This window comes from Zalophus californianus, chromosome 15 (assembly GCF_009762305.2).
Source record: "Zalophus californianus isolate mZalCal1 chromosome 15, mZalCal1.pri.v2, whole genome shotgun sequence".
NCBI lineage: Eukaryota > Metazoa > Chordata > Mammalia > Carnivora > Otariidae > Zalophus > Zalophus californianus.
In genome coordinates this window covers 87,620,274-87,878,579 of record NC_045609.1, presented here as the reverse complement: position 1 = coordinate 87,878,579, position 258,306 = coordinate 87,620,274, and the positions used below count along the sequence as shown (strand labels likewise).

Below are 258,306 nucleotides of genomic sequence, written 5' to 3'. Positions count from 1 at the left end.
AGCCGCTGTGGGGAAGGGAAGCTGGAGGGGAGGTGGGGGAGGTGAAGACGAGCTGGAACCCACAAGAAAGGACTGGGCCGTGGACCTCCTGCGGAAGAAGTTGGCAGCGTTCATCACAGAACCACCCGCTCGGCTACCCGGAGCTGGAGAAGCCAACAGGCCTTGAGGGGTGGGGAGCAGCTACACCCCTGCCTCCCACCAGAGAGGCGAGCCAGCAGATGTGTGAGCTATGGCCACACCTGGGGCACCACCCTGACCTGGTGTGAAAACATTGCTGCAGCTACTCCCGCCCCCCCCCCCATACACCAAATCTCACCCAAAATGCCTCTAGTGGCCCAGTTGGGAAACCCTGTGGGAAAGGGAATTGGGGTGGGGGGAGGTGGCAGTTGAGGCTAGACAAGTTGACATACCACAAAGCCACCACAGTACCTGAACTTAAATTGGTGTCACTGTGAGAAATACTGCTCACTGGGCAGGCTGCCCAGAGTATCAGCCACAAGGGCCACTGAAGAGCTTTACACAGACTCCCAAGATAAGGTCCACCTTGTAAAAGATCACTCTCGGTTTCTGCTATGGAGATGGCACACTAGGTCCTTATGACCAACCCTTCCACAAACAAGGGAGTGAAGAATTCCTGAAAGGTGAACTTTTCCCCAGTGAGCACCTTTCTATTTGGGAGAGGCAGTAGAAAGTTCGGCTACTGAGCAAACAGTAGCTGGTCCCAACAGACCAAAGACCAAAGAGATAAATTGTTCTTCTGAGACCACTACAGAGAGGGAGGGTCTAGTAAACACCCAGACTTTGGGTTGGGGCCCCAAAATGCTGGGCTCTAGGAAGAGTGAACTGGAAAAACACCAAACCTTGTGGGGCCTGAAGCTCAGCTTCGGATCACGGCAGACCCTGATTGCATTAAGGTGACCTGGGGTGCTGGGTGTCTGGCTCCCTGCCAGAAGCAGATGTCAGTCTTTTCTAGAAGGGAAGAAAATACCATCTTAGATCTCAATTTATCTGCATGGTTTTAAAATGGGTAATGTGCATCACACACAAGGCAACATGAACACATGATCAAATCCCAAGAAGAGCAAGAGAGAACAGAAACTGACCTGTGGATGGTCCAGATAATGGAATCAGCAAGCATGCACTTTAAAATAACTAGGATTAACGTGTTCGAGGAAGCAGTGATACTAGAAATTATAGCAAGGAATCAAATTGGAATTCTGGATATGAAAAATACAATAACAAAAATGGATTGGTTACTAGCAAATTACCTAGAGCTGAAGAGAGTGTTGGTGAAGTGGAAAGTCGGTCGGAAGACAATGTCCATCAACACGCAGGGAGAGAAGTCATCACAGGGGACTCAGTGACCCAGTCTCACACACTGGGTGAGAACGGGGTGGTCTCTGGTGAACCCAGCACCTGCCTGCCCTTGGAATGTCTCCTGCGCAGAGCAGAGGTTTTGGGAACCTCTGGGCTGAATACTTGTCTATATGGTTACAGGTTCGCCCCAAGGGGCTCTTGCATGAGGTTTGAAAGTAGAGGAGGACAGGCTAGTGATTTCTGGAGGCACACGCAATGATTAAGGGCAGGCGAGAAGTTCAGAGCAGCTTCCCAGGTGCTCCGCGGTGGCAGGACAGGCACAGTATGGGGGCTACAGACATGCCTGTTGGAAAGGGGAGAAACCAAGAGGCTTCTTGGTTGGGTGATTCTTCTGAAAAGTCTTCATTTTGATCTCACTCCTGGGTGATGGTTAACTGCTCTAGAATCCCATGCTGGCAGTTCATTTCTATCAGAATTTTAAAGACAGGACTCTCTGGATGCCGTTATTGCTAATGAGAAGTTTGGTGTCCCTCCAACTGCCGTTTTGGTGAAGGAGATCTATCTTTTCTTTCTGTGTCCTTGATGTCCTGAAATTTCCCTACAGTAAGTCTAAGTGTGGACTGCGTTTCAGTTATGCTGCTTGGCACTTGATGTGCACTTCCTGTCTGAGATCTTCGGTCTTCAATCCTGGACGTTGCAGTCATTCTGTCCTCACATGGAATGTTCTCTGTGGTCTGCACCCTGACCTCGATTCCTGGATTCTGGGTCTTTGGGGAGGGACTAGATTGAAGCCACTCCATCTGTTCTTTCCGTGTCTCCAAAGGGCTCTTCTTGTTTTTTACCTGTGCTCCCCACAAGGAAATCTGCCTCCACTGGGGTCCACTTAGAGTCTGTGTCATCTACAGGGATGGGTTTTTTTTTATGATATCATTTCTCGTTTCTAATTTTCTCTGTTGTACTGGTTCTTATTTCATTTTTTTCAAGTTTTTGTTATATAATCTAAGTTTTTGTTGCTATTTTCTCTCTATCCAACATGAGAATCTTAAACATAGTTATTTTAAAGTCTGCTCTATTATTTTAGTTTTCAGGCTGCTGTATTGTTTCCCTTTCGTCTGGGATGAATTCATCAGCTGACTCTGGATCTTGTTCTCTTTCTTCTTAGAGGAACATGCTTTGGAATTGCAGCTTGCAGGCTCATCCTAAGCAAGGGGTTTGTGTCTCGTTTTCTCTCTCTGCTCACCCCTCCCTGTGTCTCAGCTTGCAGGTCCCCGGGCTCAGCCTTCTGGGGCTCTTTGGCGGTGATGCGTGTTACTCCGGGTGCTCAGGACTGTCACACAGCCCTCCACTGAGAAGTGCCGATGCAATCACGGAGCCAGCAATGCCCAGGTCCATCCTCCTTGTCATCCTTAGGTAATTGCCGCAGAAGGTTATTTTCTTTCTCAACTTCCTGCCATAGAAGTGGGAGACTTGTCCCAGCTCTGATTCCAGGTAATGCTCTGGGCTGTTGCCCCCCACTTCCTGTGGGCAGTGTTAGACCCTTCACACCTCAGGGACCGCATTTGCAGCCACTTGCCCCTTTCTGGACCTGGAGCCCCGCAGGTCTGAGGTCTCCATCCTGCAGCCTGTTTTGCATCTCCCTTCCACTTTTGGCGTGTGGAACTATTGGAGTTTTTAATAGTTTTCTTTTGAAAATGATCTGTTGTGGCCATGGGTGGAGGGACTCGTGGGAGGGCCTCTGAGTGAACAACAGTGCCTTCTTTTCCAGAGGAAGTAAATGTTTTTCACACAAAGGACATAAGAGAGTTTTGCTCTGTTTTATTTTTTCCTGTTTAATTCCTTGGTATGAGACTGCTGTAAGTTATGTTTGGTAGACTCCCAACAACTAATATACTTCCTCATCAAAAGAAAAGCGAAAGAAATTTTTTTTAAAACCTGAAATCTAGGGCGCCTGGGTGGCTCAGTCGTTGGGCATCTGCCTTCAGCTCAGGTCATGATCCCAGGGTCCTGGGATCGAGTCCCACGTCGGGCTCCCTGCTCAGCGGGAAGCCTGCTTCTCCCTCTCCCACTCCCCCTGCTTGTGTTCCTGCTCTCACTGTCTCTCTCTGTCATTAAATAAATAAAATCTAAAAAAAAAAAAAACCTGAAATCTATATAGAAAGTTAAAAACAAAATAAGCATTTCTAGGGAAGCTTCACAGATGTCACAATGGTTGGAAATTATTCTTTGGAAGATGTTCAGTGTGCTCCCAAGCTGCTGCCTCCATCTCTGCTCTGCCTGCCGGGCCACTGTGCTGAAATGCACTGGTTGAAATACATCCTTCTTCCTCGGGAAGAAGTAAGGTTGCAAAGGGCAGATGACCTTGGTTTTCACGTGTGCTGCCCGCCCTCTGAGAATGCATGTGGTGCGGGCAGCCGGATTGCCTCAGGAAGGCAGGAGGACTGGGGGGCAGACGCTGGTTCTCCGGCATCTTGGGAGGGACGTGTGATGACTCCTTGGGGAGGGTTCCAAGTGAGCCTGGGTGGTAAGCTCAACCTTGAGATTTGGGTGCAAGCTGTGTAGCTCCATAGACCGCCTGTGCCAGCCCCACGGCCTGTAGGTGCCAGTCACCCTTCCTCAGGCTCCTGTGAGTTCAGGCTCTTGGGGATTGGGGGAAACATAGCGGGGAGAGAGGGCTGGCTCGGCGTGGCCTCCCATCCTCTGCATTGACCCACCCTTAAAATCCAGGCATCTGCAAGGTCCTCAAAGATCCCACTCACCCAAAGCCCTCATAAGAGCAGTGGGACTTTCTGCGTGGCTGGGGACAAGGGTTCAAATCCTGGGAGAGCAGAAGCTCTCCACCCCCAGCCCATCGCGGGGTGGCAGGCAGTCCTGCCCTTCGGAGCGCCCCCCCAAGTGTCCCGGCCCCTCGCCATCTTCCCAGACCCGGCCCTCCCTTCTCCCCTGTTCCTTTCTGGGGATGAAGCTGCTTCCTCCAGAGACACTAGGCTTTGAGTCACTTTCTTGTCCCCTGGTGACATCCTTCACTTCCTGCGAGCCCCTCAGTGCAATGAAAATGTGGGTTCTGTGGGACCTTGCTCTTCTGTGGTTGGGGGGCCCCTCGGGGCGTCAGCATGGAGGCCAGGCCCCGGAGCGGCACGTGGGAGCCCAGTCAGGTTTCAGTGAGTGAGCAAATGAGGATGTGTTCCCGTCTTCCCCACGGGCACGTTGTTGCCCCTCCGCGCGTGCAGCGCGTGGGCACATTTCAGAGGGTTCTGTCGAGCAGAGAGAGCGGCAGTGGGACAGATGACGCGGTCCTGACAGAGGGGACGCCACGCAGAGAGCGGGCATCAGCAGTGCCCAGAAGGGAGGCAACACACAGGGATGCTTTGCTCTCAGCATCAGACTAAAGGCTGTTGTTTGCACAGACTGAGCTGAGACGTATTTCCGGGCCAGTGTCTGCTGGGCTTTCATCACCTGGGCATTCATGCCCTGTAGGGTGGGAACAGCTTGTCTTAACCCCGTTTCCTGCTGCTGCCGTGGCCAGAGCCTCAGTGGCCTGCAGCAACGCACATTTACTCTTGCTGCTCTGGAGGGTGGAGGTGTGGATGCGTTTCCCTGGGTGATGTCGGGTGTCTGCAGGGCTCTGGGGAGGATCTGTTTCCCTGTCTTCCCAGCTTCTAGAGGTGCCTGCATCCCTTGGCTCTGCACCCCCAACAGTGTCCTCGCTCCATTGTCACGTCTCCTGTTCCTGCCCTGGACGGACCCCGTGACGATGTTGGCCGTAACTCAGGATGGCCTCGCCCTCTCAACATCTTTAGCTCAGCCACGTGTTCAACACCCCTTCTGTCCTGTACATACCGTGTTCACAGGTTTTAGGGGTTAGGATGTGGATGTCTTTGGGGGCCGTCATGCTGTCTCCACAGCAGGCACACCTCCTGGAAAGGAACGGCCTTCACTGAGAAGTGCAGCGATCAGCTGATGTGGTGGCCGACAGCCTGTGGCTGTGGGTATTGGCGGCACCAAGGATGAAGCCCCAGGCCAGCCACATGATCCACACAATCAGGAGAAGTCCAGGATGGAGAAAGCAAGCAGCCAGGGGCAGCTGCCACACCACTCACGACACCTGGCCCATCTCCAGACCTCAGCCTGGCTTTGGACCCAGAACGTGTGGATTCGTGGAGAAACCAGGCTCCGAGGAAGAGGGAGGCCCCTCCCCGCACAGGTGGTGACCCCTGGTGCTTCCCCAGGGCGCTGTGGCCATGTGCACTGGGCTGTTTCGAGGGCTGCTGGACACAGGCGGGGCTGTCCAACCCAAAGACCTGAGGTGTCACCACGGCCACCTGTTTGAGCAGAGCGTGTAGAGATCAGGTAATAAATACGTCCTGGTCCAGGTGTGGCTTGTGGTGGGCACACTGGGTCCACGGACCACCGAGCAGGGCCATTCTCCAAGCTCCTGAGTAGGTCGCTGGAGTGGACATGTGCCAGTCAGCCTCGCTCGTCTCCTAACTACACCATCTTCTGTACCTCCCGCTGGGGTCTCGCTGACTGTGCGGCGAGAGCCAGTTCTTGGAGATGGCAAAAGACCGGCCTGGGAGTTGCCTTTCGAACGGTACTAAGCAATCCGAAGGCCTCCTCCGAGCCCCTCCTCCGTCCAGCATGGACCGTCCAGCAGACAGTTACCAGGCAGCAACCAGGCACTGGACAACCAGGGACCACCGCCACTCTAGCCCAGAGCCCACCACAACTATCCCATCCATTCACTCCTAGGCCTGTTCAGCGGCTCACCTGTTCCTTCCCTGGAAACCACACTGCACACTTGTGTCCCCCCTCTGCCTCCTGGCCGACCCGGGTGCTCCCGCACAGCCTGCGGGGTGTGCCCCACCCCCGCTTCTCCGGAACCCTGCGTCCACAGATACCTGTCCCTTCACAGTGGTCATTTCCACGTCTGCATGTCTTACCAAGCCTGCTCAAAACAAGTCCCGGCTACATTTTGAAACAACTCCCTTAGCTTCTTGGCCTGTGGGTTAAGGACCGTCCCAGCAAGAAGGTCCAGTGGGGGCCTCTGAGGCTGCCCCTCCACCAGCCAGGACCCCGTCCCAAGGGCATGGCAGAGACAGCACTGCCCTTAGACCTAAACGATGAGGGAAGGCATCCCCACCCGCCCCTCCGGGAGACGCTCAGCCATAATGGTGGACATTTTTGGTGGTCAGAGCTTGGGCTGGGGGGCTGAGGGAGGAGGAGCCCCTCCCTCTAGTGAGTGGAGGCTAGGGACCCTGCCAAACACCCTTTGATGCATGGGACGACCCCCCACAAACAGAGAATTATCTGGCACCACAGGGTCAAGAGTGGTGAGCTGGAGAAACTCTGGATCAGACGATACATTTCGGATAATCTCCCAGAAATTAAGGCAAAACCAAAAAGAGATGGAAAATCCAAGGGAACATGCATGAACACTATAGGATCAATCCAAGGTTTTCACAATTCAAATCAGAAAGACAAGAGTGAAATCAGAAGGGAAGTGATAATCTATGAAGTAATTTTTAAATTTTTCCAGAGTTGAAGGACATGTTCCTTGAGCAGAAGGCTCCACGGGGGATCTAGCGCCAAGAAAGACAAGGGACCCTCAGCACGGCGCAGGCTGTGATGTTTGAAAACACTGCTTTCAAAGAGAAAAGTCTACAAGACTCGAGAGAGTAAAACAGCCGGCAACAGTTCAGCTACAAAGGATCAGGAGTCTTTGCTCTTCTCAACGGCAGGCAGCCCTTCGGGACGGCGGTGAAAGCCGATGCCGGGATCCCAGGTGTGCACCTGGAATAGGGGCCAGCCAACGTAGACACAGAGCGCCGTCCACCAAACCAGGGGGAGCCACCAAGATGACCCAGGGGACACGGGGAGTGTCCGAGATGACAACAAAGGGCAGCCCGGCCCGGTGGGAGAAGAAGTGTGGAGAGGGGGACGCCTCTGCCATGACCAGCTGGGGCTGAGAGATGCCTGTGGTGGCCCAGGTGGTCGAAATGGCACCTCGAGGCCGTCACAAGGGGTGGGAAGAATTCCCACAAGGCTTGAAGAAAACCAAGCAACTGAAGAAATCACTATTTATTTCAAGAAGGACAAAAAGTGGGGAAGGAAACGGTACACAGAGTGAGAGGATGGTCAGCCGTAGGGGCAGCCCTTGGGCCAGACGAGAGGGTCCCCTCCTGCCCTGGGCACCGGGCTGGGGAGGCTCTGAGTTCCACAGACACAGAACCACACCAGGGTCCTTGGGTTCATAGAATACTCTTTGAAAGCTGGTAACTGATGGAGTGTGTTCAGGAGAGGGCGCACCAGCTGGCCGGCCCCCAGGCCAAAGAGAGCAGGGCTGTGGGGCATGAGTGTTTGAGGGGAGAGGAGAGACCCCAGCTTCTACCGGGGAGACTGCAGAAAGGCCAGAGGTGGCCGCCATGGGTGGCTCCAAATCGTTGCAGGCTCCGGCTTCCCCAGTCACTCCCTCCCCTGCTGGGGTGGTGTGTCCTGGGAAGAGCTCAGAAGTCCCAGGGCTCCTTGGATGCAAGAAGGTTCTGTTTCCTGTGCTGACGTGGTTACACAGCTGTGTACACTTTGTGAAAAGCCGAGCTGCACCCCTGCAACCTACACGGTTTTCCGGATGCCTGCTATATGTTGATAGAAGAGTTTATTCTACAGGCATTCTTAGAGGAGAATATAGGTGAATTTTATGTTGTTCTTAGGCTAAGAAAGGATTTCTTAAATGAAATATAGAAGCACTAACCACAAAAGCAAATGTTGATAAATGCACTACATTAGAAGTACTCTTGCTTATCAAAAAGACGCCATAGGGAAAATTAAAAGCTGAGCCAAAAGCAAGAGAAGATATTGGCAATTCTGATTTTCAGTAGATTAGTATGCAGAATACATAAAGAACTCCTATAATTCAATTTAAAAAGATAAAAACAATAGGTTTAATTGGATTAATAGGCAAAAGATAGGCACCGACAACTCACAGTGGAGGGGAAACGAATGGCCAGTGAAGTGCTCACTGTGATCAGCAGGGAGACACTTCATCCCGACCAACATAGCGTTCAGTTGCCAGGAAAGAAGGAAGCCCCCAGGTCCTGCCGCTGTGGGCCGTGCATCCGTTCGTTGGGAGCCCCTAGGGGAGCATCTGCACCCCGGGCGGGGCCGAGTCCACCTGCGGCGACCCCGCTGCTCACCCGGGGGCTCCAGGGAAGCACACAGAGAGCACACGTGGGCAGAGTCGCTCATGGCAGCCCTCCTCTGCTTCAGCAAAGCCTGGAAAGGACCCCAAGCCCAGGACAAGGGAAAGCCATGAAATGAATGAACAGGCGCTTCTCACAGCAACAGGGATGAATCCTACCAACAGCTTTTGACAGAAAGAAGCAAATTGCAAGAGACCCCATGCAGTAGGAAATGTTTCTCACACCAGCAACCTGAGATGATAAGGTGCAAGTGAGAATGACGAAATTCTAAGAAGGGGGAAATCAAGGGGTGGGTTGGCCCACAGCCCAGGCTGGGGGGGGAGGCAGGAGACGGGGGTGCACGCGGGGGTGTCACAGGCTGAGTTGTGGCTCCCCGAAATTCATTCCTGGACGTCCTGACCCCAGTGCCTCAGAGGGTGACAGTATTTGGAGATGGATCTTTGAAGCGGTGACGAAGGTCACATGAGGTCACTAGGGTGGGCCCTAATCCATTCTGATGGGCGTCCTTATGAGAAGGGGAGGCGAGGACCCAGTCACGGAGGTACGGCCCTGTGTGGCCATGGGGACGGGACAGCTGCCCACACCCTGAGAGCTGGGGAGAGCGGCGCCCCTCCCCCCCGCGGTATTTGTTGCCATAGCTTCAGGAAGCTGGTGGGGGGGCAGGTGCCGGAGCGTCGACGGGTGGGGGTGCTGGTGGCAGGTGGCGGCTCACGGGGGCTTCAGGGTTTGCACTTCAGAGCTTTTGGAGGTTCCGTGTGTCGTGTTGTTGCAGAGCAAGGAAGAACTGCAGTGGCAAGCATATGCTGTCCAGCTGCTGGGGGGTCTGGGAGTCCTGCCCCGTCCCTGCTCATGCCGGGGCCCGGGCAGGTCCTTTCGAGATGTCACTCCCGAGCCCCTGTCACTCATCTGTAAAACGGGGTGGTCGTGAAAGCTACGCTGTAGGGTGGCCGCGAGTCTGAGTGGAGCTTGCAGTGAGACCCCAGCCCGGTGCTCGACTGGAAGCTGCTGGGAGGGGGGGCGTTACCCTGATTTCACATGGGAGAAACTAAGACACAGGGGGGTGCCCAAGGGCTGGAGACGGCCCCCAGGGGCGTGAAGGACCTGGATTCACACCCAGCTCTGGACCAGCTCCCTCCTTCCGGGTGCATCTAAGGGGAACATAAAAGAGTGGGATCCCCTCCCGCAGCAAGACTCTAAAACAGAAGTGATTTCTCCACAGGGGCCTTTCTGGGTCCCTAGAAGCAGCAAGCTCACGCTCTGAGGAGGCCCCACCAATAACCACGCTGCCGCCGGCCCCTGGCCCGGGGCCGGCACCCACGGAGCACCGAGGCGCTCTGCTCCCGCTCGCGGGAGGCTGGGCAACGTCACGGCGACCCTTGACTCCATCCCCTCCAACCCCAGCAGGTGCCCGGGGCCTGGGCCAGATCTGAGCTGAGCGCCCGCACTGACCCAGCCTCTCGGCTGCAGGGCCTGGCACCTTCCCAGCAGTGCTGGCTGGCCCCTGCAGAGGCTGACCCACAGCCCTGACCTGGGGAGCGTGGCAGTGCCACCGGGAGCTGAGGCTCCCGTGCCAGTGTGTGCCAGGGCAGGCGGCTTTTCCCTGACCGACCAGACGATACGTTCCCAATGCCTGGAGAAGCCTGACTTCTGCTGCAAAGCTTGCGTCTACTCCGTAGCTTCAAAACCAGATGCGGTAGCCAGGGCGTTAACAAGCCCGCATCGACGCAGATGAACAAAACTTCTCAAAATTTTACAGAGAAAGGAGGAGTTTTATCGGAGCCCAAGTGAGGACAGCTGCCTGGATTGCGCGTCTTCACAAGGAGAGAGTGCCCTGGGGAAGGGACGTTTGGGGCAGGGTTGTGTATGTTTTTACATGAAGAGTTACAAATCATCACAACGAAGGACCTTCAAGAAACTTACAGACTTTATCTTCTGTTTGTAGCATGTGCGAGGCTGTGTGACTTGAATCTCATGGGAACCAGGGAGGATTTCTCGCTTATCTGTCTGTCTGGAATGCTCCTTTGGGGGTATGTTTTTAACAAAGCGGATGTGCACAGGGTCCTGGGGCAGAAATAGAGCCACGCTTTGAGGTCTGGCGAGTCATTCTGACCTTGGTAAATGTCAGTGTGTGGCTTCCCTGGGAGCCCAGGAGCAGGGCCCACAAAAAGTTGAAACTGTCCTTTATTTTTTCACCTGTTTTGAAGAGAGGTTTGAGGACAATGCAGGTAAGTGGCCCTTTTCCCTCAAGATTTCAGAGCTATTTGTAGGGAACTGCATCAGAAGTTGGGCGGGGGATGCTCCCCCAGATCGGTCCTCCCTGCGTGGTCCTCTTCCTCCACAAGCCCCTGGGGCAGATCCTGAGGTTGAGTTTTACTTAGAGGTGGCGCTGGGTACCTCCAAGAGGACAGTGGCCATGGAGGATGGCTTGATGTCACAGCATCTGGGTAGAGACAGACAGTGGCCTGGCCCACTGGAGTCCAGCTGACAGAGGCCACCAGCTCCGGGCTCAGAGGGAAGCGTGGGCTGGTGACGGCCACTCATCCAGCTGCCCCAGGGTGACGGAACCCCTGGTGGAGTTGTCAGATATAAAGATCTCTGAATCCCGCGTACGTGCAAGAGACAAGACGTGGCCACGTGAGTTTGGGTGTTTGCCTGTGGGTGGGCAGCCCAGGAAGGAGTGACGGGACGGGGTGAGGCCTCAGCCCCTGACAAGCCCGTGTGGTGTCGCGTGGGCCCCGTCTGCAGGAATTCCCGGGAGGACACAGGCTCTGCCTTCCAGGAGGCCTGTGTTTGCCTGCTTCACCACACATGTCTGGGACACGCCATGAGCCGGGTCTGGGGCCCAGGACCGAGGGTTCAGGATGCTCCCATGTGAGGACCAGTGTGAGCCACAGGTGGGCCACAGCAGCCAGGCGGAGGGGACCGAGGCCACGGGCAGGAAGCTTCCTCTGCTCTTGTGTTGTCAGCAGCGGCCGAGTAGCTCAGAATAAACGAGACAGAGCTAATTCGGGGCCAGGGGATTTTTTAAATGGGATTTTTAAAAAAGCAGAAAGAGAAAACGTCAGATAGATAGAGTGCCCACTCGCCTCGCAACAAGGCAGCTTGAAGCGGTTCCTGCCACGTGGGTGTGCTTGCCTGCTGCACGCCCTGCTTGTTACGCACGAGGAGCCTGGAGGTCAGGGAGGTTAAGGACTCGCCAGGGCCACGGAGCTCCCCGGGAGCGCGCCGCACTGTCTCCCGATCATCAGTCACCAGAGCACTGAGGTCCCAACGATGCAGGCTATTTTTAAAACGTGGAAAAGGAAAAGGAAAGGACAAGAAATTCATCCAGTCACGGAGGACGAGAACGCATGGATTCTACAGCAAGCACAGCGGCCCATGGCCCCCATGAGTCGGTAACCTGACTGCCAGGCCACATGGAGACCGTGTGGTGTGCAGTTGCAGCCTGTCATGTTGTGGTTCTGGCTTGGGCAGGCCCATGCAATCCTCAGCGCCTGGGACACAAGCTTGAGAGTGCGTGGCCGCTGAGACGGCCGTGGACCAGGGCTGTCCCGTGCTGTGGCGATCGGCGGTCGCCAACCTGCCCCGTGGGGCCACAGGTGCCTGTGACAACCGACCCCTCCCCCCCACTTGTCCCACGTTTCCAGCCGGCCAGCACCCCCAGCCCTTCTCACCTGGCGCCGTGCACATGCTGTTCCTTGTCGGGGAACACCTCCGACCTCCCCCACCACGTGAGCAGATGGAATGTGGGCAGAGTCGACCGCGTGCTCCCTCATATTCCTGTGGGAAACACACGAGTGGCCTTCTGGTCCCAGGAGAATAGAGGCCCGCAGGACAGACCTGCCCTGAATCCGTGGCCCAGAGCCAAGCCTGGTAAGATCTGCCAAACAATAGCCATCCCAGAGATACATGAGTTGGAGGCAAATTCTTGGTGGCAAAGCTAAGTTTGGGGGTGGTTTGTGCGCAGAATTATCATGGGAACAGCCAGCTGGTACAGGGTCATTTCTTCCCTCTACTAGCCCTCGGGGACCATGTCCAAATGGCCCTAGGCCAGCTCTGTCTGGGGAGCAGCTCCATCCAGCGTGGACCTCTGCCCTACCCAAGAAGCCACTTCACCCACCCCCTTGTCTGCAGTCTCTTAAAACATGCCTGTTGAGGTACCACGGGCCAGTTTGGCAGTGAGTCAATTATACTTTCATAAAAATGGAAAGATAACAACCAGAAACCAAAAGACTCCTGATGGCAGCCCATTGAACAGACACAACTCAATGATTTTTTGAAAATTTATAGGGTTGTGGGACCGGCACCACATTCCATCTTCACATTCTGGTTTTTTAATGGCTCCAGCTTTTGGTGTCACATCTGATAGTTCTTTGCCTCACACAAAGTCATGTCGGTTTCCCCGGGTTTTCCTGTGGAAATTCCGTGGTGTCAGCTGTTACACTGAGACCTCTGATCCATTCTGAGTTAGGATTCTTGGAGAGGTCTGAGTTTATTGTTCTCATATGGATGTTCAGTTTTCTCAGCAAATGCAGTTTTCTTTGTGGGAATGTTTTTAGTTATAAATTCAGTTTTGTGCACACGTATGGGCCTATTCATGTTCTCTCTTCTATCAATCTTGACAAATTGCATTTTTAAAGGACCTCTCCATTTTATTTGAGTTGCGAATTTATGGCACAAAATTTCTGCAATATTCCATGATTGTTCTTTTTTATCATTTTGGGTTTTTTTTAAGATTTTATTTATTTATTTGAGAGAGAGCGAGAGTGAGAGAGAGAGCGCGCGGAAGCAGGGGGAGTGGGAGAGGGAGAGCTCCCTCTCTGCTGAGCAGGGAGCCCGATGGGGGGCTCGATCCCAGGACCCTGAGATCATGACCTGAGCCGAAGGCAGACGCCTCACTGACTGAGCCCCCCAGGCGCCCCATCCTGATTATTCTTTTAATCTCATTAGGCTCTATAGTGGTAACCCCCTTTTCCATTTCTGATATGGCCATTTTTTTGCTCTTTTTTTCTTATTCAATAATGCTAGGGTTTTATCGATTTTATTGATTGTTTTCAAAGGAACAATGATTTGCTTTGTTGATTTTTTTCTCCCACTTATTATGATTAAGTTGTTTCATAGATTTCTGCTCTAATGTCTTTTCCTTCCTTCTACTCACCCTGAATTTAAATTACTCTTCCTTTTTTAGCCCCTTAAGGTAGAACTTAGATCATTGATTTTAAGCTTATCTGATTTTTTCTTATAAGCATTTAAAAATAGCTGTATCCCCCAAACTTTGTTACGTTGGTTTTCATAGTCATTCAGTTTTAAATATGCCCTAATCTCCTTTGTGATTTATTGTTTGGTCTGTGGATTATTTCAAGTTCGTTGCTTAATTTCCAAATGTGCATAGACCTTTAGGACATCTGTTATCACTGATCTCTTATTTAATTTGTTGTCTTCAGACAATATATTCTGTATGGTTTCAAAACTTTGAAATTTACTGAAACTTTTTCTTTTAGTCCTGGGATATGGCTTATCTCCATGGATAGCCCTTGCACATTTGAAAGTGATGTAAAGTCTGCAGAGGATTTTATAGTATTCTCTAGATGCCGGTTAGGGCAAGGTGGATAATGGTTTTCCCCAAACTTCTGCATCCTTAGTAATTTTACATGTGTGTGTGCTTATTCTATCAGTTACTAAGAAAGGGAGATTTAAGCATCCTACCACAATTGGGGTTTGTCTGGTTTTTTCTTGGGCTGTCGTACAAGTCAGGGTTTTCCAGAAAAACAGAACCAATAGGAGCTATAGAGATATATATAGAAATTGGGTCCTGTAGTTATGGAGGCTGAGAAGCACCAGGATCTACCATCCGCAAGCCAGAGAACCAGGGGAGCTGAGGGCTAACTCCCAGTCTGAAGGCTAAGGGCCTGATAACCAGGGAAGGGGCTATGGGGCTATGGGGGTGGCAGAGGGTAGCTGGTGTAAGTCCCAGCGTCTGAAGGCCGGAGAGCCAGGACCTCCATCCAATGTCTGAGAACAGGAAAAGGTGGACAGCCTAGCTCTAGAAGAGAGAGAATTCGGGTCCCCAACAGATTAGATGATGCCCACCCACTTGGGGGAAAGATAGTCTGCCTTGTTCAGTCTACCAATTCAAATATTAGTCTCTTCCAGAATCACCTTCAACAGACACACCAAGAAATAATGTTTTGCCATCTGTCTGGGCTTCCCATAGCCCAGACGGGTCAACACATAAAATGAACCATCACACGAGTCTATGCCTTGTCAACTTGGCACCATATGCACCTCCTTAAACTATGCTTAACCTCCAAACAAAGACATAATGAGATCATAACTCCACCTAACATGACTATCCTACATACATCCCAAAATGCGCTAAACCCTTCCCCCGTGGGCAATGACAGCAGGGCACTTAACCACCATGAGCAAGGTGGGCGTGCTGACCATGATGGAGGGCAGAGGCAAAGCAGCAATCAGAGTGGTCTGACCTGAGCAGCCCTGTGGCGTTGGCTGGTTTCCGGCGTCTTCCGGTGGAATAGATAGGAAGCCAAGTTCTTACTTGATCTGTGCTGTCAGAGAAGCTCCAGGTCAAGTGAACAGAAGTCTAGCCTGAATCACAAAAATAGGAGCCATGGCTACTCAACAGTTTCCAGACTAGAGCCAGTGTAGACACCCAGAGCCCCCTGAATGGAGAGGTCCCCTTGAAGAAGAGCTCCAGGACACTACCAGGAATGTATATGTTACTCTTTCTCCCAGATTTCTCCAAAGATACTGGTGGCCTTTGACCAGGGGAGCTGAGCACTGGGGGGAAGGAAGTCATCAGACATCTTGGGACTCCTGGACCCTGGCTCTGAATGGACGACAATCCTAGGAGACCCAGAACCTCACGGGGTCCCACTAGTCAGAGTGGGAGCTTATGGAGGTCAGTTAATCAGTGGCGTTTTATCTATTTATTTTTTTAAAGATTTATTTATTTTTAGAGAGAGTGTGTGTGTGTGCATGCAAGCAGGGGGAGGGGCAGAGGGAGAGAGAATCTCCAGCTGACCCCCCCGCTGAGCAGGGAGCCCGATGTGGGGCTCGATCCCAGGACCCTGAGATCATGACCTGAGCTGAAATCAAGAGCCAGACGCTTACCCAGCTGAGCCAGGCACCCTCATCAGCGGAGTTTTAGGTCGGGCCTGCTCCAGAAGGCACCCTGTGGTCGTGTCCCCAGTTTCAGGGGCACAACTGGAATAAACATACAGAACAGCTGGTGGCACCCCCACCTTGCCGCCCAGACCTGTGCAGTGAGGGGAAGACTGAGGGGGGCCATAAGAACTTCATCTTCCTCAGAACATAGTGCGCCAGAAGCAGCCCTGCCCTCCTGGAGGGGCTGCAGAGATCAGGACCACCAGGTGGTGATCTTCTCCACGTCCCTGCTGAACTCACCTGTCTGGCCTACGTCTTGGAAAATGGTCGTACGTTATCATGAGCGTAGCTGGGTGGTGACTCCATTGCAGCTGCTGTACCCGGTGTGGATGTGTTGCTTGAACAAATCAGCACGCCCCCTTGGCTGGCATGCTGTTGACTTGCAAAACGCCCTTCTGTCCACCGCCATCAGTGATGCCCTGGAAGCAGCTGCTTTCGGGCAGTACACCCTCACTGTGTGGCTTCAGGGGCCCGTCCCTCTCCAGCCGGTTGTCGTAACTCTGTTTGCCGAGAGCTTGAGCGCCTTTCCCTTCCACAAGATCTCACACTGGTCCATTAACACTGATGACACGATGCTGCTTGGACCCAGGGAGCCCGAGGTACGAATACTCTGCACTTGTTGATGTTCACGTGTCAGAAGGTGGGAGGTAAATCGGACTAAAATTCAACGGCCTTCTACCTCAGTGGTATTTCTAGGTGCCAGTGGTGTGGGGCATGCCAAGATATCCCATCTAAGGGGAAGGTACATTGCTCCATTTGACCCTTTCCACAACCAGAAAGAAGCACGATGCCTAATTTTGGTTCCAGGTGTGCATCACAGTGATTTGATACTTTCATACATGACGAAATGATCCCCACGATGGGTCTAGTTACTGTCTGTCCTCATACGAAGTTATTACAATTACAGTATGACTGCCTACATTCACCATGCTGCACATCACATCCCCATGACTTACTTATTCTATAGTTGGAAGTTTGTACCTCTTAATCCCCCCTCTGCCCAACGGTAACCAAGTTTGTTTCCTGTATCTGTGTGCTTTTCTTTTGTTTGTTCACTTGTTTTGTTTTTTAGATTCCACATATGAGTGGAATCATATGGTATCTTTCTTCCTCTGGCTGACTTATTTCTTTTAGGGTTATACCCTCTAGGTCCATCCATGTTGTCACAAATGGCCAGATTTTGTTCTTTTTTATGGCTGAGTAGTACTCCATTGTGTATATACACATCTTCTTTGTCCATTCATCCCTCGATGGACACTCGGGCGGCGGCTTCCACATCTTGGTTGCTGCAAATAATGCTGTAGGGAACATAGGGGTGCATGTATCTCTCCGAACTGGTGTTTTCCTTTTTTAAAAAAACACAGAAGTGGAATGGAACCTCCATAGTGTTTTCCATAGTAGCCACACCAATCAATTTTAAAGATAAGAGTTCCAAGTAGTAGGATTTCCATTTACCTTGAACAACTTCCTTTTTAATTTGTTACGGGGCTCTCCTGCTGGTGACAAATTCTCTCTGTTGTTTGTTTCTCTCAAAATGCCTTTTTTAGCCTTTATTTTTGAAGAATATTCTTCGATACAGAATTCTATGTTGGAGTTTCTTCCTTTCAGCCAAGTTAAGATGTTGCTCCATTGTCTTCCGGACTTCATGTCTCCTGTTGAGAAGTTGGCTGCCATTTTCCACTTTACAAGAACCCACTTTATTCCAATTTTTCCACATACATCACTGATAATTTCTATTGACCTGTCTACATGTTTACTGATTCTTTTAATATTTCCAATAGAATAGTATGGCTGTTGAAAACAATTTAAATCTCAGATGTTGTATCTTTCAATTCTAGACTTTCCATTTCTCACCTGAGATTACCTGTCTCCTCACCCATACTGTCCATCTTTTTCCTGTGAATTCTCTAACGTAGTTAGTTTTCCTCCAGCAAACATAGAATGTCCAGCTACACTGTCAAGCCCATTTCTAGGGACTCTGTGGTCAACCAAGTGAGTGTTGCCATCGACCCCTGTGGGGCAGGTTTCTGATTGCAGCTCTGTCCTGGTTGTGGTGGCTTAGCCCCCAGGAGCTACCAGCTGACCCCACCCCCGGTCTCACTGTTACTGCTGAGACCCGAGAGCCCAAGTCCATGGCAGCACCCACCCGGCCATCTCCAGTCCTCAGAGGACAGACACACGGAGCTCCCTGGGGGCCGGAGAACAGCTAACCCCAACGTTAGGGGATGAAGGGAGTGAGGAGGTGTCCTCACCAAGGAGGGAGGGCAGGGTTGGGGTCAGTCCACTCCACCTGCCTGTCTTCCTGAGCCTTTAACCTCCTTCTTTAGGCCATGCTTCTCAAACTTTTAATGTGAAAACATTTACATTGAAAAGGCTTATTTTTAAAGTGTATACTCTGACTCAGCAGGTTTGGAGTGGGGCCTGAGACTCTCCATTTCTAGAACACTCCAAGGGGCCACTACTGTTGTCCTTGCAGTACATGCCGAGGAGTGAGGACGTGCAGAAGGCCAGGGAAGTTCAGTCTCATTAACTGCCCCCTGCCACTGAGTCCAGCCCCTCCTTACCCAACCTGCGTGGTGATTAATGCCACTTCCAGGTGCTCAAATCAATGTTTTAAATCTTGGTACGTGCAGCCAGGTCAATGGATTTGGCCGTCCTGAGCCTTATTTCCTCCTTCCCGGGCCAACGCCTCTAAACTCCACTTCAAAGGCTGCTCCTGGCTACAGTTAGGTTAGGGTTTGTATCTCTTTTTGCATAAAGGCTCTCTCTTCCCAGAGCAGTCTTTGTACTTGTCCATCTATGCTCTGGTGTCTCCTGACCATCCGACCATCTGACTCTTAGGGGCCTTTGGGCAATGGGGTGTTAAGGGTGGGTCTTGAAAACAATTGGTGTTAGCTTGAGAGGCACCTACTCCAGGTACAACTGCTGAGAAGCTTCTGTGCACAGGGGGAGGGAAAGTTTGCTCCTGCCAGCAAGGGAGGCTCAGGGACACTCGGGGGTTCAACGTTCTCCACCTCACCTACGTCTGCCCAGATGTCCCCATCTGACTCCTGAGGTCCCTCTTCCTCCCACCATGCTCTACTCTACCATGGCTGTCATGGTTAGTTTTATGTGTCAGCTGGGCTTGGAGCTATTTAACCAGATACTAAACCAGATGCTGGGAAAGTGTGCTATGATCTGTGCTAGGAAGCCGTGGTCAACATCTGCCATCAGTTGAGTTAAAACAAAGGAGATCCCCCTGGGTAATCTGGGTGGGTCTCATCAATCAGCTGGAATGCTCTGGACAGACAGTTGGTGGATATATGGCTCATTGAGGTGGGCTGGGGAGAGCTCAGAAGGAAGTAAGGGATGTTATCTTTTTTTTTTTTTTTTAATTTTTTTTTTAAAGATTTTATTTATTTATTCATGAGAGACAGAGGGAGAGAGAGAGAGAGAGAGAAGCAGAGGGAGAAGCAGGCTCCCAAGGAGCAGGGAGCCCGATGCGGGACTCGATCCTAAGACACTGGGATCATGACCTGAGCTGAAGGCAGACGCTTAACGACTGAGCCACCCAGGCGCCCCGTAAGGGATGTTATCTTAGAGGACACACTCTTCACCACGACCACAGTGATGGCGGATGCATGTTAAAGGGGGTGAGGTGGTGAGGTCTCAGGTGGAAACCAGGAATGTGCTACGGAAACCGGAGGAAAAGTGAGCCTGATTATAAAGTGGCAGAAAACTTGACTGAATTGTTTTCTGACATCGGGTGGAACATGATGATGAATTTGGTTGCTGGCTGCGGAGGTTTACAAGCAAAGTGTTAGAGGTGGGGGTTGCTTTCCTCTTGCTGCTCAGAGTAAAATGTGAGAGAAAAGAGGTGAATTGAGGAAGCTCTCTCTCTTTTTTCCAGATCTTATTTATTTATTTATTTGATAGAGCATGAGCAGGGGAAATGGCAGAGGGAGAAGCAGACTCCCCACTGAGCAAGGAGCCTGATGCGGGACTCAATCCCAGGACCCTGAGATCATGACCTCAGCCGAACGCAGACACCTGACCCGCTGAGCCAGCCAGGTGCCCCTGAGGAAGGTCTCTTAAGCAGAAATGAACCAGCCCCTAATGATTTGGGAGGTTCTTGGCTGATCCAGATTGCAAAGAATACAAAAATTGGGAAGTGGACTGTTGGAAAAGCATATTCTAAACAGAGGGCCAAGGGTGTGGCTGCACAGCCGCTTGCTGGAGAGCTTAGCGGGGCGACTGAACCCACTTGGCCGTCTCAGCAGAACCCAGGGGTACAGGTGGGCTCGTGGGTGGGTGGGGGAGCTCCGCGGAGGGCCCTCCTGTGTGATGGGACACACACCAGGCCCTTGAGAACGCTGGATCAGCAGAAGCCTGCCAGCTGGGACGGGGAGGAACAGATTCAGGATGCAAGGAAAGACTGCACACAGCTCTCCACGCAGGACAGGGGCTGATGGAGCCACCGAGCAGCGAAGATGTGCGGCCTGTCAGGAAGAAAGAACGGCCCCAAGGGTGGTGCGTCCTGTGACAGAGGATTCTCCTCGGGCCTTGGAACTTAGCTGAAGCTTCCCTGTGGGACTGTGAATTTCCTTGGGAATGGTGACTCCCTCATTCCTTCAGCTTCTCTTTCTGGGATGGAAATGTCTGTCCTTGTGTACTCTGGAAGCAGGGACAGGCCACACCCAGAGTCTGACTCGCACCTGAGTCAGATGGTGACACCTGGGGCTCGTGAGCGGGTCACACTCAGGTGGGACTGTAGGCCTGGAGTTCATACCGTGGTGCTGAGGCTTTGGGGGTGCTGGGACGCACTGGAGGTATTCTGCACACGACATGGACATGGACGTTGGGGGACCAAAGAGTGGACTGTGGCGGGTTTAATGGTGGGCCCCCCAAAAGATAGGTCCACCCAGAACCTATGGACAGGACCTTGTTTGGAAAGAGGGCTTTTGCGATTAAGGATTGTAATTAAGATAAGGATCTCAAATTGATATCATCCTGCATCAAGGTGGGCCCTAAATCTTATGGCAAATATCCTTCACAGGGGCAAACACAAGGACACATACAGGAAATGTGAAGTCTCAAGGGAGGTGAGATTGGAGGAACACCTCTGCAAGCCAAGGGGCTCCAGGATTGCCAGGAGCGCCCAGAAGCCTGGAGATGGGATGGGTTCTCTCTCAGGGCCTCCAGAAGGAACCAGCCCTGCTAACGGCCCGGCCTCCAGAGCTGTGAGAGAATCCATTTCTGCTATTTTCAGCCCCCACTTTGCGATGCTTTGCTCGGGCAGCCCTGGGAACTGATGCGTGGGGAGACTGACGGTGGCACCTGTCTTCCACTTCCTGCCAGGGAGGAGGCTAGCCGTGGGCCCTGCACACAGGTGAGCGCCCCGGTTTCAGAATCCCTTCGGAGCTTCTGCCTCCGGCTTCCCAGGCCGTTCTGGTATCCGTTCCCGAGCAGGAAACCGTACATGGAAGTCAGGCAGTCCGAACGGAGTTTGATAAAAGGACTCTTCACGAAGACTCGGGCAAGCGTCCATGTCACAACAGTGACCTAAGACGAGACCCGCCCGAGAACTGAAGGCTGTGCTGGTCCCAGCCATGTGACCTTCCCTGACTCAATGTCAAGGGCACCCCCTCAGGAAGCACAGCTTTTTTTGGACAAATTAGAGACCAGTGCATGTTCCTGTAAAATCAACCCCCGGCTGTTCCATGTTCCCTGTCTCAGGGGTTGCTCACCGTCCCTGAGACACGGGCCCCTCCACGTCCTCGCACGCCAGCTGGGTCCCACCTCGGGGCCAGCGTCCTAGGCCCCAGCCACAGCCTTCAGAGGGCTGCTGGTGTATGCTCAGGTCTCAGAACCCTGCCCAGCCACCCCACAGAGCGGCCCCGTGGTCATACACCGCCCATGGTCCCCTGTGCGCTCCTGCATGCTTGCTGTGGTAGACATGTTTACCTGGTACTGAGTCACTGGCTGTCTCCCGTCACCGGAACAGGACAGCCAGCCCTGAGCTAGCTGATGCTCCTGATCAGTGTGGGCAGCCAGGGTACCCAGGGACACTCTGTTGGCCTCAGTGCCCCCTTCCACTCACAGCTGGCCCCCATTCCAGTCTTGCTCCCTCCCGGCCTCCCCTGAATTCCATGGTCACCTCTGTGGCTGAGGTGACCTGGTCTGCCTGTGGGTGAGGCAGCCCCTAACCTTTTCTGTCTTCTGCCCCGCTGTGGGCCTGCTCCAGCTTGCATAGCCAGTCCTTGGGCTTCCTGAGACCCCGCCCCATGGCCAGGCACAGGAGGTTTCCCAGACAGAGCTGTGCCCTGAGCCTGGAGGCCAGCTGTAGGCCCATCTGCTGTGCTGGTTCCTGCTCTTTTCTGCTGGGGCCTGTGAGGGACCCACAATCCTAGGGCCCAGGGGTCTTCTGAGAGGTGCTCAGTGTGCCCAGAGGAGGTTTTTCCTATGTCCTGACCCCGGGGAGGGTGCCTGCTTGGGCATTTGGGGCTCCCAGTTCAGTGTGCAGAAGGCCCCACTCATCTCTGCTGGTCCCCTCACTGTCTTCTGTTGGGCCTGGTGCCTCTCAGACAAGAGCCCTGGTCACTTTCAGAGAAGGACTGTCCGTGCCCAACTGCCCTCGCTGGAGGTCGCCCCTGTGGCTCTACTGCTCCCCGCCCCTACCCCTCAGTGGCCCCGCTCCCAGTACTCCCTGTTACCTACAAGCCCTCAGTCTCTCCAATGGTCCGTGTAACTTTTCCAGCCACTTTCTGGATCCACTGACATTTTTTCCTTCTAAAGTCTTTTCTTGGGGCGCCTGGGTGGCTCAGTGGGTTGGGCGTCTGGTCTCTGGGTCCTGGGATCAAGCCCCGAGTCAGGCTTCCTGCTCAGTGGGCATCTGCTTCTCCCTCTGCCTCTGCCTCTCCCCACGGCTCATTCTCTCTCTCTCTCTCAAATAAATAAATCTTAAAAAAAATAATAAAATAAAATCTCTTCTTTTGTTTCCTCTGGGCAGCGGTTGCTTACACCTTTTTATTTTGTTTCTGCCCCCTTTAGCTTTAGAGGGTCTGGGAAGGAGAGGAGATAAAACAGGGTGGTCAGTCCGCATTGGGCAATCCAAGGCTGCTGTGGGTTTGGGGGAATTCTGACGTGCAGTCTGGGGGGACGGTGGCTCCAAGCATAACCCTGCCTCACTGCCCCCCCTTTTCAAAAACATTGCTGCATTCGCTCCTGCAGGATGAATTCCTATAGGGCACCTGCTCTGCTAGCACAGCGACTGGCAGGATCGGAGTGCTGGATGGAGCTCCAGGGAGGGAGGCTGGGCACTATCTGGGAGGCCTCGGTTTACGGCCAGACGGGATATGCACACACGTCAGCCAGGCAGGGACACTGGCCGTGGGTGGATGGTCAGTGGGACTAACCTCGGTTCTGCTCAGGTAAAAGTAACTCCCCCCATCTGGATGGCTTAAGACATGCCCTGCATGCTTGAGGCTCGTCTGCAGGTGGTCCGAAGCGATGAGGGCTCCCTCTCGGGCAGGCGGACACTGGTCACCTCTGCTCACATCTCATTGGTCAAGCAGGTCAAGGGGCCACACTGAATTTCAATGAAATTGAAAAGAGACCCGAGTGGGGACCGCCAAGACTCAGTACCACAAGCTGGGATGGGGGGTCGAGCCAGGAGGGGCTGTGAGGTCAGGGCAGAGCCCAGAGTGGCTGAAGGATGTGCGCAGAGGGAGGAGCAGGCCCGTAGGGCCTGGTTACTCGGGGTGACGGGGGTGGGGTGGGGACGGGGATCCGCTCTCACTGTGGGTAAGCAGAAGGCCCTTCCAGGATTTCACGGGGGGTGAGGGGCGGGGGGAGGAGGAATGACCGGCTTTGGGCCTGTGCACCAGGCAGAACTTAAGGCTTCCATAAGTCAACCCATCACAAAAAGAAGGTTCTTCAATGACAAGGTCTAGAGCGCAGGAAGCTAGGCGGTACTGAAAGAGCCTTCTCCTGGGGCGTCCGCTGTGCCGAGCGCTTTACTCCCGCGGTCTCCCGTGGCCTTGCAAGATCAAACCTGGAGCGCCGAGGCCCCTTCGGACCCGGGAAGGGCCAGGGGACTCTGGGCAACTCGGACGCACGGTTCCCGGGAGGCCCGGAGGCCTGCACCCGGACCAGGGGCTCCCGCTCTGGCTTGGTGTCCGGCCGGCCTCACTGCGAGGACCCAGCCAAGGAGACCCGGAGAGCGCGTGTGCACGAGCGCGTGAGTGCGCGCGCGCTCGCAGCCAGGCTCCCGGCGGAGCGCCCGCCCCGCCCCCTCCCTCCCGGGGCGCAGCCGCAGGGCTGGATGGGCACCCGGCCGGGACTACCGGCGTGCACGCGCTGACCCCAACCCAGCCTCGGCCCCCGCGCGGCCGTTTCCCAGCGTCCCTTCCCGGGCCCGGCGCGCGGCCTCGAGAAGCGCAGAGCCGCAGGATCAAGTTCAAGGCCGCCCCATATCGGGCGGCCGGCTTTGTTCGCGGAGGCCGCGGGGTGGGGAGACCCAAGGGGAGCCCCTAATCCCCGCCGCCTTGCAGAGCCGGACTCTTCCCATCCTTTGGGGGTCCCAGGATACCCGGAGGGAATCGTGGCCTTGCCTCCCTCGCTCTCGTCTCCGCCCTCTAGTCGGTGTTGCGGCCCCAGTGCCGGGGCGGACCAGGCCCCTCCCCGGGTGGGCGGTGGGCACTCGGCGTGGCGCGCCACCTCCCGCGCCAGCCCGCCGGGTCTCCGCCCCGTCCCGCCCCCAGCGCTCGGTTCCACCCCACTCCTCCCGCCAGCCCCGCCCCAGCCCCACCCCCGCGCGCCGGCTGTCGGCGAAACCCGCCCGGCAGCCACAGGACCCGCCAGCGCCGAGGCCGGGGCGCACGGCGAGCCTTGTCAACGGCTCCCGCTCCCCGCCCGGCGGGCGGGCCATGTCCCCGGCTCCGGCCGCGGCGCGCACCCAGGCCCGGCGATGAGGAGCGGCGCGGAGCGTAGGGGCAGCAGCGCCGCGGCGCCGCCCGGCTCGCCGCCCCCTAGCCGCGCGCGCCCCTCTGGCCCCGACGCGCCCCCGGCCCCGCCGCCGCCCGCCGCCGGCCAGCCCCGGGCCCGGGACGCGGGCGATGCCCGCGCGCAGCCGCGCCCCCTGTTTCCGTGGAGCAAGTGGAGGAAGAGAATGGGCTCTTCCATGTCGGCGGCCACGGCGCGGAGGCCGGTGTTTGACGACAAGGAGGACGGTGAGCGCGGCCGCACGGCGGGGGCCCCGGGCCGCTCCCGGGGACAGCGTGGGGACCCGCGCCGCATGGGCACTCTGCGCGCTCTCGCAGAGGGGCCGCGGCGGTAGGATTTCCTCGCGTCCAGACACCGCGACCACCCGGGTGGGAAGGCATCCCGGGGCGTCTCGGTTTCCGAGGAAACTCGCGGATGCTGCCTGCGGTGCCCACGCGCATCCAGGGCTCCCTCCTGCCTCCTCCGTGTCCAGTGGCGGCGCAGCGGCGGGAGTGGGCTCCGGCCTGCCCTGCGGGGGGAGGGTCCATGGTCGGAGTGGTGCGGGCTTAGCCACCCACTGTGGCGAGGGCTGCATGTGTTCATTTTCCTTTTAGGGGCGGTGTGCAGGCTTGGTCTACTCTGCAGCTGTGGTGTGCCGCTTTTGCGAAGGAAGATGCTTGCCCCACAGGTGTGGGGGGGGGGGTTCCCTGGCCCCGGGAGCTCTCAGTCTGCGGCTGACAGTGTGGTGTGGCCCCCACGTGCCCAACCTTTGGGCTCAGATGTGCGGTGGAGATGGCTTTGCCTTTGTGCAGAGACCTGCCCTTTGGGAACTCCCTTTGAGAGTTTCCTTTCAGGTCCTCTTGCAGGTAAAGCTGCTGACCCAGACCACCCACCCGTATCTCTTGAGTGGCCACGTGGAGACAGGTGCCCATGGCAAACACGTGACAGGCCACCTTTCACTTGGCAGCTACCTGCAGGAAAGGTCTGCCTCTGGGGCACTGGGATACATTCGCACGCAAACATACAGCTCTTTTCTACGGATGTCATGGAGAGAGTTTAAATGGTACAATGATGACACATTTGATGTTTTTTTTGACATTTTCTTAAAATAGTTGAAATATGCATTTTTTCATCTGTAGGCAGCCTGCAGAGGTCTTTTATAATTTATAATTTTAGAGCACAGCCCAACACAGGAGCCCAAACTATTTATTGTGATAAATAATTTAAGCATAATAGGAAATCACAGTAGTACAACCTCAGGCCTCAGTGGTGGTGAGCGTGCGGGCCGTGTGCGGGTGGTCATTGGAGTGACGGAGAGGCTGCCGTGGGCTGCCCAGGGGGTGCCGGGCTGCTGAGCGTGGTCACGGTCAGCAGGGGAGGGGCATTCCGCACCGCCCCATCAGTCCAGTGTGTTCTGGGTCTGCCGTCATTGTGCCCTCAGCTCCGGGGCAGCAGAACTCAGTGCTGTGACTCTTTCCTATGTTACGCATTTTTGTTTTCAACATAAATATTCCGAGTAAGGAAAGCTCAGAGTGCATTAGGAACTGATCAGGAAGCAGACTGACGGCTAGCTTCTCTGGCTGCACGATGAGAAAATGTCTGAGAAACACATCTGAGTTCCACGCTCGCTGGTGTCGGCCAAGAGCTGGCCACACTTTCCATGCCTTAGCCTTGTGCTCTCAGAGGCAGAGAACGTGGAAGTAGAGAAATTGATGTTGCACGGGCGCTGCCTTCAGCTTTTTAACGTAGGAGTTTTCTTTTGGCTCACAGTGTGTTATGTCTCAGATGTCATGGACCATTAAAAAGGCAAAAAGAGCACAGAATCTGTCGATGCTGCTCACAATCTGATTTGAGAATTACTCGGCGCATCCCCCAACCCCTGTATTTGCCTGGAGTGGGATGGCCGAGGCCGCAGCTGCTTCGGGAGGTTGGGGGGGGGGGGGGCTGACTCTGCTACAGGACCTTGCTCTTTAGGACATGTGACATCAGTTACTTGCTGATCACTTGGCACAGCAGCCACATCCCCAAACTGAACCCACCATCGGGACTTATCTGGGCTTTGTTTGGTGAGCTTGGGTGCGGCACCTGTCCGCGTCATCTGGCTGGACAGCCACGTTGTCCCGCGTGTGCATGTCATCGTCGGGGCACCTACGGCTCAAGCGTCTCGGCACAAGCTTGCAGAGAGGGCCATGGGTTTATTTAAGGAATAGGGAATGGGGTTTGGGACGGAGGAAGGTGAGTTGGGGGCAGGCCGTGGCCCCTGAACCCCAGCTCTCTTCCAGGCCGGGTGTGAAGTCGCCCCCCAGCCCCTTCGGACGGGGGCTGCATTACTTTGCTGGCCCTGCTGCTGTGCGGGCTTGAAGAGACGGCTGTGTTGTGCCGGAGACGTGCATTTACTGTGCCTGCACGGTTGCTATGGCAACGGAAGACCTTCTGATGAATTTTTTGGATTAAAACTCCCAATTAATGTATTAAGTTTGGTATGCAGAGAAAAGGATAAAAGAAAAGAAAAAAGGCAGTTTCACAGAGTGCCAGGTAGATCCCAACTAAAAAGCGTGGTTGTGATAGAGAAGTGTCCTTGTTCCCGTCAGTCCCGCGGAGTCTAGAGCCCCCGTGCCTACTTGGCAAGCGCCGGGCGCAGGGGCAGATTCTCTGCGCCGCTGTCTCATGCGGGAACCAGGGGCACCTTTCCCTCCCCCGCTAATGCCGCACCTCCTCCTCTCGCATCCCTCGCTGGCTTCTGGGAGCCCTGGATTTCAGGGGCCGAACCTGCCAGGGACCTGTCTTTCCTCGCCGGCCCTGCCCCAGAGCTGCGCTATTTTGCGAGCCCCTTCATCCACATGGTCCACACGGTCTTGGTCATGAGGCTGCTGAGCGGTGCTGAGGGGGCTCCAGCTCCCCTGCTGAGCAGGTCCGCAACCCAGCGGGGTGCCCGCCCTTCTCCATAGTCATGGCCAGCACTCAAACCCAATGTGACGTTAGCTTCCTAGTGGGGGATCACTAATCACTGCGAGGTTTGCTCCCCCAGAGAAGACTGGGAATAAGGGAGCCCTTGAAGGCCGCAGAACACCTCACCCAGGTCTGTTGGGTGGGTGGGCAGCACACCAGGACGGGAGGCCACCAGATTCTCAAGTCGCCTTTCTTAAAATGTAAAAAGAAATCCTTTGTTTATTTTTAATTAAGAAGCATTAAAATGTATACATGTGTATGCTTTCCTGTTTTTCCTACAATTGCCCTAAATAGGAAAATCTAGACGTGTAGGTTTAGCACCGAGACTCTCCGCAGCAAACATGTCAGTGTGTGTCTTCTGCAGCTTTGTTCTAGGAATGTTCTCACACTTCTAGCCGTGGAAACACACTTTTTTCCTTTGATGCAGAAATGGGATCACATTCCATATATGGTTTGGTCGTAACCTGCTTTCTTACTTAGTGGGATGTCGCCAACATCTGATAGATCTACAGCGTTTGTTGGCTGGATTCACAAGGGCGGCCCTCAAGCCTGGCTGGGAGCTAGACTCCGTGGTGCCCTTAAAACTACGGATGCCGGGTCCCCGCCCCCCAGGAATTCCCGTTGGGGGTGGAGCTCGGCACCCCTATCTTGTCCGGCTAGCGGTTCTGACGGGTGGCCAGGGCCGAGTCCCTGCCCTTCGGCCTTGCTCCGTGTGGACATGATGTTCTCTGCTTACTTCATTTCCTGCTGTAGGACACTGGGGTGTTTCCACTTTCTTCGCAAACACAGTATCACAAACCTGGCAATGAGCATCTCTGTGTGCTCATGTTCCTGCATGTAGGAACGACCTTGCCACCCCAGAACTGTGTCCACGTAAGGCACCTTGACACAGCTGACCTGCTGGGGTCCATAGGAACGGTCCCTCTGTGCACAGCTGCTGTCCTGGCTGTGCCTTCCATGGCAGCCACCCAAGATGTGGCTGCTGTGTGCGGGGTACGCAGACGAAGGGGAGGTGGGGGACCGGCTGCAGGCAGGAGAGAGACGAGGACGGCAGAGCACAGAGCGGCCGGGACGCACGGCCGTTGCTTGTTCTGGCCACGCTCAGAAGTCCTCTTTCCCTGGGTCCTCACCAGCTTTGGCTGCTGGCGATGTTTCGGATTTCTGACAGTCTGAAAGGTGAAAGGATTGTATTAATGCTTTGAGTTTCTCTGACTGCTGGTGGGATTGACCATCTCTTTGCTCCTCACATCGGGGCATCTGTCTCTGGGGGATCGCTGGCACCCACCCGAGCCCCTGCCTCCTGCTGGGACCGTGGTGGCCCCGTGTCTTTGCCCCGTTCCGGGTTTACAAAGCCGTACCCTGGCACGGTGCCCCCCCCCCCCCCGCCCCACGCACGTTTGCCATTTATCTTGCAACGCTGCTAGGGGTTTTTTTGTACGGATGTGTTTAATTTTTGTGTGGTCAGATTCATCAATAGCTTCCTTTCCGGCAGTTTCCGGCCTTGGTGTCGTGTTACTGCTGTACCCTTTCCCCGTTGATAAGCCTGCGTCTGCGCCTCCTTCTATTGCATACGTGGAAACTTCCAGTCCATTCGGACTACCCTGTGACCCGGCAGCTAGAAGGTCGTCCTCCTGCGGGTCCCAGGCTTTCTGAAGTTGAGCACATTTAGGCTATTTCTAAGTTTAAAATGCCCTTTACTGTGTGTTGGTTGCTGGGTTTTGTTGAACCGTGAACAGGATCTCTGTACCCATCGTATTTCACGCTGATCAGTGCTGGGATGAAGGAACACTCTTCTTTTTAAAACACTCCTCCTGGAAATGGCCACTGTGCTGAGACCCTTGCTGGTTGCCAGAGTTTTTAAGTTGCTTTGCTTGGACTTTCTCGGTGCTCCGTCATGAACCGGCCAAGAAGGATGGTCCGTTACTGCATGGTGCTTGTGCCCCACTTTTTCCTTTGTGTTCCTGAGAGCTCGCAGGGCCGAGGAGAGCAGCTGGGCGCACGTGTGGCTGGCCCCATAATGCTGATGGGGCCCGAGTTTCTGGGGCCACTCTGGCCCCTGGTTGTTAGGAGTCTTTTTCCTTCCCTCCTGACTGGGAAGACAGGGTGGCGGTTTTTTGTGGGGCCCAGACTCGGGCTAACGGCAGTTCACACCCACTCCCCACACTGCAGGTCTCCCTTGGTGGCCAGAAGCCTGGTGGCTGCACACCGTGGGATCCTTTGCCAGCTGGTGAAAATGGTGCCGAGGCCCTTGGTGTGGGGGAGGGTATTTGGGTTCCAGTTGGGTAGGAGGGCATGCAGTCCCTTTTGAAAGTCCCCTGGCACCTTTGTTCCTGGGTTTCTGGGTCCTGGAGGGTCTGTGGGCAGCCATGGAGCTCGATGTGTTTGTCTCCCCATGGCTGGTCCTAGAATGGACTTGGGACCTACTGTCACGTCAGCTCTGCATGCCTGTCCATCTGGTTGTGTGTTTTAAAGTGCTAAAAATAAGCCGATTTTCTTTTAAAAATTTAACCACCCAGCTTTCCAGTCGAGAAGGAATGTAAGAATGCAATGGGGGTAATTTTTGCTCAGGGCTTCTCTCTGGGGCTGATGGTCTGAGGGAAGCAGAGCCGTGGAATAGCGCTCATTCTGCGCAGGGTCAGGGCGGCCCAAGCAGGGTCTCCAGCCGTCGTGGATCCCCAGGGGAGGGGGTGACTTCTGATTCAGCAGGTCTGGGGTGGGGCCCAGAAGTCTGCATGTCCTGCTGCCCGTCCTTGGATCCACTCTGAGTCGGGAGGGCTGAGCAGGTGCACAGCAGGTGTGGCCGTTGAGGATGCCCCGGGCTCGGTGCGCAGGGCGGTGGGCTCGGAAGGGAGACCACACGTGCCCTCGTCGTCCTCTGGGGACAAGCTGCTGCGCAGGGGATGACACCACGTCTCTGGTTTGTGCTTTTATTTCTGCATTACCCCTCTCAGGCACCGCCTGTCACACACGTAACCACCGCACGCTTCCACGGTCTTCCTTCATTGTAAGTGGGGACTTGGCATCTTTCCCCTGACCCCTCCCCAGGGCTCTTGGTGCGAGTACCACCAGCGGTGGGTTGCTGAGGGGTGCGTAGATGCTTGATCCCAGAGCTGGCTGCTTGGAGGGCGCTCGGCTTCCCAACCGTGTGCGTGGGGAGCATGGCGGCTCCGGCCCCACCCCGAGGGCCGCCTCGCTGCGGGGCTGATGGGTGTGGTCTGCCCTCCTGGGGGGCCCAAGTTGCCTCTCTGGTCCTCTTTGGAACGCGTTGGTTCTTATTGTAGGGGCCTGCGCTCAGTTCCCTGTCCGTAGGAAGCTCAGTCAAACTCAGCATTCACCTTGGTGAAAGACCAGGCCTTCCACCTGGTGTCGCTTCTCCTTCCTGTCCAGATCGTTCTTCCTCACCAAAAGTATGTTGAACTGTGTCTTTCTTCATACCTGCCTCACTCTGCCATCTGTGTATAACCGTAGATAAAAATAAAGCTTTGGTAGCCGCTCTTGCTCCTGGCTGATATTCCAAGAAACGGTTAGACCTTGCTGTCCTCAGCAGGCAAGCCTTCTCCATCCTGGCTCCCCATCCATTAGGTGGGATCAATAGGTCTTCCCCCTGAGGGCATGGCCATGCCCAGAGCGCCTCTCGGGGTGCGCCTTCCCACCCAGGCAGTGAGCTGGCCGGGCACCCCGCGGGACGTGCTGGGCTACTTTTCCCTTCCCCATACACCGGCTGGATCCAAACGCTGAATGATTTTAATGATCAGAATTTGAGACAATTTGGGAGAAGCTGTAATTAATAAAATTATTGTTATTTTTAAAATCTGGGATGCCTGCTTCATCAAAAAATGTTTTTGTCATTGACCTAAAATCTATTATTTTTTTTTTAAGATTTTATTTATTTATTTGACGGAGAGACACAGCGAGAGAGGGAACACAAGCAGGGAGAGTGGGAGAGGGAGAAGCAGGCTTCCCGCTGAGCAGGGAGCCCGATGCGGGGCTCGATCCCAGGACCCTGGGACCATGACCTGAGCCGAAGGCAGATGCCTAACGACTGAGCCCCCCAGGCGCCCCTAAAGTCTATTATTTTAAAAACCAAGGCAGCCGACTGCTATCAGTGTGGCCGAGGGCAGAGAGCAGGCTTCTCAGCTGTGAGAAGGGCCGCGTCTCCCTGCCCACGTTTCCCCCGACGTGACACGGAGCCCACGGATGGTCCCCAGCACGGCAGCTCAGGCGCAGGCCCGTGTCGATCCTGTGAAAACCCTGGGGATGTTATTTAGGTTCTGAAGCCAGGATAGGGTGTAGGTGGGAGTCAGTGTCGCCCCCAATTTATTAAAAATAGGAGCTGAGTACATTCACTTTCTCACAGTGATTTAAAAAGTTGACTTTAGAAAGGTCTCTGCTTTCAGAATTCACATCATGACTCTTCATGCTTTGTATGCACAAGGCGGAACTTGTGGCGAAAGTGAGAAATAGACGACTTTGTCATTTCTTTGTGAGTGTGTCAGGCAACGCGCGGACGCTCGCGCCTCTCATAGCGCGGCTTTCATTCGTCCTTGCCTGTGACCCCGTGTGGGCAAGGAGGGGTCTGCTGTGTGCTCGGTGCTTCTCGTCCAGGCCCCTCGTCTCTCCCGGTGCCCGGCTGGCCTGTGTCCTTCCCACCAGCTGCCCGCTGGGGGCTGGGGCAGGGTCCCCGCACCCTTAGTTATTGCTGGTGATAAACTACCCCAAAACCTAGGGACACAGCAACACCTGTGCTTATTAACTCTCATGTTGGGTCGGGGCCCGTGGGGACGGGTCTCCCTGCTGCTCGTGACGCCTGCAGAGCCAGGCCCCCCGCGGCGGCATCCTCGGTCCCCGACGTGGGGCCTCATTCTCAGCTGGAATGGAGGCTGGTGGCACGCTCGCCCGGGTCACGTCCCTGGGGGTCTTGGTCTCGCTGTCCTGGCCGCTATTTGTTATCTATTCCCGGGATCTGTTGCTAACAGCCCCTCAAACGGCTCCAGGCACATCGCCTCGGCGTCTGGAGCGATTAGGTCGGGAGCGGCTCTTCTGGTGCGTGTGGCTCAGGGTCCCCTTTGCGGTCCCCATGCAGCTGTCGGCTCTGTCTGCACTGTCCACAGCTCAGGCGGGTGGGGGCCCTGCTCCTAAGCCGGCTCCCCACCACGTGGGCCTCTCCGTGGAGCTGCTTGTGTGGCCTCACGCCATAGCAGCCAGCCTCTGTGCGAGCCAGGAGAGACAGGAGGAGCCACAGTGCCTTCTAGGCCCCAGACTCTGAGGTCACATGTGGGCACGCCCACCATAGGCCGTTTGTCCGCAGCCAGTCACTATGCCCGCCCCACACTCAAGGGGGGACCAGGCTCCACCCTTTGAAGCAAATGTCAAAGAATATGTGGGCGTGTTTTAAACCAGCAGCTGTCCTCTGTGGCCTCAGGGCTCCTCCGTGTCCACTGGTCTCCGCAGTGGGAGAGTGGGACTTCCTCCCGCCACTCTGGGTGCGCTGAGGCCGAGGCACGGGATAGGCGTGGACGGGCACCGTGGGCTGGAGCAGGTCCCCGGTCCGGCTCAGGTTCAGGAGAGGGAGTGCACAGGGCCAAGACTGCACCTGGGGGTGGCTGGCGGGGCTGGCTGTCAGATGGAGCTGGACGGGGCAGGGGGAGGGCAGGGGAGGGCTGGGGAGGGCTGGGGAGGGCAGGGGAGGGCAGGGACGAGGTGGAAGCCCCTGTCACCCGGCCTGTCTCTCAGGGCATCAGGACCACCGCCTTGTGCCTGCCTTCCCCATGTTGCCCAAGTTCCCTCTGGGCCACCTCGAGCCTGGGGCCACGCAGGATGCCAGTGTGGCCAAGAGGACCCAGCAGCACCCAGCTCAGCAGTCACTGTTTCAGAGCCCCTGAAAACACTGGGACACTCACTGAATTCAGTTCAGGCCTCTGAGGGGAAGCACGGTGGGTCCGAGAAGCCGGGACGCTGCCAACCTGTGTCCCCACCTGGTTACGGACACTTTGCTGGGCGAGTCACCCGCGCCCTGGCTTCAGAGGTCCCTGTGCTGTCAGGGAACCCACATGCGGCTGTCCTAGGTCATGTCTGTTTGTGTCTGCCCAATTCCTGTGTTTTCTCTTTTTCTTCAAGAATCAAGGTCATCTTGTGTTTCTGAAGTTGTATTTTGGCTCCTTGGGCAGAAAGGATGATTTGCAAAGTTAGCACATGACTGAGAGAGTGGGGTCCAAGGACACGGGAAGGAAGTTGCAAAGAGAGGGGGCCCCGTCCCCACATGTGTGATCCGCATGCCTGGGCTATGGGGCCCCGTGGCCGCATTTGGCGGTTGGCAAACCCAGGGTGGGCCCTCCTGCCAGTCCTGCAAGGTCCTTGAGCAGCAAGCGGGACCTGAGACAGGCGTGGATAGGCCGTGGTGGCATGGCTGGCTGTGCGGGCTTACGGGGTGACCATGGCAGAGAAGGGAGACCCCAGGCCCCAAGGGGCGCGTCTCTGCAGCTCTTGCCGAGGGCATATCGTGGAACTGGAGTTGGGCATTGGAATCCCCAGTTATTAGGATCCTGATGCCCGTTTACCAGAGCCCACAACAATTAGAATGTGCGGAAGTAAGGGGCCTGATGGATGAAGCGCCTCCGGAAGGGAACACCGAGCTAGGTGTCGTGGGGACGGAGCCTGCGAGGCAGACTCAGTGCGCGGCCCCTTACCGCCACTCCCTTCCTGCTGACCCGGCTCCTTTCCAGGGCCACCCATGCTTAGGGACTTAGGGAGGGCGCAGCCAGCGATCCTGCCTCCGTGTGGTGACTGCACACCTGTGGTCGCTGGACGTGACCGGGCATGGTGATTAACAGCATCCCTGTCACCCTCGGACGTGTCCTGCTTTGGGTGATGAATTATGTGGCTGCTCATCTAGCTACCAGACGCTGTGGCCAGGATGATTTTTTTTTTTTTTTTTTTTTTTACTTTATAGCTTTTTATTATATAACGAAAAATGACAAGAAAAAAATATGAGGAAATTCAGTGTCTTATGTAATCTCAGCACTGAGACCACAGCCCTGTGCGTCCATCCCGCCACCTCCCAGTCCGAGCTCCCATACAGACAAAGCGGGTATGGCTTTTTAAAAACTTTTTCCTTATATACTTATTTCAGAATCTTGTAGATTTACAGCAAAGTCGGGAAGGCAGAGCAGCGAGTCCTCGCGGCTAGTTTCCGCGAAGCGTCTTACGTTAGTGGGGCGCGTCAGGCAGGCACACCTGCTGAGCGCTCGGCGACGCGACCGTGTCCTAGCCGGGGCTTTCTGGGGGAGCGGACCTGCGGAGCGGGTGCAGGGCACGCGCGTGCACATGCGTGCGCGTGCATGTCGGGGGATCTATTTCGAGGAGTGGGCTGCTGGCGCAGTCAGGGGGGCCGAGGGGGCATGCGGTCTGCTGTCTGCCGGCCGCAGACCCGGCGAGGCGACGCGCAGCTCCCAGTCCGCAGGCAGGGCCTGAGCTGAGCCACCCCGGAAGGTGAGGTGGGAACCAAAGGAGAATCCCTCCCTCCTCCTCCACGAGGCCCTCGCTGGGGGGATCTGCTTTACCGAATGCACGGACTCCGGTGCTAACGTCGCCCGGAAGCACCCCAGACACGCACAGGGTAGTGTGTAATCGGGGCGCCCGCGGTTGACACGTAAAATTAACAGCCGTACCTGAGCAACTAAAGTCCACCGTTCATTCAGATTTTCTTCGTTCTTAATATCCCTTTTCCGTTCCACGGCCCCGCGTGATACTCCATGGTCTCTCTTGACATTCCTTGGGCCAGGGCAGTGTCTCAGCCTGTCCGTTTTTGATGACCTTGACAGTTTTGAGGATGACTGTTGGGTGCTTTGTGGGACTTCTCTGCGGTTTTCCCTGTGGTTACACTGGGGTCTGGTCTTGGGGGAGGGCTCAGAGAAAGCGCCTGGGGTCGCGTCACAGCAGGGGTCTGTCTGGTCCCTGAACCTGGTGACCTTGACACCCCCCCCCCACTGAGGCCGCTTGTCAGGAGTCTCCCCTGTCGGGGGACTGGACTGTCCTCTCCCTCCACGCTGACCTTCTGGAAGGACACCACCACGCACAGCCCACATGTCAGGGGTGGGTGTCGTGCTCCACCTCCTTGAGGGGAGGTGTCTGTGTAAGTGATTTGGATTTCTTCTGCGAAGATTCCTCTCTTCTCCCCGTTCACACGCTGCTGTGTTGCGCTTTGGGTCACAATCCAATATGGCTCCATTCTTGTCTCTCCTGTTGTTCTGGCATGGGCTCCCATGGCCTCAGGACACCCCCGTGGCTGCAGCCTTCTGAGCACTTCCTTCCCCTCTGGCCCAGCAGGTGCATCCCCTGACCCAGCCCTCGACTCAGCCAGCTCTCTGGGGAGCCCCAGTCCTTCTGTCGGGGACGGTGTTGGGATCCAAGGCCTGGGTCCCTGGGAAAGGACCGTCTTTCTAAAGCCCAGGCTGACCCCCTCACGCCCTCCTCGCCCCGTCACCAAGCTGAGTATGTTCAGAGGGCGCCTGCGCTGTCGGCCATGGGCAGAGGGAGTGTGAATTCACGCAGCCACTCTGGAAACTGCTCGGCAGGACCTTATTGGAGCTGCACACGCACCCCGTGGCAGAGAGCGCACAGCCCTCACATCCGGAGCCGGCGTGGCACACGGCTCCTGACGGCATTGAGGCTCTGCTGCCCCGACCCCCGTGAGCGCCCCCGCCCCCAGCCCAAACCTTATGACACATTCTTTCAAGCACCCTCCTGCCGAGATGCCCTGGTGCCCCAACGGTGCAAGAAGCAGTAAACCCAGCCTGGTCAGCCTTAGACCATGTCTAGCTGTCTTTGGCTGGGGGGGGGGGGGGGGGAGGGCAGGGCGGCGCAGCATTGACCCCTACGACCTGGGATTGTATTCCTAGGTATAGACCCAACAAAATGCATGCGTCTCTGCCCTCCCGGCCCTAGGACATCTGGGGGGCTCTGGGATGGCAGGATGTCCACAGTTCCGGCTCTGAGGGGAGGACACTGAGCCTGCAGATCCAGCTCCAGGGACACCAGGGCAGAGCCTGAGCTGTGTGTCGTGCTCTGTCCATGCCTCACAGCCATTGGCTGCTTGTGCCACGAGCTCTGAGGGTGGACAGGGCTGAGCCACGGGTCCCTATGTCCCCGGGGCATGCGGCGCCAGGCGTCCCGACGGCTTTTCACGCATGCCTGTGGAGTGAGCTAACAGCATGCTGCATTTCTCCCGTGCTGAGAAAGCTCTGTTGATGCCATGTCCTTATTGCTCCCCATTTCCAGCGACACTCCTCGGCCTGCTTTGTCCTTGCGGTGTCCAGCCCTCCCGTGAGCCCACGGCCCCGCACTCTGGGAAAGGTCCTCTCCATGTGGCTAAGAGTAATGCCCAGCCCTCAGCCCTCCTCGTCCCTGACCCGTGGCAGCCCCCGGCACGCCGGACCCCTCCTAGATCCCTTCTAGATCCCTCCCTTCATGAGGTTTCCCAGTCGCCGCCACCTGGGCTTCTTCCCGGCCCCTTGGCCAGTCCTTCTTTCTCGACTCCGTCTCGCTACACTCACGCATTGGCCGCCTCAAATGTCATCCATATGCCGACTCCCAAATTTGTATCTCCAGCCGGGACCTGCCTCCCACGTTCCAGACTTTTCTGTCCAGTCTCTGACTCGACACCACCACTCGTGTGTCTCATACTTTCAAATTCGGCCCCTCCAAACTCAAGTTCTGTTGCCCTGAAGCCTTGACCCCTCCTTGAGGCCCCGTGTCCTCCCTGGGCTCCCCATGTTCCCAGCCTGTGTGTCCGGTCACAGCCCCTGCTGCCGGGCGCCCTGACCTGGCCCTCTGTGCTCTCTGGCCCCTCCCCCTGCTCTCCCGACAGCTCATCTGTTGCTTCTGGAAAGCCTCACTCCTTAGCTTTGTGTCTGATGAGAAGGCCCTGGCCCAGGGGGTACCAGGCACAGGGCGACCCTGGTTCCCCAGCCGGCAGCAGCAGGGCCCTCGGGGCAGCCGGACCCTGGCTGCTGTTCTTGGCCACTCTGTTCCATCTTCTCCGGTGGCGTGCTTTCTGTTCCGGGCTTCAGAGCCGTTAGGTCAAGCCGCCTGGTCACTCAGAACAACAGTCCCAGGAAGCTGGGCTTTAGGACACGTCTGGGCAGGGGCTGCGGTGGGCTGGGAGGGGGGCGGCTGCCCCGGCTGTAGGAAGGAGATGCAGGAGACTGACCGCACTTGCCTTTGGGCCAAATGTGATGGATGAATTTCGGCAGATGCAGGTGCAAGTGTCCCAAAAGCACTTTCCCTGAATTAGGTTGGAAACTCGGCGTGTGGGCTGGTTATGAAACACACATCTGACAGGAGCTGAGAACCCGGCTGGTGAGCAGGTGTGTGCCTCGTGTCCAGGGCCATGCCTCCTCCTTCCACGGAGGGTCCTGGTGCCTCCTGGGGCCGTCACTGGTGCATGGGGGAGCTTCGGGGCCTCAGCTGGGCGTGGCTCTGCCCACGGGATCCCCTGGACTCCCACAGGCTGAGCCAGTGGGGGCTGCCCTGTGCTGGGTGGAGCAGGGGCCCCCTCGAAGCCAGGCTGGCTCCGCAGCGTGGACATCTGCACCTGGACCATTCTGTGTGGTGGGGGTGGTCCCCTGCCCTGCAGGGCGTCAGCAGCATCCGGGCCTCCGTGCACTGGTGGTAGCAGCAGACTCCCGTCCTCATCTGTGACCGTCAGTCATGCATCCAGGCATTGCCGTGTGTCCCCTGGGGTAACACCGCCCCCAGCTGAGAACCACTGCACTAACGAGTGGGAGCATCGAGCCACCGGCTGGGCAGTAACATTGAGGCATGGCTGAGGGTCTGGTGTTGCTTCCAGAGCATCTCTGGGAGTCCCTGCCCCTGGGCCTGGCAGGACATACTCACGCCTGTGTGTGTGCAAGCATGCGTGAGCCTCGAGAGTGTGGGAGAGGCGCCTGCTTGGCGCACGAGTGTCCGGGGCTGTGCATGCCCCACCCGTCCACTCCGCGTGGACGCCTCCTCCCTGTGCAGGTGGGAGGCACCGGGCACGGCGAGCTGGACTTCCCTTTGGAGGCTGCTGGACAGACTTTGGAGGCTGCTGTCTGGGATGTTCTCGCTCCTGTGTCTTTGAGAAGCAGCTGGAGTCGTTGAGGGCCCAGGAGGAGCTTCGTCTCTGCAGGACCCCACAGACCCCCGCAGAGGGAGCCTTGGATCTTGAGAAAGGCCCGGTGTTGGGGGAGCTGGGGCCTCGGGTAGGGTGAGGCCCGCCTGTCTGCCTGCTGCGGCCGGCATCTGTCTGTCTGGGGCGGGAGGTTAGGAAGGGCCATCTTGTGCCCAGAGGTGGACGTGGAGCCTGTGCTGACTGCGTCCACCCCGGGCCTGGGGTCCAGGAAGTGGGTGTGTGCCGCACAGCTCCACGGCGGACTGGTCACTTCCACGGGAGACAGGGTTCCTCCGTCCTTGGGAAGCTGAGCCCCACCCCCTGGCTGCGATGACGCACATCTTCGGGCCCGCCTGGGGTCTTGCAGCGAGGGCCATGCAGGCTGGGAAAGCAGAGGGGACCCGGTCACCTGGAGCTAGGCGGGGCCACCTGGCTTTGGACCCGCGTGGGCATGTCCGGTGGAATCCAAGAAACCTTTACAAAATGATTTCAAATTCCTTTTAATTAAAAAAGTGCAATGCTCCAGAGAACAGGACTTCACTCATCTGCAGACCGAGTTAATTGAAAGGCCCGAAAGGCTCCATTAATTACATGATCTCGCAGTGTCTTCGCTCCTGTGAGCAGATAGCAGCCCCTCAGCAGAGAGAGCCGTGCTCCATGCATGCCCTCTGTGAAGGAGAGGCGTGAGAGGGGTGAGGTGGGGGCTGGGGCTGGTGGTCCAGCGCCCTCTGACGGTGGTGCCTCTGTCCCTGGGCCCTGGGGTGGGGGGGACCTGTCAGCAGCCCAGGCCTCTGACCCTTGGGGCATGGCGCACGGGACGTGGGCACGGCCTTGGGTTGAGGACTTGAGGGGGCTCGTGGAAGCACCAGTGACCCCACCATGAAGATTGGCCTTCTGTTGGGAGACCATGCCCTTCCCTTGCACATGAGAGTGGGTCCGTGCGTGCACACACGAGTGCACGCATATGCACAGTAGACAGAGACCCCCTCTAGGAGTCTTCTGTCATGGGAACGCCCATCTTTCTCCAGCTCTCAGAACGCCACAAGGGCAGGGCCATGTTGCATTCATCCTGGGCTCCCTGGGGCCTTGCTCATAGTAGGCGCTCAATAAATGCTTGTTGCATTTAATTAAGCTGGTTGGAAAGAGGAAGTGCATGAGCTGATGTGGAAGTGGTTAGACCAGCCCCAGCTGGGTCTTTCTGACTAGATGGGTGTCACACATGCCAGGTCTCCTTCAGGGAATGTTCTGGAGTTTGCAGGGGCAGTCATGGCCCGGACCTGCTCTCCTTTCTGGCTGGGCCCTGGGGTGCTCGTGAGGTCCGGGGTGAGGGCACCTGCTGGCCCGCAGGGTGGCCGGCTGGTCTCTTAGAGGCTCTGCAGGGTCTCTCCAGCAGGCATGGCCAAATCTAATTGTCATGGAGAACTATACAATTATCAAGAAAATTATGCTTCTTACGTTGGCAGATGATGGGTGTTCCAAAAGCGAGGAACAAAAGGAATTTTGGTGTCAGGAACACTTGCATTCCCCTGATGACTAATGATATTGATGACTTTTTCGTTTGCTGATTGGCCACTTGTACCGCTTACTGTGTGCAGTGTCTGTTCGAGCCTTTGCCTCTTCTGTGTTGCATGTGTGCGTGGACATGTGTGTGTGTGTGCACACTGCTAACGCGGAGTTCTGTACGAGTCCTGACTCTTTAGACTTTCTGGATTCCGGTCTCCTGATGGATGTCTGCGTGGTGGTGTTTTCTCCCCGTCTGTGCTTGGCTTGCTCTTCCTCTGAGTGTTCTTCTCTTTTGATGAGCAGTCCCTTTTGTGGTTAGTGATTTCTGTGTCTTGTCTGAAATCTCTGTCTACTGTAAAGTCAAGTTTCGGTCTAGGACCAATTTCTCATTCATTTTTGTGCAAAGCGTGAGGTCGGGAGTTTATTTTTCTCTTGTAGAGACCCGATTATCCCAGTACCATCCTGTGAAGAGACTTTCTTTTCCTCACGGGATTCCTTTGGTACCTTTGTCAAAAGTCAGTTGCTCTCCATGTGGGAGTCTGTTTCTGGGGTCTCTTTTTGTCTTTTTTATACCAGTGATGCACCGTCTTATGATTATAGCGTTAGAGTAAATCTTGACGAGAGATAGTGTACATCTTCCAACTTCGTTCATTTTCCAAAATTGTTCTGGCAATTCTGTGTCCTTTGCATTTCCATATAAATTTTATTTTATTTTTTTAAAAGGTTTTATTTATTTATTTGACAGAGAGAGCGAAAGAGCACAAGCAGGGGGAGCGGCAGGCAGAGGGAGAAGCAGGCTCCCCGAGGATCAGGGAGCCCAATGCGGGGCTCCATCCCAGGACCCCGGGATCATGACCCGAGCCAAAGGCAGACGCTTAACCGACTGAGCCACCCAGGCGCCCCTCCATATAAACTTTAAATCAGCTTGCCACTTACTACCAAAAAAGTCTGCTGAGATTTTGTTGGGGTTATGTTAAATCTCCTATATCAATTATAGGGAAAATGGACATCTTAATAATACTGTGTCCCCCAATCCACGAACATGTTCTGTCGCTCCATTTATTTAGATCTTGTTTAGTTGTTCTCAGCGATGGGTTGTAGTTTTCAGTACACGCACAGTACACAGGTCTTGAATACCTTCCATTAATTTTATTTCCAAGCATTTTATGTTTGATGCTATATCATAAGGGGCATTTTTTTTTATAGTTTTATTTTTAGGGTTTTTTTTATTATCGGTCCATAGAAAAACAGTTAATTTTTAAATTCGGTTTTCTGAATTGTAATTTACATAAAGTAGAATTTATCATTTTTAAGGATGTGATTCAATGACTTTTGACAAATGCATATAGTCACATAACCACCACTGCTGTCTAGTGTGGACTATTTCTGTCATCCCAGAAAGTTTTCCCATCCTCTGACGGTTAACCCAGGTGTGCGAGGGAATGGTCGTGCAGGCACAGTGCTGTGTATCTGATTCCTTTTCAGTTTTTAAAGGAGATTTTGGAAAATAAGTTCCTAATTTGATGAAGTCAAAATTTCTTCCTCTGTGCTTTGTTCCTCTGTCTTTTCTAGGAAATATCTGCCCAACTCCTGGTCACGGAGATTTTTCTCCTTTGTTTTCTTCTAGAATTTATGTAGCTTTATCTGTTTTAATTGTCATTTAAGTTCCTTTTCAAGTTGATTTTTCTACTGATAAGTAAGGGTCAGTGTTCCCTCCCTTCCTCCCTCCCTTCCTTTCTCGATCCCTTCTCTCTCCCGCCCTCCCCCACCCTCCCCCTCAGCCTGCCCCCCACCCTTCTGCAATAGGGATGTGTGTTTGATCTGCACAGCAATACCAACTGGGCTGATGATTGTAGCCTTATAATATAACTTGAAGCAGATGTGTTTGCCTTCCAGCTTTGCTCTTTGTTTTCAAAGTTGTTTCGACTATTCTAGATTCTTTGCCTTTCCACAGATATGTTAGAATCAGTTTGTCAATTCCTAAAATACACTGGCTGCCACACTGATCGGGGTTGCATTGAAACGATCGGTCGATTCAGAGAGAATGGACCTCTTAAACTTTTGAGTGTTCCAACCCACGAACACGGCAACTCACGCTGTTCGTTCTGGTCCTGACTCTCTGATGGGTTTCGTACGTTCAGTGCAGAGCTTGCACACATTCTGTTGAATTTATCCCTACACATTCAACATGTAAAACAGTAAGTTGTTAGACGCAGACGCAGCATAGAGGAGGCGGCCCTGACCTGGGAGTGCAGCAGCTACCACCGTGAGCCTCCTCGACGGGCCCAAGCATGGCGTGACGCCAGACACGTGAGAGAAGTGGGAGCAGGGGGGTGTGACTCGGCTCCACTCTCTGTGCTCACATAGTCAGTCAAGAACCACACCCTCGTGCTCACCCACAGCCACAACAAGGCCTCCGACAGGCACGGCAACATGGTGCTGGAGGATGTGGGCCGAGTCCCCAAGAGCGGCAAGGAGGCTCAGCAAAGGGCCGCTACATCTCCAAGATGTTCCTGCAGAACCCACTCATCGCGGGCAAGTAGGCGCCTCCTCCCCATCAGAACTCCCTCCCTCATCCTGCGAAGACCTGCCCTTTGTAACGGGGATAATGAAGTCTTGTGTTTTTCCAAAAAAAAAAAAAAAGAATAAAGAAGAAGAAGAATAAAATTTAAAAAATAAATTGTTGCACACTGACTGTATCCTAAAACCTTGCTGAACTCAGCTATCCTAGTATCTCATTTGTAGATTTCCTCAGATTTTGTACATCGCGATCATGTCATCAACAAAGATAGTTTTATTTCTCCCTTTCTAGAACTTTATTGCTTAGCACACCATCTAGGATCTCAGCACAGAGTTGAGGGGAAGTGGAAGAGCAGGTACCTGGCTCCTGATCTTGGGGGAAGGCGTTCAGTATCTCACCATCAAGGGCCATGTCAGCTGAGCTTTTTCAGAGATGCCCTTGTCAGGTTGAGGAAGTTTCTCTTCCTCGTGTGGTGGGGTTTTTGTTGTTAAATTATTAATGGTGTTGAATTTTGTCAAGTGCTTCTCCTGTGCCTGTGCAGGTGATCCCCTGATTTTCCTCCTTTATTTTGCCAGTGTGGTAAGTTACACTGTCTTTTGAATACAGTCCCAGCCTTGGGTCTCTAAGTTGGGTTTTATATATTACCGAATTCAATTTGCTAATGCTTCATCAGTAATTCTTATGTCCATGCTCACTGGGGGTATTGGTCTAGATTTTATCTTCTTGAGAAGTCCTTGTCTGGTTTTGTTACCATGTTTATGCGGGTCTCAGAAAATGGGTTGGAGGTGCTCCCCGCTGCTCTGTTTTCTGAAGAAGTTTGCATGAGTTTCTCAAGTGTTTTTGCTAGAGTTCCCCAGCGAAGCCATTTGAGCCTAGCACTTTCTTTGTGGGAAGATCTGAATTACAAATTCAGTTTCTTTAATAGACACGGGGTATTTGGATTTTCCAAATCTTCCCGTGTGAGCTTTGGTGATTTGTGTCTTTTGAGGACTGGCACTTGCCCATTTCAGCTGAGTTGTTGACTTTATTGGCATAAAGTTGTCATTTTCCTGCTAACAGTGATGCACTGATGCCTCTGTTCCATCCCCGATGGTGGTGTTTTGTGTTTTCTGTGACCAGGAACGGTAGAACCTCCCACCCTGTCAGTTAGTGTCCGCCTGTCGTTCTGTCTGGTTTTGCTTCACAGTTTTCGCTCTGCTGCTGGGCGCGTGCACAGCTGGCCCTGCCCCGTCCCTGCAACAGCTGGGACCCTGGCGGTGGTGAATGTCTGTCTTTACCGCTGGTAATACTCCTTGGCTTAAAGTCTACTCTGATATTAACAAGGCCACTTAGCTTTCCTTTGGTTACAGTTTGCAGGGGACGTCCTTTTCCACCTGTTACTCTAACCCCATCTGGGAAGTAGTTCTCTTAGTAAATAACACATCATTGAGTTTTGCTTTTTTAAAAATCCGTCGGAAAATGTCTGCTTTTTAATTGGAATGTTAATCCATTTACTTTAATATAATTATTGGTATGTTTGGGTTTAAGCCTACAATTGCGCTGGGTTTTTTTTTCTATTTTTCCTTTTCCCCCATCTATTACTTGTCTATCCACCGTTTATCAATTTCCGTGTTAGAAGGTGAGGGGAGGGGAATCTTGTCCGCTGCATACCCTGGCACCTCAGATCTGGGACCGTATACTGAAGGCAGCCCTGGTCTTTGGGACGTGGGCCCGGGGCTGCAGCCCTACGGGACTGTTTATCTGGATGGCCCACGTGGTCCACGGGGTGCGTGTGATGGCTCTGCACCTGCCTCCTCCTGGGCTCTCCACCGTGAGCCGCCACCCCCTGATCTGCGAGGCTGTGCTCCCAGACTTCCCTGCAGCCTGGAGAGCCCCGGTGCAGTCTGGGTGGTCTTGGGCCTTGTTTGGTTCTCGTCTCCCCTTGAAGGCTGCGTGCCTGTGTCGGGGGGATGCCTCCCTTCAACTGGCCTGCAAAGGCCTCCACAGCAAGTCCCAGCATGTGGAGACTCTGCGACCAAGAAGAGCACATTCCGCGCCCACCAGGCTCTGGCTGTGTGCTGTGTGTGTGCGTTCAGTCCCGGCCTCCCTGTTGCCCCTGGCCCTCGGGACATGGCTGCGCCCCTCCTTTCCCTTGGGACCCCTGGCCTTCAAATGGGGTGGGAGCTGGGCAGGGCCTGCTGGGACAGCCTGAGTGTGGGGAGAAGTGGGAGCCACCTGGGTCTTGGGGGGCAAAGGGGGGGAGGTGACAGCTGGTGGTTCCCATGCAGTCGCCATCACAGCAGGGCAGCCTGTGGGCATCATCGGCGCACCCCACTCGCTGTGGCGCTGGGTCATCTCCATGGCAGCCTCCATCTGCACCTCCTCTGTGGCCCGGGGCCCTCGGCTCTGCAGCAGACACTGAGGCCAAGAAAGTCAGCTGGACACGCCAGCTTCTGTGGCTGCCAGGGAGACTGTCTTGCCCCAGATGCCGCCCAGATTGGCTCCAGTAGCAAACTGCACCCTCGCCCGCTTCCTCCCTCTGTGCCTGAGGGCATGGTGGCCCCTCTGTCCGGCCACAGCCCTTGGCCCAGGAGAATGGGTGTCTAGGTCGCGCGGTGAGGAAAGGCTGCCCGCGCTTCGGGTAAACGTGCAGGGTTGGATCTTCACACCTCTGTGCCTCAGCAACACTTGCTGTTTCCTGGAAACACACCCACAAAAGTCGGCTCTGCTCCCGCCTCCCCGGCAGATTCTGCCCCTTGGAGTTGCTCAGGCAGCAGGCCCCTGTTGCACTGGTTCCCGAAGCCACCTGCCGAGAGCCGCCTGGTGCTGAGCACAGGGAGGGAGGGCCTTTCCGGGGCTGCTTCGGATGGTTTAGAGAGAGCAGCAGGCTCCAGCAGGACGACAGGTGCAGCCCGGGTCCCGGAGGTCTCAGCTGAGCACGGGCCTGCCCACCCCGCGCCCTCCCTGTCCTGGCTGTGCCTCCCTCTCCCATGGGCACCTGCACCTGCTGGGCTGCACAGCGGGCTGTCCATGTTGGCGGTGGGGTGTGGGGCAGCAGGGGACTCGGAGCAGGGCCACCTCCTCGGGCCTCAGCTTGTCGCTTGACCACTCCCCTGCGTCCCTCCGGGCACTGTGCCCTCCCTTCCCTTTGGTGACAAGCAGGATGCACAGCATCCCCTCTGCTGGCTGAGCTCCATGGAGGTGTGGCAGCAGGTGGCCAAGATGTTTAACTGATGGCCCCCGGCTCCTGAGGGCAGCTGAGAGATTCGCATGCCCTTTGGTGCGTTTTCCTAACGGTCACTGATTTCTTTCTTTATATGGGGGCTTCCCTGACGAAGCCAAGGGCCAGCGTGGCCAGCCGTGAAATCAGCAGCATGGGTTTGCGGTTGGGGGGCACCCAGCACCGCAAGGAACCCATAAAAGCCATCCCAGAGAGGACGCTGTGCTGCGTGCCTCTGGGGGCCACTGTGGCTGGTGCCCCGGGAAAGGCGCTCCGGAGCCTTCTTGGTCCTGGCTGGCACCCTGGCTCTGCCGGGGACGCGTGGCCCGAGGAGGGGACAGCACGCGGCTGTTCTCTCGAGAGCGCTGGTGGGTGGCTCTGCAAAGCCTGTGGGCGGGCACGGTCACTGCGCGGCCGAGCTCTTCTCTTCGTCAGCACAACGTGGCTGGTGTGCAGCACAGCTCAGTGCCCGTGGCCGCTCACGTGGGGCGCCCCCTTCCCGCAATGCACAGATCTGTGGACGGAAGAGTCTGCTCCCCCAGGCGGCTCCGGTCTCCGCACCGAGGGCCGTACATGCCGGGCCGCCTGCGACTTGCTTCCTGCACTGCATCTGTGGGTTCCTGAGCCCCTGAACTTGTTCTAGGTTCCCCCCCGAGCTAGTCCCCCAACCTCGGGCCCGGCTCTGGGCCCATTCAAGCCGGGTTCCCTTACCCAGTAGGGAGGGCTAGCAGAGTAAATCAGGGATAGCTGTGGAACGCCTATTTTTATGTCACATTTAACAGGCTTTTTTTTTTTAATAGGCAAGCATAAAGAAGAAAAGAAACCCATAATCTCACACCCAGATAATCCCTATTGGCACAAAAACTTCCTTGGTGAGCAGGGCGTGAACGTGAAAGCCGTGCGGAGCAGTGTCCTCCACCGTGTGCTCCGGGTCTACCCCACGTGCGCCTCTGAGGTAGAGCTGCAAGTTCACACAGCTGGAGCCGCCATGTAACAGGGTTCTCGCGCTTTTACAGAAACCATGTACCGTGTCTTAGGCATAGCTTCTTACTGCACGGAAGTCTTCCGGGTTTTCCACACCCACACGATAGTCCACTTTGCGGCTGTGGGCACCTGGGTTGCTGGGACTGTTGGGTGTTGAATGTCTCTGAGACCTCGATGGGCCTCCGTGAGCTTAGCGGCTGTGGGACCTGACGGCGGTGGCATCCTTGCCTGGAGGAGTGGGCTCGCCCTGACTCTGAATCCCTACACTGACAGCCCCCACAAGGGCCGGGCCTCTCCCCCCGCCACTGGGAGCACGCGGGCCCAGCAGCCCCGCCACACTGTCTCCAGCACTGGGTGGGACCCAGACCTTCACTTTGGCTAGTGAAAGCACTCTCTTGTTGTCTCGTTGACTTTTACCTTGAGAATGAGGTGGGCCCAATCTCGTGTCTGACCCTCCCGTCTGGACTCCTCCCATCTGGTCGGGTTTCCCACTAATTTGTAGAGGTTCATTGTAATGCAAGGAAATTAGCCCCAATTTGTCATATTTGTTGCAAATACCTTTTCCCAGCTTGTAGGATTTTGACTTAAAAAGTGTTTATTTTTTCTGTGTACAGAGGTTTTAACATTTTGCATATGATTAAACTGATGGTAGAGTCTTTCTTTTGTGGTTTCTGGGGTTTGCCTCTCTTGCTGAATTATAGATAAATTCACTATCATAGAGTTCTTATGGGTTTAGTGTGTGTGTGCATGTGCGTGCACCTGTGTGTGCATGCGTGTGTGCATGTGCGTGCGTCTGTGTGTGTCTGTGTGCATGTGTGTGGGCATGTGTGTGCGTCTGTGCATCTGTATGTGCATGCGCAAATGCATGTGTGTGCGTCTGTGTGCATGCATGTGTGCATGTGCGTTCGTCTCTGTGTCTGTGTGTGCATGCATGTGTGCATGCGCACATGCGTGTGTGTGCATGTGCGTGCGTCTGTGTGTGCATGTGTGTGCGTGCATCTGTGTGTGCATGCGTGCACGTGCTTGTGTGTGTATGCGCACATGCATGTGTGTGTGTGTGCACGTAGCACGCACATGCACGCAAGTGCTAACCTCTGTTGTGTTTGGATTTTATTTGGTTGTAAGGTCTGACGGAGGATCAAACATCCTGTCTTTCCTCTTCACGTGCTGACTGGAAAGGCCTTTGTCCCGCCCAGATGTGGGGGTCTCTCTCCGCACGCTGGCGTGTGATGATCTATGTCTGTCTGGTTCTGTTGCTAACTACGCCCTTTGCAGGACCCCCTTTTAAGAGACAGCTGAAAGTCGTGTCAGAGGGTAAGATCTGCAGTGAGCGTGGTGGGAGACGGAGTTCCTGGGAGTGTTCCTGTGAAGGGGGTCTGCCCCCTGGGGACCCCCACCCCCATCTCTCCCTGGAGGGACTTGGGAGCTCTGCCATGCCCCTGCACCTCCTGCCTCTGCAGGATCAATGTACGTGATTTATGTGATAACGAGGTGAAGGAAGATCATCGAGGCCGGCCAGAGCACACGATGGCCCTGGGTGACAGAGCTGAGGACAGATGAGGTAGACGGTCGGGCAAGTGTGTGTCGAGGCCCCAGGTAAGAAGCCAGCTGGAAAGCAGTGTGTGTGTGCAAGGGACACGGAGGAAAAACCTGCTCCGTCCAAAGCTTTCCCCTGTACAGTCCCCTCTAAGTCAGGATCGGTGCCTGCTGGGTCGTCCCAGGGGTCACAGGCCAGCAGGTAACTCGGGTCCTCAGGTCTCCATTTGCCATCAGTGGAGGCTGTGGGCACAGAGCTGAGGCTGGCTCTCCGAACCTGCTCACAAGGAGAAGCGTGCTCAGGAGGGGGAGGCCGGCGTTCCTGATGGTCCTGGCACACCCCACCTGGCCACCTCGCTGCACCGGGAACCGCCTGAGGCTGATGCGGCGCCCAGGCCTGCAGACGCTGGGCAGCCCTGGCTCTTTCCCTGGAGGCTCTGGGGAGCGCCTCGTAGGCCTGGCCACCCTCGTCCCACCTTCGCACGGTTTCGCATCTGGCCAAGACTCTCATCCTGAAAACCACAAGCTGGAGCACCCACAAGGATGCAGACTCCTGGCGCCACTCAGTTCTTCTGACTCTTATTTTTGGAAACATGAGGGAGAACAGAAGTCTTATGCTCTGTCTCAAAATAATGCCTTTCCTTAATTCTATTCAATTTAGCCAAAAATAGACCCACCGTTTCCTAGGATGACAGTCCAACCTCCTGAGCCAGAGAGCGGAGCTGCATGTAGGCCACTGGGGGTGCGGCGTGGCAGGCCGGGCGGGCCAGGCAGTTGTCCTGACCAGCCTGGAGCAAAAACATGGGCCGCTCCCTGCCTGTGGCCATGCTCTGGGATTGGAGCAAACAAATAGGCCCCATCTAAACGCCCTGGGACCAGCTCAGGGTGGCGGTCCTGCTCTCATCCCTGGCCGGGGATCCCTGGAGGGCTGTCCGTGGGACAGCCCCGGGCTGCTTGGCCGTGTGACTCTCCTTAGGGTTCAGCATTCTGTGTCTTTCTGTGAACGCCTCCCCTGCTGACTTGTACCCCTCCCTCTGGTTTCCCATGGACTGGAACGCGGGGGCCCAGACTCGGGGCGGGATGGGGGCACCCCAGGGTAGGGCCCACCTTCTGCCTGCCCAGCACGTGTTGGGGCTCCTCCCGGCAGCTCCACGCTCCTTCCAACCCTCACGGGGTCTCTGTCTTCATTGCCTCCCCCCCCCCGCAGTAGGAGGCTCCCAAGAGGGGCTGGGACCTGGATTTTCCAGACAGATGGGGCTTCCTTGCAAACTCCCCTTCCCCACAGCTTAGAGCATCTTTGCTTCCTCACAGAGGAGCTGAGCTGAGGGGAGGCCACCGTGCCTCTAATGGAGATGGGTCGCGTGAGGGGACGTGTGTGCCAGAGGAAGACAAGTTGGGTGAGCTCCAGGGGGCAGGGGTGGGGGTCCAGTGGCCCCAAACCCCCTGGCTGTCCAATTTAAAATCAGGGATGCAGGGGCACCTGGCTCAGTCAGTTAAGTGTCTGACCCTTGATTTCAGCTCAGGTCATGATCTCAGGGTTGTGAGATCAAGCCCCACATCAGGCTCTGTGCTCAGTGCGCAAAGTCTGTTTGTGATTCTCTCTCCCTCTGCTCCCCCAATAAATAAATACATATTTAAAATCACGGATGTAGATGATTAGGTCTGGGCCGCAGGGGGTGGCCACACGGGGTCTGCTGGTGCCATGCCAGCTCGTTGTTGGAGGAAGTGTGTCAAGGGAAACAGGCTGAGGTACAAGGGGACACTGGACTCGGCGGCGGGGCTCACGGGCTACACTGGGCTCTCCTCAGTGTGCTGGCCTGTGCGCATGGCGCCACGTGCCTCCTGCAGCAGGGATGGGGCTCCTTCGCTGTTGCTCACCTCCCTCTTGCCTGTGGGCACCAGCTTGTCCTGCAGGTAGGCATCCACCCGGCTGTGCGTGAACACCTGCGGCTGGATGCCGGTGCGCCCAGAGCGGGAGCTGCCCCCGCGGCTGTTGGGCGGCCAGTGGAGGTGTGGCAGGAGCTGGGGACAGGGCCCTGGACCTGGGCCCCCTTTGGTGTCTCAAGGAAGCCCTGTTGAGTTAGAGGCCGGGTCCCCGGGGCTCGGGGCCGCGGGCTGATTCCTTAGGGTCCCTGTCACAGCCTTCACTTCTGGGGTGCAGCAGGCCTGTCTCTGCAGTTGGGATGTCCTCCAGAGAGTAGAGGGGAGAGTGCCTCAGCCCCAGCCAGTGCTCCTGGGGGGAAGCGACCAGCCTGCCAGGCTGGTGCTGCCCAGTGGATGGCTCTGAGCCAGAGAGGCCCCAGCTGCTGTGGGGGCATCACGCTGGGGAGGTACAAGGGCCCTTCCTGCTCTGGACCCGTGCTGCTCTGGCTTGCATTTGCTCAGGTTCATTCTGCGGACAGGCCAGTGCCTGGGGATTGAGGTGGCAAGCGTCTGCCTGGACAAGAGGCAGGGGATGGCTCCATGGTCAGGCTCCATCAGATTCCCAAGTCTTGGGTAAATGTCAGCCTGGCGTGTTAGCCTCTAGATCCTGCTAAAAGGCTTTGTCAACACTCATTCCCTGCAAAACAAACAGCCATGTGGTTTATTAATCTTTAAATCTCGACTTTCGATCCAAATCATGTACAGATTTCTTTTCAAAGAAAAGGTCTGACATAAAACCATGCACTTACTGTGAGATGAAATTTAAAATAACAACTTTTCCTTAACAATGCTGCATTGCTTCTGTTTATGTGAACGCAGCGTGGGCTCGGCTTGACTGAGATGCTGGGCTGCCCTCTGCTGAGCACTGGGCCAGGGCTGGCTGTCAGCCTCTCCTCAGGCCAGCGGAGCCCCAGACCAGTCCCTCCGCCCCGAGCCCTCGGACCCTGGGAGGCATCCAGGTCCAAGCATGGCCACACCCTCGGGCAGACTGGCTTGTGGTGGCCGGGCAGGTTGTGCTGGGGAAGCCGGCCCTGGGACCCCAGGCAGAGACGTGCCTCCTACTCACTCACTCACTCACTGGTTCCCTCAAGTCATTCACTCAACAAGCCTCTCGGGTGCAGGGGACCAGGCTGGGTGTCGCAGGATAACTTGCTGGGTGGCACCAGTGTCACCCCAGCCTGGATCCACCAGGGACACGGAGCAGAACCTCAGAGCACATTTTGGGACAAGCAGCTCCTGTCCTGGTTGGAGGCTGTCCTCTGGGCGAGGCCATGTAGTGAACGCAGAAAGCACCATCCAAATCCCATTCGTTTGTTTGAAAGCCTTTAGAAGGCTGGCTAGATAGTCGCTGATTCTTGGTGAGGAGTAAGGGACTATGTAGGATATTAACTGATGGTCGATGCTGGGGCCGCAGGAGCTGAAGGGACCCGGGACAGCCCCACCTCTGCCTGGGTACGGTTCAGGCACCCCAGCTGGGTGGGGCCCTGGGGCAGCCCAGGGCCTGGCGGCTCTCAGTGTGTAAGCTGACACGTGGGAGTATGACTCTCGTCAGCTCAGCAAAGGGCCTTCGTGCCTTGGGGATGAATCAGTCCTCCATACAGCAGCAGCTCATAGCAGGGCGTCGGGGTGATAAACAGCTGTGAGGCCTTGTGCTCCCTGGACAGCTTTCCCCGGGCACCTCCCTCCCCGTAGCAGCTCAGCTCGCAGGACTTCCCGAGCTCTCTGGGGGTGGGTCTGGCATCTTCATCCTGCATCTCTTTCCCACGGCGTAGATGTTGCCAGGATCCCAATGCAGCCTGCAGGCTGGATGTGTCCGTCAGACCTGTGGGGCCGGCTGTTCAGTAAAGCCACACCCTGAGAGAGTTTGTGTAGGGCCTCCATGCACACACATGCATGGACACATGTACGCATGCACACACATGCATACAGACACATGTACACGTGCTCACACAGACACCCGTACACGTGCACACGCATGCACAGACACACCCATACACGTGCACACGCATGCACACACCAGTACACATGCACACACATGCATACAGACGTGTACATAAGCTCACACACGCACAGACACCCGTACACATGCACACACATGCACAGACACACCCGTACACATGCACACACATGCAGACACCTGTACACGTGCTTACACAGACACCCACACACATGCACACACATGCACAGACACACATACGAATGCACACACCTGCATACAGACACATGTACACATGCTCACACAGACACCTGTACACGTGCACATGCATGCACACACACCCGTACACATGCACACACATGCACAGACACACCCGTACACGTGCACGCACATGCACACAGACACATCCATACACGTGCACACGCATGCACGGGCACACGTACATCTGCACACATGCACGGACACGTACGCATGCACATGCCTGCACAGGCACAGGGCTGCACCCACAGACACACACATGCATGCACACATGCACACCCAGACACAAGCACACACCACACACGTGCACAGAGCTGCACCCACAGGCACACAGACATGTATGCAAGCACACACACCTGTACACGTACACACACATGCACAGACACCCGTACACATGCACACATACCTGTACATATGCACACATTTATGCATGCACACACACCTGTACATATGCACACATTTATGCATGTGCACACATGCACACGTGCACACGTGCACACACGTATGTACGTACACACGTATGCACGCACACACACCTGTACACATGCACACACGTACATGTGTGCACACATGCACAGATACACCTACACACATGCACACACACCCATACACATGCACACGCATGCACACGCACCTGTACACGTGCACACGCATGCACAGGCACAGAGCTGCACCCACAGGCACACACATACACGCACACCCAGACATAAGCACACATGCACACACGTGCACAGAGCTGCATCCACAGGCATGTATACACACAGGTGTGATCTGAGGTGTATCATTGGGCTCCAGAATAAAAATGAATTTTGTGCTGTGCAGATTCTCCATTTTGGTCAGTTTTCAAAGGAACCTCAAAAGGAGACCAGCAGCCTGCACCCAGCACCCTGCTTCTAAAGAGGAATGGCCCCGGGTGCGGCTGCTGAGTTCTGTCCACACTGAGCCCGGGGCACATTGTGTGGGCACAGTCCCTGGGGCGGAGTGGGGGGAGGGCAGTGGTTCTGGGTGGGCCCAGGCTGGTCCTGAGTCTGAGTGCTGGGCTGTGTGGGGTTACCCTGGCCACCGCTGACAGAGCAGTCTCAGAGCTAACCTGCTCCCGCTGGGGCTCTGTGGCCCAGCTGGTCTAGCCGGGTCTGCTCCACTGCGGCAGGGGCTGGGGAGGGCACCCCACACAGCTGCCCCCACCTAGCCTCGCTGCCCCTCAGAGAGGGCCTCGCCCCCAGTGCCAGCGGGGAGCGGCAGAAGCAGTGGCTGCGGCTCCTCCTGACCTCCCCACCTCAGCTCCAAGCCCCAGGGCTGGCAGCCAGGCCTGCTGGTTCAGCCTCTGGGGTCCCCCCACCAGCCCCTGCTCCCATGATGTGGGCTTCATGTTGGCACTCTCCTTGGAGCCCCTTCCCACCAGCTGAGCCCACTTCAAATACCCATGTCCTCCAGAAAGAACTTTCTGACCAACTCCCCACCCCCGCCACGAACGAGCTGCTCCTTACACCAGCCCCCTCACCCCCAGCTCAGTGTCCTGGGTTTGGCCCATCCCATCTGCCCCGGGCACAGGTGCATATGGGTCCTGGAGACTGGATTCTGACCCACTGCTCTGTCTGCTGGTGGCCGTCTCTGACCCCCAGTTTCCTGCACTCATGTGGGGAATGGCTCCATCCTGCAGTATAGCAGATTGGATACCTAAAACCACCCCTCTGGAAAATAGCCACCATCTCTTTTTGATGTATTTGTACAGGGGGTGTAATTACGGTAGGATGCAGAGACCTGAAGTTATGACACGTGTACGCCCATGTAACCAGGACCCCCTAGGACACAGGGCCTCCTGACGTCACCTAGAAAGCTGCCTCCTGCTCTCTGCTCCGCACAGCCCCCTCCGCCCCGGAGGTTCTGTCACCCTGGACTAGTTTTGCCTGTGCTCAGACTTACGGGATGGAACTATATGGTATGTGCTCTTTTAAATCTGGCTTCTTTTGTTGGATGCAGTGGTTTGAGATTCGTCCACGTTGTTACGGATCTTACAAGAAAGCCGCTGAGAAGCGTTTCTTTTTTTTTTTTTTAAGATTTTATTTATTTATTTGACAGAGAGAGACAGCAAGAGAGGGAACACAAGCAGGGGGAGTGGGAGAGGGAGAAGCAGGCTTCCCGCCGAGTAAGGAGCCCGGGATCATGACCTGAGCCGAAGGCAGGCGCTTAGCGACTGAGCCACCCAGGCGCCCCGAGAAGCGTTTCGTTGTACAGATATAACAGAGCGTCTCTCTCCGCTCTCCCCTGGTGGATGTTTGGTTGTCTTCAGTATGTGGCTGTTACCGATAAGGTTGCAGAGAACGTTGCTGTGTAGACGTCTGTTTGCTTTCTCCTGGGAAATGTCTGGGAAGGCGGTGGCTGGGGGCACGAGGGAAGTGCACGTGTAGGTCTGTGGGAGGTGGCCCAAGGGACCGGCGGGCTCCATCCGCACCAGCGGTGGGGGGCTGAGCCGCTCACATGCGTGCGACACTTGGTGGTGTCGGTCTAGCGCACGGGCTGTGCTGTGGGGTGTGGGGGACCTTGTTGGGTTGGAGGTGCAGACCCGTGCTGGCTGGCCTCTCCTCTGTCCCCCTTTCTGAACGTCTGTCCAAGACTTCCCCTCATCTTCACGTTGGCAGTCATTTTCTTATTGATTTGAAGGAGTTCTTTATATAATCTGGTTACAAGTCCTTGGTTGGGCATGTGTATTTGCAAATACTCATCCTGCTGTGTTTGACTTCTCATTTCCTTCATAGTGTCTCTGAAAGAGCAGACGTTTTTAATTTGGATGAAGCACAGTTTATTAATTTCTTTACGGTTAGTGTTTCCGGCATGAGAAATCTTTGCCTCTTTTCAGGTTGCAAAAATGTCGTTTCTTCCAGGAGTTGTTCTATGTGTATGTTTGGAATTCATCTAGAATTAGTTGCTGGGTATGGCATGAGGGGCAGGCCATAGTTAGTATTTTTCCTCATGGATACTCATTGTTTGAAGGCCCACGTTGCCGCACAGACTTATGTCAGCGCCTTTGTGAAAACCAGGATGTGGTGACCTGTCTGTTGCATCGCCCTGCAACTGCCCCCATACTGCATCCCACTGTCCCGATTACTGTACCCTTATGTTAAGTCTTAAAATCAGGTAGTGAAGTCCTCCTACTTTGCTCTTTTTTTTTTTAGGATTATTTTTTTACTATTCTAGGTCATTTCCATTTCCATATAAATTTTAGTGTCTGCCCACACATTTCTATCAAAAAAAGCCAACTGGGGCTTTGACTGGAATTCCACTAATTCTATAGATACCTTTGGGAAGAAGTAGCCACTTGCTGTTCACTGTTCTGACCTGGGGCACCTCTCCACTTACTTGGGTCCTCTGTAAATCTCTGTGTTTTGCAGTGTTATGTGTAAGGGTCTTGCACATCTTTCTTAGACATATTCCTACATATGTAATGACTTTGGTACAGGTGGGATTTGGAAAATCTCATTTTTCTAATAGTTTGTTGATATTATATTAGAAATCCAAAAAATTTTATGTATAGACCATGTATCTATCATGTGACCTTGCTTAATTCGCTTGTTAGCTCTGGAAGTGTTTCGTAGAGTCCTTAGGATCTTCTCCATAGACCGCTATGCCGTCTTCCATTCTTTATTTTTAGCTTCTTCTCCTATGTCATTGGCCAGGGCAGCATAGCATTAGAGAAAATGATGAGAGCGGACAGCCTCACCTCGTTCCCCATCTCGGAGGGGGAGCGTTCAGTGCACCTCAGTTAAATGTGGTAGGGCGGTTGAGAGGTTCTGTTCTCGTTTGCAGAGAGTCCTCATCACAGACGGCTCTATGTGTTGTCAAGTGCATCTCCTGCATTTACGGAGGTGGCCATAGGGTTGTCCTTCTTCATCCTGTTAGTGCAGTGACCTTAAGCCATTGGTTTTCACAGTTAAACCAACCTTGCTTTCCTGGCATGTACCTCATCAGTCGTGATGTATTATATTTTTTATATTGCTGCTAATTTGCTAGTATTTTGTTAAGGAATTTTGCATCCATGCTCATGGGAAATATTGGTCTGCAGTTTTCTTTTGTAATGACCTTATCAGGCTCTGCTGTCAGGAAAACACTGATCTCATAAAACAAGTCAGAAAGTGCTCAATTTCTCTGTTTTCTAAATGAGTTAGTGTGAGATTGTTTCTTCCTTAAAAATTTCATATAATTCACCAGTGAAGCCATCTGGGCTGGAGTTCTTTTTTATAGGGTGGTTTTGGATTATGAATGCATTATTTCAGAAAAGCAGACCTGAGACTGTTCAGGTGGTATGTTTCTGTATTAGTTTGATAAATTGTGTATTTCAAGGAATCTCTCCATTTCATCCACATAATATAATTTGTTGATATAAAGTTAGTTGTTCATGATCTTTCTAAATCATCCTGTAGATGCCTGTAGGATCCATAACAACATCGTCTTTGTAAAACTCTTAATGTTTGTGTTTTCTCTCTTTTTTTAAGAAAATCGGTCTTGGGGTGCCTGGCTGCTTCAGTTGATTAAGCATCCGACTTTTGGTTTTGGCTCAGGTCAAGATCTCAGGGTTGTGGGATCGAGTCCCGTGTCAGGCTCCCCACCCGGTGGGGAGTCTGCTTTACATTCTCTCTTTTGGCGGGCGTGTGTCTGTATCTGTGGGTGAGCACCGGCTGGGCCGTGGGGTGCTCATTGTTCACCTTCACTCCCTGGCAGCGTACGTGAACACCAGCTGCTCACATCCCTCCCGCCTCTGTGTGGCCAGTGTGTCTGGCTTCGGTCATTCTAGTGGATGTGGAGCGGTCTCCCGCTCTGCTGAGTTTCATTTCCCTGGTCACTGAGACGTTGAGCTCGCGTCCATGTTGTGTGGGCACTTGGGCATCTGTTGTGAAGTGCCTGTTCACGAACTTGACTGTTTTCTGTTGTTTTATGTCTTTTTCTTACTGGTTTGTGGAGTTGTTAATACGCTCTGGGTGTTTTTGTCAGTATCTGTTCCGAGTGCACCCTCCCCACTCTGTTCCCCTGGCGGTATGCAGAGACCAGCAGTTCCTGGCTGTGGGGATGTATGCAAGTGCGCAGATGTCAGAACCAACCCAGTCCCACGCTTGCCCCTCGTTCACCCTATGGTGTGTCACTTACACCTCGATAAAGCTGGGAAAGTACCTCGTACGGTTAGCGGCCACTAAGAAAACGTGCACAACATCTACGCGGAGAATGTCCTAAGTAGGTGAGGACAAAGTATCTGAATGGATGCAAGTGCCATAAAAATGTCAGTTTTCTCAGGGCTGATGTACAGAGTCACTGAACTCCAAGGGAACAAACAGCCCTACGGTGATTCTGCGGGACCGGACAGACGGATCGGCAATGGAGATGGAAGAGCAGGGGCCCCTAGAGGAGGTAGGTCGCAGCCGGCGGTGGCTGCCTCCACGGAGTATGTGTCCACCGTGAAGCCTAAGTGAGGAAGGCCGGCACTCGTTTGGTAGACATGCAGGACGAAGGAAGGACTCAGACCGGGCAGCGTGGGCACAGGGGCTCTGGTCTAAGTCAGGCAGCCTTACCTCAGGAAGCTGAACTCGAGGGGACTTGAGTAAGAAGAGAATGTGTCGGCCAGAGAAACAGAGAATCTGACAGTGTCACGGGGGAGTCTCAGGGAGTGCTGACTGGCCTCGTCCTCTGTCCGCTTTGCCGGCTCCTTGTTCCCGTGGCGCCGCAGGACGGTCTGGCCTGACCCTCCAGGCTGCTGTCTCGGCCCTGCCACCGTGGGGGACACTTGTTCCGCGATCCAGAAGCCTAGGGCTGGCTGCGGTCGGACAGCTTCACGCCGATGGGCCCGGCCTGGGCAGTGTGACCGGGGGCTTCTGGGCAGAAGAGAGCGGAGCCTGCTTGGTCAGCCCTTTGGCTCCTTCCAGAGGGTGGCTGCTGTGGGCAGGATGCAGGCTCACGTCCTCCCAGACGACCTGCTGCCCTCCTATGCCGAGGAAATGGAGCACGGCCTGCAATCCTTTTTTCAAAACAGGGCTGAGTGTAAATAAAATACAGATTTGATGGTGGGGCTTGAGTTTGCTCAAATTTAACATAGTTCAATGTGGTTCTGAAGCAAGGGGGTCAGAGCGAAGCTGCCCTAGCTACACCCTTGATCTATTCCATTAAGCAAAGATGGGGTTAATGAGTGTGCCACCCCGTGGCCCCCCACCTAAGGTGATCACCTTGAAATAGGAGCCCCATTCAAATTGGACTGGTCCCCCTGCCGAAGGTGAGGGCCGGTGCAAGCGTGTGCGTGAGTGTGGCCTGGCTGGTTTGGCCCGCATACGCCCTCCCTCCTCGGACCCCCGCCCCACCTGCCGATGAGTCCATGCCCCCGGGGCACCCCTCCTTCTGCACAGAGTCTGCCCTGAACTCCGACACGCACGGCGGGGCCGTCTGCGTGGGGCCACCAACGACGGGCTTCCCCCCGACCTGGCCTCAGCCCACGCAGTAGTGGCTCACTTTCAAAAACAATGATTATTGTTTTTTTTACTGAAACGAAATTCATGTAACCTAAAATTTGCCATTTTAAAGGGAGCCATCGGGCAGCACAACCACCTCCTCCGTCCAGTCCCAGGACATCTTCCGCCAGGAAACACTGTGCCCCCGGCAGCCCCTGGCCACCCCCAGTCCCTGGACCGTGGCCTCGCGCAGCGTGCGGGGTTTGTGGCGGGCCCCCCTCGCTCAGCACCAGGGTTTCAAGGTCCGTCCTCGTTGCAGCGGGCGTCAGAGCACGGTTCCGCTCAGCGGCAGTCACACGCATCGTGCGGCGGGCGCATCGTGCCTACCCACTCACGAGCGGCTGGGCCCTTGTGTTGTCTCCGCCTTCTGGCGGTCTCGTGGGTCATCTTGTCCGTGGTGCGTCTCTCACCGTGGGCACCTCCCCGGGTTCCCTCCTCCCTCCGCTCCCTCCGGCCCGCGCACATTTCCTCCAGCGAGGCCGAGGTCCCGAAATGCATCTCCTGATTTTCCAATGTGCGGTTGGCATCCACATCCTGGACCCTGCCCCAGCCCGAGCTCAAACGCTGCTGATGACCCCATCCTCTATCCCCCCGCAGGGCACCCGCCAGCTAGATTTTGTGTCCTCATTCCCTTCACTTTTGAACACGCTTCTCAGCATGCATGCCCCCCCCACTCTTGCTAGTCTCCCCCCCCCAGTTCCCCTTCTGGGCACTGCTGCTTGGTGGCCTGGGCATCCCGGTGCCCCCTTGCTCTAGCCTCCCCAGGAGCCCCCTCTCTGTGGGGAAGGTGGGAGGGGGCATGGCAGGGCCATACTCCAAGCCCAGCGGCAGCAGATGGGCAGACAGGCAGATGGAAAGACAGACAGAGGGACAGGGCTTTCTTCAGCCCTTGGCCTAGCCAAGCATCTCCCACCAAGTGCTGACCTCTGACTTCTCTCCATGGAATTTCTCCATTCCCCTGGGGACCTGGGGGCCCCCGGACCCTCCACGGGGAGCCAGCCTCCTGGTGGACTGGCCACGTGTGGCCAGAGCTACTCTCGAGGGCAGCTGTGGCCACCCAGGATGCAGGGCCGGCTCTGACCGTCTGCCCCGGACCAGGCCTCACTGGGTCGGTCTGCACCCTGCTCCCTGGGTGGGCTGGGCTCTTGCTGATGCAGGCCGGGGGGCTGCTGGTCCTCCAGAGCTGGCTTCACTCTGCCCCTTCCTTGGCCCAATTCTCCCTCCGGGGCACCGGGGAGGCACCTGCATCCCAACCCTGGAGCCCACATATGCTGGGGCTCCTGGAAGTGCTGAGGGGACAAGGCAGAGCCCAGTCAACACCAGGCCCCGGGCCAGTTGGCTTTGCTGGGTAGACCGGCCTCAGCTGCTCCGAAGGCCTGTTTCTCTCCTTCCCTGGCGCCCCACCCTGAGCCATGGCGGCCTCCACCTTGCTCCTGGGTCCCAAGGCTGAACTGGGAGCCCCCGGGGTGCTATTGAGGTGCTCGAGGCCGTCCCTGATGGTGGACTTGGTGGGGGCCTAGCACCTGGGACAGGGAGGTGGCCAGGGGTGGGGGGCCTTGAGCAGCAGGACCCCACTGGGCGCCCCCGGGGGAGGCATGCCACCCACAGCCACGGGAGGGGGCGGGCGCCTGTGCAGACGGCCCCTGCAGGCCCTGGAGGGGCGGGGCCCCAGCCGGCAGAGGTCCTTATTGATCAGGCTGTTGCCATAATCACTCGTTTATGAAGGTTCCCGGCGCTGTCTGAGGATGTCATCATCCAACTGCCGCTCACAGCTCCAGACGTGGTAGCCGGCTGACCCAGGGTAAACTGTGGCGGGCCTTGGAGCTGACACGGAAGGTTTTCCTGGAAGCAGACGTGGGGGCGGTCTCCCCTGGAGCCCGGCGGGGGCGCGGGAAGGCATCAGCACCCCTGGGCTTCAGGCCTCCAGTCACTCAGGTCCCCAGGCTCATTCCTGAGCATGAGAAGGGGGACTGTTCCGGAACCTAGGCCCGCCCAGAGGCCTCAGCACTGTTTCTGGGCTGGCGCCACACCCTAGCTGTGTCTGTCCTCGGAAGAGCCAGGGTGAGCGTGTTTCTCCCCGCCGCCCTTGGGTGGGGCACTGAGCCTGGTGTCCCACGGCTGGGGCCCGCGGGCGAGCGGGCATGGCCAGGATGGGGAGCACGTGGAGGGGCCAGCCCAGGCTTCCCGGAGGAGGGCTGAGCAGGCGGCCGGGAGGCAGCGGGGCGCAGCAGCGTCCCAGGCGGACGGAAGGGCAGGCTCTGAGGCCTGGATCTTCGGGTTGCGGTGCTGGGTCCCCACGGTCCCTTCTCTTGTGTCCCGAGGGGCCCGTGGTCCTTCCCCCGGAGTCTGCCGAGACTCCCCAGCTGTTTCCTCGCCGGTATAAGGAGAGCATCCCTTGCTGAGTGGCTCTGAGAACTGGCAGGGGTCGGGACCTGGAAGGCTGGGCACAGTGTCTGCCGTGGTGTGTGCCGGTGGCCTGGGAGGGCAGGTGGTGGCCAGCAGGTCGGGGCCTCAGCAGTGCCTCTAAGGAGACTGTCTGGCGACCACTTACACAGGTGGCTGGCCCATGTGTCCTGCGGAGCCAGGGAGGGGACCCGTGCTGGCCGGGGAGGGCTGGGCAAGGATTTCCACAGGGGCCACGCGAACTCTGCAGGGGACCAGCCTCAGTGGGACTGGATGGTTTTCTCCGGGAGTTTTCTGGGTCATAGGTTGTTTGACAAAGAGTCATCAACTTCTGAATGAGTTTCAGCAGCTTGTGACATTTGATTTATGATTGCAGCTTTCCAAATAAATCCCAACTTCTGGTATGGAATTCACCCAAGGACGCTCGGAGGGCTGGGTCTTTCTTGGGTGACAGGGAGGCGGGTGGGAACGGACTTGTCCTGCGGCCATGGGCCGGTCACTCCACACGGGCCCCACGGCCGTGAGGACCCGGGCCAGGGGCATCGGGAGCAGGCTGGCCTCTGGGGGGCTGTGGGTTCCCCTCCCCCACCCTGTGGTGCGGGCACTGTGTCACCTGTCACAGCAGCATGACTCACAGCTCTGCAGCAGTTTTATTTTTACTCTCCCTGGGCTCACCTTCTCTCTTGCTTTCCTCGCTGGGGGCGCCGGCTTACGAAAGGGCTGCATTTCAAACCCGGGATCTCACGGGGACCCACAGCTCCCCTAAGACCTTGTTGTTGGGTACTGAGGACGAGTGCTGAGCTCCAATCGGCAGTGTTCAGAGATCACCTAACCTTGCTTCGGATTCTCCCTCCAGCCACCCGTGTCCCAGTGGCCAGGCCAGAGGGTCGGGTCGGGCCGGGTCGCAGGGAAACCAGAAAGATTTGCGTGAGTCCCACTGGATCAAGCTGTGGGAGTGCCGAGGGCACCCCTGGAAAAGCTCCTGGCCTTTCCCCCGGCGATGGTCTGGCTCCTCGTGCAGCCTGGTGGTGGCCAAGAACCTCGGAGAATGTCAGAGCCCCTGTGGGGAGTTCGGTCTGGGCGCTGGACTTCACGCTAAGACACGTGAAGAAAATGGTGCCAGGATCACTTGGCTTGTCGGTGACCCTGGGGCACACCAGCAGCCCTTGCAAAGGACCCGGCAGCCACTCCTCCACCTGCTTGGATAGAGTTAGGACCTCCCTCTGCTCGCGGTCAGTCGACGTCAAGATGCCTTGTTTTCATAGCAATGCCGTGCTTTGTGATTGCCAGGTTGGCAACATAAAAGCCTTCCTTGAAGAATAAATATTCTCAGACCTTTGTGTTTTAAATATTCATCTGTACCAGGGAGATCCTGTGCCCGTGCCTGCATGGCAGGAGGGCTCTGGTGGGTGCTGTGCTCACAGCCGGCCGCCTCCTTGCAGGCACAGCTCCTTCCTGCGGCGCTTAGGTTCCTGACAAGGAGGCATATAAACCACAGGACCATGGGGGCCAAATTGCCTTTTCCTTTTACCTGTGACGTCGGAGGTGTCTCTCGGGCGGGGAGCGTGCCCACAGCGCCACACAGCGACATGAATCCCCTGTAAGGATGCAGCCGTCTGGTCTCTGTCAACCGTAATCCAGGAACCCCCAGCTCACAACCTCATCTCTGGGCCTTGCAAAAAGTAACACCCCCCCTCCGCTTCCTGCTTTATCTTCCTCCCAGGCACCTGGCACCATATTTGTTTGCTGGCCTGGAGTCTGGTTCCCCACAGTAGAGTGTCCACTCTGGGAGGACCCCTCCCTGCCTTCCTCCAGGGTCTAGGACAGGCCTGTGGTTCCCGCAGCGGCCTCCGACCTCGGCTCACTCAGTGGGTCCCAGCCTCCCGCGCAGACCTGTGGCCAGAGCCCGCAGTCAGATGGTGCCAAGACCCAGGACTGAATGGCCCGAGAAGCAGAGCCTCCTCTGCAAGATGGGGGTGCTCGGAGGCCCCCCAGGAGCCGTGTGCAGGACAACAGGGCCCTGTGAAGCTGCAGGTCTGCCCGGAAGAGATCGCAGGATCCAGGGGCGGTGACCTACATCCGTGGGGCACACAGGGTGTGCGTGCCGGATGGCAGCTTGGCCCCCAGGACTTGGGCTCAAGCCCACGAGGAGCTGGGCCCGAGGCTTTGCGCCCACTTGTGTCAGCAGGCCCCTGGACTCAGGCCCTTGGGCGCTGGGACACCCCCACCGAGGGTGCGGACCAGCCTTACCCTGGGCTCCACCCACCTGGGGGCCCAGTCCCTCCCTGGGTTGAGCACACATCACCGCCGATGGCTGAGGGGTGGGTGCTGCCCCGCAGCACCTCTGACTTCAGTGCAGCAGTGGGAGATTGGGAGGAGAGTCCAGTCTGCGAGCGTTAAATCCAAGAGTTGAGAGGAAAGTCCGAACGCCCACCCCCCTGCCAGGGGCCCGTCCCCCATGCTCCCCCACGTGCTGTGCTCCTGGCCCTCCTGGGCGGCTGGCTCCTGTTGGTGAGACCCGCCTGGGCTCAGCATTCTGGGGAACTTCACAAACTTCATCCACACGATTCTACTGGACTCTGGATTTCTGCATGATGGTGGCGTGTGCATCAGGTTTGGGTGCACTGGCCTAATCACAGTGTGGCACTCTCTGCCACATTGTGCTGGGCGCCGGGACAGTTAGAGGAGCTCCTGGCCCTGCCCAGAGTCGGTCCAGGGCCTCATGGGGGGGATGGGACCCAGACCAGCTGCTGGGCCTGCATTTCCACCTGGAGGGTCTCGGGAGCAGGTGCGAGGCGTTGTGTGTGGTGACTGCAGCCCGGGCACCAAGGTGAGGAGGTGGGCCGGTGGGGTGCCCCGAGGAGCCCCCAGGCACCAGAGGACAGAGTGATCCTGGTTACCGGGTGGGGCTGAGGCTCCGGGCCAACAGCTCCTCCGAGCAGGCTCACTGTGTGTGTCCGGAGTGGCCTTGTTCACAGCTTCTGGCCGCCGCGGGATGCATGCCCTGCCCAGCCCTGGGCCTGCCCGGAGCTCCTCGCAGCTCACTGGCCTCACAAGGTCCAGCAGCTACGTTTGGGGTTCCCGTCCCGCCCGTCTGCCCTGTGAAGCTTCCAGGTGGCCGACTCAGTGTCCTGTCCGCCGTCTGGGAATCCGTCGTGTGCCCCCTCCCGCCCCGGGGTCTCAGGAAGTGGGGATGCTTGTGCTCAAAGCCACAGGCGCCGTGCAGTAAGGTACACACCCTCCCTTCCCTTCCCTGAAAGCAGGCCCGGGAGAGGCCACAGGGCCAGCCAGCATGGACCCAGGCCGCAGCTCCCCCCGCCCCACGTCCATGCCCGGCCGGCCTCCAAGCGCCTCTTTCCCCCGGATTCTCCGTGATACCCTCACTTTCCAGCACGTGAAAGCAGAGTGCGAGGCACGGTGCGGATTTCCTCTGCGTCTGACCTACTGCTTGACACGCCCTCTGTTCCCACCTCTTCCTGTGCTGGAAAGGCCTGAAGTTCGGGACGTGTGTCTTCCTCTGAACTCGGTGATTGCCTTGGTTGAGCCCCCTGCTAACCCTCAGCCCCGGGGGTGCCCCTGCGCGGCCAGCCCGGCCCTGTGCCGGCGTCTGTGGGGAGGATGCCCAACCCCTAACGCACTGCCTTCCACTCCGGGGCTCGCTGGGCGGCACCTCCCAGGGCCACATGCTGGGCCGCGCACACAGATGCCCTCTGCAGGCTCCACGCGCCGTTCTCGGGTGGGCGTGCTGCGGCCCTTATCTGCCCCTCCCTGTGGGAACAGCCCAGGCTGCACTGACTGCAGGCTCGCGGGCGTCTGGGGGCCCCATGCCTCTCACGGGTGCCCAGGGCACACGCCCGAAAGTATGTGGAGCCAGACTCGCCTGGTGCTGCAAAGCCTGAAGGAAAGAACGAGAGCCATGGGCCATGTAGCAGCCCTGTCATTGGGGGGAGGGTTCTGAACTGGGGGGGGGGTGCAGGCTTGGTGGCGGCAGATCTGGGGACAGAGACCTGGGGGGATAGAGACCTAGGGGGGCACAGACCTGGGGGGGGCACAGACCTGGGGACAGAGACCTGAGGACAGAAACCTGGGGGGCACATACCTGGGCATGGGGACCTGGGGGGGTGCAGACATAGGGCACAGGTGGGACCAGCTGGCGGCCTGAGAGTCAGCTGGGGGAGCCGCAGCCCTGGGGGGCGGGCAGGTGTGGAAAGCAAGGCTGGCCTGAGCTGCCTGGGGCACTGAGATGCCCATGAGAAGGGAACCAGTGGAGTGGACCTTACACATCAGGATCAGAGTGAAGCAGAGTCCTGGAGAGCGTGTCCGAACTGCTCTCACTCACAGTCCCCCGCCCCCGCCCCCCGCCGCCGGGCACTGCGTGTGTGTGGCCTGTGTGCGTGGCGGGGAGCATCTTTCTTGAGCGCCGTGACAGTTTGTAAAGCTGCAATTTCCAATGACCCCTTTCTCTAGGAGGAGCTTATGTTTGGAGGAAGTTAATAGAAATCAGGATCCGGGTGGTTTCACACAGGCCTGGGGACCTCCCTTTGGAAAGTCCCTGTTATTCATCCTGGGGCCGCAGTAGGCTCCCCTGTAGCTCATCCTGTGAACCCCACAGTAGATTCAGCAGGAGGGCAGGGGGCCTGTTTCCCATGCTCCAGGACCCCTATTTGTAGGGCTTCATGCATTGGGGGCAGTTCAGGGTGGGGGTGTCTGGGTACCTGGGACTGAAGAGGGTTGCTGTGGGTGCCATTTGCTCTGTTCATGCCCCATCTGGTGTGCGGTCTGTGGGCAGCGAGGCCTGGCCTGGCCTTGCAAGGAGCCCAGAAGAGGGACAGCGTGGCCCCCAGGACCCACCTCTCTGCCTTGGCTCAGGCTGTCCCTGCATTACACACGAGCGTGAGTTGAGCCTCCAGCCAGCACCAGGACCCACTTCCAGGGCACAGGGGGCCTCCTTGCAGTGGTGGGGGGCGGCCCCTGGGTGGTTGCTCCAGCTGGGGGCTGGTGGATGGTACTGGGTCTTTCTGCCGCCTCACCGGGCATCTCTCTGTTTTTTCTGCAGTGAACTTCGACCACTTCCAGATCCTTCGGGCCATCGGAAAGGGCAGCTTCGGCAAGGTAGGGAGGAGCCAGCAAGGAGGCCGTGGCAGGACCGTCTCCGCGGCCCACCAGCTCTGGGGAGACCGGCCCCACCTGTGTCTGTCGGTGGAGGATGTGGACAGGCTGGTGAAGGGGGGGGTCAGAGTGGGCTGTCAGCCTCGCTCAGGAGCACTGGGGTCTTTAGTCCGGGGCGTTGGGGGTCCCTAACTCAGCTGGGAGCTGAGGGTGCAGATGGCACAGTTGCTGGGCTTTGTGGGACCAAGACCCTGACACCCCCTCACTAGAGACACTGACACACCCCCCCCTGCGGTGGAGCCGCTTTCCTTAGAGACCGAAATCCACTCAAGGCCGCAAAGGAAGTGTCTTAGAAGCCCCTGGGGGGGGGGGAGTGGCAGTAGATAATCAGTGTCCAGGAGCCTCTGTGACCCTCGTGACCCTTGCGACCCTCGGGCCAGGCTGCTCCTGCAGGGGTGCAGGTGGCGGGGCGAGCGTGCAGCTGAGCGTGCGTCCTCATTCCGGGGCAGCCACGCCGCTCGAGGCCTCTAAGTAGGCCCGCTCGAAACTGTCTCCCTGCTCCTTTTGTTCTCTCCTGTCCACATCTAACTTCCTGATTGCTGCCTTGTAATGTCTCGAGATTGGGGGTAATTATAACTCAAAGAGGCTTAACGAGCACTCGGAAGGTTAAAATTAGCTCTCGCGACTCGGCCGTGACGGGTCTGTTGTAGATGGATCACCTCGGAATGGAGAGTTTCTTTTGAGCAAGAAGGAGTCTTGGCAGATGAGGCCTTCGCCCCCTTCTCCAACAGCTGTCTGGACGCTGTGCCTTAGGTTCCCCCAGGCCTGGGGAAATTATAAACCAGAGCAATTAGCTCCTTCGCAGGAACTCATTCACTCTTTTGTTAAGGAGAGTATTTTTAAGATCTGCTGGTTGGGCTGCCCTCTGCCCTCCCTGCTTCTCCCAACGGAATGTAAATTCTGTCTGCTAGGGTCACCTCGGGCGTGGGGAAGGTTGAGGTGGGGACAGGGTGGGGCTTAGGGTTAGGGTCAGGCCTTGGAGGGCACCAGCCCTAACCAGGTTTCGGGAGGAGTGGCTTGTGTGGGGAGACATGGAGGAGAAGCAGTGTTGGGGGCTGACCTGGGGCAGCCCCCTCACTGTCCCCTGCCTCCTCCCGTCCTCATCATCCCCCTCAGGCTCCTCCTGCACTGCGGGACAGCACACACACCCCCACCGCAGCAGTGTCCGCAGAACCCCAGGACTCTGGCTCCTCGGACCAGGTCTTAGCTTTAAAAAGCCAGCTGGTCGGTCACAGGGTCCCGGAAACGGAGCTCTGCAGAGTGGTGGGGTGACAGTGAAGTCCTGCTGAGATTTTGTCCTCAGATGCAAGCGGCCTTGTCACGGCTCTCTAATGAGGCTGCCCAAATAGGCCTACAGGGTCTCTGGCCTGCAGTTGCGGGCGCCCTGTGCTGGATGGGTTTCTGGAATGTGGAGAAGCCCAGGGCCTGTCCAGACCTGGGCTCTGCTCCTTCTAGCTGCTCTCGATGGCTAGGGCAGTGACCCCATGAGGAGAAAGAAGGAGGATTTGGAAGCTTGCCACGACCGCAGAAAGCCAGCTCCAAGCCGGTATGGCTGAGCCCATAAATGCCTGTTTGTGGCCTTATTTGAGATGTGTGTGTGCACAGGCTCAGCCGTGCCCGGCAGCGCGGTGAAGCTGGGCTTTATAAGGACGACTGGGTCAGGTGGATGTGAACATCCCGAGTTCACCCGGGCCCCCACCTCAGGAATGGAGGCAAAGTGTTTGGTGTGTCTGACAGGACCGGTCTCTTCCCAGCAATGGCTGTTTACCATGAGGCTGCTCCATCCTTCGGGGCAATAGCTCACTGACACCCATTCACAGGCTTGCTGTTTCTGGTCCTTGGGTACAAAGACTGTTTATTGGTTTTGGTTTGTTTTGTTTTGTTTTTACTGTGATGAAATTACACATACAGGTTGTAATCATCTGTAAGAGTGCAGGTCGGGGCATTGCTGTGTAACCTCTACCTCCTTCCGTCTCCAGACTCCCTTGTCTTGTAAAACGGAAACTGCCCGGATTCCTGAGACACCTGTCCCAGGGTGGATGGCTTTGTTTTACAAGGCAGAGTGGAAGCGGGGGTGGAAGCCCACTGTCTGAGCGCTGAGAACACAGTCCCCACTGGCTTGCCGTCGGAGGGGCCTTGTCCCCGGGTCTTCTGACCAGGCCAGGAGCCTGTGGGGGGGGGGGGGGGGGGCGGGGGTCCTCAGTGCAGGAGGCCCCTCCCAGCTCCCCATGAGTGCGCTGGGGGCTGGGGGTGGGAGGTGTTGTTGCCCAGGCGCCTGAGTCCAGCAGCGGGCTTCACTAGCTGGGGACAGGTGAGCGGGTGGGGGCCGGAGGTGAGCGGGTGGGACAGGTGAGCGGGTGGGGGCCGGAGGTGAGCGGGTGGGGCAGGTGAGCGGGTGGGGGCAGGAGGTGCGCGGGTGGGACAGGTGAGCGGGTGGGGGCCGGAGGTGAGCGGGTGGGGCAGGTGAGCGGGTGGGGGCAGGAGGTGCGCGGGTGGGACAGGTGAGCGGGTGGGGGCCGGAGGTGCGCGGGTGGGACAGGTGAGCGGGTGGGGGCCGGAGGTGAGCGGGTGGGACAGGTGAGCGGGTGGGGGCAGGAGGTGCGCGGGTGGGACAGGAGGTGCGCGGGTGGGGCAGGTGAGCGGGTGGGGGCCGGAGGTGCGCGGGTGGGACAGGTGAGCGGGTGGGGGCCGGAGGTGAGCGGGTGGGACAGGAGGTGCGCGGGTGGGGCAGGTGAGCGGGTGGGGGCCGGAGGTGCGCGGGTGGGACAGGTGAGCGGGTGGGGGCCGGAGGTGCGCGGGTGGGACAGGTGAGCGGGTGGGGGCCGGAGGTGCGCGGGTGGGGCAGGTGAGCGGGTGGGGGCCGGAGGTGCGCGGGTGGGACAGGTGAGCGGGTGGGGGCCGGAGGTGCGCGGGTGGGGCAGGTGAGCGGGTGGGGGCCGGAGGTGCGCGGGTGGGGCAGGTGAGCGGGTGGGGGCCGGAGGTGAGCGGGTGGGACAGGTGAGCGGGTGGGGGCCGGAGGTGAGCGGGTGGGACAGGAGGTGCGCGGGTGGGGCAGGTGAGCGGGTGGGGGCCGGAGGTGAGCGGGTGGGGCAGGTGCGCGGGTGGGGGCCGGAGGTGCGCGGGTGGGACAGGTGAGCGGGTGGGGGCCGGAGGTGAGCGGGTGGGACAGGAGGTGCGCGGGTGCGGCAGGTGAGCGGGTGGGGGCCGGAGGTGAGCGGGTGGGGCAGGTGAGCGGGTGGGGGCCGGAGGTGCGCGGGTGGGACAGGTGAGCGGGTGGGGGCCGGAGGTGAGCGGGTGGGACAGGTGAGCGGGTGGGGGCCGGAGGTGAGCGGGTGGGACAGGAGGTGCGCGGGTGGGGCAGGTGAGCGGGTGGGGGCCGGAGGTGAGCGGGTGGGGCAGGTGCGCGGGTGGGGGCCGGAGGTGAGCGGGTGGGACAGGTGAGCGGGTGGGGGCCGGAGGTGAGCGGGTGGGGGCCGGAGGTGAGCGGGTGGGACAGGTGAGCGGGTGGGGGCCGGAGGTGAGCGGGTGGGACAGGAGGTGCGCGGGTGGGACAGGTGCGCGGGTGGGGGCCGGAGGTGCGCGGGTGGGGCAGGGGGACGCCCCCGCGGTGACGAGCGTGACAGTCCTTGGCAGGCGCTGTATGCCGGCGCCTGGGGCCTCGGGTCGCTAGTAACACTTGATCCAAGTGAGAGCCGCAGAGGGTGACAGGCGGATGTGAGCGAACATCTCCGGGAGGGGAAGGGCTCGCGCGGAGGCTCCGCCCCGGGATTCCGCCGGGCCTGTCTCACCTGCCAGGGCGGGCTTCGGCCCCGCACGCTGCCCTCTGATTGGCTGGGCGCGACCACGTACTCCTGCCGCGCACCAACCACGCGGGGTGCTGCACTCTGATTGGTCCGGGTGGGTCATGTGACCAGGGCCAGCGGCCGGCGGGTAGGGCGGCGCCCGTGGCGGCTGCGAACGTGGACCCTGCCGGCTGTGTGCTTGCAGGGTCGGGGGTCCGCGGCGCCTTGGGCAGTGACGCCGACCCCAGGGCCCGGGGCCTCGGGTCCGTGCCCCTCTGCAGGGCGGCTGGGCGAGCCGCCCTTCTCTGCTCCTCCTGCGGGGCCCCGGGCCCCCGGGCAAGGGGCGGCCCTGCTTCTCCAGCTGCCCTCTGCGGCGGCGGGCGGCGGGCCGGACACACCGCCTTCCCCGGGGGAGCTTGCGGGGTGCGCCCCCGGCCGTCCCCGGTCGCCCCCTTCCTGCCCGCAGCCGCCCCCTCCCACCGGCCTCAGCTCTCGGTGCCCCTGTACGACCAGTATTACTAACTAGTGCGTTTACAGCCAGAACAGAGGAAACACTGTTTTGGAGAAGAATCCTTTACCCACCTGGAATTTAACACTGATTCTGCAAGCCCACCGCCCCTGGGCTGCCCGGTCCAGCTGTACTGCTTCCTGCCCTCCAGCACCCCCCATGCTCTTCCAAGATGCCGGCCGTCCTCCTATTTATTTTTCCATTTGAACTTTTAAATAAGTGCTGTCAAGATCAAAATAAACTCATGAAATTTGGGTAGGAATTACATTCAAAGATTAAGGGAAAGTTGATAACTTACCCAGCTAGGGATCTAGTACTTTTTTATTCAAATGTTATATTTTCATATTAATCCTTTGCATTGTTATGTTTATTACCTATTGTTCTTACAGTTATTACATGTTAAGCTGTTGTGCCTATTACCTGTTTTTGTTATTGTGACTAGGAGATTGTCTTTTCTAACTTTCCAGTTTGTTGGAAAATGGTGAGGTCTGTCACCCCTCACCCCTGTTCCCCTACGACCCCCGCTGCCCTCTGCATTCCCACGGCCGCTGTGGCTGCTGTGGCCCAGGACCTGGGTGGTCACTGGCTGTGGCTGATGCGCCCAACTTGGGCGGGGGCAGCGCTGTGGCAGGTGTGGCCAGTGGGTGGGGATCTGGTTTTGCCAACCTGAATGTGCTCCTTGCTGGAAGATACCGTCTCACGGTGATGCTGTCCATGGGACAGAGTCTGTGTCTCACTTGGGACTGGGATCTGCTGAGCCTCCTCAAGGGGGCACCTGGTCAGGCTGCCCGACCGTCAGGAAGCAAAGGTTGAGGCAATAGAAGGGCCTAGCCCTTTAGGAAGCAAAGACCCGTCTCCTGCAGGTGGGGTGTCCCCTTGTGAGTCCAGAGTTCCCTGACCTGGATGCGCTTTTCAGAGATGTGACTGGCTTTTGCACAGTGGACATGATTGGGTGTTTGAGTAGGGATGTCCTGGCCCTTGTCCTGCACTCCAGCCCCTCTCTGCCCTCATGGCCCAGTCTTGATTCGGTTCTGACCTTCCCTGTCCAGGCCTCCTCCTGCCCACTGCCCTGCATGCCCTGTACCCCAGGGCACCCCCTTCCTCTCTTCACCTGCGGAAGAAGGGCTGGGCTGGAGCTCACACGGAGGCTTCTGGGAGTGCCTACTGCTGTCCGTTTGTGGGTAGACGGGCCTGGCCGCCTTCTGTCCCCTACCCAGCCCAGACCTGTCAGGAGTCCCTGGGTTCCTAGTTAGGGTGCTTGCTGTGAAATCCCGCAGGGATGGAGGCTCTTATTCAGCTGTGAGGCCTGGGGACCCTTTTCCCTTGCCCTAGGTCCGGCTCTCGCAGGTGCACCAGCTGAACTGTTATTTGTGGAGGGGAGGAAGTGTTCGGACCAGCATGTCTTGTTTCTCTCCAGTTTCTGGGGAAAGAGCTAAGACAGTGGAGGTACAGTGTGCCTTGGCCATAGACCCCAACAACTCTGAGGAACCTCCTGACGCCCCTGTGACCACCAGATCCTCAGATGGACCCTGGAGATGAGACGAGAGTGGGGAGGTCGGGGCCGGTGCAGGAAGTGCAGTCCTGGGGCTTGCGGCCTTGCTTCTCTCCTGGTGGTCCCTGTTTGTGAGGACACCCAGCCATTGCCATGGCAACACCCTAGAGGAGGTAAATAACCAACCGCCCAGCGGCCCAGCGCGGTGCTGCAGCATCTCCCGTTAACAAGGGAGGAGCCCTTCTGTGGTTTCACCCTCTGTAATGGCAGAAACGCCACAGGGATGAGCAGTTGTGGCCGAGAGCTCAGGTGTCCTGCCCCTCCAGCTCTTGGACCAGGCTCACGGCCCCTTCTCCTGAGACGTCCAGACACCAGATCTGGACTCTGGATCATAGAGACCCGTGCCCACGTGCTCTTGTTCACATCACGTGCTTGATTGTGGCCTGACCACGCCAATCCCTCAGGGGAGCCCTGGGGAGAAGCATTGCTGAAGGCAGGCTTGCAGTGGCCACCAGAATGCACGGTGTCTGGCGGTGTCTGCAGGAGCCTGCTGCTGGCGGCCTGGCGCTGGGTCACCCTTAGTCAGGGCAGCCCGCACACGCCCAAGCCCAAGCCCTGGTTTTCCCATGAGGGTCCACCCTCATAGTCACACAAATGGCGCAAATGACCCTTGGCCGTGAAGAGCCTCATCCCAGCCCAGGGAAGCCCGTGTGTGTGCACATGTGCACGTACACACACACACACCTGCCCTCAGCAAAACCCCAAACAAAGCCAAGCAAAGTAGAAAATTATACAAATTGATGATACAAGTTGCAATCTTGAATAGACCAATGAACAGAAGAGATTTAAAAAAAAAATTAAAACTCTGCTGTTAAAATATCACAAGGTGCCCTACTGTCCAGCGATCCCACCCCTGGGTGCGCACCCCCGAGAACTGAACGCAGGGACTGGAACAGATGTTTGCACCCCCGTGTTCCCAGCAGCTTGGTTCGCAGACGGCTGGAAGGGGCCCGAGCGTCCACAAGGATGAAGGGAGGAAGGGAGGAGGTTCTCAGCCTTGTGAGGAGCAGCCCCGAGGGCCCTGAGCTCCGACTCAGTGTGACCTGGTGCCCCCAGGCAGGGCTGGAGAGGCCCCGGTGTGCTCATGCTGCAGGCTCTGAGCTCCCGACACTGTCGGGGGGCTTGGCATCAGCCCCCCTCAGCAGAAGCCAGGCCAGCTCTCAGCTCTTCCGTGGCCCCAGCACCCAGGGCTCCCTGCGCTGCTGCCCTCCCCTCTCGGCGCAGCTCCAGAGGGCCCGTGTTCAGGTGTGAGTTTCCTAAGTGACCTTACAAAAGCAGTTCCTACTTGGGGTGCCCTGATGGGAAGGGCTTGGCCACAGAGCCAGCAGTCAGATGAGGGACCCTGCCCAGCTGACCTGGGTCCACCCCACCTCACAGAAGGGGCCGTGCTGGGCCGGGTGGGGTGCGGGCTGAGGGCTACACGGTGGCTCTCGAGGGGTGAGGGATGCTGAGGCCCAAACAGAACAAGCCCTAGGGAGGCGGAGGGTGTTGGGGGGGGGGGGCACAGGCGCTGCTCAGAGAATCAGGGACACCGTGCATGCAGCAGTGGGTTTGGGAAGGGGCAGTGGGAGGTCAGTGCCCAGCTAGAAGGGGCTGGACAGGGCAGCAGGGAGGGCCGGGGCTGAGGGCAGAGCCTCTCTCCTCTCCCTACCCCAGGGAGCTCACTTGGTGGAGGGGTCTGCTCCGGATGCCGCCCAGGCCAAGGGCTGAAGCCGGCTGGGGCCTGCAGGTGCCTGGCATCTTCCCGGCTGTCACCGTCTCCTTCAGACTCGCAGGCCCAAAGAGACCGGCATGGCGGCCTCCCCTGGGAGCAGCATCTCACAGACCATTTATCACATGCTCCGAAGTGGGCCAAAGCACAATGTGAACTTGCTGGGTTGGTCTCTGGGTCACCCAGGCTTTGCTTTTGTGCCTTAAAATAGCCGTCTCCCTGGTGACTGATTCCAGAGAAGGAGGACGCTCCCGCCCACTTTCTCACTCTCCTCCCTGGTCAGCGCATGAACGGTCATTATGTTGGCTGGGGGCTGCTGGGGGCCGAGGCCAGAGAGGCGCGCCTGGTTCCAGGCCAAGCGGTTTGGGCGCACCAAGTGGGTGGATGGCCGAGGGTGAGCCCACGGCCCAGCAGGAGCGGCCACGCCCGTGTGTGTCCCGGGTGAGAAGGAAGCTTCCTTTGTTAGGCCGGCTTGGTGCACACGGCCGGTGGCTGGAGGCTGTTCTTCAGGATTGGGAGGTGGTGCGGGTGCCCTTGACCCAGGCTGCTTACCCTGGGAGCCCCGAGGGCCCACCTCCAGTCAGCGTGTCTGGACACCTGTCAGGTCTGCCACCTCTGGTGGGCTCAGGCAGTGCCATTTCTCAGCGCAGTCAGCCCTGAGCCCCCAGGACCCCGGGTTCCAGGCCTCCCCACGTGCCAGCACTGAGCTGGGCCCCGCATCCCTTGCCGACCAGCCCGTCCTGCGGGCTCTGCCCCTTGGGGAGGCAGGCCGGGTCCACGCTTGGGCTGCTGCTGAGGCCCCTGTCAGGCTCCATAGCCACACGGGTGTGGCCTCACATCTTTCATTTTTCATTTTGGAAAGCTTCAAGCATACATACAAATGGGGAGGAGAAAAATGCACCGCCCCGCACCCGTTCGCAGCTCGGTGCTCATCTTGTTTCAGCCACTACCTGCCCACCCTGCGGGTAGCTGAACCGGACCCCAAAATCGTCCCGCTTTATCTGCGAACTTCTCAGCGGGCGCCTCCACCCGTACGGTCTCGGTCCCTTCGGCCCCTGGGATGATCCGCGCCAGTCGCTCCTACCTGGTCCCGGTCAGACTCAGACGATCCCACTGATGCTTTGTGGGCATGACGGTAAGGGTTTATATGATGACTCAGAACGGAATCCACGCGAGGCCCGTCGCCCCGGCACCCTTCTCCCTGCGCTTTCTGCGGAGGGTCCAGGTCATTGTGTGTGCTGCCCCCACATGTGCTACCGAATGACCCCGCCCTTGGTGAGCCAGTTGTGGTCTACACCAGCCGGGTGGATCCGGTTTGACTTGCTGCCAGGCTCCGTCCGCGACCACCAGGGTTTCGTCGGAGTTAGGCCGCCAGTGGCTCACCCGTGGCTTCCTGAGGAGCGCCAAGAGGCGGTATTCCGGTTCTGCCACGAAGTCTTCCTGGCTTCGCAGCTCTGCTGATACATAACCGTTCTCTGTCCATGAGGACAGCGCATCCAGAAGGACACACGCCTTCTTCTGCTCACGGACAGCTGGCCAAGGACAGAGCTGGTCCCCTGGTGTCCTCTAGCAGCTAGCAAAGTGGTGTTCCAGCACCACGCTGACTCTGTGGATGGGTCGCCTCTGCTGTCCTTCAGTGCATGTGCTGTGATGCTGTTGGGGCTCAGCTTTCTGTCCCCGATGGTGCCATCGTTTGCTGGTGTGACTCGACGCTCTCGCCCCGAGGAGCAGAGCCTTGGTTTCCCTGTGGGACCCCGGCCCCTCCAGGTGTGGGCGGGTGACACTTACAGACCACAGTTTGGGCGCTAGGGCCGCTCGCTGCTCTGGGACTTGGCCACGTTTTACAGGCCTTTGTCGTGGCCAGAGCCGGGAGGTCCACGTGAGGCATCCCACGGGGGGAGGGTATGCTCACAGTCCCTTGAAGTCATTCCTCTCTGATGAACCCGCCTCCTCGATACACACCCCATTTTATGTCTTATTTTGCTTTCAGTTTTTAGGGGTTGCCCTTTATATTAAATGTGATGTTTGTGTAGGATATCTGCATGGTGTCACGTGGAAATCTGTCCAGCCAGCTGCTCAGGAAGGGCAGCCTCTTTTGCTTTTCCTTCCTGTTTCCTCCTTTGGAAACAGTTTGGTTTACATGCCCATTCATTTCTTTTTCATATTTTCATACGACCTGCTTCTGAAATCAGTGGTGGCTTCCATTCAGCGTTTCTCCACGCTTTGCTTTTCACGTAACAGGATTTCTGGACGTGACTCTCCACCCACCATCTCCACACCAACACTCCATTTTGTGGCAGCGTGACACTGGGCGGGCGGACATACTGATGGGTTGTGACAAAGGCTGCAAGTGCAGTGGCTGCAAATGTGTTCTGTGGCCGTGTTGGTGGTCAGAAGTCGGCTGTGGGCAAGCCGTGGGCTGAAGTCAGGCTGTGGGCAGGCTGGCTCCTTCCGGAGGCTCCAGGGGGCATCGTCCACTTTCTAGAGAAGCCTGCATGTCTTGATTTCCTGGCCCGTGGCCCTGCATCCCTCAGCCCCTGCCTCCTTCTCTGACTCTGACCCTCCTGCCTCCTTCTTCCCCTTGTAAGGACCCTCGTGATGACACCCGGCCCGCCTACGTGCTCGGCGATAGTCCCGCATCTCAGAAACTTTCACTCGATCACATCTGCAAAGCCCCTCGTGCCATGTGAGGTGACAAGTCCACAGGTCCCAGAGATTAGAGCCTGGACATGTTTGGGGGCCAATGTTCAGCTGACCGCACACCCTGGGGGTGGTGTGGGGGGGCTGTCGTCGGCCTGTGCAATTGCAGGCAGGGCTGCATCTACGTGCGTGAGCCTCTGCTTTGCCAGTGTATCCGGGGGTTCGTTCGTGGACGCGGACGCGTGGGCTGAAAGGGAAATGCACATGTGAGTGGCTGGACGTGGCCTCCCCTGGCCGGCCATTATTGTGTTCTCCACCACAGCGCCTGCTATGTGATGTGTTCCCAACGTTTGGATTTTCGCCAGTCTGACCAGAGAGAAATGGCGTCTCACTGAGTTTTTACTTTGCCTTTTATGATAAGCAAGGTTGTGCATCTTTTTAGGTGTTAGGAGGCCATTTGCATATCCGTTGCCTATTTTCCTGTCGCGTTGATGTTCTCTTTTATTTTTAGAGGTTCATTCTGTATCAGGGGACACTAACATTTTGTTTCTGACATAAATTGCAAATATTTTCCCACTGTGTTATCTTTCAAGTTTATGTGTTTTTTCCATGTAAAATATGTTTTATTTTTATATGTTGTTTATCAGTCTTTTCCCTTGTTGCCGGGGGCTTCGCGTCACAGGAAGGTTGTCCCGTCCCGGGTCACAGAGCTCTGTGGGCACGCTTTCATGGAGCACGTCTACGTTTCAGCTATCATGTTAACACTCATGCATCTGGGATCTATCCTGGCTCGCAGTGTCACGAATGGATCAAATTGTATCTTTTTTATATAGCTATTCAGTGATTCCAGCACCACTTATTAAAAAGTCCATTTTCGGGGCGCCTGGGTGGCTGAGTCGTTAAGCGTCCACCTTCGGCTCAGGTCATGGTCCCAGGGTCCTGGGATCGAGCCCCGCCTCGGGCTCCCTGCTCCGCGGGAAGCCTGCTTCTCCCTCTCCCACTCCCCCTGCTTGTGTTTCCTCTCTCATTGTCTCTCTCTCTCTGTCAAATAAATAAATAAAATCCTTTTAAAAAAAAGTCCATTTTCCCACAAATTTGAGGTGCCGCCTTTATGATATACTGACACATCCCTGCGCGGTGGGGCTGCTTCCGGACTCACTTCATTTCCTTTGGCCGGCCCCTTTGTCGTGCTCCAGGACCGCTTACTAAGGAAGCTCTGCCCGGTGGGCAAAGGCATGGCCTTGCTCTCCTTTTAGAGGTTGTTTTTTTTTTTTTTCTGTCTACTTTTGATTGATTATTTTCCCAAATGAATTGTACAACCAACTTGTCAGCTCCAGGAAAAAACAAACACGAACAAGGCAAACAAAGAGTCCAAACCATAGTGAAACACCCCTGGCGGAGTTGTCACTGTGCTGGTAAAGCTGCTCGGGAAGGAGCCACAGGCCGACGAGGTCCCCCAGCCTGGCCTGCCTTCCATTTGCTCAGCCCACTCTTGAGTCTTTCCGGAGAGAATGACAGCCTCCCTCACTCCCCTGTGCTTACTTTGATTCCATCAAATCCAGATGCAAAACCAGGTCATCTGCAAGCAGAGGTGGTTTTAAATCTTTCATCGCCATCTTTTGGCCTTGACTCAGGCGCTGTTTGCTGGCTGGCATGGGGCTGCATGGGCGCCCACTGCACTCTCACCCTGTTTCCTCGTCCACACTCCTTGCCCATGAGGGGGCGGCCGCCGTGGGCACGACATGAGAAGATGAATATGAACCGCCCCTGATCGAGGGCCCGTCTGTGGATGCGGGGACCTGTGGGCTAGGTCCTGCCTGCAGTTGGCTCGCCCAGCATCCTGCTGGGGGCCCTGGGGCAGGAACACGGCCAGACCTGTTCCTTCTGCCTGGGAAGGAAGCTCCCCTGGATGGCACGGGGACCCTTCGGCTTCAAATAATTAATGAAATATTCATTACTCTATGTCAGTCCTGCTGAAACATCTGGGAACGAGGCAGACAAAATCCGGGTCCATGGGGCTGCTGGAAGAGGCAGGCAGAGGCAGACAAGTCAGCAAACTGGGTGCGGGCCGAGAGGTGGGGCGGAGGGGCGTCAAACCACCCAGAGGTCGGCACACCTCCACCTCCCGCACACGCCCGCCCATCCTGGGAGACGCCGACCCCAGCCCTCGCTGGCGAGGGGCAGCCCCGCATGGGGTGTGGACATGGGTCCACGTGTCAGGGAAGCCAGGCGCCCTGCGGAGGGTGGTGCCACGGAGCCGGCGCTCCTGCTCCCTTTCCTCCACCCGTGCCGGACTGTCCCCCCAGCTTCTAGAAGCTCCCCAGGTGGAAGCAGGAGGCACCTTCCTCATAGTGTTTGCAGCTTGACGTACCTGTTGCCAGGCATTTGCTTTCTGGGGAACAAAAACTACTTGGAAAGGAAAAGAGCTTGGGGTGAATCACTAAATCTGCAACACACACCAACAGCATTGAATTAAGATGGCCGCTACCCGGCCGTCACCCACCACCGCTCCTGGGCTGTCCCTGGGCGCTACGCACGGAACCCCAGCCGCCCGGGTGCCCCGGTCAGCAGAGCTCATTCCTCTTGGCGCTTCAGTCCGGTTCCATCCTGCCTGTCTGCTTCAGTCCTCGACTGGAGGAAGCAGCTCAGAGAGCCCAGACCAGGCCCTTGGAGGAGATGGTTGAATGGGGCAGCGGGCTCCCAGCCTCGGAGGCCGGAGCACTTCCACTCTCGTCCTGTAAATGCCACCTGAGCAGGGACCACGGGGACGGTGGGAATGGCGGGGGTGGCGCCCAAGCCCAGCACCGCAGATCCTGCTCTCCCGTCAGGGGCCGAAGCAGAGCCCCAGGTCTCCACTGCCAAAACCCGGGCTGCTGCCGCCCCTCTTCTGGCCGGCGGCCTCGGCACGCAGCTCTCCCTACCCCTCCAGCGAGGCCTTCCCTCCCACCAGGCAGGCAGGTGATGCTGAGGCTGAGACCTACCTAATAGGGGTGTCCAGGGGCTGGACCCGCAAACCCCGAGCCGTGGAGAGCCCCCTCCCATCATCAGACGGCTGGCTGGCAGTACCTCCTGGCACTTGAGACAACTTCCTCTTTCAGAATTTCACCGAGTCCTGGAAGGCAGCTCCCAGTCGTTCCACGGCTGGGGCCTTGGTTTCCCCTGTGTTGAAGGTGCCCCGCCTCGCTGGACCCACGTCCCATCCAGAAGTCGGCGCTCTCCTCCCCAAGGGCAATGTCCACTGGAAACAGGGCTGGCTTTGCTCTTGCGTCCGTCCGTCTGTCTGTCTGTGTGGCGGGAGCTGACAGTCGTCAGCAGCAGGACCGACCACACCCTGGGATGTGGTGTGAGCGCCGGGCTCCTGGGGCCTTGTTCCCGCAGTTCAGCGGGACCTCACCAGTGTTCCTGGCTGTCACGTGCAGGATGGGCCCGTGGTAACCCGCATGTGCACAGTCCATGACCGCAACACCGGGTCAGCCAGGTCTCCCAAAAGTGGGAGGGGGTGGCCGGCCTTCAGCTCCCCGGGCTGCCAGCCTCGCGGAGAGCCACCAAATGTGCCTCGTTCGGCAGACATGGAGGCGGTTCTGAAGCTCTGGGCTTCTCCTCCCATGACCTCGGCCAGGAGTCCCGGTAGGGGTGCAGTCTGCCTGACACTTTGGGCCCCTTGGGTGTGCAGCCGACGGGGGGAGCCCTCCAGCCATGTCCCGCTCTGCACAGGCTCAGAAATCCTGAGGAAGAGCGTCGAGAGCCAGGGTGACAAGCAGGTGACTGGGGTTTATGGCTGTGATCGCAGCTGATCACACACATTCACATACCTACCAGGAAACCCTGGTCTCTGCTGCTCCTTTTTGTCAGTCTGCGTCCCTGGGAACGGCCCCAGATTGGAGGTCGGGCTCATGGAGATGGGGACGCAGCACAGCCCATTGAGCCCGGCGGTCCAAGGCCCGTTGGGAGAGCGCTTGGGCTGTCCCTCCTGCAGATGACTTTTGGGCCATTTCGCTGAAATGAGGAAGGTTCTAGAAAGCACATGGTTCTCACACTGGTGGCCTCATGCGTGGGAGGGGCTTCGCCTCGGCCCAGTCTCTGTCCAGCAAGGCCTGGAACCCTGTGCGACAGACAGGCTGCCCGTCTCCGCCCAGCAGCCCCGACAGCTGGGAAAGAGAGCAGACGTGGACCACACTGTCCAGTGACACCGGCCACCCTTCTCCGTCCCTCAGGGCTCCCAGGGTGGCGGGCGGCCTGCCATCTTTGCTTCCTGGGGCCACTGTGACAAAAGACCACACAGCAGGGCCCCTCCCTCTGGTCATCACATTTCCTCTTGCCATGGGAAGACGGGAACTGCTCCCAGCCTTTATCCACATGGGAAGCCTTGGCGGCACGGATGGGGCAGGATGTTGGCTGTGGCCCCCCTTCCCTGCCCCACTCTGCCCACCCTCAGGGCTGGGGCTTCGATGTGTCTGTCCCCCACTGTGGTCCAGGCACAGCAGCAAGGACGGGCTTAACATGGGGTACCCAGACCAGGTGGGGGGGGCTTTGGAAGACCAAAGCAACGCAGGTCTGAGGCTGGCCCCCGGATCCCTAGGCTGCTAGCTTTCTGGCAGTCAGCCCAGCTAGAGGCAGTTTTAGGCAGAGCTTTGCGGGGGGCTTGGTGGCCTGCACAGTTCCCCGGGTGGGTTTGAGGTGGGAGCTGAGCAGGCTCAGAGGTCCGTGTAGCTCAGCATGGCAGGATGCTCCTCCGTGCCCGTGGGTGTCACCCCGGCAAGCTTTGCCTCCCTGGGGGCTGGCAGGGTGGTGCGCGGCGTTGCCTTGGAAACTGCATCTGCAGCTCACGAAGGTCCTGTACTGGATGATGTGGGCGCATTCAGCACTCGGGCTAAGGCTGCTCAGTTGTTGCGTCCAGCACCCCAAAACCAGCGGTCACCCGCCGCCTGCCCACCAGACACCCTCACAGTAACAGTGCAGAAGCCAGAGCGGCGGGAGAGGGGTGCTTGCCCCGTACTCCATTCCCGTCTCTGCCCGTGTCCAGTACATCGCGTCCACGTCGTGTGTTAAATGCCGTAGGCTTAGGTTTTTTGCTTGGCATTATAAAAATAGTCACATGTCATTAAGTCTTTATAAAAATTGTTTCAGCGGCTGCGTGGTGTTTCACAGAGCTTACTTGCCCGTGTCCATAAGGTTGTTGGAAGTCAAGGTTGCTTGAAAGTCTGTTATTAGCAGTTCGTTCAACTATCATGAACATCTTCTGAAAAAAGCACCTTCATTTCTTAGGACGCATTCCCAGTGGGGGAATGTGGGCTTCCCCCACACGGGCTGGATCCCAGGGGTTTGGCCTGAGACTCTGATGCTCACTGACGCTTCTGGTCAGGGCCAGGCCACCTGCCTTTGGGTGAGGCGCCGGGGACAGCCTCCCACCCACCTCGAGTTCTAGAATCTTCCACTTCCTCCCATTCTTTCCCACCCCCCACCCCACCCCTGGCTCCTGCGGCTTGGAGACCTGAAGCCTGAAGGCGAGGGGACCCTCACATGTAGCTTTGGTTATCTGTCCTTGAGTGGTCTCTCTATGACCTGAATGGGGGCCATGGCATTGCCCATCCCATCCCACGATTTTGTGCATTAGCCCCCTTCCTTCTGGAGACCTTCGTCCCTGGCTCTGACTGATGCCCCTTGGCCACTGGGGCTTGCCCCAGCCAACTCTGTGCTTCTTGTGTCTCTCCGTCCCAAACGTGTAAGCACCGCCAACAGTGCTGACTTTGCGGTTTCGAGCCCCGGGGGGTTGGCATTTAAGAGCCTTGCAAGGACCCTGTCGTCACAGGAGGGTCCCTGTTGCGAAGGGGATGGTGGCCGAGGGTTGATGAGGACAGCAGCTCTCGCACATGGGGCCTTCCCGGTGCAGGGCTCTGGCTGAGGGGGTCTTCCTCGACCTCCCCCCACAGCCCTCCAAGTCAGTGGCTGCTCCGAGCCCCGGGAAGGGGTGCCAGGGCACTGCTGGGGAGGGGCTGGGGCCCCAGCGCTGTGCTCTTGGCTGGGTCCTGCCCCACCAAAGACATCCGGTCATTTCTGGGTCTCATCTGCAGTGGGCAGGGTGGGGGGGGTGAGGGTGGTGGCATCGACGTGGACATTCCGTCTGCCCTCCAGGTGTGCATTGTGCAGAAGCGGGACACAGAGAAGATGTACGCCATGAAGTACATGAACAAGCAGCAGTGCATCGAGCGGGACGAGGTGCGCAACGTGTTCCGGGAGCTGGAGATCCTGCAGGAGATCGAGCATGTCTTCCTGGTGAACCTGTGGTGGGTGATCAGCCACCACCCTCCCCTGCCCCAGGGCCCTTCCCCGGTGCTCCCTCCTCCCTTGCCTTGGGGACACCCTGACTCTCCATCCACTCAGCTTCCGGTTCCCTGGGGCCAGAGCTGTCCAGGTGTGCAGGGCGCACCGTGTTGACGCAGGTCTCCCCACCCACGGGAGGGCCAGGTTTTCCCACAAAGAGGCCTGTGGCCCATGGAGTTTCTGCCACTAAAGCCAGTGGGGAGAGTATTGGGGTCCTGAGTTCTTCCATAAAATGGGCACCCAGACCAGCTCCTGGAGGGGAAGGAGCCCTTAACTGCAGTGAAATCACTGCCTCTTTCCTACGTGGGAGTCCTGCTGCGCGAGGGTCCTCCCTGACACGAGGTCCTCACTGAATCCTCCCTGACAGCCCCCATCCTGGGGTCTGTGCTCCCTGATGGGCTTACGGACTGGGTGGCTTTCCCGAGGGCCCTTGTGGGCATAGGTGCTCAAGCACCCGGGAAGGCATGCAGTGAATGGGTTCTGGTCCTGGCAGTGCCGCCTCAGGACGATTGAAACATCCCCCCAGTATGAGCGGGGGTCTGTCAGCCAAACGTGGAGGGAGAGGCAGCCCCACCAGCATCTGGGGACAGAAAGGTGGGACAGGGCATTGTTGAGAGTGACCTGGTGCTAGCTCCTCCAGGGGACACACTCAGGGCTGAAGACCCCCCTTCGGTTATTCGTCTGGGGCGACCACAGGTATAGGAGGTCCTTCAATGTGACCGGCAGCCCGCAGCCAGCTCCGCGAGTCGGAACCCGGGGTCCTGCCTGGTTGTAATACAGGAGGAGGAGCTGGCTGTGCCACGGGGGGCATGGCCTTGCCCGGGTGCTGAGCCAGGCCTGCAGGGCAGTGAGACCCGGGGCTGCCCAGGCCTCCTCCGGCTCCTCACCCCCGGATGCGGCCCCTGACCTCCCTCGCTGTGGCTCCACGGCCCTATGATTGTCTAGTCTCTGTGCGAGCAGAGGCGAGCAGGGCCACACCACATCATTGTGCTCCATCGTGGCGTTTTCAGCGTCCTGGGACAGTGGTTCTAAAGCTGGAGGCATCCAAGCACCCCTTAAACCTGCCCTCTCTGCCTGATGGCCAGGGAGAGTCAGAGCCCTCGTCCTCAGAGATGGTGACTGCTCTGCTGGGGTGGTAGTTCAGTGCGGTGCAAACGACCTGCTTGCAGCCTCATGGGAACAGGCTGCTCTCTGTGGTTGACCCTCAACCATGACACGGCCTGGAGCTTGTCAAAAAGGAAGACCTGGGATTTCCCAACATTGGGGTCTTAGCTTCCCTCCCAGGCCATCTGGGCCTCTCTTGGGGAGGCAGGGTGCCTAGTGGCCAGGACATGGGCTCCTGGGTTGAAGTCGTCCACCCTGCCTCAGAGTCACCTCTTCAGTGGAAGAGAGGTCAGAGTGGTCCCCAGGCCAGAACGGGAGATGCATCTATACAGGCAAAGTGCTCCACATAGGGTGAGGCCGGATGGGAGCCATCATTATAGGTACTGTGCCCCTCCTGTGCTGCTGCAGCCAGGACCCCATCTGCCCAGGCTGGCCTGCCTCCCACCATCCCAGGGCCATGCAGCACAGGGCCGCTGCAGCTTCACCTCGGTGTAGGAGGCCATGTGCTCTCGTCCACTGCTCCCCAGGACTCATGACCTGTCCTGGAGCCTGGCATTCCAAGTCCCTTTGCTCTCTGGTCCCATATCCCCCTCCCCAGGCCCCCTGTCCCTGAGACGAGGGCAGGGAGGCTTCTGGTGGGCAGGCAGAAGAATAGCACATAAAAAAGTCAATTCTTTGTAATGTTATTCTGAAAGAGCCAGTTGCTTAACAATAAGAGTTCTCTCTGAGAGCTCACAAAAGAAATTACAAAGCGGAAGGAGACCCTTAAACTGTTGTTTTGTTATTGCCATCATCATCACCATTATCATCACCATCACCGTCATCACCACCACCTCCATCAACATCACCATCATCACCACCATCACCTCCATCATCATCATCAGCATCACCAGCACCATCATCACCATCATTATCACCACCATCATCACCATCACCATCATCACCATCACCATCATCATCACCATCACCACCACCATCATCACCACCATCACCATCACCATCATCACCATCATCACCATCACCATCATTACAACCATCACTGTCATCAACACCAACATCACCACCATCACCATCATCATCACCACCATCACCATCACCACCATCACCATCATCATCATCACCACCATCACCATCACCATCATCACCATAATCACCATCACCATCATTATAACCATCACTATCATCAACACCAACATTACCACCATCATCACCATCACCACCACCATCATCACCGTCCTCACCATCATCACCATCATCAACCTCACCTCCATCACCACCAATCATTACCATCACCATCACTTCCATCACCACATCATAACCATCATCACCATCAACATCACCACCATTGTGAGAAGCTGGCCCCTTGTGCAGCACTGCCTGAGCATTTTGCCTTGTGGTCTCCATTCTTTAACAACCCTCCAAGGCAGATGTTTTTATCCCCTTTTTAGAGAAGAGGAGCAGCAGGGAAATGGCCAAAAATGATGCTGTGTTTTGCACACAGCAAAGGATGCACACAGGATGAGGCTGCCCCCCCGCCATGGGTGCTCAGGGACAGCCGCACGCTCCATGGATGCGCGCTTTCAGGGAAGCGTCTGCGTGGAGAGAGACTGTCTGAGCAGGTGCAGGAGGGAAGCCCCTGAGGGTCCCTTGGGGCCGTGGGCAGGCCAGAAACCTGGTCACTCCCAGCATCTCTATCCCCCACTGGGCTGCCTCCCATCAGGATAGGCTGCTCTGCCCTTCCTGAGGGTCCTGGCTCAGAGCAGCTCCTGAGCATGGGCAGAGTCAGTGCCTTGGGCAGGGCCCTGCTCCTGGGGAGTGCCCGTGGGAGGTTGGGGGTACCCAAGCCCTTAGATGGTTCATCAGGTGTGGCAGGAGCTGTGACCTCGGTTCCCCTGTCATGCGTGTGCCACGTTCTCCCACGGTGCCCTCAGGTACTCCTTCCAGGATGAGGAGGACATGTTCATGGTGGTGGACCTGCTTCTGGGTGGAGACCTGCGCTACCACCTGCAGCAGAACGTCCAGTTCTCCGAGGACACGGTGAGGCTATACATCTGCGAGATGGCGCTGGCCCTCGACTACCTGCGCAGTCAGCACATTATCCACAGGTGTGTGCACACCTGACAGGGTGGGTCGCCTACCTAGGCCAGTCCACCCGCAGGGTGGCTACACCACAGCAGAACTTGGACAGGCTCCTGCATGATCTGCCCACCCCCTGGCCTACAGACCTGCCCTCAGGTGTAGCACCTGCGCCCATCAGCGCCTGGCTCCAAGGCCAGCCCCACAACTGTGCACCTGGTGCCCCCCTTGGGGTGGGTCCTGTGCGAGCAGCCCCTGGCTAGCCAGGATCGGTGTCCCCTTCACCTGGTCTGTCCAGCTGTGGGATCCTGGCTACCACCTAGCAGAGGCCATTTGCTCATCTGCCATGCCCCTGGGGACTGAAACAAATTTTAACATTAGCTGAAAGCAAGTTAGGAAGATAAAGCTGTACCTGGAGAACAAAACAAGCAAATGCATGTGGTGTATTATCCGGTCGTGGGATCCCTGCATCTCTGCCCTGGGGGATTCTGTTATCTGGTTACGATTCAGGCACAAAACATTGACTGAGCACCTAGAAGTCAGGGAAGGTGAGGCCTGCGGCCAGCTGGTGGAAGGCATAGACCCAGATCATCAATTTGGTGCAGTCCCAGGGCTCTGTGAGAGGGGCCAGCCTGGGGGTGTGGGTGAGGGGGCTCTGCATCTGTCCTCGGGGGCTCCAGCACCCCTGCGTCCAGTGCATTCTCCCGGGTCTGTCTGGCCTCAGCAGGTGGGGGGCTGGAGGTGTCCCCAGCCCCAAGACCAGAATAGCTAGTTTCACCTGGCTCCGTCAGAATGTTGCCAGGTGGCATCTTCTTAAGGCCCACTTGAGTCTCTGGGGCCTCTGCCTTGAGTGGGGAGGGGCCCTTGAGGGAACGCCCTGCCCTGCCAGGGACTGCGAGGCACGAACAGGGCTCCTGGACCATCTCCCCATTTCCTGCTCAACAGGGACGTCAAACCCGACAACATCCTGCTGGATGAGCAAGGTGAGCCGAGGCTGTGTGAGGCTGGACGTGGGGGGCGTGCGCCTCGCCCATGGGATGCATCTCCAGCCCTTGGGACACTTCTCTGCTCGCAGGGCACGCGCATCTCACCGACTTCAACATCGCCACCATCATAAAGGACGGGGAGCGGGCCACTGCACTGGCTGGGACCAAGCCGTACATGGGTGAGCCGAGGCCGCTGGCCCACTACTGGGCGTGCTGTGTCGGACCCAGGCCAGCGGGGAGGGGGCCTCGTGTCACTTCCCTGAAGGCGCAGGACGGTGTGGGACGGGAGCAGGCTGCTAAGCATAGCCGGTTTGATCCCACAGCCCACACCAGGGGGAGGAGGGGCCCCCAGGCAATTAGTGGGGGAGGGGGCCTGGGGCCTGTGGGTGCGGGATACTCAGCTGCCTCTCCCTTCCTGGAAAGCTCCGGAGATCTTCCAGTCCTTCGTCAGTGGTGGGAGCGGCTATTCCTTCGAGGTGGACTGGTGGTCAGTGGGGGTGCTGGCCTATGAGCTGCTGCGTGGATGGGTAAGGAGCTGGCCCCGGACCCTGAGCTGGCTGTGTCCCCCAGGGGTGGCCCGAGTGCCCAGGGAAGGAAGAGGCTGCCCCCCGCCATGGGTGCTCAGGGACAGCTGCACGCTCCGTGGATGCACACTCTCAGTGAAGCGTCTGTGTGGAGAGAGACTGAGCAGGGGCAGGAGGGAAGCCCCCGAGGGTCCCCTGGGGCCGTGGGCAGGCCAGACACCTGTCAGCAGGTCGGCCTTCTTGGGACTCTCCTGTGGGAGTCATCCTGGTGGCCATCCCCTCATGGGGGCCTCCGAAGCCCCGCACCCTGAGCCACGCCGCCGGCCCCCACCCTGAGGAAGGCAGCCCCTCCTGGCCTCAGGGCCCACCCACCCAGGCCCAGACCTTCTTGGGGGTGACTTGCTGCCTTCCTGGCCCCGGGCTCCCCCTGGGAGCTGTGCCTGCTCTGGGCATGGGGGTGAGGCACCTGGTGTAGCGCTGCCCCCCCCCCCCCCAGAGGCCCTACGACATCCACTCCAGCAACGCCGTGGAGTCCCTGGTGCAGCTGTTCAGCACGGCGAGCGTGCAGTACGTGCCCACCTGGTCCAAGGAGATGGTAGGCCTGCTGCGGAAGGTGAGCCCCTCCCGTGGGAGGAAGGCCGCGGGTCCTGCGGTCGTGGGTCTGCATCCCCCCCACCCAGGCCCACAGCCCATCCAGCCTCAGGCTCTTTGCCATCTGGCGGTAGCTCGGCCGCTCGGAGCACTGGTTGTAAGCTGAAGCCCACGCGCCCGTTGGCTCACCTAATCCCCATGATGATCACCCCATTTCACAGATGCCCAAACTGAGGCACAGGTCACCATGTCAGGCGTGTTGGGGGAAGGGCACGTGTGGGCTGGGAGCCTCCTCTACGCCGTCCGGTCAGAGATGAACTGGCCGCAGCTCCAGGAGCACCCAGAGAAGACCCCAGAGCCCCCTGCACCTCCCACGGCCTGAGGGTGTGGCTGGGGCAGCCCAGGGGACCGCAGCCTGGCAGGGACCGGGCCGGGTGTTGCTATCAGAGCGTCTCCACCTGGGGTGTGGGTCTGGGCTGGCCCCACCGCTCTCCACTCAGGGAGCCCCACTTGGAGCACACCTGTGCCTCCGGGCTCAGGACCGGGCGTGGGAGAGCTTGCTGGACACACAAGGCTCAGCTGGCTCTCGGCTCCTGGCCCACGGGGCCCTCCTCCGTGTGCCCTCACCCCTGCTGGAGACCTTCGCCCCTGGAATGATAGCCAAGCAGCCGGAGGCCTCTCCCGGGCCCCAGGGGGCTCTCCACCCAGTCTCCGCTGACAGTTCTGCCCACACCTGCCCAGGTGGTTCCTGCAGTGGGGCCTTGACCCCCAGAGACCCAAACAGGGAGCGGGGACCATCCATGCGCCAAGCCTCATGCCTTGGGGAAGCCTCAGATAGGATCTACCGCCTTTTCTCTAAGAGGAAGGACAGCATGTGGGGGGACACTCAGTCTCCGTGACACAGGGCGCCCTGGGGCTCCCTAGGGGCTGTGCCCAGGTCCTTGTGGCCCTCCCTGCAGCGAGGCCGGCCGAGGCTGCCGCCTGCTGGTGAATCACAGTAGAATGTCCCTGGGGATCCCACATGCCCTCTGCTGGCCTTGGGCTCCAGGGGCTTGGCCAGGTTGTCCCCTTGGCCACACTACTGCACTGACCTGAGGTGGGTGCCCCCTTTCCTTGCCTGACCCTTGAGATCCTTATAGTGAGACCTCCCTGGGGTACCCTGGCCCCAGGTCAGGCGGCCAGCTCTGTGCACCAGGATCGTGCTGGGCCTGGGCACCGTCTGATGTGGGCCCTGTTCCAGCTCCTCACTGTGGACCCCAAGCACCGAGTGTCCAGCCTGCAGGACATGCAGGCAGCCCCGTCACTGGCCGGCGTGCTGTGGCAGGACCTGAGTGAGAAGAAGGTGGCGCCGGGCTTCGTGCCCAATGTAAGCCTGGCAGGCGATGGGCAGCGGCTCCGGGCAGGCGTGAGCCCACCGGCAGACAGGGCTCAGCTTCCTGTCCCCCCCACAGAAAGGCCGCCTTCACTGCGACCCCACCTTCGAGCTGGAGGAGATGATCCTGGAGTCCAGGCCTTTGCACAAGAAGAAGAAGCGGCTGGCCAAGAACAGGTCGCGGGACAGCAGCAGGGACAGCTCGCAGTCGGTGAGTGACAGGCCTGGCACGGGGCCCTCCCTGCCTTACCCCGACCTGAGCCCTGCTCGTCCTTCCCCCATGCAGGTGACCTCCCTCCTGTTCCGGGCTGTGGTGCTCGGGCTGGGGACGCATCAGGCCCAGCTCTGCTCTCGGGTCTCCCACACTCTCCCTGGGTGCGTCTCCTCTTACAGGGACACACTAACCCCGGATGACCCTCTCCTAACTGACTCTGTCACATTCCAGGGAGCTGCAGGGTAGGATGTCACTCTGGGAGGGACACAGTGTAACCCACAGCAACCCCTCTCCTGCCCCAGGAGGTGGGGGCACTTCTGGGGAGCTCCGGCTGTGAGCATGGGATCAACCCTGCACCTGTGCCCCGGGTACAGCTGGTACTCAGAAGCACCTGGAGGTACAGGTGTGGATGGCAGGGGTCACGGTGGTGACCCTGTAAGCCACTGGTGGCCCCCTCCTGCCCCTGGACCCGTCTGAGCCGGCAGAGGCCCCCAGCCCAGGGTCACCTCCTCGCACCTGCTCCCCGGCACAGGGTCAGGCGGGAGGTGAGTGTCACCCCCCCCCCCGGCAGGGCTGCAGGTTTGTGGGCATCCCTGGGGTGCCTGGATCCTGGGGAGCAGTGGGGCCTGGCTGCTGGTGGCGGCCCCTGGTGTGCGGGGCTGGAATTGCAGGTGTGGCCCCCCCCATTTCCAGGTGGGGCTGATTTGGTGTGGTTGTGGGGTGAGGACTGTGAGCCCCTCCGCGGAAGCAGGCGAGCCACGCCCCTTTGTCCTGCCGGGATTGCTAAGAGTCATGTGCGTGTCCTGAGGCAAGGGCCTCGTCAGAGAGGTTGCAAGCATTCTGTTCCGGGGGTTTTCTCCTCTTTGCGGGAGGTGTCGTTCGCGGAGGCGTTGGACTTGATGGAGCGCGGCGTGTCCACCTCTGCTGTCTCGTTCCCGCTGCTGGCGTCTCTCCCAAGAGACCGCCGCCTGACTGAAGGCCATGAAGATTCGTTTCTGCCTTTTCTTCTAAGTGTTGTGTAGTTTTACGTCTGGGGTCCGCTTTGGTGCATTTTTACGGATAGCATCAGGTTGGGGTCCAGGGTCGAAATTTTGCACGTGGATGCACTCTTTTAAGTGCTGTTTTTTGAAAAGACCTTTCTTTTCCCTTTGAATGCCTTGGCGTCTTTTTCAAACATTAATCCACCAAAAGTAAGGGTTTATTTATGGACTTGCGATCCTACCCCATTGATCTGTCCATCTTCCTCGTGCCAGCCCCGCACTGGCCTGATGACTGTAACTGTAGTACGCTTCGAGATCAGGAACCGTGAGTCCTGCACTTTGTTCTCTTTCAAGATTGCTCGACTGCTTTGGGTCCCTTGCATTTTCGGTGAATTGCAGGAGGTTTGGGAAGTGTATCTGAGCTGCTCCACGGGTCTGTTTTTGGCTAGAAGTGGAGCCTGGTTGCAGGCTCCGTGGGTCACAGCTGGGGTGTCAGTGCTCATTAAGGCCCCAGAGACGTCTGCCTGGAGACGGGGATTCATCCGAAAGGTTTATTCAGGAAATAGGCCCCGGGGGGTGGATGTCAAAGTCCCGTGGGCAGCGGCTTCAGCCTGACCCTGCAGGGACCCTGGCATGTCGGCCACACTTCGAGGATGCTGGCTTTCATCTCCCAGCCCCCACGGCCATTCCCAGCCCCCACGGCCATCAGCTACGGGGCAGGAGGGACATGCATTTCTGCGGCCTTCCCACCGTGTGCGTGTTGGCCAGGGACCGAATGGCGCAAGTGTGGGCATTGGAAGGACAGCGCCCAGAGCAGGATGGACACACAGACACAGCACAAAGCCTCCTGCCGATGCACGTGACACAACTGTGGAAGGGGGTGCTCTGTGCACCCCGTGGTGCGTGCAGCCCACCTCGGTACCACCTGCTCCCACCGTGCCCTGGATAGTTCTGGAACCAGCCTCAGGCCCAAGATGAGCACGGTTAGCAGGATGGACCACAGCCCTGGCCGCTCCCGTCCTCCATGTACCTCTTGTATGGTGTCCATGAGGTACCCTCGTGTACCTCTCCTCTGGGGGTCTGTGTGTCAGTTGCTCCCCTCCTGGCGTGACACGGACCCTAGCCCGAGAGCTCAGAGCCCTGGTTGAATCGTTTCTCAGGCGGGAGTGTGTGCACTTGTCCATGTATTATCAGCAGGAGGTCAGGCAAGGCTGACACATTCTTGGTACAGAAGCCCTGTCCCTGATGGTGGAGCGGTCACCCGGCCAGGGTGGTGGCTCCTCTGGGGAGGCCAAGGTGGCAGGGCAGCAACTGGGGAGGACAGAGTTGCACATGCCGAGCGCTGGCCTCCAGTCTTCAGTGGGCACTGACCACTGGTGTGAGGAGCTTCTGGGCTGGGGGCGCCCGGAGCCCACTCAGGGCCGGGCGCAGTTCACCCGATCCCCCCACCGTGGACGCGTGTGGACAAGGACATCTGGAGGACGTGCCACTTCCTGCCCCCCCATCTAGTTACCGTCACCACCAGCATGGCGCAGTTCCGCGAACGTCCGACGAGTGAGCGCTGGCTCCATCGTGACAAGGCCGGGAGGGTAAGCCGGCCTTGGGCCAAGACCACGGAAGTGCCACGGTCCACCTCGGGTGACTGCAGTTCGGTCCTCGTCCTTCCTGTGGGGGGGGCACAGAGAGGACGCCTCCGTCAACCCGGAGGCCACGAGCCACACCCCGGAGCTCTGCGTAACCGTGCAGCGAGGACCCTGCCTCCGGCTCAGCCGCTGCGCCTGGAGCTGCCACGGGGTTACGCGTGCTGTGGCCCCCGCCGCCTGCCACGAGCCAGGGGCCAGGCCTGACAAGGGGGCGGGAAGAGAGCGGGGAGCAGCGTGCCTGTGCGCTGAATGTTCGAACGCAAAGGTACAGACTTAAAGTCGTGGACTGCCGTTCCACCGCCGACGCGCACTTGTGATTTATCGGGACCAGGCTGCTTTGTCGGGGCAGGGAGCAGGACCTACTCCTTTTCCACCACAGAAGCTGCTCCCCACGGGCACGGCCGCGAGGGCTCTGCCGGATGCCATGAGTGCACCTTGTTCATGCCCTCAGCGGCGGGGGGCGACAGCCACGGGGTGGGGCTGGGGTGAGGTGGGCGTGGCCACGGGGGGGGCTCGGTGAGGTGGGCGTGGCCAGGGGGGGGCTCGGTGAGGTGGGCGTGGCCAGGGTGGGGCTCGGTGGGTGGGCGTGGCCACGGGTGGGGCTCGGTGAGGTGGGCGTGGCCAGGTGTCCTAGCGGACCCTGCATCCAACCGACCTCCGAAGGCCGGCGTTCCCCCTTCCCCAGGTGTGCTCAGGGGTGCGCTCGGGAAATGATTGGGATTTCCCATCAAGGTGGCTGATGACAGCCTTCTGCTCTTGTACCTTGATCTCACTATGCCCATGTGCGAGCGCGTGCGTGCCTGTGTCTGAGCCCTCGCTGTCCACCTCTCCGACCCCCAGGGACACTGTGACCCGTCGCACATCACTAGATCCTGGGGCTGGAGGTGACCTGCTTGTCACTGCAGACTCACTGCCGTGACCCTGGTTACTCCCACCTGGTTAGGTCCGGCTAAGTTAGGTCCAGGCTTCTGCCGTTCCCACATGCCATCGTCACCATGGAGCTCAGTTCTAGAAAACGGGCAGCGCTGAGCTGCTCCATGGTGTCGTGACCCTCACCAGCTCATTCCTTAGCACCTTGCCGAAAGGAATGTCCTTTGGGGCCTCCAGGAGAACATGGTCATCTGAAGGGTCCTTGGTTCTTGACTCGAGTCTGTTGGCCCATTCTAGCTGCCCACTTCTCTTGAGACTGAGTCCCCCTCAGCACTGGCCCCAGGCTCTTCAAGGCCATCATGTCTTCCAAGGTCCCGGGAGCTGCCCTGCAGCTTGTTAGACCCCACTCCAGGGGTCTTGCCAGGGAATGAGCTCCCTGGTCATGGGAGGATGCCTCATGCGACCACATAGCCCACACCCGCCCTCCCACAGCCCTCCAGGTGCTCACCCAGGCTGTCCTCCCGCAGCAGGGAGCGCCGTTCTGACCTTAGCGGGTCCCACACTGGCTGTGCTGCTGGTGACCAGGACCATTCAGAGGCCGGGAGGGCAGGTGGCAGCAGATCCGGGGAAGCTGCTCTGTGCCACCTGCAGGAGCCTGGAGAGGTGCTGCTCTCCTCCTGTGGCAGGGGGGCCTCTTGCAGGTTGAAAGGTGCAGGCGCATCGCGGGGCTGATGTGCCCACCCGTGTCCACTCAGAGCCCCTCCCAGGTTCCGGGGTCCAGCTCCCTCCTTCCCACAGCCTTGGCTTTGGTGCAGGGAGGGGAGGGAGTGAAGCCAGGTGTGGTTTCTGGCCAAGTTTCGTCCTGCAGACACTGTGTCCGTGTCAGCACCCACCCTGAGGCAGGAGCTTCCAACCTGGGCATCCTTTGGTCACTGGCTAAGGGTCACCCAGGAGATGCAAGGCCCCAGATGTTCTGGCTGCCCGGGCAGTTCCTCCAGCAGCCTGAAAGCAGGTCTCCAAAGAAAGCCCCAGGGGCAGGCCACAGGAGGACAGGTGGGGAGGGAGGCAAGCTCAGGAAGCCCCTGAGGGGATCCGAGGGAGCCTCAGAGCCACACTACACTCATCGGTATGTTTTTCTGACTAATAGGAGAATGACTACCTTCAGGACTGCCTTGACGCCATCCAGCAAGACTTTGTGATTTTTAACAGAGAAAAGTGAGTGAGTGTTGGGGGTGGGCAGCGGTGGGCAGGGAGGAGGTTGAGGCTCTCTGGGCCACACAGGTCGTGAGCCCCAGCAGCCATGAGGCATCAGGGGGCCTGGGAAGCGGACGCCCACCCTCTTGGGGCATCAGGGCAGGAGCCCTGGGGGCAGAGGGTGGGAGGCCCCAGCTCAGGCTTGTGCTCCTTGGGAACTTCCAGTTCTAAATGGGGGCCTAACGGCCAGAATCTCCTGGGGAGACCCTCGGTGCTCTGCCCAGACGGGCCGATGACTCGCAGTCCTGCAGAGTCACATGAACTGCTACCTTCATGCATTCCATAAACCTTTTCTGAGTGCCAGGGACTCTGGGGCAGGAAGATAAGACAAGCCACAAATTGCTAACACACCTGCTGCAGGGGAGGGAGGAAGCCTAGCACAGTGGGCCCAGGAGAGGAGTGGCAAGGTGAGGCACGGAGGGCTTCCTGGAGGAGGCAGCTGTGAGCTCTGTCCTGCCTCAGTGACCAGGACGATGTGTGGGCACTGGTTTAAGGCACTGGCTTCCATCCTGGAGGTCAGAGGCCTGAGTAAGAACAGACTCAGTCAAGCTCTCTGCAAAGCTTTGTTCCAAAATTGCTGACCCACAGGAATGCACTTAAACTAGATGTCCTCAGCTCCTGGCTCACCAGCCCCACTGCTCGAGCCCTGAGGCCTCAATGGTCATACAGGGCGCTGCTGGGCTGGGCATTTCTTTCAGCTCCCCATGGCGCCTGCAGGGACACGAGGTCCAGCCGTGTTCCCGGGGCACCTATTCCGCGAGCCCTCAGACAAGTTGGGGACCAGCCAGAAGCGTCCTGGGGCTGCTGGTGAGGCTGCAGAGAGCCCCTCCTTGTGTTTCCCCACCAGGCTGAAGAAGAGCCAGGACCCCGTGAGCGAGCCCCTGCCCGCCCCCGAGGCCGGGGATGCTGTGGAGGACCAGGAGGGGGCGCGCCCCGCGCTGCCCACGTGCGGCTCCATCTGCCCCTCCCGCCTCACCGAGAGTTAACGCCAGTTGCTTTGGAGACTCGGTCTGCCAGCCGGACAGGACAGGCGGCAGGGAGAGGCCCCGCGTGGACGTTCCCAGCCAAGCAGCCCAGTTCCTCCCAGCACAGACCCGGCCGGTGGCCCCGCTGCACCCTGGCCCTGATTTCCCTGGGACGGGCTGCCTGCCCACTGGCTCTCGGCGGCATAGGGCAACAGGTGGCTGTCAGTGTGGCCGAGGGCTGGGCAAGGAGGCTGGGTGCCCCCCTCCCTAGCGGCTCCGTTCCCGGCAATTGTGGCAGGAGGCCCGGGGCCTCTCCTGGTGGCCCCCTGACCCGCTCCCGGCAGCCACAGAGGTCCCGGCACCCCCAGCTGTACATATGGGCGCCAGCCCTGCTGTGGGCAGGCGGACACCGTATGCGGCCTCCCCGCGGCCACTCAGGCTTATGTGTCCAGGGCGGGGGAGGTGAAGAGTGTTTTTATAGAGATACTTCTGCCGTGTTTCTGTAGATTTCTCACCTCTGAGCATCACGACGTAAGAGCTGCTGGGTGTCCGTGTTGTGTGTGTTGCGTGCCCGCAGCTGTGGGGTGCAGAGGCCTGTCCGTGGGCCAGGCAGCTCCCACAGTCCCATGGCTGCAGTGGGGGTGCCCTGGATGGGGTGGGGCGGAGGCCGGGCCTGCCGCAGAACCAGAACCAGCACCGCAGGTCCTGTGAGAAGCTGGCTGGACCGGGCGGAGGAGGCAGGCTCCCTGCCCCACTTGCTGAGGGCCAGGCAGTGAGAAACGCAACCCCAAGTGCTCATGTGGGGACTCAGGGCTCCGGTCACCAGCGGGAAACCAGGGTCCAGAGGTGTGCGGCTGCATGATGCCCTGCGGGGTGGCAGGGGGGAACCAACCCCCAGAGGAGGTTCTAGGTGGAGATCTGGTGATGTTGGAGATTGGAGCAGGGAAAGAGGTTTAGGGTTTTGCAAAAATATGTAAATCTTGGGCGCCTAGGTGGCTCAATTGGTTAAGCGCCCAACTCTTGATGTCAGCTCAGGTCTTGAGTTCAAGCCTGTTTCCTGCGTTGGCGGCAAGGATGTGGGTGTGGCCTGGCTCCGTGATCATCTGTCTCACCAGGACCTGGACACGGGCCCCAGCGGAGCCCCAGAAACCTGGCTGTGATGTCACACTGACCCAACAGATCTGGGCCAGCAGGAACATGGGGACCACCAGGTTGGACCTTCTCCAGGGGCTGCCCTGGACCATGGCAGCTTCACCAGAAGCCTGGATTCAAGGGTGGAGCTGTTCATGTCCCCCCAGAGGTCACAGCTGGTCACCACTGGGAATGGACGTCGGCACAGGTGCTGGAGTGCCTGGCAGTGCGAGGTGTGGGGGACCATCCCTGACCTGTCCAGCTCTTCTGCCCAGTGACCATGCACACCCTGCTCCCAGGACGAAGACACCCTCTGGGAACATCCTATGAAGCAGGAGAGGCCAGCCCAGCCCAGCAGCTCCTCCTCCTGGGTCAGAACCCTGGCGGGGGGGCGGGGGGCGGGCACAGGCCTCAGGCCAGGGCCACACTCCTGGCCCATCTGGTCGGAATGTGGGTGCAGGTCCTCCAGCCCTACCCTCTCCCTCGGAGCGCCTGGCCGTGGGTCATGCCAGCATCCCTCTGTCTGGCTGCATCTGGCCAGCAGGCCTGGATTCGGGCACGGTTCCCAGGCCCCCTTCCTTGAGATGAAGCACCAGCCCTGCCCCTCCCCTGCCCAGAGGCGGAGCAGAGCTGTCCCCAGGGGTGGCCAGCTGTGCAGCCAGCAGGAATGTCCCCGAGGGTCCTGCGCATAAGCCGCTGGTGGGAAGATGAAGTCAGGGCCACACACCAGAAGCTTCTCACCCGGACGCCTTTAATTGACCCGATTCCCTGGGGGCCTGGGGCGTAGGCCGCCGTTGGGGCTGCGGGGGGGCATGCAGGTTGCCGGCTATAGTTGTCCCAACGCACAAAACCGCTGCTCTAACCAACTACTGCAATGCACACTTAGTAAAAGGACAGCATCTCAGCTAAAGGATCCTAAGACTCCCCTGGAGACAGGCAACTATGTGGGCCAAGTTTGGTCCTTGGCAACGTGTACAAACAAGGCCACCCTTCGCCAAGTTCCCGATGGGTCCCTGAAGCCTCGTGGGTGCTCCCCCCACACCAAGTAGACAGGGAGAGGAGCCGGCGGGAGGCCCGGGGCTTTGCGGGGCGGTGATCCACAACAGGGAGAAGGGAGCAAAGGCCCAGAACCTGCAGCCTGGCCCATTGCCCGTGCATGTATGAGGCCCCGGGCGGCAGCCCTGCCTTCGTGCGGCACCTGGCCGTCCTTCAGGACCACCACCTCCAGCCTCCTCAACCTGGCAGTGAAACCCCCCTCTCCTTGCACGGGCTCCTCCCACAAGACCTGGGACCCCAAAAGGGGAGTTTCTGGGGGGGAAGGTGAGGCTAAGCACCTTTCAGGTAAGTTCAGCAAAGGGAGAGCTAAGTGAGGTGAGCGGCCGCCACCAGCCGCTGCCCTGTGGGAGAGCACCAACCCGCTGGGCCCCAAGGGGTTGTCTAGGACAGCGACGTGATGTTGGAACGTCCGCCGGGGGGGGCCATGATCTTCTGAGCCGTGCGTCGGGCAACGTGGTCATCAGCCTGAGACCCTGCGGAGAAGGCGGGTGTGAGGGCGGGGCGCGGGTGCACTGGCTGCAGCTGTGACCACGGCGGGGGCCACTGCATCCCCAAGCACCCACACCGTGGACAGCCCGGTGCAGGGAGGAGGCGACCCAGCTGATGCTCCCACGTTGAGGCCGGGGTGCCCAGGAAGTGCGGCGGGGGCCAGGCCTGCTCATCCCGCCTGTGGGTCTCAGCCCCGTGGCCGGAGAAGGCTGCCCCTAGCTTTTAAGACGTCCCTGGCTTTCTAGGGGGACCTGCCCAGGCCCTGTGTGTCTAGGAGGTGAGCAGGGACTGTCACCCAAGAGGGCGGTCAGGCCAGGACATCAGGGGCAGGAAGAGGGAGGGTCTGGCTCTGGTTTGCAGGGAGGACCTGGGGCCCAGGGCCTCTGCAGGAACCCGCCACACAGCGTGCCAGGACCTTGACCACAGGCCCAAGCAGTGGCCAGCACACCGGGCCACCTGAGCCCTCCAAAGCATCCTCATATGTCCCCATGGGCTCACCAACCCCTTCCTTATGTGCCTCACATGCAACTCTGAGGCTGGAGGGGCTGGACCCCACGTGGCACTCGGGTCCCACAGAGGCATCCCATGCTCACCCCTGGGCTCAGAGTGACAGCCCTCTCCTCAGCATGGCTGGTGCAAGGTGGGGGATCACTGCGGCCACTCTGGGGCAGACGCCAGGGCAGGACGGGATTTCCCCATGGGTCCACACCCGGGGCCTGGGCCCCAGGAGGGCGGGCGGAAGCATGTTCTGCCCCCAGTCCCCACCTTGCCCAGTCTGCGGGTGGTTGTGGATGGAGTCTGAAGCCTTGCTGAGCTCGCCCACCAAAAAGCTGAGCCCTGGTACCTGTGACCCCAGGGGTCCTCCTGCCCCTGAGGATGCCCCAGCAGAGCCCCACCCCCCTGGCCCTGCTCCACTCACCAGACAGGCTGAACCCCGACCGGTGCAGGTTGCGCACGGGTGGGACCGAGATCTTCCCTGGGCAGGACGCACGGGCCTGGGCACTGCCCCCCGGCTTGGCAGGCACCATCACCTCATGCACGGGCCCATCGTAGAGGCCTCGGGGCACGCCGTGGATCTCCGCCAGCTGCAGGGCCGAGGGGCCTGGGCGTGAGGGGGGCTGAGCCTGCTCCACTCCATGGGCCCCCCCTCGGTCGGGCTCCAGAACCCAGTACTCCCTGCGTCCACCGCACACTTGCATGCACACGTCTCCAGGCTCACACACGTGCACACAGCTCCTGCCCCCGAGGCTGGGTGGCAGTGCCCTAGGCTGGAGGACACCACTCAGACGGGCAGCCCTGAGCAGGTGGCCTCTTCCGGGAATGGAAAACCAGCCCCGACAGCCCCTGCCTCCTCAGGACCCATGGTTCTGTAGCCCCAGAAGAGCCCCCACTCCAGCCCCGAGGAGGCCCTGGGTCTCCCTGAAAATGGCCCCAAGGCCAGAGACCTTTCCCAGCAGCCACCACAATAGACAAAGGGGCCATGGACCGAAGCAAAACCGCCCTGTATGCTTGTGTTTCCTGTGGGCACCTCCCTTGGGATTCGTGTCTAGACTCATGACGGTGGCCAGCCCTTGGGGGGTCACCACGGGGTGGCGGCTCGCACCACCGAGCAGCAAGTGTGGGGCTTCAGTCCCAAGGATTTGGGTCTGAGTCCACACTCCCCCAATCACCCTGGGTGAGGGCCTGGGAGCCTTCCACCTCTCCATTCGTAGGTGGTATGTGGTGCCCCAGGCCCCCCACCCCACCGAGCTGGAGGGCTGGGGATGCCTGGCCCTCTGGCCTGGACTCTACAGCTCGGCCGGTGGGGCCGCCTTCTCAAGGTCCCTCCGGGGGGAGCAGCTGCGAGGCCCTCACAACCTGAGACCCCCATGTCTTTGCGAGTTAGACCCCTGACCTGACCCTCCTTGCTCCAGATTCAGACAACATCCTTCTACAAAACTGGGTAAAGCAGACCTGTGTGTACCGTGCGTGTGTATATGTGCGTGCGTGAGTCCCCAACACATGCCGTGCATGTGTGTGTGCATGAGCCACTAATACGTGCCTTGGGGGGGCTAGGCAGACAGACGCCTGGGGCACCCGACAGATGCAGTGGGTAGCTCAGCAGAGGGAAAAGTACTCACAGCTTCTAAGCTCATGAAAGCTGTTGCGGAAACTGCGTGTCCCTGCGTATTTATTCACGTGCACGTCCGTGCATGGGGATGCACACGAGGAGCCCGGGCTGCCTCTACTGCAGTCTGTAGTTCTCCTGGGGCGGTGGCCCCTACTGATGTTTGTAACAAAGCCACCACTAAGAGCCCACCCGCCGCGCGGGCCCTGCTGCCCCCAACGCCCAGCGGGCAGGGCCGACCTCGATGAGCCCCGCAGACTCGCAGCACTCCACGCCTCCCGTGCCGAGCTCAGGCCTTACCCGGTTGCGCGCCTTTATCCGCTTATAGACGAAGTCGGGGAACGTCTTCCGGGGGATGAAGCGGCCAGCCCCGGGGGTGACGAACAGGTTCCCGTCCTCCAGCACAACCCTGCCCTGACTTATGACCACCGTGGGGGCTCCTCGGCACTCAAGGCCTTCAAAAATGTTGTACTCCACATTCTGCGGAGACAGGGGGAGGGTCTGGCACCCAGCACTGTGGTCCCGGTACCCCTCAGCGCACTGCGGGCCAACCAGCATCCTCGGAGGCCGGTACGCCCGCTTTAGGACCTCTGACAAGAACCGGTCACCTCGGCAGGGCCGGAGTTCAGAAGGAACTGGGGAGGAGGGGCAGGTGCAGGGTGCTCATCCTGAGGGCTGCCTGGCCTGGCCCTGACCTGGACCCTGACCTGGACCTGGACCCAGACCCTGGTCCCGGACCTGCACCCGGACCCTGACCTGTACCCAGACCCTGACACTGACCCGGACCCAGACCCTGACCCGGACCCTGACCTAGGGACCAGGCTTCTCTTACCAGGTTGTGGCTCTTGGCAGAAACAATTTTTGTGGCCTTGGGGTTCCAAATAACCAGGTCAGCATCGGAGCCCACAGCCACTCGCCCCTTCCTTGGGTACACATTGAAGATTTTGGCTGCGTTTGTACTGGTCACAGCCACATACTCGTTCTCATCCATCTTCCCTGAGGCCTGGGAAGCAAGACAGCCAAGTTGGGGCGGGGGTTGGGGGGGTGGGGGGGTCTAGGCTCCAGGCTTGTGTGTGGACAGGGGCCCCCATCCCCTAGGCAGTGAGCGGCGTCAGGATTGTGCGCCCAGGGTGCCACTGCCTGCGAACTCACAGGTCCCTCTCAGGCTGCACACGAACACAGTGCTCACTGTGTGAGTCAGTCAATGTGAGGTTTCGACGATGTCTGTGTCCCCTGAAGGACCAGACAGCCCCTCCCCACCAGGTGGCCAGGTGGCCTGGGGAAGCAGGGTGGTGAAAGAGGCCTGGGGTCAGTGTTGGAGTTTGGGGGTGCAGGCAGTCTGAGGAAATCTCAGGCATTTTGGGGAGACTAGCAGCGCAGAGTATAATTCCATAGGAGACAGGGACCCCACTCTCCCAGATGCTTTCTGCGGGTGACATGAATCTGGGGGAGGGCCTGGCTGCCTCACAGCGCTGGGGGTCTCCTCCAGGGGGATAAGAACCGCTTGTCCGGGGAGTCCTGGATGGCAGGGCTGGGGGCGGCAACACCCCGGGGAGCCCACACTCCCTGCACATGGAGTGCTTAGTGGTCAGTGGCCTCCCTTTCTGACAAGCCTGCGGCCCCCACTCTACTCACCACACACTTCTCCCAGACCACAGACATGCGCTCCTCAATGCCGTTCGTGCCCTCGGGGATGAGTGTGAAGTTGTCTTTGCCGACGGCCTTCTGGGCAGTGGTGAAGGTGCAGTGGGCGCTGCCGGTCACCTGGAGGTCCCCACTGGGAAAAGTCGGGGTCAGGGGAGCCCAAGGTGGCCTGATTTTCCTGAGCCAGCAAAGGCTGCTGTCGGCTCTGTCCCCCTCCCTGGCCAGCACAGCCCACAGGTGCTGGAGGGTGCCCGGGAGGGCTGGGCAGAGCTGCTGCCCCTGTGTAGGGCACAGGAGGGCCAGGGCAGACCAGTGTGGGGCCTCGGCCCAGGAGGTCCTGGCCCAGTGTTTGTGCAGAAGCCAGAGCTGTCAGCGGATTGAAGCCACAGGGGGCGGGAGGGGAGGTGCGCGGGGGGTGTGTGTGGAGCTGGCGGGCCGCACCGGGGCCACCCTGGAGCAGGCCCCTCCCTACCTGGACAACAGGGAGGTGAGGTGGTCTGCAGTGCTGGGGTCCGGGTTGATGGGGGGCGATGTGACGAAGGCCGCGGCCTTTGCCCAGTTCTTGCTCCAATAGTGCGAGCCATTGGTCCCCAGACTGGCAGTGATGGGTTCCCCGAACACGACCACCCCTGCAGTGAGACCCGTGAGAGGCACCGCAGCCGGCCTGCATGCCCCCCAGGACCCGGGTGGGGTGGGGAGCCTGGCACTATGCTGGTGATACCCCCCAACTGTCCCTCAGTTTCCCGACATGGATGGCTTCTCCCGCGGGGTCCTCTCCAAACCCACTCCCCCACACCGCCTGCTGGGGGATCAGGCCTGCTGGGGAAGCAGCCAGGCGACGGCTGCAGCAAGACATGATCAGCTGGGCCTGCCCCTGCCTGTCCCTGCGGACCCCAGTTCTTCTCTGTACCCCTGTCTCCTCCAGGTGCGAGGTGCTCTATGGGCAGACCCTGACCCAGCGAACAGTGAAGTGGGGCTCCCAGGGGTGCCACGTTCCATCACACACAGAATCAGGGGCTCCGCATCACCCACACACACGCCACTGCACACAGACACAGCACACGTGTGCCCAGTTCTGTCGCTTCCGGGCAAACGGGGCCAACAGGCGTCTCTCCAACAGGAGACGGGGCCCCACCTGTAGAGGGACTGCCCCCACCGACGGGCTACAGCCCTGAGACCCCCCCCGCACCAGGCCAGGCAGGGCAGCCCCTGCTTCTCGGGTCTGTCTGCTCTGAGCCTCAGGGTAGCCAGCTGAGCGCCCGGCCCGGAGACGTGACCCCTGACCCCCAGAGAGCTCCCCCTACAAGTGTGTGGGGGCCAGGGTCTGGTACTCACCCCTGCGCTTGGCTTGGGCAACCACGTCGGCGGCACCCTTGCTCATCACTTTGGTGACGTACAGGGGGCAGTTGGCCTGCTTGGCGACAGTGACAGCGCGGTACACAGCCTCGGCCTCCACCTGGGGACGGGGGTGCTCAGACCGGGCCAGGGCCCTGGGGCCTCCTCCTGACCATCACCCACGGATCCTGGGCCCAGAGAGGGCACCATGCATGACTGAGGACCCCACCTGTGGCTCAGTGCCCAGGATCTGGGTTGACCCAAGTAGTACCCAGAGCCCGTCCTCACCGCCTTCTTGGTCTTTGGTAACGGCCTTGGGCCACCAGTGGTCACGGGGGGACATGAGCCCAGTAGGGGGAGGGCCCGTTGATTCACCCCTCCCAGAGGGGAACAAGCGCATCACAGCCCTGCCCTGCCATGGGGTCAGGGTCTGCCCCTGTGCAGAGGCAGTCTGGGGTGCAGTCCGGGCTGGGGTGGCTCTCAGCAGGCAAACTCCTACCTCCTCGGGGCGGCTGAGCACGTGGCCCTCAGGGCCAGTGATGCCGAGGTCCAGCAACCGCTTCTGCTCCTAAATAAACCAACAGGACAACACACTCCAGCCCAGGTGCAGCCAGAGCCCTGCAGAGCCCCAGTCTGGGTGTGATGCCCAGGAGACCCCACCCCTGAGATGAGCCCTGGCCCCCACATCTCACATGAGCTCCGCCCCCCAAGATGAGCCCTACCCCAAACTCTCACGTGAGTTCTGCTCCTGAGATGAGCCCTGCCCTCCACATCTCATGTGAGCCCCGATCCCCAATCTCTCGTGTTAGCCTTGACCCGGAGATTAGCCCTGCCCCCTGACTCTCACATGAGCCCTGCACCCTTAAACTGAGCTCTGGGCCCCCAGGCCCCCCAGAATCACCAACTGCAGAGAACTCAGAATGGAGGAGGAGAGTGAGTCTGGAGAGGAGTGACCCCAGATCCCTAAATTACAGATGAGGTACCGGGCTTGGTGAGGGCACCCTGCCTGCCATACTGGCTTCCGCCAGTGAGGACACCCCCAGGGGTGTGCTGGGGGCTCTGCAGTTGGGGTGGACAGACTGCATCTTCCCCAAGCTTGCCCTTGAAGATCTGTACCTCAGTGGCCTCTTGCATAAACAAAGATGTGGACGCCAAGCTTCACCGTGAAGAACGCGGAAGAAGCAAAATGCCATGGACCCAATAACCAGACTCCCCAGCATTGGTGGGGTGTCTCCCAGGCACGTTCTGCCCACCCACCTGTGTACTGAGCTGGACCCGCAACATTCTCCTAACCATGCCGCCAGGCCTGGCCTTGGACCAGAGAGGCACGTGCAGCACTCAATGCCCTCATGGAGGGGCAGGTGGACAAGTTACCTGGGAACCCCATGTGCCCCTCCCCAGGTGTCACCACCTTTGAGCTTGGGATGGGGCTGAGCCCGACCCGCCAAGAAGCTTCTCTGTGGGTCTGGAATGCCAGGGAGGTGTGCTGCTGCATGTGGCCCTGTGAGGAGCCCCCAAACCTCCCAGGTACCCCGCAGCCCCTGCACCTGGGGGCGCCTACCCCACAGCCCAGGGCCCAAAGGGCAGGCATGCGACCAGCACCTGTGCTCAGTGGTCAGAAGGAACACAGGTCCAGCTTGGGGGGGCCTCAATCCACAGGGGCAGAAGGCACTGGGAAGCCCCATCTCAGCCCCCCAAAAGCAACATTTTGGTTCTGGGGAACTTCTCCTAAGTGTGCTGATCATGGAAAAATCTGCTATGGCCAAAAGCCCCCAAGGCTCCCCCAACTCCCTGCTTGCTTGACCTCTGATTTTGGGCAACCTACTCACCAGAATATATTCACTATTCCCCACCCCCTGGGGTTTGTGGGATGAAGTGCTCACATCTGAGTGTCTAGGAGCCACCCCTGCCCCTCACCGACACCCGCCCAGCCTGCAGGCCGCCCGCCTGGCACCTCCTCCACGATGTCCCCGTTCTCTGCATGCACTTGCGCCAGGGCACCCAGGTCCCGGATGATGCTGAAGATCTCGTACATCTGGGAAGAGAGCACACAAGGTGTGTGGGGCTGCATCCATCCTGCCGGCAGCCTGAAGCACCTGCTGTGCCCTCCTCTCAACACCTGCCCTCACCTGGCCGTCTGTGCACTGGCACCTGTCCTTGTACGCCATGAAGACCAGGAAGGAGTTCACACCTGGAGGAGAGGCAAAGAGAAGTCGGATGCTCGGCTGTTGTCGGTCAGATACCCAGGAGCCTCGACTGCTCCCGGACCTCCTCCCACGGGTGCCTGGTCCTAACTAACGCATCAACTCCGCTATGAAACTCTAATGCGGTTTCAGCTTCAGGACTTTTGACTGAAAGAAATTAAGCCTTGTTTATCGACTGGCTTGTTGCAGCACAGGCAGCATAGAGAACTGGGGGTTTGAAAGCATTCTGCTCCTAAAACAGCCTTCAAGGTCTAAGATGTGCAGCCCTTGTCCTTCACCCGGGGCAGGAGACAAGGGGCCTGGGGCAGCTAAGGACAATTACAGGACGCATCTCTCAGATGCAGAGGTGGATGACCTCCTCATCTGGATCCTCTGGAAGTAGAACAGACCTTCAGTATGTCCCACTTCTCCCCAACTCCCAACCACACCCCCTACCCCGGGGTTAGACGGATGCAGAGTCCAGCCTGGCCAGGGGCCCCAGGGAAGCTCCCCTTCAAGCTAGGGAAGCCCAGGCCCCCAGGCCAGCCTTAGGAGATGCCCTTACCTTTGTCCTTGACTAGGGCCTCCAACTCCTCCCGGATGCTCTCGTGCCAACGAGGGATGTCCACGTGCAGGGAGTAGTCACAGCAGGCCCCGCCGTCTGCACGCTCCCGCCACTGCTCATAGGCCGCCAGGAGGCTCACGCCCGTGTCAGGGAACACATGGTCCACTGTGGGGGGCAGTGCAGTCAGCTGAGCCCCCACTCTGGTCACTGGGAACCACCCTGGCCTCCAGGGGAGACGGGTTTCATGTTCCCGAGAGACCAGAAAGTGCATCGGGGGAGCAGTGGAGAGGCCACGGGTCCCTTACGCAGGGCTGGTGCCACCATAAACCTGCCCATCGGCCCCACATCCCCCAGCCTTTCTCTGAGCAGAGAGAGAGGGGCCAGATTCGAGCCCCCCCCCCCCAGTCCCTGATGGACACATTCACCCCAAGGAGCACCGGTGGCAGTTAAGGTGTCTTAACCTCCCACACAGGTGTCTACCGGAGTGAGGCGCACCCGGAGGGCTCGAGGAGGGCAGGGTGGGGCAGCGCAGGTGCTGGCGCCGTCCATGGTGCTGAACCTGGCCAGCCTGCGCGGAGCAGCGGGGTGGGGTTAGTTTCCAGGGCTGGTCTCCCTTGCTTGCGCCTCACGGACTACACACACCTCCAACAGTGCCCCCCACCCCTGGGGAGACCAGGAGTGCATGTCCGCTGTGCTGTCACTCCCCTCACCCAGCCTCAGGTCCGAGGTCCAAACACTGCTCACGGCCTCTCCTGGGCGCAGGGAAAGAACTCAGAGGAGGGGTGGCCAACAAGAAAGCACACCCACCCAAAGGTTACTGGCCCACACTGTGCCTTCCTCCAGTACACCCCTCATGGAGGCCCCTCTGCTTCCCACTGCTCAGATCTCATGCCCAGGGCCCCGTAGGAGTGTGTGCCACCCCACCCTGCGGTCCCTCTGCAGCTCCAGCCTGGGGCTGGCAGGCTGAGGAAGACACATGGCTCGACAGAGGCCAGTCTTGCGCCTGCAGCAACTGTCCATCCTCACGGGGACACCTCACGGCTTGTCTGATGCCTCGGCATGGGCACGAGCAGGTGACAAGCACGAGGGTGTCCTGGCCAGACTTGGCCACCAGTGACGAACATGAGCTGTGGCCAAAAATGGCCACTCTCCTTAGTCAAACTAAAAAATGGATCATTGTTGGCTTTTTTTTTTTTTTTTTTGCCTGGTGGTTGAGTAATGGCTAAATACCACTTGCGAAGTAGCCCAGAGTCTGGTGGCAGCAGGGACAGAAGGCACTGTGCGCCAGCCACAGCGGAGCAACTCGTGTGCACAGCCCACCCTCACAGCCTTCTAGGGAGGGTCTTCCTCCTCCTCCTCCTCAGGTTAGCAGAGTGTGACTTCTAAAAGTTAGCTGAGTTACCTGCAGCCAAACAGCGAGAACACGGTGCAGCCAGCGTTCAACGAGATGTGAGAGGCCAGGGGTTAACCAGAGCAGAGATGCCTGTACTCACACTGCAGAGCTGATGGCGTTCAAGGCCACCAGAGGAGGGGCTGGGTCTCGTCCTAGCTCTGACCTTACCACCATCAAGTCCACCACAGGCAAGCCAATGCACCTCGCAAGCTGTTACGTGGGGCTTGTCTGCCGAGCTCGCATGGCATACGAGCTGCTGCCCAGCACAGAGCCAGCACTAAACAAAGGGCGAGCATCTCTGCCATTCTTTTCCTAAAAACACAGCCTCCTTCTTGACACGGGCAGGGACTTCGTGCAAACCAAGCTTCAGAGGCGCAGGGCTCAGGAGCAAATGTATCTGTTTCAGACAACACGACCCCCTCCGTGTGCACAAGGCATTTCAGTTTTGAAAACCTAGTCCCTGGCCAGCTGCCAGCTTCCCAGGAAATAATAAATTCCTGGGCATACATCCATTTGCTCCCGTGGAAACCCCAGCAGCATTCCAGAGCTGGCCAAGGCAAGATGACTCACAATGCGAATAGGGAAAACAAAAGAGTATGCAAGGATTTCCTAGATTGAAAGGTAATAAAGGGAAACAGACCCCTAAAAATGCCCCATTGTAAGGCTCTTCCCCCAACACATAAGCTTGGCCAGTAGAGCAAGGCGTGGGATGGGTGCCCCGCACACCGGGAGACACTCACAGATCATGGTGGTCCCTCCCGCTAGGGCGGCCTTGGTCCCCTGGCAGAAGTCGTCTGCAGGGGTCATGCCCAGGACGGGCATCTGCAGCCTGGTGTGGACGTCAACACCGCCTGGCAGGACCAGCAGGCCATGCGCATCGATGGTTTTGATGCCCCCAGGGACAATGAGGTTTTCTCCAATTTGTCTGAAAGCAACACAGATTTCACTGGTTATTAAGAGCCTGGATCAGAACACAAACGGTGAGGCAGGGAAGCATCTGTTTGGGCCGCTGGAGGAAAAGGGCAGCACAGTCAAGACTTTGTCAGCCAGGCCCCTGGAGACTGTGAGAGAGCACGACACCCTGCCAGGGGCTCGAGACGGTCACACAGAGGATCGGACCTGGGTCCGCCTGACTGCTCTTGTCAGGCCAACGTTGGCTTTCCACGTGCTGTTCTACTGACTGGTGGCTGGAGCGTGAGCAGACACGAGCAGAGAAGCTAACAGGTGCGGTCAGTAAGTATTTATTGAGCACCTGCTGTGAGCCCCGAATCGTCCTAAAGCTGTGATAACACAAATGAATGTCCTGCTTCCCAAGACCTTGCCACTAACTGGTGAGATCTCTCATGACTCAAGGCCTGGGCTTGAGCTGGGTTTTGGAAAAGGAAAAAAAAAGAAAGAAAGTTAGGTGGAATTCACCCAAAAGTAAACTTGTGGATAATCTGTGATCAGTGTGTACACATGTGCTCTGTGAAGATATCCGAGGCAGAAACTCACTTTATCAAACCATCTTCCACATACAGATCAGCATAGAAGGACTGGTCATCATTGACGATCTTCCCACCTTTGATCAAAAGGCGGTCGCTCTATTGGAAACAAACGGAAGATGGGTAAGTTTTCCCCAAACCCAGTTCCTCAGCATCGTCCCTGTAACTGCTTACCCTGGGATTATGCCTGAACCCCCCGGTCACGATGCGTATACACAGAGGTGGACACAGAAGCCTGCGCTGTCTTCCACCCCCCAAGGATGGAGCAGAGGTGCCTGGCGGGAGCGCGGCTCGATGGCGGCTCCCACAGGCCCCGAGCAGGTCCCACACCCGCAGGGCAGGTAGGGCCCACGGTGTGGCCTCGCCAAAGGCACAGCACCCCGCGGGGGCCAATGTGGGTGAAGGCGTAGCAACGATATGCATTACATTTAAATAGTTATCACCTAATTCACAGAGCTCAGGCTGAGATCAGAGGGGGACAAAGTTCCAGCCAGGATCCCACCCTGGGTGGGAGGGGCCTGGAGGGCCGGCCCCCTCGTCAGCCCACACAGAGGCAGCTTCTGGACGGCGGGTGGGCTCCGGTTCATACCAGAATGGTGCGGCCTATCGTGGTGCCAAACGTGGGGTTTGAGCAGTGCCCCAGCAGGCAGGGTCCCTACCCCGCGGGGGAATGCCTCCCAGCGCAGGGAGACAGACAAGGATGAGAAATTGCACAAGGCCATTGCAGACTGTGACAGACCAAGAACACAAAGAGGCTGATGTCACAGCGTGATGGGAGAGGAGGCTGGGCTGCTTCAGGGACAGAGAAGGGCCTACTGGAGTGTCTAGCTGGACATGAAGTGGCCAAGGACAGTGTTCCAGGCCAGGGGACAGCCCCTGCAAAGGCCCTGAGGCAGGAACAAGCTTGAGTTGATACCGGACACGAGAGGAAATGGGCCAGAACCTTCTGAGGGGAGGGGAGAGGGGCCAAGAGCCTGGTGCAGGTGGGACATGCTGGGCTTGGGGTGTCAGTGGGCCCCACTGGGGGGGCCTGAAGCAGGGGTTTGACCATGGTCTGGTGGATCACACTGGCTCTGTGTAAAAAGTAGAATGTGCTGTTCGAGAATGGAACCAGGGCCGTAGCCTGCTGCCATCTGAGCCTGCACAGTGAGATGGGGGGCCTCAGGCCAGAACCCTGGGGCCGAGCAGAGATGGGGCCTGGGAGGCTGGGAGTCAGGCAGGCAGGAGCTGCTGATGGAGAGGCTGTGGGGGTGAAGGGCCAGGAAGACATTGGGGTGACCACAGGTCGTGGTGCTGCCTGGAGGTATCCCAGATGGGTGACCAAAGTGCCAGCAAGCAAGGCCAGCTGTTGGTGGGTCACCCCCACAGCACAGAGCTGTGGCACCAGGTGGGGGTTGATCTAGGGCTTGGCAGCCATAAATCACTTCTAGGAACCTCACCAAACGGTGGAGAAGGAGCGGAGAGGGGTAGAAAGTGGAGTCATGCATAGAACATTGCACGGTTGTCAGGGGTGATGGTCTGACCTCAGGGGAGAATTATGGGCAGAGACATGGAAAATGAGCAGAGACGCAGAGTGCTACGCTGTGGACAGGAACCCAGCTCTGCGGCCGTTTTTCTGTCACTCAGTTTGAGCCTCAGCACTCCCTCTGACCTGTCCAGGCAGGTGGACCTCACAAGGAGGTCTGGCCCCTTGCCTGGGGCTTCCAAGTGTCCACCCAGAGGCCAGGCCGGGGCTCCTCACACACCATCAGCCTGATGCCACGGGAGCCAAGCTGTGCAGTGTGCTTAGCAAGAACGCACGAGATGGCTGCAGCGACACACAGCCCACTACGTGGGAGCCTTACTGCGTTATCCTCCGCTCTTGATACCTGTCCACTGTGTGGACCGTGTTCTCAGGATTCTAGTCACTAGAAAAACCACCACCCACCGTCTACACAACAGCTAACAAAATGCCACAGGCCAAAGGCAGCCCCCAGTGGACCGACTCATTCTCAGATAAACTCAAGGAAACCCAGGAAGGGGAAGGCTTTGGGCAGAAGAGACTTGTGGTCTGCATGTTCCCCACTGTCCCCCAGTTAGGAAGATATGCGTGTCCCCCACTGTCCCCCAGTTAGGAAGAGGCCTGTGGCCACTACACTTCTACACTGCTCCGCTTTCAGGCACCTGAGCTCAGACTTTGGAAACTGTCCTGGGTTTGGAACCAAGAGGGAAGTGCAGCCGAGATGCAGTGCTGTGCTCATCAGACCAGGCTGCAAGTTCCCCTAAACCAGATGCCTTGGGTCTGTCCCACCCGCCCCCAAACCTGTGCTGGCCGCTTGGCAGGCTTCCCACATCGTCTGGACCCTGCGCCAGTCTGGAGGCAGGAACCCCTCCTGAACGGGAAGGAAGGGGTCTTTCTTCCCTGAGCATCTCTCAGGAAGTGAACCCGGCAACCCCACCACCCTCCGGCTGAGGTCAACTCCAGAGTCCGGTCTTAGCCCCGCCGGCGCCCCCTGCCCCCGTCCAGCTGGCGCCCGGGCGCCTCCCTCCCTCCCTCCCTCTGCCTGGCTACTGGAAGGGGCGGCTTTGTTTCCCGGCAGCGCGGGACGGACAGTCTGACCTCCCGCATCCGTGCATGTGGTTGTTGGGGGGGAGGGGTCTCTCCTTCCGAGGTCTGGGGCTGCCAGAGTACCCGCTCAGCCGCGACCAGTGAGCGCTCGCCTCCCCTGGGGTCTCCGAGCCCGGGCTCAGTAGAGGGGTTCGGGCCTCCAGGGGCTCTGGGCTGAGTCGCTTTGTCTCGGACAAAGAGCTCCTAGCACGGCGGACGCGCGGTCCGGAGCTAGCCAGCGGCGCCGCGCGGGGAACAGCATCCGCGCCCCGAGGCCTGTACGGCGGTGCCAACAAAAGGCCGCGTCCGCCCACCAACCCCCGGGCAGAGCGCCGAGACCAAGTTCGCCCGCCTCGGCGTCCGTCCACCGCGGGGAGGGAGGCACTTCTGCGCTCTGCGGAGCAGGCCTCTCCCGGCCCCGCGTCCTCCACAGGCGCAGAGGAGGTCCCGGGATGGCGGCATGGCCTGGGACCTGTGCGTCCGGCTCGGGAAAAGGGTCCGGGGAGGCGCTCGCGGAAAACCCGGCCGCCGGCGGCGCTGGAAGAAGCCCGGCGGGAAGCGCCAGCGGCGGGACAGAAGCACGCACCGGGGCTAGACCGGGAGGGCAGAGCGCTAGGAGCGGAGCCGGGACAGTCCACCCGGGGCGGTGGGCAGGGGGCGTGGGGTGAAGGGGGGCCGGGTGCAGGGCTCACCGTGATCCGGGGGATGCTCTTCTTGCCCTGGAAGGACATCCTGCTCCTCCGGCCGGCGCGGTCGCCTCGCTCGGCCCGCGCGGCCTAGCTCAAGCGGAGCTGGGCTGGGGGTCCCGGGCGGAGGCGCGCAGAGCCCGGGCGCGTACGTGGGGGCGCAGAGCGTCCGAGTGCGAGCACGCCAGGCCGCACGGCTCCCGTTCCGAGCCCCGCCCCCGGGCCCGCCCCGCCCCCGGCCCGCCACCGCTCCTTTGCATTCAAGCCCCGCCCCAGCCGTGCTCAGGACCCACCCGCTGCGCGGCCCCCGACCCCTGCGGTGGCCACCGGCCGGGTCTCTGTGCCCCAGGCCCCACGCGGACCCGCGGACGCATGCTGCGTGGGGAGTGGGAGAGGTCTGCGACAGGTCCTGGCCCCTGTGTGTGCGGAGTTTGCATCCCCGGAAGGAGGGTGGAGAGGTCCCGCAGTCCTGCGAGGCCCCTCCCTCGACCCTGCCCCGCGGACCACCGCCAGCTCCCTGGTGACCCGAAGCCCCCAAGGCCGCGGGGACTAAGCCTAGTCGCAAGTCCAGGCCCAGGCGCTGAGGAAGCCGGACTCCCTCCAGGAGGTGCCTCTGGCCAAAGCCTGGCTCCTTAGCATCTATGGCCGGGGCCTGGATCGGAACGCAGGGCGGTGTACTGGCTCTGGGACCCGGCGGTGGACACACCACCTCAAGGCTGCTCTCCGGCGGCCGCGCGGAGCTCGGGGACAGGGGGAAAAGTTGGGGAGACACAGAGATAGAAAGGGATAGCGAGAGGAAGAGACAGCTGCCCAGAGCCCCTGACGGACCAGAGAACCAGAACCAAGGCAGAAGAGGCCGAAAGCGCGGGCTGGGGCTGAGGCGCTGCGCAGGACAGCTTAGTCCCAGGCACAGACGCGTTCAGTCAGGGAGAGGGAGGCCCCTCCCCATCCCTCGGGCCCCCTCGCAGAGCCTGGGGATTTGGGAAGAGGACCAGCCCCTGGCCCACGCCCCGGTGGCCTCTGCCCTGCGGCTACTACCTGCTGGGGGCCGCGGCCCTGGTTCACGCCGGGCGGCTCTCCCAGACTTGCCGCCGCCTCCAGGCCATCTCGACCTGGTTCGCCCGATCCCTCTGGGTCGCCACGTGGCCCGCTGTAAGGCTCTCCAGCCCGAAGGCTCCGACGGCCGCCGCTCGACGCGTCCAGCTGTAGCGTCTTGTTCTCAACGGCGTCCTCCACGCAGCGGAAAGCGCCGCCGAGCTTGGGCCGAACCCGGGGGCTGCCTGCGCCCGGCGTCCCCAGGCCCGCAGGCAGAGGTTCCGCCGGCTCCTGCGGCTGACGTGCGGCCATGGCGACAGAGGGCAAGGGCCCGCCGGCCCCCCAGCCTCCTGTGGCAGGTGTGCTCGCTGCGCGTGGACCCGGGCCTGGCTCTCCTCGCCTCCGCCCCCTGGCCGCCCTCCTGCCCACCCCCTGCCGGACCAGGAGCCCGCCCGCAAGGGGCTGGCGCTGTCCGCGCAGCGAGTGCTGAACGCGCCGGGCTAGTCCGAGGGCAAGCGTTCCGTCCGAGCGAAGCGCGTGGGTTCCCACCTCCGGCTCAGCCGGCAGGGCGGGCCAGGGCCACATTTCTGGGCCCTGTGGGAGGTCCTACGCCCGGCAAGGAAGCTCTGACTCTGAAATGTTTGGCAAGTGGAGAGGGTCAGGAGGATACACCCAAGAGAGCTGCTCCTGACTGCCCTTAAAGTCAAGTTCAAGGCTTTGGGGTGAGACAGGGCAGAGGGACTCAGCCTGCCCAGGGTCACAGGACGATGCTGTCCGTCTGTCAAGCCCTGTAGAGATTGACTTTTAAGGAAAAGACATCCCAGCCTCTGTTCTGTTAACGCAGCAGGCATTTCAAAATGTAAGTTCAGACAATGAGGGTCACCTCGAGGGCACTTGTGCTGGTGCAGCAGGAGCTTTTCTGCAGAGCTAAATCAGCAACTTTCCCACCTCTGGTCCACCTCTGGTTTCCACTCCCCCCAAGGTGGTTGATAAAACAGCCTCTACTTAACTGTGTGAAGTCCAGTGCAAGTGAAATCTGGTGCCCAGTGTTCTTATTCATGGACAGAAATTCTTTTACTTTTCTAAACTTAAGTTTTCTCTTCTGGTTCTCACTTGATAAACAGCTACGGGAGGAAGCCTGCCTGGTGGCTGACCTCAGCCAGCTGCTGCCAGGCACCCGTGATTTCAAAGCCTGTCTTCCAGGTGACTTTCCGTGAGTCAGAATGAGGCTGCGGGTAAACACGTCTGGCTCCCCTCCCCAGTGCGCAGGAGGCCCAGTTCCCTTTCTGGTGTGGAACATGGCATCAGAAGTGGCTAGCATAGCCACTATGTCCAGACTTTAATGCTTTGGGAAGAGGGAACTTTGATCCTCTAAGATTTAAAACATTTTTTATTAAAACTGTACAATAATTTACAAATGAGTAAAAATCCTCTGGTATATAGCATAGGAATCACAATACAAAAATATGTGCAAAATTTTGTAGTTGACCACCATACAAACCTATTTTAGGCCTGTGAATACTGTTTAGCACTGAACAGAATATCACATGTTTAGAACGTGGTTAGTAAGGAGCTGCTTCAGAGAACACAGATACTGGCTGGCGTATTGCCATGGTAAAACGAGTCCTAATTCATTGTTGCATATATTTACAATAAAGCTCTTTAAAATACAGTAAACAAATATATGATTTGATACATATATTTACAACTTGGTTTTCCTGAGCCTAAATGTAAATCCGTTACTGTGTTAAAACACACAATCCATCTTAAGGTTTCAGTGATGGGGTGATGGTCCATGTGGATTGATGTCTCGATGCCTCCAAACCCACTCCCGGCACACCTTCCTTCTCGACATCCAGTGCGGTATTGACAAGCCGTGTAAGGCACGCGGGGTGTCCTGAAGGCTACGGGTTCTGCAAGAGCTGAACACTTTAAGGAAGAGCCACAGTCCTTCAGCAGCTGGACAGACCGTGGACACGTGGAAACGAGGTGCACACACTCACACATCCGTGTCAACCAGGGAGCTGCAATTTACATGGATTTCTAGTGTAGACAAACGAAAACATCTGTGTTGTTCTGGGTATTGTGGACACAATGTGATTGTATTGATAACACATGTCCACGTCTTGGTTACACAATAAACCCTTCTGGCAACTTCTGGTCCGTCCTCTCATTCCATGAGAGAGACTGGCATTGACACACAGACATCCCGTTTGAGGAGTTGCAGTAACAGAGCCCAGGTACTTTCAGGAAATTCAATGCAGCCCACTGGTTTAGCAGGAAAGGTATATTCTAGGATTTAGAAAAAGCATGTGATTTTAAAACACCTGAATTCTTCAGATGCTCACTGGACTAGCAGGAATCAGTGACAAATGCACCTAACTGCTTTTTGTTTTTCTTTTCTTTTTTTGACAAAAGCCCAGTTCCAAAATGCTAGATTTTGTGATCAGATGAAAAGAAGGTGCCTTGGATACATGAATAGAAACAGTGATCTCTGCAGACAAGGGCGGGCATCGCAGCTCCATGTGGGCTTTCGGGAACATGGCAATGGTACAAATGCAGTTTGGTACGTGGAATATTATTTAAAACATTCACTGAGCCATTTTCACTACGTACTTTTACATTTAAGCAACAACTTGGTAAGCACTGGTCCAGATCTTCATGCTTCTCTGCCTTGCAAAGTTTGCCCATTTCCAGATTACAGAGCGATAAGACTGTCTGGCATGTGGTGGACAGCCTATGACGTGCTCCAGACAGATGTCCAACATGCAAAATCACGATGATCCAAATGAACACAGGCGATGTGAATTTGCTTTCGAGTGCACATCATTAGCTCCTGAATGGCCAGCCCGCTCGGCTGCTACTCCTAGGCAGTAACCGCTGGGGCCGCAACATGTGCCTCCCCATGCGGACTTCCTGGACGCCTGCCTCATACACTCTACCCAGCTCCAATCTGGGAGTTCATCCACAGCTCCGTAGCGGCTTTGATTAGCTCAAGACTATTGTTTGCCATTCGGTTCTGAGCACAACGTGTGCCGAGAGCAGGGAGTCATTGGAATGACACAAAACTATGCACGGAGGATGAAACAAGATTTCAGACTCAGTCTGCAAACCCCAGCAGCAGCCTCAGCTAGAGGAGGAGTGGACTCACCCTGTGTCTTGTCCAAGTGAGTAACTGTGGTTTTCATGACCACAGAAAGGACGGGTCCTTCCTGGATGAGTGTGGGTTAACAGAGCCCAGCAGAAATCCCGCACCCGCTAAAAAGAAGCATATCTGTCTGATCCTGTAAACTTTCTCCAATTTCAGCCTAGGGCATCAAGCCTGGTCTGGGGACAGCCGTGTGCACCAGAGTTGAACACGTCTTCCGACACAAATATAAAATGAATCTGACACTTGCAGACACAGTCGCCCCTCCTTTCCACCCCTGAGAAATGTAGTTTGCTTTCCTTTCATGCTGTGTTGTTTGTTACATTCTCACCTGGCTGCAGGTGTCACCACCCAGCACATCAACCTCCAGGTGCCTCAAAAGAGCTAAAATCTCGTCTCCTGGTTAAGCATGCACGACTGCATACACAGAGACTCACGCACATGCATGCACACACGCGCACACACACACACACCTTGCACCCTCGAGGGTGCGGAGTCGATGGAAGAGCCTCTTCCAACCCGGGAGTCGGGCTGTATCTGGAAGACGTTCCTGGGCTGTGGGTCAGAGCACTCAGCAGGAAGGGAAGTCAGGCTTAAAACGGGCTTCATCGATGTGCTATGTCTTCTCTGAAAAAGAGTGAAGACAAAAAGCTTTATTCTAGCAGGAGCCCTCCGAGGCCCTGTGAGGCAAGGCTCGCAGTGGGGAAGGTCTGGAGAGACGCCCCGGGCAAAGGCGCTGACGGAGTGTGGGCTCTGCACGGGGGTGGTTGGGTTACAGAGGCTCCAGCACCAGCCACGGTGCCTTGTCTTCAGCAGCTGGTGCAGGAGCTGCAAAGGGCTCTTCCTAGAAGAGCTGCAAAGATGAGTGCAGAGGTGGCCTCGGGTCTCCCTCGCCACGCCTGGGGCAGCTGTCTACCTGAATACCCAATTTCCATGTCCTCTCGTTACCGAAATGGCAGGCCTCTGCTAGGCACCAATTCTTCCTTATTATCTTTCACATCTTTCCTGCTTGGAACGAGACGTGAAGGAGCTGCTCGGGGTCCTCCGCACAAGGACGGGGTGCCCTGCGTGAGCTGCAGGGATGGGGGCATCCAAGGCAGGACCCCTGGGCTCCACATGTTCCTAGTCTAGGAGGTGCTGCAGAGGATTCTTTCGGTTTGGGGTTTCTAACCTACCTTCTAAGCAGGAAGACCCCCCCCCCATGCAGAAGGAAAATGAAACTGGGTGGAGTCACACACACTCACTTCCCCCACAGCACACATCACAGCGGGAATCTCTGAACAATTAGAGCGACACATTGTTCTTTGTCTCTTCAATCGGATTCATATCTAAGTAGGTTCTCCTCCAATCACCCAGTTCCAGGATGTTAGAGATGAAGGGGCCTGTCCAGCCCTTCTGTTTTGCAGACAGAAAAGCTGACACTCCAAGATAAGTGGGACCCCCCCCCGAGGTCACACCTCCAGGCCAACCAGAGCCGGGGGCCCTGCCCACCTGCCCTCCCACCCCACGGCACTGCTTCTCTGAGCTAAGACGGTAACTGCCTGTGGTATGAACCTCACACATGCCAACACAGAAAAAATCTGATTGAGAATAAAGTGCAGAACCCGAAAAAGTCACTCCCCAAGTGGAAGGAACAAGACAATGGCATCTGGTGGCCTGTGGTTGCTGGATGCCCTTCCTGAGCCGGTCCTGCCTTACTGCTCACACGCTCGGGTCACTGCCTTTGTCTCCAGAAGGGGGGACTCTCTGCCCTTGTCCGTGAGCACAACACTCTGCACCCACACTCGTGCACACATGCACAGAGGCATGGTTCCGCTTTCAGGATTCTGGGCTTCCCAAGTGCCTTCTGCCCCCCAGGCCCACCTCCTCTGGGGGACATGGTGTTTCCCACCCCTCCCTTTTCTGACCATGGGCCCAAATTCTTGATGGTCCCCACAGCCCAAGAACTCCTCCAAGTCGGAGCCATAAAAGCCACAGACAGGTGAGCGTGAGATCACCCAGGGGTGTGACTTTGGTCTTGTGGCCCCACAGGGCTCCTCGGTACCCCACCAAGCCCCTGGCCCAGAGCTAGGGCAGAGCCCCGGGTGCCTCTGTGAGCAGGACTGAGGCGGATGTCGGTAGGAGGGCCCACTTTGCTTGCAAGGTCAGCCCTTGACTGGCCTCTGGGCCTTGCCTGCGAAGCTCTCCCTGAGCAATAAGTGATAAGTGCTGGTGGACTGACCTCGACAGCTTCTACAGAAGATGTGATGTGTGGCACACACCCATTTCCTCCCAAGGGCCTGACATTTTCATGCACAGGGATGGCTGCATTTTTGCTGCTGGGGAAGGGTGTGCTCCGTGTGGTCCCCACGGGAGGTGGAGAGCACAGGAAATGTGCTTATGGATCTCTCCAGGCTCTGTCCGAGTCTTTGGGATTACAGATCCAGCTGTATGTCCTGATTACGTCACTGAGATAAATCTTAGCCACAGTACCTCTGTGCGCTGGGTCCCGAGAATCCTGGTGACTCACAGAGAACATGGGTGCTCCTGGAGAACCCCAAACACTCTGCTTCCCGCTTCTGGGAATGGAGGGAGACCATGCGGCCGTGGGAAGGAGAAGACATGGAGTCTGGCCTCTGTGAGCATATTTGTTCACTTATTTGGCTTTTTATGGGGCAAATGTTTATTTGAGTGTCTTAGGGGCCAGGTACTACTGGAGTGCACACCGGGCCTGCTGAGGATTTCACAGTGAGCAAGCCGGGGATGTCCTCTCCCACACACAGCTCCTCGAGAGGCTCACAGGTCACAAGAGAAAAGCCCAGCACACTGATGGGAACACGGACTAGCGTCGTGTGGCCAGAGAGGACAGGGGAGGCACTTGTGGCACATGGTGGGGCTGGTGGGGGTGCCCCCGAGCTGCTCAGAGCCCAGGGGCCAGAGCCTGGTGCACAAGCAATTGCCCTGGGATGGGGGGATGTCCCGACCAGGGCAGGCACCCAGAGTCACAGCCCCGCCCTTCCTTCTGAAGGGAGAGATTATGACAGAATTTTCACGTCGGGCTGCACTAAGAGTCGGTGATAAAATACAGAAATAAGTGGATAACCAAAGTCACGAATAGCTTTCATCGCGTAAGTACCCAGATGAGAAGAGAGTGGGGGCACAAGAGGGGGGCACCCGGCCCAACAGACATGAAGACAGCAGAGCCCCGGGGAAGGTTGCAGAGGCGGCGGGACCCCACGGGGGAGGCCACTGGTAACACACGGAGTCGTACATATGGATTAGGAAACAGCACTCTGATTAATGTCAAAATAGAGCCCGCGTAACAGGCTCCCGCCATCTGTGTTTGTGCCGGGAATTCCCGCTGGGACCTCCACTGTTGGGAAACAGAAAGCTGTTGGCAAAGGAGAAGATGTCTTCCTGGGGTCGGAGAAGCCCACTGGGGTGGGCGCCAACCCAACTCACCATCTGCAGTTAGACGGTGAGCGCCACGGGAAAGCCCAGACCGGCGCCTCACCGGGGCTTCCAGAAAGCACACAAGACGAGGAAACCGGCCCCACGCAGGGTGGGTGACGGCCAGCTCCACGGGCACCCGGTGACCCAGCCCTTGCTCTCCGCCCCCGCGCCCCACCCCTACTTCCTATGCCGCAGACCCAGGAGAACCCGCACACATACACACAGCGTCAGCTTCGAGGTGAGAAACAGAGCCTTTCCACATAAGCTGTGTGTCTGGGAATGTGTAGCCAAACATTTTCAAACCAGAAAGAAACAATGGCAAAAGTAACTCGGCTCAGGGCCAAAGTCTTTTTCCCCAAAGCTCTGATTTGGGAGAAACATCAAGAAATAAACGGCCTCGCTCAGACCCAGCTACGCTTCCTGGCTCTCAGCTCCCTGCAGGGCCTTCCCATCAACCACGAACGGTGGCCGGCGGGCGCCAGCGTGGCCGTCGGTTCCTGCCTGCCCTTGCGTCCGCCAGCCTCCTCCCCAGCCGCACAGAGCAGACCCGTGGGGCCCACGCAGAGCGGGGCTGGTCCTTACCCTCGGGGGCCATCCCCACTCACACCACGCCCTGCTCTGGGTCTCCTCCTGTGGCTTTGACTCGGGGGTGGCCTGGTAAGCACCAGAAGGGCAGCGGCCCTGTCACAGAGCGGGTCACAGATGAGGACACGGCCCCAGGACTCTTGAATGCTGTGGAGGTTAATTTCATGCATGTCCTTGATGGGCCACCGGTGCTGACATTATCCTGGGTGTGTCTGTGAGGTGCTTCTGGATGAGGTCAGCACCTGAATCCGCAGGCTGAGTAAAGCAGACTGCCGCCCCCCACCCCTGTGCAGGTGGGCCTCATCCAATCAGGCGAAGGCCTGACTAGAACAAAAGGGCTGTGGCTAAGAGGGACACCTGCTGCCTGACTGAGCTGGGACAGCGACCTTTTCCCGCCCTCAGGCTTGGGCTGCAACATGGGCTCTCCTTGGACAGGAATTCACGGCATCGGCTCTCCTGGGTCTCAGACCCGTGGACTCAGGCTGCCTTGGCACCCGAGGCCCTCCTGGGTCCGCAGCCTGCCGAACGCAGGTCTCTGGACTTCTCGGCCTCCGTAACTGTGTGAGCCAGGTCGTCACAATAATCCCTTCTCCAAGAGAGGCTGATGGAGAGAGACATGGACACATCCCGCCGGTTCTGCGGCTCCAGGAACCCTGACCAGGACAACGCATTACCCGCTAACTCCCACACCTTGAGGAGGCCGAGGTGGACAGCGGTCACCTCACCTGGGGTGGCCGCGTGACTCAGGGCAGCAGCAGGACCCGAACCCAGGCCTGCTGGCTCCGAAGCCGCCGCCATATTCCCTGCTGGCGGCTTGCCCCGAACCCCACGCAGATGGTCGCGGCAGGCATGGCTGGCAAGACCACAGACGCTGCTGGAAAGGGGCCAGGAGGCCACTAAATCCCAGAGCGCGTCACAGGATCACTTTAGGAAAATCAAACCGAAGAAGGCGTCGCCCGCAGCCAAGATGGAAAATGGTCTGCTCGCGGCCCAACCCCAGGAGGGGTCAATAGTGCCTGTGCAGGCTCCTCCGGGCTGGAAACTCAGCAGTTCTCAAGGTGGGGCCCACACCCCGTGGCCTCAGCACCTGCCGGACCGCCCAAAGAGCAGACTCGGGGCCGGCCCCTCCCTGGAACGAGGCTCTCCCGGCGTGCGCCGCGGCCGGGGGCATTTTGGTGGACTTGAGCTCCTGCCTCTTCTCCTGTTGGCCTCCCTCTGCCAGGGCTGACAGGGACCCCGGCCCCGCTGACCCCCGAGGCCCTTGGCAGTCAGGCAAGCCAGACCAGCTGGCCTGGAGAGGAACGGATGCCGAGCCAGCAGGGATGGATGCTGGGACCAGAGTGGAGACGGGCCGTGAGCCACGCTGGACAGGACACCCCCTTATCTCGGTTGTCGAGGCACTGGCCTGGGACTATTTCTCATCACCCCCCGCCAAGCTTGGCCTACCCTAGGTGTATGGAAGTGGTCCCGAAGCTCGTGGGAGGGGGAGGCAGGGCAGGGAGCACCGCAGTGGGTCCACTGGCTACAGAGCTGAAATCACAGAGGAACCCTGGCAGGTGGGGGGTCCTGGCCTCAGCCATGTCCAGACCATCCCGGTCTCCCTCACAGGCCGGGCAAGGCCAGAGGCTCCAGAGGCTCCCACCAGGCCACCCCCTGTCTGTCCACACTGGCTGTGTTTCTCAGATGGAACCTCCAAAGGTAAGCAAGGCCCCTCGCCTCGCAGGACCAACCTCCCACAGTCCCCAGGACCCTGAGCCCCAGCCCAGTGCCCTGGAGGTGAAGTCTGGCCATGGAGGGGCCTGCTGGACAGTGGGCCCATGCCTGTCCAAGCCCCTGGCAGCCTCCACTGAGCTCCCTCCTCCAGAGAGCCAGAACATCAGCCAGGAGCCAGCAGGGCAGGGGTCCCCCTGGGCAGGGGTGGGGGGCCTGGAGCAGACCAAGCCAAAGGGAGCACTGAGCACGAGAGAGGCCATACCCAAGCCACCCATCCAGATGAGAATGGGAGGCGAGGTGGGTGTTAGGGGGCAGGAGGTGGGGCCCCTGTGCAGCCAGCCAAAGGAGACAGCAAGGAGAAAGGGGCCCGTGCAGGCTGGCCAGCGGAGGCTGCTCCCCTGCTGGAAACAAGTATAGGCTGGCTTGGGAGGCGAGCTTCAGGGCAGTGATCTCTGATCTCCCCCAACACTTGCCATCACAGGGGAGGCATCCCAGCAGGCTGTGTGCGGCCCCACAGCTGGGCAGGTGGGCACCAGTCCCTTAGCAGCAAGCCCACCGCCCACTCTGCTTCTCACCCGCTAAGCCCCTCGTGGCCTCGGCACCTCTATGACTCCTGAGGCCCGGCGCAGAGGGGCCCCACCGGCTGCATCAGCGCTGTGTGTCCTGGTCCTGAAGCCCAGAGCGCCAACGGGGTGTGGCCAGCTGGCGCCACGGCAGGCTGGGCCCTTGCTGACCCGAGGGCGGTGCACCCATAGCCCAAGCCACTGAGTGCTCAGCAGCACCCAGGACATGTGCCTGCAGCCCTGGAGGTCAGGGGACACCAAGTGCAGGGGGACAAGGCGCCACAGTCCCCCCGTGCCGGGCTTCGGCCAGTGGGGAGAGTGGGGCCTGTCCTGTCTGTGGCCCCCCATAAGCCTCTACCCCTGCTTCTCAAGGGAACCACTCCAGTGGGAGGCTATACCTGGGGGTCATGGTGGGGTGTAATTCCAAAGGTGGGGACAGGGCAGGAGGCTTCCAGTGCTGTGTTCACGGTGCAGGGACCGGCCAAGGCTGGCACTGACAGCACCACCCGCCTTCCAACCACCTGAGCACGTGGGCCCTCCCAGATCCACATCAGCCCAGAAGTCACCAGGGCCATGCCCTCCAGGTACGGCCGGAGAGCGCCGAGAAGCCAGCCCAGTCCCACTTGCCCGTTGTCCTCACACATGGACCGCACAAAGTCCACATGCACAGTCCCCCTGGTTGGTGTGGGTATAGAAGCCACTGCCCGGGCTCCTAGGTCTCTGCCTGACCACACACACGCCCAACTGCACAGATGTACACACACACCCCACACAGCCCACGGACACTGCACACAGTGGGTACACTGCGCGCACACAGTGCACAGGCTCACACCTGTGCACAAACTTCCTGCCTCGTTCTGCATCGGTTCTCGGTTTTGTTTCCAATCAAGGTTATAAGCCCCTGCTCCCACAGCCCTGGAAGGGGACATCCACCTACCCTGACACCGACCTCTCTAATAATGGCATCTGTTATTAATGGCCTCATGGTCATTCCAGTGAAAAGATCCATTTGCTTTCACTGAGATGGTAACGTTCTGGATGACCAGACAGCTGGCCGCAGGCCATGAGCCGATGACTGGGAAGAATGGACGAGACGACAGAGCAGGGGGAAGGGAAACCGCTGGCTGCAAGCCAGCTCTTCAATCTTCGGTCTGCCTGAGATTGTGAGCGAATCTAGTCATGTCAGAGAAAACCTTACACAACAAGGTAAAAACAGGGGATTCTGAGCAAAGAACAAAAATAAATTGGTCTGAACTCAACATGAACCAGAAGAGAATTTGGCAGTGCGTCCTCAGGCTGAGCATTTGGATTCCGATGACCCAGCATCTTGACTCCTAGGTGGACACCCAGAAGAATCTCCCACATCAGTGAGCTTCACAAAAGCAAGCCCCAAGCGTCCAGCAGGAAGTCCCAGGAAGAAGTCATAAACACCGACAAATAGGCACCCGCCAATCACTAGTGAATCTTAGCACGAGGATAATAAGTGCAAAATGTGTCCAAAATTACAGAAAGCATGATGCCTCCCTTTATAATGACTTACAAGACAATGAAAATTCTATCTTTTAGAAACACAGGTGTCTGGTACAAAGCTCAGCATAGGGGTGCTGCTCCACGGCCCAGACGGCAGTTACCTCATGGGAAGGGGGCAGGGGATGAAACCAGTCTGTGGTTAGAAGTCAGTGTACCCACAGATGTTACAAAGAACAGACTACCTGCTGGACCATTCCAGGACCAGTGGCAAGAGTGTGGCGTGAGCCAGCTTGGGACTAGCACAATTCTGCACACCAGCAGTGACCTTCAACCTAGCTCATTCTGACACACAAATGTGGCCACACTGTGGCTTCACATGTGGGAGGTTGCACAGGCTTGTCACCTGCCATCGAACAGGTACATGTCTGACCGTGGGCTCTGATTTCCACCTGGGGTAGAAGTCCGGGCTGACAAAGCTCCCTGGCAGGTGCTGAGGCAGGGCCCTTTGGTGCCTAGTACTAGTCTGAGGGGCTCTACCACCTCGGCAGGTGCCCTGTCCCTGCTCCCAAGACAGACAGGCAGCACCTGAGGACAGTGACCCTCTGAACTCAGCCACCACCCCCCCAGAACAAAAAGTCTCAAAGAGCTAGTTGCTTACACTTGGATGAACCTTCTATGAGGAAACATAAACATCCTACCTTTTGCTCTATAGATAAATAAACGAGCAAATTTGAAGAAGAAAATGTCATTGGGTTATCATGGAAGAATTATAGCTATAGACAGATATTTTTAAATGCAATTTCCTGTTCTATACGCACACAATGGTCATTAACTATGGATGGACTGTGGAAGAGAGCAGCTTCTCCCTGCATTTCAAGACCAACCACGTGGCCATCCTTTGTGGCCCACCTGGGATGCCGCACAGCACACGCGATCCGCGACCAGGCTTGGAGGCCTGCAGCTGCCAGCAGGCAGCCGTAAATCTGGGTCTGCTGACAGTTAATGTCACACATGTCGGGCCTGCAGACCTGGAGTGGGGCAGGTGTGGCCCTGAAATCTGGCCTCAGCCCCAGGAACCAGTGGGGACCAGGCTGAGGGGCACGGCCAGCACGGGGGGGCACCAGCAGGCAGTGGCCCTGTCCCCCGGAGCTGGGGAGGACACTCCAGCCAGGCCGGGACTTGGACCAGCCAAGCAGACAGATTTTAACCAAAACGGGAAGAGCTCTTCACAAAGGGGTGGACAGAGCAAGGGATGGATGACTGCAGGCAAAACATGTGCTTTGACCCAGACCATGCCCCGTGTGTCAAAATGGACTCGGAACCAGTCTTGGATATAAGTGCCAGACATCAAGCCGTGTGATTCTAGAAGGAAACATGGGAGAACACACTTGTGATTTGAATCAAGCAAAGTTTTCTTAGGTCGAACACTAAGGGGTTGGGTGGGGGTGAGGTGGCTGCAGGGTGTGGGTGGGGTGAATGCAGGGGTGACTGTAGGGGTGGGGTGATGGCAGGGGTGGGGTGACCACAGGGGTGACTGCAGGGTGAGGGTGGGGTGGCTGCAGGGGTGGGGGTGGGATGATTGTGGGGGTGGAGTGACTGCAGGGGTGGGGGTGGAGTGATCACAGGGGTGACTGCAGGGGCGGGGGTGGGGTGAGTGCAAGGATGACTGCAGGGGACACAAGACAGAGTTGAGGCTGGTGGCACTGTCTTGTATCAGCACTGTGGTGGGCACACGCATGTGCCAAAGCCCAGAGAACTGTCCAGCATGGACAATGAACCTTACTGAGTGTAAATAAAACAAAAGTCAGTATGTGGGGAAGTGGAACAGGAACGCAAGCTGAGACAAATGGAGAGCACAGCCACACTGGAGAGGTGGGGAAGGAGAGAGCTGAGCTAAGTCTGGAAATACTGTTGGAAAACAGTAATTGTCTGGATGCCACAGGCTGTAAAGGACTGTGCACAGCGTCAGTCACCCTAGCTGGCAGATGTTTCCCACAGGGTGTATGGTAAGCAACTGTGAAGCTGCTCCATGTGTACACTGGGGCTGAGCATGTGAGGACATGCAGTGTATAAAGTGGGAGCCAAAGAAAGGAATTACAGATAATAGTGGGGGGGCTGGAATGGAACTTGACTTGTTGGCCTGGAATTGGAGGTATCATTATGAACTCACAGTTTATAACAGATGAATGATAGATGATCAATCGATAGATAGATGGATAGATAGACGAATAGACAAATGGATGGATGGATAGAAGATGGACAGATGGATGGATGGATGATGGACAGATGGATGGATGGATGGACAGATTGGACAGATGGATGGATGGATGGATGAGTAGATGATGGACGGATGGATAGAAGATGGACAGATGGATGGATAGACGGATGGATGGATGGATGGACGGAGGGATAGATGATGGATGGATGGACGGACAGATGATGGATGGATGGACGGATGGATAGATGATGGATGGATGGATGGATGGACAGATGATGGATGGATGGACGGATGGATAGATGATGGAGTGATGGACGGATGGACAGATGATGGATGGATGGACGGATGGATAGATGATGGACGGATGGATAGATGATGGAGGGATGGATAGATGATGGATGGATGGACGGATGGATAGATGATGGAGTGATGGACGGATGGACAGATGATGGATGGATGGATGGACAGATGATGGATGGATGGACGGATGGATAGATGATGGAGGGATGGATAGATGATGGATGGATGGACGGATGGATAGATGATAGATAGATGGACGGATGGATGGATGATAGATGGATGGATGCAGAAATACGCACAGGTATGTGCATGAACACTCCCATGCTCCTCCCCTAGGATGGCCTAGAGATAATGCCGCTCCCCCACCCCAGGCAAGAGCACACCCAGCACCCAGCGAAGTTGGTCCCTAAACACCATCCCGCAACTGGAGGAAGGTGCTCCTTGGGGCAGGGACATTACAAGCCCATCCTGGGGTGGCAGAAAGTAGGAACGAGCTCACTCAGCAGACGGGATGTCAACGGGACACAGGAGTCATGCAAATGCACACTCAGTGGCTCAGGCTGGAACAACCTGCCAGGAAAGTAATTAGTGATGGTGTTGGGTTGTAACCCACAGAATAAATTAAATATGCCCGAGTCTGCACTGGCATGAATAACTGGATAAAGAAAGGAATGGAAGGACATGGGTGGGTTTTCTTCAGAGAATGGAATAAAACAGCAGCGATGGGGGCCCAGGAAATCCCGTTAGGGCCCCACAGTCACCACGGCCGCAGGAAGGCTGCTGCTGACAGGCACCAACCTCAGTGCACAGAAGCAGGACATCTGTGGCCTCAGGGGCCCCTCCCCATGTATTTACTAGTTAGGACACCGGGGAGCGCAGAGCCCGGCAGGTGCTGCCGTCACCGGTGATAGAATGCACGGATGCGCTCTCACTCGCACGGCGCCTGGGGCTGCCCCGGCCATCAGAGAAAGAGCTAAGCCCAGGGCCACCGCACACGGGACATCAGGCTGTCAGAGCTCCTGTTTCTGCCATGTGATCGGCCAACCTGGTGCCACTGTTTCAGACACTTTTTCCTACTTTGGCGAGTGTTCGAGAACGCTCTCCCTCACCCCTGGGCGGCTGGGCGGAGGGGAGGCATGCTTCCCTCTGCGCTCCATGCCTGCACACCCCTAGGGGTGCCTGACCTCCACGAGGGGTCTGCTGTGCAGTGTGTCTGGTGCTGCCGCTGCTCCCCACCAGCCCTGAGCTGAGGCTGCCCCACTGTGAGCATCCTGGGAGCCCTGTCCAGGCTCCAAGGCCACTGAGGGGCAGCCCAAAGGCTCCCCAGGGAAGCTGTGTCTGCCCAGGATCTGCTCCCTGAGTCCCTGCTTTCCTGGCCTTGGGCCCCCCAACAGGGGGGACCTGCTCACAGCTCCAGGGGCATTGAGCAGCCCTGGGTGGGGTCCCCCATCGCCAGCCTGCAGATGCAGAGGTGCAAACTGCTCAGCCTCCAGCAGCACCTCACCAGGCCCCACATAAGCACCCTCACTCAGGGGAGACTGCTGGAAATGGACGCCTCAGCCCTGGAGTGCCCCTTCTGGGCCTGATCCTCCTGCGGCCTCCTAGCCCTGGGGGGCAGGGTCAGGGGATGGGCAGGGAGAGGAGGTGAGGGGCCAGGAGGCCAAGCTCATGACTGTGCCTTGAAGGGGACGGCAGCCTGGGGGCCGCGGCTTAGGAGCAGAAGGAGGATTGCTCTGCAGGGTAAAGGAGGAAGCTTCTCTTTTTCAAAGCTTCGGGGAGTGGAGGTGGGCAGGGCTGGCCAATAGACCCCACAGGGGCTGGAGCACATTAGGACAGTTCTTTACTGTGGGGAGATGAGACCACCCTCGAACCTTGAAGCACCGGGACATCCCCACAGCACATGCTCAGGGGCCTAGGGGAAGGGTCCTGGGTCTGGACCAGGAGGTCCACACAGGGTCAGCACATGAGGGCCCCTGAAGAGTCCACATAGGGATGCCCGTCAGGGAGCAGGCTCTGGTCCAGGGGTGGTGGTGGGAAGTGAGCCTGGACAGACACCAAGGGCTCCCACTGCAGGGCAGGTCCCAGCAAACTGAACTTACACCTCCACGGGGACCACACTGGACTAAGCAGGATCAGATGAGGCCAGAAGGAGGTGCGTCCATGCCCCACGAGGGCCCCAAACAGCGGGGAGGGGAAATGTGGTCTCCCATGGACAGATGGGGGCACTTACCTGCTTGCCACCTGGACGTCAGGCTCCCTTCTTGTAGCTGCAGGACCACAGGTGTGTGGCTGCCCTCACATGGGCACTGCCCTGAGGGCAAAAGACGGAGCCCTGCACTGGGCAAGGTCCAGCCCCATTCTGCTCGCCTGAAGCCCATGGCCTCTGGGCAGGGGGTGAGGGGCTGCTCCAGGTGCCCAGGGCCTCTGCAGTGCCTGGGCTCTGCGCTCCAGGAAAGCCAGGCCCCTCTCCAGTGGGTTGCGGCACTCTCTCGTCCCACCTCCCACTGTCATGCTCCTCAGTCTTGGTTCAGTTCCACCGTGTTCCTCCACGTGGTTCAGGGTGGCCTAGAAGGCGAGGTTGATGGCACGGTGCGTGCGGCCCCCACACCAGCGCCCAAGGCAACAGAATCTTAAAACCAGGCAAACGTGTGCTGGCCAGAGCTGCGCAGGACCCCAAGTGAGGGGGTCCTCATGGGCCACCTGAGGGGTCAGGGGAGCCGTCCTCGGAACATCCCCCACGACCCATCTGGGCTCCCCTGAATGAGGATCACCTCTGTGGTCACAGGCTTCACTGTGTCCTTTTGTGGGCTGCCCGTGTTCTTCCTGATCGGTTCATCCGAGATGTGTGTTGCGCGATTGAGGGGCCACGAGGTGGGAGTGTAGGGCTGTGGATGCTCCTGCACAGAAGCAGCTCTTTGCACCTGCTCAGCAGGGAACTTGTGCATCCCTGTCACCGGGATCGGGAGGCTGCGTCCCAAGGAGGGACCCCAGGGTCCAGCAGCCAAGACCAAGCCTCTTCCAGAGGAGCCCCAGTCAAAAACGAGTTTTAATTCTGGCTCATCAGAGTGGACAGCTGCCCGCTCAGAGGTGCTCAAAGCCCCCCTTTCTCCCTCTTCCTCGATGGGATGGGGTCCCCAGAGACCAGATCCTCTTGGGGCTTCAGGGACTGGACGGGGCATCTTGTTTTGCCGCCCAGGCACCCACTGCTCTCGGGTCCAGCTGGAGGAAAGGGGTCTGGCTCCTCTGGGGGCTGGAAGAAACAAGATTCAGGACACAGGTCAGGGAGGCTTCTCTGGAGAGGAAGGGGCTGGAGGGAGGGGGTAGGGGTGGGGTGGGGTCAGGGAGAGGGAGAGGATGCCGCTGCCCCGAGGGGAGCCTCCTGCACACCCTCGGAAGGGCGCGGCATGGGCTGAGCGGGATGGCGAGGCCAGCACTGCTGGTCCTCTCATCTTACGTCGGAAGGAAGCAGTGGTCAGGCCTTTGCATGTGGCCCTGGTCTAAAGCCTCAGTAATGGCACCACGGCTGGGCATGACTGATTTCACGCCTGTGAATGAGACTCGCGTGTCACGGAAGCCCGGGCACTTCCGGGCGAGTCTGCAGTGTAAGCCCAGCTTGTCCTCGGCGCCAGTGTTAAAGGACAAGAAACGCGAGAGGGCCGTGCTCTCCAGCACTGCTTCCTGCCGAGGCCACAGAAGCAGGGAAGCAGAGCGAGTGCGCGACGCCGGCGGGGTAGGCGCCACGAAGGGTTCCTCCGCGCTCCTCCCGGCTCAAGAGGGGCAAGCGCCCTCAAGCCCTCCGACCGACCCCTGAATCCTGGCCCTGGATTTGGATCGGCCCTCTGCACACGCCGTGGGCTTCCGACAGCACGCGGGCAGCTCGAGCGCAGGGGGCCCCGCTGGCCCCTGGGGGGCGGCGCCAGCCGATGAAATACTCACCGTGTCGGGGCCAGGCGAGCTATGACCACAGAATGAACGCTAAGGAGAAAAATAAGAACAAAAATAGAAACTGAAAAGGGACGGGGAGGGCAGAGACATGGAGGGAAGAGAGAGAAAAAGAGTTTGTACAGCTCTGGCAAGAAAGGACCTGGTCGCAGACACAACAAGACGCGCCTCCAGCAGGCACGGGCGTGGACGTGGCGGGCGCGCGACCCCCGGGGCGTGAAGACAGTGCTGCCCGCGCACCCACACGCACGCGCGTCCGCCCGCCGCTGCTGTGGAGCTGATGCTCAGGACCCGCGCGGGCGGAGAATGAGGCTGGGGTCTTGTGGAAAGACGTTCCGAGGGCCGGGCAAACCCAGAGCCCCGACAAGGCGTCGGTCCCGGTCCCACGGTAGGTGGGAAAGAGCCAGCAGCCTGCACAGATGCCACACGGAAGCCTCCCGCGGCATTGGGAGGGCAGGGGCGGGGGGGCAGCCAACTCTGCAGCGGCATAGCCACGGGAAAGGAATTCACACCCGGCGGTTAAAATCCAAGTGTTTCATACGCACAATGCTCTCCCGTGAAGATGCAAAGGGAAACAGACGTTTATTTGCGGGGGAGAGACCACCGCCGTGCGGTCCTGAGGCTGGACCCTGAGCACAGCACCCCTGCCCCTCCAGGCCTGTTCCCCATGGTCAGCGTCCACAGGGCAGCAAATTCTATTTGCAGGAACGCCTCCCTGCTTCCCACCCTGCGCGGTTCTAGGGCCCGCTCACGGGCACTCAGGGCATGACGACCACTGGGCAGATGACAGTAAAGGGTCCAGGGAAGGGGCAGGTGTTGTCACTGAGGAGCAGGGGTGGGTGGGGTGTGGCAAGCGGCCACTGGGAAGGGCCACACTCTCCTGCGGCCTCTTCCTGGGATGGAGGCTGTGCCCCCCGCGGGGCTCCCGAGCAAGCAGCAGCCTCCTGCTCTTTCCAGAAGAGACAAGGCCGGGAGGTGGCCCCACTGGCCGCTTCACTCAGCACCCAGTGGGGAGCTGGTCATTTGGCGAGATCCACCCCAAGAACCAAACATCAGTGTGACCATGGAGATATGAAAATATCCCTAAATCACAGAGAAAGAACGGCCCCCAAACTAAGCAAACACCACAGGAAGAGTGTTCCCTCTGGGCACACTCTGGGCACACTCTGGACACCTTGATTTAGGGAGGGCCTAATTGGGCTGAGTGGACAGAGCCCCGGTGACTCCATGCCTGGCAGGGCTGGGGGTCTGGGAAAAGAGCCAGCTGGTCCGCCCCAGGCCCCAAACTTCCTGCACGCCAGCATCTGAGTATCCTAACCCCAAAGCAGGTGCATTAAGGCCCAGAAACCAGAGACTGGTGTTGGACAGACGACCTGCTTTCAAGAGGAAAATCTGGCCTTTCCCGAACTTGACTTTTAGACCAACCGCTTGGTGAACATGGAGGAATACCATATGTCAGCAGGACCACCAGCCCTACAAGGACCCTAGGTCGACGGCCCAGTTCCCACTGCTACAGCCAGGGAAACTGAGTCCGGGAGAGACGCAGCCCCTGTGAGGCGGCTCGGCTTCCTGTTCACCATCGCCCCACGCCCCAGAGCACACTAACTGGCACCACTCCCCATGAACAAAACAGACCCCAAAACGCGCATGTATGTTACCTTTTCCTCCAGTTCCTTTATTTGCCTCTTCTGACCTTCTATTCTTTCTTCTAACTCTTTAATTCTCTGCAATGTTAAAGGAGGAAAATCTTCACTCATCGGAGTATTTGGGAACCAAGGTGTTCGTTCATTTACGTGTTGGACAAGTCACAGAGCCACTGCCAGCCGGCACCAGGAGTGAGTGACCGGGAGCCTGGCTGTCCTCTCTTTGTGACTGCTCACCGCTCGGCATCCGTGGCCAAGCAGGATGGCCGCTTGGCTTTCCTCAGTTTCCCTGGCAAACACAGCCTTCCTCAGTCGTCTGCTCTGCTTCTCCCGCCCCTACAACTTCAGATCATAGACCGTGTGCTGGAAACCCCAGGAATCGATTCACACCCTTCCCAGACGGCACCAGCAGCAGCGGGAAGGGCCACCACAAGTCACAAAGCCGCCCCAGGGAGGACTCCCTTGCAAAGGTGATGCCGTGGTTGAAGCCCTAGTGTTCACATTGGTAGACCAGGCCCATGAGATGCAAATTTGTGCATCCTCACTGGACTGGGATGCCTGGACCCTGGAAGCAGCCGAGCTCTGGCCACAGCCTGTCTAATGGGAAGGACGGGCCCACAGGTGCAGTCCTCCCAGTGACCACCCTGAATCTCGCAGCAAGTGTCCTGGCAGCCGACTGATGCTCTGATCGGACGTTACCCAAACATTCACAGTAAAGCCTGGGTCACTAATTTTTCTGACTTTGCAAGTGGAGCCTTTGTATTTGGGGTGTTCTGAGCACAGAACGCATAAAGGCCCCTTCCGGGCCCCATGGGCATACACGGGAACAGAGGCTGTCTAATGCCCGGTCCCTCACCTGCTGCTAGAAGTGGACCAGCTGGATTAGCCTGAGGTCCTAAAGTGCCCAAGGTCAAGAGAAGGCCAGGGGCTGCTCCCCAGCCCACGAGCTGCCCAGACCACACCTTCACCACATCCTTACAGTTGAAGGAGGAGACATCTTAGAGACCTTGCAGTCAGGAGACCCAAGAGAGGGCATGTGCCACCCCGAGGCTGGTCTGATGGGGCAGGTAGTGTGGCACAAGGGCCTGCCATGGGAGGGTGTGGCCACCAGAGATGTGGCTACCATGGGAGGGTGTGCCCATGGGACTCCATGGATGAAGCACCCGGCCCCCTCTTCGGCCCCCCCCGGCTGACCCCCTATGCACCTGCTGTGCCAGCTGCAGCCCCCTCTTCAGCACCCCCTCCTGACCCCCCCAGCACACCTGCTGTGCCAGATGCAGCCCCCCTCTTCAGCACCCCCACTGACCCCCCCGTGCACCTGCTGTGCCAGCTGCAGCCCCCTCTTCAGCACCCCCCCGCTGACCCCCGTGCACCTGCTGTGCCAGCTGCAGCCCCCTCTTCAGCCCCCCCGACCCCCCGTGCACCTGCTGTGCCAGCTGCAGCAGCTCCATGCGCTCCCGTAGGATCTGGGCATCCCGCTCCCGCAGCTCGCTCATGACCTGGCGCTTCCACTGCTCCACGGCCACCTTGAGCTTCTCACGCTCCTCCTCCGACAGGATCTCGGCCACTTTGGCCCCGGCCTCTTGCTGCAGGGCGTCGTACAGCATGGCCTCCAGCTCCAGGATGTGCTGGGGTGGGAGGGGACACGTTAGTCTGGCCTGCCGGTCAAAGGGAGCCCCGTGATCCCTTGAGGTGACAGCGCCTCCAAGCCACCCCACAGAGGGGCCTGTTTCCTCCTCGACCGGCTTACGTGACCTGTAGCATGGAAACCCAGTGCAGGAGTCGTTATGACAAGAGCATTCACTTCTACACGGGTTTTGACGTGTGCAATAAAACTTCGGAGGTAGAGTCTTAGCTCACGCTAACGTCTGGAAAACGGGTAAGCAGATATTCGGGACGAGAGTAGGGGGACAGCTCCGAGGAGCCGGAGGACTGGACGCTGAGGGAAGGCCTCTTCCTTGGCTCATGGCCTTCCTCAAACCCTGGGTTTACGAGCCCCAAAGAAGGAAGAGGGGCAGTGCTCACAGGGGTTTCTCTGATGTAAGGACAGAAGTGGGGGAGGTCCTTGACTTTCAGCCTCTCCCCGGGGAGGCCGGGCCACTCTGTGGTCCTCAGTGCCACGTGTGGTGGGTCAGTCGTGTACCCAAGAGATACGTTCAGGTCCTGATCCCTGGAGCTCATGAATGTGGCCTTATTTAGAACTAGGGTCTCTGCAGCTATCCTCACGTTAGGATGGAATCATACTGGATGGAGAAGGCATCCAGCAATCCAGAGACTCGTGTCCTTACAAGGAGAGGGGGCTTGGAGGCAGTCACAGAAGCCATGGGGGGGAAGCCATGTGAAGAGAGAGGCAGAGGCTGGGGGACACCTGGAGCCGCCAGGAGCTGGAGGGGGCAGGAAGGACCCTCCCTGGGGCCTCAGAGGGAGCGCGTCCCTGCTGACACCTGGTTTTAGCCTGACCTGCTGGGCTCTGGGTGCCCCTTTCTCTCAGCTGCTCCCTGCTGTCTCGGACACGGCCTCACCTGCGCTGGCAGCCAGGCCCCATGTGCTTGCTGAGCTCACCTCCCGGCTTCATCACCTCCACTCTCCAGATGATGAATCCTGAGAACTCCTGTACCCCTGTGCCTGGTGTGCCCCGCCCAGCCCAGGTTAGGACCCCACGCCCGCAGAGCTGTCCAGTGCCCGCCCCTTCCCTGAGGCAACTGCTCCCTTGGCCCCAGGTCGGGAGATAAGTGGGCTCGTGCAACGTGCACGGGGTCCCGCTGGGGACAGCTGGGGTCCAGACCCTGCAGGGGGCTCCAGAGTTCAGGCCTCACGCCGCTCCTGAGGGCTCGGACACAGAGAACCCCTCATGCCGCTGGTCCCCAAACACGTGCTGCCCCACAGCTAGGGGCCACGGCGCTTGCCGCAGATCTCAGGGGAATGACCTGTAGTCCCTAGGTCCCCTCCATGAGAACACCTGAGAGAAGCCGAGAAGCTGACCGGCTGAGTGCGAGCCAGGCCCTGGGACCGCCCCCCCCAGGCTGGGGCTGAAGCTGAGGCTGATGTGGGAGAAGGCCGAACAGGGGCCGCGGGCGCTGGCAGGGCCCTGGGGACAAGGAGAGAGCCGCGTGGGGCGTGAGGCTCACCCCTCTGCCGCCTTCCAGAAATCCAGCGCCAACCAAAGCAAAATGACCCCTTTGCGGCAACTCAGCAGACAAAATGCATACCTTGTTATAAATTCCTAAGGACTTACCAACTGGATCTGTAATACTTTTAAAACTTTTTCCTCCAGAGATTTTCCTGATGCAATCTTTGAAAAAACCAAATTCCGAAACTACAGAAACCCATCCTCCCATCAAAAATGTAATCTCTTCAGAAATGAAGGGTCTTTTTTTCAGGCAAAATGATTATGAAGAGTCCTTTCAGCTTTAGTAGACATTTTAGGGAATGAAAACAAACCCTTTGGACCTCACATTTTATTGTTCTTGACAGTCACAAAATAAACTGTCCCCAGCTGTCACCACCCGCTCACTCCACATCAGCCACTTCTTAGAGCAGAGGCGCTTAGGCGGTTAAGATAAGCTCAAGCATTTAAAAATAAATAAAATGCAGTTGGGGTGTGTGGGGGCTGCTTACTGCTAGCATCACAAAGGCTTCGCACAAAGCTGGAAACAAGAGAGGTGCAGTGGCCTTCTCCCCGACCTGAGCACCAGCCACAGGCCCCCTGTAGGGTACCAGCAACTTCCCGAGAGTGGCCACCATGCAGCAGGGACCATCGTTTCCCCTTCGAAACCCCCACCATCACCTTGAGACCACAGAGCAGGGAGGGTGTGAAGCCGGGGCAGGGGTCTGCAGCCCTGTAGCCCCCCGAGGGCACCCTGCTCTCTGAGACGCAGGTGCACGTGTGTGTGCACGCGTGTGTGATATTCAGCCCTCTCTGACACCCCGCACACTGACCCGTCTTTTCGACACTGACACCACATATTCCTGAACCGTATCCCGAGGAATGCCCGGGGCCTCGGGATGAGCTGTCCCTCCGTGCACATGTCTGGGATGCAGGACCAGAGCACAGGGAGCAGCAGTGGGGGGCTCAGGGCTGTCCAGCTGCCCCCCAAATACTGCGAGCATCCTTCCCACCCAGCACTGTGGACTGCAAACAGGGATCTTGGCCCATATTTCTGGGAAGGTCCATCAGTGCCTGTTCGGCTCTCCAAGGCCACTGCCCTCCACCACCTCCTCTATGGCCGCTCACACTGGTGGTGAGTGGGCCACCGGCACCACCACCGTCACCCAGGAGAGGAAGCCCACCCTCAGCTTGGGCAGAAGCTCTGCCCTGCCCCACGGGGCCCTTATGGGGTTAACGGAAACCACGCTGTCAGCTTCCAGGCTGGGCAGGACCCGCTGGTGCCCTACATGCTCTCTGCACAACTACCTCGCTCTCCTAACACTCCAGAAGGCGGGCACTCAGACCTCTACTTATCGTGTGGGACGTCCCTGGTCTCAGGTGTCCAGCTAGTGGGAGGGTCCGTTCCCAACCCCTCGCCTCACAAGGGCCCCTGGACAGCTTTCCCTGAGCTGGCGCCGTGACTCGCTCTGAGTCTAAGGACTGGCAGTCCAGGCGGACACAAAGGCAGGCCTGGAAGCACCGTGCCGGGAGGTGGCATGGACTCAGGGTGTAACTGACTGCCGGGAAAGTGTGGGCGTCCCACCTCCGGGAAGCCCCCCGTGGTGCGCCTCGGCTGGACTAATCTGAGCAGCAAGGATGTGGTACCCGATCTGGATTCACCTCTTGAAACAAAGCAGCCCGAAGCTCCAGAGATTTCTCCTTGTCAAACCAGTGTCAGTGAGGACTGTGTCACCGTGGTGGAGACACGTCCACAAGGACTCCCCGATCTCCGTGTTAACCCCAAGTGGGGACCCCCACGTTTATCAGCGGAGGCAAGTGCTCCCCACGGCCAGGCAGATGTACAGGCAGATACAATGTCCATTCCTCAGAGTAGCAGGTGCACTCTCACAGGAAGTCCCAGAGACTGTTTCTTACAAACATTCAACTGTGCTCAATTAATTTATAAATGTGTTATGTGTCAATGAATCCCATTTTCTCAGCTCATTTTAAAACATCCATTTGAGTTTTGCATTCACGGGGTGAAGTGTTTGCTGCCGGACCAGTAAGGCATCCCTGGACCTCACTGACCAGGAGGGAGCAGTGCAGAGACAGGCCCCACGGTGGTCACACTGGACCCAGACCCCGAGAGACACCACACAGCATGTGAACGCTTTCCCCATTTCTACCTGCAATCTGCATGCTCCCCCTGTCGGTTTCTCTTACCTTGTGAGCCTGGTCCAAGGACTGCTTCCTGTAATCCAGCTCCTCATCCAGGTAGCCCTTCTGCTTACTGAACAGCTCCTGAAACACAAAAGGACCCGTGTCTCAGCCTCGGGCATCCACCTGCTGACGCCGTGCTGCAGACACAAAGCAAGACACCCACCAACCTTCTCACTCTCTAGGTCAACCATCTTCCGATGCAGGGCCGACTCTGTTTCTTCAATCTGCTGGAGCCACTGGACACAAACCGAAAGAGCAGGTGATAGTGACCTTGTGGGTGGCCACACAGGCACCAAAGCCATCCCGCCCTCCCCCAGGCGCCATGGACAGCCTGAGAGTGGGACGGGGTTGGCACTGTGAGCCCCGGGTGCCCAGCGTCCAGACAGCCCCACGTGGTGTCCAGGAAGTCTGTCCCCCACTTCCCCAGGGAGAGAAGGGTCATGAGCAGAGGTTCGGCAGGGACAGGGGCCCCTGAGCACTCAGCCAGCAGAGGTCCTCCCTCAGTCCCATCCCCTGCACCCCTGCTTGCCAGGCCTCCCTCTCCCCTTCCCGCTGGAGAACTCCCAGGCAGGCTCTGGCTGTGGGGTGGGGGCCAGCTGCAGGTAAGGAGCCCAGGGGGGCTGGGCAGCCCCCAAGGGAGGGTCCTGGTGGGATGAACAGAAAGCCAATGGTATACAGATCCACTCCATTGCCTGGCCTTTGGAGGGGGAAACTGAGGCAGAGTTGGCCTTGAGACAAAGCCTGGCTGATCTGTTACCCGCAAACAAGGGTGGTGGGTGTTGTTTGACCCCTGCGTGTGTGGGACCTCCCAGGCTGATAGGATTCATGGATTCTCCACCCCACACCCCGGGAGACCCTCCTCCAGGGAAGGCACCCTCTCCCAGCTGAGCCTGGCCCTGTCCCAAGAGTGGCCACACAGGTGCTGTTACCTTTTCAGCCAAGGTCAGGACTGTCCTAGCTTGTATGACGACCACTTGCTCCTCATTGGTCAGATTCTGCACCCAAAGCAGACATGGGTACAGTAAGGGGGGGTGCTTGCAGAGGCACCAGACTGAAATAATGAGGGCATGGGGTGGCGGGTGGGGAGGCGAATGGGGTGCCTGGTAGGGGGTGAATGAGTGGTACCTGAATGGGGGTACCTGGTGGGGGTGCCTGGTAGGAGGTGAATGCTGGTGTCTGGTGCGGGCATGAATGGGGTGCCTGTGGGGGGGTGAATGGGGGTATCTGGTGAGAGGTGAATGGAGTGCCAGGTCGGGGGTGAATGGAGGTGCCAGGTGGGGGGTGAATGGAGATGCCAGGTAGGGGGGTGAATGAGGGTGCCTGGTTGGGGGGTGAATGGAGGTGCCAGGTGGGGGGGTGAATGGAGGTGCCAGGTGGGGGGTGAATGGAGATGCCAGGTAGGGGGGTGAATGAGGGTGCCTGGTGGGGGTTGAATGGAGGTGCCAGGTGGGGGGTGAATGGAGGTGCCAGGTAGGGGGGTGAATGGGGGTGTCTGGTGGGGGGTGAATGGAGGTGCCAGGTCGGGGGTGAATGGGGGTGTCTGGTGGGGGGTGAATGGGGGTGCCAGGTAGGAAGTGAATGAGGGTGTCTGGTGGGGGGTGAATGGGGTGCCAGGTAGAGGGGTGAATGAGGGTGCCAGGTAGAGGGGTGAATGGGGGTGTCTGGTGGGGGGTGAATGGGGGTGTCTGGTGGGGGGTGAATGGGGGTGTCTGGTGGGGGGTGAATGGAGGTGCCAGGTCGGGGGTGAATGGGGGTGTCTGCTGGGGGTGAATGGGGGTGCCAGGTAGGAAGTGAATGAGGGTGTCTGGTGGGGGGTGAATGGGGTGCCAGGTAGAGGGGTGAATGAGGGTGCCAGGTAGAGGGGTGAATGGGGGTGTCTGGTGGGGGGTGAATGGGGGTGTCTGGTGGGGGGTGAATGGAGGTGCCAGGTCGGGGGTGAATGGGGGTGTCTGGTGGGGGGTGAATGGGGTGCCAGGTCGGGGGTGAATGGAGGTGCCAGGTCGGGGGTGAATGGAGATGCCAGGTCGGGGGTGAATGGGGGTGTCTGGTGGGGGGTGAATGGAGGTGCCAGGTCGGGGGTGAATGGGGGTGTCTGGTGGGGGGTGAATGGAGGTGCCAGGTCGGGGGTGAATGGGGTGCCAGGTCGGGGGTGAATGGGGGTGTCTGGTGGGGGGTGAATGGAGGTGCCAGGTCGGGGGTGAATGGGGGTGTCTGGTGGGGGGTGAATGGGGTGCCAGGTCGGGGGTGAATGGAGGTGCCAGGTCGGGGGTGAATGGAGATGCCAGGTCGGGGGTGAATGGGGGTGTCTGGTGGGGGGTGAATGGAGTGCCTGGTTGGGGGGTGAATGAGGGTGTCTGGTGGGGGGTGAATGGAGGTGCCAGGTAGAGGGGTGAATGGGGGTGTCTGGTGGGGGGTGAATGGGGTGCCAGGTCGGGGGTGAATGGGGGTGTCTGGTGGGGGGTGAATGGGGTGCCAGGTCGGGGGTGAATGGGGGTGTCTGGTGGGGGGTGAATGGAGGTGCCAGGTCGGGGGTGAATGGGGGTGTCTGGTGGGGGGTGAATGGGGTGCCAGGTCGGGGGTGAATGGAGATGCCAGGTCGGGGGTGAATGGGGGTGTCTGGTGGGGGGTGAATGGAGTGCCTGGTTGGGGGGTGAATGAGGGTGTCTGGTGGGGGGTGAATGGAGGTGCCAGGTAGAGGGGTGAATGAGGGTGCCAGGTAGAGGGGTGAATGGGGGTGTCTGGTGGGGGGTGAATGGGGTGCCAGGTCGGGGGTGAATGGGGGTGTCTGGTGGGGGGTGAATGGGGTGCCAGGTCGGGGGTGAATGGGGGTGTCTGGTGGGGGGTGAATGGAGGTGCCAGGTCGGGGGTGAATGGGGGTGTCTGGTGGGGGGTGAATGGGGTGCCAGGTCGGGGGTGAATGGAGGTGCCAGGTCGGGGGTGAATGGAGATGCCAGGTCGGGGGTGAATGGGGGTGTCTGGTGGGGGGTGAATGGAGGTGCCAGGTCGGGGGTGAATGGGGTGCCAGGTCGGGGGTGAATGGGGGTGTCTGGTGGGGGGTGAATGGGGTGCCAGGTAGGGGTGAATGGGGGTGTCTGGTTGGGGGGTGAATGGGGGTGTCTGGTGGGGGGTGAATGGGGGTGTCTGGTGGGGGGTGAATGGGGCTGCATGAAGTGAAACCGATGGAGAGGCGAAGACGGCTGGGATCACAGGTAAGGTGACTTTCACTGATATGGCCTCCTGGAGTCTTGAATCCGTTTATTCTTGATCCCATTGACCCTGGCGCGCTCTGTTCCGCCCGCCTACCCCCAGTCCTGGCGAGCAGATGCCGTAAGCAGTGGCTGGGGCAGAAGTGGTGGGAGGGGGCGTAAGGCAGCAGCTATACATGTGTCCCTATTGTCCCTTGTGCACCTCTTTCTTTAAAGCCAGCTCTCTGCATAGGCAGCCTGTATCATCAGTTACTAAAACCCCACTCAGGAACGTGGGGTGAGGGCTCCCATCCCTGACGTCTTTGCCTTTTCTCTGCATGTTGTATTCACACGTCTTCCAAGGGGCCCACCTGGGTGGTCTTCTGGCTGAGTCTGGCTTTGGGGCCAATGAGCATCCTCAGAGGCTATAAGCACCTCACTCACTCACACCCTGACTGCCACCTGCATTCGCACCTGGGTGGGATCTGGGCTGTCCCCACTGCAGGGGCCAACTTGTGGGGCAGCGGGTGGGGGGTGGAGAACATGGGAATCAGAGACCAGAGCAGAGCAGAGCCTGCTGGAGGACAGCCCCCTACAGCCCAAAACCTATCTGCTCAGAAAGCCCTCCATCTGGGGTGTGAGCTCCCCCAAGGGCAGGGGTCCTCACCATCCCCTACCCCTATAGCAGTCAGCAAAGTTGGGGGCCAGTGACCAAATGCTGGAACACAGAGGCAAGCTCTGCCCTTGGGGCACAGTGCACCCTGACTCAGCACAGAGCTGGGCTGGCCAGGCACTCCGCACACCTCCTGCTCCTGGGGAAGCCGATCAGGTACCCAGGTGCTCCCTCCTCCCAAGGCAGACAGGGACCAGGGGAGGCCGAGCAGGTGGCTTCAGGGAGAACCTATAGGGACTTGGTTGCACTGGGCTGACAGGCTCACCACCGGGTGAGCAGCCTGGCATTGTGATACCCTAGCCTGGACAGAGTGCCATCTGCTTTACCTTCTTGGCCCCTGCTCTCCCTTCCCCGGGTGACCCATCCATCTTCAATCCAGGGAGAGCAGTGGTGAGTGGTGCTGTCCGCCAGGGAGGATGGGGGTCCACTCCGCCCCTGCTGCCTCTGTTCAACTCCAAGGGCCCTGCCTCCTGAGCACACTGAGGTCTTGGGGCTCAGGTACCCCTGAGCATAGCCCGTTTAGAGGTCTGTGCACAGTAACCACAGCACTAGCATGAGGTGGCTGTGAAGGCAGGAGGGGCCGGGCTGTCCCTGTCGCCTGCTTCATAAGCTGGGCCACTCCAAGTTCCAGGAATGAATCTCTGGGCTCAGGCTCCACGGGGCACCATCCGGGTCATGAGGTGCACGTGAAGTACACCCATATGCTCCACTGTGACCACTGAAGGGATGCCCTCTAGGCCCATCGGTAGGAACTGCCAAGCTTTCCCCAGGGTCCCCTGAGTGTAAAACCTGAAGGTGTGTCCTCCAGTCCCTGAGAGTCTCTGTCCCCATGCTCTGAGGCCACTTGATGGCTCCATGGCAGTCCTGCCCACTGATGTTCTTGAGTAGGCAGCTATAGGGCTGGGGAGGGGCCCTGAACTGAGCTCATCCTACATCAGCTCTGGGACCCTGGGCAGGTGTCCTCTTGGGCCTCAGTTTCTCCAACTTGAATCAGAAGGTTAACCAATATGGTCCCCATGATGGGGCCTGATAACTCAGGCTTGGACCCCATCCCTGTATTGGCTAATGCCTCTACAACCCACAGCTCAGATGGAGCACAGGGTCTGGGGGAGGCGCAGATACCGCCAGCAGAGCCTCCCTCCCCAAGTGAAGGATGGGCAAGAGAGAAGCATCCCTGTCAACACAGGGCCCTGCACGTGTCACAGCTGCCGGGAAGAACAACTAGTCCTAAGAATACGTGTGAGTACCAGAGTTTTGGTGTGTGTGAATGAGAATGTGTGTGCTTGCATGCATTTGTTTCTCTTTTTTTCTCCTTCTACTTCTTGAAGTACACTGATTTGACCAAGTGCCTGGCTCTTTCTCAAGAGCAATGACCAGGATGGGGAGCCCAAGGTGTTTTAGGACTAACTGTAGACTATACTTATTAGTATGCCTCGGGAGAAAAAAAACTTCCGGGTGGTGGAGTGGGGCTACCTTCTGGCACAGTTGAGCTGCTCATTGGGCAGAGGACTCAACAAGTGCAGGATGATAGATAAAGGGCAGATGGAGGATGGATGGATGGATGGAGGATGGATGGATGGATGGAGGATGGATGGATGGATGGATGGATGGGTGGATGGAGGATGGATGGATGGAGGATGGATGGATGGATGGAGGATGGATGGATGGATGGAGGATGGATGGATGGATGGATGGATGGATGGATGGGTGGATGGAGGATGGATGGATGGATGGATGGATGGGTGGATGGAGGATGGATGGATGGAGGATGGATGGATGGATGGAGGATGGATGGATGGATGGAGGATGGATGGATGGATGGATGGATGGATGGATGGGTGGATGGAGGATGAAGGATGGAAGATAAAGGATGGATGGACAGAGGATGGAGGATGGATGGATGGATGGAGGATGGATGGATGGATGGAGGATGGATGGATGGATGGATGGATGGATGGAGGATGAAGGATGGAAGATAAAGGATGGATGGACAGAGGATGGAGGATGGATGGATGGATGGAGGATGGATGGATGGAAGATGAAGGATAGAAGATGAAAGACAGATGGACAGAGGATGGAGGATGGATGGATAATGGAGCGTGGATGGAGGAATGATGGATGGATGGGTGATGGAGGATGGATGGATGGAGGATGAATGGATGGATGGAGGATGGATGGATGGATGGAGGATGGATGGATGGATGGATGGAAGATGGATGGAGGATGGACAATGAATGGTTGGAAGATGGATGGTTGGTTGGAGGATGGATGGATGGATGGAAGCTGAAGGAAAGGAGATGAAGGATGGATGGACGATGGAGGATGGATGGTGGATGGAAAATGGAGTGTGGATGGAGAATGGATGGAGGGATGGATGATGGAGGATGGATGGAAGATGGACAGAGGATGGAGGATGGATGGATAATGGAGTGTGGGTGGAGGATGAAGGATGGATGGACGATGGAGGATGGATGGAGGATGGAGGGATGGATGGATGGAGGGATGGATGATGGAGGATGGATGGAAGATGGACAGAGGATGGATGGATGGATGATGAATGGAAGATGAAGGAGGGATGGACAGAGGATGGAGGATGGATGGATAATGGAGTGTGGGTGGAGGATGAAGGATGGATGGACGATGGAGGATGGATGGATGGATGGATGGATGGTGGATGGATGGATGGAGGATGGATGGATGGATGGATGGATGGTGGATGGATGGATGGATGGATGGATGGTGGATGGATGGTGGATGGGTGGAAGATGGATGGATGGATGGATGGATGGATGGATGATGGAGGATGGATGGATAATGGAGTGTGGGTGGAGGATGAAGGATGGATGGGTGATGGAGGATGAAGGATGGATGGACGATGGAGGATGGATGGAGGATGGAGGGATGGATGGATAGACGGATAATTGGAGAATAGAAGATGGATGTATGGCTGGGGATGGAGGGAGGGATGAAGGATGGATGGATGGAATGGAGAGATGATGGTTGGAGGGTGAAGGGTTGAGGGATGGATGGATGGGTGGAGGATGAAAGGGTACAGTCACTCAGTCATTCGGTAATCAGTATTCTTCAAGGAGGCTGCTGTAGAAATTGAACTGGCCCTAAATAAGATTTGAAGATTATTTATGGTCTCTGTCCCTCCCCCCAAACCAAGGAACTGGGAACCCCTAAGAGTCTGGGACATCCAAGGTACTGGAGGATCTACAGCCCCCACCTCCATTAAGGTGTGGGAAGGCTGAGAGACTGACTGGCATTCAGAAACCGAGAACACGTGGCCAGAAGCATCATGGCTGGCAGAACTGGGTATGCACAGCAGAGGGTTCCCCATCCTGGCCGAACAGAGGCTCCAAACCCCGTCCTTCTGGGTGCGAGTCACCACTCAGCCAGGTGCAGGAACATGAGAAAGGGGCAGGATTTCTCCCAAATTCCAGGGGCCTACCAAGCGGCTGTGGCCTCAGGGACGGTGCTGGCGGGCAGGGCAGATGTGGCAGACTGGCAGCAGGACTCATGGGGGTCCCTGGACCCTGGGGGGCTGATGGGTTGGGGGCTGGCATGAGGAGGCATGCACAAGTCAGGAGAGCGACATACACTTACGGCGTTATCCCCCAGGATGTCCAGCTGCTTCATCAGCTCTGTGACCAGGATGTCCTGGAGGCAAAGAGAGGGAGGTGAATGACAGCCAGGTGGGGTGGTGTGGGGTGCAGGGGCGGGGGGCGGGGGTTTACCGTCACGCCTTCAGCTTCGCAGTAGGCCTGGAGGGGGCTCTTCCCGTCTGCGAAGGGGGTGTGGTGGAAGTTGATGGCCGGAGACTTCCTCTCCCTCTCCTAGGACAGAGAGTGGGAGGCTGGGCATGGGGGCTGTGCTGGGGGCCACCCAGGGACAGAGTGGAGACACAGAGGCCAGCGAATGTGGTCTGCATTTGTGAAACAAAGCCCAGGGGCAGCAGAGGGCCGCTGCACAGATGCCGGCGGGAGCGGGACCTCCCGGCCTGGGGAAGGCCCTGGAGCCTCCAGCTCAGTTCCCTCAGCTCCGACTCCTCTGTCCTCATCCCCCACTGCTGACTTGCCGGGTCTGCCATGATCCCCAGGCCGTCGGGAGGCTCCGCGAGCAGTGTCACCCTCCACAGGCCTACCCGAGCGAGCCCCTGAGCATAGTGGCTGGTGGCGCTGCCCCCCTCCTCACCCAGGGCCACATGCCGGAGTCCTGGAGGCCAAGGGGCGGTCATGGGTGCATGCGCGCGCGCGCACACTCCCGGCAGCCAGGGTCACCGGGGGTCCTGAAGGTGGCTAGGACTGAGGAGAAGGCCCCGGAGCTGTGTGTGGGCAGCCAGCATGGCAGACGCCGGCCCAGGGCACGTCCTCCAGCCTCCCAAATGCACCACACCCCAGGAGAGACGGTGGAAGGTGAGGGCAGCCATGTGGCCGTCCGTGCGCAGCTGGACCCTCCCCCGAGGGAGCCTAGCTCCCACTTCCTCCTCTGCAGGAGGCCAAGGTCACAGGGGAGGACGGGGGCCCAGGACAGCCACGCACAGATGGGCACCTGGTCACTACGTGGCCCCCAGCTGCCCGCACTGGGCTGCTTAAACGAGCAGGGAGCAAACGTCCACTGGCTGACCACCGTGGTCGGGCGTGTGGCCCCCGCTCAGCTGCCACCATCACGGCCCCACAGGGCAGGGCCATCATTGTCCAGCCCCGTGAGTCTGGAAGCAGACACTCATGTCTCATTCATTCTGGGCTTTCCTCCGTGGCCGTTGGGCAGAGAGGTACCTCCTTTCCAACCCACCCTCTTGGGGTCATGAGCAAGGGCCCAGGTCAGGAAGACTAAGCGCCTCCTCCATCACAGCAGCTCTGCAGGATGGTGGCCTCTGCCCAACGCACCCCGCACCCACGCCCCCGGCACACCTCGAGTTCCAGGATCCGGAACTCCAGCAGCTCGTTTTGGTCCCTCGCATCCTGGACCTCGTGTTTTAACCGACCCTCTTCTATTTCCATTTGTTTAATCTGTCAAATAAACACGTGGTCACGTGAGGTCCACTCCCGACTTTCCTGACAGCTTCTAGCTATCTGTGGGGATGGCTGACCTGCCCCGGCGCCCAGAGCCCTCACTCCAGCCAGAGTTGGCTCATCGGAGCGGGGCGGTTGCGGATGCAGGGGCAGATGCAGGGGGCGAGGAGCTGTGGATGCCCCCAGAGTGGCCCTGAGCCCAGCCCGGCTGTCTGAGCAGAGATGGGGAAGAGAAAGCCCATCAAAGGAAGAGCCGCTAAGATGTCCCCATGCGAACCCTGCTGTCGCCAGGACAGTGCTCCTTCGAGCCCAGGCTGGCCCAGAACCCGAAGGTGCATTGCTGTCCGACGGAGGGGCCATGGACCACAGCTGCCGGGCCCCCTCCAGAGCTGACCTTCCTAATGACGGGATTGTTCAAACAGAATCAGAAACAAGTCAACCTGACGTGTGAGGCCCGCACCTTCCAAAGGGTGAAGAGCGATGCATCCTGGGGCATGCGGCCTTGGGAGGACAGGGAAGGGTGTGCCAGAAGGGCGTCCACTGGGCCAGATGACCCGGCCCATCCCCCCTGAACTGAATGTGGGGAGCTGAATGCCCTGCTGGGATGCTCAGGGGTGGATGGAGATGGATCCAGGGGCTCAACATCCGGCAACGTGCTGTCGGGGGTGGGTTCCTTCCACAGTGCCTGGTGTCATGCTGCACAGCCAAGGCCATGGGCAGCCCCTACCATGAATGTGACCCCATGTACATGGTAGCCAGAGAAAAGTAAAGATTTAAAGTGTGCACCCGAGCACTGTAAGTGTGCACACAGTGTTTGCAAGCGTACATGAACATCTACGTGTGCACGTGAGTGTTTAAATGTGAGTGTTTAAGAGTGCACAGAAGTGCTTAAATGTGCATGCAAGCAGTATGTATGCAAACTAATGTGTGTGCAGAGAAGCGTGGAAGTGTGCACACAAGTGTATAAAGAGTATGCGTGCACATAAGCATTTATATGTAGACGTATTTTTGTGCACACAGAAGCGTTTATGTGCATGTGTTATATGTACAAGTGAGCATTTAAGTGTGCACATGAACGTTATGTGTGCACACAAGCATTTCCATGCACACAGGTGTGTACATGTGCATGAGAGCACCACAAACACAGCTGCCGTGATTTAAGACACATCTGGACAGTCCACAGGAAGCGTGTGGGCGTTACGCATGATTCAGGACCTAACAGCACCAAAGCAGGGCCCCGTGTGGGACTGGACTGTGGCCCACGGGCTTGGTTCAGAGGCTGCTGGTCTGCGCAGAGCAGGGTCACGGTGGCGCCCCTAAGTCTCGTGAGGACGCGCTGGCCTGGCTCTTCTCTAGAAGGGCTGTGGCTGCCCGGGCAAGTGCCTCTGCCCCTGCCCGTCCTCGGCCCAGGACGAGGCCCACGGCTGGTGGGGAAGGGCCGCACACAGCACCCTCACCGGGCAAGACGATGGTGCTGGTGGCCTTTCTGCCTCTGAACCGTAGCCCCCGCTCCCATCCCTGTCCGAGCGCCCTGCTCCAGCGGCTCGGGGTGCCACCCACTGGGGACCGTCCCAAGCAGCGCAGGTGTCATCTGACGAGCCCTGCACAGTGCTCAGCCCTCTGTGCTGTGGGCCCCGAGAACAGACTGACTTAGGGAGCTCGTGTGTAGAATGGGCGTCTCACCTGCAGGGAGAAGGGCAAGGGAGGCGGGTCCGGGCAGGAGCTCAGGCCGCTAACGGGAACGGGCCAGTGGGCACCGTGTTTTCTGGCCCATCACATAAAATCTTCCAGCGCACAGAGCCCCAGCTGGGGGTGGGCTGCAGGGACAACAGCGTTTTGGGGCTTCCTGTTAACCGGAAGCCAGGGGAGCCCACGGATGCATTGCGCTCACCCTTTGGAAGGTGCGGGCCTCACACGTCGGGTTGACTTGTTTCTGATTCTGTTTGAACAATCCCGTAACTAGTAAGGTCAGCTCTGGAGGGGGCCTGGCAGCTGTGGCCACAGCCCCACCACCGGACACACGCACAGCTGCTGGGCGGACCCAGCTCCGTGGGCCCTCCAAGGGCCTCTTCCCAGAAGACAGTTCCCGGGAGTGCGGGGGGGTGGGGTGGGGGTGGCTACCTTCTCCACAAGCTCTTGGTTCCTTCGATATAGCGCTTGCTTCTCTTCAATCCACTTCATGTCCTTGAAAACGGAATTAAATTAGAGAAATAAATACACCCCGGGATCAAGGCAAAGCCAGCATTTAAATCACGATTCAGCAGAACGGACTCAACACCCAGCTTCCGCAGCTGCCGCCTGCCCACCGGTCCTGTCCTGCAGTGAATGAAAGCCTCCGACCCCCCGTAGTTGCCGGGGGGGGGCGGGGCGCCTGGACAGAGAGCAGACACCTCGCACCACCACGTGGCCAGCACTCCTGGACCATGCCAGCCCACGCCAGGCGCCAGTGGCACATGGAGCCATGCAGGTGTCACAGGTCCAGGGACCTTGACACAGAGCCAGCAGGAGCCTGGGTCACTCGGGGGGTGTCCTGTCCATTCACACTCAGACACATGGACGGAGGCCAGCCTTTGTGCTCTGGTGAGAGACGTGTGTGGACGCCCGACCGACCCGGCCCCATGGTCAGGTGTCTCCAAAAGCCCAGATGCTCCCTGCTCCAGCAGCATCCTCAGTAAGGGGTCGGGAGGAACGCCCGCTGCCCCTCACACACTCCACTTGCTTCCAGGTTCTTCCCCGCAGAGTCATCTGTGTGTGTGAAGGTTCACGTCTGCAGATGAAAGGCAGCCGCGCCCTCCTCCGGCTCGCGCCCCAGCTACCCGGCTGCTGCAGTTCTCCGGCGCAAATGGCACGGTGTGGGGCCCAGGCATCCCACTCAAAGGTCCGGGCAGGGTCTGTGAAGGCCGTGCACAGCACAGCTCCTGAGCACCATTCCCGCTGCCCGAGCGCGTGGGGCCCCGGGGGAGGGGTGGTGGCCCCGATGGGGTGCAAGCCAGTCCGGCGGGTTTCAGGTAAACGGCTACAGGTGCCCAGCACGGAATCTGGGGCCGCACATGCTCAGGCAGGGGTGTGGGCAACATGACCCTGTGTCGCTCAGGTCCTCCTCTCTTCCATCCCGCCGTCCACCCAGAGGCAAACACGTCGAGGGCCACCGTGGGTCCACACTGGCTTGATGGCGAGCCAGGCGCTTTCCCATGCAGCCCGGGGGTGGACCCTCCCAGCCCTACACAGACGTCCTCCTGCCTCATCTTGGGTCCACCTGGAAGTGCGTCGTCCAGCAGGCCAGAGGCTCGTGGCCACAGGCGATGGACGCCTGTCCCCAGGATTTGAAGAGCCCAGGGGCGCCTGGGTGGCTCGGTCATTAAGCGGCTGCCTTCGGCTCAGGTCATGATCTCAGGGTCCTGGGATCGAGCCCCGCATCGGGCTCCCTGCTCCATGGGAAGCCTGCTTCTCCCTCACCCACTCCCCCTGCTTGTGTTCCTGCTCTCGCTATCTCTCTCTCTGTCAAATAAGTAAATAAATAAATAAATCTTAAAAAAAAAAAAAAAGATTGAAGAGCCCAGAGGTGGCAATGGGTATAGGGGTGAGGGAGAAACCGGCGGTCTCCAGGGGCAGCCCTGGCCCTGAGCTGGGGGAAGAGGCCCGCCCAGGCCCCGCTGTCAAGCCGTGATGTGCCCTTCCTCTGATACATGCTCCTCTCAGTGTCTGCATTTCTTAGTGGGGCGCCAGTCTGCAGGGCGCAGGCCCCCACACACCTGTGGGCCGTCCGCGCCCCTCGGGCGCCCTCTGTGTTGCGGGGGCACGCGGCTCCCGCCCAAGCCTCACCTGCCCCTGCTCGGCCAGGGTCTGCTCCAGGTCTTCTATCCGCGTCTGGGCCCTCTGCACCTCTGCTTGGAGCTGCTCACGGGTCTGTAGGACGGGAGGAGGAATACATCAAACTTTCTCTCGCAGCCAGGACACGGCCGCAGGGGTGGAGGCTTTCAGGGGGCCTCAGCCTCTGCTAAGGGAGAGGACGCCGTCCTCCAGTTTACAGGGAAGGCTCCGTGAGGAGGAAGCACTTGGAGCCAGCATCCTCACGTAGCTTAGGGGGACGCCCTACAGACTCATTCTGAGCGACTGTTAGGGGAAATGTTCATCGACAGGATGAAACAGCTGGTGAGGGCAGTGGAGCGCTGCGGGGCGCTGGCCACTGGGGGCTTGTTCCGGGCTCTGGCTGACACGGAGGCGGGAGGATGGAGGCCGCACGGACCGGGTGCACGCACGCTGGGCCATCCGCCATCGGCCCTTCCCGTCCTGCACCGCGCCCTCTGCCGGTCCCGGATCACCTTGCTCCACATTCGGCCTGCACTTGACCCCCCTCCCCGCACCCTCCCCCAGTGCCCCCTGCGGAAGCCCACCCCCAGTGCCCGGTGCAGGCAAGGCCCCCAGAGAGTCCAGGCCGCCCTCCCTGGAGGGGTGCTCTCACGGGGTCCCAGCCACAGAGCACTTCATTCCAGTACTCCTGCTCCCTGGGAGCAGCTCTGGGCAGAGGAGAGCACCTGGGCACAGGGTCAGGCGGCCCTCAAGCTGAGGAGGGCAGGGGATCCCCTGGCCTGGCCCTGGGTTCCTCTTCGGACGACATCAGCGGACCCTGGCTCCCCCTCCCCTCCCCACCCCCGGCCTCCGCCCTCCTGGGGCCTGGGTGATACACGTGAAGCTGGAGGGAGATCAGTTTGCTGACAGGGAGTAGGCCCAGTGACTCTCCAGGCAGCGAGGATGGATGTGGCAAGGGGACCCCGCTGACACTGTGCCCCACTTCCAAGAGTCCACACTTAGCCGGCCAGCCGGAGTCCCAGAGCCAGCTGACTGGCCCCTTGCCCTGTGTGCTAGGGGCAGAGTTGGCCCCCAGGCCCCAGGGCAGCTGGGCAGGAGAGCCCTTCAGGTGTACAGGATGCAGCCCATCTCCTTGTGCAGGGCATCCCCTCAGAGCCCTGGCAGGGCAGGCCACGCGTCAGGGAGTGGGGGAGGGGGTTCAGGGGAGGGCAGGGCACAGCCCCCGGCCACGGCCTCCCCTGGGGGCCGGCGAGGGCACCTGTCAGCCCCGTGTTCCTGCCTTTGGTGGACGGGGCATGAGCGCCTGGCCCAGGGTCCAGGGAGGCAGGGGCAGGAGGGGGACACCTGCCTGGTGAGGCTCAGGGTCAAGGTGAGCACAGCAGCTGAGCTCAGGTGTATTGGATGAATGAGTAATCTTGGCAAATTTCCAGAACCGAGCGGCAACGCTGGCCCTTCCCCATCTCTGAGCCTCAGCTCCGGGACAGCCCCCCAAGAGCACCACTGGAAGGTTTTCGAGGAAGCAGACTTCCCCTTGCCCGCCAGCCACGGTCCCCAGAGGGGACACACGTGGCTCTCCGGGGGACCATCACTCACACCTGTGCCTGGGACCGCTCTGGGAGGCCCCACCCACTGCCAGGCCAACATTGTTCCTTAATCGCCTCAGGGAGCATCGGCAGGCCCAGCAAGAACCGTGGGAGAGAGGGCTTGGCCCGGAAGGTGAAGCAATGCAAGTGTCCCTGCCAAGGCCGGGGGTCAAGCGGGGAGGAGCCCAGCGAGAGCCGGAATGTCGTGGAGTAGAAGTCAGTTAGACCTTAACTTCTCGCTCTGCATCCAGCGTCCCTCCGACCTGCTCCTGCAGCAAGGCGTAGGCTCGCTGCAGAGCCTGGTACTCCATGGTCAGCTGCCGGAACCTCAGCTCCGTCTCCTCCTTGGCCACGCCCTGGACAGGTGCACAGAGACGCAGCGTTACCTGGGGCCGCAGGGAGGTGAGCCTGGAGCCCCCAGGTGGAAAGGCCCAGCTGGCTGCCCTGAGGCCAGGGTGAACCTCAGGGGCTGGCAGCCAGGCCAGGGGCTCGGCGGGGGCCCCATCTGCCCCCCAGATGTGTCAGGTGAGACCTGGACCAGGGAATGCTTCTCCTCCCCACCCCCACCTTCCTGCAGAGATCCCTAAATGCCTCCTTCTGGCTACAAGGGCACCTGCTGCCCCAGACAGAAGGCAGGGGGCTGCTGCGGCCTTCCCAGGGCCCCCCGGGACCCCAAAGCGCTTGCTTCTCTGAGAACAAGGCGCAGGTCTGGTATGGACGGTGGCTGTGCCTGACAGTGACCGGGCCCAGGAACCCTAGCCCGACCCCAGCTCTCCCTGTGCTCCTCACCCCCAAGGCTGCGGCAGCAGCTGTTCTACAATGTCTTAGGTCTCTAAGTGGGTCCATGGCCATGGGCCACCTGCCCGGATCGGCCAGGGGAGGCCCTACCCATGGCTTTAGTGCCCCTGGGCCTGTCAGGGCCGCGGACAGCCTGCTACTCTTTGTCCTTCAGCCACAGGGGCCGAGCCAGCGAGACCAAACCAAGCACAGCTTCCTCCCACATGCGGGGCTCAGCCGGCCGCCTGCATCTGAGGACGGTTCCTTCCCAAGAAGGACTGGTGGGAAGGTCAGGCTGGGTGTGCTTTCATCAGAGACACCGCTATTCCGCACTGCCTGTTGCCCTGACGAACACCTCGGCGTGGCCCTTGGCGTTGCTGCCAGCCTCCCCACACTGGGTGGTTCAGACCCCCCGGGGCAGCCCTTTGAGAGGCAGGGAGGCCTCTGTCCCACTGTAGAAGGACATGAGCACAGGCTCCTGGGGGGCACAGCCAGGGAGGGCCCCCGAGCCCACTGCTCCAGGGGGCAGGCCACACAGCAGACCCCCACGTCCCCGACCCTGATCCTCGCTGCCTCCAGGCCCTGCCCCCGCCTGTCCAGAAGCCCTTGTGGAGGCTACCTCCTCCAGGTCATCGTCGGGGGTACACGGAGTCTGGTCCGTCCTGTCTGTCTGATAAGAGATGGAGGAGCCATCGGATTCCAGGGAAGCCTCTTCATCATATCCAAAGAAGGTCTCCACCACAACCGGCTTCTGGCCAAAAGGAACTGAGTTAGTCCAGACATGGACCTGCGTCCCCTCCTCACCCCATGTCCACCATCCACTCCACCCAAGTCCCTCCTGCCAGTGTCCCTGACACTCTCCCTAACTCCTGGCCTAGACGGTCACGGGAGCCTCCCGGGTCCTCCCTGTGCTGAAACCCCAACGGGCCCCTTGGAAGTCCAGCTCACGAAGGTCACGTGTCACCAAGGCTGGAGGGCACTGTGGCCAGGTCCACGCCCCTGTCAACCAACATCCTGTCTTGGCTGCCGAGCCCATCTTGATGGCTCCTGGCCTTTATCCCAACTGCCTGGCTTCTCCCCACTCCTGCCTCGTGGAAGCGCCAGGACGGTGGGGGGCCCAGGTAGAGAGGGTGGGCCTCCTCCAGCTGGTCCACTCTTAGAACTCTGCACGGCCAGGCTTCCAGGCCTCCAGAAAATCTCTAAATGCTCTGCAATAATCCTGAGGAGAGAGAGCCCCAGCACCCTGTCACTCCTTCCATGGGCCCTTCCGGGGGCCAGATGCGCCAGCGTTCGTGCCTGAGGAGTATCTCCTAGGCTGCGTGAGGAACACCTCCGAGCGGTCAAAAGCCAAACAAGAAAACACACGCATTTTGCATAAAGCAGAGCACTAGTTAACGTTCTCTGGGACTATCTCCTGAATCTCCTCTAATACAAAGCACACATTTATGGAAAAGGATTGTGCTTCAGATTCCCTGGGGGCACAGGTCGGCCTGGGCGGGGCCGCGTGGGGCCAGAGGCACCCCTGCTACAGCCTGCAGGGGGTGGGGGGCGCGAGGCAGGCCTGCAGGCCCCAGGGCAATGCGGGAATTCTAACTCCCAGGCCCGGCAGGGGAAGGCCAGAGTCCCACAGCTAACCCCTCCTCCTTGCTGTCACGAGAAACGCCTTGTGTTAAGTGGCTTTTAAAAACACACATTCTGTGTACACATACGTCAACATCATCTCCTTTACCTTGGGGAGTTTGGCCATTTTCTTTCTTTGCTTCCGAAATCTTAAAAGCTTATCTCGCTCCTGCAAAAAGCAGTGGAAGAGATTTTCTGAGGGGTGAGCAGTTCCGTTTATGCTCCCACACAGTCATCTGCACAGACTTGGAGGGTGGTTTCTAGATGGGCTACCGTCTGCATGGTCACAGGCGCGGCCCTGCTCAGGAGCAGTGGCACTGAAGGGGCAGATGGCGCGTGGTTTCTGCTTGGGCTGAGAGGAGTGACTGTCGCCCCACTATGCTCTGGGTGCTCCAGCCTCCTTACAGTGTGTGGCTGGGGGGCAGGCTCCCTGAGCAGCCCACACACAGAAATGGGAATCCGAGAGGGACGGAGCCCAGCCCTGCTCTGTACTCTCTGAGCAGATGTCTGGAGAAGCGGTAAACCCCACACAGCTGGAAAGGGACCCTGCAGACACGTAAGGAGACCAAAAACCTGTTTCTCCCCAGGGAGCTCCACTGCGTTTCCATGACCCTGACCATGTACCAGCCACGCTTAGACTGCCGGACCACGCCGGCGGGGCAGAAACCCGTGGTGGGGGTCAGTGCTCCAGGGAGGGCAACCAGCCCTGAAGAATGAGCAAAGCTGGGTGCTGGCTCCTGCAGGCATCACCAAAGGCCACCTGGGGCATTTATCTGACCCTAATGGATGGGTGTTCTCCGTCCCACTGCAAAGCCTTTGGGCAGGTAGCATGTGTTGGCATGGCTGCCTCTGTCTGGACTAGAAGGAGCCACCAGCACCAGGGGTCCCAGGGACAAGTGCATGGGGCATTGGGTGTGAATGTAGGAGAGAGAATTACTTACTAGCACGCTCTTCACGTAGCCGGCGGTTTCAAGGGTCTAGGGAGAGAAGAGCTTGTTACAGAGCTGGGAGCACAGACCTGCGACCCAGGAGACCCAGAGCTTGGCAGCTGCCCCGAACCTCAACTTGACCGCTTCCCACTACCTGGAGAGGGGGCATCTGACCTGGCCCTCATGGTCCCTCCTCCCTCCCTAAGCTGACCTCCCAAGGGCACTGGGAACCTGCAGGAGCACCCGGGGGCCCTCGGCTCAGGGCCAAGGGCCTGTCACCTGCCTTTCAGAAACTGCGATAACGCACAATCATAACTGACCAAGATTTCTTCCTTTTCCTATACTCCCCGACCCCCCATAGGTTCTTATACATGTGGGGATTGACGGTCACTGTGCAGTTGAACGAGACAAGAGGTCAGCTCGCAGGCATGGTCGGGGAATGCTGTGTTGGGGAGACCCTGCCCTACAGCCTGTGCTGGGCAGTGGGACCTCCCGTTACTTTGGAGGCAACTTCAGTCATCAAAATGAAGCAGGGCTTGGGGCCCTGGCCAGCTCAGTCAGGGGAGCATGTGATTCTTGATCTCAGGGTCTTGAGTTCAAGGCCCATGTTGGGCATAGAACTTACTAAAAACAACAAGACAGGCCAGGCCAGCACTTCTGGGTCACGAGCCACACCAGCAGGAGAGACACTGCTGTCCCTTCTGCTGCCCCTAGAGGTCACAGAATGACCAAGGCAACTTGCTCTGAAATGACCCGAGGGGACCCCAACAGGGTAACCAGAGGAGGGTTCGGTGCAGGACTATTTTCAACACTGTGCTGGGGGCATAGGGGCCATACGGACAGGGCAGTGTTAAGGGGGGGCCCTGAAGAGCCTGTGCACGGCCTAATGCCCAGCTCCTGGGCCTGGACCCTCTCTGGAAGAGGGCCTCTGCAGATGTGATTGTGTGGGGCATCTGGAGATGAGACCATCCTGGATTAGGGTGGGCAGGAGGGAGGAGCAGGGACACAGGGAGCTGGCCCGCGGAGACAGGCGGACACTGGAGAGACAGGCCCACAGCCACCAGAAGCTTCCCCGCGGCAAAGGACGGACCCTGGCCTCGCGCTTGCGGAGGGCGCGCGGTCCTGCCGCACCTAGACAGGATTCTGGCCTCCAGACTGAGAAGAGGTTGCTGTGTGCTAAGTCCCCAGGTGCGCTGCTCTGCCCCGGGGGTCCCAGGAGCTAACACCGCGGCACACTGTCACTGAAACCCCGGGTCCAAAGTGATGAGGAGACGACGCGGTTGTAGAGGGCCACTCAGGCATGACCGCGGTGGAGCCCGCAGGGAGGGGCCGGGGCAGGAGGGCCAGCGGCCGGGGTAGATGAGAGGAGGGGGGCCGAGGGAGACGGGAGGGGAGGGGCCCGAGGGGCGGAAGAGGAGGGGCCGAGGGGCGGGAGGGGAGGGGCCGAGGGAGGTGGGCGAGGAGGGGCCGAGGGGCGGGAGGGGAGGGGCCGAGGGGCGGGAGGGGAGGGGCCGAGGGAGGTGGGCGAGGAGGGGCCGAGGGGCGGGAGGGGTGGGGCCCAAGGGGCGGGAGGGGAGGGGCCCGAGGGAGATGGGCGAGGAGGGGCCCGAGGGGCGGGAGAGGAGGGGCCGAGGGGTGGGAAGGGAGGGGCCGAGGGAGATGGGAGAGGAGGAGCCGAGGGGCGGGAGGGGAGCGGCCCAGAGATGGGAGGGGAGGGCCCAGGGGTGGGAGAGGATGAGCGGAGAGGACTGGGGGGAGGGAGGCCGAGGAACATGGGAGAGGAGGGGCAGAGGCAGGGGAGGGGCGGGGCCGACGGTCGGAGGAGGGACCAAGGGAGATGGGGGGCGGAAGGGGCGGGAGGGGGGAGACCGAGGGAGGAGAGGGGAAGGGCTGAGAGAGATGGGAGGCGAGAGCCCAGGAGTGGGAGAGGAAGGGCGAGAGAGACTGGGCAGGGCCGAGGAAGACGGGAGAGGAGGGGCTGGAAGGCGTGGCCGACGGAGATTGAGGGGGCGCCGGGGGGTCGCGGAGAGACGCGGGGGCTCCGCCGAGGGGGCGCGGGCACCTTAGAAAGCTCGTCTATGAGGTTCTGCTGCTCCACAATTTGAAGTTTCAAGAAGTCAACTTCTCTTTCGTCTTGACTTTGATCCAGGTCGTTTAAGGAGCTGGGTCTCCTGATGATCCCGGCCCTCTGTCTCTGCAAAGCCAACCAGACGCGGTCACAGGGGTGGGGTGAGGGGTCGTCGGGCGGCGGGGAGCCGGGGTCCTCCCTGCCAGCGGGCTCGCGCCGCGCAGCCCCGTCTGCCCGTCGGCTCGGGCCCTGGGGGCGCGCGCGGGGCGAGTCTGCACCCCCAGACCAGGCAGCGTGGGCGGCCCGCCTCCGCACACCCCGCCGCCTTCCGAGCTGAGCGTGGGAAGAAGGCATTTCTGCAGTGGGGTGCGGGGAGGGAGGAACCAACCCTCCCCTTCCCCCGCCACGTCGTGCTGAATGACCCTGGCTAAACTAAGAAGGGACACAGGAGACTGCACGTAGCGGAGTCTCGGGGTCTGTGCGGTGCTGGCCTGCTGGCTCCTTCCCCTCCACGCAGGTGGTCTGGGGCTCTTCCTACCTGGGCCTGAGATTTTCAGAGTCGGCAGATGCGGGGTGGAGCTCCTGGTGTTCGACCGGGCAGCAGGCCTGGGGCTGACCTGCCCAGTGACCTCCCCGCCCCGTTCTGCCCAGGCGGGTGCCCAGGACTGCTTCCCTCCAGTGCTCAGACCCTCACTCGCCGCCTCCTCTCCCAGCCAGCGCCCAGGTGTTTCCAGTCCCCGCAGTGTATGTGAGTCGGGGGGGGGGGGGGGATCCAATGGTCAAGCCTTTCACGTGAGAAGTGCAGTGGGTTGTTGGTCACTGCTGGTGAGCGTGAGCAATCCTCCTGGCCCCATGGGCCAGGCGGGGCCCCTTACCATTTCTATGTTCTCCTGCGTGACAAATTTTAACTTGTTTTCCATCCGACGTAAAGTATGGGACAGATCTTCATTTTTCCGAGTGAGGCGTTTGTTTTTATCCAGCAATGGCTTGTACTGACTCTCAGCTTCCCTTAAGCGCTTTAACTGAAAGACAAAATTAATCACACAACATGATTTTAAGGGTAACGTGGAGCCAACAATCCCTGTACAGAGTTGGCAAACCGGCCAGAACATGCTCTGGCTCCAGCCAAGGGAGGTGGTCTGGGGCCAAGGCCCTATTTTGCCAATAAGAGCTGCAGTGGACTCGCCTGGCCCATGACCCTTCAGAGCCCTTGGAGAAGCTCCCACTCAGACACAGGTCACCTGGAAATTCCAGTGCCTGTGAGGAGTGATTGTGATGGCTTCACTGAGGCGGGAGGGCCTCACTCATCCCAGACAACACGCAGGACGGAGGGTACTTTTGCTCAATAATATGGAGCAGGGATCAACCAACCAGTGCCCGAGGCCCACATCCGGACCCCCCCACCAGGTTTTGTTCATAAAGCTTTATTGAAACAGCTGAGAGGCCTGTATGCAAACCCTGCCCTTGGCACCATCACTCCTCCTTTCCACAAGGAATTTTGGAGGTGGACGCCTTCTGCACCCCACCCCAGCAGTCATAGACCCATAGGATCCAGACCCGCGTGCCCCTGCCCCGCTGCCCCTCACCAGCTCGTTCCTTTCTTCCGACAACAAGGCATTTCGGTCCTCCAGCTTCCGAATGATCGCACTCAGCTCTGCAATTTTAAGTTGGAAGCGCCGAGCATCCTTTTCATCCAACTGCTGTTCCTAAAACAAAAATCAACTGCAAATAACTGTTCGTAGACACAGGCATAAAAACCTCTGCAAATCCCAGCGCACCATGGAAAAGAAAGCAGTTCTGCGTCATGATCGCCTGTGATTGCACATGGCAGGTGGTTGGGTGCAGGGACAAGCGACCGATGGCTGACCACCATGAGCACCGCAAACCGCACGGTGGGGACAGAACGAAGGAGCAGAAATGTCCAGGATGTGCAGAGGTGGAAGGCCAGGGCGTACAAATGCAGGCACCGCAGGTGTGGGTGCCCCGGGCCTTCTCGGGGCGGCTGCTGGCTGCAGCTTTCAGGAGGGGTCTGCCCTGCGAAGGAGGTGGGGTCGCAGTTTCCCTGGTATGATCATGTGAGCACAGGAAAAGATGTTCAACTTAAAACTTTCAAAAGATGGTTTCCCAAGAAGTGTGCTCCCTCACACTGAGGTTCTATAAGGTCACTTTTGACACCTCTGGAACCTCATTCAAAAATCAGTGGAAACATTTTGATCCAGTTTCAGAATCTCTCTGGAGTTAACACAATCCATCAAGTGCCAGAGCAAGATTTAATCCAGTTAAGCCATTTATAATAAGATTATAAAAAGTTATTTTCTATTCTTGAAAAGTCGCTGTCCTCGGGCTGGCTCAGCTCAAACATTTTGTCCTCAAAGCAAACAAATGCATGTCCGGGAAGGACAGAGGAATGGTTCCTCATTCAGCAGGTGCAGGAGAGGCTAGGGAGCAGGCCCCACAGGACCTGCACTGAGGTCCATGGAATTTAGACTCCCCCCACCCCGGATTACCCAGAACCACTCCAGAGGGCTCTGAATGAGGAGCAGCAATGAGTAATGAATGATGTCACAGCCCTGCGGCTGCTGGCTGTCCCCACACTGTCACGGCAGCCTGAAGGGGAGCAGAAGGGTGGCACGGTCACATGAAAAGCAGGTGGGGGTGATTGGTGAGGGTGCAGGCGATGGAGAGCCAGGAGCCTGTGCACATGGAGATGGAAGTAGTTCAGCCTCATCCCATCGCCCCCGGTGGGAACCAGGAACAGCAAGCAAGGACCCTTAGCCACCTGCAGTCCTGGCAGCTGCAGGTAGGCTCTAGCTGGAAGCCTTGGGGGGCCATGGGGGATGTGATCAAGTGAAGGCCAGTGCTGTGCCACGCTAGCCAGGAAGGAAGGAGACAGAAGTCTGTTTGCCCTCCGGCCAAACTGGAGAAGCCGAGGGGTCCGGGGTCAGCTGGTGGGCTGCAGACACGGTCAGCGTCCCCGGGGCAGGAGATTCTGGTTCTGGACTCTGGACCTAGGCTCTCAACTCCCTGGGGAGCTGCCTGAGCAGGGCCACAGAGCCGCGTGCAGCGCTGTCTGTGACTCTGTGTCACCGGGCAAAGCGTGGGGAGGTGCTTACAGGGCTTCCCGAGTGGTCTGAGGCGTCTCCTGCACCGCCTGCATAAGGAAGTTCCCGTCTGGGGCTGCCCAGGTGCCGATCAGCCTCTTTGACCTGGGACAGCTGCTCATCTAGAGCCTCTTTTTGAAGCTGCAGTCTCTGAGCATGCCCGGCTTGAACCCCTAACTCTCTCTCCAGCACGAAGACTGCTCTGTCTTTAAATTTTATCTCCTCCATCTACAAGGAGAACAGAACACAATCACACAGGCAGGCAGAGTACAGATCTGCAGTTACCATAGAAACAGGGGGAGGAACCCTTGGAACCAGCATAGGGAGGGTCCCCGTGGCAGCGGCCCTGCCAGTACGTCTCCGGGCTCAGAGACTGGATGCAAAGCAGGTCGCCCTGGACCAAGAGCCCCACTGGTCAGGCCGCAGTATGATGCCCCCACCCCGGACCCCCCCGTCCAGGCTGACCTCTGCTCTGCTGGTTCAGTTCAAGCTGGTGCAACTGAGACTCCTTCCTGGACTCTGTGCATCCCTCCCAGCATCCCTGTGCACCTGGCAGGACCACCCTCTTTAGTGCTGGACTGCAGGGGCTCCTGGTGGCGGCCACTGGGGGCTGGCATTGGCTGGCGGGTCCAGAGAGCCCATCTCTGCCTTCTGCTGTGTGTTGGGCAGGGCAGGGGGATTCCCCGAGTTCCTTGAACCCCATCCATAGGAGAGTGTGAGGAGCAAGGTCCGTCCTCCAACAGGGGGGCTGTGGGTATGAGAGGCAGAAGTTTCTCGGTGCCTCTTTCCTCTCCTCTCTGAGGGGCACCCAGCCCAGAAAGAGCCGGAGACACTGTTCTTGTTCTTCTGTACCCTGCCTCTCCTTGCGCTGAGGTGTGGACAGACAGCAGAGGTGCTGCCTGACTGCAGGCAAAGCTGCATTTTTAGTTAATCTTGCTTTGAGCTGAGGCTTGGGGGAGGGGGGTCTCCAGACAAGTCAACTCCAGACTAGAGGACAGGAGAATCTGGCCCACCCAGGCCTCTGCGTGCCCACAGGCTAGTGGCTGTGAGGGGTCCACGGCTCTCCCCATTCTCCCTAAAGTGCTCGGCCTCCTGACAGCTGCAAGATGGCCCTCTGCACGCAGCTGCCACCTGCCTCTGAGCCCCTCATCCGGGCTGCAGAAGGGGAGTGGGGAGGCAAACACACCCCCTCCGCCCATTCTTCAGATGGACGGACTCGGCGGCTGCAAGGGGTCATTACAAATGGTGCTTGATTTATAAGACGACTCAGTTTAAAATGTATTTTCAAACAACGGAACAGGATGGGATACTTGATGCTTCCCTTGCTGTTTAAGGCTAAATAATCTAATAAATCAGCCATCTGCTGAAGTCAGCTTGGAAACAAAGAGATGAGATGTCTCATTAGCCCAGATCACAGAATTCACAGGCAAGCGATGAACTGAACAGAATAAAAGAAATCCTTAATTGCTAAATTCCCATTTACTGGAGCACATAGAAACACACTGAATTAGTGAAAACAAAGGGGCCAGTAAATATAATTGTGTTGCTAAGCGGCTATGTTCTGGGGTCTAATGACACTCACATTCAGACACTTAAAAACATCACTCTTCTTTCATCAGGAAACCAGAAAATAAGAGCCCAATGAAATGAGCTCTTTAAGCAGATGGTTTGGACCAAAAAGCAGACCTCCCTGAGACGTCACCCGTCCATGTCATGTGCTGCGGCCAAGTGGGGTGACCGGCTCACAAAGGAAATTCAAGGACAGGTGCTTTCATGCAGGGACAGGATTTGATTTTGCCAAGGTGGAAAGTCACTTTAAGATCAGCGACAGTGTCCCCCAGGGGGTCCTCCGAATGCCGTGGGGCCCCGCGCGCAGCAGGCAGCAGACGCCCAGGGCGGGGTCCTACAGCTCCCACCTGGAACGCCCATTTGTGTAGGGGGCATGCAGGCGCGAGATGCAGGCGCGAGATGCAGGCGCGAGATGCAGGCGCGAGATGCAGGCGCGAGATGCAGGCGCGAGATGCAGGCGCGAGATGCAGGCGCGTGATGCAGGCGCGAGATGCAGGCGCGTGACGCAGGCGTCCCGCTGCGGTGGTGGAAAAGCTTTGTCCAGTCCTGGGGGCCCCCACCTCTACAGGGAGCTCCCCCACCCCTCAGCCCCTCTCCCAGAGCTCCCCACCACTCCCCCCCATAGCACCCACACACCCCACACACCCCACACACCCCCTCACCCCCATGAACTCCCCCACGCCCACCCCCTCCACACCCCTCTCCCGGTTACAGAAGGTGTATGGAAACCGAGGCAGCCCTTGGGGTGGTGTGTCCCCAGGGGAGGATGCTGAGGCAGGAGAATGGTCCTGGTGGAGAGGAAAGCATGCCTCGCACACCCTGACCCGCCCCCTGCAGTCCAGAGCAGGCTATGCACAGATGCACAGAACAAGAACCGCTATGGGGAGCCTGGGAACCTGCATTTACAGGACCCTAGTGGGTGCCCGGCTGGCTCGGTTGGTTGAGCATCTGACTCCTGAGGCTCAGGTTGTGATCTCCAGGTCCTGGGATCGAGCCCCTCGTCCTCGGGCTCCAGCCTCAGCGGGGACTCTGCTTCTCCCTTTCCTTCTGCCCTTCTCTCCCTTCATGCTCTCTCTCTCTCTTTCTCAAATAAAGTCTTAGAAAAAAATCTCATTCTGGACTGTTTGTCACTCGTGCATGAAAATACAACTGATCTTTGCATATTGATCCTCATCCTGAAAATCTGCTCTTTTAATGGTCCTGGGAGTTTTGTGGTGAATTGCTTAGGGTTTTCTACAGACTCATACCACCTGCAAAAAAGACAGTTTTAAATCTTCCTTTCCAGCCTGATGTGTTTGGTTCCACTCTTCCACCTTCTTGCCCTGACTCAAATTCCTCGGTGGGGAAAGAGAACCGAGAGAGGCCCCAACACGACGCAGAATCTCTTGCAGCCCGCCTGTCCGCAAGCCCCGTGAGGGGTCTGGGATAATGGGGGCACAGCGGCTGCAAGGAGCGAAGGAGCACAGCCCCTGGAGGGAACCGCAGAAAACTCTTTCAAGGCCAGTTTTCGTGGCTGCCCTCCGGGGAACGAGCCGCTGTTACGTGTCTGAGCGCGAGTGGGGCAGAGACGTGTTCGTTCTGAGAAGGGGCACGCTGGGGCATTCGGTCTATGATGGCGGAGAGGAAAAGCTGCACAAGGAGTTAGGAGGCAGAGTGGGGGGCATCTCCAAGAAGCCAGGCTGGAGAGCAAAACTCGGAGGCCCGGCGCCTCGCCACTGGGCCCTCTGGGAGCAAGACAAGGAGGCAACAAGCATCTCCCGAGCTGGGGACTGTGTTTCCAGTTAGAAAAGGCTCCCGACCACCTGGCGTGTGGCGTGAACAAATGTTCCAGGGGACGCTCTGGGCGCAGAGGAGGCCCCGCAGCTTCGGGGTGGGGGCGGGAGGGACCCGGGGAACAGGGAAGGTCAGGAATCACATGGTTTCCACTTACTCACAGCTATGCAGAAGTTAAAATACAAGGCAGAGATGCCTTCAAATTCCTGATGGAAAGCTTCTGCAACTTATAATTCCCACCCCTGTTGAAGCATTGAGCGTGGAATAAAAATGTCATACACACAAAGTCTCACAAAATTTATCTCCCACACTCTCTGTTTCTAGGATGCCTTTCGAGCACTTGTTCCACCAGGAGAAGACATCATGTATCAGAAAGAGGAAGACGCGGGAGGAGGTAGCCCAGGAGAGGGTGGAGGCCCCCAGGGTGGCGGGAGGTCAGGCTTGCGGCGGGCTCAGGGGGAAGCAGCCCCGCGCGGTCAGACGGAGGGCTCCGGGAGGGGCGTCCCGGGAACAAGGGAAATGGGCGACTGAACGTGTAGACTGCTCACGGCACAGATGCCCCTCCTGGAAATTCAGGGCTGAATTAGGAATAGGCACGTAGAAGATTAAGCAAATGAAAAAATGAATTCCAGGGGAAACAGAAGTATGTACAACAAAGGTAATACAACCGTGGGTTACTATGGGTCTTTTGTGAGTAACACTAATGCAGCAACAGTTGTGCAAACAGTGAATATGCACTTAAGGCGAGATAAAATTCCCAGCATCCTGTGGGACCCTCTCTTGCCCCCAAATACCCTCGGCTCGGGGCCCAGGATGCTGGCCCTGTGCTCTCACCTCCCTGGCTGGGCTGAGTTGGCCGTGGCTGGGCCCTGCCCCCTGGGGGCCACGCTGCTGTCCTGTGCTGTCACCCGCCCCTCCCCCAGGGCCCCAGCAAGCACCTGCCGTCGTTGCCACCCAACAGGTCTCCCCTGACACGGCCCACACCTTCCCGAATCGGCCCCTCACTAACAGGAGCTGAGTTCTCCCGTGAAGACCTGGCCGGGACAATTAGGGGTAAGCGGGAGCAGAGAGGTAGAGAGCCAGGGATCGGTGGGAGGCAAAGAAGAAGCAAAAATGGAGGTACCAAGAAGTAGAAATTTGGGGGCACCTGGGTGGGTTAAGCGTCTGCCCTCGGCTCAGGTCATGGTCCCAGGGTCCTGGGATCGAGCCCCGCATCGGGCTCCCTGCTCCGCAGGAAGCCTGCTTCTCCCTCTCCCACTCCCCCTGCTTGTGTGCCCTCTCGCTGTGTCTCTCTCTGTCAGATAAATTAAAAATCTTAAAAAAAAGTAGACATGTAAGCATGTTTTTGAGAATGTGGCACAAAATCCAGAAGAATCAGCCAGAAGAGCTGCCAGTACCTGCCCCTGGGGTGTCCACAGCAGGGTTGGGGGCAGCACAGGGACCTGCTGGCTTTGTTACAGGCGCTCGGCTGAGCAGACGGGGCCACAGGCCTGCAGATGGTGAATCCAAGTGAGATGAACAAAGGGGCCACGTGGAACCGGGCAGTGAGCACTGACCGCCCTGTCCCCCACCGTCCGCCAGCTGGTCACACTGGCTTCCCTCCCTTTCTGGGGCAGAAGAGGAGGGCAGGGGCCGTCCTGTCGTGTAAGGAACCCCACACTTCTCACAAGTGTGCCTTGGTGGCTCAGGGCAGCCTCAACACATGGCTTAGGGTTGGGCAGCACGGAACGGGGGACAGTCCGGGAAAGGAGGGGGGCCGTCCAGGTTGGGAGTGTTTGGCCCCCGTGTGCACATCGCGGCAGAGCTGTGTTTGGCTCCTAAGTCTTGCATTCGCCCCTGGGACGCTGGTTCGGAGAATGGCTGCACCCCTTTTGGGAAGTACAACATGGCGGCACAACCCGGGGCAGTCTCTGGAAACCAGAGCCCAGGGAAGGAGGGAGAGGTGCCCCGGCTGCACGGCTGAACGGGTTGGAAAGATTGCTGCACCCCATCCCAGGGGTCCTGAGTGGGACCAGCAGCAAAGCCAGCTAGGTCCTGACACAGCCCATGACAGGGGACACAGGGCTCCAAAGTAGAGCTCCGTTTCCCCCAAATTACTGAGGAGGTCCAGGCTCCAAGGGATGAGGAGAATCAGGCACAATCCCTCACAAACCCTGAATATCTCTTCAGCTTCTTCGCTCTGGGTCTCTGAGGACGTCGACTCCGCGGGTGCCAGCCACAGACAGCGGGTGTCTGGAGCCATCCCGATGCCCCAGATGAAGCTGCCAGCATTTGGCCATTCCTGACCAGATGATGGCAACTCCCTATGGTCCAGACGGAGTGGATACCTTCCCTTGTGGCACCGACATCAGGACAGCCTCGGGGGCCCATGACCTTCACCCGTGGGCCTTCTGGTCTCACCTCCTGGACCCAGTGAGCTCCCACACCCCGCATCGCCCCCGCCCCCAGCGACCCCGCCAGCACCCCTCCCCCGCGCCCCGCGAGCACATACCAGCCTGCGGATCTCCCGCTCGCACTCCTTCTTGATGCGGGAGATCTCCTCCTGGTGGAGGTGATACACGCTCCTGATTTCCGCGGCCTTGATCTTGTCGGCCTGGACCGCGATGGTCAGCGCCTCCTCCACCTGCCTCTTGGCCCCCTTGAGCTCCGAGATCTCCTGCTGCATTTTTATCTTCTCCGCCTCGAACCCCTTCTTGGCCTCCTCCTTCGCCTCGGACAACAGCACGATCTTGGCCTTGTCGGGGGCGCCGTCCCGCAGGGCGTGCAGCAGGGCCTGCAGCCGCTGGTTCTCGTTGTCCTTGATCTTGATGACCCTCAGCAGCTCGGCCTCATGCTGCCGCAGTAGTGCTTCACGCACAGCCTGCAGCTCCTTCATCTTCTCCTCATGCAGCTTCGTCTTGAGCTCGGTGAGCAGCACGGCGTTCTTGTGTTGCTCGTGCTCCCGCACCTGCCTCAGCTCCTGGTTCTTCTCCCTCTCCACCCGGCTGACCTGAAAGACACGAGCACGCCAGTCCGTTGGTCCGGAACCCGCCTCTGCCTCTGAGCGCACCTAGGGACCAACGTGGGCAACTTTGTGATCCTTCCTGCAAAGTTGGGAGCTATCTTCCCTTCGAGAATGTCTCCTTGCGGAAACCGAATCAAGCCTTGCAGGTGGAGAGGGTGAACACACACGCCTGGGCGTCCGCGGGGCGCTGGAGGCTGGAAGCACCGCGAGCCTGGAAGGGAAGGTCACAGACATGTGGGTCCACAGAAATCTGCTCGGCTGCCACACCCCTGGCCAGGCCTGACCATGCTGCGAACACCCGACGGCCACCTCGCCCGTGAACCACCAGGAAGAAGGTGCGGGATGCCCTTGGGCACAGGCCTCCAGCCCAGATGACGGGGTATTGCACTCACCTTCTCTGACGTTCTTGGCCAGTGGGGAGACCACTCTAGGCCACTGCACTCTCTGTCTACATGACGTGTAATGTCCAGATTTAGGGAAACACTCAGATTTTTGACTGAATCTCGTTTTCATCTCAAACATCAACCTTGGCTCAATGACCAAACCACCCGCACGTGGCAGGAAGTGGTGCTCAGAACCTAAGGTCGGGGAAAGGAGTGGCTGACCCGCCCAGGGTCCAGCGCTGCAGGTGGCCCTTCGCCTCGCTCCCCACCTCTGGGCTCCACGGCACCTCGTGTGGGGCCGGCATCCTTGATCCCTTCCTTCTCCCACGTGCCCCCCCAAACCGAGCTTCAGAGCTGGCTCCCCACTGCCGCCCACTCCTGGCAGCGTCCAACTCACCTCCCGCCACCCACTCTCCACAGGAGGAAGAGCCTGCAGGGATGAAGCCCCAGCCCAGCCCTCTCCTCTGCTTCCAGTGCATTCAGAGAAAGGGCAGAGCCGGGGAACCACGGCGGACGGACAAGCCCCACTATGCCTTCCCTGCCAGGGCCCCTGGCACCCCAGCTAGCCACTTTGGGTTCTTTTCCCCAGGGTGATAAGCTCTGACCCTCGACCCAGGGCAGGCCCACCGCCCACCCCCCAGACCATGGCCGGCAGCCCCCAGATGCCCAGCCCTGCCTCCACACACTGAACCCGCCACTTTGTGCCCCTTTCTCAGAACAACCCAACCCGCCCCCCAAGATGGATGGATGCCTTATTCATCTCTCTCTCTCTCGGGCTGTGATGTCCCTCCCCCATCAGAGCAAATGTCCTGGGACACACAGAGAGGGGGAGGCCACGTCTGCCGTATCCACGGTTACTTCCCCATCAGGATGTGCATGTGACCTGACTCACTCAGCTGGTGCTCCTGGCTGGTGGTCCGGTGTCCAGTGGGTCCACCCTGAGCTGCCTCGGGACGGCTCGGATCCCACAGTGCTGGCACAAATTCTAATAACAGAGCTCTGTCTTTGGGCCTTCCAGGTCCCTGACGACTGTCCAGGCATCTGCTGGGCAGTCAGGGTTCCCGCCAAAGAAGGGGGCTGTTGCTGAAGCCTAGCGCACAGGCATTTAGTCCTTTCCCATCGAAGATGAGCTACCGTTTCTCCAGTTCAAGCTGAAGACATGGGAAAGCAAAGTGTCGATGGTGGTTCTCAGTGGTGTGGGGGGGGGCGATCTGTTCTCTTGGGGGGGGCCACTGCTGAGCCATTGCAGCCCCCACTGTGGGGTCAGGGGTCCTGCAGCTGGACACGGGGGAGCCAGATGGCCTCTTGCATGGGAATCAGTGGAGGGAAGAGCCACGTTGCCGCGGGTGGTCATAGAGCAGGTGTTTGTCGGAGCAGGAGGCTGGCAGGGGACTCTCAGAACCGGGCAGGGTTTGGTTCTGACGGTGGTCCAAAGTGGCTCAGAGACAACGGTGCCCACACCTGCCGCGCACCTGCCCTTCTGTCCAGTGCCCGTGACTGTCCCTGCCGCACGTGGGAAGGGCTGGTAAGTATGCCGCGGGCAGGTAGGAGCAATGGGCTCAGACAGCAAACGGTGGCCGGGGCCCCTTCAGAGCCCAGGTCCTCCACCACGGCCCCCGCGGTTACTGAAGAAAGACGCACAAACAAAGCACATGGCACTCCCAGGAGCCGCTCGCTCACCACAGTTCTGAGCAAGATGCACTGAACGGGAAGACCAGCCCCGCTGCTTCCTTGGGCTCTGAGGTGCCCCACAAACGCACTGTGCTCCCACCTCTGCGGTCGGCCCCCCTGTGTCTCCCGCAGTAGGCTTTCCTTTCCCCTGAAGCTCCGCCCACACAGGCCCGTGCATTCCTCCCATCTGGTGTAGGCTGAACCGCCAGGCTCCAGGCTTCTGATCGACTTTCCCTGCGTAGCTTCCGTGCCTCCATCCCCTCACACAGAGACTCTGGTTCTCAAGGAGACCGGGGGTGGACAGGGGGAGAACATCCCATAATTACTCCTTTAGCCACGCGAGACTCGCAATCGCTCGGAACGTGGGAGCTGCAGTGTTCATGCCCTTCCCACCAGTTAGGATTCCCAAGAATGGTTGTTTTCCCCATTCCCTTCCCAGTTTGTTAGGGCTGTGCTGTGTCTGCGTGGTCGGCTCCCGTGGCCGTGGCACGCCCCACCCTGATCTTGGAGCTCTTCTTCTTTTCCTCAAGGAATTCCAGGGACTCTCTTCATTTTCTCGCTGCTTTGCCCCGACGAGGCCGACCAGGCCACGGAGCACAGGTGGTGGGGGCTCCCGTGGCCTCGCCATCCTCAGGTTTTGTTCTGAAAGAAGCTATGTTCAGTGCTGCCCACAGTTCTCGCAAAAAACGTGGAGCTGGTGACTGGGGTGGACCCCGGCACGACCCCCAAGTCCCACACCAGAGGAGGGGGCGCCGGCACGTAAGGACCCCCCCACCCGGCCGGCCATCCAAGTGGCTCGGACCTGCTCCCGGCACACAGGGCCCACGGCGATGGGCGCTACTGTCTCCCCTCCTTGGTCAAGACCAGCTTCTACACTTAGGCCAGACCACAGCCCCACGAGGATGGCCCACGATGGGCCCGCGACCCACACAGGCACTCACGGACAGGGTGGCCACCATCCGTAGTCCTAACCGGACGTCCCTAAGAGGGACCGATGTGCTGGAACAGCAGAGACAGGCGCCGGGCCAGGGCGCCAGGGGATGGGTCTCCCGCCAGCCAGCTCCCGAGCTGGAATGGAGATGCGCCCAGAGTCTTACAAGCTGTTGCATGAGGAGCGTAGGCACCTGACTCGCGGGGTGTGTAGCTGCTGAGATCGTGTTCCTGATTCAGACTGCTGAGAAAAGGCACGTCTGTAACAAGCCCACGCAGCGCAGCCTCGGGCCCTGCGGGTGGGATTCTGCGTTCAGACTGCCGAGCTGGGCAGGCCTGACACGCTGACCACGCGGCCACGAGTCCTGCGTCTCATCTCACCAGGGGCCGCAGCACCCGTTCCACACCCGTATATGGTTGGGAGCAGCCATGATCCCTTACGGGGCCACAGAACGTTCACAGCTCTCAAATACTGCTTAACAAATTTTAAACTACGTGGGCAACGGTGCCACTGGGACCCGGCTTCACTGCTTGTGGGCACCTTCGGTCGTGCTGGTTTTCTACTGGACAGGACCTTCTTCTCTAATTCGGAGTCATCCTCAGGGGCGGGCTGTGGAGGACGAGGCGGTCCGCGTGAGGCCTGCAGCAGAGCAGGGCCACTCTCCTGCTTGTCCTCTCACCCGCCGGGGCACTGACCCACGCCAACAGCCGCACCGCGCCACCTCCTGATGATGGACAGGAAGGCCTTGCTTTGAAGAGCTGAATGCGCACCCTTATTTTACACGTGAGCTGTTTGTGGCCTTTGCTCATGTTAGGCTACTTTCCAGAACACTCTGTCTCGGTCCTTGTTCTTTCAAGTGACTGGCTCTAAGAAGGCAGCACTTTTTCCTCTGGCTCATTATTCTGTTCAGCTGTGGTTCTTCCTGCCCCGTTTTTGTCCGCAAAGTCCCAAGTGGCTGTATTCCTAGTGAGATTTCTGTGTCTCGCCTAACCAGGAGGAAGAGCCTGCAGCTTCCCCCCGGAGCCCCTCGCGCCCTGCGGTGAGGACTCAGTGTTTCTGGGCCTGGATGAGCGGAAGACTTTCCCATGGGAGGTTTGGAAACAACTGGGATTTGGGGATTTGGAGAGAGCTCCCCGTGATCGACTCCCACACCTTCCGTGGGTGTCACGCAGACACCACCACTCCCCTCGGACCCAGTCGGCCGCGGCTGCCCGGCCTGCAGCCCCCCCTCCGCATCCTTCCCTGCTTGGCCTCATCACAAAGAGGCAGAACGCGTGGTATTTCTAGACCCCTCACCTCACTGGGTCTTGAAAGACTGCAACCTTCACATTTTCCAGCACGACCTACAGTGAGAACTACACCGACCTCGTGGCCAGGACACCACTCAGTCTGAAAGCAGCCGTCAGTAAGCTCATGGTCCCCTAGAGGGTCCTGATCCGCGTTAGGACCCCTCCGCTCTCCCAGCATCCTGGTCCAGACAATACGTTATTGGGCCTCCGCTGCCCCTACCTGCACAGCCCTCCATGGCCTGACCTCGGGGCCACCTTTCCTGCCGCTGCATCAGGTGAGCCCTGTCCCAACGGAGCAACCCACAGACCCACCTTTGCCGGTTCCTTCCAGTCATTCTGGTCTCTGTCCAAGGCCACCTCCTCTTAGAGGCCCTCCTTGATTGTACCACCGCCAGCATGACTGCTTGCCTGGCTTTACCTCGCCCAGACACCTGGTCCCGTTCCTCAGTGTCTCCCTCCCCTGGGACACGGCCTGGGGGCACACAGGTGCCCAGTGTTTCCTGAGCAGCAGCCTGTGGCCTGGGGAAGTGGGGAAGCCCCTTCCCAGTTAAAGCAGAAGCCGCTTCCTGATAGCAGGTGTAAGGCTTGCTGTCCATTCCTCCCACCCAGTCCCAGGGGTGCTCGTGAGCTGGGGGCACAGATGTGGGCGGGACCCCGTGAGTGCAGGCCGTGGGGGCTGCTCTGTGCCCGGACTGGAGCCGAAGCCTTGGCATCATGGTGGAAACACCGGGGCCTTAGGCACCATGCTTGTTTTTACCTCGTTGTCCATGGTCACCTCCTAATACTCTCCTCTGCTTAACAAACGCTGAGTTCTTTTCCACACAGCTCCCACGAGGCCTTCCATGTCAGCTCCTCTTCCTGCCGAGCTGGCTCCCTCTTTCCAGAAGGTTCTTCACCAGAAATGGCACCACTTCAATCTCCCGACAGAGGGTGGGCAGCAGGAGAGTCCTGTTTTTATTTAAAGCATTTCATTCTTTACTGTCAAATCTCCATTCACTCAAGTATCCCTCGTGATAAATTAACCATCAGCCTAAAATCCAAAGCACTAAGTTTGCGGCGGCTACGTTCACTGGCGTCTCTCCATGCTTCACAGGGACCTTCTCTACCCTGGCAATTGCCATCTGCAAAATGAGATGTTGCTGCTCCAGAATTTTGCGGGGAATTCCTGACGACGGGTGGGCGCCATGTGGGGTGTGAGCGCTCCTCGGCCTCGGCCAGCCTCCCACCACCCAGCCAGGTTTGCGGGTGGGGACGGGTCCTGCTGGCTTTCCCCAGACTTCTGCCGTGAGGTCCAGAACCAGGCCCTCCTCCTCAGGGGCTTCCAGAACAACATCTGGAATATGCTGAAAACCAGACAGAAATCTCCAATCCCACGGTCTGGGTCTGGTTACACAGATTTGTCCCGCAGTTGCAATGGTGACGTTAACTGTGGTACATGTAAAGATTTCAGGACCGGTAAGGACAAAGCTGTTGACAGTCGTGATGACTGGATTCGTGTTTCACATCCCCCACGTCAGCATGACCAAGGGTGGCCAGCACTGGTGGCATTTTGTGGTGAGGGTATTGCACTGGGTGAGCAGACAGAGGGCTCCCGGAGCCTCGGCGGGAGACACCTGCTCAGGATCCCAGGGGCATTTTGTTGACTGACCTGGCTGCTGGGGGAGACAGGAGAGTGCAGGCGGGAACTGGAAAGGGGCCTGAGGGGCGTTTCAACCCCCGAAAACCCTGCTCCCAGCTCGCCGCCCCCGGTGGATGTGGGGACGGAAGCTGTGAACCCTGGGGGCGCCTGGGTGGTGCACACTCTTGGTTTCAGTTCAGGTCATGACCTCAGGGTCGTGACATCGGGTCCCACGTAGGGCTCTGCGCTCACTGGGGAGTCTGCTTGTCTCTCCCTCTCATTGCTCCTCCCTCTGCACACTCTCTCTCTCTCCAAAATAATTAAATAAATCTTAAAAAAAAAAAAGGAAAGGAGAGAAAGAAAGAAACCATGAGCCCCACCGGCGTGCTAGGGACTGCTGAGCAGCTCCCGGAGCTGAGCCCACGTGGGAGCCCGCTCCGCCTCTCGCCCGTCCCAGGAGGCCAGCACCACGTCCTCAATCCTGCAAGGACGCTGGGCCCAGGGAGGTCCAGGCCTCTCAGCGGCTGTGGGGGAAGCCGGGCTTGGACCAGCCCCACGTGGCAGGAGACAGAAAGGACGGTGTGTCTGGGAGGGTCTAGAACTTTTCTCTTTGAATCCCAAAAGACAATGGCATGTGTTAGGTCTGGGTGGTGGGTACCCGCCTGTCTGACATATTACCATCTATAGACACACGCACGAGCACGTTTAAAAGAAAACAAACTAGAATGTTTTAATGATGCTTGGTGGGAAGGTGCAGTTCTGGCTTGGAAGTGGCAGTGGGAGCCCAGAGGTGGCGAGGGGGGGAGCTCAGGCTCAGAGAAGGTCCCTGGGTCTCAGTGGCCACGGCACCCTCGACTGCTCCTTCCCACCTTCTGGACTAGCGACAGGGGCTGGAAGGTGAGGAGACGATGAAGAACATTACCCTCTATGCCTCCTGGAGGTTTCCTGAATGTAGGAAATCCAACAGTCCAAGACTGGCACCTCCCTCGGGCCTGTGGGGCTCTGCTCCCTGCACCCCCTCCCTGCAGCACTGCCAAGAGCAGCACCTGGCTGCTGAGGCTGCGGGGAAGGCTGGCTTAGAGCAGCACCTCCCAGGGTCCCCGGGAAGGGCTCCCGCAGGGCAGGGTGAGTCCCGCAGGGCAGGGTGAGTCCCGCAGGGCAGGGTGAGACCCGCAGGGCAGGGTGAGACCCGCAGGGCAGGGTGAGTCCCGCAGGGCAGGGTGAGACCCGCAGGGCAGGGTGAGTCCCGCAGGGCAGGGTGAGACCCGCAGGGCAGGGTGAGTCCCGCAGGGCAAGGTTTGGCTGGCGGCCGCATTTCTAACAGGAGTCACGGGAAACTGACGCAACAGCAAGGTCTGGAAACCGCAGGCTCGGGCCTCACCACCCACAGAATAAATTTCAGCTGTCTTGTAAGCCACGGCAACTGGGATGTCTGGGGGAGCACGGTGCTCTGGACGGGCGCTGGCGTGAACCCTTGCACACACGCACACACACACAGGCGGGCGTGCACACTCAGACCCAGCTTCCTTGCACGTGGCCTCAGACACGCAGACAAGGATGCTCACTGCCCGGCCGTGTGCCAGCCGAACACTGGAAACAGCCTGGATGTGGCGGCAGGTGCAACGTGGGCAGGTCGACATGGGGGGAGAGCCAGACCCACTCCAGTGCTGCACGCGGAGCAGTTAAGAGACCAGAGCACCCAGTGTGTGGCCTGCTGTCATCTGTGCTGCGAGGAACCGCAACACGAGGGACTGGGGCCTTTTCTTTTGTTCCTTCTGAATTCTGTACCAAGAGGTCAATCTTCCCAGAACATAAATAACAATAGGGCCCGGGCTGCAGGACCTTGGCTGCCAGCCCCAGGCCCCTTGCACGGCAGCAAGAGGGCAAGAGCTCCACTGCCGCCCGCCTTGGGTGCTGGTGACATGCAGCGAGCCCACTCCCTCCCGCACCCCCACCCCGGGGCCGTTGCGGGACGGGTGGGCTTTGCTAAAAGTGCACATGAAGGCGTACCATACCGCTGTAGCGGGCAGGGTCTGCCGATGAGGCAAGTACCACACCCCGATGTCCACGTGTCATGCTTCTGAGCGTTGGACGGACCACGCTCTCACAAAGGGCCTTATCCCAGGGCTGACCCACGGCGCTCACGCGTCTGAGGCTCGGCCTGCGGCCGTGGTGTGGGAACTCTGTCCTGGGCCTCAGGATGTTTGCACCTTCGCCCCTGGCTCCCCCAGACCACATGTCTGGGCCTCTGGGTGCCGGCCCTGCTGACGTGGTGACCACCTGACCCAGAGCAAGTGCTGAGCCCGATGCTCCCTGACTCCCTGGTCCCAGCCGGGGCCCGGTGGCTCTGACTCTCCTGTGGGCCCACAGAGGAGGCCTAGCCACGGGAGTGCCACCTGGTCGCTGGGACAGCAGCCTATGGTATCCGAGCTGCAGGCCCATCCCCGGGGCTCCTTGAGCTACTCCTCCCCGGCACCCACGGTCCTGTTCCTGTCCCGTTTGTACGGAGCAGGGACCCTCGGCAGGAGGGTGGGTGACCAGCATGGGCCACAGGCTCAGCCAGCAGACGGCACGTAACGGGCGGGCGCGGCCGTGTCCTGATGGACACGGATCTGAATCTCATGTGATTATCAGCAGTCATGGAATATGATAGCACTACTCTTATGATTTAACCAGGCTGGGTCATGCGGCGGTTAGAGACCTGGCCCCGAACACCCCGACCCCCTCCCCCACCACCTCCCTGAAGGACTCTGAGCTGGGCAGGACTCCTCCATACCCACCGCTCACCACATTCCCAGGAGGCCTCGGGTGGGGGGTGAGGGCAGAGGTTCTGACAGAGAGAGAGGACCATGGGCCAGTGGGATGCCCCCCACCCGGGCCTGGCCTGGCACGGAGCAGGCCATCCTGTGACCAGCCCCTCACGCTCCTCCAGAGACCCCGGCACATGCCCCGCCTTCCCCACAGCCTCAAGGACCCCAAGTGCTGGACGTCTGGGCGGGGCCGTCTTGGGCCTGCCCACGGGGCTCTTGGCTCCCGGCGTCCGCACCCCGGAGGGCCTGCCCCAGTGTTTCTGATGGCTCCAGGAAGCGCTAAGTCCAGCCTGTTTCCTTTATCCACACAGAGGCTGTTCCACTGTCACCCGCTCAGGGGACAATTCCCAGGATGGCGCCACTGGCCAAGGTCCCTCTGGGGGCCCAGGCGCTGAACCAGGGTGGTCCCCCACCTCACGTCCCCCCATGCCCCCACTGCCGCCCTCCCAGAGCTGTCTGTCCCCCGTGGACCCTGGGATCAGCTGGGCAGACCCCGGGGCCCAGGACAGTGTAGGGAAGCCGGGAAGGGGCAGGGGCGGCAGGGGGCCCACCTTGCTCTTCTCCTGCTGCAGCTCGATCTGGATGTCGGTGAGCTTGGCCCGCAGCTCCTCGTTGGCGGCCTGCAGAGCAGCGAGGAGCTCCGCCTTGTCCCCCTTGCCTCGGCCGCCCGTGCCCTTCTTGGACATGGTGAGGGTGGCCCAAGGGGTGCCCGGGGTGGGCTGCGCGTCTGGGCTGGGCTGTCCACACCAAGCTCCAGCAGGTAGCGCCTCGTTGCGGCTGCGCTACATTTTCTCGCTCACCTGGAGAGAAAGCACACCTGGTGAGCAGACTGCGTCCTGTGCCCTCGCGGGAGCTTGGGCCGCGTGCGGCCTCGTGGGGCAAGTGGCGTCCTGTGCCCCAAGGAAGCCGTCCAGACTGCACGCCGGTCCCCCAGCCCCAGAGCGCAGAGACCTATGCCCTCCGTACGTCACCTGTGACGGGTCCCCACCTGTAGAGCAGGTCCCCATGCCTGGCACATGAAGAGTGCTTGGGGGTGTTCTTTCTGTCCCTTTGGAATAAGAGGTCGGGGACTCAACTTTAAGGCCCAATTTCATACCCGGCTGTGGGCCCCAGAGACAATGGTGGGTGTGAACCAGGAGCTTCTCAGACAGTGAGGTTGAGGCCGGGACCTCCAGGCCCCCCAGGGGACCCAAGAACTTTGCCGGGAGGACATGCACCCTCACCCTGAGCCAACTTAGGGGGTGAACGCGTACCCTCAACCACCCCACGGGCGGGCTCCCTGCCCTGGGGCCAGCCCATCCACCGCCCTCTCCCTCCCCAGGCCTGGGGCTGCATTTCCTTCCCCACATGTCCCCGCACCAAGTGTGGGAAGCAGACCAGTCAACCCACTGTGTAGACTGTGTGGCCTGGGTTCAGCAGCAGGAGGCTTGAGTCCTGCTCCACACTCATGACCTAGGAAACCCCGTGCCTCCGTTCCCTCACCTGCACAGAGGAGAGACAAGGATGTCCCTGGCCCCCCAGGCTTCCTTCCTGCACTTCAGACACCAGGACGGTGACCCAAGCCACAGAGGTGCCCTGTGCCCACCCACCCGCCCCAGCTGACAGACCGGGAACTTGCCTCCAAAACCTGGGGTATGGGGTCAAAGTCCGGCCTGGACGCAGGCCGGGACGCTGTCACTTCTAGGGGAGCGCTCTCCAAGTGAGTCCCCACGGCCTTTGTCCTCGCTGAGGCCTCGGGATAGGGAATCAGACAAAGCCCCAGATGGTGGGGGCGCAGGGGAAGGCCTGGGCGGGCGGCACACAAGTGGGGGGGGGCTCGTAGGGAAGAGGGCTCACAGCCGGGCTGGGGAGCAGAGCCGGAGGGAGACTCTTCCATGGAGGAGGGAGAGCAGAGCTGGACAGAGACTGTGAGGCTGTCAGGCTGTATCTCCGCAACGGCGTGGCCTCAGAAGAGAGTGCAGCAGACCCTCAGTCCCTCTGCCCAGGCCTGATGGCAGACCCACGGCTCCCTTCCTGCTCACAGCCCCTGCCCGGGAGGTGAAGAGCATGTTCGGTGGAAGGGAGGGGCCGAGTCCCAGGCTCCCGATTTCGGTTAGATTTTCTGAGTCACCCCGAGACCGTTTTGTAGATTTTCCAGCTCTGCGTAAAAGGGTCTTCCGCCCGCTTGCAAGGCCGTTTCCCACTTGCCGTCCAGTCTTCACAGGTGGCGCCGAGAGACCCCCCCCCTCTCGCTCCAGCCCCCGCCCGCAAAGCCACGCAGCTGCTGCTGGTTAGGTTAGGGCAGGCTGGCGTGCAGGCACCAAGCCCTCGGGGCCACGGCCACGGGACCGTCACCGTGCTTCTCATCAGGACTCCCTCTCTGGCTTTTGGCTCGACACCCCCCAGAGAGACCCCAGTCTCGGGTGACAGCCCCATCCTCCTGCCTCCCCTGGTCGAGACCCCTACATCTCCCTGCTGCCTTCGCCAGATTCCAGGGAATTCCCAATCTCCTGGACAATTTGCTGCATTCCACCCCAACTACCCAACTATTATTTACTCATTTCTTTCTGTAGATAGGTTGTTTTGTATGTATATTTTTTAAAGATTTTATTTATTTATTTGAGAGAGAGCAGGATGGGGGGCGGGGGGGTGGAGGGAGAAGCAGAAGCACACCCCCACGGAGCAAGGAGGCCAACATGGGGCTCGATCCCAGGACCCTGAGACCATGACCTGAATCGAAGGCAGCCGCCCAACCAACTGAGCCACCCAGAAGCCCCTATTTTTTACGTATTTTAAAGTGACTCTGCAGGCCGTTCCCGGAGAGAGCGCCAGCATCACAGGTGTCTAAAGAGCTAATGGCCAGGCAAAGATGGAGGGAGACATGCCCTGCCAGGGCTCCAGACAGACACCTGCTCCACAGCCCTGAACCTGCTGGGCCCCCAGGCTGGACGGCAGCCCAGGGGCCCCTCCCGGCCTGCCCTGCACCCTCCGCCTGGCCACCCCCACCGCCCACCGCGCCTTTTGCTTGGTCTGGAATATGATCTCACAAGGCTCAACACGGACACTGTTGGCTCTGGCCTGGGCTCAGGACTCCTGCCGGCTGCCCCACTGGATCCCCAGGCGCTGAGCTGCCTCCACCTTGGTTCTGGACACCCGGCCCTAAGAATTTTCGATGCAGCAAGGGGTCTTGAGCCCTCCCTGACATCTCCCCAAAAGCAGAGTGAATATTTTTCTCCAACACCAATTTGGAGGCAAATATGATAAACATGTAGACTTTATTATTTATGGAAATGAGTGGGAACCAAATAAATCGCCCCCCAGTCCCCTGAAGGCACGCTCACCCACACCCTGCCGGGGACTCCTGGCAGCCTCCTCCGCGGAGCCCTTGATGGGATTACCGCCTGCAGGGGAAGGAAAGGGGATTTTTCACGCCTTACCCATATCCTGTTTGCGCTAATGACATCAGCATTAAGCCTTCAGAGGATGAGAGTTTGATGGAATGAAGCATCTTGCCTCCCAGACTCGGCCGCCTGGATGCGAGACAGGCTAGCAGGTGAGAGGGGCTGCACCCAGCAAGCTCTGGGGTCTGCTGCTCCATGTTACGTGCCTCTGGGCGCCCCATACCCCTCCCTCTGTGCCCACACCCGCTGAAGCACCAGCTGTAAGGATCGCGTCCTGGTCACGGATCCCACGTCTGTCCTGTCACCCTGGGAGATAGAAGAGGCGGTCGGAGGGAGACACAGGGGCCTTGGGGGACACAGGGGCGTCGGGGGACACAGGGGCATCGGGAGGCCCTCGGCCCTTGCCGGCTGCTCTGGCCCGAGCACTCACCCCTGCCTGGAAGAACCACCGACCGCTGGAAGCAGGGACCGGAGGTGGAGGGTGGGGTCGGCAGGCCACCACCAGAGGCCACAGGTGGGCCCCCAGAGAACATGCTTCAACCTCCGAGCGGAACAACCCTGAAGACCTGCTCAGGCCACTGGCTTCCCGTGGCGGAGCTCAGTCCACAGCGGCCGGCATCCGCGTGCTGGGGGCGCAGGGGCGCTGAGGGACCACCTGCCACAGGCCGGCAGGGGCAGAAGCCACATAAGGGGCCCGGGCATTTCAAATACTTACGGCCTGAATTAGCCCCCCTCCCAAATAAGTGTCGCGAACCTACTTGGGAGACGTAGGGGTGTGGGGGAAGAGGCAGGGTCACGTTCATGCCCCAGGCTCCGCGCACACCGATGCTGATTTGCCACCAGCCACATCTGTCACACGTTGTCGGGAAGTCATTAAACCATCAGATTAATAGCTCAGTCTGCCCCCCTTTGTTTCGGGGTCTCTGAGGATGTAATAAATTGAGGAGCTCGTTCTGCTCTCTCCAAGTAAGTGCTCTTGCGTTCAGAGGGTTTAGAAAGGGAGACAAGCTCAGAGCCGCTGACCCCCTAATGAGGAAGCTGTGGGGTCAGCACCGCCCCCACCCAGCCCCTGCCGGCCTCCAGGCTTTCTCCAACGTGGAGCTGCGCTCTCACTGCCCGGTGTGGGAGTAGAACCCAGACATCCGTGAAAACCTCCTGCGTGCACACAGCTCAGGGCAAGGCCCCGCACACTTGGCCAGAGGCCGGGGCATAAAGGGGCTTGGGCCTTCTAAATCTGATAGTGTCTGACCCGCATTCTTTCCTGGTTAAACACGTTACCTACAAAGAAGAAAGGATGAATCTGATGCTTCTAATCCTTATCGTTTCCATGGAAATCCAAGGCAGGCAGTGGGGAGAGGGTCAGATACACCATGTCGAACCCCACAGGGACCCCCCGAGTTCAGGGTGTGTCTCCCTGTTGGCAGTCGGACAAGCGTCCGCACGCTGGTGCAGGCTCGGCCAGGCAGAGGACCAGGCTACGCAGTCGGGCAGACGCGGGGTGTCGGTGGGGCACTCGGCCCCGGGGGAAGGTGTCTCGGGCTGCTCCCTCTCCACGCTGGGCCCTCAGAGTGAGCCTGGCAGAGGGGTGGGGGGGCAGGCCAGGTGTGGGTAACCCTCACGACACACAGCTCTCCCATTAAAAGTCTCTTTCCTCAGAAAACATGAAGACCCCAGAGAGGGAAATCAGCCGGCCATGCATGGCTGGACGTACATGTTGATCCAAGAATTTGATCCACACCTGGACACCTTGAGGCAGGAGTCGTGCTGGGGGCGGGGGGGGGGGCGCAGAAGAGCGTCTGGAGGGGTGGGGAGCAGGGACAGGTCTTGGGAGGTGGGGAGCAGCACGTGGGGTCTGGGTGCCCAGGGGTGGGCGGCGGTGAAGAAGACGGGGTGTCCCTGCTCCCAGCAGACCCACTGTTAGCATCAACCCTGGGACAGCCCCAAACCACAGCGGGGACTCAAGCATGCTGGGCTCTTTCCCACAGCTGGCCACGAGGTGGCCACAGGACAGACGGAGGATCCACAGGAGGGCAGGCGGGCAAAGCAGCTGAGGCCTCAGCTCGACTCGGAAATGCGTTTTCTAGAAGCCAGAGACAGAGGTCAAGAGTCCAGGTGTGCCACGTGATGTCACAGTCAGGGAGCTTCCCTGTCAGCTGAGGGCAGGAGCAGATGCTGTGCCTCCAGGACGGGACCCGAGCGTGGGAGTAGCCACCTTCCTGCACCCTGAGCGGCCACTGCCGAGGCCGTGGGACTCACCGTGACGACTGGGACGGACGGGGAGGCGCCCTCCGTCCCACAAGGACACCCGGTGCTCCCACAGTTGGCCGCGCGTCTCTGAGAAGTGACTCGGGGTTGGCCACACAAACTCTGCCTTGATCTCAACATACCCACATCTTATCTGTAACCAGTCACGGTCCCCAGTCCACAAAACTGACTCCAACACGTTCCCTTCCCGTCAAAAGGGTTTCCTGTGGTTCACGGCCAGAGTTCGGGCCCACCCGTGAGCGAGTTAAACTCCAGCCTTGACATAAACTTTTCAGCGTGAATCCCTGTAGATGAGTGCGCAGCTGTAGGATGATGCAGAGCGATCCCACGTGCCTCCATGCAGCTTCCCCGGGGGCTACATCCTGAGAAACTGCAGTGCAGGACGGCCACCAGGATGTGGCCCGCATCTCCCCAGGACCGCCTTGAAACCCCGCGCCCACCCTACCCCTCCTTAGGCCCTGGCAGCGGCGAATCTGCCCTCGGTCTCTACATTTTGTCATTTCGGGAAAGTTACAGAAACGATGTCATCAGGACGTGACCTTCTGGGATTGGCTTTCTACTTCAGCATAAATCTGGGGATCCATCCAGGTTGTGTGCACCGGTGGCTCATCCACGTGCAGTGTTCCCCCGCGTGGAAACCCCGCAGCCTGGGAATCCGCTCACCTGCTGAAGGGCGTCCGGGCTGTTCGCGGGCTTGGCCGCCGCCGCCGTGCTGCTATAGACATGTGCACAGGTGTGTGATGAGCAGAGTCTTCCTTTCTCAGAAAGAACGCCCACAGCGTCTGGGTCTCGCACACTTGAGGAGGTGGTGTTCTACGAGACACCGCCGAGCTGCTTTCTGGAGGGGCTGCCCCGTCTACCCTCCCACCAGCAACGAATGTACTGCCTCTGGTGCTTTTCATCTGCTTTCCCTGATCGTTAGTGACCGACTTCCTTTCACCGGCTCGTTTCCCATCTGTGCGCGGCGGCCAGAGAGGGCAGGCTCCTCGTGCGGTCCTTTCTGCCTGTGTCTGCTGGGGTTTCTGAGCCGCTAGCTTCTTCAGCCCCGGCGAAGACCCAGGGACCTCACCACTGTGTCTCCCCAGGTCCCGGGTCCCTCGTTGGCCTGCCTTCTTCACCTTCTTACGCTTGTTCTCGATCCAATATCCAGAGGGTTTTGTTGTTCTGATGGGAGGACTAGGGAAAAGTAGGTTTACCCTGCCTTCCTGGAGGCGGGAGTTTCTCCATCAAAGGAAAAATCTTACACTTGTATCTACCGTTATGTAAGAATGATGATTATCATAAGCACAACAATCACAACAATATAGACGATTTAAACCACAGGTGTGATTTAACATTTGCCACCTCACTTCCCAGGGCAGAGGGCAGACATTATGTTAAATAACTGTAGTCGCCAACCACCTATTTGAGGAAACGGTCCTCACCGCCAGTACTGGAGGGAACGGTCGTCCCAGGAAAGACACCTTGAGTAAAAGCCACTTTGTGCTTGGTTTTGCGTTTGCCTGATTCAGTCCAGGGAGGGAGGCTTCGATCGCACTAATACCAACGGGTCCTTTTTGAGACAGAAAAAGTGGCAGCAATTATGGATCTACACAGTGGACCACTGAGCACGTAAATGGTTCCTGGGGGGCAGTGCAAGTGTTTTAGAAATAACAGAATCAAAATACTGAACCAATACACAGTTTTGCTTCTGCTGAACCCGTCACCTGACTGACCGCCATTTAAAGTGGAGACGTGAACACAGATTTCCAGCATAGGAAATAATCTCAGGATCGCCAGCCAAAATGCCAGTTCTTCAGGTGAGGAGACCAGGGTCCAGAGGGAGTGTGTCCCCCAAGGACCCAGCGCTCCTTCCTGACAGCGCCCCAGCCTGCTGTCTCCACGAGAGACAGCGCAACACGGATCCCCCTTGCAGCAGACAGCCCAAGCTGTGACTCTCAGGCATCAGAGAGAAGACTCAAATGCATGGCCTCGGGGGCGGGCCAGCCTAGCCTGCCCAAAGTTCTCTGCCTCTGTCGAAGGGGGCCGCCTCTTTCCAAACAACTCAGCCGGGGCCCGGGACCAAGCTCAAAAATATTTAAAGAGGGGCGTCTGGGGGGCTCAGTGGGTTAAGTGTCCGACTCTTGGCTTCCACTCAGGTCATGATCTCAGGGTCGTGAGATCGAGGCCCACGCTGGGCTCCATGCTCAGCGGGGAACATGCTTCTCTCCTCCCTCTGCCCCCTCCCCACCCCGCTCGTGCTCTGTAAACAAATAAATAAAATCTTAAAAAAACATATTTAAAGGAATACAAAAAAAAAATTCACCCCCAAGAATACAAAATTCACCACATCTGGCATCCAATCAAAATGACCGGGCTGTCAATTATTTCTCAATAAAACTGAGGGGGAAAATGCCAGGCAAGGAAGTAGGGAAGCAGTACTCCTAACAAGGAGGGGAAAACCAACCAAGAGAAACAAATGCAGACATAGATCGCAGACCTGGAAGGTGAGGACGGGAGAGCGGCGGTACAGGTAACACCCACGAGCTCAGGAAGGTGCAGGAAGTGGGAGCATGGGAACAAGAGACGTGGAAACGTGTCCAAGGATCCAAGTCAGGACCACGGAGAGCAGAGCGTGGGTGGGAGCCAAGGATGCGCCTGGCGCCAGCCACAGAGCTGCACCCACAAGAGAAAGGTCCAGTGAGCAGGAGGCACCGCAGGAAAGGGAGCCAAAACAGAGATGGGAGTCCCGCGGACACCTGTTTAGGAACACGACAATGACACCTACTTCCGTAGAAGTTTCACACAGTCCTTCCTCTTTCTTGCACTCCACCCGCCCCACAGAATAAGGGAATACACATTGCCCCCAATGGAAAGCTTTTTTTGCTTGTTTTAAGGCCTGTAAGTAATCCCTCTCTTACATCTTTATGACAAAATATATATAATTGGAAATTTAAATGTTCCCTGCAACCTTCAGCACTGAGGTTGTGAAAATGTCTTCCAGGTTGAGTAATTGTTGCAAAGATTACAGCTGTGTAACTGGTTCCGATAGCACCAGTGAATCATAAATTCTGATAAATTATCAAATATAAAAAGTAAAATTGCATTTAAAGGCATCTCTGCATAATCTGGACGGGGGTGGTGGTCAGGGTGAAGGCTTCCCTTTCTACTCCAGAAATTTTCCTCTCTCAGGAAAAAGGAGAGTTGCTCAGGGCAGCATCTGGAAACACCCACCTCCTGACCTCTGTCCGCGGGTGGGGGTCAGTGTATTTGCTCACTGGGGATGCAGTGGGCAGCCACCGTTGGCTCTAAGAGCCCCTGTCCCAAGAACCAGCGTTCCCGACACAGACAGCAAGGTGCATAGCGCTCAGCCCAGAGAGACGAGCCGCTTCGGTGCACGGCAAGGGCTCAGCAAGCACCGTTTGTCTATCTGCTTCTGCCTCTTGTAAAGGTCCCAGAACTTCCCACGATGGACATGGCTCACGTTTAAGTTTGACTATGTCTATCTTGATCAACCAGTATACATGGTGTATCTGTTGATTAAAAATGTACTTACAGTTATAAAGTGCTTTAGTAGTGAGAATTTTGTAGAATATTTACATTGTCGCCATAAATCCGGAATTTTTAGCCCCCTTCCATCTTACCCATGCACACAATTTGTTTCAGAATGTTGTTTTAAATACAAGATTTCTTAGAAACATGACTCTTCCATCCCATATGGAACAACTATATTGATTTAGGAAAGAGGGTCAGTGTTTAGGTTGTGAACACCCAGGGAACACTTGGCGAGGGGGGCAAATATGGTTCCCCTGATTTTGTCCACATGCTAATCCTGGAACGTGTGAACAGGTTCCTTTATGTGACAAGAGCAATTTCACAAATGTGCTCAGGTTAAGACTCTGAGATGGGGTCTGTGGTCCCATCCAATCACACAAGTCCTAAAGGCAGAGGCCCTTTCCCAGAGAAGGCACAAAGGGCACAGCCTGAGGAGGATGAGGGCAACCACCACTGGCCTGGAGATGGAAGAAGGCGCCCCAAGCTAGGGGTCGACACAGCCTCTGGGCACACAGAGCCTTCTGGTCACACAGCACAGCGAAATCGAACCTGCGGTCCAATGACACGTTGCTGAGCTCTGCTAACAACCAAGTGAGCAAGGACACAAACCCCACCCCCCCAGAACCCAGAACCTCCAGAAAGGACAGCGGCCTGCCACACACAGGCTTAGCCCTGCCCCAGACTTCCGGCTGAAGAACTATGAGACAGCAAGTCTGTGTTGCTTTAAGCTACTAGATTTGTGGCAATTCGTTTTGGCAGCAACGGAAAGTTAATACAGACGTTATTAGTACCCGAGGTGGTACAAAAGCTGCATAGCAGCCTGCCGTGGGTGACACCTGCATGTCAGGCAGAATCCCCTGCAAGCCAGGCCCACGTCTTCTTTTCCTCAGTCAGCTGGTCACAGGGAGCCTCCCTGAGGCCACAGGGGTGAGTGGGAGAGAGAAGATGCCGTAGCAGGAGAGGGACTGTGGGAACTGGACAACTCACCTGTGTCTCAGGCCTGCTCAAGCCAACCTCGTCTATGCTCCACGTCCATTTGACGATGGGGTGCTGTGGTGCACGCCTGACCTCGCAGCCTGGAGGGTCAGACGACATCCTGTTCAAGCTCAGGCTGCACAGCAGCTCGGTGACCCACCATTAAATGCTGTTCCCTAGAGCCCAGCAGCCAGCCACATAGCTGCAGCAGTGAAGGAAAACGGACTCACTCAGTGACCACTGAGACACTCGGGACCACGGTACCCAGAGAGACCCGTACAACATGGGCCCGGCAGAAATACAGCAAACTTTTTGTAACAGTAAATAGTTTCTCTAGTCATATAATTTTACTAAGCAGGATAAATTCCAACCTCATGAATGACCACATGACTGAAAAAGATCACACGGTTCAGAAAATAGGCCTCACATTATATTCCACATACATTATGTTCCAAGCTAAGGGGAGGAATATAACTCAAAAATATTAGATTATTTGGTTAATTGTCAAAGAAAAATAGATCTATTTTCTTTCTATCTATACTGCCTTCTTAACGAAATTCCAAGTGGGTTGAAGAGAACTGATGATGAAAATCAAAGCAGGGAAAGTAGAAATGAGCATTTCTGAAATCTCCGGAGAGAAAGGCCTTCTTAGGCTTAGAGAAGATAAAAGGAATTCGCAACAGGAAAAGCCAGCAGATTCCGCCACATTAAAAATTTACATCTCTTTATTATAGATGTCATGCAATTAAGGAGCTAAAAACAAGCTGAAACAGTATTTGCAGTAAATTCAATTAAAAAGTTAATAACATTACTATGTGAGGAGATCATGAAACTTGATAAAAATACTAAGATCTCACAAGACAAATGGGTAACTATCAAAAGAGATCATTTACAAAGAAGGAAAAAAAGTGATTTTAAAATCACAAGAAAACCTCCTCTATTTATAATGTAGAAAATCACAAGAGAATGTCTCACCTAGAATCTATAAAATCCTATCTTTTCTTGAGCCTGTTAAAGAGTTGAGGTCCCAAGGCAGCCTCTGGCAGAGCAAAGGACAAGGAAGTGGGTAAGAAGAAATCAGCTCCAATTTTAACATGATTCTAAGGGCCTGATGTGGGCTGGCAGGTCAGTTTGGAATTGCTGGAGCCCAGACACAAGAGAGGTGAGGGCAGGGCAGAAGCTGGAGGGGCTCCCCGCCTGGTGCAGACATGCAAGAAGCTGTCTGCTGCCTGGGACAGGTACAAGACCCTCCCCACAGCTAGAACCCATCTTGCACCCAAAGCAAAAGCCTTAAGGCACTGGGAGAAGGGAAGCAAGCCCTCTTGTCCACAGGGTCACCGAGATAAGGATGAAAGTAAGATCCCTCCTTCCTTCCGGGCCCAGGATCTAGAAAAGAATCCCTGCCTCTAGGGTAAGAGGCGAAGCCCAAAACATCTGTCCCTGGGGAGGAAGACAGAGGCCCCTTGACACAAAGCAGAACTTGGCTGCTGTGGAGGAGGGCAGGGATCCTCAGAAGGCTGACCGCCCAAGTTGAGGCATAAATGCCTTGACTAATCTAAGGATTAGTCAGAAGAATCTGAGATCCCCTTTCCTCAAAACAAGCATCAAGGTGAGTAACAAGCAACAGCAGTCTAGCTGGGTGAGTGACAAGGCTGCAGAGAGGGCCCCTTCTGCGGTGCAGGTGTGCAGGGTGTGTTGGACGCTGAGGGTGCAGCAGGAGCATGGAACAGAGCCTGCAGTGTTCCAGGCACCATACTGAGCACAGTGTGCTGGCAGCCCACCATGAGGAGTCTGAGCCCCGTGTCGGACTGGGCATAATGACAAAAACTGCAAATCCCTAGCCTAGTTCAACTACTCCCTGGGTCAGCTCAAACCCACACCCTAACTCAGGGAGACTTGTGTCCACGTCTGTGCTTAAATATTATTTCCCTCAAATATTTTCTACTGTTCCTCTACAAACGATGACTGATATTCAATAAAAAATTACAAGACACAGAAAAACAAAACAAAAAACAAGGAGAACCACCCATTGTCAAGCAATCAGAAGAACTAGACTCAGAGATGTTGAGTTGTTGCAGTTACCTGACAGAACATTTAAGTAACTGTGACTAATATGCTCAAGGATCTAATGGAAAAGATGAACGTCATGAATGAAGGGACAGAAACCAGCAGAGAAATGGGAACTATGAGAAAGGCTTGAATGGAAACATTAGAAACAATGATCATGACATCAAAGGTGAAGAATTCCTTTGACTGGTTCACCCAAGGAACTGACACGGCTGAGGGAAGTCTCCGTGAACTTGAAGACAGGAAACTGTCCAACGTGAAAAATAGGAGAAGAAAGAAAACAGAGTCTCTAACAGTGTCAGGCAAAATCAAGAAGCCTAGAAGAGGAGGGGGGGTGGGGTCCCAGAGTAAGACAAGAAAACAGGGAGAAGAAATATATAAAGAAATAAAACAACAACAATTGTTCAAAATTAGTGAAACACACAACTCACAGATTCAAGGCACTCATAGATCCTCGAATAGGAAGAAGAAATGTAGACATACCATGGTCAAACTGATGAGCACCAGAACTAAAGAGAAAACCTTGAACAGAACCGAAGAGGGAAGGAAGCACACAACACTCAGAGGAACAAGATGAAAATTAAGGAAGCTAGAAGACAATGGAGCAACAGCTTAAAGTGCTGGAAAAACCAAACCAAACCAAACCAAAACACCTACCAAGACAGAATTCTATCCTTAGCAAACATATCTTGCAGAAATGAAGGAGCTGACCACCTCACATCCATTATGATGGCTACTATAAGAAGTTTTTAAAAAGAAATATTTTTTATTTTATTTTTTTTAAAAAAGATTTTATTTATTTGAGAGAGAGAAAGAGAGAGACAGCGAGCATGAGCAGGGGGAGGGGGAAGGGCACAGGCAGAGGGAGAAGCAGACTCCCGACTGAGCAGGGAGCCCAATGCCAGAATCAATCCCATGACCCCAGGATCATGACCTGAGCTGAAGGCAGACGCTTAACCGACTGAGCCACCCAGGCGCCCTAAAATAAATATTTTTTAAAACCTAGAAAATAACAAGTCAGGCTGCAGGTAAATCAGAGCCCTTGTGCACTGTTGCTGGGAACGTAAAATGGTGCAGCTGCTTTAGGAAACAGTCTGGCATTTCCTCACACAGTTTAACAGCCACCATATGACCCAGCCATTCCATCCTAGGATGTACTCCAGAAAGATGAAAAACACGTCCACACAAAGTTGACAGCAACATTATTCACAGTAGCCAAAAAGTGGAAGCAACGCAAATGTTCATCGACTGACAGATGGATAAATAAAACATGGTCTAGCCATACAATGGAACATCGTTCAGCAGTAAGTAGGAATGAGGTACTGATACAGGCTACAGTATGGATGGACCCTGAAAACATGACATTACATGAAAGAAGCCAGACATAGAAGGTCATATACTGTATGATTCCATTTTTGTGAAGTGGCCAGAAAAGGCAACTCTAGACAGAAAGAAAGTGGATGAGTGGTTGCCACAGGCTCAGGACAGGGGAAGTGAGAAGCGTCAGCTAAAGGTACAGGGCTTCTTTTTGGGGTGACAGAAATGTTCTAAATTTGTGGAGACAGCTCCATTACCCTGTGAATATACCAAAACCCCGTGAATTCACACTTTAAGTGGGTGACTTACATATTATTAAAGCTGTAACCAAAAAGAAGGAGAAATAGACTTTTCCAGACAAACAAAAGTTGAAAGAATTTACTGCCAGAAGATCTGTGCTACAAAAAAAAAAATGCTCAAGGAAGTTCTTCAGGCAGAAGAGATATTATCAGATGGGAAACTGATCTACACAGAGAAAGGAAGAATGTTCAAAGTGATAAAAATGAGGGTGTGTATAAAAGACTCTTTTCTTATGTGTTGTCCCTTTAAAAGATAACAAATTATCTAAAGCAAAACCAGGAACAGTGCATTGTAGAGTACAGAGTACGAGGAAGTAAAATATCTGAAAACAATAAAAAAAAATGGGAAAGAAATGAAAGTCATTAATTACACAAGAACTGTCACAATATCAAGGACTGCAAAGAGCTAAAGATGATATTGAGCCCCTGAAGCGAGCACCAAAAATTAAACTGAAAGAGAAGGGCAATGAATAACCACCAGGTAAATAGTGTCATAAAAATACTCAATCCCACAGAAGTCAAGAAAAGAGGAACAAAGGAGAGCTAACACAAATGGAAAATAAAATGCAGAAAGCTATGTTCAAGTCCAATCGTGTCATTAAATACTAAAGGTAAATGGGTGAAAAAACACAATGTAAAGGTAGACATGTTCAGATGAGATTTTTCAAAAAGGCAAGCACCCACTTTACACAACCTACAAGAAACTCACTTTAAGGCATAGATGAGTTAAAAGTAAACGAATGAAAAAAGTTACATCATTCAAACTCTACACAAAAGAAGCTGAAGAGACTGTATTCATGTTATATCATGTAGATTTCAGAGCAAGGAACATTACCAGGGATTAAGAGGGACATTACAGAATGAGAAAGAAGCTGATAAATCCAAGGGCCACAGCAATCAAACAACAAAGCTTCAAAAACACGTAAAACACAAATCATAGAAATGCAAGTAGAAATAGGAATTTTCACACCTAGAAATGGAGACTTCAACACTCACCTCTCAGTAAGATGTGAAATAAGTGCACAGAAGATCAGTTAAGGATATAAAAGATTTCGGGGCTCCTGGGTGGCTCAGTCGGTTAAGTGGCTGCCTTTGGTCATGATTCCGTCAGGCTCCTTCCTCAGTGGGGAGCCTGCTTCTCCCTCTCACTCTGCCTGCTGCTCTGCCTACTTGTGTTCTCTATCTATCTTTGTCAAATAAGTAATCTTAAAAAAAAAAGGAAATAAAAGAATTCAAAATACTATCAACCAATTTGACCCAATTGGCATTTGTAGGATAGACACACCATCCAACAAGAGAATATGTAGTATTTTCAAGTGCACATAAAATATTCATCAGAACAGACTATATGCTGAAACAAATCTCATCGAAGTTAAAATAATTGAGATTATCCAAAGTACGTTCTCTGCACCCTTCCAAAAAATGAATTAAAAATATGTAGTAGAAAGATATCAAGAGATAATTTAAATACTTGGAAATGTTAAACACACTCCTAAATAACCCATAGATGAAAAAGAAATTAAGAAATTATAAATAAATTAGAAAAATATTTTGAACTGAATGGAAATAAAAGCACAAATACCATAATTTGTGGGGCAAAACTACAGCAGTATAGAGAAAGAGCTAAGGACAATAAATGCTTATATTGAGAATGAGGAAGATCGCCAATCATAATCTAATCTAGTCTAAGCTTCCACCTTAAGAACACAGAAAAAGAAAAATAAAGTAAATATAAGGTAAGTAGAATAGAAATAATAAATGTTCATAGAAATCAATAAATTCAAGGGGCCCCTGGGTGGTTCAGTCAGCTAAGCGTCTGCCTTCGGCTCAGGTCATGATCCCAGGGTCCTGCGGTCGAGCCCCGCATCGGGCTCCCTGCTCGGCGGGAAGCCTGCTTCTCCCTCTCCCGCTCCCCCTGCTTGTGTTCCCTCTCTCGCTGTGTCTCTCTCTGCCAAATAAATAAATAAAATCTTAAAAAAAAAAGAAATCAATAAATTCAAAAACAAAAACAATAGAAGAAATCAATAAAATTAAAAGTCGGTGTTTTGAAAATATTAACAATATTAATAAATCTCTGGAAAAACTGGTCTGGAAAAAAATGAAGACATAAATAACAATATCAGGAATGAACAAGGGGACATCACTATGTGTCCTACAGACATTAAGAGATGATAAATGAAATGGATAAATTCCTTGAAAGACACAAACTAACAAAGCCCACTCATAACTTCAGTAGCCTTTTATCCATTAAAGAAATTGAATTTGTGGTAAGAATCTTCCAACACGGAAAATCCTAGGCAGAGACATATGCACTGGTGAATCCTAGCAAACATTCAAGGAAGGAAGAAGAACAATTCGACATCAACTCTTCCAGAAGAGAGGTGAACACTTCCCAACCTTATTCTGATATCCAAACTACACAAAGACATTACAAGAAAAGACTATCCCTCATTCAGATGGATGAAAAAATCCTTAACAGAATTAGCCACTCAAATTCAGCAATATATAAAAAGGATAGTACAATGGAGTCAAATGGGACATGTATAAGGAATGCAAAATTGGTTTAATATTTTTTAAATGCGTCCCTTTAATTCACCATATTAATATATTGAAAAATATGTAATCATCTTGAAAAATGTAGAAAAGCCTTTTGACAAAATTCAAAATCCATTCACAATAAAGACTTTCAGCAAAATAGTCATAAAAGGAAGCTTCCTTGACTTGATAAAGGCCATCTATAAAAGAACACTTGCAGCTAATGCCATACCTAATAGTAAAAGACTTACCGTCTTTCCCCTAAGATAAAGAACAATGCAAAACCCCTACATTCACCACTTCTATTCAACAGTGAACTAGGAAAAGAACTAAAGGCATTTTTGTTCACATATGACATGATCATCTCCGTAGAAAATCCCAAAGAATCTACCTGGAACCCATGAGGTTAGCAAATTAACAGATTTAAAGGTCAAAAGAGAAAAATCAATTATAGTTATCAGATATATTTCTTCACACTAGCAACAAGTTATTCTATCACAGAATAATACCTTTTCCAACAGCACCAAAACAATATGAAATACCTAGGAATAAATCCAACAAAATATTTACAATATTTGTATGCTTGAAGACTCCAGACATTCATGAGAGAAAATTAAAAACTAAATGGAGAGATATTCAGTGTTCATTGATCACAAAACTCAACACTGTTGTGATGTTAACTTTCCCTAAATTGAAATTTAGATTAAACATAATCCCAACCAAAATCCTAACAGACCTTTTTTGTATAAACTGACATTTCTAAAATGGCTATGGAAAAAGTAAATGATCTAAATTAAGCAATTTCGAAAAATAACACATTTGGAGCCGGAAATCACTACCTAGCTTCCAGCTCACAATAAAGCTACAATAATCCAGATGGTGTGACACTGATGTAAGGAAGCACAGGTCAGTGGCACAGAACAGAAGAACAGACCCATATAGTCTCTGGTCAACTGATGTATAACAAAGGATCCAAGAAAACTCAATGGAGAAAAGACGGTCTTTTGAAGAAATAGTGCTGGAATATTTACACGTCTATATACCCAAATGAAAAAGCCCCAAATACCCACAGTTCAGCCCATACTTCACATCATGTTTAGAAATCAAGTCTGAAGGGATCATGAAACTGACTGAACCATAAAGCCATAAAACCTCCAAGTGAAAACATAGATACAAATCTTCATGATCTTAGGACCAAAAAGCAAAAACCATACAAGAAAATATTGACAAATTGGGCTTTATAGAAATTTTAAATTTCTTGTCTTTGAAAAATACCGTTAAGAAAATGAAAAGACCAGCCACAGACTAAGAAAACATATTTGCAAAACACACATCGGATAAAGGACTTGTGTCCAGAATATATAGGTATATACATTCTAAAATTCTCAAAATTCAATAATAAAAGGACAACCCAGTTTGAAAATAGGCAAAAGCTTTGAAAGACTTGTCACCAAGCAAGTGTACAGACAGCAAATAAGCACATGAAAGGATGCCCCAGCCATCGTCAGGGAATTAGAGTAAAACAAGGTGCCCCCACTCTACACCTGTTAGCATGGCTACTTGGGAAAGACTGGCCATGCCCGCCCTGTGGGGATGCAGAGGGACCAGAATGCTCATGCATGGTTGCTGGGAATGCACCATGGTTCAATCACCTGGAAAATGCTTTGCTACTTTCCGAAAACATGAAACACACACCTACCTCCCGTAGGATCGGCCTATGTATGAGGCCAGGGGAAATGAAAGTCAGTGTCTGTACAAAGAATGTTGTACGTGAATGTTCATAGCAGCTTTATCTGTAACAGCAAAAACTGCGAGCAACCCCAAAATCCATCAACCAGGGCATGGTAAACAAACTAGGGTATAGTCACACAATGCTCAGAAAAAAAAAAAAAATTAATGATGGGTGCAACAATAAATCTCACCATAGTTATGCAGAGTGAGAGAAGCCAGATCTAATATATATATACACTACATGACTGCATTTATATGCAATTCTAGAGAAAATAAACTCATGCAACGACGAGCAGCTCAGGGGTGCCCTGGGGAGACGGGCTTGTCCGGAGGATCCGGGAGGGAGGGATGAAAAACCTTTAGAGAGGTGGTTACGTTCCACATCTTGAGGCTAGAAGCAGTTTCGAGGGCATAAAGGGAAGTTTCAAAGCCCCGCATGATACACTCACTCGGCTGTTCAGGCATCCCCGTGAGAAAGGTGAGCTGTGGGCCCTTCTGGGAAGGAGGGGGCGACATGTGCTAACAGACCCACAGGGTACTCCTAGCGTTCAGCCCAAGGATTTTCCATCTGGCAGTCTACCCAGGGAGGTCTCTGGATTCAGGAAAACCTTCCGCTCAGAGGTGCTCAGTGCCATGCTGTCTGCATGAAAAACCAGAACCAACTTCGACTCGTAGGGATGCAGTTCCCGCACAATGAGACACTGGGCAGACTTTAAAGGGATGCTTGGTAAGAGCTTATTCTAACAGGAATGTCTCGTACAAGGGGGAAGACAGAAGGCAAAATGGGAATGGATAGGAAAAAAAAGGAAAAGGAAGATATTCTAAAATTTTCATATCTTATTTTGTGAGTCTCTTTTTTCTCTTTTCTAGATTTTTTTTTTACTGTTTCCATCATGAGAATATACTCACTTTACAGGGAAAAAAAACCCCAAAACCCTGTATTTCATAAAGCAAACGCATCTAAGGACCTGTTAGAAGGACGCAGACCCTCATGTCTCGCCGGTGTCCAGAACAGGGGCTGCACAGCTGGCCGTCGGGTGCAGGGACCCCCCAGGGCCGGGAGGAGACAGCGCCGACCTATGTCCATGGAGGTGGTGAGCCGGGGCCTGCGGGCAAGAAGCCTTCTCTTCTTTCTTCCCTGGGTTCGCTTCAGCGGCTCTGACAGTGGCCCCAGCCTGCTCCCGCGGCTCCCACCAGGAGGGGGGTCCACCAGGGCTCCGGGGCCCGGGCCTCTCTGTGACGGCTGTGCGCTCTAACCCCGGAGACGCCGTGTGCGAAGCAGACGCCGACCGAGTCTCCGGGTGTCTGGGCTTGAACATTCACGGCCTTCCCCTTGGGTCAAAGTCCTCATCGCGAGCAGGACAGAATCCCCGGCTGAGGCCCCTTCCCTCCTCTAGGCTTGGGTCGGGCTTCACGTCGAGGCCAGGCCATTGTTGGGCCCAACTCTCTGCAGCATGGACGCGGGTTCCCACGGCCCGCCGCGTCAGCTGCGCCCACCATGGGGGTGTTGTTAGAATTTCCTGAGCTGTCACAAAGTGCTGGCTCACGGGGCCGTGGGGAAGGGTGCCAGAGGGGCGGCCACAGCCTGCCGCTTGCTGTCCTGTGCGGCCAACGAAGGCTGGCTCCCACCTGCGGCTCCCGAGCACCCCTCAGGCGCTCCCCGAAGCCCGCCTGGAGCGCCACACCTGAGACAGGGGATGGGAGGTTCATGCAGGAAGACGGGTGGGGGGTTGTTTCCAGAAAGACCGTGTCTCTGCACGACAGAGGGCTGCTCCAGCATCCACGCGGCTCCTGGGTCTGGAAACCGGGCAGGAGAAAAGTGAGAAGATGTGGCATGTGTCCCACGTGGAATGCCTAGGGCACAGAAGCCGTGGCCGGCGCGAAGCCTCCACGAGCTCTTAGAGCAGCTTCTTCCAAACTACGGGGACGGAGAGTCTTGTCGCCTTCTTCGAAGCGGCCTGGCTGCGGAGACCCTCACAGCCGTTCAGATATCCCAGCCGGGACCTCCAAGCGGCTGGCCCTGGAGGGCGTCTGCGGGCTCCCTGCCGGCGTCCGGGGGGTGGCCACAGGGCAGCGCAGAATCACAGGAAAGGAAACAGGGACACGAACGCACCGCCCCCAGCCCTCGGCCGCACCCTCAGCTCAAGGAGCGAACACACCGCCAAGTACTAGACTTTCCGAAGTCCCCAGAGAACCTCGGACAAAGCTGACCTTTCACCCGTAACCTGGGAGCGAGGTCACGCCATGGCAGCCGCCGCGGCAGACCTGTTCAAAGCCTCGGACCCGCTGAGAATATTCTGGTACAAACTCCGGTCCGGGTTTTGAGTGAAGGGATCCCTTCTCTTCTGTGACCGGCTCAGCCCCACTTATGGGCAGAGCGGCGGCCGTGGCAAGCATCTACCCGCTTACACAGCTGTCCGGTCGATGGTGAGATCTCAGCGCGCCCGTGTCTTGCCGGATTCCCCGTGGTACGTGGTGCTGTCTCCACCACAACCACCGGTTTCCTCGGAACGGCCGGGGAGCCCCAGCCATGGTGGGGTAGCCACCGCGTCTGCCGCGGAAAAGGCTGGGAAACCAGCTAACAAAGCCCCTGCTTTCCCCAAACACAAGTTCCTCGCATGAGAAGTGGTGTCCGTGGACAAAATGTGAGTCCTGAGCAAGTTTCACAGAGAAGACCCCACCCGACCCTGCGGCCATCAACACGCCTGGAACTAAACAAGAAAACCAGCCCAAAGGCATCCCCCTGCACCGGCTGCCCCAGTCGGGGGTAAGGGAGCCTGGGGGCCCCGGGCTGCGGAAGGAGGCGCTGGTGCTGCGTCCCCGGGGAGCTCACCACACCCGGCGCTGGCTGAAGGCCCCGCCTGGCCCTCCGCCCGCGCCGCGGCTGCCACGTGAACACGCTCCAGCCTTGAGGACGTAACCGGAAAAGCACGGTGTTTTTAGGCGGAGAAACCCACTGCCCACAGGGAAGCAGGCCCAGCCTCCCCGGGCTGCACGCAGGAGCACAGGGCGCAGGGCATCGCAAGCCTCTCGGGCCACCATATTCTCCGCACAGCTGAGGACATGCTCTTGCACACTTTTCACTTCCCGCGACATAGGGCTGCATACTAAATATAGAAGCGAACTCAAATGTAATAAGCATGTGCACAGAGACCTGGAGCCCAGGCCAAAAATAGCAAAGCCTCTGCAGCATTCAGAACAGAAAGCCCGCCCCCCTCAGAGCTGGGTTCCCGGCTCTCACCTCTGCTGCCTCCTGACCACGGATCCCTCTGGCTCGGCCGGGACTCAGGCCGGTGCAGGCAATCTGCTCCCAGGGTTCTTCTATGACTCAGCAGAGCGCTCAGCTCTTATTTTTCAGTTGGAATTTACCAGCCCTGCATCCAGGGGGAGGGACCGTCTCCAACGCGTTTCTAAGCAGATGCCGGCAGCCGGTCCCTCAGCTCTCCTCCCAGGCCAGGCTTCTCAGGAACGCCCAGCACCGCGCTCCATCCCCAGACTGCATAGACGGCTACTGGGTGGGGGAGGAGGTGGGGAAGGCACAGCCCTGTGGACCGGGCCTGGTAGCCGCTTTTCCCCGCATGCACAGCAGGAGGAATCCCCGGCCTGGGGCTCGTCTGGCCATGTCCTCACCCAGAAACAAGTGGGGGCTGTGGGCGGCGCTGCATGAGTCCTGTGCACAGAGCTGGCCCCCGGCGACCAGCTGCTTCAGGAGGTCATTTCAGTCCCCTTCTCCTTAGGAAAATCCCCTCTGGATTTTACGTAGCTATAAGGTCAGTGATACGAAGGCACTTCCACTCCAAACAGATGTTTTATTGTAAATGGTGAGGCGCTAGAAGGATGAGTATCCACTAAACCCTGAGGAATGAAAACATACGAATGACTCCAAGTGAGGCCATGGCCGGTCATGTGAGTGTGGAGCACCCCAACTCTCCTGGCCGCTCAGCCAGCCAAATTCCACAATGAAGCTCCGGAGAAGCAAAGTGCAGCGAAGTAGGCATTTTGGAAAAGGCAGGTCCTACAGGGTTCCAGGCTGCAGGGCACTTAGGAACAGCTCGTCTGATTGGATCAAGGAAACAATTAGGACCAGTGATGCAGGTGGCCTTGCCCTTCGCTGCCCTGCCCAAGATGTTAGCCGAAGCTGCACTGGGGTCTAGAACCAGGAAGGGATGAGGGACGAAGCTCCCAGCCGTGGTTCTCCCCAGTTAGGGCCTGATCCTTGGCCAGTGGGTGCGCTACCTGCCCCTCTGCTCCCAGCCAGCCCTGCACCTACCCTTCCCTTCACCTCACCCCTCCAACTTGGACCCAAATGTCCAAATTTCACGCCACCCTAGATCCAGCGGGCGTCATACTGGCAGGAACCCACAGAGTGAATACCGATAACATCCAGTATGATCATGAGAATGTGGGAAATTGTAGGTTGGGTTATCCTTGTGCTTGCCCACACCTCCGTGACTGTAAGTTAGAACACATCACCAAGTTGTTCTGGTTAACGCTGGCGCGAGCCTCCCACAGCAGCAAGAACACTGCTCGCGGACACTCTCCCGAGCTCTTCACAGGCACTGACCCATTTCAGTCACGACAGCCACCCTGGCTAACAGTCGTTACCGTCTCTCCTGCACAGGTGACGAACCCGAGGCCCAGAAGGGCTGGGCGGCTTGCCCGCGGTCACACAGCTGACAGGTGCTGGGCTGACGTGCACCCGAGGAGGCACTCCGGAGACCAGGTCAAAGCCCACCCCTGCCGAGGGACCCGTGATGGAGACCTGCGACGAGGATGCAAACGCTTGTGGGGCCAGTTCCAGCCCCGCACCCGCATCACAGGGAGGCTGCTCCCCAGGCCAGAGGCAGAGACACAACAGGGGGTGCACAGCCATGAACTCAGCAACGTGACGCCTAGAAGCGCACCCCAAGGAAATGGTAGAATAATGGTGTTTGAGCCGATACGATTTCATACTTTCATAGCACTCACCCTGTGCCAGGCGTGGCTCCGAGAACTTCAAATACAGCTCATTAAGGATGATTATGGTAATGTTGCCCGTAACATAATGCAAACAATTGGCAGCAACCTAAGTGTCCGCACAGAGATAATCGACATCAGTGATGGAACGCTCATAAACCAGAATACAAGGGTACCGGCTGAACATGGCTCGCCGACGCTCACTGACATGGAAGGATGGAAACAACATATTCAGTGTTTTTAAATGCCAGTGTGTATACGGGCACCTGCCTGGCTCCGTGGGTGGAGTGCGAGACTCTTGATCTTGAGGTTGTAAGTTCAAGCCCCACGTTGGGCACAGAGATTACTTAAAAATAAAATCTTAAAAAAATAAATAATAAAAAAAATTTAAAAGCCAGTTTGTATAATACATATGATCACATTTCTATGTCAAAAAATAAATGTGTGCATTAAAGACAGAAATATAGACCAAGAGAATAGAGAGCCAAGAAAGAAACCGTTGCATACATGGCCAAATGATTTTTGGCAAGGGTGCCAAGACTGTTCAATGGGGAAAGACAGTCTTTTCAACTAATGGTGCGGGAAAACTGGATGTCCCCATGCAAGGGGATGAAGCTGGACCCTTACCTAACACCACACCCTGAAATTAACTCGAACTAGATCAAGGATCTAAATGTGAGACCTACAAAAACTAAGCTCTTATAAGAAAACACAGGATCAAAGCTTCATGATGCTGGACATGGCAATGATTTCTTGGATACGACACCAATGGCCCAACAAGAAATGGTCAGGGGGCGGAGCAAGATGGCGGAGGAGTAGGAGACCTGGATTTCGTCTGGTCTCAGGAATTCAGCTGAATAGGGATCAAACCATTCTGAACACCTACGAACTCAACAGGAGACCGGAGAAGAGAGTAGCAACAACTCTCTGAACAGAGAAGCGACCACTTTCTGGAAGGTAGGACGTGCGGAGAAGTGAATCCGAGGTGATATTCGGGAGGATAGACGGCGGGGGAGGGGGCCTCCGTCGGCCGCTTCTGGCAAGTGCTAGAGCCGCGGAGCACAAAATCGGACCTTTTAGAAGTCGGCTCTGTGGAGGAACGTCGCTCCAGTGGCTAAGCGGGGGGTGGAACCCTCGCAGGACAGTGTGGTCTCAGGACCCTCGGGGTCACAGAAAGACCAGGGGTGCCTGAGTGCGGCAGAGCTCCAAGGGATCGGAGCGGGAAAGCCGGCTGCAGAGACGGAGCCGAGGCGCGGGCGCTCAGCTCGGGGTGGCCATAAACTGTGATCCGCGGCCCAGTCGGGCCACTGCTCCTCCAGCAGGGACCCAACAAGCGGCAGAGCCGGGGAGACTCCCCTTCCTCCCCCGGGAGGAGCGGCGCGGGAGCGCACTGCAGGGATCTGCTGGGTTTGGAGACTCCACACGGGGTCAGGTGCCAGAGATAGAAACGCTCGGTCACAGGCCGGGTGAGCACGGAGTGCGGCCAGAGACCGGGGACACGGGAGTGACTGCTTTTCTCTGGGGGCGCACTGAGGAGCGGGGCCCTGAGTTCTCAGCTCCTCCGAGTGGAGATGGGGAGGCCACCATTTTCACCCTGGTCCTCCAAAGCTTTACCAAGAGCTTGCAGGGAACAAAAGCCCCTGAGAGCAAACCCGAGCAGCTTGCTAAGCCCGGACCGACAAGGGCAGGGCAATTCCACCTCCGGCAAAGACATTTGGGAACCACGGCAACAGGCCCCTCCCCCAGAAGATCAGCACGAACAGCCAGCAAGCCAAGACCAAGTTTACCGATCAAGGAGAACGGGAGAACTCCAGCGCTAGGGGAATACTGCACATAGAATTCATGGCTTTTTTTTTTTTTACCATGATTCATTAGTTTTTCAAAGTTAATTTTTTTAACTTTTTTTTATTTTTCTTTTTCCCTTTTTCAACCAACATCTTATCAATCCCTTTTTTAAAAAAAACACTTTTTATTTTTCATTTTTAGAGTCATATTTATCCCTTCATAGTAGTTACCCTTATTTTTGGCATTATATATATATATATATATATAATATATAAGTTGTTCTCTCTTTAAAATTTTGAGATACAGTTTCTTCTAACAGATCAAAATATACCCTAAATCACTAGTGTATGGCTTTGATCTAGTCTCCTGCCTGATCACATTCTTTCCCTTTCTTTTTTTTTTTAAATCTTCTTCTTCTTTTTTCAAACAACTTCTTATCGTATCAATTCCTTTTATAAAATCTTTTGTACCTTTCATCTTTACAGTCATCTGCCATCCCTTCATTGTATCAACCCTTATTTTGTACATATGTAAGTCTTTCTTCCTTTAAAATTTTAGGAGGCACTTTTTTCTAACAGACCAAAATACGCCCCAAATCTAGTGTGTGGCACTGATCCAGGCACTAGCTGATCATATTTGATCATATTCGGGTTTTTTCTGTATTGTTCTGTTTTTGTTTTTATCTTTTTCTTTTTGTTTTTTTTCTTTCTTTCTTTTCTCTTTCTTTTCTCTTTCTTTTTTCTTTCTTTCCCCTTCTTTTCCCCTGGTTTCAGGTCTTTTCTGATTTGTATAGAGTATATTTGCTGGGGACGTTGTTAACCTGTTAGCATTTTGTTCTCTCATTCATCTATTCTCCTCTGAACAAAATGACAAGATGAAAAAAATCACCTCAGCAAAAAGAACAAGAGGTAGTAGTGCCGTCAGCCAGGGAACTACTCAATACGGACATTAGTATGATGTCGGACCTAGAGTTCAGAATCATGACTTTAAGATACTAGCTGGGCTTGAAAAAAGCGTGGAAGTTATTAGAAAAACCCTCTCTGGAGAAATAAAAGAACTAAAATCTAACCAAGTCGAAATCAAAAAGGCTATTAATGAGGTGCAATCAAAAATGGGGTCACTAACTGCTAGGATAAATGAGGCAGAAGAGAGAATCAGTGATATAGAAGACCAAATGATGGAAAATAAAGAGGCTGAGAAAAAGAGAGAGAAACAACTACAGGATCACGAGGGTGGAATTCGAGAGATAAGCGATACGATAAGACAAAACAACATTAGAATAATTGGGATCCCAGAAGAAGAAGAAAGAGAGAGAGGGGCAGAAGGTACATTGGAGCAAATAATAGCAGAGACTTCCCTAACGTGAGGAAGGAAACAGGCATCAAAATCCAGGAGGCACAGAGAACCCCGCTCAAAATCAACAAAAACAGGTCAACACCCCGACATCTAATAGTAAAACTTACGAGTCTCAGAGACAAAGAGAAAATCCTGAAAGGAGCTCGGGACAAGAGATATGTAACCTACAATGGTAGAAACATTAGATTGGCAACAGACCTATCCACAGAGACCTGGCAGGCCAGAAAGGACTGGCATGATATCTTCAGAGCACTAAATGAGAAAAATATGCAGCCAAGAATACTATATCCAGCTAGGCTGTCATTGAGAAAAAAAGGAGAGATAAAAATCTTCCAGGACAAACAAAAACTAAAGGAATTTGCAAACACGAAACCAGCCCTCCAAGAAATATTGAAAGGGGTCCTCTAAGCAAAGAGAGAGCCTAAGAGTAACATAGACCAGAAAGGAACACAGACAATATACAGTAACAGTCACCTTACAGGCAATACAATGGCACTAAATTCATACCTTTCAATAGTTACCCTGAATGTAAATGGGCTAAATGCCCCAATCAAAAGACACAGGCTCAGATTGGATTAAAAAACAAGACCCATCAATATGCTGTCTGCAAGAGACTCATTTTAGACCCAAAGACACCCCCAGATTGAAAGTGAGGGGGTGGAAAACCATTTACCATGCTAATGGACACCAAAAGAAAGCTGGCATGGCAATCCTTATATCAGACAAATTAGATTTTAAAACAAAGACTATAATAAGAGATGAGGAAGGACACTATATCCTACTTAAAGGGTCTATCCAACAAGAAGATCTAACAATTGTAAATATCTATGCCCCTAACATAGGAGCAGCCAATTATATAAGGCAATTCATAACAAAAGTGAGGAAACACATTGACAACAATACAATAATAGTGGGGGACTTTAACACCCACCTGACTGAAATGGACAGACCATCTAAGCAAAAGATCAACAAGGAAATAAAGACTTTAAATGACACACTGGACCAAATGGACTTCACAGACATATTCAGAACATTCCACCCCAAAGCAACGGAATACACATTCTTCTCTAGTGCCCATGGAACATTCTCCAGAATTGATCACATCCTAGGTCACAAATCAGGTCTCAACTGGTACCAAAAGATTGGGATTATTCCCCGCATATTTTCAGACCACAATGCTTTGAAACTAGACAAGAGGAAACTCAGAAAGAACTCAAATACATGGAGGCTAAAGAGCATCCTACTAAAGAATGAATGGGTCAACCAGGAAATTAAAGAAGAATTAAAAAGGGGCGCCTGGGTGGCTCAGTTGGTTAAGCGGACTGCCCTTCGGCTCAGGTCATGATCCTGGAGTCCCAGGATCGAGTCCCACGTCGGGCTCCCTGCTCAGCGGGGAGCCTGCTTCTCCCCCTAACCCTCCCCCGGCTCATGTACTCTCTGTCTCTCTCATTCTCACTCTCTCTAATAAATAAATAAATCTTTAAAAAAAGAAGAATTAAAAAAAGTCATGGAAACTAATGAAAATGAAAACACAACTGTTCAAAATCTTTGGGATACAGCAAAGGCAGTCCTGAGAGGAAAGTATATAGCAATACAAGCCTTTCTCAAGAAACAAGAAAGGTATCAAATACACAACCTAACCCTACACCTAAAGGGGCTGGAGAAAGAACAGCAAATAAAGCCTAAACCCAGCAAGAGAAGAGAAATAATAAAGATCAGAGCAGAAATCAATGAACTAGAAACCAAAAGAACCGTAGAACAGATCAACAAAACTAGGAGCTGGTTCTTTGAAAGAATTAACAAGATTGATAAACCCCTGGCCAGACTTATCCAAAAGAAAAGAGAAATGACCCACATCAACAAAATCATGAATGAAAGAGGAGAGATCACAACCAACACCAAAGAATTACAAACAATTATAAGAACATATTATGAGCAACTCTATGCCAGCAAATTAGATAACCTGGAAGAAATAGGTGCATTCCTAGAGATGTATCAACTACCAAAATTGAACCAGGAAGAACTAGAAAACCTGAACAGACCTATAACCACTAAGGAAATTGAAGCAGTCATCAAAAATCTCCCAACAAACAAAGCCCAGGGCCAGATGGCTTCCCAGGGGAATTCTATCAGACATTTAAAGAAGAATTAATACCTATTCTCCTGAAACTGTTCCAAAAAATAGAAATGGAAGGAAAACTTCCAAACTCATTTTATGAGGCCACCATTACCTTGTTCCCAAAACCAGACAAAGACCCCATCAAAAAGGAGAATTACAGACCAATATCCTTGATGAACATGGATGCAAAAATTCTCACCAAAATCCTAGCCAATAGGATCCAACAGTACATTAAAAGGATTATTCACCACGACCAATTGGGATTATCCCTGGGCTGCAAGGCTGGTTCAACATCCGCAAATCAATCAACGTGATACAATACATTAACAAAAGAAAGAACAAGAATCATATGATCCTCTCAATAGATGCAGAAAAAGCATTTGACAAAGTACAGCATCCTTTCTTGATCAAAACTCTTCAGAGTATAGGGATAGAGGGTACATACCTCAATATCATAAAAGCCATCTATGAAAAACCTACAGCGAATATCATTCTCAATGGGGAAAGGCTGAGAGCTTTTTCCCTAAGTTCAGGAACGTGGCAGGATGTCCACTCTCACCACTGCTATTCAACATAGTATTAGAAGTCCTGGCCACAGCAAACAGACAACAAAAAGAAATCAAAGGCATCCAAATCGGGCAAAGAGGAAGTCAAACTCTCACTCTTTGCAGATGATATGATACTGTATGTGGAAAACCCAAAAGGACTCCACCCCAAAAACTGCTAGAACTCATACAGGAAATTCAGTCAAGTAGCAGGATATAAAATCAATGCACAGAAATCGGTGGCATTCCTATACACCAACAAGACAGAAGAGAGACAAATCAAGGAGTCCGATCCCATTTACAATTGCACCCAAAACCATAAGATACCTAGGAATAAATTTGACCAAAGAGGCAAAGGATCTGTACTCAGAAAACTATAAAATACTCATGAAAGAAATTGAAGAAGACACAAAGAAATGGAAAAACATTCATGCTCATGGATTGGAAGAAGAAACATTGTGAAGATGTCAATGCTACCTAGAGCAATCTACACATTCAATGCAATCCCCATCAAAATACCATCCACTTTTTTCAAAGAAATGGAACAAATAATCCTAAAATTTTGTATGGAACCAGAAAAGACCCCGAATAACCTGAGGAATCTTGAAAAAGAAAAGCAAAGCTGGCGGCATCACAATTCCCGGACTTCCAGCTCTATTACAAAGCTGTCCATCATCAAGACAGTATGGTACTGGCACAAAAACAGACACATAGATCAATGGAACAGAATCGAGAGCCCAGAATGGACCCTCAACTCTATGGTCAACTCATCTTTGACAAAGCAGGAAAGAATGTCCAATGGAAAAAAGACAGTGTCTTCAACAAATAGTGTTGGAAAATTGGACAGCCACATGCAGAAGAATGAAACTGGACCATTTCCTTACACCACACACAAAAATAGACTCCAAATGGTTGAAAGACCTAAATGTGAGACAGGAGTCCATCAAAATCCTAAAGGGAGAACACAGGCAGCAACCTCTTCGACCTCAGCTGCAGCAATTCTTCCTAGACACATCGCCAAGGGCAATGGAAGCCAGGGCAAAAATGAACTATTGGGATTTCATCAAGATTAAAAAGCTTTTGCACAGCAAAAGAAAACAGTCCACAAAACCAAAAGACAACCGACAGATTGGGAGTAAGATATTTGCAAATGACATATCAGATAAAGGGCTAGTATCCAAAATCTATAAAGAACTTATCAAACTCAACACCCAAAGAACAAATAATCCAATCAAGAAATGGGCAGAAGACATGAACAGACATTTTTCCAAAGAAGACATCCAAATGGCCAACAGGCACATGAAAAAAGTGCTCAACATCGCTCGGCATCAGGGAAATCCAAATCAAAACCTCATGAGATACCACCTCACACGAGTCAGAATGGCTAAAATTAAGAAGTCAGGAAATGACAGATGTTGGCGGGGATGCGGAGAAAGGGGAACCCTCCTACACTGTTGGTGGGAGTGCAAGCTGGTGCAGCCACTCTGGAAAACAGTATGGAGGTTCCTCAAACAGTTGTAAATAGAGCTACCATATGATCCAGCAATTGCACTACTGGGTATTGTACCACAAAGATACAAATGTAGGGATTCGAAGGGGTACGTGCACCCCAAGTTTTATAGCAGCAATGTCCACATAGCCAAACTGTGGAAAGAGCCAAGGTGTCCATCGACAGATGAATGGATAAAGAAGAGGTGGTATATATACACAATGGAATATTATGCAGCCATCAAAAGGAATGAGATCTTGCCATTTGCAAACAACGTGGATGGAACTGGAGGGTGTTATGCTGAGCGAAATAAGTCAATCAGAGAAAGACATGTATCATATAGACCTCACTGATATGAGAATTCTTAATCCCAGGAAACAAACTGAGTGTTGCTGGAGTGGTGCGTGGTGGGAGGGATGGGGTGGCTGGGTGATAGAACATTGGGAGGGTAATGTGCTATGGTGAGCGCTGTGAATTGTGCAAGGACTGTTGAATCACAGATCTGTACCTTCTGAAACAAATAATGCAACATATTTTTAAGAAAAAAGAAAAAGAAGAAGATAGCAGGAGAGGAAGAATGAAGGGGAGTAAGTCAGAGGGGGAGGCGAACCATGAGAGACGATGGACTCTGAAAAACAAACTGAGGGTTCTAGAGGGGAGGGGGTGGGGGGATGGGTTAGCCTGGTGATGGGTATTAAAGAGGGCCTGTTCTGCGTGGAGCACTGGGTGTGATGCACAAACAATGAATCATGGAACACTACACCAAAACTAATGATGTAATGTATGGTGATTAACATAACAATAAAAAATTAAAAAAAAAAGAAATGGTCAAACTGGGCTTCATGAAAATGTAAAGATTTTGTGCATCAAGAGACACGATCCACAGAGTAAAAAGGCAACCCACAGAATGGGAGAAAATATTTGCAAATCTGGTGAGGGGTTGGTAACCAGAATACGTAAAGAACTCCCAAACTCAATAACAAAGAAACAAACAACCAGGCTCAAAAATGGGCAAAGGACTTGGATAGGCATCTCCCCAGAGAAGACATACAGATGGCCAAAAAGCTCATGAAAAGATGCTTAACATTGCTCATCACTAGGGAAATGCAGATCACAACCATGAGACACCACCGCACACTCATTAGGATGGACACTATCAAAAAGAAAAAAAACAGAAAACTTCAAGTGTTGGCAAGGATGTGGAAGAATTGGAAACTTGTCTACTGTTGTTGGGAATGCAAACTGGTGCAGTTGGTGTGACAACAGTATGGACAGAACTAAAAAATTAAAAATAGAATTACCGTAGAATCCAGTAATTCCTGGGTAGCAAGGTCTTGAAGAAATATTTGTACCCCCGTGTTCATAGCAGCACTATTGACAAGAGCTAGAACATGGGAGCAACCCAAGTGCCCACTGATGGATGAGTGGACAACCGGTCCATCCTTACAGCGGAATACCATTCGGCCTCAAAGAGGAAGGCAGTTTTGACACGTGCGGCAGCATGGATGCACCCCAAGGATGATGCCGAGTGGGATCACGCAGACACAAGTATCACGAGGTTCCGCTTACATGATGCACTTAGGTCAAGGTCACGGAGACAGAAGCTGGATGGTGGGCACCAGGAGCAGGGCCGGGGAATGGGGACTTGGTGTTTAATGGGGACAGAGTTCCAGTTTTATGAGATGAAAAGAGCTATGGGTGTGGACGGTGGGGACAGCTGAACAACAGGGTGAATGTCTGTAACATCACGGAACTGTACACTTAAAGACAGTTAAGATGCCAAGTTTTGTGTTATGTGTATTTTAACACAATACAAAAGTGAAAAAAATGTGTGTGTGTGTTGCTTTCACAGAAAAATTGTTAGAATGAAAATGTATATAGCAAAGTACAAAGTGGTGGTGTCTCCAGGGGATGGGATCTCAGATGACTTGACTTTTGGCTTCATATTTTTCTGCCTCGTACACAATTTTTCAAACACTGAATACGTATTCTTAGAATAAAAACAACTACTTTCATCTTCAAACGAACTTATGCGCACACACAGACCTACCTACAGGCCTTCTATCGCCGAGCCCAGCCTGTCCTCGCACCGAACCCCGTGGGAGATGATGTCCCTTCCAAAGCCCCCAGAGGGCTGGGGCGGAGAGGGGGCGCACAGAGAGCTGATTCACAGAACTTCAGGAGCAGTTTGCTCATTCAAATAGCACCTGTCTTCCTAATTATGAAAGTATATATGCGCATCGTAGAGAATTTAGAAAATAAAAGAATGCATGCCTAAGGAAACAGCGATCCTTCCCTAGTCCTCCGGGAGAAGCTGGGTTTTGAACAGGCCTCCCGAGGTGCACCGCTGCCTTCGGCCCCAACTTGGAAGGTCTCTGAAGCCAAGGCTGAACCAGGATGGACCACCCCTACCGATGGCGCAGAGAAGCTGCCTGGCAACGGCGTTCTGGGGGCACCATGTAACCTGCAGGCATCTCCACTTTCTTCTCTGCAGAAGGGTCACCACCACACGGCCATCTCACCAGGTCGCCAGAGGGCCCAGGTCTGACCTCTGCCCCCCGCCCCCAGCTTCCACCACCTTCCTGCCCAGGGTCCTTGTCTGCACTCCTTAGGAGAGCTTGGCTGTGCCCCAGGCCACCCCCACATGCGCCTTCTGCGGCCCCACGGCTCCCAGCCGCGGACACATACTTGCTGCGCTGGGCGGCCCCTCCATCCCAGAAGCAGCACATCCAGAATGACTCTGCCCTTCCCCCAGTCCACCCTTCTTGCTGACCACTGTCCCTGCCTCCTCTCCTCCCTGCCCTACGGTCCACGACCCCACCTCCTGCCAGGACCCCTCCCCTGGGGTCCGTGCTCGGTCATGCTCAGCACCCAGCACCACGTCTCTCATGCCCCAGACCCGTTCTTGTCACTCCCATTCCCATGATGCATCTTATTATCGCTTCATGTGTTTTGAAAAATAGCAGAAACGGTATCACGCTTTATGTATCCTTTGCAGTTTTCTACGTTTGCTCAACACCACGTCTTTGATGTTCATGCACATTGGTGCTTGCAGATCGTTCTCTCCGGCTCCCGTGTGGGAGCAAACCATATCACGTGACCATTTCCCGTGGCCCCAGCTGACGCGGAGCCCAGCGGTTTCTACTTTCCCACCCTCACAAACGATGCTACAGTGAGCACAGCCTCATAGGCAACTGACCACGTCTGCTCAGATGGCTCTGGGCAGGTACCTGGCCAGAGAGGGCTGCGGGGTGGGCTCAGGCGTCCGTGACTGGCCTCAGAAATGTCTGTCTCCCGCGGTGTGACGCTGGCCAGTGTGGTGGCCGAGGGGACCCTGCTGCAGGCGTCGCTGCATCCCTGACTCCTAAGGAGGGCTCGTCTCTGCTCTGCCGACTGCTGCCCACATTTCTGCATCCGTGATCCTCGGTCCCTCCCGTCACCTTTGTCTCTGTCCCTCGCTTGTCCTTGGTTGCTGGGAAGGAGGCCGGTTTGTAGCCTGGATATTAACCCTTTGTTGGTAAAGTCTTGGCCCATCTTCTTTTTTTTTTTTTTAAGATTTTTATCCATTTATTGACACACAGAGAGAGAGCACAAGCGGGGGGAGCGGCAGAGGAAGAGGGAGAAGCAGGTTCCCGCTGTTGGCTCATCTTTTCAGTATTAACGTTGCCTTCCCTCCTGCAGAAACTTAAAACTCAACCACTCTAGCCATCATTTCCTGCTTAGGACGATTTGTTTCTTGCTTGAGAAACACTTCCCTGACGCATTAAGGTATCCTCCGAGGTTCGGTTTCGGCGGGTCTTCTTGCGTGGAAAACCGAGCGCGCGCGTCGTCCTTGGCGAGGATCCCGTCCCTCCCGCCGGCCTGACGGTGCCCGCTTGTCCCCCTGGCCTCCTGCTCTCACGCGACTCCAACCACCGGCTCCGGCTGCTTCTTTGTCAGTCTGCACCAACGTCTTTATAGAGTCTCGTCTTGACATCTGGGGGGACTCGTCTCTTCTGCCTGCTGCTGCTTTTTGAACTTGGCGTCTTCCTCCTCCGGGTCGACTTGTCCGGAGCGATGGAAGCCCGATTTGGATTCTGATTGGAATTACACGAACTTACAGATGAACAGGGAGGGAGCTGACATCTCTCTGATACTGAGTCTTTACATGAACTAGTAGAGTTCTCCATTTATTCAGGGCTTTTTTAAGTGTTTCGATGAAGTTGGATCGTTTTCTCCACGAGGGTTTGTGCAGCCTCTGCTCTGTGACGGCTGGGTGCCTGTCCGTGTGCTGCCATGGCGACAGGTATATGGCGAGGCACTGCGCCCTCCCCTTGCTGACGCTGACAGAAAGTAGCTGCACAGGCATGTTACTGATTTTTTTTAAGATTATACTTTTAAGTACTCTCTACACCCAACGTGAGGCTCGAACTCACGACCCCAAGATAAAGACTCACATGCACCCCCGACTGAGCCAGCCAGGAGCCCCGTTATTGATTTTTTTATATTGACCTTGTGCCGGCAACTTCCGGAAACCTCTTCTTTGTTCTGATGATCCATTTCTACATTCTCCAGAGACGGACAGTTTTGTTTGTTTCCTTCCAGTTTTTATACTTTCAGACTATTTTCCCTGAGCTCCTGTGCTGGGCCGGACTCCAAGGCATGTCAGGGAGAGGTAATGGTGATTAGCATCTTTCTCTTAGTTCTGTCTTAAAGAGAAATGCTCCTCACGGCCTGCCACTGAGCATCACATTTGCTGCAGGAGTCCGGTGGCTTCTGTTTCTCAGGTTAAAAACTTCCTGTATTCCAAATTTGCTAAGTGCACGTTTTTAAACATTGGGGGTGGCTGTTACAATTTATGAAATGCTTTTCCTGCATCTGTTAGGAGCACTGTTGTTCTCTCCCTGCCCCTGGTGCCCCCACCCCACCCCAGGGTCACCTGCCTGGACCCATCTTACCATTGCTCCTGGTTGGGGGGGTCTGGTCCCATCATTTCAAGCCCCCAAAACTGGGAGAGGCACAGACTTGGCTCTTGAAAGTCTCCCTAAAATGTTTCCTGCCCCAAGTGAGCAGCAACAGACGAGGTTACCTCTCGGTGCCGCTGGGTACTGGTAGGTCCCTTCAGGAGGGGGAGGCCCTTCGAGGGTCTCAGTCTCAGCTCCCTTCAGCGAAGGTTTGTCGGCTCTTTCCAACCCCCGTGGGCACGACAGTGCGGGCCGTGGGCAGGCACACACCCCTGCCCACCCAGCCCCTGGCGGCCGATCCGAGGTCACAGCTCTGGGTTTCATGTGGTCTTCTGAGCTCAGATGCATATCCCTCTCCCTGCCCCTGCCTCGCTCTCTCCCTTATAAAATAACTGGAGACAACTCTGGCCCCTTCTGCCAGGCGTCCTGTCTCTCAGGTGGTCTTCACAGCCACCTGGTCAGCAATTCCATTTACTTCGGGAACTGCAGCTCCATCTCTACCCTGTGACACAAACAGCTTTTAACCAAATGTCAACGCCTCAGCTCCCTCTGGTTCCCCAAGGTCAAGTCAGCTTCCAGGAATCTGAAGCCCAGTGGGTGAGCCTGGCCAGAAGAGGGGAGGGGCAGTGTGGGCCCCAGGGAGCCCGGCTCCCACCGCCCACCTGCCCCAGCTACCCTCCGAGGGGGCAGGCAGCTGCGCTGCAGGCTGAGGCCAGACTCCCTGCGGGACTGTCCTCCAGGCCCCCAGGACAGGGCCACCCACGTGGAGCCACGGGCAGGGACAGACACAGCAGGGTGGCAGCGCACGGGTCCCCCTTCCCAGCAGGACAGCTTGGCCGTCACATGTGGCCGTAGGTACCCCCTAAGACACTGTTTCCCCTCGGAAATACACGAGCCTTGGTGGGTTAAGGTCCCTCCTGATCTGGACAAGTGAATGAGTCCCACCTCCATCCTCAGCATGATGGCCTTGCTCCAGGAAGATTCCTGGCAGATCTCAGCTCCCCCTGAAGACCTCAGATGGGCCCTCCCACTGCTGGAGGACAAACGTCCCCCCGGGGGGCACAGCACGATACCATCAAAGGGGCTCCACTGCGCGAAATTTCCGGGGAATCCGGTGCCTCTGTCCCCAGCACCAGCACCACGGAACTTTCCAGAGGAAAGCCCATCCTGCCTGCAGCTGAGTCGCGGGACAGGAAACCAGCTCCCTTTGTCGTTGATGCGCACAACTGGTAGGAACCTGGCAGGAGAGGATTGCCATCCAGAAGCTCGGATGGCGGGTTGTTCCCAGCCTGCCGTCGCCCACCGGGGAACCACTCCTGTCCACCAGTGTGGGGAGCTCATCCCGCTGGGAGGCACGGCTCTCACCCCCACCCGCCCACACCGCTGTGCCTGCTCTGCAGGGACACGACCCGCGTGCTGGCTGCTTCTGGAGCCCCGAGCCCCAGCCTCAGACACCAGCTCCTCACCCAGGCTGTTGTCCCCACAGGTGCCCCACAAAGTCTCCGCCCAGTGAAGGCAGCCCTGCCCCTCGCCACGCGCAGCCTGCGCCCTGACGCCCTGACCGACCGCACTCCTGTGCCCACAAGGGTCGCCAGGGGATGGAGCACACTTAGCACCGAGCGGACCCGAGTCGCCCGAGTCAGGCCCTCCAGCAACGATGGGAGCGTGGGGCCTGCAGTCCAGGAGGCAGGTGTGCAGATCTCCCTCCCGCCTGGCCAGGAGCATGCCCCCCCCCCGCCCCGTACTCCTCTAGTTGGGACGTCCCTTGAGCCCTCTCCCTGCTGCCATCCGATGTGCAGGATGAACACGGGCCCATTGTCCTCAGTGCTAATGAGCGTGTTTAATCCAATGCCACAGCAAAGAATACCCTCATTCATGCTGCAGGCGTCGTGGGCCCTTGTCCCTGCTGGGACTGGAGATATCACCCCTTTCATGAGGGTTATAAACACAGGACACAGCTGCCCTTGTTCAGCCCACCAGGGCCCAGCCCAAGACCCAACAGGCCGGCTGATGAAGAAGAGGAGGTGACTGCCTGTTGGGCAGAAGGATCTGAGCGGACACCGTGCACTTCTCTGGTTGGGATGGCTGACTGCCAGCTCACGGAGCCTGTGCTGGGCGCCTGTGTCTCATCAGCCCCGACGTGGCCCAGCGAGGCAGCGTCGGGTGCCTGGTGTCCTGTAGCACGTCCTGCTGTCCGTCCTCTGGGCTTGGAGAAGCCGTGTCCTGCCCCCGCCCACCCCGCAGCCTTTGTCACCTGGGAAACAACACCATGCTGAGCGGCTGTGCCCAGAACCAGCCTTCCGGCTGGGAGTGTGCTGCAGGACGTGGGCACCGAGGGCCGTACCCATGTCAGAGTTTCCAGCCTCAGGACGTGGGGCCGCGGCGAAGCCCTGGGGAGCCAGCTGGTGGCAGGGCAGGAGTCTAAAGCAGCATGTGATGGGGCTGGGGCCACCCTCCAGCCCCCGGGGGCCACATGCCCGGCCCAGAGAGGCTCACGTCCAGAGCTGTGCACGGCCAGGACCCGGCAGCTGGATTTCGACTTTCATTTGGGGCTTGATCCGCTGCTTTTAAAAAGGGGAGCTCCTGTGAACGCAGCTGCTCCCAGGAACCATGGACTCCGGAGGGGCCCTTTGCACGGTGCGAGGCCTGCTACTTGGGGGCTCTCCTGGGGGTGGCCAGGGCACTAGGCATCTGCGTTTCCCACGGTTCCCCTGCACCAAGGCGAGAGGAGGATGTGTCCCCGGTGTGACGAAGGGACTGGATGTGCACAAGGGTGGGTGGGCAGGGGTGTGGGTTGAGAGGCTCCCGCAGGCGCAGCGCCCGGGGCTCCCTAGGCCTCAGGGCCCCACCCAGGCAGCACCCCTCCTTCTCAGAGAAGCCTGGGCCAGGGCAGGCGAGAGGAGTCCTGCCGCCCCAGGAATGAGGAGGCCAGATTGGACTCAGATTTCTGGCTCTTGAGCCAGACTTTGGATGACAGGCCCGGACCGAGCACCGGCAAGCCGGCCGGGGCCCAGTGGACGAGGGTGGTAACTGGCAGAACACCCCGGCCTGCACTGAGTGCCGGTGCTGTGGAGGGAGCGGCCCTACAGTCCCGCAGAAGCTGTCCCAGCGAGACCGCGGGGGAGGGGTCAGCGGGCGGCGACCCCAAGGGCCAATTACCGGGTCCCTGCAGCCCAGGGGTCTGACCACACAGCGGGCCGCCCACCCTGACGTAGAGAACGTGGCCTCAGCTCATTAGCCTCCCGCTGACCAGGCTCCCGAGTTCAGACAGAATGTAAGATGGAAAAAAAAAAAGTCAGTGAAGTGAGAGGGAGTGTTAATTAAAACCACAGTGCATGGCGATCCGAGTGGCCCCGAGAAGGGCTGCGTGGCACCACCAGCTCGGATCCCACGAGCCCCTTCGCGGGCACCAGCAGGCAGCCTCTGGCTTCCCCTCAGCCTTCTTTCCAAGTTGATTTCGTTGTGGCCTACAGGCTTTTTGGCAAAGCCTGCTTTGCTTTAATTTCCTCCCAAATGTTGGCAAAAGAAAGATGTTGAATTTTAATTGATTCATGCCCTTTCTCAAACAAATTTCTCTGAGTGGTTGTTCTCAAGTCACCGACATACGCCGGCATCCTAAGTGAAACACCTGTGTCCACCGTGCACAACATTTTTATCATCAGTAAACCGCTCCCACAGAAGAAGCAATTTGCTGCCAACTCCCGGTTAGAGTCCAGCCTCTGGTTCCTGCAGAAATGAAACCGACAACACAGACCCCAGCAGTCCCGACAGATCCACCCCAAGGCGCCCCCAGAACACCCTCCGTCCACCCCTGGGGTCCGGCCTGCCTTCCTCACATGAACGCGGAGTACAGAACCTTGCCCTGCCCCCGCCCTCCGCAGTAGGAGAAAGGCCTCAGGACCAGGCCCTGTGTTTACAGGGGCAGCTCCCCGTTCCCACGAGGACAGCCTTTTGGGTGCACTTCATGGTGCTGCATCTTAACTCTGTTCCTGACTTCAGCTCACCGACTGCACCTCAGTCTGGGACCTAGCGGTGACCCCACTTTAGTCTATACTACGGACCGACTGACCCGCCTCTCCCTGACCCCTGACCTAGCTTTTGGAGTCAGCGCTGCAGGGATGGTCCATTTGTTGGGCTGCCTGGTGCTGGCCTGCTCGAGACTCGTGCAGGCTCTGCCTGCCCCGCCTGCCCCAATCAGCACGACCACTCATCTGCTCCCATGTCTGCCCGTTCTCCTAACCTCTGGCAGAGCCTTGGTGTGTGCTCTTGTAGGTGAGTGATTCGAGAAACATTAATCCAGAAATCATTCCCTGGGCTTTTCCGCAGAGGAAGCTATGTGGAGTGGACACACACCACACACACCACCATTTTAAAATTCTTGGTAAACAGAAGTTGTGAGGAGAAAGAAAAAGGGGGGCAGGCCTTCCCCAGGCATGTCCCTTACACTAACTGAACCTTCCCTAAGTCTGCTGGTTTCTCCAAGCCATGGTTGACACCGGCCCCACGCGCTGGGATTAGAAATTATCTCATTCCACGTCCCCTTCCAAGTTCACAGAGTAAAGCACCCTGCTCCACCCTTGGTCATTCCAAAAATGAACTTGAAAGCACAACAATGTGGCCCCAAGCTTAGAGTCTTGCTTTCAGTGGCCAGCTTTTCCCTCCCAGATCCACCTGGACAGGAGCCAACACCTCCAGACCCTCCTCAGTTCTCCATGGGGACAAAGAGGAATTTCAGAACTCTTTCTCAGAGAGTGGTGGGTGAGTTAGGTCTGAACTCACTCACCTTCCACCTAAGACAGCCAAATGCCAAGAGGACAAATCCCAGGGGCCTCCCACACTGAGAGATGGGGATCACTGAAGAATCAAAGCTTTGCCTAAGAAGTTGGCCACCACCCTGCACTTGAACCTCTGCCTCTTAGCCTCTCGGGGTGAGGGAGGCAGGCGCAAACCCTGGTACTTGCTCCAGTGGGGGGTTTGCTGGTGACCCAGCCCATGCTCGACCCCTCAGGGATCAAGCCCACCCACAGTGCAGCCCAGCTCCTTGGTCACATCAGGGAGCCACTGCCCTGAGTACTGGTGACCACAGACAGGTCCTTGCACAGCAGATGACCCAAGTAGCACCAAGGACCCTAGGCCGAGCTGGGTCTGATGTGGTTCCAACTAGGTGTCCCCAGCTGCCTGGCAGGTGTACACATGACCTTCTCTGGAGAAGGGCATATATATTCATACGAGGTCTCAGAGAATCCCCACAAGCAAATGTTCAAGGACAGCAACGAACATGCACCTAATGAGAGCCAGGAAAACCAGGAAGCAAGGCAAATGAGCAAGAACTGAGTTTTTAAAAACATAGAAGAGACCCATTCAACCTTCAGGCATTAGAATTAACAAACACGGGTTACAAAAGAACAAGTCTTTCTATTTTTCAGATAGACTGTATTTTTAGAGCAGTTTTAGGTTCACAGCAAAATTGAGCAGAAAGCAGAACTCCCATACACCCCTGCACAGTCTCCTCCTATTTTATTTAAGGAAATAAGTTACAAGCTTGACAATAACTTCAGGGAGTAGAAAACTGTAAGAAGTGACATGGCCAAGCTGAATAAAAAGGGAGAACTTTGTAAAAACAAATATAATAACTGAATTCAGATACCCGACGGGCACTTTTGGTGGCAGACTGGACAGCAGAACAGAGAAGTGGTAAATGGGAAGATAATTCAGAAGAAATCACCTAGAATTAAGCACAAAGAGACCAAAAAAGAGAACACACAGAGTAGGAGTAAAAAAACAGAAACAGAGGGAGAAGCTCTCTCAGAAGGAAAAAACACACAAACAAAGCCTTAGAAGCAGAATCTGAAGATATGAAGGCCAAGAATTATCTGGAATCGATGAAAGACAACAACTCCAAGATGCAAAACAAGCCAATATCTAGACATATAATAGCGAAACTTGAGGGGAGAAACAGCAAAGATGAAGAGAAAATAAAATCAGGACAGAGCTCCTGTTCAAAGTCAGGACGCAGACTCCTCATCAGAGCAATGGGAGCCCAAGGACAATGGAAGAACATAACAAGTATGCTTTAAAACTACCTGCCAAGCAAGAATTCCATCCCCGGTAAGAATATTTTCACCCTCATTCTTGAAAGAAAGAAATTTTCAGACATAAAATGTGGGGAACAGAGAGTCGAAGCGAGTTCTGAATAAAGGAAGCTCCAGGGCTCGTGCCTTAGATGGGAGGGGGATCCCAAAAGGCAAGAAGAGACAGAGTAGCCCAGTGCTAAACACGTGAGGGGATCTGAAACAACGAGCGACTGCAAAAGACTAACAACAGTCTCTAGTGATACTATAAAATAAACAAGATAGGAAAAAATGGCAACAATAAAAACATACAATTTAGAACAGGGATAAGCTGAGTTAAAATTTCCCAAGTTCCTTTTTCTTAGCTGGGGGCAGGATTTGAATTAGGTTTAGCCTTCAAGGAGTTGATTTTTTTTTCCTGCTACTTTTTATCATAATCATGAAAATGATAGAAAACATAATATAGGACATTTAGATAGAAGGGAGGGGGAAAACCCCTCAATAAATACAAAAGGAGGCAAGAAAGGAGAAAAATAGATGCAACAAATAGAATAACACAAAATAAGACAGATTTCAACCCAAATACATACACCAGCGAAACTATTAAGTAGAAATGAAGAACTGTACGTCTCAGGTAGAAGCAAAATGGCAGTGATAATGTCGTAACGTTTGAACCTCCCCAAATTTCCTCTCAACACAAAAATGGAGCAGTCAGCACAGAAAAACATAGAACAAATCAAAAACGTCTTCCACAAAGCAAGCCGACAAACACTCACACTCCTGTCCTCTGACTGTTGTGTTAACAAACTGCCCCAACACTTACAGGCTTAGAACGAGCGTTTTATTTTGTTCAAGGATGGTGGATGGGGATGTGGTGAAAGCTTGGCTGGGGAGGTCCTTGCTGAGCCCTGAGCTGCAGGTGCACTGGGGAGTTGGGGCTCCTCTCTGGGACAGCTTACTCCCCCATGTCTACACAGGAGTGCTGGTTCCCTCCTACCACAATGCCGGCGGCTCTGTCCCAGACAGCTCGCCCAACAGCGGTCTCTCTGAGAGGTCTCTGAGAGGCCACGAGGCTTCCTAACAGCCAGCTGGGCACCCCCAGCATCAGCACTGAGAAGGGGAGGGGGTGGGGGAGAGCAGGGGACGGCAGAACTGGCAGAACCGCCACCTCGGACACCGACATGGCGCGTGAGACTTCGCCTGGGCAGCAAGGGCCTTGGATTGGCTCCACAGCACTGAGAGCCCAGACATCACCCTGAGAACAGGGGCCCCACTGAGGTGGAGGCTTGGCCAGACAGGTTGATCTTAGAAGATAAATGCTTACGCGATTTTTTGTGGAAAACAAAGAGGAAACTACAGAAACTCTACCAAAAGCAAAGTTAAATGATAAGTAACAAAATGGGGAAAATATATGCAACTCATATCACAGGTAAAGGACGAATATCCCTAAACCATAAAAAACTTCCAAAACTGAGGTGCCTGGGAGACTCAGTCGGTGAAACATCTGCCTTCAGCTCAGGTCATGATCTTGGGGTCCTGGGATCGAGCCCCACGTTGGGCTCCCTGCTCAGGCAGAGTCTGCTTCTCCCTCTGCCTCTGCTCCTCCTCCCTCATGCGTTTGTGCTCACTCTCTCACAAATAAATAAATAAAATCTTAAAAAAAAAGAAACTTCCAAAATCTAAGAAGAAGAAAGCCAAACAACCCCAGAGCAAAACGGAAAAAAAATGGGCAAACTGTATAAACTATTCACATAAAAAGAAATGCAAATATCCTTTAAATACATGAAAAGACACTCAACTTGCCCATGTTAAGAGAAATGCAAATTAAGATCACACTGAAAGCGCCACCTCTCCTGTCTCTGGCAGCCCCCAATGGATCCAACAGCACCCCCAGCCCCGTGGAGGGAGCCTCCCGCTCCCACACTGCTGGCAAAGCGCACGCAGGGTGCACCTGCTGCAGAGGGGACCTGGTGGCCTTACAGCACAGTACACGGTCGCGCTTCCTTTCCGTCTGGGAATCCCTCTTCTAATAATGGAGTCAGAGATATGCTGAAACACATGAACCATGCACGCACAAGGCTATTTCAGAGTCAAACCACTTGTAATAGCAAGAGACTGGAAACAATCCAAATGCCTGTGGACAGAGAACGAGCTGCCACGCGGCGGAGGACCACGCACGTGCTGGAGAGGATGGGGACGGGCTCTCCCCAGTGACAAGGAGGGAGAGCTGAGGCACGGCATTAAATGAAAAAAAAAGGTAGAACAGGGTCATGGCAGGCTGCATCTCGCCTAAGATGGGAGAAGGCATATGGAAAGACGTACGCATTTGCTTAAATTACGTTTAAACGGAAACACGAACTAAAAAAAGACTTAGAAAATATTGCCACCAGCGGAGAGAGAAGAGGATTTAAACACAAGGATGAAGCTGCTCTCCCCAGAACACACCCTGAGTTACACTTCTGGATATTCTAACCTAGAACTGAAACAGAAAGTCAACGGAAAACAGAGCAGTCCCTAAGAAGAGGCGAGCCTAGTGCACTGTACCTTAAAGACAAAAAGAAATGCAAAGAAACTGCGAACTCTTTTCCACTAACCACACTGTTTTTATCTTGAAACTACCATATGCATAGAGTAGACTAAAGCAAAAAGAAATAGTCATACCAGTGTCACTAGGAGCCACGAATTTCGGCCTCAGAAAAAAGAGAAATGTAAAACCAGAGAAATAACCAGCTTGTCTTCTTAAATTTGAACTGAAAATATCAGAATAAAATGACGATATATTTCTCATAGAATTTCTTCTAGCTTTGTCTTCTGAAAATCAGCAAAGTCATGACCAACCCAGCAACCACAAGCCCCCCCAACACTCAGCTCTGTGGGGCTTTCCCCGCTCAAAAGACCCCGGGTCCCCGGGGGACGTGGCAGATTCCAGCCCTGCTCAGGCCCCAGGCAAGGCGGGCATCTCAAACCAGAACACAAGGCGGCAATCCCAGACCACCGGGCTCCAGTCAAAAAGATGCAAGGAGAAAACCTAGGGCCACAGTGTTGTCAGGTGGATAAGTAACAAATGGTTATCATTCCCTGTCTTGACAAGACAGGGAATAATAACCACAAAGGAAGAAAGAGACACATTAGACTTTATCAAAACGCAAAACTTCTGCTCATCAAAAAGTGCAGTTAGGAGAAGGAATAAGCCAGCCAGGGGGGCAGAGAAAATAGAACTGGTGCCTAGAGCTCAGTAAGACGACCCAATAAGAAAGAGGCGAAAGATGTGAATGCATACTTCACAAGATGTGCTGATACCCAACAAGCCTGCAAGTGTCCTCAAAGATGAGAATTGAGAGAGATGGAAACCGAAGCCACAGGAGACGCGGCCAGACATGCGCCGGCATGGCTGAGATCCAAAAGATCAGATGTTGGCACCAACGCAGAGCCACTGGAACTCTTGCACCAAATGCGGGGCCATTTGGGGGAAAGTTCTGGCAATTTCCCATAAAAGAAATTATACACCTACCCTATGAGGTCCCCATTCCACTCCCAGGAATTTCCTCACAAGGAAAGCTATGTCTGCAAAAAGATTCGTAAAAAAAGTCTGTCGTAGAAAATCTCGTAGACCGTGTCACAGGAGTCCATTTCCCCCAAATCTCCTCCCTGAACTACGCAAATAATTTCACAACATCAAAGATTCTTCGCAAAGCCACACGCTGGGTGTAACCTGAACACGGAAAGTACCCAAACGGCAAAGTCACTAGGAGTGAAAAGAGGAAAGCCAACAGATCCCAGTGCCAGCGCCCCTCACGTGCCCCGGCTGCCCCCCTGCAGGGAGAGGGAAGGATGCGGCTCATGGGGCTGGGGACACAGGGAGGACAGCCACGTCCGCGCACCAGCACCAAGGTGTCTGGCTGGGTGCAGGGAGGCACTCACAGGCCCTGCACCCCGACCCCGAGCCCGACCCCGGCCCCGAGCCCGACCCCGAGCCGACCCCGAGCCCGACCCCGACCCCGACCCCGAGCCCGGCCCCGAGCCCGACCCCGAGCCCGACCCCGAGCCGACCCCGAGCCCGACCCCGACCCCGACCCCGAGCCCGACCCCGAGCCCGGCCCCGACCCCGACCCCGAGCCCGACCCCGAGCCGACCCCGAGCCCGACCCCGACCCCGACCCCGACCCCGAGCCCGACCCCGGCCCCGAGCCCGACCCCGAGCCGACCCCGACCCCGACCCCGACCCGAGCCCGACCCCGGCCCCGAGCCCGACCCCGACCCCGACCCCGACCCCGGCCCCGACCCCGACCCCGGCCCCGAGCCCGACCCCGAGCCGACCCCGAGCCCGACCCCGAGCCCGACCCCGAGCCGACCCCGACCCCGACCCCGAGCCCGACCCCGACCCCGGCCCCGACCCCGGCCCCGACCCCGGCCCCGACCCCGACCCCGAGCCGACCCCGACCCCGACCCCGACCCCGAGCCCGACCCCGACCCCGAGCCCGACCCCGGCCCCGACCCCGGCCCCGAGCCCGACCCCGAGCCCGACCCCGAGCCGACCCCGACCCCGACCCCGACCCCGGCCCCGACCCCGGCCCCGAGCCGACCCCGACCCCGACCCCGACCCCAACCCCGGCCCCGACCCCGACCCCGGCCCCGAGCCCGACCCCGACCCGACCCCGAGCCCGACCCCGACCCCGACCCCGACCCCGGCCCCGACCCCGGCCCCGACCCCGACCCCGAGCCCGACCCCGACCCCGACCCCGGCCCCGACCCCGACCCGAGCCCGACCCGACCCCGACCCCGAGCCCGACCCCGGCCCCGACCCCGGCCCCGAGCCCGACCCCGGCCCGACCCCGGCCCCGAGCCCGACCCCGACCCCGAGCCCGACCCCGGCCCCGACCCCGGCCCCGACCCCGACCCGGCCCCGACCCCGGCCCCGAGCCCGACCCCGGCCCCGACCCCGGCCCCGAGCCCGACCCGACCCCGAGCCCGACCCCGGCCCCGACCCCGGCCCCGACCCCGACCCCGGCCCCGACCCCGACCCCGAGCCCGACCCCGACCCCGACCCCGGCCCCGACCCCGACCCCGGCCCCGAGCCTGACCCCGAGCCCGACCCCGACCCGACCCCGAGCCCGACCCCGACCCCGACCCCGGCCCCGACCCCGGCCCCGAGCCCGACCCCGAGCCCGACCCCGAGCCGACCCCGACCCCGACCCCGACCCCGGCCCCGACCCCGGCCCCGAGCCGACCCCGACCCCGACACCGACACCGACCCCGACCCCGAGCCGACCCCGACCCCGGCCCCGACCCCGAGCCGACCCCGACCCCGGCCCCGACCCCGGCCCCGACCCCGGCCCCGAGCCGACCCCGACCCCGACCCCGACCCCGACCCCGACCCCGAGCCGACCCCGACCCCGGCCCCGACCCCGGCCCCGACCCCGGCCCCGAGCCGACCCCGACCCCGGCCCCGACCCCGGCCCCGACCCCGGCCCCGACCCCGACCCCGAGCCGACCCCGACCCCCGACCCGCCCCGACCCCGGCCCCGACCCCCACCGAGCCGGCCCCGAGCCGACCCCGACCCCGACCCCGACCCCGACCCCGAGCCGACCCCGACCCCGAGCCCGACCCCGGCCCCGAGCCCGACCCGACCGACCCCGAGCCCGACCCCGACCCCGACCCCGAGCCCGACCCCGGCCCCGAGCCCGACCCCCCCGAGCCGACCCCGACCCCGACCCCGACCCCGAGCCCGACCCCGGCCCCGACCCCGGCCCCGAGCCCGACCCCGAGCCCGACCCGAGCCGACCCCGACCCCGACCCCGACCCCGGCCCCGACCCGAGCCCCGAGCCGACCCCGACCCCGACCCGACCCCAACCCCGGCCCCGACCCCGACCCCGGCCCCGAGCCCGACCCCGAGCCCGACCCCGAGCCGACCCCGACCCCGCCCCCGACCCCGGCCCCGAGCCCGACCCCGAGCCGACCCCGACCCCGACCCCGACCCCGGCCCCGGCCCCGGCCCCGAGCCCGACCCCGAGCCCGACCCCGAGCCGACCCCGAGCCCGACCCCGACCCCGGCCCCGACCCCGGCCCCGAGCCGACCCCGACCCCGACCCCGACCCGACCCCGGCCCCGACCCCGACCCCGGCCCCGAGCCTGACCCCGAGCCCGACCCCGACCCGACCCCGAGCCCGACCCCGACCCCGACCCCGGCCCCGAGCCCAACCCCGACCCGACCCCGAGCCCGAGCGGGGTGGCCCAGGTGACTAAGAGAAAGCCAGGCGAGCTCTTGAAAGTGACAAAACTCACTTAACAGAGGCCACTGTGAGGCAGGGTCTGAGAGGTCAGCCTTCTAAACACAGAGCTTTGGGGAGAAAAAAAGGCAAAAAGAGAAACTCTTAATCAAGCAGAGAAGGAGAAACGAAAAGGAGAAATGTAGGGTCTTCCAAAGACCCCCTCCTCAAAACAAACAGCTCACTGGAATGTCCAGTTGGAAGAAAAGGGCTCACTGGGGGACTCAGACGCACCCAGCAAAACTTCTGAATTTCTAACTAACGAGAGAATCCTCAAGGCTGGGGCGCTAGGTGGTTCAGTCGGTTAAGCAACTGTCTTCAGCTCAGGTCATGATCCCAGGGTCCTGGGATCGAGTCCTGCATCGGGCTCCCTGCTCAGCGGGGAGCCTGCTTCTCCACCTGCTCATGATCTCTCTCTCCCTCTCTCTCTCTCTCTCATAAATAAATAAAATTTTTAAAAAATCCTCAAGACCTGCAGACAAAAAGATTAATTACAAAAGGATTAATTTACAAAGTTAGGTTCAAAAGAACCAGACTAGTCAGACTTATAAAACCCACGCAGGAGCAAGGAAACGTGGAGAAAAAAGAAAAAAACTCAATGAGAGAAACCATGAACCGAGGATTTCGGAACCAGCCAAGTCTGGCACATCCGTGGTTCCAGGAAGTAAGAAATGCTAAATAATAATAAAAATAATAACAATAATGTAATAAAATTTTAGAAGGAAAAGTGGAGCTTGCTGCAAGAACACGGGAGTTGACCCGAAGTTGCTCCCGAAGCCCAAAGCGGGGGGCCGTGCATCACACAGAACACACACGGTCATTACCAGACATTCACGTGGGATGAAACAGTGTTCATGTGTCTGTACTGACGTGAAAATCATTACACAAATAACGAGGAGAAGATGCAGCTTTTCCTGACAGGGGAATTCCAACCAGCGATGTGAGCCAAAGAAGGCGCTCCAGGGTCACCAAAGGCAAACCGCGCGGCGACCAGCGTCGGGCACGGGCGGCACAGGGGCACTAGGCCAGTGAGGGGGGATCTGAGAGACCAGGTCTGCACAGCTCAGAGCATCTCCCCGAGATTGCCTACGGTGGAGATGCCCAGGCCAGCCTCACCGTTCACGGGAGGCGGGCATCGAGAGCTCAGGGAGCGGACGCCGAGAAGGGGCACAGGCACTGCCGTGGGCTTCTTCCAAAGACGCATAACCTCGTTCCAGTCGTGAGAAGAACTCCGACTGTGGGGCATTTTACAAAATAACTAATCAGAAGTTTGCAAAATATCAACGTCCTAAGAGACCAGGCAAGGCTGAGGAATTGTCCCAGGTTGGTGGAGACCAGGGGATCACAAGCAGCACCTGCTACATGGGGTCTTGGATGGGGCCCTGGACGGAAGAAGGACTTCCGTGCGCAGCCAGTGGGCTGTGAATAAGGTCTGCAGTTCGGTTAATGGTGCCATACCAGTAACGATGCCCTGGTTTTGATTGTGCAGCCTGGTTACATAAGACGTTAGCACTAGGGGGAACTGGTTGAGGGGTAAACAGAGCTCTGCGCTATTTATGCAATTTTTCTGTAAGTCTGGAGCTAGTTTAAAATAAGGCTTTTAAAAAATAAAGACGTAAAAAGAGGCTCAACCTCACTAATGGGAAATGCTAACCAAAACCGCAGTGTCATGCCACCTCCCATCTGCATAAATGAGAAAGGACAGCAGGTGTTGGGGAGAGTGCGGAGAAAGGGGGGCCCTCAGTCCCTGCCGGTGGGAAGGCAAGCCGGTGCGGCCGTTCTGGAGAGCCATGGGGAGCTTCCTCAAAATATTAAACACACCACTACTGTGCAGTCCGGCAAATCCCACTTCTGGGTGTGCACCCGGAAGACTGAACGCAGGGCCTCGGAAAAACGTTTGGACACGCAGGTTCCCAGTGGCATTACCCACAATACCTAGCGCAGGGAAGCAATCCAAGGGTCAGCAGAGAAACACAGTGTGGTCCTTCGGCACACGGGAATGTTCTCCAGGCTTAACCAGGAGAGAAGTCCTGGCACCTGCTACGACGCGGATGAACCATGAAGACGTCACTCAGAGTGAAGTAAGCCAATCGCAGAAGGACAAATCCCGTCTGCCCCCACTCATGGGCGGTCCTTACAGGAGTCACACCCCTGGGCACGGAGAGCAGAAGGGGGTGGTGCCAGGGGCAGGGGCGGGGACAGAGGTCAGGGTTGCAAGGTGACAAAGTTCTCAAGACGTACGGTGGTGACCTCTAAGCACTGTCTTGTCCTTAATGCCACTGAATGCACACTTAAACGTAGTTAAAATGGTCAATTTTATGACCCACGAAGCTGACCTTAGTCTCCCGCACGAGTTGATGGGTGCCTCGGCTCTGAGGACCAAGCCGTGTTAGCAGCCCAGCCTTGGAGCAAGCCACAGCGGCCTGTCCAGCCTGCTCCCGGCCTGCAGGCCCCCAGCGGCCCCTTGCCGGCTTCCTCCAGGCCCTTGGGGCTGGCCTGCTCCCCCTTTCAGACAGCTGTCTCCTGAGCAGCCTCCTCAGACCCCCCAGCCAGAGGAGAGGCCAGGTCAGGGGCTCTCAAGGAACTGGAAAACGCCTTGGTGGCACTGGTCACAGCAGAAACTGAACACGTGCTTTCACAATGGCTTCAGGCATGTCTGTCTGACCACTGACCACTCCCGGGGGCAGAGACCGTGTCTTTCCTGGTTCACTGCCCCCCTAAACCCCCCGCTAAGTGAGGGCCACAGTGCTGGCCCAGAAGAGGTGACTGATGAATGTTTGACAGGAAGGAAAGTCTGGTGGCATCCAGCCATCGGGCGGGGCCAGGAGGGGATAGCACTGACCAATGCAGAGGGTCCAAGTGGCCCCCAGGCACAGCATGGAGGCTGCAGCTCCCATCCCACAGGCATCTTCTGTGACCCCAGGCAGGCCTCTGCTGTCCTGCCCTCTCCTGAGAGGTGCATGGCCACGCGGAGATCAAATGTGGGCGGACTGGGCAAGAGGAAAGGTCTTGCATCTCATTTCTCAAAGGGAAAAAAAATTTGGCTTGACTTTACTTCCTGGCTTATGTACTTGCAGTATTTCATTCTTCTTCCAGGATCTTAACTCAGATGTCACAGAAAACCAGCCTGGAGAGCAGGAGCCCTGGGCAGGTATGTGGGAGGTCTCCCTGGAGGCCAGGCTGCTTGCAGGGAGAGCCCCGCCTTCCTCTCTCCCAGTCAAGAACATTCTGCCTTCCTCTGGCCCCTCCTCACTGCCCCGGCAGAAGACCTCAGAGTCCAGAGGACCTGCGGTGGCCAAGAAAACCCAGCCCCGTCCTCCTCTTGGTACTACCTGCATTACCCCTGTAATTTTGCACCGAGGAGCCCAGCCCAGAAAAGCTTGGATTAGAAACTGCAAACCAGAAAAAAAGAAAAGAAAAAAGAAAAGAAACTGCAAACCAGCAAAATCCCCGTTTATAATACAAAAGACTCAATACAAAGGCCTTGTGTAATACAGTACCAACTCTAAAGAAAATTCCAGAAGCTTCCGACACCTTGCTCATCGGAGGCACGGATGCAGCCCCATTAAGAAATAAACGACCATAAAGCTTCCCAGAGAGGAGAGGTCGTTTAGAGGACCAGCCGAGTGAAGCTGGCCAGGCCTGTTTTTGTTAATTATTTCCAATATTGGAATGATCGATGTAAATTATGGCTGCAGAGGGGCCGTCAAACCAGAAAGAAGACAGACTGGGCGCTCAGCCATCAACCGCGCAGGGGAAGTTAAGCCTGGTGGCGGGACTCACAGCTCCACATCCTCGGCCCTTCCGGGCTCAAGGTCCCTGAGGGCCTGCGCTCACTTCCCCAGGCAGAACGCGGACAGAGAGGACCCCGGGGACACAGCCTGGCCTGGCCACGCGGGGCGGGGATGCGGGCAAGGCACACCAGACCCCAAAACTGGTCAGAGCCTCCGCAGGGCCAGAGCCGGCCTGGAAAGCAATATGCTTCCGCAGCAAGCGCGTGAGCCGTGGGGAGCCGGGCGCGTCCGCAGCCCACCGGGCCCAAGCGCGCTGAGGGCCGCCCGGCCCCTCGCAGCCCCGTTCCAGTGTAGATGGGGCGGGTGCCGTGGGGCGCTGCTGGAAACGCGCCCGCACCGTGTGCTTCACCCCAGTGAGCCTCCCTGCACTCCAGCACCCCAGAGAAGACCCAGGCTGTGGGCGTGCCAGACACAGGGTCTCCATGCGGCTCGAGGTCCTGTACTGGGACAGCAGCTCCCAGAACCGCCCTCCGTGGCCCGCATCCTGCAAGTCGTGCATGGGTTCTTCCAGGAGCTGTCCTGCCCTTCACGGGTCATCCCCCCCATCCACACACCCAACCCTGGCACAGCCTGATGCCAACGCATCTCTAGCTTCCCTGGAACACACCCATGCTATTCTGTCTGACCACAGTAAAGCCCTAAAATAAAGTACATATGTTAAGAAAGTTCATTAGGGGTTGTTCATGAAGGCCACAGATTAAATCCATCCTAAAGCTCTAATTATAAGGAACCAATTAAGGAGACAGTTGAATATTATGCAGACATGACAAATCATTTTTTCACTGATTTTATAAAATACTCATGAGTATGACATATAAAATGATTATACTGTGATCCAAATTGTGTGTGTGTGTTGGAGGCGGTGTTTTCTGCCCATGGACAGTCAGGAGGAGCCGGCAGATGTCTAGATGTGGGGAGCGGAAGAGCACCCATCTCAGTGAGCTTGGGCTACCCTAGCGCAGGGCCATGGGCCGGGCCGCTGGGACAACGGGAACGACTTCTCACGGCTCCAGAGGCTGGAAGTCTAAGATCAGGGTGCCTTTTGGGGGATGGGAGGTTTCTGATGGGTGCTGCCTTCCAGCTGTGAGCTCACACGGCAGACACAGAAAGGCAGAGCGAGCTCTCTGCTCCCTCCTCCGGGAAGGGCTCCGATCCCACCACGGGGGCCCCACCCTCATCACCTCCCAGAGGGGTCCTCACACCATCACACGGGGGACGGGGCTCCAACACGTGACTATGGGGGAGACACTGCCCGTGGTGACAGCACCTAACCTGGCCCAGCGCCCAGACGGAGGACCTCCCATCACAGGATCTCTGGGGGCCGCTGGGCCAGCAGGGTGAGGCCCGCGGTCCCTTCCAGAGCACACAGACATGATGCTGATCCGAGAGGCCTCTCCAGGGGCAGACAAGCTGGGGAGTCTCGACCCTTCCCTGCAGTCAGCCACAGCAGGGAGCCTGTAGCAGGAAGTCCTGGCAGAGGACACGGCGCCATCACTCCACACTGGACTGTGGCACAGCACCATTGACTGGTGACCCTCCGTCCAGGCTGAGCCCTGGTGGAAAGGGCCTGGCTCCCAGCCTCACCGGGGACACGGCGAGTGTGGAGGTAGGGTGTTCAGACCCGAGGGGCGGGCAGGGCAGAGCCGAGGACGCATCCTGGCCCCAGGGGAGGACCCTTATGTGCCAGGACTATGAGGTACAAGACCCTTCCCCATTCTGGGTCTTGGGCTCCTCACTTCTAGATGAACTTTGTGATGTTGTCATTTCATCCTTTGTAGGCTCCTTGAGGATGTGGCCCCAGCTTGGTCCCCCCCCCCCCGGTGGCACCTCCTCTGCCTGCCTCAAGATTGGTCCCAGGCTTCCTGCAGCCCATCCCTCCCCTCAAAGTCATTCCCATGCACCTGAACACAGGGAGAGAAATCAGAACAGGGCCTGGCATGGACCACGGTGAGTTTTTTTATCATCACTATTTCCTCTTCTTTTATCATTGTTTTTTATCGCTATGCCATTGTTCACAGCCTCATAGACCTTGAGAGTATCAGGAACGCAGCACGCTGGGACTACAAGCCCAGCCCCTGGACCTCACTGACCCCACGGGCCACCAACCGCCCCGGGGAAAGGCGGGCCCTGCGGATGGCTGCAGGAGCACGCATGTGGCCCCGGGCGCCTGAACTGACTGGGACACCGCCAGCCCCTACATCCCCCCTGCTCCCGACCCGGTCCTCAGTGGCCACTTTCACTATTGACAATGCCACACTCACGCTTGTATAAGTCTTTTCAATACAAATCAAGTTCCAAAGCAATAAGCATGCACAGTGATGCATCAGTTTGCTTGAAAATCCTATTTACAATTGGAATCGTAACCTCCATCCGCCCCCAGCTGAAAGGCACCATTATAAAAGTTCTTTCTTTCCAACCATATTTTTTTGGGGAGAAAGCAGGTGCATTCAGGTAAGGAGTAAGATGCTGGGCTGCTTACTCCCTTCCCCATTGATGGTGAGGGCCCCAACCAGCTCGGGCCTGTGGGTGGTACAGTTCTTTACAGCCACAGAGCAGGCCCCCCCACCCAGGCATGGGAGCCCAAGATGGACGGGGCTGGGCCAGCGTTCTTGCTCCTGAAAGCACATCAGTGTTCTGCTGACCTATCCTGGAAACACTTCTAAAGGGGACATAATACTCTGTAGTACTGAAGTTTATAAGGAAGAAAACAGATCTATGTGTCATTAATGTCGCGGAAAAAAAACACTGCAGGCAGTTGCCAAAGCACATCTTAATTTATGGGCACAAATCAGCCTTCAGAAAGGCAGTGAAGGGTCCCGTGCCCCTCCTTCTAATCCTAAACCCTGGCAGACGCCTTCTCCCCTCCGCCCACCCGGAGGGAGGTAGTGGGGAGCCCTCTGCATCAGCCAGCAGGCACTCCCAGCACCCACCGACTCCCTGCTCCCTCCTGGCACCTGAGGCAGAGAGGAGCTTCAGGGTCCCTGCTCTTCTGCCAGGCATCACCCTCCTCCTTGTATTTGCAGACAACATGCCACAGAGAATCTTTAAGGCATTCCTCCCCGCAGGAAGGGAATACTGGACCAGACCCTCAGGGGCAGGGCAGGAAGGCACTGCTGACAAAATCCTGCTTCCCCCAAGAGACAAGGTCAAAGGGACAGGCCCCAGGTGTTTTCTAGGAAAACTGCCCAGGCCAGGCCTCCCCTCTGACTCCTGACCCCAATCAAACCCTTCATTCTGTGGCTTCCGATATTGTGAGCCTTGGACAGCTATGCCGCCACCCCCGGAAACAGGAACATCTGAAATTAAAACACTAGACACCAAGGCGGGGAGGGGGGCGCAGCTCAGGCGGGGAGGGTGCGCGGCTCAGGCGGGGAGGGTGCGCGGCTCAGGCGGGGAGGGGTGCGCGGCTCAGGCGGGGAGGGTGCGCGGCTCAGGCGGGGAGGGGTGCGCGGCTCAGGCGGGGAGGGTGCGCGGCTCAGGCGGGGAGGGGTGCGGGGAGGGGTGCGCGGCTCAGGCGGGGAGGGGGACGCGGCTCAGGCGGGGAGGGGGGCGCGGCTCAGGCGGAGAGGGTGCGCGGCTCAGGCGGGGAGGGGTGCGCGGCTCAGGCGGGGAGGGTGCGCGGCTCAGGCGGGGAGGGGTGCGGGGAGGGGTGCGCGGCTCAGGCGGGGAGGGGGGCGCGGCGCAGGCGGGGAGGGGTGCGCAGCTCAGGCGGGCATGCGGAAACGCCCGAGTAGCTCGGACCCCTGGACGCGCGAGCACCTGCGCGCCCACCCAGGGCCGGCGTCCCTGTGAGCCCAGAGGCCCGTTCACCTGCCGCCCACTCCCAGGAGTTCCCCGGAAATGCGCGCGATTGAGACGAGTGGCCGATGGCCTGCGGGGGTCACCTGGAGAAGCATGGAGGACCCCGCCCCAGGCAGGGGCGCCCCGGCAGCGGAACCCCGGCCAGGGGAACGTCGCTCTACCGCCACCGCCGCACCCCCGCCACCCCCGGCCACCTCCGGACTCCACCCCGGGCCATCCCCGGGCCGCGGGCAGGACGAGAGGGCGCTGCCACCCGCCACCCCACCGCGCAGGGCCCGGGACGCACTGTGCCAGGCGCCGGCGCAGCGCAGAGGCCCGGCTCGGCGGCGCGCGGGGGCCGGGGGGCGGCCGGCGGCTGCTCACCGAGGCTCCCCGCGGGCGGCGGGCTCCGGGCGGCGTCCGACGGCCCGGCTCGGCCATTGCAGAGGCGCTGCGGCGGGCGGGGGGCGCGCGTCACCGCGGGCGGGCGCCCCAAACCCGGGCCCTCCCCCCGACACTCCCCGTTGCCGCCGCCCAGCGCGGCCCCGCGACACCCCAACCCCACCTCTTCTCCGTCTCTGCCCATCTCATTCTTGACAAGAGCAGGTTTGCAGTCCACGAAAATCGGGCGACGATGCTGCTGAAAATGGCCCAGGCTGCGGCGCAGAGCCGAGGGAGAGGGGGAGGCGGAGGCCGGCTGCACCCGCACCCGCACTGACCGCCCCCCACCCGGCGCCGCGCCGCGGGCTGCCGGGCCGCTCGCGGGGAGAGTCACTCACCCACATCTCGCGCTGGGTACCAGGGCCGCTGAGCAGCCCGGAAGAGTTGCACGTGCGAGTTTTAACCATTACCTCCCGGCTTCTGTCTGCAAACACCGCCTTCCACCGCCCGGGTGAGACGGAAATGCTCTTTGGAGCCTTGCATGGAACAATCCCATCCGGGCTCCGGATCCAGGCCCACAATTCCATCGCTGAGCCTCAGGGTTCCAGCCCCACCACTTGTACGTGCTCTGGGGCTGGGGGTTCACCTGTAAAGTGCCCCCTCTTAGAGTTGCTGGAGGGGTTCACTGAGCTCATAAACGTGGCAGGCAGGGTAAGTATCCCATGAAAACCTGTGCATAGGGTAAAATGTCCTCTCAGGGAGGACATTCCTTCTCCCACACCCAGACTTCTAAATCAACAGATCCCAAAGTTCTGTGCATAGAGAGCAAAGATATTTGCAAGTGGATGATTCCTTGTGCTGGGGAGAGGTGCCTGACCCCTTTGATCCCTTCTTCCTAGACCCATGCACTCTGGCCACAGGAAAGCCACACCATTCCTTGGTCATTGGCTGAGAACACATTTGATAGCACAGAAACTCAGGGGTGAAGGGTTGTTCTTCCCCCAGACACCCTGTGGCACCTTAAAAGGATCCATTCCGACATTCTCTGCCATCTGGGTGACAGACACAGAGTAAGATTTGTGAGTCCCACAGTGTCAGCCCCTTGCTGCACGCCCTTGGTTCCTTGGTCAGAGGCAGAGGTGGGGGGCTTAGTGTGAAAGAGAAGACAGCCCTCAGTAAGTCTCTGGATGACCTTCCAGGTAGAAACCTGGTGGACTGGATAGGGTTATCCCCAGGTAAGTCTTTATTGCAATGGGGTCCGATGGGATCGACGTGCTACCAGAGGGCTGGCTGGTCCCAGGGGTGTGCAGTGAGGCTCTGTGCTGGTCTCAGCTGCTGAGGGACAGAGCACTAGGCACCGCAGCAACCTTGGTTGGGATGATGGAGGTCGTTAAGCCCGTGTGGACTCGCCCTCATGCTGCCACCGGCACGTCTTCCATGAATTTTTTTGTGCAGACTAGGAAAGCAGCTGCCTGACATCTGCAGAATGGATCTTCTCCACCTAACTCTCAGGAGGAGCATCTGCTGAGCATGCATGCAGAACACAAAATTTCCACATCTGTACCCACTCCAAAAGGTCCTTCCATCCACCTGCTCTTCCCAGACCTCCTTAACCCTAATCCTCCAGAGCTGCTCCTTCTCAGTCCCTGGTCATCAGTGTAGGTGAACATCTCAGCTCAGTCTCCTTCTAAGGAAAGTGGAGAACCAAACATGCTGCTTGCAAATTCCCGTTGGGTGGACTTTCCTCCCCATCACTCCCCCACCCCCGTCCCGTTAGGGCCAGTTCCCGCAATGCCCTAATGCTGCCAGTCCTCTCCCAGCCAGACTGTCACAGCACAGAGCCATGTGCACACCAGGCTCTACTTCTCAGTCATCGCTCAGCTGCTTTTAGGGAGCTTCCCATGAAGGTAAAGATGCCAGTGGAGGGAAGGTGCCTTCAGAGGATCAGCTATCTGCTCAGGGCAGCTTACTTGTATATTTAGGATGTGCTTGAGACTAATCTTGTCTCAGTCTGCTCAGCCCGCCATAACAAAACATTTATTTCTCACAGTCTGGAGGATGGAAGTCCAAGATCGAGGTGCTGGCAGGGCTGGTTTCCAGGGAGGCCTCTGTCCTGATTCATGTTGGTTCAGACCCAGGGTGCAAGGATCCGCTAAAGGTCTGACAGTTTTCCTTTCCTAGCAAATGGGCCGGGGAGTGTGGCTGCAGGTCCTTTTCAGCCCAGGAGGAAATGTTAATACTCATGGTGCCAGCACGGACCCTTCCCCAGGGACACCCAAACTTTCCTTCACTGCAAGGATTTGGGGTCTGTGAACTGATTCGGATCTGACCACTGTGTGAAGGTTGTGACTTCTGGGATAGTGACTCCAGTCTGCTCACTAATTTAGACTTTGTCATTTCAGTCAAATGGGGCAATAAGCCTTTAGGGGGCTTCCCATCTGAAGGCTGAGAGAGACAGGCAAGTTGCAGGGGATTTATCGTGTGCACCCTGCCCACACCCTTGGCTGTTTCCCCCAGAATGGCCCAAAGGCTTTCGCCTCCCCAAGGCACTAAGACAGACATTGGCAAGGCAGGTGCCCAAATCCTGGGGAAGCACTGTACTGGCTCTTTCCTGTGGGGCAGGGACAAAGGGGCCTCCATGAAGTGGGCAAACTTGGATGAGGGAAGAGTGTGAGAAAAGTCACTATAATTACAACTTCCCTATACATTTGAATGTTTTTCAAAACCAAACTTAAATATGTATATGAAGGTTATATAAAGCATAACAACATTTTATGACATAAAATTGTGCCAGTTCACTGTCTCTAGGAGCAAATTCAAAACAAAACAAAACATAAAAACACTTCAAACACTTCAAATGTGAGGACTTAAAGTCTCAATAAAAGTGGAAATTCCACTAGGGCTGGAAAAGCACTCATCAACAGAAAATTCTGGTTCTGGGTAAAATGGAGTAAGTATACCCCCAATCTACACTCCCCCTCCCCCCACCATTTCTGTTCAAATGCAGCTATAAAATCTGAAGAGAAAGCACAGAGTAGCTATTTAAGGATTCTGGAGGGTAAATGGTAGCAGGTAGATCAGGGGAAAAGACTAGAATTTGGAGCACCACCAGGCTGGTGGTGAGTTTCTCTTATTTCCCAGCATGGATTAAATCCAGTCCCAAACCTGGAAGTGGGCATGGGCATGAACAGAGATCATTCCAGGAGACACCTTCCAGTTTCAGCTCAAGAAATAGGGAAGGGCTCCCCTGATGCTTAGTGAGGACATCCTCCCTCTAACTTTTTCCTTTCTTTGTTCTCTCAGGCTCCAGCCCCACATAACCCAGTGGTGCTGACAGCCATAACAGGGACTACAGAAGCCTAACACTCTAGGGGGGAACATCGCCCTCTCTAATTTGGGGACTCTGCTCTCCAAAAAGTTGGGCAAATCGCTATTGCTTTATGACCTCCTCCTCTTCCCATGTGGCCCAAGATACAGGTGCAGTCATCAGAAATACGTAACACGGGGCCCCTGGGTGCCTCAGTCAGTTAAGAGTCTGCCTTTGGCTCAGGTTGTGATCCCAAGCTCCTGGGATCGAGTCCTGCAACAGATTCCCTGCTGAGCAGGGAGTCTGCTTCTCCCTCTCCCTCTGTGCTCTCTCTCTCTCTCTCAAATAAATAAATAAAAATCTTAAAAAAAAAAAGTATGTAACAAAGCTTTCTGGAAAAATGCCCCAGAAGAGAAGCTCCAGGAAGCTGGAAAGTATTGGGAGACTGTAGAAGGGGGTAACTAAGAAAAGTGATTTGAGAAAGTTGTGTGTGATCTCCTGGCATCACCCCTGGGCTGCAGAGGCATGCATCTGGCCCTAAACAGCCTATCACAGACTGCAAGAGGACACAATGGCCACTGCCCTGGTCCCACGGGGAGCCACGGGGAGGTGCACCCAAAGGACAGACTCGAGTAGCACTGCACAGATCGGATGGAGCGTTCAGCATGAACTCAAGTGAGTCACATGCCTAATACAATGAAATACATCAACATTCTCCATAAGTTAGAAAGTCCCAGAGTCTCATAACACAGTATTCAATATGTGCAGGATACGATCCAAAATTACCCAGCAAACAAAGGACCATGAAAATCTCAACTGGAATGTGAAGAGATAACAGTCACCAATGCCAAAACGACAGACATTGGGGTTATCTGACAAGGCAAGTACTATAGAAATTCTTCAACCAGTAAGAGTAAACACTCTTGAGAAAGTGGAAAGCTAAGAAATAGAAAATATGGGGGCGCCTGGGTGGCTCAGTCAGTTAAGTGTCTGACTCTTGGTCTCAGCCCAGGTCATGATCTCTGGGGTCATGGGATCCAGCCCTGAGTCAGGATCCGTGCTCAGCGTGGAGTCTGCTGGAGAGTCTCTCCCTTTCCCTCTCCCTTCCCCTCTTACTCCCCATCTGCACCTCCCCTCTCCACCCCTTCTAAAGTAAATAAATAAAATCGTAAAAAAAAAAGAAATAGAAAATATAAAGAAGAATCAAATGGAAATATTACAACTAAAAAAATATATAATAACCAAAATAAAAACCTCACTAGAGAGGCTCAATGGCGGAATGAAGATGACTGAGGAAAGAGGCAGTGAACCCTCTCCTTCTGTGCTCTCTCTCTCTAATGAATAAATAAAACATCTTTTTTTTAAAGGTCTTATTTATTTGACAGAGAGAGACACAGCGAGAGAGGGAACACAAGCAGGGGGAGTGGCAGAGGGAGAAGCAGGCTTCCCGCGGAGCAGGGAGCCCGATGCGGGGCTCGATCCCAGGACCCTGGGACCATGACCCGAGCCGAAGGCAGACGTTTAACGACTGAGCCACCCAGGTGCCCAATAAATAAAAAATCTTAAAAAAATAAAAATAAAAGAAATATAAGGAGAAATAAAAAAATACATAACCATAGTGGAAGGAAATAACATTTCTGTCTCAATAATTATTAAAATAAACAGAAAATTAAGCCATAAGTATTCAAAAAAATTGAACAACCTCATTAACAAACTTGATCTAACAGACATATATACAAGACTGTATTCAAAAACACACAATATTTTCAAGCCCAAGTGGTTCTGGGCAAGTCTCAAAAAATTTTCACAAATTAAAATCATACAGAGTATATTCCCTGACCATGCCATCAAACTGGAAATCAATAACAAAAAGATAACTAGAAAATAGCTATATGTTTGGAAATTAATAAACACACTTCTAAATAACTCATTTTGATCAAAGGATAAACCCTGATAAAAATCAGACAATTCTTTTAAATAAGCAAAGGTGAAAATACTAAATACCAAATCTGTGGAATGCAGTTAAAGTATACTTAGTGTTTTTATGCCTGGGTGTATACAGCAACAGAAAACAGAGTAAAGGAAGGAGCCAAGCATCTACCTCCGGAATCTAGAAAAATGACAAACCAAAACTAATGAATAAAAAGAGAAACTAATAAATATAAGACAGAAAATGATGAAATGGGGGAAATATATGACAGAGAGGATAAACTAAGCCAAAATGGATTCTCTGAAAATACCCATACAATTCACAAGCTTCTGACAAATTTATGAAAATCCTTCAGATATTAAAATAATAAGAATATGTAAATAAATTCTGTGCCAATAAATTTGAAATTTGAAATGAAGTGTACAAATTCCTAGAAATGTAGCAAAATTAACTCAGAAAAATGTGATTTTTAAAAAAAAATTCCCCCCAATAAAACTCTAAGCACAGATGGCCTTATTGGCAGTTTTCATCCAAATGTGCAAGGAACAAAAGATAAAATCTGATACAAACTCCTCCAGATAACAGAAAAATGGGTAACAATCCCCAGCTTATTTCATGAGAATAGCAAAATCCCTTAAGAACACTATGAGAAGAGGGGCGCCTGGGTGTCTCAGTTGGTTAAGCGACTGCCTTCGGCTCAGGTCATGATCCCAGGGTCCTGGGATCGAGCCCCGCATCGGGCTCCCTGCTCAGCGGGAAGCCTGCTTCTCCCTCTCTCACTCCCCCTGCTTGTGTTCCCTCTCTCTCTATCTCTCTCTCTATCTCTCTCTCTCTGTCAATTAAATAAATAAAATCTTAAAAAATTTTTCAAAAAACAAAAGAACAGTATGAGAAGAAAGGAGTCATCAGTCAATCTTACATTAGTAAATATGCAATTACTAAATGTGCAATTAGTAAATGTGAGTGGTAAAATAAATGCAGGAAATATAAGCAGATAAAATTCAACACTGATAAATAATTTTTTAAAAATCTAAGCAAATTTGGAATTGAGAGGAATTTCTCAACTCTGGTGAAGGGTATCTTCTAAAGAAAGGAAAACAAAACTACACCAAAGATCATTTTAGTGGAATGATAGGTCATCATGATTGATAGAAATGTCCATAAGACCAGAAATGAGACACTCATGCCCACAATCATGATTTCTATTCTACATTGTACTTGGGGCCCTAGACATCATCGTAATGCAACAACAACATAACCAAAATGGATACAGATTGAAAAAGAAAGAAAAAACTATTATTATTTGCAGATGGTGTCACTGTACACGTAGGAAATCTAAAAGTCTTCACAGATAAGAATTAATAAAAGCTTAGCTGAATTAAAATCTATCCACAAAAATCATTTAGAAAATAAAAATTTTAAAATGAAAAAGGAACCATTTACAATGGCATAAAAATTGCAAGATCCTTATGGATACAATTATGAAAATGTATTGAGAGATGTTAAAGAAAACATAAACAACGTAGAGTTATACTATGTTCTTTGCCTGGGAGACTGAACTGTAGGCAAGAAGTCATTTCTCCTCACAGTGAGCTAAAAGTGTAAGATGATCCCAATAAGAATCTCAGGGGTGTGTGTATTCATTATTTATCACTACATAATAAATGACCCCCAAACTTAGAGGAAAACAATATACCTTTATTTATCTCACAATATTTGTGGTCAAGAACCTGGGCACAGCTTTAGGCAGGCCCTCCTTTTTGAGTTCTCTCGCGGGGCTACAATCAAGGTGCTGGATGAGGCTGCTGGCTGTGTTTTTATCTCAGGCTATTAGACGCGGGGCCTCATCTCTTACCTCCTTGCCAAAGAGACTTCTCCAGCAGACGGCCCCAGCATGGCGACCAGAGCCAGCTCACGGGAGGAGAGTGTGCGAGATGGAAGTGGCAGTCTCGTAAGGCCTCGCCTCAGAAGTCGCATCCCCCAGCTGTCCGTACTCTGTTCACAAGACACAAGTCGCTAGGTCCCGCCCACGCCCACAGCAAGTTTCCACGGGCATGCTCCTGTATCTCTGAGTCAGATGGAAATGGGAGAAAAGCTAGAAATGAAAAATACATCAAAGATCAACTATTTTGTGAGATTTTCCACAGACTGAAGAAGAAAAAACTGATAAAGTTGAAGACATATCAGTAGAAATCACCTGTACTGGAGCACAAAGAAAAACATAAATGCAAAATCGTACCCAAGATCTATGGAAAATATCAAACTGTAACACATGCAAGGTATACAGTTGGAGACCCAGAAGGAGAAGAGAAAGCGAACAGGGCAGAATAAATATTCTTGGGGTGCCTGGGTGGCTCAGTCGTTGAGTGTCTGCCTTCAGCTCAGGTCACGATCCTAGGGTCCTGGGATCGAGCCCCGCATCGGGCTCCCTGCTCTGCGGGAAGCCTGCTTCTCCCTCTCCCACTCCCCCTGCTTGTGTTCCCTCTCTCGCTGTGTCTCTCTCTGTCAAATAAATAAATAAAATCTAAAAAAAAAAAAGAATAAATATTTGAAGAGGTAATAGATGAGAATATCCCAAATTAATGAAGGCTATTAACCACAGATCCAGGAAGCTCAGAGAACTCCGAGGAGAATAAAGACAGAAAAGCATGCCTAGGCACTTCATAATCAAGCTGAAAATCAAAGATAAAGAACAAATCTTGAAAGCAACCCAGAGGAAAGTAAATACACCATATACAGCAGAACAAAAAAAGAACAATGCCTACATTTCATCCAAAGCAATGCAAGACTGAAGATAATGAAGCAACAGCTTTAAAATGCTGGTGGACAATCCTGTTAACTTAGAATTCCATATGCAACAAAAATATCCTTCCACAATTTGAGGGAAGAGACATTTTCAGACAGATGAGGGCTGAAAGAATGTGTCCCCAGCAGACCCACCCTACACACACACACACACTAAGAGAGGTTCTGTAGGAAGGAGACATGATAATACCAGATAGAATCTTCATTCTTAGGAAGGAGTAACACCAGAAATGGTAAATAGTTGAAGTATATGGGTAAATATAAAGGATCTTTAAAAATTATACATATAATATACAGCATTACATCTTCTTAAAGGCCACTGACTGTTTCAAACAATAATGTCCTGGAAGGTTTATGTCACTTATACAAGTGAAATATGGGACATGCTAGCATGAAGATGAGGGCCTAGAAATGGAAAGAATAGAATTCTGAGCTTCTTGCCATTTTCCTTGTTAAATAATATGCTGTTTTTGATAAGTTTTTGATAATTTAAAGGTATGTCCTATTCTCTAGATGAACTTCTGAAGTCATTCACAGTCACAGAGCAGGTAGGAAAGAAAACAAGATCAAAGAACCAAGGAGCAAATGAGATAAATGAAAACCCAGTCCAGGGATGGTTGAGTCCAAACATGTCAGTAGTACTATAAATGTAAATGCACTGAATGCTCCAACTAAAAGAGATCATTAGAGTCGGGTAAAAAGTAGGATCAAACGACATGCTATTTACAAGAAAAAGACACAGACAGGTTGAGAGCAAAAGGAGAAGAAGGGAAAAATAACCATCTCGATTCTGGCGTGTCTATACTAACTTCAGACAAAGCTGACTTCAAGATAAAGAGTATTACCAGAGATAAAAATGGGTATTTTGGAATGATAAAAAGGTCAATTAGTCATGAAGACACCACAGTCTTAAATGTATATATGTCTAAGAGTAAATCTCCCAACTACGTGGAGCAAACATTGGCAGAACTAAAGGAAAACGAAAATCCACAACCAGAGACTCCACAGCCCATCGCGGTCAGTTACGGACCAGAGGGCAGGACAGGCTGCAGGGACGGGGGCGCCGATGACACTGGTGGGCACCTCACCCGTTTGAGTTTATAGACCACGCTCAAAACCAGGGGGGGTCCACGCGCTTCTCACGCACACCTAGAACATTCCCCAGGGTCACCCATATGCTGAGCCATCAAACAAATCTCCAGAAATTTTGAAAAACTGAAATCACAAAGAGTATGTTCTCTGACCACAGGGTATTAAATTTATAAACATGTAGATTTCTATCAAATAAAGTGAGGTATCTAGAAAATCCCAAAGATCTGGAAATTAAACAACACACTTGTAAATGATGCATGGATCAGAAAAGAAATCACAAGAGAAATGAGAAACTATTTTAAACTGAATGATAATGAAAACATTGGATGGCAAAACTTGTGTGTACAAGTAAAACACTCCTGAGAGGACAGTTATGGCTGGGAGTGCTTACCCTAGAAAAAGAAGGTGCATCATGTCTCTAGAAATAGAAGAGCAAATGAAAACCAAAGAGCAGAGAGGAGACGTCAGGAGAATAGAAAACAAACAATGGAGAAAATCGAGAAAACCAAGCATTGGTTCTCTGAAAAACAAGAACGCTCATAACGCCCAGAAGATGTCTCTGAAAGACACTGTTGAGAAAGTAAGTAGGCAAGACGGATTAGAAGAGTGTTCACATTCCATCTGCCTAAAGGGGAAAATGACCCAATAAGACCATGAACAGATTTAGGGGCGCCGGGCGGCTCAGTCAGCTGGGCATCTACCTTCAGCTCAGGTCATGATCCGATCGAGTCCCGCATGGGGCATCCTGCTCAGTGGGGAGTCTGCTTCTCCTTCTCCCTCTGCCACCCCCCCTGCTCTTGCTCTCTCTCTCTCTCTCAAATAAATAGATAAAATATTAAACACACACACACACACAAACCACGAACAGATTTGAATGGACACTTCCCCAGAGGAGACCTGAGTAGCCAAGAAGGACCTAGAACCCTGCTCCACAGAGAAGGCACCGGAGAAGTGGTTTAAAATGCGGTCAGTGAGCAGCCCACACCCACGCGGCCCAAGTCAGAGACGTTGACAGCACCCCGTCCTGGGGACCGCGAGGAGCAAGGGGGCCCTCCCCCATGGCTGGCGGAAGCTACCCCGGCTCCGGAAAACAGGCAGTTTCTTGAAGAGTGAACTGTGCCTCTACCCTTTGAGCCAGCATTCCCAGTTTTAGGTATTTACTCTCCAGAGAGCCAGCTTCACTCACAGCCCGCACACCCGCACCCAGCCTGGTGTCCCCAGCTGGGACGTGAGTAAGTACCTGCACCCCAAGTCCACACAGGGGTTCTGACGCGGGCCACACGCGACGCTGAGGGCCCTGGCGTCATTCACACCCCGTCTCAAACGCACTGGCTCCGTGGCGGCAAGAAGCCAGAACAATGGGATGAGAGGGGTCTCACAGGAGTGTGGGTCACGGGGTGTTGGCCTCGGTCACAACCCATCCAACCCTTTGCTGGAGATCCACGCACTTTCCTATCTGTGAATTACAGTGCAGGACGTTTTCTTTAGAAGCAAGACATGGCGGATGCACAGCACCTTCTTATACAACCCGTCGTGCCCCTCTGGGTGCTCCTCAGGTCCCAGAAGCCCTTCACCTTTCGCATCGTACAACACGCTGACATAAGCCAGCAGAGCTCTGTTCACGTACCCAGGGTAAAGCAAGTGTAAAGAAAAGCTGGCACTGTTCACACTCTGAATCGGGCCGGCGTCGCCTTTGGGGGCTGTGGGGACCAGGGAGGGGACACACAGGGGCCTTCCGCGGTGCCCGCAAGTTCTCCTTCCTGACTTGGGGGGTGGCCACAGTGTATTTATTTCATAATTATTCTTCAAGCCGCACGTATATATTCCATAGACTTTTCCGTATTACATTAACTCTCAATTTTCAAAAAACGCCAACAGAACACAGGAAACCTTCCACATTAGGGAAGAATCACGAGAAAGGAGGGAATTCCGTCGCCTTCCGGAGGCTCAGGCTGAGGCCCAGAGGGAGGGCTTGGCCTGCCTGGAGCTCAGCCGTCCCAGACAAGAGCTCTTCCAGTGCAGGAAGCGCTGGTTTGTTAGCACGGAGAATTTACCTGCTGAAACCCAACACAGAGCAAAGGCCCAAGGCCTTAAGACCAAGAACCAATATTTAAGGGAGAAACAAGAAAACAAGGAAGCCTCTGGGGCAATTCAGGGAAGTGAGCTCACCGTCAGGAGGAACCGTGCGGCGGGGAGGGCGGCAGGCCTTCAGTAATCTGGAGATTATCCCGAGCTTTCCAACCCCAGGGGCCGTGGGCGCCGGCCAGCTGGGCCAGCTGGGCGAGGCGGCTGAGGGGTCGGAGGCTTGGGCTGGGTTCTGACACATCAGGCGTGCGGCCCCGAGCCGAGTGCACCCCTCTGACGCTCTCCCTGCCCGGCCCTCTGGCCTCTGCCCTCCCCTGCGGCCTCGGTCCCGGGTCGGCTCCTCCAGGACGGCAGGGAGGACAGCACCGAAGCCCCGGGACACCCACCGCTCGGCGACACCAGCACCGTGCCTGCTCCTCTTTCCCGCGGATCCTGGGACAGCGCCTGCGCACCGCGTCTGAGCCACCCGGGCCGACAGGGTTTCCAGAGGAAAACCGGGGAGGAGGCTGCCAAACTGGGCAAGAACGCGGCCAGCAGGCCAAGACTACAGATGTCCGCCCGGGGACCGGCAAGAGAGAAGGGCCACACACGGGTTCTCGCATCCATTCAGCGGCCTCGCGTGACCCACTTTTCAGTGTCCATCACTGTCATTAACATCATCGGCCTCCTGGGCTGCTCTGGCAGCCCCACCCCCACATCACCATGAGGCCCTTTCAGAGTGAAAACACCTGGTCGTCTGCCCGGTCAGCACACTCGGCAAATGCTCATGGAAGATCGTGGGATACCAGACGTTGGTCCAGCCTCTGTCCTCACGAGGCTGTTCCGGCAGGCAGAGACACACAGTGAGGCATTTTTAAGATGTCAGGTTTGTTTGGAGAAAGCATAAATGCAGGGCAAGGCAGGGTAGAACATTCCAGTAATAGCAGCAGGGAGAGGAGCCTATATTATATTTCTATATAAGCTCTATATAGTCTATATAAGCACGACTCTATATTTCTATCGCATGTAAGGGGGGCAGGTGACCTAATCAGCTCCGTTTGAGAGAGGGAGCCATGCAGGTCTCTGGAGAGAGAGCCTTCCCAGCAGGGAACAGCGAACGCAGAGGCCCCACGCAAGAGCGCGCTGCTGGTGGGACGAGGTCGCCGTCCCAGTCAAGCCAGCGCTTGCTAGCATAACGGAGGCGCACGGCGGGACGGCGGAGAGGGTGGGTTCAGTGGCCAAACATCCCGGACCACCACCAGGGCCACGACAAGGGGATGGCTGCGGGCTCCCTTCTGACCAGGCGCATGCCCCCCCGCCGCCCGCGTCCTTCTCAGTCGTGACCCCGCCCATCCATCACACACCCCCTTCTGCCCTCCCCCTCATCATCTGTGCCCTGGAGGGAGGGGGTCTCAAACACCCCGGCCAACGCTGACTGCACGCGGCTCCCGCCGGCCTGTTGGTCCTGCTGTCCTCCGGGAGCCGCAGGTTCGACGCCCGTGGGCCACAGACCGGCAGTCTTCCCGGTCCTTTCTTTCCTCACCCCTGTGCCCAATCCGGAACAGCTGCTGCAGCCCAGCACGACTCTACCTTCAGATGGGAAGTTCCAGCTTTCTCACCCCGCCCCCGCCCAGGACAGGCCAGCATCCCGCATTCCTGCCCTCCCCCAGCAGCCACCAGAGAGGGGCAGTCCCCTCCGGCCGCTGCCCGAGCCCCACCCAGTGGCCAGGCTTCTGCTCCCTGGCTGCCTGTCTCCGCGCCCCAGCCACGTGGGACCACTGCTGGTGGCCCGGCGCCAGGCTGGCTCCTCCTGGTCTGCTGGGACTCCTGCACTGCCCGTTGAGGACACTCCTCCCCTCCTCCCTCACTTCCTTGAAGACTGTGTGTGCGCTGTCACCCCCAGCAGCCTTCCCTACACAGCCCGGGTGAGACAGCACCCCCCTCCCCAGTCTGTGTCCTTACTCCGCCTCTTCTCCCTTGTGTGAACTGATGGACGCATGGATGCAGGCGAGGACCATGACAAATGCCTGCCCCCTTCTTTCTCCATTCTTTCTTCATCAGCTCAGGCACCTGTAACAGATCATCGTCTTCGTCCTTTGGCATAAGCTTCTAAAAACACAAATCTCATGGCGCCCATACCCTGCTGATAAGCCTTCAGCCAGCACTGAAAGCATCTCATTGTCCTCAGGTGGAGTCCACAACGCTCCCTGTGGTCACGAGGCCCTCTGCAGCCTGCTCTGTTCCTCTCTCCCCAACTTGTCTTCAGCACCCTCTTCTGTTTGCTTGTTCTCTTTCATGATGAACAGGTATCTTTTCCCCAAATCCTCCTACTTTCGGTGCCTCGGGACCTTTGAATGTGTTCTTCATAGTTGACAGAAACACCTTTTCTTCCGTTTCTTTTCCTTTTTATTTATTTTTTTATTTTTTTTTTAAAGATTTTATTTATTTATTTGAGAGAGAGAGAATGAGAGATAGAGAGCACGAGAGGGAAGAGGGTCAGAGGGAGAAGCAGACTCCCTGCCAAGCAGGGAGCCCGATGCGGGACTTGATCCCGGGACTCCAGGATCACGACCTGAGCCGAAGGCAGTCGCTTAACCAACTGAGCCATCCAGGCGCCCTCTTTTCCTTTTTAAAGATTTTGTTTATTTATTTGACAGAGAGACAGCGACAGAGGGAACACAAGCAGGGGGAGTGGGCAGAGGGAGAAGCAGGCTCCCCACGGAGCAGGGAGCCCGATGCGGGGCTCGATCCCAGGACCCCGGGACCACGACCTGAGCCAAAGGCAGACGCTTAAGGACTGAGCCACCCAGGCGCCCCTTTTCTTCTGTTTCTGACTCAACCTAAAGTTACTTTCTCAAGGAACTTTGGAAGGAAGGATGGAGGGATGGACAGATAGATGAATAAATGAAGCTGCACTTAATTGCATTCAGTTTCTTGTAGATGCAGGCATTGGTTCTGGATGAGGTTTCTCGGAAAGATACACATATTCTGAAAGTCAGGTAACCAGGAAAGAACGCTTGTGCCACCCCACCCTCAAATTCCCATGTTGTAACCCTACTACCCCCGGTGATGGCATTGGGGGTGGGGTCTTTGGGAGGTCATTAGGGGCAGAGGTCATGAGGATGGGGCCCGTGATGTGATTAGTGGCCGATAAGCAACCCGAGAGAGCGGCTGCCTGTCTCCACGGCTGAGGGACTCGGTGAGAAATCAGCCCTCTGCAGCAGGAAGGGGGCCCCCCAAGGACCCGACTTCCAGCCTCTAGGGCTGTGGGAGATAAGTTGTTTAGGCCGTCTGGTCTGGGATCATTTGTTACAGGCGCCTGAGCTGACGGAGAGACCTCTCTTTTGTGGTTGTGCATGGGTAATGTGCCTTTGCTCAGTTCCATCAAAAAACACTATTGAGCACCCCCCGTGTGTGCACACGTCTGCCCAGGAGGCACGCCCCAACCCTGAGCCTCCAACTCACCTCACTCACCCCACAGACGCCCTCACGGGCCCACAGTTCAGCCAGGTCTGGACCAACTCCTAGGCGCTCTGTGGCTCCTTGCACACGCCTGTACACAGAGCACTCACTCACACATTACTGGTGACCGCTGCATGCGCTCCACTCACTGCAACACCACCTGAGACCCACCCCAAGACCACAGCTGTCGCCCGAGACTGGGGTCCCTCGGGGGGGGGGGGGCGTCGAGCCAAGAGACACAACCAAGCCAGAGAACAGGAAAAGGAAGGGTTTTACCTGCAACAAGGAAGACCACCAGGAGCGCCTTCCCAAAGCGGCGTCTCCCCCAACAGCAACACTGGGGCGGGTTTAAGCGAAGGGGGCAGATAGTCACCGAGGGCCTTGCGTGGACGAGACTCAGCATGGAAGCGGGGCAGAGGGCATCTGAAGGTGACCGAGTGCAGGTCAGAGTCACGAGGCCGGCCAGGGTCGGCACCGTTGATGCTCTGGCTCGGTTCGGTCCCGTATCTGAGGGCTCAGAGGGGTTTGGATCCTGCAGAGCTCATGGCTCCAGGGTCCGGCTTCTCTTCGGAACCAGCCCTGGGGGTCATGCCGCTGATCCACTGTCCCTCATGTGACTGCGCTCCCTCCCGCCTGACGTGGCTGTTTGTCCTTCTCTGCTTCCGCGGGACAGCCGGGGCCTGCGATGACTTATGTCCAGAAAGCTATGTCTGTCTGTCTTTTCCGGGGAACCCTTGTCTGTCTGCGTACACAGACCCTCCAGGGCTTGGTCTTCCTCCTGAGTCTTCCTCCTCTGCCAGAGCCACACCTCAGCTGCTGGGGCCTCACAAGGACTCAAAACCATGTGCTCAACAAATGACCAGAGCAGATGAAGGGACGGGCAGGCCAGCAAACACACAAGCCCATGTCTCCGGAAAAGGACAAGTCTCGTCGGGAAAAGTGTCCTTAAGGTCAGCCGGTGGCCCCCCACCCCACCCCGGCACCACGGGTGCATGGGCCTCCTTCCCACCCCAAGCAGCCCTGTGCAGGTGCCGTGTTACGACACCCCCAGACAAGTTCTGCTCGGCCTGCACGCTCTCAGTGTTGTGGGCAGAAACGTCTTCCGGTCCCCGTGCCAAGGAGACACCGCCTTTCTTTCCCTTTACAGCAAAGTTCAGTTCTTAAAGAAAGTGTGCGTTTTCCTTCTCCCCCAACATTTCCAAACATCTAGGAAAGTTGAAAGAATCATGCGTGACCACACTTACACCTGCGTCTAGCTTCTGGGATCAGCACGTTGCAGGGTTTGCTTTATCAGGACCCCTCTGTCCCTCTGTCCACCACCGATCTACCCTACTTCGTGGTGCATTTAGAAGTAAGCTGCAGACCTCAGGACCCGTCACCCGTGAACACTGCAACTTGCTCATCACTCACTGGGTTCAAGATTCATTCCTAGTCTTTCTGGCGAAGGAGCGACAAAGTGAGGATCCAGCGAAAGTGCAGATCTTAAGTGAACGGTGCAGTGTTTGGCCAGCGGGGTCCATCTGTGTAACGCAGACCCTACCCCCCAGGACACAGAATGTGACCCCCTCCCCGGAGGGTTCCCGTGCCCTTCCCAGCCCAGCCCTTCCCCATGTCCCAGAGCAACCCATCCTGACCTCTCAGCATGCACTAGTTCAGCCTGGAAGCTGGTGTAAGTGGACCTGCAGGGCGTGCTACGTAGTGGAAGGCTTCCTAAGGCGCTCCTACTTCCCGCTGACGTCATTGTGTTGTACGCTCGTCCCTCAAGCCGCCTGCTGAGGCCACCCAGGATCTTGCCAATCTGGGTCTCTGGGGCACAAAACCCGCCGGCATTCCAGCCCACGGCTTCCCCTCTGGGGCGCGGCCACGTTTCCAAGTCCTGGGCAGCAGGGGGCGGCCGTGAGCCAGTGGAGGGGACACAGGTGTGCCCGCAGGGAGGAAACACCGTACACGCAGCTGAAAGTCATCACACCACACATCAGCGGATGCATCAGGACTCACCTCGACCGCTGAGCTGGGTTATGCACGCGTGCAGGAGGGCTGGACGAGGGGAGGAGGTGGGGGCCCCTCCGGCCTCACCCACACTCGGGGGGCATCTTCCCGCAGGACATCACGTGGATGCAAGTGACACAGGCAAGTGGGTCCCCACAGCAGCCCACGGGAGTCCCAGACGCCTTGGCTTTCCTCCTGTGGCTGAGTTTAGATGTTTGAAACACAAAGGAAGCTGCCCGATATCTCCTGTTAACCTGACGCCTTACAGGACCCCTGAACCCTGTCAGCACGCAGGGAGCACGCAGTGAGGTTGGTGGGAGCCCAGTGCCTCCTCCAGGAAGCCACTCGGGGAAGGTTGGCCTGCTTACCATTTTAAAAATGCCAGGATGCAGACCACTGGGAGTCAGATCTGCTGTGCGGGGAGAGGCCTGCCCTTGGGCTGCTGAAGGACTCAGGACAGCTCTACCTGGGCCTCCATGCTGGGGGGTCCCCCACCCCACCCCTGTCCCCCTCGGGCCCGCCACGCTGCCGCCCCCCCCTTTCCCCCCAACCCCCTCGGGCCCGCCACGCCCGCCGCCCCCCCCTCCCCCCCCGTCCCCCTCGGGCCCGCCCCGCCGCCGCCCCCCTCCCCCCCCCCGTCCCCCTCGGGCCCGCCACGCCGCCGCCCCCCCTTCCTCCCCCCATCCCCCTCAGGCCGCCACCATCCCCTGTTCCCAGCGCATGACTCTCCCGTCTCTGAGGGAGGTGTTAGGATTACCATTATCTGCAGGTGACTGATGGAAACGGTCAGGGGAGGCCTAGGAATGCCCTTCTCTCTCTAGGTTTCCCCTTTGTCATGACCTCGGGCAGAAGTCCTGCCCTTGGAACTGTCCCGCGGGAGGGACAATGGGGCCCCTTGGGGCACCTCTCCGGCCACAGCTTCTGCCCAGAGGCAGCCAGAGAGGAGCGGGACCCTGAGGCCAGACTGGTGCTCCAGGCAGGTGGGCTGCCCAGTAGCCTGCTTGGTCCACTCCACTTCCCGTGAGGCACAAGGAGCGGGTCCAAGGAAGCTGAAGCTCCCCTGGCTCGGGAGAGACAGAGGACATCTGCCAGCCAGCGTCGTGGACCCGTGGCCAGCTCCCTCCGCAAGGATGAGCACAGACTGACGCACCCAGGAGGACTCCCCAGGAGGGTTGTGGTCCTCTTCCAGGCACTGTGGACAGTGTGCCCGTGGACAGTGTGGCTGTGGACGGTACTCACACAGCCTTGAGTGGGGGCGGGGCGCTCGCTTTAATTCCTGGACACGAGCCGCTGCCTGGAAGAATGCCTCTGGCAGTGGACTCAATGTGGTCAGGGACGGGAAGGGAGGGAAATCAAAGAAGGAAAAAATGAAACTCTTGATTGGGGAGGGGCACATGGAATGGGGTGTGTGTCCATTACCAGCCGGTCACTTCCAGAACCAGCAGGCGAGAAGGAGAGAAGGGCCCCAGGTGGTTAACCCCGGGCGGCCTTGGGCCCGGGGCGTCCAGGCTGATGCGAGAGCCCGACGGCTGGCTCGGGAGTGAGTTCTGTGCTCGTCCAGGCCCAGTGCTCATTCTCGGCTGGGAGAGACACCACCCTCGTGTCCTGGGCGGGTGGCCCCTGGCTCTGTGGGCTGCAGACTCCAGCCACCCCAGTCCTGGGAAAGCACTGGTGGCTAGTTTTACCCTCCTAAGGGACGGCGCTGGCTTTGAGCGGGCTTCCCTCCCATGTGCAGCCCGGCTCCGCCCTGGGCACTCAGGCTCCCACCCTCACACCCTTCCCCGCCCTGTTTCCAGTCCACTCAGCCGCTGCCCCTCATGTGCCCTCTGGGGAATCTGCTCGATCACTCCTGGGCCGCCAGGCCCAGAGGAGCCTGCTGTGGTTCCCAAGTCTGTGTCCAGCTGCACCTGGGTGTCATGGCACAGCTGTCTCCAGCCCCCAGAGCGCCAGCGAAGGCGCCTCCCCCCCCAACCACCGCTCAGTGGGCTCCTTTTCTGCATCCCACAGTTGGCAAAGAGCGTGACCACCTTGTCTCTAGCCACCTGAGCCATCCCTGCACCTTTGGCTGGTCCCTCTTCTTCTGTTGGGCATTTCATGGCCTTCCCTGAGGAGTCCAACCTTGGCCCCTCCAGGCTAACCCAGAAAGAGCCTCACTGTTCTGGACACGGGGACAGAGCTTGGCTAAAGGGGGCCGAAGCGCTGGGGGCCATATCTCAGTGCTTAGGGGTCAGAGCTCTGTACCCTGGCAGTGACCGGGGGGCTTCCTTGAAGGCGCAAAGCTCCTGATGCCCCCTTAGCGCACCACTGCCCCCAGCCCCTCAGGCTCATCACTGCACCTGTCTGTGTCCTCCTTGCAAAATGGGGAGCCTCTACCTCCCACCGCTGCCTGGGGGCACAACTACCTGCAGGCCTGCCCCTTCCCTACAGGACATTGCCTAGCCGCGTGGCGCCCTGACCCTGGGGGTGCCGCTCACAGCAAGCTGCAGAGTTCAGCCAAGGGCAGCCCGGGGCCGGGAGCATGTTCAGGTCATTCAGGAGCCAGCTCCATCCCTTCCAGGACACACCAGCCCCTCGGCCTCTTTCCCAAGGACCCCTGCGGTGGGCATGGCAGCTGAGCTCCTGGAGCTGGAGCCCCTGCCTGAGCCTCTGAGCAGCTCTGCCGGCCACGTGTGTGCTTCCGTGGCCTCCCTCCGTGGCCGCCACGCGACAGTGTTTGCGTGCGGGTCCCCTGCCCTGTGTTTGCCGTTGCACGCGGAGCGGCCTGCAGTCTCTTCTCAGAGGAGCAGCTGAGCTCTTGCTTCACGCGTCCAGCTGGAGGCGCATAAACAGCAGCTGCCCGCTCGGAGGCCGGCGGGCACTGCGCCTCTGCCCTAGGAACGCCTTCCTGTTTGGGACATTTGCAGGCAAGTGCCGGCCAGGCTCTGTCACAGGACACCCTTCCCTTTGGAAGGAGCCTGCTCCGCAAGCCCAGGGACACAGGGTGACGGCAGGTTGTTTACAACTCTAGTGGTTTCGTCACACCGACGCCCACAAATAGCCGGGCACAGGACAGACGTCCCCGGGGACCCCCGGGCGGGCGTGCCTTCTCCTGGAAGACGAAGGGCAACAGCACGGCGCTCGGCTGGCGGCTCATTCCCTGGGACGTGTTTTCTCTGCGGGCTAGGAAGGCAGCAGATGAGCTGTCCTCGGGGTCGGCAGCAGGCAGAGGAGGGGTCCTGTATTCCCCCAGGGAGACCATGGCCGAGGCTTTCCTGGTCACTTCCAGAGCTTACAAAACACCCCTGGGCCTCCAGAACACTGTGCCCGGTGTAGCCCTGAGAACCTCGTCCAGTGTGCCCGCGGCCCCCAGGAAAGCCGCGTGTGGGCTGGGGAGGGGCTGCAGCCCTTCTCCTGCACGACCGGGACCAGTGGGGGGACCAGATCTGACCGTCCCCTCAGGGTGCTCCTTCGGGATCCTTGGAGGCTCCAGGAATGCTGAGCCTCTGTCCCCTGAGGTCCCCTGTGGGGCACTGCCCATCAGAGGCTTTGCCTGCCTTCCCGGTGACCCCGCTAGCCACCGCCCCCAGAGCTCCAGGGGTCCGGCGATGGGGTGCGCGTCCCTCTCCAGCACGGCGCACTGCACGTGGGCAAGGCCAGCAGGGGTGTCCAGCTCCGGGTGCTGTGACCGTGACGGAGGCTCTGGGCATGTGGGGCCAGGTGGGAACCACGCTCTAGGGCCCTGGGGCCCACTGGCCGCAGTGAGGCCGCAGGAGCTGAAAATGGAACCAGTCACGGTGGTGTCTCCTGTGGCGTACTCCGGGCCACGAGGAAGGTGGGGACCCTGTGGGGGGTGGGGGGCGAAGGCACTGAGGGCTCATGCAGGGAGTGATGGGTGACCAAGCACGTGGGGGCTGTGGGGCACAGTGGGGGTGCCGTGAGGGGCTGCTGGAACTGGGGGGGCAGGGCCGGGTGTTCATTATGTCAACTGGATTCCCTGGCGCCTCCTCCTATGCTCAGGGGGTTCTCTGTGAGGTGCCGGCCTGGGCCCCTGACCCCTGGGATGTTCGTAGTTCTTCAGTTTTCCTGGGACCAGCTACCTGTTCCGAATGCTGGTCCTTCGCCTCCCCCACAGAACCCCATGTCTTCCCCCATCTGAGTCACTTTGTGTACACAAATTTGCTCTATTTCGGTAAAATGTACCCTTGTAAAAAAAATAAATAAAGGCTGTAATGCCGTGTGCGCGAGGCGCCATGACGCTCAGGCAGGGTCATGGATCTCTCTGGGCCAAGGTGAGGCCTCAGGCTCTCAGCAAACCCGGAGCTCCAGCCCGTCATGTCTTTGCAATCACGAATGATGTTTTCTCATGCCTTCCTGCAAAACTCAACCATGTCTTGGTGTCTTGAACAAGTCTTATTATATTTAATCTCAGGTATTTTGTTCTTGTGCTCTTACAAGTGGGAAGTTTTCCACTTTCAAACTAGTTACTGCTAGTATTTGAGAAAGACCCCGATTTTATAAGCTTACCTTACAGCACACATTTTATTGACGTCTTATTTGTTCAGATTTTCTCCACTTATTGTCTTCAATTTTATTATTCTTGGTTAATCCATTGATTTCCTTGGCAAATATGAACTGAACACCTACCAAATGTCAGGCCTGGTTCAACATACATCATGAACCGAAAAGACAAAACCCCTGCCCTCGGGCGCCTGGGGCCTCAGTCGGTGAAGCAAGTGCCTTCAGCTCAGGTCGTGATCCCAGGGTCCTGGGATGGAGTCCCACATCGGGCTTCCTGCTCAGCCTGCTTCTCCCTCTCCCTCTGCCTCTCCTCCCCGCTTGCGCTCTCCCTCTCTCTCTGTCTCAAATAAATAAATAAAATCTTAAATAAAAATTTTTTTAAACAACTGTCATTCGTCCTTCCTGTCTGATTGCATTGCCTCCCCGTCAGGAGTGGCGCTGGTGGCGGGCAGGCTTGTCCCTGACATAAGGAGATGCGCTGGCATGTCACAGTTACGCGTGACATTTACTGTGGGTTTCCGACGAACACGCTTTACCAGGAAGGCTTCTTAGTTGCAAGGAGCCGAAACCAGCCCTGGCTGATGCAGGTGGGAAAGGAAAATGTAGACGGAAAATTGGAGGGTGTGGGGAATTGCCGGAAAGGCCCACGTACCGGCCTTGAAAACAGGTGGGAGCTGAGGGCAGCCACACGGCCAGACGGCACCGGTGGTTCGGGAGGAAGCCCGGCGCAAAGCCCAGCAGGACGTGGAGACCCCCGTGTCACTGCCCCGGCCTGGTGGTGGCGGGCTAAAACCCTGCGTCTCTGTAGATGAAGGGCCGGAGATTGGGGCTCTGAGCCGGGCTCCCCGTGCTGAGCAGCCGACAGAAGTGAATAAAGGGCTTGGAAGCACTGGTCCTCCTCCTGCCCTATGAAGCCTGTTTTTGGTGAGTATTTTATGTCATGTATGCTTTAGTGAATTATTCTTGCTTCTAAAATGATGATTATTCATGCTTCTTGATCCAAGTATTCCTGAAGATGATCAAATATTTTTCTTCTTAAGCTTTTAGTAAGTAAGTCATTAGACCGTCCCTGCATCCCCAGGAGAGACCCTACTTGGTTGTGAGGCGGAAATCTTCTTTAAAATTTAATTTGCTATCATTCGATTCAGTATTTTTGCACCTGCGTTCCTCAGTGAAAATGGTCCAGTGTTTTTTCTTACTATGCTGTCACGATCTGACCTTAGTTTCAGGCTCCCATCAATGTTGTAGGATGAACTGGTAACATGCTTCTGTGTGACTGCCGCCTCGGAGCACAGGGACCACCCAGACTGCGAAGGTTCCACAGAACTCACGTGGATGTCGTCCGTGTCGGACACCTCTGGGGACAGTGGTCACCTTCACGCTGTCCACGTTGGACACCTCTGGGACAGTGGTCACCTGGACGCCGTCCACATCAGATCCTCTGGGGACAGTGGTCACCTGGACACCATCCACATCAGACACCTCTAGGGACAGTGGTCACCTGGACGCTGTCCACGTCGGACGCCTCTGGGGACAGTGGTCACCTGGACGCTGTCCACGTCGGACGCCTCTGGGGACAGTGGTCACCTGGACGCTGTCCACGTCAGACGTCTCTGAGGACTTTGGTCACCTGGACGCTGTCCATGTCGGACGCCTCTGGGGACAGTGGTCACCTGGACGCTGTCCACGTCGGATGTCTCTGAGGACACTGGTCACCTGGACGCTGTCCACGTTGGACGTCTCTGGGGACAGTGGTCACCTGGACGCTGTCCATGTCGGATGCCTCTGTGGACAGTAGTTACCTGGACACTGTCTGTGTCTGACGCCTCTGGAGACAGTGACTTTTAACTACATTCCTAGTTTTTCTGCCTCTCCAGAGTTTCTACTGCTGGGGCCCCCGTGGGCAGCCCCAGGACGGGCCGCTTCCACAGGAAGACTACCCAGCAGCCTCAGGACCAGCTCTTTCCTTCCCCTGCGACCGCCTAAGAAGAATCCCGATGAGGACCTGCTCCAGGAGGAGCGCGGCCGGCGTGGGTGACCGCACTGAGGGGAACCAGGTCAGGTGGACGGGCGGTGGGGGGGGGGGCCCGAGCAGGGCCTGTCAGATTCCCAGCGGCCCACCCCGTCCCGGCGGCAGCAGACGTCTGTGAACCAAACACTGACTTTCTCACCCTCCTGGGCATCGCGTTCCTTCCCTCTGACGTCCCAGACCCCCGGCCCCTTCTCCTGAGTTCACGATGACACGGGGACCTCCTTGTGCCCGAGGGTCTCTGGAACCTCCACGTGTGGGGGGGTTCCCTGCACGCACCCCATTACATTCGACTTCCTCCCGTGAATCTGGCTCATGTCCGTGTGACTCTTAGTCCAGCCAGAAGCACCCGGAAAGGGACGGGGGTTCTTGCTCCTTGACCGATGGGGTAGTCGGCAAGATCTTTGAACCCGCTGCAGTCCGCTCACCCCGGACACGAGTGCAGCCGAGAGACGCCAGGATAGCTGGAAAGCACCGGCCGGCAGAAGGTCAGACTCCTCTCCACGTGAGCCTCCCAGAATCTCTGTCTGCGGCGTCGGATGGGGGGAGGGGAGTGCTAGTCCTCGTCTTCTCCGAAATTCAGATTCGCAGGAGGAAGTACCTGTGGAACTAGCTCCTCGGGCCTAGCGACCCTGGTTAGATTTGGTGAGTACTCTGGTTTCTCTGATCCGCTTCCTCCCAGAGCTGCTCTTTGTTTTCCTTTGTGTGTGTCCTTTATGTAGTTTGTCACGAGAAGGGATTCTCACGGGGCAGACCGTGGGCGCAGGCCCTCGCTGCCAGTGCTGGAGCCGGCCCCACAGACCGGTGAGTTCACGTTCCCGCCAGCCCGCCATCTGTTGGGACACTTTGTTGTGGGATCAAGGCTGTTGCTAAGGGACGTCATGGAAGCCAAAGCCACAGACGTGGTGGCCCAGCTGTTAGAGGGCTCGCCCTCTCAAGACGACGCCGGGTTAGGATAAGTTGGTCACAGAACGGATTATGTTGACAGTAGGTGACCTGCCAACCTCAAGAAAACTTCCATGCAGTGAGGTACGCTGTAAAACAGCACACGGTCCCCAACCCCGAGGCACATCTGTCCTTGGTCTTAGTGTGGCCCCAAGAGACCCCAGGCGTGAGTGAGGACGTGGCGTCTGGTCTCCCCGTTCTGGAGGGTGCACGTACCAGGTGCACCTGCATGGCCTGTGGAGTAGCCTCGGGACCGCAGCCTGCCTCCCCCGGCCGGGCCCACTCTCGGACTGTTTGCCATGAGAGCGTCAGCCCGTAGGAACGTAAGAACGTTTGTGGTCTCAACCTCCGCTGCTTGTTAGTGCTGGAGAGTCGCATTCCGGGAGCGCCTGCCCGGTGTCACAGACGAGCAGGTCTGCGGGTGGAGGTCACAGGGACCAGAGACACTGTTTTCACCACATGGCCCTTACCACCTGGGCCACGAAGCCTCTGCTTTCTTAGACCAATTTTGAGAATAAACTTTTGGATCGTGGGGGCTGCATCTTCTATGCCCAATCTGGACACCTCTTGGCGTCTTTGGCTAAGCCGTTAAAAGGCTTATCGGTTTGAGTTCCTGTTAATAGATCCTACTCAACAATGGCCAGATAACGGAGCCTTCAAATTGGCTACATTTGAAAGCAAAACTTCCTTTTTAGAGGGGTCTCAATGTGTCTCATTAGTGTAATGGCTGGTCCAAGGGACTCCCTTGCCAGGATGAAAGAACAGAAAGTAGACTTAAAAAATAAATCACATTCAATGTAAATTCCTCTTCTTAAAACTCAGCCTCATCTACCTGTTTTAACTTCCCTTTGAACACTCAAGTAACCTCTAGGTTCAACATGTCCAGGTTGCTCAGGTAAATGCTGAAAGCCAGGAAACAAATTTAATAGGAGGACGGGAGACTGTCGTTGGCCCTGCGGTCCAGGGTGTGTGCTCGGGCTCTGCTGGCCACTGTGTCCCGGAACCCCACCGCCAGAGAGCCCCCCAGACCGCAACCCAGCTTTTAACTTACAAAGCCCCTTTACTTCTGCTTTCAAAATATCCTACCAACCTTAGAGAGAAATTAGATTAACGACTAGTCACTCATTCTTCTTCACAGAGAAAACAGGAGCACGATTTCCCCTAGGCCCTCAGACGAATGATCTTCCAAAGGCCAGTTATTCAGAAGCTAACAGAAGCCAGGGTTCAATTGTGTACCCAGAAAGAAGGCTTTTGTTAAAATGCTTCATACAGACTTTTCAAAGATATAATCTGGGGCACTGGGCTGCCTCTGCCGGTAAAGCCTGTGGCTCTTGAGGGTGGGGTTGTGGGCTGAGACCCCACATTGGGTGTAGAGATTACTCAAATAAAATCTTAAAAACACACACACACATAAAGATATAAATCTTTTGATTCTCATTTTAGCTAAAAATCTGTCTGATAGAAAACAAAAATTAGGCTCTCTTCTCCTCCCCGTTCGACAGACAGCCGCATCTTCTGGTGCAGTGCCAGCGCGTCCCTGAGACACGATGGTGAAGGTCTGAGTGAACGGATTTGGCCGTATTGGGCACCTGGTCACCATGGCTGCTTTTAACTCTGGCAAAGTGGATATTGTCGCCATCAATGACCCCTTCATTGACCTCAACTACATGGTCTACATGTTCCAGTATGATTCCACCCATGGCAAATTCCACGGCACAGTCAAGGCTGAGAACGGGAAGCTTGTCATCAATGGAAAGTCCATCTCCATCTTCCAGGAGCGAGATCCCGCCAACATCAAATGGGGTGATGCTGGTGCTGAGTATGTTGTGGAGTCCACTGGGGTCTTCACCACCATGGAGAAGGCTGGGGCCCACTTGAAGGGCGGGACCAAGAAGGTCATCATCTCTGCTCCTTCTGCTGATGCCCCCATGTTCGTGATGGGTGTGAACCATGAGAAGTATGACAACTCCCTCAAGATTGTCAGCAATGCCTCCTGCACCACCAACTGCTTGGCTCCTCTGGCCAAGGTCATCCATGACAACTTCAGCATCGTGGAGGGACTCAGGACCACCGTCCATGCCATCACTGCCACCCAGAAGACCGTGGACGGCCCCTCTGGGAAGCTGTGGCACGACTGCCGAGGGGCTGCCCAGAACATCATCCCTGCTTCCACTGGCGCTGCCAAGGCTGTGGGCAAGGTCATCCCTGAGCTGAACGGGAAGCTCACTGCATGGCCTTCCGTGTCCCCACCCCCAACGTGTTCATCGTGGATCTGACCTGCCGCCTGGAGAAGGCTGCGAAATACGACGACATCAAGAAGGTGGTGAAGCAGGCGTCAGAGGGCCCCCTCAAGGGCATCCTGGGGTACACTGAGGGCCAGGTTGTCTCCTGCGACTTTAACAGTGACACCCACTCCTCCACCTTCGATGCCGGGGCTGGCATTGCTCTCAACGACCACTTTGTCAAACTCATTTCCTGGTATGACAATGAATTCGGCTACAGCAACCGGGTGGTGGACCTTATGGTCCACATGGCCTCCAAGGAGTAAGAGCTCCCTGGACTACCAGCCCCAGCGAGAGCAAGAGGAAGAGAGAGGCCCTCAGCTGCTGGGGAGTCCCTGCCCCAACTTATCCCCCAAAACACTGAGAATCTCCCGATCTCCACCGTTTCCATCCCAGACCCCCTGAAGAAGGGGAGGGGCTTGGGGAGCCCTACCTTGTCATGTACCATCAATAAACTATACTGTACCCAGCCAAAAAAGAAAACAAAAATTAGTTAAAAAGATGGGCCAGTCTCTGGATACTCAGGCCCTAATCCAGTTCTTTGGGAAGTAGACACAACCGTCTTTGTCTTCCAAATCTCTACAAAACCAGAAATGCGGCCCTGAGATCAAGTCCAAGCCCACAGGCCTTTCCCATCCCCACACCTCACCTGCTCCCCTCAGAATGTTGCGGGTTTTATAAAAGACCAGGATATTGGAACAAAATGGTCCTGTACTTAA

At 56.9% G+C, this 258,306-nt stretch overlaps 3 protein-coding genes and 1 pseudogene across 20 annotated transcripts; 2 read left to right on the top strand and 2 right to left on the bottom strand.

The window, feature by feature from the left end:
* The first annotated feature begins 24,541 nt into the window (after positions 1-24,541).
* On the top strand, positions 24,542-96,327 carry STK32C (serine/threonine kinase 32C). 3 transcript variants are annotated; one of them, XM_027596714.2, is made up of 12 exons: positions 24,646-24,907; positions 66,562-66,617; positions 83,000-83,151; positions 86,224-86,397; positions 87,314-87,351; positions 87,444-87,533; positions 87,778-87,881; positions 88,375-88,491; positions 89,710-89,835; positions 89,921-90,052; positions 94,696-94,763; positions 95,650-96,327. In XM_027596714.2, the coding sequence occupies exons 1-12, from the start codon at positions 24,646-24,648 to the stop codon at positions 95,786-95,788; spliced, it is 1,458 nt and encodes a 485-aa protein (XP_027452515.1). In that variant the 3' UTR covers positions 95,789-96,327. The 3 variants fall into 3 exon arrangements, with proteins under 3 accessions (XP_027452517.1, XP_027452515.1, XP_027452518.1); XM_027596716.2 differs by lacking the exon at positions 88,375-88,491 and having other exon boundaries at positions 24,542-24,907; XM_027596717.2 differs by lacking the exon at positions 66,562-66,617 and having other exon boundaries at positions 24,755-24,907.
* A 1,293-nt stretch (positions 96,328-97,620) lies between these two features.
* Positions 97,621-112,612, bottom strand: DPYSL4 (dihydropyrimidinase like 4). Of its 2 annotated transcripts, XM_027596144.1 has the most exons (14): positions 112,434-112,612; positions 109,165-109,253; positions 108,411-108,595; positions 106,278-106,442; positions 105,659-105,720; positions 105,484-105,564; positions 104,029-104,097; positions 103,530-103,650; positions 102,667-102,823; positions 102,186-102,327; positions 101,383-101,553; positions 100,851-101,030; positions 99,363-99,528; positions 97,621-98,427 (listed from the first exon to the last, which is right to left on the bottom strand). In XM_027596144.1, exons 1-14 carry the CDS (start codon positions 112,470-112,472, stop codon positions 98,336-98,338), a joined length of 1,719 nt encoding a protein of 572 aa, XP_027451945.1. In that variant the 5' UTR covers positions 112,473-112,612; the 3' UTR covers positions 97,621-98,335. The 2 variants fall into 2 exon arrangements, with proteins under 2 accessions (XP_027451945.1, XP_027451946.1); XM_027596145.1 differs by lacking the exon at positions 99,363-99,528.
* A 2,257-nt stretch (positions 112,613-114,869) lies between these two features.
* On the bottom strand, positions 114,870-231,692 carry JAKMIP3 (Janus kinase and microtubule interacting protein 3). 14 transcript variants are annotated; one of them, XM_027597093.2, is made up of 24 exons: positions 231,584-231,692; positions 176,148-176,396; positions 166,382-166,879; positions 160,561-160,776; positions 159,034-159,153; positions 158,323-158,469; positions 157,442-157,573; positions 155,392-155,427; positions 154,560-154,619; positions 153,450-153,581; positions 152,281-152,409; positions 150,483-150,566; positions 148,782-148,844; positions 146,559-146,657; positions 145,383-145,481; positions 145,246-145,305; positions 138,714-138,779; positions 137,952-138,020; positions 137,788-137,865; positions 133,901-134,104; positions 132,492-132,557; positions 130,828-130,866; positions 129,122-130,141; positions 114,870-117,237 (listed from the first exon to the last, which is right to left on the bottom strand). In XM_027597093.2, exons 2-23 carry the CDS (start codon positions 176,280-176,282, stop codon positions 129,983-129,985), a joined length of 2,691 nt encoding a protein of 896 aa, XP_027452894.1. In that variant the 5' UTR covers positions 176,283-176,396; positions 231,584-231,692; the 3' UTR covers positions 114,870-117,237; positions 129,122-129,982. The 14 variants fall into 14 exon arrangements, with proteins under 14 accessions (XP_027452894.1, XP_027452893.1, XP_027452898.1 ...); XM_027597092.2 differs by lacking the exon at positions 231,584-231,692 and adding an exon at positions 231,189-231,255; XM_027597097.2 differs by lacking the exon at positions 231,584-231,692 and adding an exon at positions 231,189-231,255 and having other exon boundaries at positions 145,252-145,305.
* Positions 231,693-256,823: 25,131 nt separating this feature from the next.
* LOC113923702 lies at positions 256,824-258,215 on the top strand (annotated as a pseudogene). The gene has a single exon (XR_003520405.2). The product of XR_003520405.2 is annotated as a glyceraldehyde-3-phosphate dehydrogenase-like (transcript).
* Positions 258,216-258,306: the final 91 nt, after the last annotated feature.

Coding starts and splice junctions, on each gene's coding strand:
- JAKMIP3 (XM_027597093.2), bottom strand. CDS start 176,282: ATGTCCAAGAAGGGCACGGGCGGCCGAGGCAAGGGGGACAAGGCGGAG. Junction 146,658..148,781: donor ACCAAGAGCTTGTGGAGAAG/GTAGCCACCCCC, acceptor TTTATTTGACAG/ATTAAACAAATGGAAATAGA. Junction 130,142..130,827: donor GCTCGCCTGGCCCCGACACG/GTGAGTATTTCA, acceptor TGTTTCTTCCAG/CCCCCAGAGGAGCCAGACCC.
- DPYSL4 (XM_027596144.1), bottom strand. CDS start 112,472: ATGTCCTTCCAGGGCAAGAAGAGCATCCCCCGGATCACG. Junction 109,254..112,433: donor AGAGCATCCCCCGGATCACG/GTGAGCCCTGCA, acceptor TGTTTCCAATAG/AGCGACCGCCTTTTGATCAA. Junction 99,529..100,850: donor GGATAAAGGCGCGCAACCGG/GTAAGGCCTGAG, acceptor TCGGCCCTGCAG/CTGGCGGAGATCCACGGCGT.
- STK32C (XM_027596714.2), top strand. CDS start 24,646: ATGAGGAGCGGCGCGGAGCGTAGGGGCAGCAGCGCCGCGGCGCCGCCC. Junction 83,152..86,223: donor GTCTTCCTGGTGAACCTGTG/GTGGGTGATCAG, acceptor CGGTGCCCTCAG/GTACTCCTTCCAGGATGAGG. Junction 94,764..95,649: donor GTGATTTTTAACAGAGAAAA/GTGAGTGAGTGT, acceptor TTTCCCCACCAG/GCTGAAGAAGAGCCAGGACC.